Here is a 207,763-nt window from a genome sequence, read left to right as displayed (position 1 = left end):
GGTTGCAGGGCACTCTGAGGGCCAATAATGCAAAATACTCCATGCCATAGCTCAGCTGAGGTAGCAGGAGGAGCTTCATCTGAAAAATGTACTACCCACTTTTTCTTAGTAGACCCTAGATGTTGGTGTGGTCACTGCTGGTCTTGTCGCCACCCCCTCCTGTAGTTTTTTTATGCAGGCAGCCTGCAGTGGGTGGAGCCTTTTGGCCCCTCCCACAGCTCTGCTCTCTGCACAGGTTTTGTAGAGCACAGTGGTGATATCACTATTCATTTTACAATGTAATATCTAGGTTTGCAAAGGTATTTGGTGCACACAGCATGTAGTTATATTCTTTGTGGCTCTTGCCTAGAACAAGTTTTACCTGTAGGTAAAATTAATATCTCCTAAAACGTGCATTGTTTAGGATATATTCATCCTGGATGGAGCCGGTGACGTCACCGGTGCATGCGCTCTGAAGGTCTGGCATACCTTTCCGGACCTTCAGAGCTTCCTATCTGGAACCGAGAGCTCCCGTGCACATATATACGCGGGAGTGATGTCATTGTGGCTCCAGCCAATCACATAGCCAGAGCGTGTGAACCCAAAAGAATGACCGGGGGAAGATGGAAGCCCTGTCAGCAGTGACAGTGCACTGCTGGAAGGCTTTGTTCCAAGGTAAGTGCTCCATAATATGATAGTATGAGGTGCATACTAGCACATTATGCAATTGCCTTACAGGCGTTTTTTTTTTTTTTTTTTAACCAGCCATGGTTTACTACTGCTTTTAAAGGAACATTTTTGTGCCCGGGCTCCAAATGCACATATTGAGACCTAGCTGCATCAGTCATAAAGGTCAGTTTAAAAAGCAGAGCTTGTAATAAGTAGACATGGGCAACTTTTCCCGAATATTCGTATATTTGAATATTCGAAAATTCGTAAATTTGAAAGCTCTAAATTCGAAAACCCGAAAATTCAAAAACCTGAAATAATAAACTAATAATAACTTTACTAATACTAACTAATAAATTATAGGTATTGGAATTTCCTTTAAAATTTTGGCTGTTAGTGGACGTAATTAATACAAATGTATCCGAAATTATGAATTATCCAAAATAACGAATGCCCTAGCTAAACGAATGGAACGTAGCAAATTAATGATAATAAATAACAAAAATAATAATGATAAAAAAAATGTATTATTATTATTTTCATAGTTACATGGTTAGGTTGAAAAAAGACACAAGTCCATCTAGTTCAACCATAAAAAGTAACTAAAAAATAAAAATAAAAAATATCATACAATCCCATATACCCAATCCTATACCCACAGTTGATCCAGAGGAAGGCGAAAAAACCCCCCAGCAAAGCATGATCCAATTTGTTACAGCAGGGGAAAAAATTCCTTCCTGATTCCCTGAGACACAATCGGATTTTCCCTGGATCAACTTTACCTATAAATGTCTGTACCCAGTTATATTATTAACATTTAGGAAAGAATCCAGGCCTTTTTTAAAGCAATCTACTGAGTTGGCCAGAACCGTCTCTGGAGGGAGTCTATTCCACATTTTCACAGCTCTTGCTGTGAAGAAACCTTTCCGTATTTGGAGATGAAATCTCTTTTCCTCCAGTTGTAAACAGTGTCCCCTTATCCTCTGTGATGACCGTAAAGTGAATAACTCAACACTAAGTTCACTATATGGACCCCTTATATATTTATACATGTTGATCATATCCCCCCTTATTCTCCTCTTCTCAAGAGAGAATAAATTCAGTTCCTCTAATCTTTCCTCATAGCTGAGCTCCTCCATGCCTCTTATCAATTTGGTTGCCCTTCTCTGCACTTTCTCCAGTTCCCCGATATCCTTTTTGAGAACTGGTGCCCAAAACCGAACTGCATATAATAATAATATTTATTATTATTAATTTGTTCCGCTCTATTCGTTTAGATGTGGCATTCGTTATTTTGGATAATTCGTAACTTCGGATAAATTTGTATTCATTACGTTCACTAACAGCCAAATTTGAAAGGAAATTCCAATACCTATAATTTAATAGTTAGTTATTATTAATTAGTTATTATCAAATTTACAATATTTTAAATTCACTAATTTTAAGAATTTACGAATTGTGATCATAACAAATGACCCAAAAATAAAAATAAAAACCCAAAAATGAACAAAGTTTTCAGCAGTGCACATGTCTAGTAATGAAAAAAGGTATATAGATAGGGAATATGTGGCGCTGCCTATGAACTAAAAAGTAATATAATAAATCCCCCTTCACAGGTAGGTAATACGGTGTAATATCACAATTATATGGAACTGTGTTTCAAATCTCCTAACTGAACCCACTGTGGTATTCATCAATTATAGATTACTATGTGCATAACTGTCAGGTTTACCAACATTATGAATAAAATCCACCTTACACCCATCTGTATAGCCACATTCAAAAGTGATCGATGGAAGTCCACCTGATACAGGTTTTATAGGTTCACTCTTCAGAGTGGTGTGGGTGTTTTATCAAACACTGTGCAGAAAACCCAGAATAAAATGTATGTGTGTGTGTGTGTGTGTGTGTGTGTGTGTGTATATATATATATCATAACATAATTTCCAAGTGACTTGTGCTGTTTCAAGGTGACTTCGTGCTTGTACTTGATTCCAATCCTAGTTTCAGAATAAGATAGATCCATACTCACCAGATCCTGGCACCCCTGCAGGGGTAAAATGCATGTGGTGAGTGTGCAACAGGCTGCCGGATCGATCGTTCCCTCGTTGCGTTCGTCCCGGAGAAACCCAGAGCCCCCAGGCCCTCTGGGGACAGTTCCTGCGATCCTGCTGTCACTAGATCAGGGGCTGTGTTTTTTTTTCCTCATGTAAAAAAGAGATGGGCTCCAAATTGTGTAATTCCGGATAAACTATTTAATTTAAAATGCCAACAAAGTTGTAGAAAATTAAAAAAGAACCAGTCAGAAGTTCCGTAAGTGGATAGGTGGATGATTTCAATTCTAATCCACTAGTATAAAAAAAAACGAGCGTTCTCGGTCTGCGTGCGTTCCACCAGCCGGAGTCTCGTTAACTGGAAGTGACGTGTGTGCGTAGCTCCGCCCTAAGTGTTTTGTCATAGGAAGTCATGCTACAATAAATATATATATATATATATATATATATATATATATATATATATATATATATATATAGATTAGATATATAGATCTATATATAGATCTATATATATTAAAAATAATTCTTTATCAGTTTAGGCCAATATGTATTCTTCTACATATTTTTGGGGGTGCTGCATTCATGGCAATGGGGTTTGCTGCATTCATGGCAATGGGGTTTGCTGCATTCATGGCAATGGTGGGCGCTGCATTCATGGCAATGGATTTTGCTGCATTCATATCAATGGGGTTTGCTGCATTCATGGCAACGGGGTTTGATGCATTCATGGCAACAGTGAGGCTGCATTCATGTCAATGTGGGTGCTGCATTCATGGCACCTGTGAGGCTACAGATGGGCACTGATTAGGCTGCATTGATGGGCACTAACCCTTATTTTGCTTCACAGTTCTTTATTTAAAATTTAAGATTTTTTTCCTGAAACTTCCTTTTTTAAAGTTAAGGTGCGTGTTATAAGCCGATAAATATGGTATATCCAAATAACACGCCCAAGCTCATCTATTCACCACACACTGCCACAAAGGCAGGAGAACTCTTGTTGGGCCGTGTATTAGTGCTCGGATGAACACACTTAGACCAAATTATCAGCACTTCCTCAGTGTCACTTCCTCCAATCCTCTCAGATTACACTCAGCTTTGTACTTTAACTCTGTAGTGGTGTGACATCATATTTCCCTTGCCTTCTACTGCTGAGAAAATGCTGTAAAGTACAGATGTCTGCAGATAAACAGGCACACCTTATATAGGAGGATTTGTTTCATCTCTGTGTATTACCTGAGGCCAGTCACTTCACTGGGTACATCTAATGTTTTACAGCCACTTTGACGTAAAAACTTATAAGCTTTAGTACCACTTTAAGGGCCAATTCACACCAGAATGCGTGCGTTCAGGTGCAACTTTTAAAAATGTGCTGTGGTACCATGCAATTGGGTGGCTGCAAAAGATGCATGTTTTCTAGATGCATTTGGGGTGCCAGTAACAATTATTGGCATCCATGCACATCCAGCAAAGGCCGCACATTCCTGTGCTCTGTGTGAAACCATGCGGGAAACATGTTTCCCGCACTGTATATGGTGTGAACCACCGTAAATCCACCTTCTATTCTTTGGATGTGTTAACCGCTTGCCGACCGCCGCACAAACATTTACGTTGGCAGAATGGCACGGCCAGGCAAATGGGCGTACAGGTACGTCCCTTTAAATTTGCCGCCGTGTGGTCGCGTGCGTGCCATCCTGCCGCGAGCTCCATGAGTGTGATCGTGGGTCCCGCGGACTCGATGTCTGCAGGGATACCCACGATCGTGTCACAGAGCGGCAGAACGGGGAGATGCCTATGTAAACAAGTATTTCCCCGTTCTGCCTAGTGATACTGTCACTGATCACAGCTCCCAGTAATCGGTAGCTGTGATCAGTGTCATGTCACACACAGCCCCTCCCCCCCACAGTTAGAATCACTCCCTAGGACACACTTAACCCCTACAATGCCCACTAGTGATTAACCCCTTCACTGCCAGTCACATTTACTCAGTAATCAATGCATTTTTAATCGCACTGATCGCTGTATAAATGTGAATGGTCCCAAAATAGCGCCAAAAGTGTCCGATCTGTCTACCATAATGTCGCAGTCATGATAAAAATCACTGATCGCTGCCATTACTAATAAACAAAATTATTAATAAAAATGCCATAAAACTATTCCCTATTTTGTAAATGCTATAACTTTTGCGCAAACCAATCAATAAACACTTATTGCGATTTTTTTTTTTTTTTTTTTTACCAAAAATATGTAGAAGAATACATATTGCCCTGAACTGAGGAAAAAAATGTTTTTTTATATATTTTTTGGTGATATTTATTATAGCAAAAAGTAAAAAAGAATGTGTTTTTTTTCTAAATTGGCGCTTTTTTTTGTTTATAGCGCAAAAAATAAAAACCGTAGAGGTGATAAAATACCACCAAAAGAAAGCACTATTTGTAGGGAAAAAAAGGCGTCAATTTTGTTTGGGAGCCACGTCGCACGACTGCGCAATTGTCAGTTAAAGCGACGCAGTGCATAATCTCAAAAAACGCCCTGGTCTTTGGCCAGCCAAATGATCCGAGGCTTAAGTGGGTAAATAAGATCACATTAAAGAGAAAGCAAGGTGCTTGTAAAAATATTTGCTTTATTTATATTTAATGTTCAAATACAAAATAAAATATCATTTTGAATGTATTTTTTCTGCATGTCTTAAGACAAGTAATTATGAACTAAGGCACGTTAAAATAACGTTATAAAAACGCCAGTAGCTTTGCAGTGAGTCTTTTAACTTATTTAACGTTTTTGCAATAGCGTTTTTTTTTTTTTATTTTTTTTTTTTTAATCTTTTAATAGACCAAAATTTTTTAAAAACGCTGGTGAGTTTTTGATCTTTTATCGACATTCATCAGCGTTTATGAGCATTTGGCGTTTTTTTGTGGTCAGAAAAATGACTCCTGAACACGATTTTATGGCCCATAAACTCCACTGCTGTCCAGTTCTGGGCACCAGTCCTCAGGAAGGATGTACTGGAAATGGAGGGAGTACAAAGAAGGGCAACAAAGCTAATAAAGGGTCTGGAGGATCTTAGTTATGAGGGAAGGTTGCGAGCACTGAACTTATTCTCTGTGGAGAAGAGACGCTTGAGAGGGGATATGATTTCAATTTACAAATACCGGACTGGTGACCCCACAATAGGGACAAAACTTTTTCGCAGAAGAGAGTTTAACAAGACTCGTGGCCACTCATTAAAATTAGAAGAAAAGAGGTTTAACCTTAAACTACGTAGAGGGTTCTTTACTGTAAGAGCGGCAAAAAAAAAAAAACACTAAAAACCGCTAATAAACGCTATTGCAAAAGCGTTAAAAAATGTTGAAAGACTCACTGCAAAGCTACTGGTGTTTTTATAACGTTATTTTAGTGTCCAGTGTGCATGGAGCCTTATGGCGTTGAGAAAACAGCCCATATACTCCACTGCTGATAAACATCCAAAAAAAAACGTGTGCATGGCAGAGAGGGAAGTTTATGGGCTGTTAAAAAAAAAACGCCCAAACTCCCCAAAACGGACGTTTATGAGCTTCAGTGTGCATGGAGCCTTACATCTAAATATTTGATCATAAATGTTTCTCATTTTCCCCTTTCTGGCAGACTAACCAAAGTGTTAATTATTTTGGTTTCCTACATTGCTGGAAATATAGACCTGATATCAGGATCCTTGTTTACACAAACACTGCTAATGTACATCCTTCCCTCCCCCTCTCCAGTAGAGACAGACTGCCTAGATCGGGGGTCAGCAACCAGTAGATCGTGATCTATCAGTAGATCGTGGGCAGGTGACCGGTAGATCGCAGTCTGGACTTGCTGACCCGCCATTCCAGAGCATCAGAGTGCAATGCAGAGGGACTTCTTGTAAAGTTGGAGCTGTAGTAGGGAGCAAGAGCTGCATAAGCTGCTGGCTCCTGTCCCATGTGGAGTGATACCAACTGCACTCCATCTCTTATCCCAGCTAGTGGTCTCCAGTAGACATGTGCACTGACAAAAAATTTGTTCGTTTTCGTTTCATTCGTTTTTTTGCTTTTTTCAAAAATTCGGGAATTCAAAAATCCGAAAATTCGGGAATTCGAAAATCCAAAAATTCAGATTTTCAAATTTCCGAATTTTCACGTTTCCGAATTTTCAAAATTTCTAATTTCCGAATTTTGAGTTTTCAAATTTTCAGATTTTGAAAATTCGGAAATTCAAAAATTCGGAAATTCAAAAATTCTAAAATCCGAAAATTCGAAAATCTGAAAAAAAGAAAGAAAATCAGTAAAATTCGAAATAATAACCAACTAATAATAACTACTAAGCTATAGGTATTGGAATTTCCTTTTAAATTTGGCTGTTTGTGAACGTAATGAATACAAATTTATCTGAAGTTACAAATTATCCGAAATAACGAATGCCGCATCTAAACAAATGGAATGTAACAAATTAATAATAATAATCAAAAGGTTTTATTATTATTATTATTATTATGGTTATTTATTATTATTAGATTGTTACCTTCCCATCATTTAGATACGGTATAGCAGTCAATTACAGAACTAGTGCTGGGCTCTCTTACTAGACATCCCAGCATGCACCACACACAGAGGTATGGAAGAACACTGTACAAATAAAACATTTTATAAGAATAAAAGTTAAATAATGTAAAAAAACATACATTTATGTTTTATAAAAAAAAATAAGCACTGGTAACGTTACCAGTATTAAAATACAACAGAGCAGCACAAATCAGGTTCTTTGGCCACCCTTTTTCATATATTTTTCCATGAAGGGATGTGTTCTGACTCTTAATTGGCTCATGCTGATATTGACCAAACAGAATCCACAAGTACAGAGACAAATTCCCTTCCAGGACAGCAAGGGTCCGCTCCTATAGGTCACACTCTGCTCCTCACTGCTGCTGAATGGCAATGCTGAGGTGGCAATTGTTGGCAGACACAATAAGGACAACGGTGGTGATGGGGGAAGGGGGCTTAGATTTGCTGAAACAGGTTCCCAGGCCCAGCAATGTCAATGAATGAAGGTGATATAGGATATACATTGTATTCATTAAAGATCCTCCTTTGTGCCGTATCTTCATCACACCACCTGTATTGTCTCTGGATAATGGCCCGAAAAATACCGGTTTTAGGCGATCGTACAATAATTGGATCGTTAGTTAGTACAGAGCTTTCGAGAGCCGATCATGACAGTTCATCTGATATTATTAGATCGGACAAGCACGAAAATTTTCCTCGTACGATACCAGATCGTACGATTTTCGTTTAGTCAGTACAGTTGTCGTCCGAAAATACAATGCGAATACATTACAACACATGACATCACTTCCGATTTTTTTTTTTCTGTTGTACGAGAATGTTCGTGACTTTGCTAACCAGTTAAATTTCTACGTAAGTGGAAAAAAGTTGGAAGATCTGTCGTCCGATTTTCGGATCGTGTGTACGGGCCATTAGTGTCAGCTCCTCTCACAAAATAAGACTTCCATCAGTCATAGAGGATTAGTGAGAGGACAGCCAGCTGTGTAAGACAAATACTGGGATGACAATTAGCTGAACAGCCCAAGTCACTTTATGGGGAAAATTATCATGTTTGACCCCTTCATGCTCAGAAGTATTGAAAAATAAAAAATATTAAAGAATCCCTCCATCCTGTCCTGGATGTATTAGTTCATCTATGATGATTCATTCTCCTCTTGGGTTGGGTTTGTCTTCTCTAAAGCTCATTCTCCTCATCATCCGGAACAATGTCCCACTCCATTCACAGCTGTAGCAGAGATTCTTCCTCTGGGGTCACCATGTGAAAACCTTCAGTCCTGGCTGGCGGGATTCCAGATTTTTCAGTTCATTATTAGCTTTATTTGACAAGCGATTGTTCCTGATCCTAAAAGAGAGGATAGAAATGGTCATCAGATCTCAGCAGATCACTCTAATATCCTTTATTCTCAGAGGTGCAAGAATAAGGGAAATGTATGGTTATTGTTGTTATTTATATGAATAACATGAATTAGTATGAATATGAATATATTAATTAAATCACCAATCTTGTCTCCAAATATCACCCAAATCGTCCTCTCCGCTCTTCTCAAGACCTCCTACTCTCAAGCTCTCACATCTCCTCCTCCCATGCTCGTCTTCAGGATTTCTCCAGAGACTCTCAAATCCTCTGGAACTCGCTACCTCCACTGGTCCGGCTATCCCCTACTCTTGCTACCTTCAGGCGATCCCTGAAAACTCATCTCTTCAGGGAAGCCTATCGTGTCTCCAACTAATCTCCTACCACTTCCATCAGCTCATTCCCCACAGTTATAACCTTTTGTACCACCTACCCCACCCTATTAGATTGTAAGCTCTTCTGAGCAGGGTTCTCTTAATCCTCTTGTATTTTATTGTATTGTAACTGTATTGTCTCCTTTTATTTTGTAAAGCGCTGCATAAACTGTTGGCGCTATATAAATTCTGTATAATAATTTATATTATTATAATTATTCACAGGCCTAATTGCTGATAAAGGACCTCCTGACAAATGTCTGACTTTAGAACTTTCTGTAAATCCTTCAGCAGCCAATCAGACTCTGCCATTCCTGCTGCTATGGTGAGTCAGACAATGTAAAGCAGACCCTGAACACAGAGAAGTTTAGTGAATACAGTGGAACCTTGGATTACGAGCATAATCCCTTCCAGGAGAATGCTTGTAATCCAAAGCACTCGCATATCAAATCGAGTTTCCCCATAGAAGTCAATGGAAATGAAGATAATTTGTTCCGCATTGACTTCTATTGCATGCAACATCGCATGGGGCCAGAGGTGGGGGGGCCCTGGAGAGCCTCTGAAATACTCGGGGACAGCTCGGCTGAACTCGGAAAGCCTCGAAAAGGCTCGGAAACACTCGGGAACTGAGTATTTTCGAGTGATTCCAAACCTTTCTGAGTGTCACCGCCGCCCCCGCACCTCTGGTCAAATGCGGTACTGCACACCCCATTAGCTTGAATTATACTCGAGACAACACTCAAGACAACACAAACCAAGTCAGAATTTAAAAGAAAAAAAGTTGCTTGTCTTTCAAAACGCTCGTTAACCGTGTTACTCGTAAACCAAGGTTCCACTGTATATGAATCCATGAAACTACAACTCTATCCCTCTTTCCAGAATCATTTATATCAGGGTGTATGTTATAACCTGCACAGACTGATGGACTGAGACACAGAATGACATGATGAAGGACAGACACCGATTGATGGATGTAGACTGGTAGGATGAATACACATATACATGGACAGACAGACACACCTGCAATTCTGGGTAAAATAAAGTCATATGTTTAAAACACCGATTCCCATTTTGATCAGAGATATGAACATTTGATCAACATATAAACAGTGAATAGCTCCATGATTGGTAAGAAAGAATAAGGGATCAGTGTGAAGGAAGGCAGCGTGTGAAGTTAATACAACAGATATGATCTGGAGGAGAGAAGAACTACTAAGAAAGATTGTGGTAAAGTACAGGTCCTCTTCTTACTATGCATGCAATGGCTCTATTTGTTCCTGTGGATGAGCTCTGCTCTGCTGGATGATTGGAGGCCATGATAAGCGTGGCCTCTCTTTAGGAATGAATAGGGCCACAGGGCACATGCACAGTAACAAGACCTAGCTTGAGATGTTCCCATTGCAGAGGTTGTGTGGTGCTGTGCAGGAGTACACAGTAAAGATTGTGGGAGTTAAGAGGAACATAAGTACAGGAAAACCTTGGATTGCAAGCATAATTCGTTCCAGAAACATGCTTGTAATCCAAAGCACTTGTATATCAAAGCAAATTTCCCCATAAGAAATACTGGAAACTCAAATGATTCATTCCACAACCATTTATTCATAGGTCTTTCAGTTTATAGTCCATATAAAAAGATTATAGCAATGTGATAGGTTGTGTAACCATAAAATACCCATCCATAAATGGAAGCCTCCACAACGGGGTTAGAGGCAAAATCCAGCAGGAGCTCCAGAGTATAAAAGAGAAGGGAGGCGCCTCTAAGTATAGCAATATGTTGCACCTTCATTAAATGTACACTTAGAGGCACCTCTCTTCTCTATTATACTCAGTTGTGACATGTCACTACTTGTATATCAAGACATTGCTTATATATCAAGTGAAAATGTATTTAAAAATGTTGCTTGTCTTGCAAAACGCTCTCAAACCAAGTTACTCTCAAACCAAGGTTTCACTGTATAAGGCAGGCTGCAACCACAGTGATTGGGGGATTAATTAAAGGGAAACTTGAGCAACATAGCAGTATTGCGACGTAAACAAACAAATGCATACTAATGGTTTAAAAAAAAAAAAAAAAGGAGATGAGTGTCGGAGGGTCACTTGCACCACACAGACAATACAGACTACACTTGATCAGATGTTTTTCCAGCCACAATCTGACAGCTCTGACCCTGGAAGAGATTCTGATTTAATTGCTTCTAGGGGAGATTGAGAAATTGTAAAAATATGCAAATGGCAGAAAATATACAACAAACAGTAGTTATTGTAAAATTATTCAATTTTTATTGATACAAAAGTTTAAAAACAGTAAAAAGTTTTTACATGTGTTTCGGCAGCTTAATCCAATATACTTAACATGTTTCACTATACCAATAGCTTCTTCAGGAGATACATTTGGTGGATACTGCACATGCAAACTACAAAGAAAAATACAATTAATCAAAAAGCAGTGATTACTGACACAATTATATATTTATCAAATACGTAATTATGTCAGTAATCATTGCTATTTGATTAATTGTATCTCTCTTTGTAGTTTGCATGTGCAGTATCCACAAAAGTTAACTCCTGAAGAAGCTATTTTTATAGCGAAACATGTTGCGTATATTGGATTAAACTGCCGAAACACATGTAAAAACTTTCTTTTACTGTTGCTTTTAAACTTTTGTATCAATAAAAATGTAATAATTTTATAATAACCTCTGTTAGTTGTATATTGCACCTAAAAAAAACTTTTCTTCCATTTGCATATTTTTATAATGCAGCTATGAGTTCCCTTACTCTTTGCTCAGCCAGCCACAGGCTCCTAAACAGAAGTGATTTTACATGCATCTGATCACTTCTATATGTTACAGAAGGTGTCCCTCTTGCCATATCCCCCCATGTGTGTCATGGGATTACCTGTGCTCTTTGGGAGACCAGAACATCAATCAGTGTTGTCCTGATGGTGAGTGGAGGGAAGACAAAAACATTTGTTTCTCAATCTCCCCTAGAAGCAATTAACTCAGAATCTCTGAGCACTTCCAGGTTCAGGGCTCTCAGATTGTGGCTGGAAAAACATCTGATCAAGTGCAGTCTGTACATGACCTAGCTTGGGGAGTGAAGATTAAGCAGGGGTCCAAACACAGGTATGCAAGATCATTCTTCTTTAATATTTACTTTTGCCTCCGTGCATCCGGAGCCTGAACCCATTCTGGTTAGACCTATTTCCTCAGGAGCACTCCTTGTTGTCCGACCAATCTGGCTTGTCCTAGATGCAGCAATTTGGCGTCCCTGATACACACCTATTATTGCGCTGACTAAAACTCCAGAGGTATTGGGCAGAGGTTGTGGGCACACTCAGTGGGATTATATATGTGAATCTCCTATTGGATCCGCTTACATGTTTTTTGGGCTATGTTGATTTTTCACTGTTTAAGCCACCAAAGTGGATTACTCTCATACGTGCATTGTTTGTGGCTGAAAGACAAATTGCCATTAAGTGGACTTCCCCGCATCCTCTGACCATATCTGACTGGATATTTGATCTCAATTTCTTATATGAGACATATTTTCTTTCTTAGAAATTCTTCTAAGAGGTTTGACTCAATTTGGTCACCGTGGCTAGACCATATGAGTCTGGTACCAAGCTATGTTACATGCCTTTTTAGACATAGTTGTATTGTTAAAAGTAGGTCAAATCGGCAATGTTTGAGGTTTACTGATCGTTATAACATCGTTTTTTTGTTTTTGTTTTTTACTGTGAACTCGGAGGTTGTTTTTGTTTTGTTATGTTTTTTTTCTATATGTTCACATAACAAATATTTTAAATAAATTCTGATATAAAAAAATATTTTCCTTCCAAGCACTGTCTGTAAACAATTAATTTCCTTCGCACCCCGTGTAATAGAGATGTAGATTGAAAACTTGTTTGTAGTACAATATATTTTATTTCTGCAGCCCAAATCAGGTGCCTAGTCTAGAGTGACAGCACTGCTGTTCCATACACACAGTGCAGTCAGTGAGTTTTGTCACCCTAGGGCAAGAAGTGTGTATCTGGAAGGATCACAAGGTGAAATTAAAGGAAAAAAGCCTGAAATAAGGAAATTAATTCATCAATAAGAGCGAAGAGCGAAGGGGTGCCAATGACAGACAAGAAACAAAGATCATGTTCCCCCAGCTGCAGTGTACTGCTAAGTTTGCTCCAGTGACAAGGAGGTTGGGGATGATGAGGTCACTGACTATACTTGGGTGCCTGAGAGAACAGAGGAGGAAAGTGAGAAGGAGGCACAACTCCAATGAGGCAGGATGTCCTCCATGGCCCGGCTTAAGGGCAGCCTCCCTATTGCTTCACACCATAGAGCTCCACAGGTGCAGGGCACTGCTAACTCCTCGCTGACTTCCAAAAGTTCGTTGGTGTGGGCTTTTTTCAACATGTGCAGCTTTGCCGTTTGCAATCTCTGTCTGAAGCGGATCAAGCGTGGCCAAAACGCCAACCGCTTGGGCACCACATACTTGACAAGACATATGACGACTTGCCATGCAGTCCATTGGCAACAGCACCTGAAAGACCCACATCATAAAAAAATGCAGATTTCTCCTTGCTCCTCATCTGGGATCTCTACCCCTAGTATACCTCAAGTCTTCTCAAAAACCTCCACTGAGAGGAATGATGGTATAGCAATGGGTGCCACAGGTACTTGCACCCAATCTGCTAGCAGTATACCATCTATTGATTTCACCAGGCAAATTTTGTTACCCCAGTTGCTGAACCATAAAAAAAAATACTGTCCCAGCTATCCACATGCTCAGCGTCTAAATGCTAGCTTGTCCAAAGTGCTAGCACTACAACTGCTGCCTTTTCACTTGGTAGAATCTGCCCCCTTTCATGAATGCAGAATGTGCAGTACCACAGTGGCAGGTTCCAAAAAGAAATTTCTTTTCACGTAAGGTCATTCCAGCTCTGTAGCATAATGTTTTGGCTTCATTGGACAGGGCGGTCAGCAGCAAGGTTCATATTACCGCTGACTCATGGTCCAGCAGGCATGGTCAGGGACGTTACATTTCTTTCTCGGTGTACTGAGTAACTCTGCTGGCAGCTGGGAAGGATGCAAGATAGGGTTCAGTGCTTGAGCTTATTCTGCCATGACGCCTCCAAAAAGCTGGTGGTGATTCTGCCACATCTGTCTGCTCCACCACCTCCTTCTTCCTCTATGGCTTCTTCTTCTGAATTGTCCTCTGAACCAGCAGTGCTCCCTAAGCGTTCAAGGGGCTCTACAAGCAGTCAGGCTAAAAGATGCCATGCGGTGCTTCAGTTGGTCTGTCTAAGGGGACAGGAGCCAAACCGGGGCAGAGATTCTGTCAGCTCTGCAGGGGCAGGTTCAGAGGTGGTTGACACCATGGCAGCTTGAGCCAGGAATGGTTGTATGCAACAATGGCACCAACCTTCTCTCCGCCCTCAGACAGGGACACTTGACACATGTTCCATGCTTGGCACATGTCCTGAATTTGGTGGTGCAGTATTTCTTGAACAGGTATCCAGCCTTACAAGATCTTCTGAGGCAGGCCATAAAAGTTTGTGGCCTTTTCCAGGGGTCATACAATGCCAGTGCTCAGCTGGCTGACATTCAACGGGAATTCAGTCTGCCCACCAACCGCCTCATTTGTGACATGCCCAACAGGTGGAACTCAACTTTGGCAATGTTGCAGTGGCTGAACATGCAGCAGAGGGCGATCAATGAGTACCTGTATGAGTATGGCGCAAGGACAGGCTCACTGTGGCTGCTGATAAATGTGCCACTGGCTGATGATAAAGGATGCATGGACTGTCCTGTCACCATTTGAGGAGCCCACAAGGATTGTGAGCCATGACAATGCATGCAACAGTGACACTATCCCTCTAGGCTTCCTGCCTTCTCAAACTGCATGGGCTACCTGATTCTGCAAAGCCTGCAAAAAGACCCAAGGATTCGTGGTATCAAGGAGAGGTATCTGGCTGGCTGGCAACCCTTTTTGATCCACGTTACAATGGTAAAATTGCACAGCTCATCCTGCCTTCACAGAGGGAGCAGAGGATGAAACAACTTCAGGATGCCTTGAAGAAGAATTTGTGTAAAACATTTCCAGACACTGGGAGGTTACAATATCCTGGACAACGTTTTTCTGAGGCTTTGTGCAGTCAGAGGAAGTGCAGTGGAGAAGGCGGCCAGCTGACCGATGCCTTTAAACAATTGTTTAGTCCTTAACCCCAGGGCTATTAGGTTTAAGCAACCATCGCCAGTGTCTGCATTATATGGTGCAGAATATCTAGGGGCAAGAGCAGACTTGGAGACCTTTCCGAAATGAGCATCCACTGGGTTACTGGGTCTTGAGGATGGACCACTGGCCAGAACTTGCTCAATATGCAATCGAGCTACTGGCCTGTCCTGCATCCAGCTTGCTTTCCGAACGGACATTCAGTGCTGCTTGAGGTTTTGTGACGAATAAAGGAGTGCATCTGTCCACAGACTCCGTTGACCGTCTGAAATTTATCAAAATGAATCAGTCCTGGATCAACAGCAGCTATCAAGCCCCTGATGCTGACATAACTGATTTGTTTTTCTAGGGATCTGGGATACCTTGAAGACTGTCTATCCTATTCCTGAATCTTGATTATCCTTGCTTCCAACAATATTTTTGGTTTAGGGCACCACCAACACCCAAGGCCCAATTTTTCTGCACCTGTTTGATAGGTGCATGTCATTTCAATTATTTTTTCTAATTCTTAACAGCAGGCCACTTTCCTGTACCCAGCAAGAGTAACTGTGAAAGGTTATAGTGTTCAGGCACCACCAACACCCAAGGTCCAATTTTTCTGCTCCTGTTTGACAGGTGCATGTAATTTCAATTTTTTTTCACATTTTTAATAGAAGGCCCGTTACTGCGCCCAGCAAGAGCAACTGTGAGGGGTTACAGTGTTCAGGCACCACTAGGGATGGATAAACTGTTTGGGCCAAGCATAAGTTTGGCCTGAACATTGCCCATTCAGGTACTCACCTAACACCCAAAGTTTCTGGGCACTTAGTGGGATGTTCACCCGCCGAATGCACAGTCAATAGGTTGTTAAGGCTTCCCTGCTGAGAGATAAATTGAAAAAAATAATTATAAAAAGAGTATGTATATTAAAAAAAATTGGGGAAAAAATGGTGTGGAGGGATCCTTTGGGTCTGGTATGGATTTTAACCCCTACCGGCGCATTGCAAAATGACACCAGCAGGAACACTCCCTCCCTCCTGCAGCCCATAAGAGTACCAGAGTACCTGTCTCAAGCTCATCATAGTACCCGAGTACCTATCTGCAGCCCACCTCTATGAGGCATTGGCTGCTCATCTCATTTATTGAGGCCCTGAAGTGTCAGTACAAATACCTAAAAAAATGACCCCTTTTTGAAAAGTTGACAGTTCAAGGTATTTAGTAAGAGGCATGGTGAGTTTTTGAAGTTGTAATTTTTTCCCACAATTCTTGGGAAATTTTTATTTATTTTTTTTAAATAAAATTGTCATAATAAAAAGTTTTTTCTCACACACAGCATATGCATACTTGGAATTACACCCCAACAGCCCATGCCTCATAGAATATACATTGGGGTGTTTTCTTTCCAAAATGGGGTCATTTTGTGGATAGAAATTCCACTGTCCTGGTGCAAAAAAATTTGCATTGATACATGTCCCCACGGCAGTACTTGGGTCCCCATACACTTTTTATGGCAATAATTTATGCCTTTAAAATGAGGACTTTTGATTTTTCATGTTCCAGTCCCATAGACTTTAATAGAGTTTGCATGTTCGGTAGAACTTTTTCCCTGCTCGAGATGTTCTGTCTCTATCATTTAAATTACACCTATCATAAAAATGATAGAGCCTTAATTTCTTTGCAAGTGGGCAAACTTACAAAATCTGCAGGGGATCAAATAATAATTTTTCCCAGTGTATATAGTGATATAGGGTTAATTAAAGCAGAGCTCCACCCAAAAGGGGAATCTTTGCTTTTTTGCATACATCCACTGCCACATTTATCACTTTTTGGGGGAGCGGTACCTGTTTTTTACAGGTACCCGCTCCCACTTCCGGGTAAGATTGCCGTCGCGACCTTCCTCCTTCCCTGGCTGCCTTCTGAGACACACACAGGTCCCAGAAGATGGCAGGACCATTGAAAAAAGCACCTAGCGACTCGTGCATGCGTAATAGGAAACCGGTTGTGAAGCCGCACTACTTCACTGACAGTTTCTCTTAGTGAAAATGCCGGCACCTGCACCTGAAGCCGATTGATAAATCTGATATGTCTGTTCTAATTATTATCCTGTGTGCAGTTTGTATTGTTAGGGTAACATGATCAGGAGGGGGATGTCCTCCTGTGGTGTATATATTCTGTGTTAGTTTGTTCAAATAAATGTGTTCAGGCTTTGCAGCCAAACGAGTCCTGCCTAGTTCTTGGTTGCAATATGTGGCTATAATATCTGATATCTATCTTCAGACTAGAGGAGGTGGGATATAATGAAAGCACTCAGGCGGATTGTGGGACGTTCAGTTACAGGCAGTTCACAGTGCAGTTAACCGCTTCCCATCTGGCCACTGCACTGTCTTTCTGAGTAGATGTACAGGAATGTCCCTCAGAACAAGGCCACACAGCTGCCTAATCCCGGTGTGCCTGTGTTCCCTGGAGACAGCGCATCACCGCTTGGCAGAAGGGCCATGTGATTGGCCCTTCTGATCACATGATGGCTGTGTCCAATCAAAGCCATCGTGTAATGTAAACAGAGCCGGTTGTCAGTTGATCAGCACTGCTTCTCCTCACATAGAGCCCATCAGTGAGGAGAAGGAGAGCCAATCTTTGTTGCCAGCCAGGGATCATTGAGTTTACAGCACTTTTACTGCTTTACACACACTGATCACCCAGCTAATGTTCCCACACAGAGTCCTGTCACAGTGTCCCCACACAGTGTCCTGTAACAGTGATCAATATCTGTCACACAGTAAAAACATCTGTCCCAGTGATCAGCCTCTGTGCACATCTGTCCTGGTGATCAACATCTGCACACATCTGTCCCAGTGATCAACATCTGCACACATCTGTCCCAGTGATCAACATCTGTGTACATCTGTCCCAGTGATCAGCATCTGTGCACATCTGTCCTGGTGATCAACATCTGCACACATCTGTCCCGGCGATAAACATCTGCACACATCTGTCCCAGTGATCAACATCTGTGTACATCTGTCCCAGTGATCAACATCTGTCACACAGTAAAAACACATCTCTCCTAGTGACAAACCCAGTGATCAACATCTGCCCCAGTGATCAACATTTGTACACCTGTACCAGCACATCTGTCCCAGTGATCAACATCTGTCACATGGTACCAGTGTCAAATCCACATCTGTACCAGGGTTCAACATCAGCAATATCACCAGTGCAGAGTCACCATGTCTAAAAATGATTCAGCAGTGAGGAGGCTTTCCAGATACTCCAGAGTATGACGACAAGAGTAGCAGGGAATTCTCTCCATCAGTCTCAGATAGTGAGTATGAGCCAGTGGAAAGCAGTGGCTTGGCAAAGGATTCTGAGGAGAAGAGAGTCCAAACAAAGAGGTTCAGGTGATCTGAAGAGGAGCAGGCATCCATCAGCAGCGCAGTAAATCCTGTGGCGAGTACAAGCAACGCAGCACTCCCAGATAATAGGCAGGCAAGCACCAGTAGTTCGGCAAGTCCTGGGGCATAGTGGTGAGTACAAGCAGGGTAGCATTCCCAGATGATAGAGGATAGATTACTAGGTGCTAGTAATGGGGCATCCAGTCCACAACAACCAGGTAAGGCCCATACTCGCCTCCCAGACATACTTTTATATCCCACATGGCCCGCTATTTCCCCCTTTTACAGCGCAACCAAGCCCTCAGATGCAAACAGAAAATGTTACCCCAATTAATTTTATCCATATGATCTGGGGGGTGCGTGTTATACGTCGATCCCCGCCGATCTCCGCTGATTGTGAGCGGAGCGAGCGCCGCCAACATAAACAAAACCGAGTGTACTCGGCTAGTCTCGGCTCCTCTCGCAGTCCCGCCCAGTCCCACTGATGCATTTTACTTATTGATGAATTTATGCACTGAAGGAGAATGCTACACCCTTGAGGTAGTATATATTTATTGCATTTGCACAGATGGTTAGATGCAGACTGATGTCAGCAGCCTCCCATATTATTTAATTTTTAAGCAGGTTTGTCTCAGATTTAGCTAAAGGGATAGCACGGAGGATTTATTTATATATTTTTGTCTCAGAATATTATTGTCTCAGTCAGTCCTGTTATACTCACTGTAATTCCTCTATCCGGCTTGTTGGCAGAGCTTCCATCAGATCCCTGAAATGAGGACCTTTCAGATTGTTCTTAGACAGGTTTAGTGTCCTCAATGTCTGGTTATTTCTTATTCCAGATGCCAGGTGGGGGTAGGAACTGTCTGTCAGATGATTATGGGACAAACTGTAGAAGAAGAGAAGAATGTTACCAGAAGAAAATTATTATCTCCCCAGGAATTAATATAACTATTCTCTACATGAATGGAACTCATTTCTCTTTATTGGAATCATTTATATTAGATCACTTTATAAAAATCCAGGAAATTGAATTCTATAAAAAAAATAAATTGAGTAGACCCCCCAATATTGTCCTCCATGTGTAGAGACGGTGATATCTCCACAGAATACCACTAACATGACTCGTATTGTGCTATAATTCCCTTGTGTATGGAGCATGAATGGTATCAGCAGACAGTGTGAGATTGAAATTAACATTGCTAGTGATTGGATGTTTTTTATCTGTGTAGCTCCCTAAAGTTTAGGCAGGGTTGCTCCTAAGTTTACCTGCCAGGTGTAGTTACCTTGGTTTATTGTTAGAGATCAATTGATTTCACGCTAAGTCTGTACTTGCTGCACTTCTCTCTTCTGCCACTAGGTGGCCGGGTACTTGGTGGCATTAGATATGAGAAGGGTACTGCAAGGTCAGATTATAGGTATATGGGGTATCTCAGCCAATGGGCAGGGGTTTTCTTAAACCCCTTGGCCTGCTGGGAGAACCTATATATTTGGGTGGAGTCAGGTGATCGGTGTTCTGTGCCACCTGGACGGCTGTCTGGGTGGACGTGTGTTGTACTGCCCAGGCTACTAGGCCGGAGATTGGGCCTATTCCAGGCACATCTGGCTGCTAGGCAGTCTGAGGGCCTATCCAGAAGCAGGAGAGTAGGCTTGCAGTCCAACCAGAAGTGACGGTTCTGTCGGCCAGAGAACCTGTCATGGTCAGAGGTAGAGGGGAAGCTGTCGCCAGTAAGGGACTGTCTGCCTTATTACCAGGGACCACAGTAAGTAACTGAAGCAAGTAGGGAGCAGCATTCTCACCAACCGGGGATGGTGAAGAATCAGGAAACTTCAGAAAGGGTCAAGCCAGGGACCCAGCCAGTGGAGGTGACGCTTGCAGAGCAGCCTTGTGTGTCAAGCCAGGGACTGAGCAGGCCAGCATTGGTGAAGCTTGAGAGGTATCTTGTGTGCCAAGCTAGGGACCCAGCAGAAGCAGGGGTGAACCTTGAGGAAGAGACCACCATGAAGATTGGAGGAGCTCAAGGGATTCAGTAGCAGGGAATCAGTGGGTCTAGTGAAAGACCGAGAGCTCAGTGGGCTGAAGAACTACAAGGAATGATTGTAGTGAAAGAGAAAGGAACTGTTACAATTGTGTTACGAACTGTTAAATATTGTTGCCATAGTAGACATCATTCCTGCACATGCAGATGTGGTATCTTGCTGGATGCCTTTCCCTGCATGGCTGTCCTATCGAAGTCTTGGAGTCTTGCAAGAGGGTGTCCTGGCCCTAACCTTTTTTCCCCCCAAAATGTTGTTAAGAGGCGCCCAATAACTATAACTACTCTGCACCCACCATGCCTCACAACCCACTACATACAGAAGGATGTCAGCTATCCCTGACCCTGGAGGTCCTCATTAGACCAAAAGAGGCCTGGGAACTTGCTACATCTGATATTCTGTTTATCTCTGCTGATAAGCGCTCTATACTCATAGGAAGTAATAGCACTAAATAACAAATGTTCAGTAGTGGGGAGATCTTCCAGCAATGAATATCATATGGTCACACCAGATGGAAAAAAATGTATGGAGGCTCTGATCACTCATCGCTGTAAGATCAGATTTTCCCATGTATATATATATATATATATATATATATATATATATATATATATATATATAGATACCAAAATAAATGTAATGTTTACATTTTAAAGCTTATAGGCTCACCATGCATGTTACAATCAGATATTATGCTCTTTATACAACTTTAAATCATATGAGTACCTACCCAATGTATGCAGTCAATTTGTATCCAATTAGGCAAGCTTTTGCACTTCTTAGTTGATAGGAGAGATAAAGAAGATTATAAAATCAGACTGTACTGTTTAACCACTTGCCCACTGAGCACTTTTACCCCCCCTCCTCTCCAGGCCAATTTTCAGCTTTCGGCGCTGTCACGCTATGAATGACAATTGCACGGGCATGCTACACTGTACCCATATGAGACTTTTATAATTTTTTTCACATAGAGCTTTCTTTTGGTGGTATTTAATCACCACTGGGTTTTTAATTTTTTTGTTAGACAAACAAAAAAACATGGAACATTTTGAAAAAAGTATAGTTTGTTTAAAATATAGTTTGTTTAAAATTTTCCAAACAGGTAATTTTTTGGCTTCATTGATGCGCTGATGAGGCTGCACTGAAGGGCATTGATAGTCTGCACTGATGAGGCAGCACTAATTATCACTGATGAGGCGGCGCTGATTATCACTGATAGGCTGCACTGATGAGGCAGCACTGGTGGGCACTGATAGTTGCCACTGATGGGCACTGCTAGGTGGCACTGATAGGTGGTGCAGATGCGCACTCATAGGTGGCACTGGTAAGAGGCACAGATGGGCACTGGTAGGAGGCACTGATGGGTACAGATAGGTGACACTGAAGAGAAGGCACTGATGAGCATTGATTGGCAGCATTGATATCCACTGATTGGAAGCACTAATGGACACTGTTTGCCAGCACTGATGAGCACTGATTGGCAGCACTGGTGTGCACTGATAGGCAGCATTTTTGGGCACTGCTGGGACTTCACTGATAATCAGCACACTGATAATCAGTACCCCGATTATCAGTGAAGATGTCCTTTTCACACAAGCTGGTTATCTGCTCTCTTCTGCTCGCCTCACGCTGTCAGCATGAGGAAAGGAATGCCAATTACCGACTTGTGTTTACATTTTGTTCAGCTGTCAGGGGTTCTGTGATCTGTGATCAGCTGTGTCTGAAGGACACAGTAATCACAGAGCGAGCCCCTTGCATGCTGCAGGGGGCACATGGGCAGCACGATCACAGGAGGATATCCATGGAAAGCCTTCCCGGCAAAGTAAGCCCATGCTGTAGCTATCTTATGGCTATAGCATGGGTGAGAAATGGTTAAGCAAGCCACAGATTATACAATATTCTTTCCTTCCACTGCAGGTGGAAGGAAAGAAAATTGCACAATTTCCCCATCAACACAATCAGAATTGATGGGGAAATCACTCCTGCAGTGCTATTGTGTTCTGCTAACAAGGGGCCTTTCAGGCCAGCAGAACACAATGATCACTGCTAGCTGCTATAGACCACCACCAGGGATTGCATGCAAAAAATCTGAGAGGCTGGTCGTACTGAATTCAATTGAATCAACTTCAGTACAATAAGCCTACACATAGATGGATCAAATCTCATCTGTTCCCTGCTGAACTGGTTGAGATTTGATCCATTTATGGCCAGCTTTAGAAAAAGTCTATTTTATAGATGATAACAGAGTTAGATACGATTCTAAGATTTAAAAAACTGAATGTTAAGCTGTCCCAAAATTTTATTGTCTCAGTCAGTCCTGTTATACTCACTCTAACTGCTCTATCTGGCTTGTTGTCAGAGTTTCCATCAGATCCCTGAAATGAGGACCCCCCAGATTGTTCCCAGACAGGCTCAGTGTCCTCAGTGTCTGGTTATTTCTTATTCCAGATGCCAGGTGGGGGCAGGAACTGTCTGTCAGGTGATTATTATCCAATCTGTAGAAGAAGAGAAGAATGTTACCAGAAGAAAATAGATTTCTCCCCCAAGAATGAATGTAACTATTCTCTACATGAATGGAACTCATATCTCTTTATTTGGATCATTTATATTAGATCTCACTATAAAACTCCAGCAAATATAATTCTATAAGAAAGATGTTATAATAAAGTATAGAGATGGGCAAAAGTTGTTATAATAAAGAAAGATGTTATAATAAAGCATAGAGATGAGCAAAAGTTCGGCCCAGACTTCGCCTGTTCGCCCATTTGGCAAACACCCATATTTGCAGGTAGCTCAGTGGGATGTTCGCCTGCCATACGCGCCTCACTTCCCAGTGCATTCTAGGGGCCTAATTGGATGAAGCCTTGAAGCTAACCGTCAGATGCAAGGCTTTACCAAGTAGCACTTCTGAGCCCTGATTGGACAAAGTGATGATTGCTTTCTCCAATCATAGCTCAGTGTTCATAGTCCCACCCCACACTATAAAATGTAACTTCCCAAAGAAATCTCTTGTAGTGTGTTGGATTGGAGATAGAGCAGAGCTCAGTATGCTACTAGCAGTTAGTGTGTTCACTTATCATGATTCTGAGCGCAAGTTTAGTGTAAGTATATTGTATAAGATTAGTGTGTCAGTGTAGTGTGTTAGTGTTTTTAGTGCTGTATACCTTTTTTTGGTTGCTGCATGTTTTATTTTTTGTTTTGTTTTTTTGTCCACTGCCTGTCCCTTTTTTTTAAATTGTGAGCCACAGTTTTTTCTGACTGCAACACTGGTGTTCCCCCTTTCTTATTTTTTTATTTTTCTAAATAATTTTTACATTTCTGTCAGCATCCACCAAACACCACTTTTCATTTAATAAAGTGCATCCAATTACACATTTCCTAGTATCTATAAAATTTGGGAATTAAGCCCCCATCACGTCTGGGAGGCCAACAAGGCAGATGTTCCAATGCCACTATGAGGGGGCCAGTAGCGTCTGTGTCCACACGCAAATGTGGATGTGGTCAGTCCTCATGCAGAGCACCTTTGTCTCTGTTTAGTTATGTTGCCCGTAGTATCCAGCCACAGCATGCAGAGGAGGTAGTGGACTGACTTACTAAACTATCCTCATCCTCTATGACCCAAGCTGTTTTGGAGAGGGGGAGTCCCACTTGCAGAAAACAACATCACAGTGCGGGAAATTGCTGAACTAACATTGCTTGTGTTAATAAAGCAATCTCAGTTTTTTGCGGGCTGAAAGAAAAAAAACTCAGTGTACCAGACTTTAAAAAAAGACTATTTATAGCTGATAACAGGGCTAAATAAGTTTCTTAGACTCATAAAACTGAATATTAATCTGTCCCAAAATATTACTGTCTCGGTCAGTCCTGTTATACTCACTGTAATTCCTCTATCCGGCTTGTTGTCAGAGCTTCCATCAGATCACTGAAATGAGGACCCTCCAGATTGTTCCCAGACAGGTTCAGTGTCCTCAGTGTCTGGTTATTTCTTATTCCAGATGCCAGATGGGGGCATGAACTGTCTGTCAGGGGAATTCTATACAATCTGTAAAAGAAGAGAAGAGTGTTCCCAGAATAAAATGAATTTCTCCCAGGAATGAATGTAACTATTCTCTACATGAATGAAACTCAATTCTCTTTATTGGTATTATCTATATTAGATCACTTTATAAAACTCCAGGAAATTTAATTTTATAAAAAAAATATAATGGAGTAGACCCCCCAAAATTGTCCTCCATGTGTAGAGACAGTGATATCTCCATACACAGGATGAGCACAGAATATCACTATCATGACTCGTATTGTGCTATAATTCCCTTATGTATGGAGCATGAATGGTATCAGAAGACAGTGTGAGGCCCGAATCAGCAGTGCTAGTGATTGGATGGGATGATTTTTATCTAAAATTCTATTTATCTCTGCTGATAAGAGCTCTGTACTCATAGGAAGTAATGGCACTAAAAAAAATGTTCAGTAATGGGGAAGTCTTCAAGCACTGAATAGTAGATGGTCATTTCATATGACAAAACATTGTATGAGGCTCTGAACACTCATTGCATTAAGACCAGATTCCCATATACAGTATATGAATATCTATGTCATCTGTTTATATAGATACCAAAATAAATATAATGTTTACATTTTTAAGCTTATAGGGTCACCATACATGTCACAATCTGATATTACGCTCTTTAACAACTTTAAACCAAACTGCTATAGATCGCCGGCAGTGATTGCGTGCAAAAGATCTGAGAGGATGGTTGAACTGAAATCAATTGGTAAACTTCAGTACTACCAGCCTGCCCATAGATGGACCAAATCTCAGCTGGTCCCAACTGAAGCGGTCGAGATTTGATCCATTTATGGCCAGCTTTAGGAAAAGTCTAATTTATTGCTGATAACAAAGTTAGATAAGATCCTAAGATTTAAAAAACTGAATATAAAACTGTCCCAGAATATTATTGTCTCAGTCAGGCCTGTTATACTCACTGTAATTCCTCTATCCGGCTTGTTATCAGAGCTTCCATCAGATCCCTGGAATGAGGACCTTCCAGGTTGTTATCAGAGAGGTCCAGTCTCCTGAGTGTCTGGTTATTTCTTATTCCAGATGCCAGGTGGGGGCAGGAACTGTCTGTCAGGTGATTATTATCCAATCTGTAGAAGAAAATAATGTTACCAGAAGAAAATGAATTTCTCCCCCCGAGTAATGAATGTAACTATTCTCTACATGAATGCAAGTCATTTCTCTTTGTTGGAGGCATTTATATTCAATCACTTTATAAAATTCCAGTAAATATATTTTTTTAAGAAAAATGTTATAATGGAGTAGACCCCCAATATTGTCATCCATGTGTACAGACGGTGATATCTCCATACACATGAAAACCACAGAATACCACTGACATGATTCATATTGTGCTATAATCTCCTTGTGTATGGAGCATGAATGGTATCAGCAGACAGTGTGAGGTCAGAATCAGCATTGCTAGTGATTGGATGGGATAATTTTTATCTGATATTCTATTTATATCTGCTGATAAGAGCTCTGTACGCATAGGAAACAATAGGAAGAATACCACTGACATGACTCAAATTGTGCTATTAGACATGTGCAATTTGCTTTGGTCCAAATATAAATTCAGACAAATTTTTGGTTGTTCGGAGATTTGGATGTATCCGAATCTCCGTAAGAAATAGTAACAAATTTTATAGAAGTTTGTTTAACCCTGTATATTCATTTTCTAATGAATTCCAAATTTTTGGACCGACTCAAATTCTGTGTGAAGAATAGCTGGTTATTAAGGAGTGGGCTGGGAAGCCGGCCGTTGCGTCCTTAACAACCAAAGACTCATCAGCTGACCACTGACAGCTGAAATGTAAACAAAAGAATGCTGGCAATGAAAAATTCTGAAAAAAAAACATTGTGGGGTTCCCCCAATCCATACCAAGCCCTTTGGGTCTGGTATGAATTGTAATGGGAACCCCATGCCAAATAGAAAAAAATGTAGTGGGGTCCTTCCCAAAACTCATACCAGACCCTATCGGAGCATGCAGCCCGGCAGGCCAGGAAAGGTAGGGGATAAGTGAGTGCCCCCTCCTGAACCATACCAGGTCACAAGCCCTCAACATGCCACATGCCCATGTTAATGGGGACAAAGGCCTCTTTCCCACAACCCTGGGCAGTGATTGTCGGGGTCTGTGGGTGGGAGGCTTATCGTAATCTGGAAGCCCCCTTTAACAAGGAGGCCTCCAGATCCTGGCCCCCCATGTGAGTGAGTATCTGTGCAGCAGGCATTGTGATTGATGATGGATCTTCACCGGGGGAATTTTTTTTATTTTTTAATAAAGGACTTGCCAAAAACTTGTGTTGTGTATTTACTCACTTTTTAAACTTTTTTGGGTGAATGGGTAGGGATACTATGTACTCCATACTCATTCACATGGGAGGCTGGGATCTGGGGGCCCCCTTGTTAAAGGGGACTTTCAAATTCTGATAAGCCCCCCAGCCCACAGACTCCCACAGCCACCGCCCAGGGTTGTGGGGAAGAGCCCCTTGTCCCAAAGCACCCTCCCATGTTGAGGGCATGTGGCCTTGTATGGTTCAGGAGGAGGGGTGCTCACTCTCACCCCCTTTCCTTGCCTGTTGGGCTGCATGTTCAGATAAGGGTCTGGTAAGTATTTTGGGGGAACCCTAAATCCATAGCAGACCCAAAGGGGGGGACTTCACACTATTTTTCCTAATTTTTTCATTGCCGGCATCGGCAAATCAAACAAAACTAAACTAAACGAATTCTGAAACAAATTAATACAAAATTAGAAATATAAGAATCTATCCAAAACCAAACAAATTTTTCCATGCTGCACATGTCTATGTGCTACAATCTTCTTGTGTATGGAGCATGAATTGTTTTAGCAGACAGTGTGAGGCCACAATAACCATTGCTAGTGATTGGACGGGATGATCTTTATCTGATGTAGCACACTCTACTGTAGAGCTAGGTTGTACATTGTTTTTTTGCAGTGAATGAAAATTGTTTGGCTTGGCTAGTAGCCAAGCCTGTTTTGAATATGGGTCAGGGTAAGTGACTCAGGGAGGCTGTATGACTTATCAGGCAGCACCTCTTGTACCTCCCCCTACTTGCTGAAACCTTGGAGAAACTTCCAGAAGAATGGGAGGGAGGTTAGGAGGAGCTGCCCAGATTATTGATTAGGGCCCCTGCCAATCCCTGGCCAAATGGGCTGGCAGGGGGAGGACACCTCTTAAATACTCAGAGTCAGCTCAGCAGGGACAGTGAGGTGTTGGGTGGAAGATTGGACACCTTCAACACCCCTAATAAACAAAAAAACAAAGCTGCTGGACTGTTTCCTGACTCTAGTGTGCCTGTGGAATTTGGTGTGCCTGGCTGTGCAGGGTGGGGATCCCTATTAACCAGCAGCTTCTATAGGGATGCGCTACAACGATATTCTATTTATCTCTGCTGATAAGAGCTCTGTACTCATAGGAAATAATGGAGAGATTTCTGCAAATGAACAGCTGATGGTTATATCAAGTAGGGCTCTGTTTTAACTAGTGCAATTTCAGATGTGATTTGAGTTACACAGATTCACATGACAATAGAAATCTCATTTGTTTTCAATGGTGCCCGTTCACATCAATGTAACTCAGCATGGTGTGATTTTGGGAAAGGTTCCTGTATTACTTTGGTGTGATTCCAATGCAATTTTAGCACTTATAGAATATGCAAACTACATCTAAATTGCATCCAAGTTGCATTACATAATTTAACTGAGGCTCTAATTGCTCATTGCAGTAAAATTAAATTCCCTGTATGTGTGTATGATATAATTTAATCTTATCTTCTCTACCAGATATCTACATATACTCATGATTAGACTTTAATAAGATATTAGGAAAATACTATTTGCTGGTCTTATTAACTTCCAACAAGACAACTTTCAGTGACCAGCTATTTATAGAGTCCAAAGATCCATTTTGATGACATCAACTTTTTTTGTAAGTTTTGGATATAAAACTCTCTCAGAATATTATTGTCTCAGTCAATCCTGTTATACCCACAGTAATTTCTCTATCTGGCTTGTTGTCAGAGCTTCCATCAGATCCCTGAAATGAGGACCTTCCAGATTGTTCCCAACCAGGTCCAGTGTCTTCAGTGTCTGGTTATTTCTTATTCCAGATGCCAGGTGGGGGCAGGAACTGTCTGTCAGGTGATTTATATCCAAACTGTAGAAAAAGAGAAGAATATTACCAGAAGAAATTGAGTTTCTCCCCAGGAATAAATGTAACTATTCTCTACATGAATAGGACTAATTTCTCTTTATTGGAATTATTTATATTATATCACTTTATAAAACTCCAGTAAACATATTTTTTAAGAAAAATGTTATAATGGAGTAGACCCCCCAATATTGTCCTCCATATGTACAGATAGTGATATCTCCATACACATGAAAACCACAAAATACCACTGATATGACTCGTATTGTGCTATAATTTCCTTGTGTATGGAGCATGAATGGTATCAGCAGACAGTGTGAGGCTGGAATCTGCATTGCTAGTGATTGGATGGGATGATTTTTATTTGATATTCCATTTATCTCTGCTGATAAGAGCTCTGTACTCATAGGAAACAACAGAGAGTTCCCCTGACACTGAATAAAATATATTTGTGTCAGACAAATGAAATCAGTATGAGGCTTTTAGACAAATATATGTTTATTGATTATCAAGAGTAAACAAGGTAGACATAAACAAAAAGGCATGACCATAATGCCCATAAAGGTAAAATCCAGGTACAAACTACATACAGAGTTGTTCAATAGGTAACAAAACGACCGGGGATAAGCCCGGATAAAAGGCAGGGTACAGACAAACCAGAGCACTCTGTGATGGCAAAAAGAAACAACCACAAGGCTGGACGAGTTGGACAGACCAAAAATAAACATAAGGGAGAAAGAGAGAAAGAGGGAAAGAGAGTAAAGTATTAGAAATAAAAGGTAAAGGGCTAAGAAGGTAGTGGATACTGCACGGTAAGGCAAATTTTGGGAGAAAACCCTGGAAGGGTAATATCCAATACTAAACAGGTATAATAGTGTCTAGCAAAGGTTAATCAGGAAGGCAGGAAATTGAGGAGAATCTTTAAACATTATCCAGCCAATCAGACCTGATTTAATTTCTCATGAGTTGTTGTTTTCAGCTCAGTTTCCTCTGTGCGTATTATGTCTTTGAGAGTCTCAAGCCATTCAAAGAGGGTGTGACAAGAGTTCTAGTACTTTGGTATCAGTTGTCTAACCGCAAAAATAAATAACTGGAGTAAAGAAGTTTTGGCTTGAGACAGTGACTGAGGCTAAAGAGTAAGAAGTGCTAGTTCCGAAGAGTTAGAGATAGAGATTCTTTGGCATATAGATGATAAAGATTAAGCACTAGGTCCCACAGTCGCTGAATAGGTGGGCATGCCCAGCAAATATGAAGGAAAGTTCCTGAAGAGGCATGAAAACACAAGCAAGAATGTGACTGAGAAGGGGAAATGCAATTTAATTTAGCTGGGGTAAAGTACCACCTGGAAGGCAATTTAAAGTTGCATTCTTGGGTAGCACAAGCCATGGAAAGTGTACGAGTATTAACAAAAATCCAGCCCGAATCGCTCTTGGAAAGGGAACATCCAAGCTTAGAAGATCACTTAGTTGTATAGGGTGAGATTAGAAGAAAACCAGGGCAACAGGAGAGTGTAAACATTGACAATGGTGTGAGTCAGAGGCGAGAATGCAATGCACAGTTTTTCAAATAAGGTAAACAAACTATGAATAGCAGATAATGGGAGTAAGGAGCGGTAAAAGCTCTGTAACCGGAGAAAAGAAAACCAAAGACCCTGTTTAGGACCATGCATGGCTGAAAGCAAAGAGTCATTCTCAAAACATAGCGAACTTGCAGCCAGAAGGATCTATCCCAACACAAGAATGCATATGCATGAAGACCAATGGGAAAAGAAGTGTTATCTAGCAAGGGGGTAAGGGGGCTGGGCAATAGGAAGTAAGAAAAAAGGTGTATTTGCCAATAATCCAGCAGGATGTTGGGGAAGCCTAGTCCATGAGCAGTCGAATAGGTTCACAGAGCAGCTTTAGGGTGTATCGGAGAGGAATCCACTTCTAGCTGCACCCATTGTTTAGTAGATGGTTGGTGAAACCAATCCAGTATTTGAGAGAATAGCACAGCTTTATAGATAGTTTGAAGTCCGGCAAATCGGTACCCTGAGAGCCTTCAGGTGGCAGGGGATGTTTACAAATAAATCACAAAAGAAGACTGGTTAATTTATTAAAGAAGAATTTAGGTAGTTTAATAGGGAGTGTTTGAAACAAATACATTTGAAATTGGGGAAGAATTTGGGAAGGTTATCCATTTTACATGGCCAAACCAGGACAACGGGAGGGATGCCCAAGGTGATAGGTCAGATTTGGGCAGTTAGTAGGAGGGGGGAATAATTTAATCTGAAGAGAGAAGTGAGCCTAGTGAGAAGCTTAACTCCCAAGTACTTTATGGCTACTGGTTGCCAATGGAATGGAAAAGCAGACTTGAGATCCATGATGTAAGCCTGGGATATAGATATGTTCAACATTTTGGATTTTGTCAGATTGACTTTAAAGTCACTGAGGTGGCCAAAGATATCAAACTCCTTAAGAAGGGAAGGGATACTAGTCTTAAGAGAGGTAATGTAAAGCAGGAAATCATCTGCATACTGGGCAGTCTTATATTCCACACCGTGGAGAGTGATGCTGTGAATAGAGGGATTGTTGCATATTGACCTTGTAAAATGTTCCATGGTGAGCATTTATAAAAGTTGGGGGAGAGGGCAACCCTGGTGGGTGCTATTGTAGATCCAAAAGGGAGCCATTAGTGCATACCTGAGCAGAGGGTGTTGTGTACTGGGCCATTATTTTGTGAAGCAGGTTGTCACCGAGATTCAATTTCACAGAGAAAGTGATATAGGAATTTCCAGTTGAGGTGATCAAATGTCTGTTTGGCATTGATTGCAAGTAGGCAGAAGGAAATGAATTGTTTTGTGCCAGGGAAGTTAAAGAGATGGTCTTACTGGTATTATTCCAGGCCTCCTGAGAGCTAATGAAACCAACCTGATCCATATAGATTAAGCTCAGCAGTACCAGCTGGAGTCTGAGCAATTAATTTCTTGTAGAGTTTGATATCGCCATTCAGTAATGAGATAATGGACGATAACTGGGATTGGTCTCTTCTTTACAGGGCTTTAAAATGACAAAGATAGGAGTCTTCAGAGATTGTGAGGGGAAGGGATGAGCAGCCAAAATAGAATTAAAAGTCTTCAATAGAAGGGGGGCCAGGTCAGAAGCAAAAGATTTGTAACATTTATTAGAGAAGCCATTTGGTCCAGTGGCCTTATTAGACTGGATGGCACAAAGCAAATCATCAAGTGAAAGGGGCATTGAGAGCTGAGCTAGTGGAAGAATCTTTCACAGGTATCCTGTTCCCACTTCCGGGAGTCCAGCCACGGCCCGCAATTTCACCACGGGGCTCCCTCCTCCTCCTCTCCCTGTCGCGGGGCCAGTAGGAGAGAGGAGCGGGGCCTTGCATATGCGCAGTAGGGTTCCCAGCGGGAAGCTGTAAGCCTGCATCATGGGTCTCCAGGACAGGTATGTGTCCTATTATTAAAAGCCAGCAGCTGCATTATGTGTAGCTGCTGGCTTTTAATTATTTTTTGGGGGCGGAACACCTCTTTAAGTCATCGTCTGCAAGAGACAAGGGGGAACCATGTGAAGCCCATCGGATATTGTGTAGAGAAGAGTAGTATTCACGGATCATCTCTAGAATGTTTAAATTAGTGTGGACCAGGCCACAATAAGAGGAAGATGAGAGAATGGCCGAGGATGAGGAGTGGGGATGCAATGAGCATGCCAATAATGAGCCACATTTATTGCTATATTCATACAAAGATCTCAAGAGTCGTAAAGAGAGTTTTGATCTAGAAGATGAAGAAATTGGGATCTGGCATTAGCAAGGTTAATCCTAACAATATCAGCATTAGTACATTTGTGTATTAAGTCAAAGTTCGAAATCTTGCTAAGAAGGGCAGAGAGTTCTGCATTTCTAATCAGGCGTCATGCAAAATAAAAATGCTGCATAACACACACTTAAGGGCATCCCACTTAGTGGAGGATGCCATCTCATCTAACTTGTGGTTATGTATAAAATGGGTAATAAGACAATGTCAAGTTTCTCTTTGTGGAAATGATAAAGAATTTGGTAGCATTTGCCAGGGTGGTCAAGACTCTTTGCATTAAAGGAACAAATGGATAATGTCATTACATCAATGGCCAGGCAATAAGGGAAGCTTACAGGTGGGAGCCACTTCCAGAAAAGGGTTGGGGAGAGACAGAACAAAGAGATAAGGCAAAAAAAAATAAGACATGTGTAGATAAGAAGAGCGAGAGAGGAACATAAAAGTCAGGAAAAAGCATCAAACTGTCCTTAGAGTATCCAGAAGCAAACCTCATGGAAACAGGCAACTAAAAACAGACACCTCAGCCAAACCCAAGCAAAAAAGCAGGAGGCCTAAGGGGAGGATGAGGAAACCAGGCAAGAGAGAGCTAAAGCAAAGGACAGCTAGACCAGCAGCAAAAACAAAAAGCGGGAGAAAAGGAAAAAAAGAAAGGAGTTCAGAAAAGGGAAATGGGAGGGAGAGGAGGTAAGTCAAAGGTTCTAGCTTGTACCATACCCTATTATTAAGGACTCAAGGGCAATGGTATCTACAGTATATAGCATGGGTGCTTACAAATGAGGAAACTTAGTCATGGGAATCCAAATGAATATGAATCAGAGAAAGAGAAAAGAGGGTATGGATATGGTTGGAGATAAGTAGAGAGGGAAAAAAGGGGGTGAAAGAAGGGGGGAGGGGAGAGGAAATAGGGAAAAATAGGGCAGAGGGGACAGGGGAAAGGGGAACTAACCATAATTGCAGGGGGAGGTTAGAAGAGAAATTAGGGCCCCTGAATAGAGGAGGTTTGCCATTGTTAATTCAAAGATAGGAAAAGCGGTCACGGGAGAACATCACAGTGGCAAAGCTCCTTGGAGTACTATCACAGGCACAATAATGAGGGAGATGATTAGAAGCATGTAATAACCAGTGATACAAGCATATACATGAACAATATAGAAAAAACTTAGTAACCATCGGGTGGTCAAGGCATGATAAATCAGGAGGTATAAACAACAGTATAGGTTTATGAACACATGGGATAATTTAGAGCAGGGGGAGGCAACCTTTCAGAGGTAGGGATGAGCCGAACACCCCCCACAGCAGAACATGCGAACAGACAAAAAAATTTGTGCGAACACCTATAAAGTCTATGGGATACGAACGTGAAAAATCAAAAGTGCTCACTTTAATATGCAAGTTATTGCTATAAAAAGTGTTTGGGGGCCCGGGTACTGCCCCAGGGGACATGTATCAATGCAAAAAAAAAGTTTTAAAAATGCCAGTTTTTTCAGGAGCGGTGATTTTAATAATGCTTACAGTGAAACAATAAAAATGAAATATTCCTTTAAATATCGTGCCTGGGTGGTCTCCTTAGTCTGCCTGTAAAGTAAGGCATCTTTCCCATGTTTATAACAGTACCACAGCAAAATGACATTTCTAAAGGAAAAAATGTAATTTAAAACTGCTCGCGGCTGTAATGTACAGAATTGTCGGATCCTGGCAATATAGGTAAAAATCATTTACATAAATGGCGTGGGTCCCCCCCAGTCCATTACCAGGCCCTTTGGGTCTGGTATGGATATTAAGGGAAACCCTGGACCAAAATTTAAAAATAATGGCGTGGGGCCCCCCCCCCAATCCATACCAGGCCCTTCAGGTAATACATTACAGCCGCAAGCAATTTTAAATGACATATTTCCTTTAGAAATGTAATTTTGCTGCTCTCATTCATTGGGGTGGGGTGTGGGGTATGGACTTAGCCCCCTGAGCCATGATTGGCCAAAGGCACCATGCCTTTGGCCAATCATGGCTCATACAGCAGAGCGCGTTGTGATTGGCCAAAGCATGCGAGTCAGGTCCATGCTTTGGCCAATCAACAGCCGTCAATGCATTGCGATTTCGCAGTTCATTGGCGGTCTCACGGTGCATTATGGGGCGTTACGCGGGCGCTCAAATTTCCCCCGAATGCCCCACGATGTTCTAAATTCAGTGAACGGGTGAACACCCGATGTTCTGGGGGGACTAACATTGATGGGCATTTATGAGGCTGTGGTGATGGGCAATGATCAGGCTGCATTAATGGGCATTAGTGTGGATGCCATAATGTGCACTGGAGTGGCTGCATTAATGGGCACTGATGTGGCTGCGCTGATGGGCACTGCTCAGGCTACATTAATGGGCACTGGTGAGGCTGCATTAATGGGCACTGGTGTGGCTGCGCTGATGGGCACTGATCAGGCTGCATTAATGGGAACTGGTGAGGCTACATTCATGGGCACTAGTGTGGCTGCGCTTATGGGCACTGGTGTGACTGCGCTGATGGGCACTGGTGTGGCTGCATTCATGGGCACTGGTGTGGCTGCATTCATGGGCACTGGTGTGGCTGCATTAATGGGCACTGATCAGGCTGCATTAATGAGCGCTGGTGTTGCTGCATTAATGGGCACTAATCAGGCTGCATTAATGGGCAATGATGTGGCTGAGCTGATGGGAACTGATCAGGCAGCAATAATGGACACCAGTGTGGCTGCATTAATGGGCACTGGTGTAACTGCATTAATGGGCACTGGTGTGGCTTCGCTGATGGGCACTAATCAGGCTGCAATAATGGGCACTGGTGTGGCTTCACTGGTGGGCACTGATCAGGCTGCATTAATGGGCACTGGTGAGGCTGCATTAATGGACACTGGTGTGGCTATGCCCTGTCCTATGCCCAATAGTGGAATGTTTTTACTTATTTTTTGCGCAATTGCATATAGTTCATATACTGTTTTTGTGCGTGTTTGCAAAATTAAAGTGGGCCGGTCTGGATGTAGTCCAGGGCCAAATTTTTGTCCCAGTCAAGCCCTGGGTATGGAGGTCTTCATCTGTCTCCAGCAACTGCAGAGTAAAGTCGGCTGATCATGAGGTCCCGAAGACGCAGAGTTAGAGGAGACAGATCCTGACGAAAAAAGGCTTGAAATTGCTAGGCAGGACCCCATTTCAGGTGATTATCAGACCTGGGAGGTATCTTGTTCCCCATAGTAGGGTAAAAGAAGCAGCTGGTCTAGCTGTCCGAGGCAGGGAGCTAAGGGAGAAAGAGTCTCAATCCACCATCAGTTTGCCATCCCCCCAAAATCTATATGAAGCTTTTGCTGCTTGCTGCTTTAGGATTAGATTCCTGTATGCATGACCTCCTATAATCTTATCTATTTTAATAAATACTAGACTAATATAATTTTTAAATGTATACATTTTTTAGAGCTGATAAAAGAGTTAAATAACATTCTAAGATTTAGACAATAGTCTCATTTAGGCTGCTTAGGGATTCCAAAAATTAGATCAATTCTGTTTACAATATCAGAATTTTTTATAGTTAAACAGTCCAAGAATATTATTGTCTCAGTCAGTCCTGTTATACTCACTGTAATTCCTCTATCCGGCTTGTTGTCAGAGCTTCCATCAGATCACTGAAATGAGGACCCTCCAAATTGTTCTCAGACAAGTTCAGTGTCCTCAGTGTCTGGTTATTTCTTATTCCAGATGCCAGGTGGGGGCAGGATCTGTCTGTCAGGTCATTATTCATCAAACTGTAGAAGAAGAGAAGAATGTTACCAGAAGAAAATAAATTCCTCCCCAGGAATGAATGTAACTATTCGCTACACTATATAATGGAGTAGACTCCCCAATATTGTGCTCCATGTATTGAGACGGTGATATCTCCATACACAGGATGATCACAGAATACCACTGACATGACTCATATTGTGCTGTAATCTCCTTGTGTATGGAGCAGTGGTGGCTGTTGACATTTTAGGATGGGGGGGTGCCAGACCTCACCCTTCCTTTTTGACCCCTTCCACGTCTCATAAGCCCCACCCCTTATAGAATCCACCCACTCCATCCCCTGTATTCCACTTGCTTCCACCCAAAGTGGGTGGAAGCAAGAGATTTTTTTATTTTTTTATTTCAGGTTTCCCAGCCTAGAGGTGAGATGTGGAGACTTATTGCCCCTATATCTCAATGTAAAGAGGACCTGTCATGCCATATTCCTATTACAAGGGATGTTTACATTCCTTGTAATAGGAATAAAAGTGATTAAAAAAAATCATGTAAAAAGAAAGCAACAAACTAGAAAAACTTAAGTAAAATTAACATAAAAAATAAAATAAAAAATATAAAGTGCCCCTGTCCTCACGTGCTTGCTCGCTCACAGAAGCGAACGCATATGTAAGTCTCACCCACATATGTAAACGGGGTTAAAACCACACATGTGTGGTATCACTGCAAACGTTAAAGCGAGAGCAATAATTCTAGCATTAGACATCCTCTGTAACTCTAAACATGTAACCTGTAAAAAAAATTGAAGCATTGCCTATGGAGATTTTCAAGTACCGAAGTTTGGTGCCATTCCACAAGTGTGCACAATTTTGATGTGTAACATGTTAGCTATTAATTTACTCAGCGTAACATCATCTTTCACATTATACAAAAGAATTGGGCTAACTTTACTTTTTTTATTAATGCATAAAAAAAATGCATTTGAAAAATTGCTTTGCAAATACCGTGAGGGTTGCAAAGACCTTCACTTTATTCTCTAGAGTCTCTGCTAAAAAAAACATATACCGTATATACTTGAGTATAAGCCAACCCGAATATAAGCCGAGGCACCTTATTTTACCACAAAAAACTGGGAAAACGTATTGACTCGAGTATAAGCCTAGGGTGGCAAATGCAGCAGCTACTGGTAAACAATGCCCATCTGCAGCCTCACTGTGCCCATTTGCAGCCTCACTGTGCCCATCTGCAGCCTCACTGTGCCCATCTGTATCATCTGTGCCCATCAGCAGCCTCATTGTGCCCATCTGCAGCCTGGCTGTGCCCATCTGCAGCCTCACTGTGCCCATTTGCAGCCTCACTGTGCCCATCTGCAACCTCACTGTGCCCACCTGTACCTTTGATTACAAACAGTGGGTGTCCCGCTGTCATGCAACTGCAGTCTTAACTGTTCGCCGGCCGTCCACTGTAACAAAGCCCCGCCTCCTCCTCGTCCATGATAGACAGAACACTGATTCAGTTTCCCAGCATTGTGTTAGTGTTCAGTGACTGCATGACACAGCGGGATACCCTCACTCGACTCAAAGCTGAGCAGGGCTTTTTCAGCATAAAATGTGCTGAAAAAGTCAGCTTATACTCAAGTATATACAGTATAATGTTTGGGGGTTCTGAGTAATTTTCTAGCAAAAAAATTATGATTTTTACATGTAGGAGAGAAATGTCAGAATTGGCCTGGGTGGCAAGTGGTTAACAGTGAATGTGTGCCAGCTTGAGAGATGTGTATCAGCTATGGGGAGAACCAGTTCTACCCTTCCCCACCCCACAAACACTCCTCTGCTCTTCTGACCCTACTTGTCAGTATCTCATGTCCTGCAAACAAATCTGTTCTGTATCCCGACATTAAAGGCTAACTGCTTATCTGCACAAACTTTCCTCAGACCGCAGCTCAGCTCAACTCTCTTTCTGCAGTGTCAGCATAAGCTGTGCTCCAGCTCTGGTTTCTCTCAGCAGGGCACTGGGGATCGAGGTGGGGGAGTTGGAGGGCTAGAGGGTACAGAACAAGTGTGCAGGAGATCACTGGGGAAGATTTACTCAGAAGGACAGTCTGTGCTGCTCTCCGAGTGGTGGGGAATAGGGATGAGCTTCGTGTTCAAGTCGAACCCATGTTCGACTTGAACATCGGCTGTTCGATCGTTCGCCGAATTGCGAACGTTATGGGCCGTTCGCGCTAAATTCGTGTGGCGCGTCACGGCCCATAATTCACTGCGGCATCGCAGTGCATTGCTGGCTGATGATTGGCCAAGCATGCACTATGACCCGCATGCTTGGCCAATCACAGCGCCGTCAGTAGAGAGAGCTGTAATTGGCCAAAGCCAGGGTGGCTTTGGCCAATTATGGCTCAGGGGATTTAGTACACACCCCACACTATATAAGGCCGCCTGCACGGCGGCCCTGTGTAGTGTGTGTTCCGGTGTGCTGAGAGATAGAGAGAGAGAGAGAGACAGTGTCATTTGATTTGAGTTAGATAGATTAGGCAGAACAGTCAGTCAGTTAGCTGCACTTACAGTGTATTGTGTATATATATGCATCCCAGGTGTTGCATATATATATATACACTGTATTCAGTTTAGCTAGATCCATTCCTGTTATCTTCTATCTAGACTATTTACATTTAATGCAGTGCGTCCTGCTCACAGTGTTCAGCTAGATCCGTTCCTGCTATTTACATTTAGTGCAGTGCGTCCTGCTCACAGTGTTCAGCTAGATCCGTTCCTGTTATCTTCTAGACTATTTACATTTAGTGCAGTGCGTCCTGCTCACAGTGTTCAGCTAGATCCGTTCCTGCAATTTACATTTAGTGCAGTGCGTCCTGCTCACAGTGTTCAGCTAGATCCGTTCCTGCTATTTACATTTAGTGCAGTGCGTCCTGCTCACAGTGTTCAGCTAGATCCGTTCCTGCTATTTACATTTAGTGCAGTGCGTCCTGCTCACAGTGTTCAGCTAGATCCGTTCCTGCTATTTACATTTAGTGCAGTGCGTCCTGCTCACAGTGTTCAGCTAGATCCGTTCCTGCTATTTACATTTAGTGCAGTGCGTCCTGCTCACAGTGTTCAGCTAGATCCGTTCCTGCTATTTACATTTAGTGCAGTGCGTCCTGCTCACAGTGTTCAGCTAGAGCCGTTCCTGCTATTTACATTTAGTGCAGTGCGTCCTGCTCACAGTGTTCAGCTAGAGCCGTTCCTGTTATCTTCTAGACTATTTACATTTAGTGCAGTGCGTCCTGCTCACAGTGTTCAGCTAGATCCGTTCCTGCTATTTACATTTAGTGCAGTGCGTCCTGCTCACAGTGTTCAGCTAGATCCGTTCCTGTTATCTTCTAGACTATTTACATTTAGTGCAGTGCGTCCTGCTCACAGTGTTCAGCTAGATCCGTTCCTGCAATTTACATTTAGTGCAGTGCCCCTAGTGTCTACCCCTAGGAAGGGAAATTCTCTCCTGTAAGAGTTAATATGGGAAAACAATTTCTCCTTTCCACTGATGCTTTCCAATCCTTGTTCCACAAAAAAACCCAAATTTTCAAAAAACATTTTTCATTGGGACAAAAAAGTGAGGTGAAATCTTCTGAAGAGGAGGAAAGACAGCAAAACAAATGTCACAGGGGTGATAACCCTTCCCTATGTTTTCCAAAAAGCTTAGAAAAGATTTTTTGGCTGGAGCTAAACACGTTAAAAATGTTCAAAATTACAAACAGATTCTACTTAACAACAAACCTACAGTCCCTGTCTTGTTTGCACCGCCTGTATACTGCTGTTCAGAGTATATAGGGCCTGGTGGCCCCACACCTTTCCTTATTTTAATTTGGGTGCGGGGTTCCCCTTAATATCCATACAAGACCCAAAGGGCCTGGTAATGGACTGGGGGGTACCCATGCCGTTTGTCTCACTGATTTTCATCCATATTGCCATGACCCGACATGACATTAAACCCGCAAGCAGTTTTAAATGAGATTTTTTCCTTTAAAAATGACATTTGGTGCAGGGACTGTTCTAAACATGGGAAACACGCGTCACTTTACAGGCATACTATAGACACCCCCCAGGTACGATATTTAAAGGAATATTTCACTTTTTTTTTTTTACTTTAAGCATCATTAAAATCACTGCTCCCGAAAAAACGGCCGTTTTTAAAAGTTTTTTTTGCATTGATACATGTCCCCTGGGGTAGGACCCGGGTCCCCAAACCCTTTTTAGGACAATACCATGCAAATTAGCCTTTAAAATGAGCACTTTTGATTTCGAACGTTCGAGTCCCATAGACGTCAATGGGGTTCTAACGTTCGTGCGAACTTTCGGTCCGTTCGCGGGTTCTGGTGCGAACCGAACCGGGGGGTGTTCGGCTCATCCCTAGTGGGGAAACCGGAAGTGACAGTCCACGATAAGCCCCACCTACCGTCCTCCGGACCCGCCAATCAGGTGCAACAGGGTGGAATGGAATCATGAATGATTGGTTGGTTGTAGAGTGGGACTGGGAGTGTAAACAGGACGCATGGCCTACACCCTGTTTACACTCCAAACACCGCCCAATGAAGCTTTTCATTCACCTGATTGCAGCAGTCACGTTTCTAGTGGACAGCTCAGTGTCTGGTGACCGGACGCTCTTAAAGGGCCACTTTTTTTTAATGTCCAGCTTTGATGGGGCGGCGCCCAAACTCCCCCTATAGACGGGCCCCCACTGGTATGGAGCATGAATGGTATCAGCAGGCAGTGTGTTAGAGATCCATTGATTTCTCCCTAAGTTTGGCCTTGTTGCACTTTTCTCTTCTACCACTAGGTGGCCAGGTACTTGGTGGTACTAGATATGAGAAGGGCAACCCAAGGTCGGGTTATGGGCATATGAGGTATCTCAGCCAATGGGCAGGGGTTTTCTTGAATCTTTTTGCCTGCTGGGAGAGCCTATATATTCGGGTGGAGTCAGGTAATCGATGTTCTGTGCTACCTGGATGGCTGTCTGGGTGGATGTGTGGTATTGCCCAGGCTGCAAGGCCAGAGATTGGGCCTATCCTGGGCACATCTGACTGCTAGGCTGTCTGAGGGCCTATCTGGAAGCAAGAAAGCAGCGCAGGGTTGGGATTGTGGCTTGCAGTCCAACCAGAAGTGACGGTTCTGCCGGCCGGAGAACCTGTTGTGGTCGGAGGTAGAGGGGAAGCTGTCGCCAGTAAGGGATTATCCGCCTAAGTACCAGGGTACACAGTGAGTAACTAAAGCAAGTACCGGAGCAACATTCTTACCAACCGGGGATGGTGATAAATTGGGAAACTTCAGTGGGTATCAAGCCAGGGACCCAGCCAGCGGAGGCGATGCTTGCAGAGCATCCTTGTGTGTCAAGCTAGGGACCGAGCAGTCCAGCGTGGGTGAAGCTTGAGAGGTATCTAGAGTGCCAAGCTAGGGACCCAGCAGAGAAGCGGGGGTGACGCTTGGGGAAGATACCACTGTGAAGATTGGAGGAGCTCAAGGGATTCAGTGGCAGTGAATCAGTGTCTGTGAGAGACAGGGAGCTCAGTGTACCGAAGAACTACAAGGAGTGATTGTAGTTAAAGTGAAGGAACTGTTAAGCTTTGTGTTTTGAACTGTTAAAGACTGTTGCCATAGGTGACAGCACTCCTACACATGCAGATGTGGCGTCTTGCTGGATGCCTTTCCCTGCATGGCTGTCCCCCTATTGAAGTCTCGGCGTCTGCCTACTAATCTTGCAACCATCTAAGGGTGTCCTGGACCTAACCCTCTCTCCCCAAAAAAAAGGTTTGTTAAGAGAAATAAACTTTCTTTTGCATCCAAGAAGTGTCTGGCGCCCAATAACTTTAATTACTCTGCACCCACCATGCCTCACAACCCACTACATACAGAAGGATGTCAGCTGTTCCTGGCCCTGGAGGTTCTCATTAGATCAAAGGAGGCCTGGGACCTTGCTACACTGGTGAATGGATGGGATGATCTTTATCTAATATTCTTTTTACATCTTCTGTTAAGAGCTCTGTACTCATAGGAATTAATGGGGATATTTCTGACAATGAACAACATATGATTATATGAAGTAAGGCTCCGTTCACACTACTGCAATGTCAGATGCAATTTGCGTTGCACAGGATCACATTACAATGGAAATTACATTGTTTTCAATGGTGCCCATTCACATCAATACAGATCAGCACATTGTGATTTTGGAAAAGGTTCCTGTATTACTTCGGTGCAATTCCAGTGCAATTTTAGTCCAATAGAATATGCAAACTATATCTAAGTTGAATTCAAGTTACACTACATAATAGCACTGGAAGTCAGATCATATTTGGATTGAATCATTGTGAACCTAGCCCCAAAAAAATATGTATGAGGCTCTAATTGCTCATTGCAGTAAAATTAAATTCCCTGTGTATGACCTTCTATAGTCTTATTTGATTTACCATACAAACTGATTAGACAATTGTAAGCAGATATTAGGAAAATACTATTTCATGGTGTTATTAACTTACAATAACAAGTCAACTTTCATTTATCGGCTATTTATAGAATCCAAAGAGCCATTTTGATGACACTGGCACTTTTTTCATTGTTGGATATAAATAGTCCCAGAATATTATTGTCTCAGTCAGTCGTGTTATACTCACTGCAATTCCTCTATCTGGCTTGTTATCAGAGCTTCCATCAGATCCCTGAAATGAGGACCCTCCAGATTGTTATGCGATAGGTCCAGTGTTCTCAGGGTCTGGTTATTTCTTATTCCAGATGCCAGGTGAGGGCAGGAACTGTCTGTCAGCTGATTTCTCTCCATTCTGTAGAAGAAAAGAAGAATGTTACCAGAAGAAAATGTATTTCTCCCCAGGAATGAATGTAACTATTCTCTACAAGTATGGAACTCATTTCTCTTTATTGGAATCATATATATTAGACCACTTTATAAAACTCTAGGATATAGAATTTTATTAAAAAATTTTATAATTGAGTAGACTCTCCAATATTGTCATCCATGTGTAGAGACGGTGATATCTACATACACAGGATGAGCACAGAATATCACTGACATTGTGCTATAATCTCCTTGTGTATGGAGCGTGAATGGTATCAGCAGACAGTGTGAGACCGGAATGAGCATTGCTAGTGATTGGAGTGATAAGAGCTCTGTACTCATAGGAAGTAATAGGGAGATCTCCTGACACTGAATAGTGGTTAGTAATGTCAGATGACAGTAAGTTCATATGAGGCTCTAATTGCTCAATACAGTAAAATCAGAGTCCTCCATATATGACCTCCTATAACCACTTGACCTCCAGGCCTTTTCTGACACTTTTTACATATAAAAATCAGTAATTTTGCTAACAAGTTAATTAGAACTATATATCGTTAAAGCAAAGGGGCTACTGGGCAGATACTCTGCAGAGTACTAAAAACTATTTTCCATGATCCTTACTCCATATTTAAATGAGGTCTTTGATGCTGCTGTGTCCAGAGCCTCCTTCCTTACTGAGATGCTCACAGCAACTATTATTACTATACCAAAACCAGGGAAGGAGCCGTTAGTTGTACAAAACTTTAGACCAATTTCCCTGTTAAACATAGACCTTAAAATCTACGAGAAATGATTGGACACCAGATTAGTGCATTTCCTTCCTTCTCTTATTAGGCATGACCAAGTAGGATTTAACCTGGGGCATCAAGCTCCAGATGCCACAAGACAAATTCTTAATTTAGTGCATTATGCTAAGTCCTTCAAAACACCTTCAATATTTTTGTTTTTGATTGCATACATTTGGGCTACCTATACCAAGTCCTGGGAAAATTTGGTTTCTGTGGAGGTATGAAAGATGCAATCTCAGCTTTATACTCCACTCCAGTGGCAAATGTTTTTTCAGAAGGATTTATCTCCGAACAATTTTCCATTACCAATGGAACCAGACAGGGATGCCCTTTGTCCCCTCTGATTTTTGCTTTGCTAATTGAACCACTCGCTGAAAAAATAACAATTCATCCAGATATCACAGGAATAGCTCCTTGTGATTAACACACCATTTTCCTATTTGCTGGCGATGTTTAACGCTCTCTATCCAACCTAGCTCTTTCCCTGTCTATGGTTCATGAGGTACTGCAGACCTTCAACAGTTTCCTATTAAAGGATCAATGAGCCCAAGTCCAGTATACTAGGCTTAGCAACACCTAAGGTTGTACAAATGTCACTGCAATCGAGATATCCATGTCCTTGGAAAAAGGAACTCTAAAATATTTAGGAATTAACCTTACTTCTGTAGAAACCTACTTAAGTCCATTCAACAGGAACTAGACTGTATGGGGACATTTTATCTTTCTTGGTCTGGCAGACTGGCAGCCTACAAAATGTTATTCTTACCGAAGTTGTATTATTTTAGGACATTTCAAATACCTCTTCCATATTCCTTCTTTCGCTCTATGCAAGGTATGGCCTCTAATTTCATCTGGAAGAACTAAAGGCAGGGGCGGTCCGTGCATTGTGGGTGGATGGGCATCACCCCCCCTAATCCCTCCCTATCCATGCGCCCGGCCCCTTTCAGGATGCCAGACTCATGGACTCCTATGGCAGCGTGGGAGGAGGTGTTTTTTTTTTAAGCACCTGATTAGAGCTTGAGGCTCTAATAGGCTTCAAAAAAGGGTGGGCTTGGGGAGCAGAGAGTGCGCCCTGATCCCACCCTGTTGTGTGACCATAACAAATTAATTTTCACTATTTTTACACCACAATACCTCCCTGCTAATTAGCAGGGAGGTCAGTGAGACCTGTTTCCCGATTGGCCAAAGCGCCGGTGCTTTGGCGGAAGAGACACACAGGGGAGGAAGCTGGAGGATCGGACTCCTCCACCCCTCGCTGCTGCCCACACTGAGACACAGTAGGAGAGGACCCAACAGCCCGGAACCATGGAGGATGCAGGAGCCATCGCCTGGCCATCTTACAGCTCGCTGTCATCACCTGGATAGGGGTAAGTGCCAGTCTGATGGCAGGCGAGCGGGGGGGACACAGTGGCTGCATATTATGGGCACAGAAGCTGCATATGGAGGGCACAGAAGCTGCATATGGTGGGCACAAAAGCTGCATATGATTGGCACAGAATCTGCATATGGTGGGCCCAGAAGCTGCATTTGGTGGGCACAGAAGCTGCATATGGTGGGCACAGAAGCTGCATTTTGTGGGCACAGAAGCTGCATATGGTGGGCACAGAAGCTGCACATGATGAGCACAATGGCTGCACATGATGGGCACAATAGCTGCATATGATGGGCACAGAGGCTTCATATGATTGGCACAGAGACTGCATATGATGGGCACAGAAGCTGCATTAGGTTGGCACAGAAGCTGCATATAATGGGCACAGAGGCTGCATATGATGGGCACAAAAGCTGCATATGGTGGGCACAGAAGCTGCATAAGGTTGGCACAGAAGCTGCATATAATGGGCTCAAAAGCTGCATATGGTGGGCACGGAAGCTGCACATGATGGGCACAGAAGCTGCATATGATGGGCACAGAGGCTGCATATGATGGGCACAGTGGCTGCATATGGAAGGCACAGTGGCTAGTTGAATAAGTCAAATTTTTCAGCACATTGTTTTGTGCTGAAAGTGCCCCCCTCGACTTATACTCGAGTCAAGCACTTTTCTGCAGCAAAAGAATTCATTTTCCGAACCGACTTTGGAGCCCCGTATCTCAGGGCCACTTGGTGCTAGGAACCCTAAATTTGATGTGCAAACCCAGTAGAACTGGTACCACAACATATCCAAAGCTGAAGTTCCTAGCACTAAGTAGATACGGGGCCCCAAAGCCAGTTCAGAAAATGTCATTCTCTGCTGCAGAAAAGTGCTTGACATTTTCTGAACTGATTTTTGGGGCCCTTTATCTCGGGGCCACTTGGTACTAGAAACCCCAGCTTTGGACATTGTATGGTGCTAGTTCCACTGGGTTTGCATACCAAATTTAGGGTTCTTAGCACTAAGTGGCCCTGAGATACGGGGCCCCAAAGTCGGTCAACTATGTCCATCTGCAGCAATGTCATTTCGGGACCCTTTGGGTTCAGAGACCCCAAATTTTGGCTGCAGCTAGGGGGCATCTAGGAACCCTTAACTACCAAGTTTGAAGTTCAGGGGACCTATGGCTGCAAATGGGCACAGTGAGGCATGCAAAAGGGCAAAGTGAGGCTGCAAATGGGCATTGTTGACCCTCTTTTCCACTTACATTAGCTGTGAATTTCTCACCCTCATCTTATACTCGGGTCAATAAGTTTTTCCCATTTTTTTGTGGTAAATTAGGGCCTCGACTTATACTCGGATCGACTTATTTTCGAGTATTTACGGTAGATACTAGAATCAGTAATGTGAACAGAGTATAGCTGTCTGCTTTCAGTGTTCGTTATAACATAAGATTCAACTTCTGTGGGACTAAAAGTACCACCAGCTGAACTTTGTAAATGATGTCTGAAAGCAGTGTCCTTAACTTTGACGCTCACCACTCTGGAACTCAGATGAAGCTGGTAATGATGAGGATGATGAGAAGACTCCAGCCGGAACTTTTTCTCTGTATCTTGGCCCTGGATAATGGAGTCCACTGCGCCACGCTGCAGCCCACTGGTATCTGGATTGCAGGTGTCTCTGGATGACCTGGAACACCCTCTGGTCCCCTGCTCTGAAGAAGCGATGCTGCCCACAGAGATCCCTCTGGGTATAGCTGTCCGGTTTCCCGCTGTATAGGCCGCAAATCATCAGCAACTCACTGTCACACAGACCTCCTGCTAGCAGAGTCAAACGGCGTCAAGAGAGGCTGATCTAGGTCATGCCAACCCCTTTTATATCCTCTCCCAGTAATATGTTCTGTCCACTAAGCATTCTGTTAATTTTAGTTCAGAGCTGTCCTGCTGGCAGAGTCACTTCAGCATTCTGAACAACTCATCCCATGAGTCCAGCAAACACTAGAGGGAGCTAACCTCACATTAATAACACAGGAAATGTGTCTGGATTAGGGAGCCCTGGCTACATTTGGTCTTACAACAGTGTACATATTTGATTTATTTAGCGCCCCCTATCACCCATATTTCAATTTGCACAGTGGCTAGTCCACTTTTTTGGGGAGCAGTTGTATAGTTTTCTACAAATTTTAGATATTTTTTTCTTGAACAATTGGCGCAAGGTCCCCCTCTACAATGAACAGGTTATGGCTTATAAAGATGGTAACACTGCTGAATTTCATAATAGGTGAGCCCTATGGGAACAGTCCTTTGAAAAGATTGCATAACTGTTATGTATAACCTCCAGAATGTTGCTTTCCATTGGATGTAAACTGCATCCTATCGCAAAACAATAGCCCATGTTAAATCTCTGAGATTGAGAGTAAGCTTTACTTATGATGTTGTGATATGGAGAAGCAATCTGTATTACACCTTGCTTAAATTATCTATTTTGCTTATGTTGTGTTCTTTTGACAGACAGAGAAAATATTATGTTCATTTTTTCTTTTTTCTGTATTGGATGGAAACAAATGGAAAAAAAAGTGTAAAATGTGTCTTTGATTGGCCTGTTATGTTTATTCTTAAAGCCAATAAAAAACGTAATCAAAAGCAGAGGCCCTAGAAAATAAAATGGTGAATTTTGCAATTTTTTATGTCACACAGTATTTGTGCAGCGGTTTTTAAAATGCTAATTATTTGGAAAAAAAACTGTTTTTTTGAACTTTATACAAAACATAACCCAATTTTTTGGTAAAATTATAAAAGATGTTAAGCTGAGTAAATAGATACTAAACATGTCATGCTTTAAAATTGCACATACCCGTGCAACGGCGACAAACAATATACATTTTACTAAGCTTGGATGTTTTAAAAGCCTTTACAGGTTAAAACTTTAGATTTACCCAGCAGGTCTGGTGCTAAATTTACTGCACATGATCTGATGTTCTCGGTGATACCTAACATGTATGGGACAATCGTTATTTGCATGCATGCAGGAACAACGTGTGTGATCGCCTTTGCAAGCAAGGATGGGGGCACGTTACATTTTTTTGTAATTATTAATTCATTTTATTTTTACACTGTTGCTTTATCTTTGTTTTTATTGTTGTTACAAGGAATGCAAACCTCCTTGTGACAGCAATATGCATGTGACAGGTACCCTTTATGGAGGGATCTGGGGTCTATACGACCCCCAAATCCTTCCTCTGCCCTTAAAAGAATTTGATCACACCAAGATCGGTGTTTTCAAATTCTTTTTTTTTTAAATGGTACCGTTGACATCAGGGTAAACCTGAAGTGATGTCAGGGGATCACTTTCGGGTTACTGTAGCTGAGAGCCATTCAAAGCCGTTCGACTCTCCAATCAGCTGGTGGAAAGATCGGCTGGTCACTTGGATCTTCCAGTGGGATAGTAATATATGGTACAGGTATGTCACTACTCAGCAAGTGACACTGAATAGCAGATAGTCATGTCAGGTGACAGGCAGGCTCTAATTGCTCAATGCAATAAGATCATAATTCTCCATGCATGACCTCCTATAATCTGATCTATTTTACTAGTCTTCAGACTACATGAAATAATGTCTTGCACCTGACTTTGGCCAATGCTGGCTTTTGGCCAGCTCACACACTATAAAGGCTACTCAGCAGGTCTTGTGTTGGAGTTTAATGAGAGTGAGGGACATCTGACAGAGCTTTTAGGGTGAGAAAGTCTGCCAGTGTAGAGTGCTACTACAGAGCTGTACAATGCTGCTATACATCGTTGTTAGAAATGTACAATATTGTTCTAAGTTTATAATTTGACATAATAAAAATTATATTATAAAACAAGCTTGCAAATATTTGATCTTTATGAAAAATTATAATTAAAATAACATTGCACTGTGCTGACAAAAAACTGTTAACGTGAATGAACAACTGAACCAAGTAATCAGCCTTTAGAGCACAATCACCAAACTAGTGCATAAATTATTGGTAGCCAATAGTGCCACCAAGTGGTCATATAAGTGCAAAAACCACAAAAAAAATCATAAATGATCTTCAACAACCGCAAAAGCCTGGGTCCATTTTGCATAAACTCCTTAAAGTGAAAAGTATGTAATCCTCCACAAATTCTAACATTAGTCATTGGTAGGACCTTTAAATTATAAAGGGTCAAAATGGTCAGGTTCCCTTTCAATCAGACAGGATAATTAACACTGGAAGTTAAAGTGTTGTTAAAGGTTACACAAAAACGAAAATAAAACCCCACACGTTCTGCTTATCTGCTCTGTAATTGTTTTGCACGGAGCAGCCCCGATCCTTCTCTTCTCGGGTTCCTCCCTGGCGCTTTTGGACCCTCCCTCCTGCCAAGTGCCCCCAGAGCAAGCAGCTTGCAATGGGGGCACCCAAGCAGGTTTGTTTACAAGCCGCAGCTATGCATGTCCATTCACACACAGAGCCATTGCTCAGCCCCATCCCCTCTCTTTCCTCATTGTCTCTCAGCCAAGGAAGAGTACCCGGAGAGCCAAGGTTCTTGCGCACATTGCTGGAGGAAGATCAGGCTCAGGTAAAAATTAGGGGGGGCTGCTGCGCATAGGTTTTTTACCTTCATGCATGCAGTGGTGGTAAAAGTCTTGAGCTTTTACAACTACTTTAATCCTGTACAGGGCCGGCCCAAGACATTGTGTTGCCTGGACCCAAGAATGAAATGCTGCCCCCCCAAAAAAAGAAAAAAATCACGCCCACCAAAAGGCCCACACAATCATTATTTTATATAATGATAACTAAAATTAAATTTATCAGAAAATCAGATTATCAGCCATAAATCTTCCCTATTTTGTAGACGCGATAACTTTTACGCAAACCAATGGCTGGAGTACAATCTTCTGTATCATCTCTTTTGAGTCTACATAGAATTTCTGCGAAGATACCATATTCTGTGGCCCAATTGGGCAATAAGTAGTTCCTACATCCAGGTCCTTTCAAGTGGATTTTATCTCTGGACAAGATTTCAGAGTTAGATCTGGTAGCATTGCCTTACTGCTACAAGCTGGAAAGCTTTTTCCTGTAGAGGCCTGGACCAAGCCCTGGGTGTGGATGCTGCATCAGAAAAGGAAATGTCTCCCAAGCCAAAATCTTTCCAGTTTCATCCGTATACAGTTTTTCTGGGGGGTCTGTTGCTAAAGACAGTGGACATTTTTGCAGTAATTTCCTATTGGCCAAACAGGCCTTGGTTCCTCCATTTGATACTGGGGTATCAGATTGAAGTCCTTTCTCTCGGATGAGATCTTCCGTTGTAGGAAGCAATATTCCACCCTTGTTCATCTCTTCCAGATTCTCATCCTGTCAGGAAGAGACTGATCAGGCTTGGCTGTTTCTCTAAGCAAATATCTATAAATCCTACAAAAGGATTTGAATAGAGTTTAATCAGTTTGTACTGCTTTGTTTTCTTTGCTTCAGTCCTCTGGTCAGGTGCATTCTGGACTTCCACTGATCCTAAAGCTCTCTTAGAGGGCAGATCTCTGCAGTCCCTGTAATATCCAATGTCTTATGGGTAGACTATCCTTTACTTATCCAATACTTTGATTGGGGGCTGCATCTGAGAAAGAGCCAAGACTCTCTCTAGGTGGGGTTTACTACTTGCTCTGGACTTCCTTGCCGGCTCAAGATGAGATCTTTTGCAGTCCAGCGTGGGTAAAGACTGAGCTATGAAGACATGCACTTTAAGAGCTATCTCTTCAGCTAGAAAGTTTGCCAAGATCAAAGCTTTAGGTTAGGAAGGATCCTTTGGTGACTTACAGCTCCAGGTGGGATCCCCTCCAGTCCAGTTGGAGTAAGGATTGAGCCATAATTTAAATCTCTCTAGGGCTATGTCCTCAGCAGGAAGCTTGGCCAGAATCAGGGCCTTTAAGACCCCTTGACAGCTTGCTGCTCCAGATGAAATCTTTCAGTCCAGTTTTGAGTAAAGTCTGTCATGAAGGCAGCCTTTCTATGGGTTCTTTTTCCTCAGTCAGGAGGTTTGCCGGGATCTGGGCCTTGTGTCAAGAGGGATCCTTGTGGCATTTTGCCCAGTACAGGTAGTGTTTATATCCATACTGGGTGGCAATCTGAGGTGGATTTCGCATTCTATGAGAACAAAGGATTTGTTCCTCCCATTCGCAGGTGTTTGTGAGAACCATCGTCTGGCTTTTTGTGGTGTAATGTACCACTACTTTAGCATTTTACAGGAAATTTCCTGGATTTTTGTGCTTAACGGGCATTTATGTGCAAAATATAGGCTCTTTGGCGTCTGTAATTTTGACTCTGAGTTCCTGTTCCCATGTCTCCCTGTGCTTGTTATCATCTTTGTGATTTGTTTGGTTTAGCCACATATAGGTTAGTGGGGTTGTTTTGTGCATCACAGATCTCTTGAAGCATACTGATTCTAGGGGAGTCATGTGAAGACCGTATGATGCTCTATGTTTGCTATTTTGAATAAAATCATGGAGCTGCATGTAAAACCAATAGCCAGGAAATTATTCCCAGAACTCTTCCTCCAGCGACTCTCATGTTTTTAGTTTGCCTTCTTGGATGCAGTGTTTTGCTAGGAATGTTCTGGTTTCGGTAAACTTTTTTGGTTAAGACCTGGTGGAAGGGTTATTGATAATCGGTGTTAGGGGACCTGGAATGGAGGCTAGTTTGTACGGTGAGGCAATCTTGTGGAATATATTTAAAGTTGTTGAGATCAGTGGGTGTTGTTTTAGGGTATTGGAGAATTGGGAGTGGTGGGTCCAAGGGTAAAATAAAAGCTTTTGTCTGTTGTTGGATAATTCTTGGTTTACCCAATCTTTGTTGTTTCCGTGGCAGTGCCATTCAAACAGTCTAGAAATGTGTGTTCGGGGGTTAGCAAGGTTAAGCGCCTCAGATTAGTTTTGGTTGATTTTAAAGTTGGAGATGTAACCAAAGGTTTTAAAAATTTTGTTCAGGTTGGGGATGGAGATATGGGGTTAGGTAAGAAAAAATAATAAGTCATCTGCATACGCCACAGATTTATATTCTCTGTTATTGACTTGAAATCCATGTATTGCAAGTTCAAGGTTTATTGTTCTGATGAGGGGTTCAAGAGTTAATATGAAGAGGAGGGATGAGAGGAGCTGAGAGGGAGGGAGAGGGGGGGGATGTCCATTTTCTTTTGTTAGGTTGGGTGGGGTAGGCATGTTAGTTTTTTGGAATAGAATATATAGGATTGTTTGGTATTCGTGTAGTTTCTTCTCTGAACTATTGAATATAAAGTTGTATGAATTGATATGTTGAACTTTAAATAAAAATAAAATTTGATAATAAAAAAAAAAAAAAAAGAGGAGGGGTGAGGGGGGCATCCCTGTTGGGTTCCATTACTTATATTTATATATTTATTGGGTCAGAGAAGATATTGTTTATCTTAATTTTGGTTTGGGGGGTACTGGTACAGGGCTTTTATCCAATTTAGCATGTTGTTTCCCATGCCTATGAAGGAGCAGGTGGAAAACATGTAGTCCCAAGAGACTCTATCAAAGGCCTTTTCAGCATCTGTGGACAGTAAAAGGCATTTGATCTTTGAGTTGTTTGTATGGTGGATCAGGTTCAGAGTTTTGGTTGTGTTATCTCTGGCTTCCCTAACTGGCATAAAGCCTACTTGTTCTGGTCCTATGATTTTTGATAGCAGTGGTTATATTCTATTTGCTAGGATTTTTCCTAGAATTTTTAGGTCCATGTTGTCAGGTTTTATTGTTATGTAGGCCATCAAGAAGGAGTTTGAATCGTGTTTGTTTTTTGCTAGGTAGTTGAAGGCTGCAAGGAGGTGTTTGGATAGCAGTTGTGTGTATGTTCTGTAATACTGGGAGGTGAATCCATCGGGACCTGGGCATTTACCCGGTTTAAGGTCATTAAGAGCTGCCTGCAGTTCATTTATGGTGATGGGTTCCTGTAATTTCTCTGCGTCTCCTGTATTAAGAGGTGGGATTTTGATATCTTTTAGAAAGTCTTGGATTGTTTCTGCTTTTGTTTTTGACAGGTGTGGGGGTTTGTGTTGGGGTTGTATATTATATAGTTTGGTGTAAAATTTGTGGAAGAGGTCAGCTATTTTCTGGTCTGGTTTGTTTTCTAATATCCCCTCTTTATTGTGGATGGCGTGTATATATATCCCACTGTTTTGATGTCTTTAAGGGCCCTGGCTAAGTATTTCCCGCTTTTGTCTCCATGTTAATAGAAGATGTTTTTTTTTTAAAAAAGGGATCTTTTGGTTTTAAGTTCTATCATCTGTTTAAGGGATTTCCTGCATTGTGTGAACTCTTTCCCTAATTTGGCGGAGAGGGATTGTTTGTGTTGCACTTCTAATCTTGCTATTTTGATGGATAATACTGTGATTTCTCTTTAGTGTTCTTTTTATTTTCCTTGCACCCCATTTTATCAGATCACCCCTGATCACACTTTCATGTGCTTCCCAGTTGTTTAAGGGAGTGGTGTCAGTGTCTTTGTTGACCTCAAAGTAGCTTTTAATGGAGTCATGAATGTCACTTTGGATTGTTTGGTCCGTTAATAATGCTGCATTGAGTCTCCAGTTAAACGCTGTTGATTTAGGAGTTTGAGGTTTCAAGGATTAGGAGGTGGGTGCATGGTCTGATGCAGAGATTATGCCTATTTTGGCTTTAGTTCCATTTCTCAAGTTTTTCTGGGTAATACAGATTAAATCTAGCTTGGAATATCTTTTGTGTGGTGAAGAGTAAAAGGTGTGATCCTTATCTGATGGGTGTGTGGTTCTCCACGTATCTACCAGAGATAGTGATTGTAGGAGTTTTTTTATGCATTTTAGTATCCTATATGTTACGTGGGTATGTCCTGAAAAGGTGTTTTGGAGGGGGTTCAGTGGTATGTTAAAATCTCCACCGAGGAGGATGCAGCCTGTGGCAAACCATTTGAGTTTGTCGATTACTTTTTGACAAAATGTTGTGTGACTTATTAGGGAAGTAAACATTAGCTAAGTTTATTGGGTTTCCATCCCAGGTGCCTTTTAGGAAGATATAACGGGTCGATTAGTTGTTGTGTAAGTATGAAAGGGGAACTTTTGCTTACTAGAATTGTGACACCTTTGGTTTTTGCTGTGGGGTTAGTGGCATGGTAGGCATTTGTGAAATAATTGTTTGTAAGGCGGGGGATGTTTTTGGTTTTGAAATGCGTTTCCTGTAATAAGACTATTTGCGGGTTGATTTTCTTCAGTACTTTTAGGAGTTTGGTCCTTTTTTCCATCACATTAAGACCGTTCACATTATATGAAATAAGGGTTGGAGCCCTTCCTAGTAGAGAGTAGGCCATTTAAAATAATAATGCTAAGAAAGAAAAAGAAAGGAGGAAAGGAGAGAGAAGAGAGAAAAAGGGAGGGGTGGGGAAAGGGGGATGGATAGAGGGGGTGAGGGGGGGGGGAAGTAGAGTAGTAGGTGTGAGGGGGAAAAATTAGGTTCTTATGGAATCTGTAATGTGTTCCTACTAATGCCGTGTACACACGGCTGGACTTTTTGACCAAACTTGTCCGACGGAACGAATCCATCGGACAATTCGACTGTGTTTGGGCTTCATCGGACCTGCAGCAGACCTTTTCTGTCAAAAATGTGACGGACTTTAGATTTGGAACATGTTTCAAATCTTTCTGACGGTCTCAAGTCCGGTCGAAAAATCCGCTCGTCTGTGTGCTAGTCTGACGGACGAAAACCAACGCTATTGGCTACTGGCTATCAACTTCCTTATTTTAGTCCGGTCGTACGTCATCACGTACAAATCCGTCGGACTTTGGTGTGATCGTGTGGGCAAGTCCGCTCCTTTGAAAGTCCGTCGTAACTCCGCTGAAAGTCCGTCGGAAAGACCGTCGGACTTTTGATGCCGAAAAGTCCGCCCATATGTACGTGGCATAAGTAGTACACAAAAGTGTTCTAAAGATATTTTTGAAGCCAATCAGCACAGTTGTACTGATATAGTATCAAATGATTTTTTATTCTTGGGGGTAGGTGGGAGGGGCCCTGGTGGGTGGATTTTAAGTAAAAGTTTGAGAGGTTTGTCTTGTCAAAGAACTCGGTTCCCCGATTGTACCTGGTACGCTATGTGTCTTATTGTTCTTTAGGATAACTGTAACCCTCTTGTGATCGAATCTAATAATCTGTGGAAATGTGTTCAACTATGTGTATACCATTAGTTATTAGGTTTTGAACAATAAGGTATTAAGCATGAACTGCAATCCTGAACATTAACCTATTAGTCTCCAAGAAGACCAACACTCTTTGTCCTAATTTGGAGGAGTTATCAAAACATTTTTCTTATTTAAAGAGGGTTAAGTAGAGTGTGGATCTCCTTTAGAGAAGGTTATATATATAGATATATATATCTATATATAGAGATATATCTATATCTCTATAAATCTCTCTATAAATCTCTCTCTCTCTCTAGATAGATAGATAGATAGATAGATAGATAGATAGATAGATAGATAGATATCTATATATATAGATATATATATTATAAGGGGAAGAGTGCCATTTAGTGGGAAAACGTTGGAATGGTAACTTTTCCAGCACATGAGAAGTGTAAAGGAGAATCACCCATTTGCTTTTTAGAAACTGTTCAGAGTATAATGATGAGAAATTTGTATAGGTTGCACAGCTATGAAATTGTTGCGTGTAGAGGGAAAGCGTCCAGTAGATTTATCTTAGCTCCCTTGTGCTGGGGTTTTTAGCAGCTGGGGAATTGTAATTGCTGTGGTTCGCGTTTCTATGTTGCTTTCCTAGTTGGAAAGGGGATTTAGCAGGCAAAGGACCCGGCATGGAGGGTGTGTTATTAATAGCTGGTGGTAGGTGGAATTCTGTGTACCAGTCTGGCAATTCGACCAGGGCAATCTGTAGATTTTCACAGAAATTGGTCAGTTCATCAGTGACACGTAATACATGTTGTTTGCCATTAAAGGTGGCCTGCAGTGCGAAGGAAAACTTCCATCTATAAGTAATGCCTTTTTCTTTTAGGACTTCCAGTAGGGGTCTCAAAGCCCTTCTATTTTTAAGTGTGATCGGAGACAGGTCCTGGAAGAGCTGGACATTTTCAACATTAAATGTGACCAGTTCATTTGATCTTGCTTTTTGGAGGATTTCTTCCTTAAGGCAGAAGTTAGGGAGGCAGTAAATAATGTCTCTTGGGGGAGCATTATCTGGGGCTCTGTTTCTGAGAGCTCTGTGTGCTGTGTCATATTCTATTGGTGAATCCTCAGGTCTTTCCATGAGGCTATTAAGGATGGACGATAGGGCAGGTTTGATTTGGTCAGGGGTCACAGCTTCAAATATCCCCCTTACTCTGATGTTATTCCTTCTCCCTCTATTGTGCAGGTCTTCCATCTGCCTATTCTTGTCTATTAGGTGCTGTGAATGTGTGGCTGTAACATCATCCAGCCTGAGCAAGGCTCTGTCCCTCCATGTCCCTGCGCTCTCTTTAACTGACATTTGCTCAGTGAGCCTTAAAAGATCAGTTTTTAAGTCTGCGATAGCAGTTTTTGATGTCTGCTGCAATCTCTGTCATGTCAGCAAAAGTCAGGGGATGATCTGTGAAATCTTTACCTCTTGCTGAATCCTCTCATCAACTTCCCTCACCACCTCGCCTGTTGTTCTGTGGGTCGGCGCCATCTTGCCTCCGCCACAGCTGCCAAGGTATCTGTACTTGTTGAGGATTGCAGGAAAGTGCTTGCCTTTTGGAATGGCTGAAGAGCAGAGGGATCGGTTCGGCGTCCCCCTCTTGTTCAATCTGGACATTTTTTGGTCCCAAGGCACGGGCCTTTCACTCCCAAGACACTCGGGCAGCAGGAGCTTCTCTAGTCAGCGTCCATCCACGCTGTGCGACCCCCCCGCTGCATTCCAGGTAACCATTAGGCTTATAAAGCTTAGGTCTTGGTTCCTACGGAAGCAGTCACCACACACTCATCCAGGAGTGTGTAGGCTTTGTGGGTTTCCTGTGAAAGGGCGCTAGGAATAGTTGTAGAAGGATGACATGTCTTCCATTAAAGCTGTTCTGGCTATCCACAGAGTTTCTGTTGGCTATTGTTGAAACCGTACTTTTCCGACATCCCACCCTTGTTTTTTAGGCTAGTTAGTTCCCAAACGCATGCTGCCATGGAAGTCTGTCAGGAAAATGGAAAATTTACCATTAAATACTTACCGTAATTTTCCTTTCCTGATTGACTCCATGGCAGCATGAGTCACGAGTAGGCTAGTTACGGAACGCAGCCTCTGACTCAGCCTGAAAATTTATGGGAGTGGGGCCCTATGGGGTAGGAGCAAAACGTATGCTGCCATTTAGTCCATCAGGAAAGGAAAATTACAGCAAGTTATTGATAGTAAATTTTCCATTATATAAATAATATAAATACCGAAAAAAATAGAAAAGCAACAAAAAATTAAATTGTGGATGAAAATTTGTCACTCTGGGGCAACACAGGTGATGAAATTTCCAGTAGGCTTTGTATTGGAGGGGTTGCAGTACAAAGAAATTGGACATAGGGTGGGGGGCTATGACCGTTTGATTTGATGGCAGCTGATGCCCAATGACATATGGAGATGCACTGTCCAATCACATCCAAAACTACCTAATACATTTCTGATCACTGGGATAAGCATTTCAGTGAACATGAATTCATGGCACAATTACCAATTTTTAACTTTCAGGAACTTTTTTAAATCATGATAACATGTTTATCTACAGTTATGTGATCTAGAGCATAAAACAAACTAAAGCAACTTTTAAAAATCTACAATAAAATACACAAAATACAAAAAAAACTTATGGAATTTAACCACTTCACCTCCAGATTTTCCCCCCTTCATTACCATGCCATTTTTTTGCTATTTACTGTACCACTGCATTGTTGTGCGGTCAGGCAACACTGTAACCAAATAAAATTTATATCATTTTTTTTCCCACAAATAGAGCTTTCTTTTAGTGGTATTTGATCACCACTAGGTTTTTTTATTTATTGTGATATAAAAAAATGAAAAACATTTGGAAAAAAAACAATATTTTTTACTTTCTGCTATAAAACATTTAGCACACTGATGTTTAGGCAGGGCTGCTAAAAAAATTTAGTTGCCACGTGATAGTTGCCTTGGCCAATTGTTAGGAGATCAATGGATTTCCCCCCTAATTCTGGAATTGCTGCACTTCTCTCTTCTGTCACTAGGTGGCCGGGTAGCTGGTGATATTAGATAAGACAAGGGCATAGCAAGGACAGATTATGAATGAATGGGGTATCTCAGCCAATGGGCAGGGATTTTTTTCGGTCCCTTGGCTTGCTGGGAGAGCCTATTTATTTGGAAGGAGTCAGGTGATCGTGGTTCTGTGTCACCTTGACGCCTGTCTGGGTGGACATGTGTCGTATTGCTCTGGGCTGCTAGGCCAGAAACCTAAGGCCTATCCTGGGGACATCTGGCTGCTAGGCTGTCTGATGGCCTATCCAGAAGCAGGAGAGCAGTGTAGGGTTGGAACTGCGGATTTGTAGTCCAACCAGAAGTAACGGTTCTGCCAGCCGGGGGAACCAGTTGTGGTCGGAGGAAGAGGGGAAGCTGTTGCCACTAAGGGCCCATCCACCTTGTTACCAGAGATCACTGTGAGTAAGCTGAGGCCAGTACCAGAGCTGACTTCTCGCCAACCGGGGACGGTGAAGAAGCGGGAAAACTTCAGCAAGTGCCAAGTCAGGGATCCAGCGGGACAACAGAGGTGATGCTTTTGGAGTGCCAAGCTAGGGACCTAACGTGCCAGTAGGGGTGAAGCTTGAAGACTATCTGTGAGTGCCAAGCTAGGGACCTAGGAATGAGGCGGGGGTGATGTTTGAGAAAGCTACTGAGTGCTACATTGAAAGAGCTCAGGGGATCCAGTGGCTAGTGGATCTGAGTGAGTGTGGGGTAAAAAGAACTGTTCGTGTTGCAGATAGTTGAATACCTTTACCGTTAATAATAGCTGCAAGATTGTTGCCATAGGAGACAGCATCTACCTAAGGGTGTCCTGGCCCTAACCCTCTCTTCCACAGTTCTGTTTAAGGGACAATAAATCTCTTTGCATTCAAAAAGTGTCTGGCGCCCACTTGTTCATCTTGCATTACACCCACCATGCCTGGTAACCCACTCTACACTGAAGGATGTCAGCTCTACCTAATGCTGGAGGTAACTATTAGGCCAAAAGAGGCCCAGGGCTTTGTTACAATTCTATGCAATCATCCAATGCATTCACATAGATACCTATATAGTCCACATATAATAGACAACAAGAAAAACCAACAATTTGTAATTTCTCTGGAGAAATTTCTGAACATTTTATTATTCACAGTTAATCTTTACCTCAAACTCTTGATGTTGTGTAGAACCAATAGAAGTTTTTTCAATCCTTCACTCGGAATTTTACATGAATTTAGATTTACTTCTTCTGTCTCTCTGCAGGATTGAAGGATAAAAGACAGCACAGAGCAGTCCAGAGGGCTGAGGGGGACATCAGAAAAGTCAGCTTTATATGATCCAATACATTGTGACACCAGAGCCTTATTCCTGCTCTCATGGAGATAGTAGAATACATTAAGAAGATCTCTCTTGTGTTCTCTGGATTGTTCAGTTATCTGTTCTTTTACTATTTTCTTCTGGATCCAGGTGATGACATCTCTGGCAGCCTGAGTAGACAATTCTCCCACATGAGACTTTAACATGGATCTAGTAGAAGAGTCTGAGAGACCACAGAGGAAACGGAGGAGTATTTCAGCACGGCGGTCACTGTAAGATTCAGCCTTATCAAGTGTTTCCTGTAGTCTGTCACAATTATAGTTAAAAAAATGAACCAAAGCAGCAAAAAACTCCTGAAGAGTGAGATGTAAGAAAGTGTAATCCACATCAGGAGGCTGACCAGATTCCATCATGAAAGATGAAAAGACGTGATTATCATTTCTCACACTGAATGACTCCAGATCATGCTCATTAAATACAATCAGGTGATTCATGACTCCATGTTCTGCCATCCACCCAATAAATGTCAGCAGTTCCCGGGCAGTGTGACCACCATCTTTATTCAGACTGTGATTGGCCAGAATGTTGGAGACAAAAGTCACAAAGAGTTGTGTCACGGTTTTGGGTAATGATGTCATCAGCTGATCAGTGATTGTTGGTTGGGCTCTGAAGCACATTGATAACACAGTACAGATGATCCAGCAGTATGATGGGATATAACAGAAAGTGTACAGCGTGTCATTCTCCTGCACATAATGAAAAGCCTTCTCTGACAATTCCTCATTTCCAAAGAAATTATTAAAGAAGATCAGTCTGTCTTCATGAAGAAATCCCATGATCTCAGCTATTCTCTGGAAAACATCGGTATGAACTGATGCCAGTCTGGTTGGACGGCTGGTTATCAGAACAGAGCAACCCTTAAGAAGACTCTGCCTCACCAAACTGACCACAATCTCACCAAAAAGTGTTCTCTGTTTTGGATTGGTCAGATTACTTGATTTAAAATCCATTTGGTGAATATTTTCATCTAAGCCATCAAATATAAACAGAAGTCTCTCTGGATCTTGTAAAATATCTCCAATCTGACCCTCCAGATATGGATATTGATGAAGAATCATCTCCTCCAAACTAACCTTTCCCCGTCTATTAAGGTCCCGGAATCTGAAGAAGAAGACAAAGGCAAATCTCTGGTAGTGTTTTCCGTTCACCCAGTCATAGACAAACTTCTGCATCAGTGTGGTCTTCCCTATTCCTGGCACTCCACTCACCATTACTGCATGTGGTACACATTCTGACTGGTGGTTCCATCGGAACAGCTTGTTGAGAGAAATGTGTTCCAGTCCAGTTTTTGTTTTCTTCAAGCATTTCTCATGTTTTACTCCAGTCTGTATTAGCTCATTCTGGGGGCGCTGCCTGAACTGGTCGGTGGAGACTACAATCAGGTTCACATAACGCTCATTGATGAGGAATCTTTGTGGTTTCAGGGTAGTTCCTGGGGGTTTATGCTCCTCTAGCATCTCAGTCTTCTCCGTCAGATGTTGTTTGTGCTTTTCCTGAAAATCTGAAATACAATAAGCTGTTTTTATGACTCAGGTTAAGGCAGTAATTGAGAATGTATAAGCAGTACTCTCAGTGTGAGGGGAGCTGTCAGGGACTGTCTCTACCCTCTTCAAAGTTCAATGTGTTCTTTTGGTCTCCTCACCACATATACCCAATAAGTACCCAATGCAGAGCTGTCTCTGCTAAACTCTGTGCTAAGTGTTGGCATCTCTGGCTTTCACTTTTGTGTCCTTCAGCCCCAGCCATCCAAATAGACATCCCAGCCTGCCAGGCAGCATGTTCTCCCACAATGTATGTCCAGCAGCACTTTCACCAAAAAGCTGGATATCAAACATGTCACTGTGATCAAGAGTGTCCTGATGGGCTCCGAGATGGTTCAGATGAGCTCACACCTGACTGGAGATACTTTACTATACAGACATCAATCAAAATCATACCTGCAGCTAAGTAGAATTCTTTTTGCAGCTCTGAGATGTCATGTTTGAATACCAAAAGCTTCAAAGGAAGATGATGCTGGAAGCTGAAAAGTTGTGTTGCAGAAAGTAATGTAGTTTAGGAACCTTTCACCATGCCAACCAACCATAAAAGCACACTTTGTATGCTTGGAGAAGTACAAAAAAGTACACACAGCCATCCTCTACTGAAACCTCAATAAAATTAAAATGAATAAAATAGCATGTGAATACATTGCATTGATGTACCCAGATGTTAAACATCTATCTTTGACTAAGTCTTTTTTTGACTAAGAATTTCAATGAATATAAAATATTAAAAGCGGGCAATGTTAACCACTTTCTGGCTACTTAATGCGCATCTATGGCAGCAAGGTGGGTGGGCCTGTCCATGTGTCACACATATGCATTTATGGTGCACCTCTTTGTCACTGACAGCTTTCAGTCACTATTTATAAATATAACATTATCAGGAGATCTACCTCTGCTTAGAACCCCATAAAGAGCTGGTGTTAAAGGATTAAAAAGATATGGGGAAAAATCTGTGGTCTTAGGAGAGTGCTAATTTATTTTTCTTTTTAGATGTATGTTACCCAAACATTTCATATTCCTGATATGTGCCTGCTGTACCATGTACTTGTATAAAAAAAGTCTCCTGTTCTCTTTGTATTGTTTCCTTTGTGTGAAATCCCTGATGATCCTGCCAGTCACTCTGCTTTTGTGTTTCACACTGACCATGCTAGGCTTGGTGGCGCATCCTTCCTAGCATGGTCAGTCCTATCCTTAGGATGTGCATTGTATTTTTTAACCTAAATTTGTATTTTTTCTTGTGCTGTGCCTTTTGTCCTGTTGAACGATGGTGTCTTATTGGAAAATGTTTTCTCATAGCAACCAATTTAAGTAATTTTTTTTTTAAATTATTATTACAGATTGTACTATTAAATCTCAAATTCAGGCTTCTCTAAAATTGAAATGTTTGTGAATCGGTAGTGACAATGATGATAGCCACACCCCCAAAACTTTTGCTCTGAATTCAGGAGCAATGCAGCATTCTTGCTGTCCCATCAAATGAAGCTGTATTTGGTGCACCCCACTGCAAGGATCATTGGGTATACAGTGCATCCGGAAAGTATTCACAGCACTTCACTTTTTCCACATTTTATGTTACCTTATTCCAAAATGGATTAAAATCATTAATTTCCTGAAAATTCTACAAACAATTCCCCATAATGACAATGTGAAAGAAAATTGTTTGAAATATTAGCAAATTTATTAAAAAGAAAAAATGAAAAAAAAAATCCCAGCCTCAATACTTTGGTGAAGCCCCGTTGGTACCAATTACAGCCTCAAGTCTTTTTGAGTATGATGTTATAAGCTTGGCACACCTATTTTTGGGCAGTTTCTCCCATTCTTTTTTGTAGAACCTCTCAAGTTCCATCAGGTTGGATGGGGAGACAAATGGAAAGAACATGGCACAACAGCAAACCTGCCAAGAGACGGCCGCACAACAAACCTCATGGACCGGGCAAGGAGGGCATTAATCAGAGAAGCAGTACAGAGACCTAAGGTAACCCTGGAGGAGCTGCAGAGTTCCACAGCAGAGACTGGAGTGTCTGTACATAGGAAGGCAATAAGCTGTATGCTCCATAGAGTTGGACTTTATGGCAGAGTGGCCAGAAGAAAGCCATTACTTTCAGCAAAAAAACAAAATGGCACGTTTTGAGTTTGCGAAAAGGCATGTGGGAGACTCCCAAAATGTATAGAGGAAGGTGCTCTGGTCTGATGAGACTAAAATTGAACTTTTTGGCCATCAAAGAAAATGCTATGTCTGGCGCAAACCCAACACATCACATTACCCAAAGAACACCATCCCCACAGTGAAACATGGTGGTGGCAGCATCATGCTGTGGGAATGTTTTTTGCAGTCGGGACTGGGAAACTGGTCAGGGTTGAGGGAAAGATGGATGATGCTAAATACAGGGATATTCTTGAGCAAAACCTGTACCACTCTGTGTGTGATTTGAGGCTAGGATGGAGATTCACCTTCCAGCAGGACAATGACCCCAAACACACTGCTAAAGCAACACTTGAGTGGTTTAAAGAGGAAGTAAACCCTGATGGGTTTACTTCCTCTTTGTTTCCCTGCAAAGGTAAAGCATAATGGGCTACTATGCATCGCATAGTAGCCCATTATGTGTCACTTACCTGACACAGGAGCCTGCGATGTCACCGCTGTCCCCTCTGCTACGGAGCGTCCATCTTCTTTCTGGGTATCATGGTTCTGGCGCTGTGATTGACCGGAGCCGCAATGACGTCACTCCCGCGCATGTGCACGGGAGCCTCCACTAACGGCATATCGTCGTTAGCAGCGGCATGCTCAGTGCGCCGTAGACAGCGGTGCCAGTCTTTTTGAAAATATCTCCTAAACTAGTAGGTTTTCGAGATATTTCTTGAACCTACAGGTAAGCCTTAATTTAGGCTTACCTGTAGGTCAAAGTGGTCTGTAAGGGTTTACAACCACTTTAAGGGGAAGCATGTAAATGTGTTGGAATGGCCTAGGCAAAGCCCAGACCTCAATCCAATAGAAAATCTGTGGTCAGACTTAAAGATTGCTGTTCACAACCATCCAACTTGAAGGAGCTGGAGCAGTTTTGCAAGGGGGAATGGGCAAAAATTCCAGTGGTAAGATGTAGCAAGCTCATAGAGACTTTCATAGAGACTTATCCAAAGCGACTTGGAGCTGTGACAGCCGCAAAAGTATTGACTTTAGGGGGTTGAATAGTTATGCACATTGACTTTTTCTGTTATTTTGTCCTATTTGTTGTTTGCTTCACAATAAAAAAAAAAAAAAAAAAAGACATCCTCAAAGTTGTGGGCATGTTCTGTAAATTAAATGATGCAAATCCTCAAACAATCCATGTTAATTCTAGGTTGTGAGGCAACAAAACATGAAAAATGCCAAGGGGGGGGGGGGGGGGTGAATACTTTTGCAAGGCACTGTAAGTGGATAATGCACCTGTATCTTATTAAACTGTTTACAGTTCTAACCTAGAGGCCCCTGTGTTTCTCTTCTCATTTGTCTATTGATGAGATCCAGTTTCATTAGATCCATTTCACTGCATTGAGCTCCTGGACTTGAAATAAAATGTGATGTTCAAGAATTCTCATCCTGGTAAAGCCAAAAGACAGACCTGGGATCTGGTGTATTTGGTGCAAACATATCATCAGCTCACTTTACACAAACGGAGTCTTGTGCTTTATCAGATATATTACGCGTTTTGTTTTTTACCTTTCAGCTCCGGAGTCAGGGAGTGTCCGAGTTCATCCAGCAGAATCTGATCCACCAGACCCTCACCTATAGAGAAGTAATGCTAGGTATGAGTCATGTATGATTGAAGCTGACCTTTCACATACACCAAACTACACATTAGATTGATATCTAAACAAAAGAATATAACCTAAAACTGAACCATGGGATAAGCAAATATTGTCTAAATCTTTCATAATGTGTATTTTTACTTGGATCTTGGTGTGCTTTGTGTATTTCCTCCAGATCTGTGCAGTAATCAGTGTGATACTTTTCTTCTATGCAGGAACTTCCTGTAATAATGACTGGTGTTCTGTCAATTTCTCCAACCCATCAGATACTCCAACCACGTAATTTCCCGCTTTATTTAAACCCTTAGTAATCAGTGATTTTGACGAATTGTGGTTGGACATAACACCGGCAAGCGAATAGAGTCTGGTATTTGAAGATTGAGCTGTTTTGACAGCACATTGGCCAACGAGGACAAAGTTGTCACCGCCTCGGAGGCGGCCATTTTGTTGGCCAGTAGCGGAGCGGAGTAAGAATCTTCGCTCATAATATCCTGAACCAGATTCTATTCGGTGGCCGGTGTTGTGTCCAACCACCAAATTCGTCAAAAACTGCAGTTACTGCTAGTTTAAAGAAACTGTAAGGTAAGTAGTTGGAGTTTCTGATGGGTTGGAGAATTTGACAGAACACCGGTCACTGCTGCTCTCTCTCTCCGTATGCAGGGTGACTGGGCTTGACTCCGCCCCCTCCTGTAGTTTTCTGTAGGAAGCCTGCAGCGGGTGGGGCCCAGTTAGGTCCCCCCACAGCTCTGCTCTCTGCACAGGCTGCAGCACAGTGATGATGTGGAATTCCCTTCCACAGGCCGGGGTCTCAGTGGGGAGCATTGATAGTTTCAAGGAACTATTAGATAAGCACATGAAGGACCACAACATACAGGGATATACAATGTAATACTGACATATAATCACACACATAGGTTGGACTTGATGGACTTGTGTCTTTTTTCGACTTCACCTACTATGTAACTATGTCACTGTTCTTTTTAACAAGGTAAAGTTGTCACACGGTTTACATTCTACATTATTAGTAGAAATTCTGTCTATACCAGCCGTATTGAAACAGGGTGCCAAAGCACACAAAGGAAGCTATCTGGTATCTTCAGGGGTGCCTTGGCAAAATGTCTAAAAATTCCCCTAAATTGCCGAAAATTGTCCAAAAGCCAGGGAATAGATCAAGCCCACCTTTTTTTTGTTACACAAAGTTCATTGTGCAGCATTACAACCTTGGGCATCATGTGTACCAGCTGCTGGTGTCCTAACATCAGTTAATGAGGAGTTTGGGTGCCTGCACAGCATCCTTGTTTTCCCCTCCTCTGCCTTCTCCATCAGCATCAGGGTCACCTTAGCTGGGTGAGGGAGAGAAAGTTGTGGAGAAGAGAAACCTTGGAATACTAGTCAGTACAACTGTGGAAAGGTGTATGGCTTTCTAAAAATGTTGATGTTGCCACCTTATGTAAAACTATTAGTTTCGTTTTTTACATTTAAAATGGGGTGCCTTAAGATCATGCAAAATTTTAAAGGGAGCCTTGACTGAAAAAAAGATTGAGACTTACTGGGCGGAATTATTGAAAAAGACAAATTCCAAACTGACAGTGAGGTTTTTGTGTGGAAATGGGAATGAAAGAAAATCTATCAAAGAGAAAAAGAGAGGAGAGCAATGATAATGGAGAGGAGCTGTGTATGTGTACTGGGCTCATCACCAACAATGGAGTTACACTTAAGGTAATTGCTGTTAATCATTATTTTGGGATAATTTGTATAAATCATTATTTTGGGATAATTTGTATAAATCATTATTTCTGGATAATTTGTATAAATCATTATTTTGGGATAATTTGTAAAAATCATTATTTTGGGATAATTTGTATAAATCATTTTTTTGGGATAATTTATATAAATTATTATTTTGGGATAATTTGTATAAATCATTATTTCGGGATAATTTATATAAATCATTATTTCGGGATAATTTGTATAAATCATTATTTCGGGATAATTTGTATAAATCATTATTTCGGGATAATTTGTATAAAACATTATTTCGGGATAATTTGTATAAATCATTATTTCGGGATAATTTGTATAAAACATTATTTTGGGCTAATTTGTATAAATCATTATTTTGGGCTAATTTGTATAAATCATTATATTGGGCTACCGTATATACTCGAGTATAAGTTGACATGAATATAAGCTGAGGCACCTAATTTTTCCCACAAAAAACTGGGAAAACATATTGACTCGAGTATAAGCAGAGGGTGGGAAAATGCAGCAGCTACCGGTAAACAATGCCCATCTGCAGCCTCACTGTGCCCATCTGCAGTCTCACTGTGCCCAGTTGCAGCCGTACCTTTTATTACTAAAACAGCGTGTGTCTCCCGCTGTGCAATGCATTCTGTTCAGCTGTCCATTGAAGCAAAGCCCACCCCGCCTCCTCCTCGTCTGCTGCATTTTCCCACCCTCTGCTTATACTCGAGTCAATATGTTTTCCCAGTTTTTTGTGGTAAAATTAGGTGCTTCAGCTTATATTCATATGCAGTTTCCCAGCATTGTATCAGTGTTCCTCTATCACGGACGGATGAGGAGGAGGCGGGGTGGGCTTTGTTTCAATGGACGGCTGAACAGAATGCATTACACAGCGGGAGATACACTCTGTTTTAGTAATAAAAAGTACGTCTCACTCGAGTATAGACCGAGGGGGAGTTTTTCAGCCTAAAAAATGGGCTGAAAAAACTAGGCTTATACTCGAGTATATATGGTAATTTGTATAAATCATTATTTTGGGATAATTTGTATAAATCATTATTTCGGGATAATTTGTATAAATCATTTCTTTGGGATAATTTGTATAAATCTATATTTCGGGATAATTTGTATAAATCATTATTTTGGGATAATTTGTATAAATCTATATTTCGGGATAATTTGTATAAATCATTATTTCAGGTGTCAATCATTATTTTGTCACATTGTAAAAACACAAAGTCCTGTTACCTGTCTGTGTGATCTCATCCAGAATGGCCAATACATTATGATGAGGATGATCTTTCTGTAGCGCATAGAGACATACCCAGAGTCCAATCACAGCTTTTCTCCCCCGATCCTGAACATCTTGTAACAAGGTGCAAGAGAAGGAAGACGGGTCTTTTTCCATTGATTCGTATTTCTGGAGAAGATATCTTATTAGTGTTCTATTATTACAGTTAAAAATGTAACTTCAAAAAATATTTTTTTTTTAGGTAAAACATACAAATGGTTTTGTTTGCTTTGAACACTTCATACAGAAAAGTAAATCCTGTCATAATGAAGTTATACTGCCTGGACTCTGCCTGACCTTTGTGTGCTTTTGCAGAATGGCTCCTCTCAGCACCATTTAATACAACAGGACATTACCAGAGCTGCAGGAAAGAGAGTGATGGTGGATAGGATTTGTACCATTCATCACAGCTTCCTTCTTTACATTGTTAGCATCCAGTGCAGACACTCCCACTGTCAGCCTGATCTGAAATATCAGGGGGTGTGCAGGGGTGATTTGGGTAATCCAGGTTTACAATGATTTATAAGGAGTTCCCCTTTACCATACATATGTTGCTGTAGGAAATTTGGAAGTAACTTACATCTGTGTTTAAAACATTCCGAGATTTTAGTTCTACCAGGATGGAATGAGGATCCATGTTCACCAGGATGTAGGTCAGATCATCTCTGTAATAGTCGTATATCCTCCTTAGTGATGGATCATCATACGCAGATAGCTGATGGTGGAACCTCTCAATGCCATCTAGAAAAACACACAGAAATACATTTTGTGGCCTTCCTAAAACCAACTTTATAAATGCTGTGAATTAAAGCGGGATTCCGGCCAGGATAACTTTTTAAAAAAAATCAGCAGCTACAAACACTGTAGCTGCTGACTTTAAATAAGTAGACTTACCTGTCCTGGGTGCCCGCGATGTCGGCCGCCTGAGGCCGACCCGTCCCTCAGCTCTCGGGTCCCGGCACTGCCATCCTAAGTAAGGGAAACAGGCAGTGGAGCCTTGCGGCTTCACTGCCAGTTTCCTACTGCGCATGTGCGAGCGGCACGGCGCTTTGTGAATGGGATGTGTTGTGGGACACACACAGTTCCCATAACACACCGTGCCCCATTCCCCAGAAGACAATGCGGGGAGCAGAAAGCAGAAGACTGAAGATCACCGTGGTGTAGGAAGTGGCAGATTAGGAAGACTGCCTAGCAACAGCCATTTCACGTTAGTTAATTTTTTTTTTTCCTCCATTTTTTTGGTATTTTTTTTATGCAATTTTTTTGTAAGGGTGGACCTCCACTTTAACTTTCATCACAAACTTTTATCTCAATGCTGGATCAATCTTTTGTAAGTGGTGGGTATGTAAAAAATTACGTTTCTTTAACCTCCCTGGCGGTTTTCCCGAGTGTGGCTCGGGGTTAAAATTCAGTACCATTAGCGGTAACCCCGAGCCACACTCGGGATCGCATTGCAGGATCCTGGGGCGGCGTTACTTACCTTGTCCCCGGGATCCTGCGATGTCCCCCGCAGTGTCCGAGGGCTCCGTCCTCCTCCGAAGCCTCTCCGTGCCAGGCTCCGTTCCCTGCAAGTGGCGCGACGCACGGGGGCGGAGCCTGTACTTGTGTTCTCTTTGTATTGCTTCCTTTGTGTGAAATACCTGGTGATCCTGCCAGTCCCCCTGCTTTCCTATTTCAATCTTGCCACTCTAGGCATGAGACCTTTCCGGTGTGGTCAGTTTTGTAGCTGTGCTGGGAGATCAGTATACGTGTCCTCCAATGGTCAGGCTTGTGCTGACACACTCCCTTGCACAGCCATTTGCTGGGAGGATCATTGTACTGCTGTTTCTACACCCCCACTCTCTAAGCCCCTTATGCAACTGAGAACAGAGGATATGTGATCACTGATATATATATATTTTTTTTTAATGTGCATGTAGTGCACCCCACAAAGGAGCCGCATGTGAAATGGGATCCCCCACTCTCCACAGCCAGGCACAATGAATTTTCACAGAGTCATAAAACAGTCTGGTACTTTGCTTTTGTGTTCTATTGAGGGATTAGAACTTGGATGGGGAATAGGGATATTGTGGCATGCCCACTTTGACTTCAGAAAAACCTTTCAGGGACGACTCTCCTATATAAATGTAGCTGTACCCCCGTAGGGGCTGCTGAATGTAGCAGTCCGTCTGTCATCCTGCCCAGCCAGGCACACACAGAGACATGAAAGCAGTCCTTGCACTTGTTTTTTTAAGTTTTATTGAGGGGAATTTAACTTGGATTGGGGGGGGATGGGAAACTTATGATATGCCTTAAGTAACTAACAGTCAAAGTTGGGACTACTATATACAGTACACCGCGGTATATACAATCTCCTCTTCTCCTCCTGCACTTCCTTGCTTGCAGATTATCACTCCTCACTCCTCCAGCACATCACTTGCTGCATTTCCTGGACTAGCTAGCACCGTAGGCCTGCCACTGGCTCAGCGAGGCCTGAATCAGATGCCCTTTACAGGCAGGGACCATGGGTCCCTATGGTGTAGCAAAATACAGTAGAAAGTTCCAGTGCTAGCTGTCCCTGTAGCTACTGCTCCAGTTACCACTTCTTCAGGCACTGCCAGCCCTCCCAGCTGCAGCTACCCCTTTCCACTGCCCCTGCTACCACCATCGTCCAGACTGGCTCTGCGCCAATCTCCGACTGCTGCATCTCAGTCCTCTCAGGTGTGCCTCCCAGTCCTCCTGACGGTGTGAAAACTCACCAACCCTCTTGGCTGCCTCTGTGGAACTCCTGGAGACTTGCTTGTCAGTGTTATCCTGCTGTCCTCTCTTGTTCCTCCTGTGCCTCCTGGCCAAGACACCTCTGTGGATTCTAATAGGGTCCTGTCCACACCCGAGCCCAGGCCCAAGGTCGCCACCCCCTGGGGAGCTCCCTCAAAGGTCCTGACAGCCTAACACTCCATCTTCCACCCGATCAACTCCTCCCCAACTGGGCTGACCCTGGGTATTTAACGAGGCCTGCCCCCTGCCAATCCAGATGGGGGATTGGTCAGGGCTCGTCAGAATACCCCAGGTGACTCCACCTCCCCTCTCTACCTCTTTCCAGAAGATTCTGGAAAGAAGTGGGAGGTCCTAGTGACACCACCTGTGAGTCACCCAGCTCTATTCTAGGTCTCTCCCAATCCAGATCACAAAAACACACTGGAAAATTACCCATTCTAAAAAAAAAACAACTACACTACTCTTCTAGCAAACTAGAGGGTGCTACATGCAGTCTATATAAACTCCACTGCTTCCTCCAGCACACTTGCCCCTTTGGTTGTGTAGTAAAGTACAGTATCCAGCGTACATCCCAGTGGCTACTGATCCCAGCACCACCTCTTCAGGCACTGGCAACCCGCTTGGCTTCAGATGCCCCTTTCACTAGCCCATCTGGCTATTTCTCCACAGTCCTTCAACACTGCACACTCACCAACCCACCTGGCTGTCTTCTCCTGGAGAACTCCTGGATGAGATAACTCTCTCTCATTGTCCTCACACCTGCTCCTGTGCATCCAGGACAGGAGTCCACTGTGTGTTGTAGAGGATCCATCCAGCACCTGAGCCCCAGGCCAGAGGTCACCCCCCCCAGACTAGGGGGTACTCTCAGGGGAAACTGACAGCCTCCTCAGCAATCCTTCTCCATCTTCCACCTGACTGCCCCTGCTGGCATGACTCCAGAGTATATAAGAGGTGTCTGTCCCCTGCCAGCCCACTCGACCAGAGATTGGCTGGGGCCTTCATCATTACTCCAAGCAGCCCCTCCTAACCTCCCACGCATTCTTCTGGAAGCTTCTCCAAGGTTCCAGCAAGTAGGGGGAGGTACCAGAAGTGCTGATTGCTGAGTCATCCAGCCTCCCTGAGTTAGTCAACCCTGACCCAAATTCAACCCAGCCTGGCTCTCAACCAGGCTAGTTTACCTACTCTACAGCTATGTACACTAAATCTAGGACACTAAGCTAGAGAGTGCTACATGTGTGTGTAAATAAAAAAATATACAGTATATATCCGTGTCTTTATGGACCTTGCTTTGTGTACTGGTGCACAGTCATGTTGGAACAACATGGGGTCATCCCCAAACTGTTCCCACAAAGTTGGGAGCATGAAATTGTCCAAAATGTCTTCATATGCTAATGCCTTAAGAGTTCTCTTCACTGGAACTAAGGGGCCAACCCCAACCTCTGAAAAACAACCCCACACCATAATTCCCCCTCCACCAAATGATTTGGACCATTCCACACAAAGCAAGGTTCATAGACAAGGATGATCGAGTTTGGGGTGGAGGAACTTGACTGGCCTGCCTCAACCCAATCGAACACCTTTGGCATGAATTAGAGTGGAGACTGCAAGCCAGGCCTTCTCATCCAACATCAGTGCCTTACCTCACAAATGCGCTTCTGGAAGAATTGTAAACATTCCCATAGACACATTCCTTGTGGACAGCCTCCCCAGAAGATTTGAAGCTGTTAAAGCTGCAAAGGGTGGGCCAACTCACTATTGAACCCTTCAAACTAGGACTAGGATGTTGTTAAAATTCATGTGCGTGGAAAGGCAGGTGTAATACTTTTGGTAATATAGTGTATGTGTGTAATAAAAAAAAAAAATATATATATATATATATATATATATATATATATATACACACACACACACACACACACACACACACACACACATACACACACACACAGTATCTCACAAAAGTGAGTACGCCCCTCTGACACTTTGCTACAATGTAAAGTAGTGAGTGTACAGCTTGTATAACAGTGTAAATTTGCTGTCCCCTCAAAATAACTCAACACACAGCCATTAATGTCTAAAACACTGGCAACAAAAGTGAGTACACCCCTAAGTAAAAATGTCCAAATTGGGCCCAAAGTGTAAATATTTTGTGTGGCCACCATTATTTTCCAGCACTGCCTTAATCCTCTTGGGCATGGAGTTCACCAGAGCTTCACAGGTTGTCATTGGAGTCCTCTTCCACTCTCCATGATGACATCACAGAGCTGGTGGATGTTAGAGACCTTGCACTCCTCCACCTTCTGTTTGAGGATGCCCCACAGAAGCTCAATAGGGTTTAGGTCTGAAGACATGCTTGACCTTTACCCTCAGCTTCAGCAAGGCAGTGGTCATCTTGGAGGTGTGTTTGGGGTCATTATCATGTTGGAATACTGCCCTGCGGCCCAGTCTCCAAAGGAAGGGGATCAGGCTCTGCTTAAGTATGTCACAGTACATGTTGGCATTCATGGTTCCCTCAATGAACTGTAGCTCCCCAGTGCTGGCAGCACTCATGCAGCCCCAGACCATGACACTTCCACCACCATGCTTGACTGTAGACAAGACACACTTGTCTTTTGTACTCCTCACCTGGTTGCCGCCACACACACTTGACACCATCTGAACCAAATAAGTTTATCTTGGTCTCATCAGACCACAGGACATGGTTCCAGTAATCCATGTCCTTAGTCTGCTTGTCTTTAGCAAACTTTGCAGGCTTTCTTGTGCATCATCTTTAGAAGAGGCTTCCTTCTGGGACTACAGCCATGCTGACTAATTTGATGCAGTGCGCAACGTATGGTCTGAGCACTGACAGGCTGACCCCCCCCACCCCTTCAACCTCTGCAGTAGGGATGAGCCGAACACCCACGGTTCGGTTCGCACCAGAACATGTGAACAGACAAAAAATTTGTGCAAATACCATTAAAGTCTATAGGACACGAACAGGAAAAATCAAAAGTGCTAATTTTAAAGGCTTATATGCAAGTTATTGCCATAAAAAGTATTTGGGGACCCGGGTCCTGCCCCAGGGGACATGTATCAATGCAAAAAAAAGTTTTAAAAACAACTGTTTTTTCAGGAGCAGTGATTTTAATAATGCTTAAAGTGAAACAATAAAAATGAAATATTCCTTTAAACATCTCGCCTGAGGGTCCACTTAGTCTGCCTGTAAAGTAGCGCATCTTTCCGATGTTTATTACAGTACCGCAGCAAAATTATATTTCTGTTATTCACTTTACCTGTCAGTGGTCATAAAGTTATGGCTGATTGGAGTATATAATGAAAAAAACATGGCTGCACTCATCTAGATATCATTTATGAAAACTTATCATATATATAGCAATGGATTACTTTTCAAAAATATAAGTTAAATAATAATTAAAAAAAAGTCAAAACTGATCATATCTATACAAGACAAGCCGTGACTGATCTCTGATTACCAGGAATGAGGATTCTTCTCTGGCTCTCCAACAAATTTTTGAAGGCTCTTCTCTCTCTCTTCTCCATCTTTTTGCTCTTCGTTTGTTTTACAGATAAATCCCATTTATGGCGTGGAACACCTAGACACACAAATCCATTGTTATTAAGGGCTACTAGGTTGTCCAGATCCTCCTGAAAAAGAAAGAAGTCTGAGACTTCATTTGCTGCTGCACACTGACATCTTTATGGAATTTTATTTATATACCGGTATATCCAAATCTAAAAACCAGAGACAGACAAACAGCTTCTACTGAACTCCAAGCATATATATTACATCGGTTTGTGCATATGGTACTGCAGGCGCGCGCACGCCGCATGAGCTCGCCCGCAGGTCCAGCGTACTTGATGTCCACCAGCCACCCGTGATCGCGGGAAAGAAAGGGGGGCGAGAGAGATCAGCTGTTCCTAATGATCAGGAACAGCGATTCCTCTCTTCTCGCAGGCAGCCCATACCCCATACAGTTAGAAACACCTCTCTGGGAACACAGTTAACCCCTTGATCGCCCCCTAGTGTTAATCCCTTCCCTGACAGTACTATTTATTCAGGGATCAGTGCCTTTTTATAGCACTGATCACTGTATTGGTGTCACTTGTCCCCAAAAAGTGTCACTTAGGGTCAGATTTGTCCACCGCAATGCCATAGTCCGGCTAAAAATTGCAGATCACCGCCATTACCAGTAAAAACAATAAAAAAAATAAAAAGTCAATAAATCTTTCTTCTATTTTGTAGAAGCTATAACTTTTGTGCAAAACTAATCAATATATGCTTATTGCGATTTTTTTACCAAAACTATGATGAATACATATTTTTTTTTTGGATTTGTATTATAGCAGAAAGTTAAAACATTTTTTGTTTTTCAAAATTGTCGCTCTTTTTTTTGTTAATAGCGCAAAAAATAAAAAAAAATGCAGAGGCAATCAAATACCCCAAAAAGAAAGCTATATTTGTGGGAAAAAAAGGACATCGATTTTGTTTGGGTACAATGTCGCACGACTGCGCAATTGTCAACTGGTCTTTTTTTCAATGAGTTTCATCTATATTGCCGAGACAACAAGAACAATCAAAGTTCGGGCCGAACCGTTTGCCCATCACTAGCAGCCACTGCTCCAACTCCATCTTCTGCTCTCACCAGCCCCTCATTATATGGCCTGTGTGCACCTGGGCACACACCCTGCTGGCTAACCTCAAGACCCAGACACAGGATTGGCGATCCCGTCCCACCCAAAACTCTTAGCCTCGGTTCACACTGGGACGACTTGTCAGGCGACCTAGGTCGCCTGACAAGTAGCGTCCCGTTCAGTACAATGGAACCGTTCTAATCGGAGCGACTTGGAAAAAGGTTCCTGTACGACTTTGGGGGCGACTTGCATAGACTTCTATACAGAAGTCGTTTTGCAAGTCGCCCCGGCAGTCGTGTGCAGGTCGCCTCTGTAAGGCGACCTGCAAGTCGTGCCGCCTCTGGTGTGAACCGAGGCTTAGGGATCTTCAAACCACAGAGTCCCAGCCGGCAATAGCAAAATCTGGAGAAAACTGCCAGAGCAGTTTTCCCCATTTAAAATCTATTCTCTGTAGTCTTGTAGTCTTGTAGTCTTGCAATCTGCAGATATGCAAACTCTGTGTCCATTTTATATCCAATTTCATAGGGACAGAGCCTCGCTGTGCCAAAAAAATCTTTTGTATTACCAAAAAAGTACCAAAAAATTGGATATTATCTTGTGTTTGTGTGCAATAACATTCATGAAAGTGTACCTTTTCCAAAAAATGTGCGTTTGAAAAAACACTGCACAAATACCATGTGACATACGAAATATTGCAACACCCACCATTTTATTCCTCAGTGCCTCTACTAAAAAATATGCACTATATCACCAAAACTAATTTGTAAACCTGCCTTTACACACACATGAACTTTAATGACATCCCAGTCTTAGTCCGTAGGGTTCAATATTGAGTTGGCCCACCCTTTGCATCTATAACAGCTTCAACTCTTCTGGGAAGGCCGTCCACAAGGTTTAGGTTTGGCAATATAGTGTATATAATGCTTGGGGTTCTAAGTAATTTTCTATCAAAAATAAGCAGATTTTTACATGTATGACAAAAATGTCAGAATTGGGCTGGGTGGTTAGGGGGTGTTCTTATTTACTAAGCAAGAAATCAAGTAAATAGAAAATACAAAACATTCACTCTCTTTCTCGCTCCTTTAACCATTTTCGGACCGCTGCACGCCGATATAACTTAAATAACTTTGAAGAGGGATATCTTTGTTATGGCAGTAGCTAGCTACCATAACCCTGGTATCCTCTTCTTCGGCCGGCGGTCCGGTTTCCGATAATAGTGGTCTCTGAGGCGGATTTGCTGCAAAATCACTTTTATCGGCGGCGGGAGAGGGCCCCCCTCTCCCGTGGCAGAGGCGATCGGATCCTCTCACGTCAGTGGCATGGAGACGAGTGAGGGGAAGAAGCAACGTCAAAACGTCACTTCCGCCCATAGCTCTTAAAGGGCCATTTTTTTTTTTAATGACAACATTTTTATTAATTTTTTTTTTTTATTGCATTTTAGTGCAAATATGAGATCTGAGGTCTTTTTGACCCCCAGATCTCATATTTAAGAGGTCCTGTCATGCTTTTTTTCTATTACAAGGGATACTTACATTCCTTGTAATAGGAATAAAAGTGACATTTTTTTTTTTTAAGAACAGTGTAAAAATAAAAAATAAAAGGTAAAATAAATAAGAAAAAAAAAAATATAAACATGCCCCGTCCCGCCTAGCTCGCGTGCAGAAGCGAATGCAAACGTGAGCAGCACCCACATATGAAAACGGTGTTCAAACCACACATGTGAGGTATCGCCGCAATCGGTAGAGCGAGAGCAATAATTCTAGCCCTAGACCTCCTCTGTAACTCAAAACATGCAACCTGTAGAGTTTTTTTAAACATCGCCTATGGAGATTTTCAAGGGTAAAAGTTCCACGAGCGGGCGCAATTTTGAAGCGTGACATGTTGGGTATCAATTTACTCGGTGTAACATTATATTTCACAATATGAAAAAAATTGGGCTAACTTTACTGTTGTCTCATTTTTTAATTCAAAAAAGTGTATTTTTTCAAAAAAAGTGTGCTTGTAAGACCGCTGCACAAATACGGTGTGACAGAAAGTATTGCAATGACCGCCATTTTAATCTCTAGGGTGTTAGAAAAAAAATATATAATGTTTGGGGGTTCTAAGTACTTTTCTAGCAAAAAAAATGTTTTAACTTGTAAACAACAAATCTCAGAAAGAGGCTCGGTCCTTAAGTGGTTAAAATATATGAAACAAGAAACATTCAATACATGGCTTACAATGCATTAACCCCAATCAGTATATTTTCTTGTAAGTGTAAGATCAAAGTCTAAATCATATCTCAGTGTCTTCAAGGAAATGCAATTAGAGATATTTATGGATGTTCGCCCATATAATAAAACAGCTTAGTACCATTACATGGTTAAATGTGACTGTGAATTCAGTTAGTCACAATTAAAGGAGTACTAACATTAGATTAGATTACTAACATTCATTACATTAAAGTGGTTGTAAACCGTTACACACCACTTACACACCACTTTTACCTACAGGTAAGCGTGTAATAAGGCTTACCTGTAGGTACCGTGAATATATCCTAATCTTTCTAGGACATATTCACTGTATCAGCATGTGCCAACATCATCGGCACATGCGCACTGAAGAAACCGCTCACTCGTGCCGTGACCGGCGGCTCCCGCGCACATGCGTGGGAGTGACATCATCGCGGCTCTGACCAATCACAGTGCCGGAGCCCGCGAACCTGCAAAGAATTCCGGGAGATGTGCCGCCAGTCACATCGGTGTGCTGGGACCACTGCTGGGGCTTCGATCTAAGATAAGTATTTCATAATAAGCTATGCCTTTGTCTTGCAGGTTTTTTTGGGGGGGGGTTTACAACCACTTTAAGTATTAATAAAGAGCATTAATCACTGACTAAAAATGCTGTATTAGTATTGGTCAAAAAATTTTAATGTGTACATATACTCAGTCCATTCCTGTAGCTGCGAGCTGCTGTGTTTTTAGTATTTCTGCTTCTTCATAGCAGCCAGTGGGAAAGGGGGGAATACCATAATATTTCAGGTAATTGCAAACTTTCATCTCCCATGGTTCCTTGCAGTACCTCCAGTCACTGTACTTCTGTTCTGTCTGAGCCAGAGTGAAAGAACACATCTCCAGGCACCCATCATGTGCATGATCCAGGGAGAGAGCTGGACACTGAATGGTGTATCCATTAGCTATGCAATCTACCCATTAGATTTAATAAGACCTGCTTCTGAGCTACAATCAAAGCAACTGACCAGCACAGTACATCTACAGCCATCCAGCATGGCCAGCAGGAAGGAACATGCTCATATAAAGGGATGGAGAGGATGTGTTCTTTTACTCTTGTTCATCACTCGCAATTGTAGCCTCTGTTCTCAGTGCATCTGAATCAGTGACTACAAATTGAGATGTGAGAGAGCAAAACAAATTGTAGATATATTGTAGATATAGGCAATGGAAATTAATGCTAATGGGAATCTCTGGAACAATTCTACAAGAACTAAATGTACACAGAGATAAAACAATCAGGATAAAACAGTTGAGATTTAAAACTTGATTCATAGATGGTGTTTCTGTTTTTTTACTTAATTACAGAACAAGTCCAGTTGAAGTGTAACCTATCAGACCACTTAATCATCCATCTAAATGACTAGTTCCAATGAGCGTCAGGATCGTACTTCAACATTTATAGCCACATCGGTACCTCAGGCAGCTTTACCATACATGAAATCACCAAGGGTAAAGATTTTAAAATGGAATTATATTGGGAAAGATGTCAGAGGCCCTCACCCCTGTTAAGGGATAGTGGTCCCAGTGTGATATAAATGGCCTCTTTCATGCCCCTTGTCCTCTCTGTCCCCAATGTCACCCTTACTCTCCTCAAAAGAAAGTCCTTTTTTATTAAATCAAATCCAAATGTAAATACAAAAAAGAATATAATGCAGTGAAACAGTTCCTAACCACTTGTCCACTAGCCGTCGCAGTTATACTGCGGCAGAGCGGCTCTATTGCGTGGTTAAGAACTGTTAGACTGCATTATATTCTTTTTTGTATTTACATTTGGATTTGATTTAATAAAAAAGGACTTTCTTTTGAGGAGAGTAGGGGTGACATTGGGGACAGAGAGGACAAGGGGCATGAAAGAAGCCATTTATTCCTAACCACTTGTCCACTAGCCGTCGCAGTTATACTGCGGCAGAGCGGCTCTATTGGTTGACAAGTGGTTAAGAACTGTTACACGGCAATATACTATTTTTTGTATTTACATTTGGATTTGATTTGATCAAAAAGGACTTTCTTTTCAGGAGAGTAGGGCATAGTTGCCAAGATTGTAAAAAAATGTATATGGACACTTTTTTGTCTGGAGGCGGAGTCTTATTATAATTAGGGGGCGGGGCATTCGTCTGTAGGTGTGACGTAGTGGGGAAAGAAAAATGGGCGTGTTTTAAATTAAATATTGGGTGTGGCTTGAAGGGGCATGACTCAAAGGGGGTGTGGTTAGAGTCTGAGATGAACAAGGGAAGGAGGGAGAAAGAGAGGGGAAGAGAGATCGAGAGAAGGAAGGAAAAAAAGAGGGATGGAGGGACAGCAGGCCCAGATCCTACACCACAATAGCAATATGTGTATTTCAGAAATATTAACAATCAGCAGATAAAGATACTCCAAACACCTGGTGTTAGCGCTTCAATCATCCCGGCACCATGGTTGTTATGGTGTCAGGATGATTGAAGCATATTTTTTCTATTATTACATTGTAATATAAAACAAAATCGTTCAATTAACCAAAATGCAGAATAAGTGGAAGTGGGAGCCCTGAGCGTGTCACTTGCCAAGTCGCCTGCCACCAGATGCCATTGGGTATCCCCAGCGGAGTCCCCTTTACATCAGGTGTCCCCCAGCAGAGTCCCCCTTACATCAAGTGTCCCCCAGCGGAGTCCCCCTTACATCAGGTGTCCCCCAGCAGAGTCCCCCTTACATCAGGTGTCCCCCAGCAGAGTCCCTCTTACATCAGGTGTCCCCCAGCAGAGTGCCTCCATACATCAGGCATTCCCAGTAGAGTCCCTCTTTACACCAGGCATTCCCAGCAGAGCCCCCACTACATCAGGTGCCCCCAGCGGAGTCCCCCTTACATAAGGTGTCCCCCTTACATCCCCCTTACATCAGGTGTCCCCTAGTGGTGCCCCCCTTACATCAGGTGTACCCCAGCGTAGTCCATCCTTACTTCAGGTGTCCCCCAGCGGAGTCCATCCTTACTTCAGGTGTCCCCCTTACATCAGGTGTCCCCATTTGAAACCCTCCCTACATCAGGTGTCCCCCAGTGGAGCCCCTCCTTACATCAGGTGTCCCCCAGTGGAGCCCCTCCTTACATCAGGCGTCCCCCAGTGGTGTCCCACTTACATCAAGTGTCCCCCAGTGGAGCCCCCCTTACATCAGGTGTCCCCCAGTGGAGCTCCCCCTTACATCAGGTCACTAACAGGTCACTCGCTGAGGGGAACAAACAAGAGGCGGAGCCGGCTGGGTGGCTACCAACTGAAATTGAGCTGCCTCCAATCCCCTGCCCTGCGGCCTTTCCCACAAAAGAGGTCACAGACCGGCAGCAGCCTGCAGGGCAAGGGGTTGGCGGTAGCTCAATTTATATTGGCAGCCACCCGGCCGGCTCCGCTCTTGTTTATTCCCCTCGGGGAATGACCAGGCTCCACGAGAGCTGGTCTACTGTAAGATGGCGGCCAGCGGAGACAATTCCCTGAAAGCCACGGACCAGGGGCTCCGTGTAATAGATACAGTGGGTGTGCGAATGGTGCTGAAGGCACCGGTGTGGGTGGCTGGCGGCCGTGATGTCAGCTGGCCACCCATGATTGCCCCTGAGTGTTAACCCCTTCCCTGCCAGTGTCCTTTATACAGTAATCAGTGCATTTTTATAGCACTGATCGCCGTATAAATGTCACTGGTCCCAAAAAAGTGTCAAAAGTGTCCGATCTGTCCACCGCAATAGCGCAGTCACGCTGAAAATCGATGATCACGCGTGCTGGATAGGGGAGGAGTCTAGTAATGGTGCTGACTAGGTGCATGCGGTAGGAGTTTCAGGCCTCCTATCCCCTCTAATGGGCAGATTCTGAGCCTCCGATACCCTAGCCTGCCCCTGTCCCACTCCTGGTCCCTCGTCCTATGTCAGATCCGATGTGATACGGGGTGTGCAGGTACCTTACCACGGACTGAAGCGGCAACCCCTTTGCATCTGTTTTTCCCCTCTCTCGCCTCTCCATACTAGGACCTGCCCTGCTGCGCAGGGATAGCGGATGGGGGATAGGTGATAGCTGGGTAGAGGCACCCCTCCTCCACCCCCTTTGACCGGAGTGCGGTGCGCAGTGATTGCCGATACTCGACGAGTCACGGAAGTGTTTGGAGAGAACAAGAGGAGGTGGAGGCAGAGACTTCTTGAGAGTTTGGACACTCTAAAACATTCGGAGATAGCCAGCGGGAGTCAGAGCTGGACGAGTAGAGCCGAGCAGAGCCCTCTGTTGCAAGAAAGTAGACGTATGGAGAATCCAGCATCCAAGCATAAAAGGCTACACATATTACTCAGCAGTGCACGACACGTACTCCAGGTTGGACTATATACTCATCGAGCATGGAGTGTTGGAGTATGTAGTTGAAACCTCAACTGTAGGGATGAGCTTCGTGTTCGAGTCGAACCCATGTTCGACTCGAACATCGGCTGTTCGATCGTTCGCCGAATTGCGAACGTTATGGGCCGTTCGCGCTAAATTCGTGTGGCGCGTCACGGCCCATAATTCACTGCGGCATCGCAGTGCATTGCTGGCTGATGATTGGCCAAGCATGCACTATGACCCGCATGCTTGGCCAATCACAGCGCCGTCAGTAGAGAGAGCTGTAATTGGCCAAAGCCAGGGTGGCTTTGGCCAATTATGGCTCAGGGGATTTAGTACACACCCCACACTATATAAGGCCGCCTGCACGGCGGCCCTGTGTAGTGTGTGTTCCGGTGTGCTGAGAGATAGAGAGAGAGAGAGACAGTGTCATTTGATTTGAGTTAGATAGATTAGGCAGAACAGTCAGTCAGTTAGCTGCACTTACAGTGTATTGTGTATATATATGCATCCCAGGTGTTGCATATATATATATATACACTGTATTCAGTTTAGCTAGATCCGTTCCTGTTATCTTCTATCTAGACTATTTACATTTAATGCAGTGCGTCCTGCTCACAGTGTTCAGCTAGATCCGTTCCTGCTATTTACATTTAGTGCAGTGCGTCCTGCTCACAGTGTTCAGCTAGATCCGTTCCTGTTATCTTCTAGACTATTTACATTTAGTGCAGTGCGTCCTGCTCACAGTGTTCAACTAGATCCGTTCCTGCAATTTACATTTAGTGCAGTGCGTCCTGCTCACAGTGTTCAGCTAGATCCGTTCCTGCTATTTACATTTAGTGCAGTGCGTCCTGCTCACAGTGTTCAGCTAGATCCGTTCCTGCTATTTACATTTAGTGCAGTGCGTCCTGCTCACAGTGTTCAGCTAGATCCGTTCCTGCTATTTACATTTAGTGCAGTGCGTCCTGCTCACAGTGTTCAGCTAGATCCGTTCCTGCTATTTACATTTAGTGCAGTGCGTCCTGCTCACAGTGTTCAGCTAGATCCGTTCCTGCTATTTACATTTAGTGCAGTGCGTCCTGCTCACAGTGTTCAGCTAGAGCCGTTCCTGCTATTTACATTTAGTGCAGTGCGTCCTGCTCACAGTGTTCAGCTAGATCCGTTCCTGTTATCTTCTAGACTATTTACATTTAGTGCAGTGCGTCCTGCTCACAGTGTTCAGCTAGATCCGTTCCTGCTATTTACATTTAGTGCAGTGCGTCCTGCTCACAGTGTTCAGCTAGATCCGTTCCTGTTATCTTCTAGACTATTTACATTTAGTGCAGTGCGTCCTGCTCACAGTGTTCAGCTAGATCCGTTCCTGCAATTTACATTTAGTGCAGTGCCCCTAGTGTCTACCCCTAGGAAGGGAAATTCTCTCCTGTAAGAGTTAATATGGGAAAACAATTTCTCCTTTCCACTGATGCTTTCCAATCCTTGTTCCACAAAAAAACCCAAATTTTCAAAAAACATTTTTCATTGGGACAAAAAAGTGAGGTGAAATCTTCTGAAGAGGAGGAAAGACAGCAAAACAAATGTCACAGGGGTGATAACCCTTCCCTATGTTTTCCAAAAAGCTTAGAAAAGATTTTTTGGCTGGAGCTAAACACGTTAAAAATGTTCAAAATTACAAACAGATTCTACTTAACAACAAACCTACAGTCCCTGTCTTGTTTGCACCGCCTGTATACTGCTGTTCAGAGTATATAGGGCCTGGTGGCCCCACACCTTTCCTTATTTTAATTTGGGTGCGGGGTTCCCCTTAATATCCATACAAGACCCAAAGGGCCTGGTAATGGACTGGGGGGTACCCATGCCGTTTGTCTCACTGATTTTCATCCATATTGCCATGACCCGACATGACATTAAACCCGCAAGCAGTTTTAAATGAGATTTTTTCCTTTAAAAATGACATTTGGTGCAGGGACTGTTCTAAACATGGGAAACACGCGTCACTTTACAGGCATACTATAGACACCCCCCAGGTACGATATTTAAAGGAATATTTCACTTTTTTTTTTTACTTTAAGCATCATTAAAATCACTGCTCCCGAAAAAACGGCCGTTTTTAAAAGTTTTTTTTGCATTGATACATGTCCCCTGGGGTAGGACCCGGGTCCCCAAACCCTTTTTAGGACAATACCATGCAAATTAGCCTTTAAAATGAGCACTTTTGATTTCGAACGTTCGAGTCCCATAGACGTCAATGGGGTTCTAACGTTCGTGCGAACTTTCGGTCCGTTCGCGGGTTCTGGTGCGAACCGAACCGGGGGGTGTTCGGCTCATCCCTACTCAATTGGAATAACATCCATTTCAGATCACACGCCAGTAATGATGAAGTTAAGGTTTAATAAGACAGAATATAGGAAAGGTACATGGAGGCTAAACGAAGACCTGATAGAAGACTCCGAAGTAGAAAAAACAATAATAAATGAAATTGAACAGTATTTTAAGTTAAACGAGACGCCAGAACTAACAAAGGCAACATCATGGGAAGCTCATAAGGTATATATTAGGGGAAAACTGAATTCTATTGGGGCAGGAAAAAAGAAGGAGAGAGCAAGTACGAGGGAAAAACTTATAAAAGAAATATACGAACTAGAACAAAGACACAAAATGCAATTTGAGGCCGAAATTCAACAGGCACTAATCATAAAAAGAGACCAACTAAAGGATCTAATGGAACAGGAAACAAGAAAAGTATTTAATAGAGTCACAAAAGAGAGGGAAATAAGCCGGGGAAATATCTTGCAAAAACATAGGGAAATAAGCTGGGGAAATATCTTACAAAAACTTTAAGAAATAAAAAAAACCTTAAAATTATATAGAAAAAATAAAACATGAGAAAGGAGAGATGTTATATAAAACAGCGGACATTGCAAAGACCTTTCAAACATATTCAAACATATTGCAGTGCCCTATATGTGGTCAGAAACAAAGAGACATGAAAGGAAGTTGAAATAAGAAAATTAAAAACACAGGAATATTTAGTGGATGCCAATTTACCAAAAATATCAGCAGAAGAATCGAAACCCTTAGACGAACACAAGATGAAATTAGAATAACATTGAAGGAAACATCTTCAGGGAAAAGCCCAGGTCTACAGGGCTATACGATAAAATATTATAAAAAATTTAAAGAACAATTAATCCTAAAAATCTGTGATTACATAAATATAATAGGGGAGAATGAAGAAAGAGGAAGAGAGTCACTGTTGGCTTACATTACAATAATACCTAAAGAGGGAAAGGACAGAACCATATGTTCAGTTATAGGCCGATAGCATTACTGAATGTAGATATAAAGCTATATGCAAAAATGTTGGCGACAAGAGTAAAAAATCTGATGCCAGAATTGGTAGACCAAACAGGGTTTATATCGGGTAGTGAGGGCAGGGATAATAACATAAGAACATTGTTAACGATGCGGAAAGGGAAAAACAGGGCCCCCCCCCAGCGCTACTCCTGTCAATCGATGCTAAAAAGCATTTGACAGGGTAGACTGGGGGTTATCGGGCTAACTACATCCCACTACTTAATGAAATTAAAATAGAGATAAGGAAAATCTTGATGAGACCTCTATCATGGATTGATAGTATTAACATGTTAAAAATTGTGATATTACCAAAAATATTATACAAATTCCAAATGATCCAGATAGCAATATCACAAAGTTGTTTTAATACAATAAAAACAACGATGTTAAAATATATATGGCAGGATAAAAAACCCAGAATAAACTATACTTTAATTAGTAGAAATAAAAAACAATGGAGGTTTAGCAGCACCGGACATAAAAAGATACTATAAAGCAGTTATTATAGCACGGATGGTGGAATGGGCAAATGTAAAAAGTGAAACTAGGTGGGTCAAGATGAAAAATACTTTAAGTCAAAGGCGTCGCCAGGGGGGGGCTATCGAGGCTGGAGCCCCGAATGTGGAGACCATAGCCCTGAGTCTCAGCGAGTCGCAGCTGCGGCGGGCAGCATTGGAGGTGGAGGAGAGACGAGCAGGCGGACGAACAGAGATGACATCATCTCTCTCCGCCCGCTCGTCACCACTCTTCTGCCCTCACAGTCGGACCACTTCAACGTGGGAGCGATGTGCGGCGGGGAACAGAGAGATGACATCATCTCTTTACTGCCGGCCACACATTAGCGCTCTTCCGCCCTCACAGCGCAGGCCTTTTAAATGTCGGAGGTGCCCTCACAAAATGGACCAGTGCTGCCAGCCTGCCATGAATGCAGCGACAATGCAGATTTGGTGGCAATGGCTGGCATGGCAAGTGACAATCTGCAAATGGTGGCAAATGACAATCTGCAATTGATGGCAAGTGATGTGGCAAGTGACAATCTGCAAATGGTGGCAAGTGACAACCTGCAAATGGTGACAGGTGACGTGTCAAGTGACAATCCACATCTAATGGCAGGTGATGATAGCAAGTTAAAAAGCTGCATCTGATGACAGGCGACGGTGGCAAGTGACACACCCAGGGCTCCCACTGATTCCGCATTATGGTGAATGGAATCACTTCATTATATATTAGAATGTAACAATAGAAACAATGCGCTTCGATCACCCTGACACCATATCAACCATGGTGTCATAATGATTGAAATGCCAACACCAGCCTACCTTTGCCCACGAAAAATTGCTTACCACCGACCAACCAATTAGGGATGGGAAGAAGTTGAATCCATTGGAAAAAACTTTGTGGTATACAAACACCAATAAAACATGGAATATCCCAAATATATGGAATCCTGACAGACCTAGAAGGACAGGGGCCTCTACCTTCTATAGGAAAATGGGAACAAGAAATGGGTATAAAACTGGAAGAAACACAAGTAGCGAGAATGATAGGAGCTGTGTATAACTATGCAATAGATATAAATACAATAGAAGCGAACTATAAGTGTTTGGTGAGATGGTATCTAACGCCAGAGAAAATCCACAAATTTCAACAAGACAAATCCCCACAATGTTGAAGGGAATGTAAACAAATTGGTACAATGACACACATTTGGTGGGATTGCCCAAAAATAAAAAAATACTGGCAGGAAATACAAGAATATATAGGAGAGATAACGGGAGAAAAGATACTAAATAACCCATGAACTTGTTTATTTCATGGCAAAAAGAATACAGAAAAGAACTATAGAAATACGCTGATCCCCATATCTATTAAATGACGCAAAGGGACATACCAAAAAAATGGTTATGTGGTTATGGTTATGTGTGGGATAAACCAAGTATAAAGGAGTGGTTGGAAAGAGTAGATTGTATCTGTAAAATGGAGTACCTCAGTAGCAGAGATCTGGGACAGGAGGAAATATATAATAGGACCTGGGAAAGATGGTACATATTTAAGTTATCTGGGAAATTTGTGGTGGGGAGGTGGGGATGAAGGAGGAGGCCAGTAGAAACTGAAATAAGAGAGATGGGGGGAGGACAAACCAAAAGGGGAGAAGGGAGGGCGGGGTGGGAAAAATAGGAAGGGAAATTTGGTGTGTTTGATATAGATGTAGATTGAATGTTTTTATGGCTTTTCCTTTTTGTATATGAAAAAATCAAATAAAGTTAAAAAAAAAAAGAAAAAAAAAATCGCTGATCACTGTCATTACTAGTAAAAAATAATAATAATAATAATGCCATAAGTCTATCCCCTATTTTGTAGATGCTATAACTTTTGCGCAAACCAATCAATATACGCTTATTGCGATTTTTTTTTACCAAAAACACGTAGAAGAATACATATCGGCCTAAACCAAAGAATGTTTTTTTTTTTTTTACATTTTTTGGATATTTATTATAGCAAAAAAGAAAAAAAATATTGTTTTTTTTTCAAAATTGTCGATCTTTTTTTGTTTATAGCGCAAAAAATAAAAACCGCAGAGGTGATCAAATACCACCAAAAGAAAGGTCTATTTATGGGAAAAAAATAGACATAAATTTTGTTTGGGTACAACGTGGCACGGCCGCGCAATCGTCAGTTAAAATAATGCAGTGCCATATCGCAAAAAATGGCCTGGTCATTAAGGGGGTAAATCCTTTCCGGGGCTGAAGTGGGTAAAGTAGAATGAAAGGCAAAACTTTTTTTTTTTAGTTTTGTATAGAGTGGAGAAGGATTAAACCCCCTGTCAGTTTCTATAGCTGTCTGTGCCCCTGTTAAGGAGTTTCATCCCCTCTGTTTCTGCTATTTACGATTATCACCAAAAGCGAAAGTAAAAGAAAATGCCAAATTTTGGGATGTCCCAAGAAAAGTAACAGATGGGAAAATTTCCAGTGGGGACACTAGTTCTGGTGACCCCAAGGGATTCCTTTAATTTTCAGGGATTTTCTCTCTCTTTCTGTTTTGGTTATGGGACAGGAAGTGAAGGGAAATCTCCCAAAGGGGACACAGATAGCAAAAAAAAAAAAAAAAACTGATATAACACTTCCTTACCATCCTCACACTATAAGACAATTGATTATATATTATACCCATTATGAGGGGTTCCCACCATCTATGTGCTGAGTTCCCAAGTCTGTACACCTGCTGTGTCCATTATGAGGGTTCCCACCATCCTTGAGCTGAGTTCTCAGGTCTGTACACTGGCTGTGCCCATTATGAGGGGTCCCCACCATTCCTGTGCTAAGTTGCTGGGTCTGCACACCTGCTGTGCCCCTTAATGAGAGGTTCCCACCATTCCTGTGCTGAGTTCCCAGGTCTGTACACCTGCAGTGCCCATTATGAGGGGTTCCCACCATCCCTGCGCTGAGTTCCCAGGTCTGTACACCGGCTGTGCCCATTATGAGAGGTTCCCACCATCCCTGTGCTGAGTTCCCAGGTCTGTACACCGGCTGTGCCCATTATGAGGGGTTTGCACCATTCCATATTACAGTAATACATGCATGCAGTGCCGCATGTGGCCAGAGGTGAGGGGGCGCCAGAGACATTCGGAAATCACTTGGAGCCGCTCAGATGCACTCGGAAATATTTGGAGAGGCTCAGAAACACTCCATTCCCGAGTATTAAATGTAACTGCAAGGTGGGAAGTGTCAGTGCTGGATTATGGGAAACATTTGCTTAGAAGACAAAGGAGGGAGACAAGATGTTTGGGATCCCCATCATACAGCACAGCCCGCCCCCCTCACCATTTATCATATATAATAATGCTTTGTATATCAGAAAAGTGATAACCTTTCCTACCTGGTGTATCAGCTCCGGAATGCAGATGGAGGAGGAGGAAGAAGAGAGCAGTGGCTGTATAACATTGAAAAGAAAGTCATAAACTTCCCAGTGACCCTTGCTCCCATTAGGGTGTGATATGGTTTCCATATCCAATGAGATCAGATCAGTCTACTGGATTTCTGCCATATATTCTTTTTCTTCCCTTGAGAGAAAATTTACACTGGCTGGGGTACTGCATTTGTGCCACATGTTAATATATGATAGATTTAATGTTTTTATTGTAGGGATTTATTTGTTGCAATAAAACCTACGTTTAGGCAAAAGGTTTTTAAAAAAAAAAAAAAATCAGCAAGTCAGCAACAAGAGACGTTACTTACAGTCAGGCCCTGTGCATGCTGGCATTGAAAGCAGGTGCTTGAGGGGCGTTTTTAACGTTCCTCAAACTCTTGAACAATTAATAATATGGACAGCACACAACACAGGTTATCAAAACCAAAATTGTGAAAACGTCACATCTCTTCAAAATTGAAGCTTCATTTTGAGTTTGAACCAGTGTTAATTTTGGCAGACAATTTCGATTTAGTTTTAGTCTTAAGCCTCGTACACATGGTCTGATTTTTGGGTGACCGAGCGTCTGATTTTTGTCAAAAGGGTGTGTGCAGGATTTTGTCTAGCATACTAAACTATCCACAAATCGTCGTTTGACAAACACGTACGTAGTGACGTACTATGAGAGTACAGTGGAACCTTGGATTACGAGCCTAATTCGTTCCAGGAGAATGCTTGTAATCCAAAGCACTCGCATATCAAAGTGAGTTTCCCCATAGAAATCAATGGAAACGAAGATAATTTGTTCCACAGTGACTTCTATTGCATGCAATACCGTGTGGTATTGTGGCCAGCGGTAGGGGGGGGCGCCGGAAAGCCTCATATATTCTCGGGGACAGCTCGGCTGAACTCGGAAACCCTCAGGCTCAGAAACACTTGGGAACAGAGTGTTTCCGAGTGTTTCTGAGTATTTCCGAGTGTTTCTGAGTATTTCCGAGTATTTCCGATTGATTCTGAGTGATTCCGAGTATTTCTGCGTGATTCAGAGTATTTCCGCATGATTCCGAGTGTTTCTGAGTGATTCCGAGTATTTCCAAACGGCTTCAAACCATTCCGAGTGTCACCGGCGCCCCCTGGCCAAATGCAGTACTGCACACCCCATTAGCTTGAATTCTGCTCGTTTTGCAAGACAACACTCGCAAAACCGAGTCAGGATTTAAAAAAAAAAAGTTGCTAGTCTTTCAAAGCGCTTGTTAACCACGTTACTCGTTAACCAAGGTTCCAATGAATAAAGAGGAAGTTCATTTCTCAAGCGCCACCCTTTGGGCCCCCTCTACCAATTTTGTGTTAGTAGAAGTTTGGTGAGTGTTGATTTGCAATTTTCAGATTGTACAAAACAAATGCCTTTTAAAATACGTTTGGCATAACTCCATCAGTATCACTAGCAAAGCAGCTTCATTATTATCCCATTAAAGGTGAGAATTTTGACATTTCATCAATTGCCGAGTCTCGAATGTTAATTGTAGATTACGAACGATGGTTTACAAGACCAAACTCTTCCCAGTCGTTCCTTGATTCCGAGCATGCGTTTTTGTACTTTCGACTTTTGTGTGGCGGATTTCTGTAGTGACCTTCCGAAAATCAGACGTTGAGTGCACAACAGACAAAAATTTTATAGCCTGCACATCCAACTTTTGCCTGATGTAAAAGTCAAATCGCCTGTCGAATGCACTGTACTAACGATCCGAAAATCCACAGACAGCTCATCGTCAGTCTTTTCCCTTCTGATTCTGACCGTGTGTACGAGGCTTAAAGTGATTGTAAACGATTGTTGTTTTTTTTTTTTAAATAACAAACATGTTATACTTACCTCCACTGTGCAGCTCGTTTTGCACAGAGTGGCCCCGAACATCCTCTTCTGGGGGTCCCTTGGCGGCTCTCGCGGCTCCTCCCCTCGGAGAAGCGCCCTCCCGATGGGGTGACCTTGCGGGCGTGCTCCCCGAGTCCAGCATTTGCGTCCACAGAAACGAAAGCCTGACTCGGCCCCACCCCCCGGCGCCCACGTCATTGGATTTGATTGACAGCAGTGGGAGCCAATGGATGCACTGCTATCAATCTATCCAATCAAGAGCTGGGACCCCTGTGGAGAGAGGGAAGGGGCTCAGGTAAGTAAAATGGGGGGGCTAGGGGGCCAGTGACTGCCAGGTGTTTTACACCTTAATGCATAGGATGCATTAAGGTGAAAAAACACGAACCTTTAGACCCCTTTCATACCGAGCCGCCACCGGCGTCAGCGGTAAAGCGGTGCTGTTTTTACCGCCGACACCGTTTTGCGGTGGATTTAACCCCTTTTCGGCCGCTAGAGGGGGGGTTAAAACCGCCCCGCTAGCGGCCAAATAGCGCCACTAAAATGACGGTAAAGCGGCGCTATTTGGCTGCTAGCGGGGCGGTTTTAACCCCCCTCTAGCGGCCAAAAAGGGGTTCAATCCACCCGCAAAACGGTGCCGGCGGTATCGTATTGTATATTTCAATGGGGAGCAGTGGTGGAGGAGCGGTGAGTAAACCGCTCCTTCACCACTCCAAAGAAGCTGCTGTATGAAGAAGATGATTTTTTCTGATGCCCTGCCAGTGCACCGCTCCAGTGTGAAAGCCCTCGGGCTTTCACACTGGAGTGAATGGAGCAGCTGTTTTAGGGCGGTTTGCAGGTGCTATTTTTAACGTTATAGCGCCTGCAAAACGCTCCAGTGTGAAAGGGGTCTTACAACCCCTTTAAGTTTTCTGACTAAAATGCCATTTTAGTTTTAGTGCCATTTTAGTCATCTGCAATTGTTTTATTTTTAGTCGTATTTAGTCAACTAAAATCAAATGGCTTTAAGTACATTGTAATGCATTATTTAGGCATTTCTCTACAATTTCCAAACTCATTATATACTGCTGGAGTGGAAAATCTAATAGGTTATTATTTATGGTATTAAGGTTTGAACATGCACTACATTCACAGATTTAATCATTATATAAGGTAAGGTTAACCACGTTTCGTTACAAGAATATTGCTTTTTTGACAGTGTAACGTTAAAATAAAAAAAATAAAAAATGTTTGTGTGATGATGCCACCATGAAGTGCAGATTTACATGAACTTGTCTGCTTTAATAAAATATATAATTTGTGGAGGGGTGGGGGGTGTTTATGTAATCTTCAGGCCTAAATTGATTTTTTTAACCACTTGCCGACCGCTGCACGCCGATATACAGTCAGGTCCATAAATATTGGGACATCGACACAATTCTAATCTTTTTGACTCTATACACCACCACAATGGATTTGAAATCTAACAAATAAGATGTGCTTTAACTGCAGACTTTCAGCTTTAATTTGAGGGTATTTACATCCAAATCAGGTGAACGGTGTAGGAATTACAACAGTTTGTATATGTGCCTCCCACTTTTTAAGCGACCAAAAGTAATGGGACAGATTAACAATCATCCATCAAACTTTCACTTTTTAATACTTGGTTGCAAATCCTTTGCAGTCAATTACAGCCTGAAGTCTGGAATGCATAGACATCACCAGACGCTGGGTTTCATCCCTGGTGATGCTCTGCCAGGCCTCTACTGCAACTGTCTTCAGTTCCTGCTGGTTCTTGGGGCATTTTCCCTTCAGATTTGTCTTCAGCAAGTGAAATGCATGCTCAATCGAATTCAGGTAGGGCTGCCACCTGTCCAGGATTCACCCGGACAGTTTGGGTTTGGAATCATGTGTCTGGGTTTCAGACTGCCTGAAACCCGGACACATTATTTAGACTGGACTATGGCTTGCCAGCAGGGTTGCTGTATGCAGTTGTCTAAGCTGTCTGTTACACTCTTTCACACTGCCCAAAGCCAGCACTAACCCCCCCCCCCCGCACATACACACATACAGACGGGAGAGGAGAGAGGGCTCGATCTGCACCTCTCCCCTGCTCCTCTGTGTCTGCCCACACTCCAATCCCTGGCGCTATGCCTCAGAATAGGAAAGTTGGGGCCAGAAATTTGAAGTCCAGCAGCCTCAGATACACCTGGATGAGAGGTTCTGACTGCCAAGGTGTGAGTGAGCTCACCATCTATCCCTGTCTGTGACTGAGGTCTCCCCCCTTCTCTCTCCTGCACTTAAGTAAGTACACTAGGGCAAATCAGGGTTCTCAGAGCACCCCTTACATCAGAGTTCCCCTTTTACACCAGAGTCCACAGTGTTTCCCCTTACATCAGAGTCTTCTGTGTACATCAGAGTTCTTAGTGATCCCCCTTAAATCCGGGATCCCAGAGCATCCCTTATGGTAGAGGCCCCAAAGTTCTCTCTTACATCAGAGTCCGCAGAGTCCCCCCTTACAGTGAAAGGGAACTCCACAAGTTCAGATGTAAAAGGGGAATGCTGTGGACTCTGATGTAAAGGGGGACTCTTGTTATTAACTTCATATGATTAGAAATTTTATTTAATAGCAAACTATATGTATAGTTTATACTATATAAAAAAAAAAATTGCAGTGCGCCGCTAAAGTTTTCGGGTTTGACTTGAAGAAAAGGTGGCAACCCTTGACTAGGGTAGCCAGATACCTTACTGCCCCACCAATACATGCGAGACACCTTATGTTACTAAGTAATGACACAGACACTTGGTTTGGATGTAAATGGCCTTATCGGCCTTTATTAACAAAACCAATAAAACTGTAAACTTTTTATATCAAATATATAAAACCATTTACAATATTCAAAATATTTAACTCAAAACTCTCAGTAATTTTGGTTGCTGGTTCCTGACGACCCCAATCACTTTTGAGCCTGTAATCCCTTTTTTTAGCATCTGTCCCCAGCCGCTAACTCACCTCGAGGACTCACTAACTGACCACAGACCTCCATTTATTACCCATTGGTCCAAAAACTGACACTGGACCAACTGGAATACTCCATCCTGGGATGTGTCCCAACGTTTTCCAATACCTCATTTTAATCTATATATATATATATATATATATATATATATATATACACTGCTGTCGCCAAAGAACCTAACGCTCCTACACTCTCCTGAAGTCCTACTACAAACCACATCTGCTAGGGCGGGAGGGCTGGAACGTTCTTCCTGTCTCTCTCACCCACGACTGCTGGTTCTGTTCCTCCCAGCTCCTACAGGAATTACACTCTCCTCCCCCCTTCTACTCTGATCCACCAATCCCGTAATTCCAGTTACTTCCTAAACCCCTCCTCTTATTAACTTATTCCTTTCCTAAGCTCCTTGCACCCTGTCATGTCTGTACTTTGCTTCCTTTCCAATACAGTTACGTACATGTCTTGGCTAGGGTAGCCAGATACCTTACTGCCCCACCAATACATGTATGACACCTTATGTTACTAAGTAATGACACCGACACTTGGTTTGGATATAAATGGTCTTATCGGCCTTTATTAACAAAACCAATAAAACTGTAAACTTTTTATTGCAAATATTTAAAACCATTTAAAATATTCAAAATATTTACCTCGAAACTCTCATTAATTTTGGTTGCTGGTCCCTAAAGACCCCAATCACTTTTGAGCCTGTAATCCCTTTTGTTAGCATCTGTCCCCAGCCGCTAACTCGCCTCGAGGACTCACTAACTGACCACAGACCCCCATTTATTACCCGTTGGTCCAAAAACTGACACTGGACCAACCGGAATACTCCATCCTGGGATGTGTCCCAACGTTTTCCAATACCTCATTTTAATCTATATATATATATATATATATATATATATATATATATATATATATATATATATATACTGCTGTCACCAAGGACCTAACGCCACCGCGGCACAAGTGTGACACCTTACGCTTGTGCCCGCAGCCACACCAGAAATGCTCTTCTAATGCCATCTTCAAGCCCCAGGGCCCAAAGATCAATCCCAACCGGGTTAAGATGAACACCATCCCCTCTCAAGTACATACAAGTGTCAGACTCCAATTCCCAATGTCGTATCACTATGCCCCCGTTCCGGTAAAGCGAACCTGCCCACTTCTTTATTAACTTTTATGCGTGTTTCATTGAGTTTTTCCCATGATCGGGCCCCCCTCCAAGACATGCGGGCAACTATATCAGACCATACGAACATCATGTCCGGAAAGGATGCCCTAAGCCTGAGAAAGTCCTATTGTATATCTTTAATGACCTGCCTCATTGGTCTAATGCCCAAGTCATTTCCTCCCACGTGAAGGACCAATATATCCGGGGCCCTGTCCAACCTAGCAAATCGATGTACCTCCGGAACTACCTGTTGCCACCTCATGCCCGGTAAACCCAGCCATCTGACAGTGCCCTCCTCCCTCTTAAGCCGAAGCTGCCTACCGTCAGGTCTGATGTCCGCCCTTTTTGCCCCCCAAAAAACGTATGAATGTCCCAATATCCAAATGAGACATCTTGGGGATCTGAAAAGACATAACAAAGAAAAATACCAGCGACATTCCAAACATTTATAGCTGCCTACTATAATTAACATGTACAACCATCTATACTTCACAATAAATGTGGGCGAACATATATCTGAAATCTGTTTGACTCCGATCTGCCTATCTTCTTTATTACATTTGTAGGAAGTCCCCAGCGAGCGGCCTCCGTGGCTGCCCCTATGCGGAAAGAATGCCCTGCATATTCTCCCGGGGAAAGCCCACCTTCTTTTAAACACTTCCTCAGCACCGCTGTAAACTGAAACCTAGATAGACACAATCCATCCTTGTGGATAAACAGTGCCCCGTCCCCTGTCGGTCGCATATCCAAGAACTGCCTCAGGGCTGTTACTGGACAAAACTGGGTTTCTAACCCCTTGAACAACTCCACCTTGACCCCTTTTCCTTCCTGGTCCGTTTTCGATCGCCTTATCCAAATCAGTACGGACTGATCTGAACACTGCATGTCACCGAACCTTAGACCTCCCACTATCCTTTTTGAAGACAAAACTAGCTCCCCGATTCTGAATGCCCCAAAAAATGCCAACATAAAGGCTGCTCGGAAGAGCACTTGTTCGAAGTGCTCTGAACACACCTTTTTTAGGCTTGTCATAATCGTCCCCAGCACCGCAAATGACACTGGGCGTCTGGAGTCCTTTTTGTGAGAACCTTTTCTATAACCCCGCAATGCCCTGTGAACCATAAAGGATTTTGTGAAATCCCTGAGTCCTTTCAATTGAAATAAAAAGGCTAGAGCCGCCACCTTCTTTCCTATTGCAGACCCAGAGACCCCCTTTGAATAATTCCTACAAATAAAACACAATACCCACGTCTGCATGTCATCTGAGTCCTGTGACCCTCCTACCTCCTCCATCAAGGCCAACCATTCCTGCCACACTTTTTCATAAGCCCTCCATGTTCCTGCACCAAGGGACTGCCGGATCAATCCTGCGGTGATTCCAACGCAACTCTCCACAGTTCCGACGGGCATGGATCCCCTACCCGGTTCACCTCCGGTGCCAGCTTGCGAAATTCTTCCCACTGGAAACGAGGCAAAGCATCCGCTAATTTATTGTCCACTCCAGGGATATGCACTGCATAAATAAATGCATTTATGCGCAAACAACTGAGCACCAGTTGTCTTAACAATCTAACCACGGGTGGGGACGAAGCCGAGACGTTATTAATCGCCCAAACCACCCCCAAATTGTCACAATTGAACCAAACTTTTTTGTTACGTAACTCTTCCCCCCACGATTCAACTGACAAAACAATAGGAAATAGTTCAAGGAGGACCAAGTTTCGAAGGAAACCCGCCTCTCTCCAACTCTCCGGCCATGGCCCTGCACTCCACCTACCTCGGCAATACGCCCCGTATCCTGCCGATCCTGCCGCATCCGTAAACAGGACCAAGTCAGCATTGCTGACCGGTCCCACTTGCCACATAGAGCGCCCATTAAAGCACTCCAAAAACGCATCCCACACTTTTAAATCTGCCTGTAGCTCTCTGGTCAATCTGATGAAGTGATTGGGAACTCTCACTCCAGCCGTGGCAGCCGCCAACCTCCTACAGAATATACGACCCATGGGAATGATCCTGCATGCAAAATTAAATTTTTCCAATAAGGATTGCAATTCCTTCAGCTGCAGCTTACACTTCTTACCCGCCATACTCACCTCCTTGCCTAAAGCCACCAATTTGTCCTCCGGCAGCCTACATTCCATGGCCATGGAATCAATAGTGATGCCCAAAAAAAAACTAATTCCGATGTTGGGCCCTCCGTCTTGTCTGCCGCCAGCGGGATCCCGAATCTTTCAGCCAGGTGTTGTACTGTCCCTAACAATACTCCACAACATCTGGAGTCTGGGGGGCCTACGCACAAGAAATCATCCAGATAATGGATAACTGAATTTATTCCTGCTGCTTCCCTAACCGCCCATTCAAAGAACGAGCTAAACGCCTCAAACAGTGCGCAAGAAATGGAACAGCCCATAGGTAGGCAACGGTCAACAAAGTACGACCCTTGCCAACAGCACCCCAACAAGTACACACTGTGGGGGTGTACCGGCAATAATCTAAATGCCGATTCTACAACAGTCTTTGCCATGAGGGAGCCCCTGCCATATTTTCTGACCCAAGAGACAGCTGCATCGAAGGATGTATAGGTAACCGCACAATCTTGCAGGTCAATACCATCGTTCACTGAACCGCCTTTTGGGTAAGACAGATGATTTATCATCCTATATTGACCCACCTCCTTCTTTGGAACAACTCCCAACGGGGAAACTATTAAACCTGGTAACGGCGGGGCAGTAAATGGACCAGCCATTCGGCCTAGTGCAACTTCCTCAAACAGCTTAACCGACACCACCTCCGGATGGAGGAGTGCCGACTTCAAATTTTCTGCAACTGGCGGAACTTCCCGCACTGAGCTCGGAATTCGAAACCCCCCCTTGAACCACGTTTCTAATAAAAGTGCCGCCGCCCTATCAGGATACCTATTTAGGAAAGGTAGCATCCTTACTAGTCTTACCGGCGTCATCCCTTTTTCCAGCGATGTCCCCTGTGCGACCTTTTCCTTGTCTGAAACAGCGCATGAAAGGGTACACCCCACTGCATCCCGAGCATTCGTACTTGTAGCGACATGAATTTCAGAACCGGTAGTTACCTTCATTGAACTGCCAGCACACCCCTTTCTTTTTTGGGGCCGGCGATCCAGCGGAGGAGGTGCCGCCGACCCCCCCTTGAAAAAACGGGCTCGCAGCCCTGGAAGAAATCATCAACTTCATCCAGAGACTGATATCCTTATGGTCCCATCTAATTGAGGGGCGAACAGCCTTCCGTTGACTAAACTGTTCGTCATACCGAAGCCATGCTAAACCCCCATACACTCTATGTGCCTCACTGATCGCTTCCAGGTAACAAAATAATGCCGAGCAATTCTCGAGAGCTTTTTCCCCAATCACGCTTACCAAAATCGCAAATGCTTGCAACCAGTTAGCAAACGTGCACGGAATTAGTCTGCACCTTATCTTTTCTTCCTCCTCTTTTTTACTCTCATCTGGCTTCACCCTGTCTAAATTAAACTTTTCTAACGGAAGCAGGGAGAAAATTTCCACAAACTAATTTTTCCAAATTTTTTCCCTCACCTCTTTCTTCAAATGCGCCCCCAAAGGTCCCTCGGAGCAAACGTAGACCTCGCACTTTGCTGCATCCGCCAATCTCACTTTTTCCGCATCCTTTTCCTGCGTTGTGGTTTTCGTAGGCTCTCCCACGCCGTCACTTCCCGTCTGTGTCTCCGCCACCACTGACGTCGCCGACCTTTGCGGGGGGGTCCACCACTACCGGGGGTTCCCTAACACTCGGTGGTTGTGATACCCAGGGGCCAATTGGGGATGAGGGTTGCTGAGCCCCGTTCTCCAGGCGACGAAGCAGCTCCCGCACTGAGTCCCACAAGCCCCCCTCCCCCCTCCTATTGTACCCTGCACATTACCACCCACACTAGTTCCCCCCGTAGCTGTCAGCCCAGGGACATTTTTAACAGAAACAGAAGCTTTGTTCTTACCAAGCTGCCTTAGGCGAGAGGACCCACCAGCCGTCTGTCCCGACTCCACCGCTGCCTCCTGGGGATCATCGCTCAACTCGCCCTCCTCGCTGCTGCTGTTGCTGTCTGTCTGCATCACTTGCTGCTGTTCTTCCACCGTTCTTCTGGTACTTCTGCGTCCCTCAGCCTGAGCGACCGGAGAGGGGGCGACATCCCTTTGAGGGTTCCTTCCTCCATTCCCGTCGTGGGAAGTGATGACGTCATCGCTCTGCGCCCTGTCCCTCATGCAGGCACTGTCCTGGCCAACCCTCCCAGGCCCTTCACTGAACCTGGAGGCGGGGCCTCCCGACTGACGATCCTGCCGCTGACTGGCCGAACCTCCACCACGAGGTAAGATGGCGCCGCCACGAGGCAAGCTGCCGGCCGCGTCTAAGGCAAGGCCGGCGCCCGACCGACCCTTCCTCCCTCGCCAGGTTGCCACCCCGACCGGAGCATCGCCGGAGGTAGCAGCCTGTTGTCTGTCTTGCTGTGTGCTCCTGGAGGGGACCGGCCTGGAGGCCTGTATTAGGTCCCCCCTGGGACTATGTTGCGATCTGGCACTCCTACCTGTCCCCCCGCCCGCCCTTTGAGGTGTCTGCTTCGCGGGGGGTCCTGAGGGGGTTTGACTAGGGCCCCTCAGTCTCCGATGAGTCCTGGGAGTGTTGTCGGGGATAAGGCGCTCCGGCGGTCTAGACCTCCAAGCCCATGATGAGGCAGGCCTGGCTGTGGATGGGCCCTGCCCTACCCCCTGTAAAGTGGAGGCAATTTGGCTCTGAAGCCATTCTGTGCCGTGGGTCTCCGCTGCCTCCCTCAGCTGCATCCAAAGCTGCTCTAACCCGCTCATCTTGCTACCTGCTTTCACTTAGGGACCCAGGGAACATTCTTCCTGTCTCTCTCACCCACGACTGCTGCTTCTGTTCCCCCCAGCTCCTACAGGAATTACACTCTCCTCCCCCCTTCTACTCTGATCCACCAATCCCGTAATTCCAGTTACTTCCTTAACCCCTCCTCTTATTAACTTATTCCTTTCCTAAGCTCCTTGCACCCTGTCATGTCTGTACTTTGCTTCCTTTCCAATACAGCTATGTACATGCTTAGATTCAGGTCAGGTGATTGACTTGGCCATTGCATAACATTCCACTTCTTTCCCTTAAACTCTTTGGTTCATTTCGCAGTATGCTTTGGGTCATTGTCCATCTGCACTGTGAAGCGCCGTCCAATGAGTTCTGAAGCATTTTGCTGAATATGAGCAGATAATATTGCCCGAAACACTTCAGAATTCATCCTGCTGCCTTTGTCAGCAGTCACATCATCAATAAATACAAGAGACCCAGTTCCATTGGCAGCCATACATGCCCACGCCATGACACTACCACCACCATGCTTCACTGATGAGGTGGTATGCTTTGGATCATGAGCAGTTTCTTTCCTTATCCATACTCTTCTCTTGCCATCACTCTGGAACTGTGAAGGCTTTTTTAGATGTTGTTTGGCAAACTCTAATCTGGCCTTCCTGTTTTTGAGGCTCACCAATGGTTTACATCTTGTGGTGAACCCTCTGTATTCACTCTGGTGAAGTCTTCTCTTGATTGTTGACTTTGACACACATACACCTACCTCCTGGAGAGTGTTCTTGATCTGGCCAACTGTTGTGAAGGGTGTTGGCCAGATCAAGAACACTCCACCACAGTTGTTTTCAGTGGTCTTCCGGGTCTTTTGGTGTTGCTGAGCTCACCGGTGCATTCTTTCTTTTTAAGGATGTTCCAAACAGTTGATTTGGCCACACCTAATGTTTTTGCTATCTCTCTGATGGGTTTGTTTTGTTTTTTTCAGCCTAATGATGGCTTGCTTCACTGATAGTGACAGCTCTTTGGATCTCATATTGAGAGTTGACAACAACAGATTCCAAATGCAAATAGCACACTTGAAATGAACTCTGGACCTTTTATTTGCTCCTTGTAAATGGGATAATAAGGGAATAACACACACCTGGCCATGGAACAGCTGAGCAGCCAATTGTCCCATTACTTTTGGTCCCTTAAAAAGTGGGATGCACATATACAAACTGTTGTAATTCCTACACCGTTCACCTGATTTGGATGTAAATACCCTCAAATTAAAGCTGGAAGTCTGCAGTTAAAGCACAACTTGATTGTTTCATTTCAAATCCATTGTGGTGGTGTATAGAGCCAAAAAGATTAGAATTGTGTCGATGTCCTAATATTTATGGACCTGATTGTACATCGGCACAATGGCAGCAGTGGGCAAATGGGCGTACCTGTACAACCCCTTTAAGAGGCAGGGATAGCAGGCGTGCACGCCGCATACAGCATGACCATGCCTGCGGGGCCGGCGGATTTAATGTCCGCCGGTCTCCCGGCGATCATGTCACAGAGCCTCAGAACGGGGAAGTGCCTATGTAAACAAGGCATTTCCCTGTTCTAACTTGTGTCATGACAAAGATCACCGCTCCCTGTCATTGGGAGCAGTGATCGCTGTCATGTGACTGGATGCCCACCCCCCCACAGTTAGAATCACTCCCTAGGACACACTTAACCCCTTCATCGCCCCCTAGTTGGATAACCCCTTCACTGCCAGTGTCATTTACACAGTAATCACAGTAGCACTGATCGTTGTATAAATGACAATGGTCCCAAAATAGTGTCAAAAGTGTTCAATGTGTCCGCCACAATGTCGCAGTCCCGATAAAAATCGCAGATCGCCACCATTACTAATAAAAAAAAATTAATAATAAAAATGCCTTAAATCTATCCCCTATTTTGTAGATGCTATAACTTTTGCGCAAACCAATCAATATAAGCTTATTGCGATTTTTTTTACCAAAAATATGTAGAAGAAAACATATCAGCCTAAACTGAGGAAAAAAATTTTTTTTTATATATTATTGGGGGATATTTATTATAACAAAAAGCAAAAAATATTGTGCTTTTTTTTCAAAGTTGTCTCTCTTTTTTTGTTTATAGCGCAAAAAATAAAAACCACAGAGGCGTTCAAATACCACCAAAAGAAAGCTCTATTTGTGGGAAAAAAATTACATCAATTTTGTTTGGGTGCAACGTTGCACGACCGCGCAATTGTCAGTTAAAGCGATGCAGTGCCGAATCGCAAAAAGTGCTCTGGTCAGGAAGGGGGTAAAATCTTCCGGGGCTGAAGCGGCTAAATAAATTATAAACACATACAGTGGGGACAGAAAGTATTCAGACCCCCTTAAATTTTTCACTCTTTGTTATATTGCAGCCATTTGCTAAAATCATTTAAGTTCATTTTTTTTCCTCATTAATGTACACACAGCATCCCATATTGACAGAAAAGCACAGAATTGTTGACATTTTTGCAGATTTATTAAAAAAGAAAAACTGAAATATCACATGATCCTAAGTATTCAGACCCTTTGCTCAGTATTTAGTAGAAGCCCCTTTTGATCTAATACAGCCATGAGTCTTTTTGGGAAAGATGCAACAAGTTTTTCACACCTGGATTTAGGGATCTTCTGCCATTCCTCCTTGCAGATCCTCTCCAGTTCTGTCAGGTTGGATAATAAACGTTGGTGGACAGCCATTTTTAGGTCTCTCCAGAGATGCTCAATTGGGTTTAAGTCAGGGCTCTGACTGGGCCATTCAAGAACAGTCACAGAGTTGTTGTGAAGCCACTCCTTCGTTATTTTACCTGTGTGCTTAGGGTCATTGTCTTGTTGGAAGGTAAACCTTCGGCCCAGTCTGAGGTCCTGAGCACTCTAGACAAGGTTTTCATCCAGGAAATCCCTGTACTTGGCCGCATTCATCTTTCCCTCGATTGCAACCAGTCGTCCTGTCCCTGCAGCTTAAAAACACCCCCACAGCATGATGCTGCCACCACCATGCTTCACTGTTGGGACTGTATTGGACAGGTGATAAGCAGTGCTTGGTTTTCTCCACACATACCGCTTAGAATTAAGGCCACAAAGTTCTATCTTGGGCTCATCAGACCAAAGAATCTTATTTCTCACCATCTTGGAGTCCTTCAGGTGCTTTTTAGCAAACTCCATGTGGGCTTTAATGTGTCTTGCACTGAAGAGAGGCTTCCGTCGGGCCACTCTGCCATAAAACCCCAACTGGTGGAGGGCCGTAGTGATGGTTGACTTTCTACAACTTTCTCCCATCTCCCGACTGCATCTTTGGAGCTCAGCCACAGTGAACTTTGGGTTCTTCTTTACCTCTCTCACCAAGGCTCCTCTCGCCCGATAGCTCAGTTTGGCCGGACAGCCAGCTCTAGGAAGGGTTCTGGTCATCCCAAACATCTTCCATTTAAGGATTATGGAGGCCACTGTGCTCTAAGGAACCTTAAGTGCAGCAGAAATTTTTTTGTAACCTTGGCCAGATCTGTGCCTTGCCACAATTCTGTCTCTGAGCTCTTCAGGCAGTTCCTTTGACCTCATGATTCTCATTTGCTCTGATATGCACTGTGAGCTGTAAGGTCTTATACAGACAGGTGTGTGGCTTTCCTAATCAAGTCCAATCAGTATAATCAAACACAGCTGGACTCAAATGAAGGTGTAGAACCATCTCAAGGATGATCAGAAGAAATGGACAGCACCTGAGTTAAATATATGAGTGTCACAGCAAAGGGTCTGAATACTTAGGACCATGTGATATTTCAGTTTTTCTTTTTTTAATAAATCCGCAAAAATGTCAACAATTCTGTGTTTTTCTGTCAATTTGGGGTGCTGTGTGTACATTAATGAGGAAAAAAATGATTTTAGCAAATGGCTGCAATATAACAAAGAGTGAAAAATTTAAGGGGGTCTGAATACTTTCCGTCCCCACTGTATATACCGCGCTGTCTATAAAAGAAATCAAACAAAAATTGAAATTGAAAAAACAAAAGCAGCCAGCACAGCAGTGGATAAAGTTGCAAAAATGACAAATTGGGTGAAATGTGCAGCGCTTATGTGATCATATAAACCATAACAAATGATATAAGTACAAAAAACGTGAATAATAAATGTGCTCAAAAGTACTCCAAGCAGTCCTCTAGTATGACATGTGATGTCTATAAATAGAGGAACTTGGACGTGTGATGTCCAAAAAAAGTCAGTGACAAACTTCAATCACGTGTGATGATAATCATCAACCACATGTGGATATGATATAGTGACAGTCTTTAACTTCAAATATGTATGATGTAATACCAGTTGATAGTAGATCCACCACCAAAGACACCAGAAGCTGCTTACCAGAGGGATTGAACTCAAATAGGTGTACGCTGACACTTTTAAGGCCTGGTTTACACTGGTGCGACACGACATTCGTCCTACTTTGGATCCGACTTTGCCCTGCGACTTGAAGCCGACATACATCCGACTTTCAATGAACAGGGATCCAACTTGGATCCCCGCCAATACCAGGCACTGTGTTTGGTATGAATCTTGAGGGGGAACTCAGCGCCAAATTTTAAATAAAAAACCGGCATGGGTTCCCCCACTAAGAGCATACTAGGCCCTTCGGTCTGATATGGGTTTTAAGGGGAACCCCCACGCTGAAAAACACAGCATGGGGGGGTCCCCCCCTAAAGTTCATACCAGACCCTTATCCGAGCACGTAGCCCGGCCGGTCAGGAAAGGGGGTGGGGACGAGCGAGCGCCCCCCCCCCTGAACCGTACCAGGCCGCATGCCCTCAACATAGGGGGGTGGGTTCTTTGGGGCAGGGGGGGCACACTGCACCCCACCCACACCCCAAAGCACCTTGTCCCCATGTTGATGAGGACAAGGGCCTCTTCCCGACAACCCTGGCCGTTGGTTGTTGGGGTCTGCTTATCAGAATCCGGGAGCCCCCTTTAATAAGGGGACCCCCAGATCCTGGCCCCCCACCCTATGTGAATGAGTATGGGGTACATCCTACCCCTACCCATTCACCTGGGGAAAAAAATGTCAATTAAAAAAAACACACTAGACAGGTTTTTAAAGTAATTTATTAGGCAGCTCCGGGGGTCTCTTCCAACTTCTCCGTGCTCTCCGGCCTCTTGTCCGTGCTCTCCGGTTCTTCTTCGTGCTCTCCAGTTCTTCTCCTGCTCTCCGGTTCTTCTCCCGCTCTCCAGGCCGTTCTGCCGGGCTCCTCCGCTATCTTCTGCTCTTTTGCCCGCTCTGTTGCTAGCGGTGGCCCGGTCTTCTCCGTCGCCCATCATGCCCCGGGCGGTGACGTCATGAGGGGCGGAGTCACCGGATAACATCAACCGGTGACCATGCCCCATGCCTATATAAGTCGTTGCGCACCACACACACGGCATTACAGCGAGAGAGAGAGCCGTGTCAACATCGGAAGAAGAGAAGAGGGAAGAAGACGATGAAGAAGACCAATGGCATCCCTAGGGGGGCCAGAGGGGGCTCTGACCCCCCCCCAACATTATGCTGTGCCCCACCATGTGCCCCCCCCCCCCCATTAAATTTTTTTTTTTTTTTTTTTACAAAAAGGCAATGTCTTTTTGTTTGCATTCGTAACGGATGCACCACATCTTACTCGGGCCGCCGCTGGAGTAACACAGTCTCTATTGAGAGGGAGACCGTCCTCTCCCCCCCCTCTGCTCGCTGACACTGCATAATGTTAGCGCTCACACAACCACAGCCGCCTGATCTGCTCCTTCCCCTGCATCCTCATTGGCAGAGAGAAGAGCGAGTTGCATGAAGGACTCCACCAGGACTCTCAGTTACTGGAAAAAACAGACTGATTTCTCCCGTCCTTAGGACAGGAGAAGCAGCCTGTAAATTCCAAGAGAGGCCAGACCAACGCTGTCAATAGCAGGGGCAGGACAGCAAGAGGAGGCTGGGGAACCCCATAGTGGCAGAACACCAGGGCCCGTGGCAAGACAACCTTTGCAACCCTGATAGTTCTCCCACTGCTTTGGACCCTTATATTTTCTTGGTATGCTGGTGACATATATCTCTTGTTTTCTGCCACCCTCGGGGGCCCCAATACAGTAGGAAGGGAGCTCACTGCAGAACATGTGAAAGGGTCCATTGTGGGATCGTAGTAAAGGGCCCCAGGAGATATATATAGATATATATATATATATATATATATATATCTATATATATATTTGCATTTTACTTTTGTCCCTGTCCCCCCATGTACCCCCCTAAATATATAAGCTGGAGACGCCACTGAAGAAGGCCGGGCCACCGCTAGAAAAAGAGCGGGCAAAAGAGCAGAAGATAGCAGAGGAGCCCGACAGAAGATACCGGAGAGCGGGAGAAGAATGAAAAAGCGCGGAGAAGAGGCCGGAGAGCGCGGAGAAGAAGGAAGAGACCACAAAAGTTGGAAGAAGACCCCCGGAGCTGCCTAATAAATTGCTTTATAAACCTGTCTAGTGTGTTTTTTTTATTGACACTTTTTTCCTAGGTGAATGGGTAGGGGTACGATGTACCCCATACTCATTCACATAGGGTGGGGGGCCGGGATCTGGGGGTCCCCTTATTAAAGGGGGCTCCCGGATTCCGATAAGCCCCCCGCCCACAGACCCGACAACCAACGGCCAGGGTTGTCGGGAAGAGGCCCTTGTCCTCATCAACATGGGGACAAGGTGTTTTGGGGTGGGGGGGCGCAGGGCACCTTTTTATATTTAAAAAAGGGATCAAAGTCTTTACCAAGTAACTATAGACCTGTTAATTTACCTTCTATATGTGGGAAGATACTAGAGCGTTTAATAAAAGACCACATAGACGAGTTCTTGCTGGAAAAAAAACATTTTACGCAACAGACAACATGGATTCATGAAAGACAGAAGTTGTCAAACAAACCTGATTTCCTTTTTTGAAGAGGTAAGTAAAACCTTGGACAGAGGGGTGGCAGTGGACGTGGTATACTTGGATTTTGCAAAAGCGTTTGATACAGTTCCGCACACACGGCTCATGTGTAAGGTAAAGTCTACAGGCCTGGAAATATCAGTCTGTAAATGGATAGAAAACTGGCTAAAAGACAGAATTCAGAGAGTAGTGGTTAATAATTCTTATGGTCTAAGGTTATCAGTGGTGTACCCCAAGGTTCAGTGCTGGGACCCTTACTTTTTAATATCTTTATAAATGATATCTGGTCTGGGTTCAAAAGTAACATTTCTGACCTTTGCAGATGACACTAAGCTATGCAGTGGAATAACGTCCTTACAGGATGTCTCCAATTTACAAGCCAACCTCAATGCTCTGTCTAATTGGGCGACTATGTGGCAGATGAGGTTTAATGTTGAGAAATGTAAAGTTATGCACTCGGGGGCTAAGAATATGCATGTATCATACATGCTAAGAGGATACAACTGGGGGAATCCGTAGTGGAGAAGGATCTGGGGGTTTTGGTGGATCATAAGCTCAATAATAGCATGCAATGCCAAGTTGTGGTTTCCAAAGCGAGCAAAGTCCTTTCTTGTATTAAGAGAGGTATGGACCCTAGAGAGAGAGATATAATTTTGCCCCTGTACAAATCATTAGTAAGACCTCATCTGGAATATGCAGTTCAGTTTTGGGCACCAGTTCTCAAAAAGGATATCGGGGAACTGGAGGAAGTGCAGAGAAGGGCAACCAAACTGATAAGAGGCATGGAGGAGCTCAGCTATGAGAAAAGATTAGAGGAACTGAATTTATTCTCTCTTGAGAAGAGAATAAGGGGGATATGATCAACATGTTCAAATATATAAGGGGTTCATATAGTGAACTTGAACTTGGTGTTGAGTCATTCTCTTTATGGTCAACACAGAGGACACGGGGACACTCCTTACGTCTAGAGGAAAAGAGATTTTATCTCCAAATACGGAAAGGTTTCTTCACAGTAAGAGCTGTGAAAATGTGGAGTAGACTCCCTCCAGAGGTGGTTCTGGACAGCTCAGTAGATTGCTTTAAGAAAGGCCGGGATACTTTCCTAAATGTACATAATATAACTGGGTACAAACACTTATAGGTAAAGTTGATCGAGGGAAAATCCGATTGCCTCTTGGGGGATCAGGAAGGAATTTTTTCCCCTGCTGTAGCAAATTGGAGCATGCTCTGCTGGGGTTTTTCACCTTCCTCTGGATCAACTGTGGGTATAGAATTGGGTATATTGGATTGTACGATAGTTTTTATTTTATTTTATTTTTTATTTTTTTTATGGTTGAACTGGATGGACTTTTTTCAACCTGACTAACTATGTAACTATGTAACATGATTGAAGTTTGTCAGTCTTTTTTTGGACATCACACATCCAAGTTCCTCTATTTATAGACATCAAATGTCATAATAGAGGATTGCTTGGAGTAATTTTGAGCACATCATTTATTATTCACGTTTTTTGTACTTATGTCATTTGTTATGGTTTATGGCAGGGGCCTTCAAACAATGGCCCTCCAGTTGTTCAGGAACTACAATTCCCATCATGCCTAGTCATGTCTGTGAATGTCAGAGTTTTACAATGCCTCATGGGATGTATAGTTCCGCAACAGCTGGAGGCCCGTAGTTTGAGGATCCCTGGTTTATAGGATCACATAAGCGCTGCACATTTCACCCAATCTGAAGCAGTTAAGCACGGTGCAACAAACAGCTCTGGCAGCAAAAGGGTTAATCCTATACAGATCAGACAGTGTGCTGCTCTCCCATAGTGGACAAGCTGTGAAGCCTATTGACAAGGGGCAGGTCTCCTTCAGGGGAGCCTCTATATATCCGTATAAAGTGTGAGTGTGTGACATTGTGGGGGAGGGTTAAATACACAGCCCAACTCCCACCATCCTAATAGATTATCCCACTTCAGGCTGCAGATAACAGCCATTGATGTTCCAACCTTCAGCTCGGACAGCCTCCTATCTACAAATTCTGGGTTCCATCCAGAGGAAGCAGGCGGAGCTCCGTGGAAACCGGAAGTCTAGAGGGTATTCATCCCTGCTATAAAGAGAAAAGAGCTGGTGTGGGATGGGTAGAGGTGCTACTTAGTCTCCATTAGTATGCACACAACAAAAAACAAAACTGTCCATGGGACTTTTAACCACTTCAGCCCCGGAAGGATTTTTTTTTTTTTTTTCACTAGTAATGGCGGCGATCTGCGATTTTTATCGTGACTGCGACATTATGGCGGACATATCGGACACTTTTCACACCATTTTTGGACCATTGTCATTTATACAGCGATCACTGCTATAAAAATGCACTGATTGCTGTATAAATGACACTGGCAGGGAAGGGGTTAAACACTAGGGGGCAATCAAGGGGTTAAGTGTGTTCTAGGGAGGTGTTCTAACTGTGGGGGGGATGGGCTTCCACTGACATTACATCGATCATTGCACCCGATGACAGGGAGCAGTAGATGTCTGTCATGCCACTAGGCAGAACGGGGGAAATGCCTTGTTTACTAAGGCATCTCCCCGTCCTACCTCTCCACACCGCAATCGCGGGCCGCCAGCGAACATCAAGTTCCTGGGACCGAGCGCATGCTCCCGCAGCATGGCGCACCTGATAGGCAGCAAATTAATTTTTTTTAATACAAACGTTTTTATTGGTGTGTAGAAGAAGACGATACACAACAAACCTAGAAAAAAATAGGCGGCAAATTTAAAGGGACGTACAGGTACACCCATTTGCCTGTCTGTGCCATTCTGTTGACGTACATCTGTGTGCGGTGGACGGCAAGTGGTTAAAGAGCACACCTCAAAACATACCAAGTAAAATTTATAAATGATTTATTCAACACACATTTAAAAACAACATGTGATACAGAAAGGAAAAAAATATATTAAATGTCATTATATTGGTAAATTTTGCATTCATGTAATCAACCTTTCCATGAGACCTGGATGTGTCACAAAGATGACTGTCAGTCAGTCCAGAATTAATGTTGAAGTTTCTTATGAGATTAAATGTAAACGATTGGAACTTACAATTCACTATGACCTACGACTGTAACAAAATTCCCTTTCTTGACATAATGGTTCACATCTGTCCAGTGGACTATATCGATAGCCTAGATCAGGCAACACTATTTTACACACCATGAGCGCCTATACTGCACCCCTAGTACGTTCTACACCCTATGGACAGTACCTTCGATTAAAATGTAATTGCAGCCCAAATAAAATCTTTGAGATTGAGGCAGGTCTTTTGAGGGATCGACTCAAAGCCAGAGGATACAGTAAAAAATGTTTAGCTAAAGCGTATAACCGATTGAGAGGCAAAACGAGAGACTCATTACTATTTCACAAAAAGGTTACAAAAGCGAACAGTGATGTCCGTTTTCTCACCCGCTATAGTTCCCAACATGAGGACTTTAAAGCCATATTACAAAGACATTGGTATTTCCAGTTATCTCTGGGTTTGTCCCTCCTCCACCAGTAGTAGTATACCGACGGGCCCTGTCCTTCAAGGACAAGCTGGTGCACAGCCATCTCGCTGGACCAAGTTCAAAAACCCATTCGCTCAAAGGTACTTTCCAATGTGGGGGTGTCCATATTGCAAATATATCAACACGGGCCAAAATTTGAGCTTACCGAATGGGAAGAGATTCTTCCCCCAAAAATGTGCAAATTGTCAAACTAAATGAATTGTTTGTTTGATGACTTGCGAATGTGGTGCATTTTACGTAGCGAAGACCTTTAGGGAATTTTGGAAATGTATTTATGACCACACATATGCCATTTAAATAGGCGATCTATATTCCCCTATAGGTAGGCATGCAGCCCCAGGACCATGCATATGTGTCACGTTCCTGGTAGGTTTTGAGCTTGAAGTGCAGAGAAAGACCTCCCTTACAGCTCCCACTCCTGTTTCCCTGGAATGGAGACAGAAGGCCCAGGAGTGAGGAGTGGTATGGGTGCCTGGCAGGATCAACAGTCTCCGGAAGTTCAGGAGTGGTGGCACCCTCTGGAACCTGAAGCTGAAGAGGAAGCTGGAATGCAGAGAGGACCCAGAACCACAGCAGGTAAGTAAGCAGGTAAGTAAGCAGGACTGGAACCCCGAACAAGTCAGCAGGTAGTAGACTGGAACGCTGGACTGGAACCAGGAACAAGCAGCAGGTAGTAGACTGGAACGCTGGACTGTGCAGGCGGATAGCAGGATGGTCTAACAGGAAGCCGGGTCAGATAGCAGAGTACACAGGTCAGATCAGGTTAAGGCACACGGAACGCTGTAGAGCAGACAGCGGGGATTGAGTGTGACAGGCCGGTTTAAATAGCCCGCCTAGCACTAGCGGGAGTGCGTGCGTGCGTGACAGCACCCGTTAACGCGCGCGCATGTGCAGTGAAACCCGTGGCCGTGTCCTCGTGCGTCTGGATCGCCGATTACTGGCAGGATCTTCATGACAATATGGCTCTCCCAAAGTCCTATTTTTACGTCTTGAACACATTCCACAGGATCCACGTGGGGGAAACTGGGATAGGGTTATTCTCCAGAGAGAAATGAGGTGGATTTTCTCACTTGGAGCCACTAAGGCCCCCCGGTTTGAATGAAGCCACCTCCTTCAAGTCCTTTCTGCCCATTTAGGGTGTAACAACTATGTATAACTAGTAGGTATGTTTACCTACTGTTATTTTCATTTAGGGACCTGTATTGTGTGTCATGTATGATGTTGTTTCTTATTCGGTGTAGATTATGGTGTTTGGAGATCTATATTGGTATATATATTTATATTTGGTAAAATCATAGATACATTTTTGTTTTAATTTTTTACCATCCCCCTTCTTTTTATCCATTACTGCCCCTTCCCTTTTTTTTTCCTGTATATATTCTTTTTATTGATTTTAGTATAAATTATTCGGCTAAATCAACATTATTATTATTACATTTTTACAGAATTGGTTTCTCCGCCTTTCACTTTCAATAAAATGTTCTACATTAAACATACAGCCCCTCTTCCCAAAAAAAAATAAAAATTAGAATTAAATAACAAATAAATCCCATAACCTCCCCTCCCACCCCCCTTCTTTCTCTCTCTCCCTCCCTCCCCCTCCCTTACTCCAAACTTCATGGATCCTCTTAAATCCTACTGTATATTTTCCCCCCAGGGCTCCATTCTCTCCTGATCACCCAACTCCCCTTAACCCTCCATCATCATCATATATTCTAATGATTTTTTTAAACTCTAGCCACTTCCCCCATACACTATTATATGTTTCTTTGGAATCTCCACACTCTTGGGATCAGACTTTTGGCTGCGTTCAAAAGGTGAGGTACCAGGGTATTCTTATATTGGGCTACTGTTTTATCTGTATCATGGAACAAACATTTCCATGGCTCTTTCCGAACATGTTCTCCTGTTATTTGGTAATTGTTATCTATGATTCTTTCCCAATAGGGCTGAATCTTCACAAAATCCCACCATAGATGTGCAAAGGTCCCAAGGGCACCACACACCCTCCAACACATTGGGGGGTTCTCTGCATTAAACTTCTGTGCCCTCTGAGGGACGACATACCATCTTGCTATCAGTTTATAACCCATTTCTATTGTCTTAATATCCCCAGGTAGAGCACGCTACTCTAATGCCGCGTACACACGGTCGGACTTTTCGTCTACAAAAGTCCGACAGCCTGTCCGACAGACTTCCGGCGGACCTTCAGCGGACTTGCAGCAGACTTTCTAACGAACGGACTTGCCTACACACGACCACACAAAAGTCCGACGGATTCGTACGTGATGACGTACACCGGACTAAAATAAGGAAGTTCATAGCCGGTAGCCAATAGCTGCCCTAGCATGGGTTTTTGTCCGTCGGACTAGCATACAGACGAGCGGACTTCGGGGTCCGTCGTACTTACGACGTAAAGATTTGAAGCATGCTTCAAATCTAAAGTCCGTCGGATTTTAGGCTAAAAAAGTCCATTGAAAGTCCGGAGAAGCCCACACACGATCGGATTACCAGCCAGCTTTAGTCCGTCAGCGTCCGTTGGACTTTTGTAGACGAAAAGTCCGACCGTGTGTACGCGGCATTAGAATCTTACGTCTATGTTCCTCATCTTGTAGGGTGCCTATTTCCTCCTCCCATTTCCCCAAATAGGGTGGATCTTTAGGTTCCATTTCTTCTACCAGTATTTTATATATTTTAGATGTGCTCTGTTCCAAGCGCCGAGGGGAAGAGAATAATTTCTCCATTAGCCTCATATTACCTCTTCCTGGCAGTGGTTGGGGGAGTGTCTGTGCAAAGTGCAGTATTTGTGCATATCTCATCCATCTAGTGGTCTAGTTCCCCATCTTTGTACTAATTCAGTGAAAGTGCATAGTCTATTTCCATTCATCACATCTTGTAGAGTTATTTGATCCTTCCTTGCCCATCTAATAAAATACATGTGGTCGTCTTTCCCCGGTTTAAAATAATTTGTGTCTAATAAAGAAATTAAAGGTGAATTATATTGCCTGTGATATAATCTACTCAACCCATCCCATATCCTAAAAGTGTTTTTTTTATTGAATTTGTGCTATTTGATCATTTGCGGTATTGTCGTAGAACCCATATCCTTTTCCCTAAGTCTACTTTGCTATGAACTTTTTCAATATCCACCCACCCTTTACCCTCTTTGTTATATATCCAACCTGCTATCTGTGAGATAATAATTGCCTGGTAATATTTCTTAAAATCCAGTGCTGCTAATCCCCCTTGTTTTTTCCCCCTTATGAGTGTTGCATATGAGATTCTGGGATGTTTGTGCCTCCATATATATTTTAGCACTAACTTTCTTAATTTCACAAAGAATTCCTGAGGGACTCTTATTGGGATCATTTGGAATATGTATGTTAATTTTGGCAGAATGAGCATTTTTAAAGCATTTATCCTCCCTAACCACGAGAGGGGTTTATACCGCAGGTAACTGAGTTGATCTTTAACCTTATTCAGTATAGGGATATAATTAGCAGCATATAAAGCTGACAGTGATGTTTTCAGTTTTACGCCCAAATACCCAAGTTCCTCCTTACACCATACGAAAGGGAATGTAGGTTGAATTGCCTGCTGTTCTTCTTTTGACGTAGTTATATTTAAGATTTCTGACTTTGATGTATTAATTTTAAAATTTGTCAATTTCCCATATCTATTGATTCAATTGGTATTGTTATCCTGGGGTTGGAGATATAAAATAGTACATCATCTGCATAGGCAGCCACTTTATACTCCCTATCTCCTACTCTCACTCCTCTTATGTCAGTATTTCCCCAAATCGCAGCTAGCAAGGGTTCCAATGCCAGTATGAATAACATTGGTGAAAGGGGGCATCCCTGTCTTGTACCGTTACACAGTTCCAGGGAGGGAGAGAGACTTCCATATATTCTAATTTTAGCTGTTGGATGATAGTAGAATGCAGATATCCATCGCATCATCCTATCCCTTATTCCTAGATGCCTTAGTGTTCCCAACATGAAGCCCCAGTCGACTCTGTTGAAGGCCTTTTTGGCGTCTATCGACAGTAGCAAGACCAGGGCCCCACTCTCTCTGTCCTCATGTATCAGGAGCAGGGACTTGAGACAATTGTCTTTCCCCTCCCTCCCTGTTACAAACCCCACCTGATCACTGTGAATCCATCGTGGCAGAAGTGGTTTAAATCTTCCCGCAATTATTTTTGCTAAATTCTTTATGTCGGTGTTTAGCAACGATATTGGTCTATAGCTCTCAGGTACCATTGGGTCCTTACCCTCCTTTAAAATCAGGGTAATATAAGCCACCAATGCCTCTTTCCGAAGATTTTCCCCTTCTGCCAGAGCATTCAAATATTCACATAATTTAGGGGCCAGTAGTTTTTGGAACCTCTTATAATACATAATAGAGTACCCATCGAGGCCAGGACACTTCCCCGTGGCCATACCTTTAATTGCTCTTAATACTTCTTCCTGTGTTATTGGGGCCTCTAACAGCTCCAATTACTCTTTAAGGACCCCTAGAAGGTCTAGCCCCTGCAGGTACTCTTGAATTTCTTCACTACTCCCCCTATGTTCTTTCTGTCTCACATTGTACAACTGACTATAGTATTGATGAAAGACCCTTGCTATTTCGGGGGATGAGTGCATTATTTCACCTTTCCTATTTTTGATTTTAGCTATAAAAGATGCATTTTTTTTTCTCCTTTACTGCCCTCGCTAACCATTTCCCAGATTTATTGCCCCACTGGTGTCTCTCTTTATCCACTATGTGAAAGGCCCTCTTCTTCTCCTGCTCTATTATTACTGCCAGTTCTTCTTTCTTTTTCTTTAACTCTAATCTCTCCGGGATGCCCTTGGGTCTCGTCTGTTGTTCCAGTTCATGTATCTCTCTACGGAGATTATTGATCTTTTTTCCCCTTTTCCTTTTTTTTTCCTGCCCCAATACTTAATATAACCCTTACATAAACTTTATGGGCTTCCCACAGGGTACCTTTATGCTGCGTACACACAGTCGGAATTTCGGCTCGCAAAAGACCGATGAGATTTTTTCGTCAGAAAATGCGACCGTGTGTATGCTCCATCAGTCTTTTGCTGGCGGAATTCCAGCCAGCAAAAGATTGAGAGCATGCTCTCAATTTTTCAGTCGGAAAAGTTCCTATCCGAAAATGTGATTCCGACGCATGCTCGGAAACAATTCGACGTATGCTCGGAAGCATTAAACGTCATTTTCTCGGCTCGTCGTAGTGTTGTACGTAACCGCGTTCTTGACGGTCGTAATTTCAGCAAACTTTTGCGTGACCATGTGTATGCAAGGCAAACTTGAGCGGAATCCTGTCGGAAAAGCCGTCCTATCTTTTTCTGATGAGAAAAACGATCGTGTGTACGCGGCATAAGTGATTTCTGATGTATCGTTTATACAAAAAAATTCCTCCAACTCCTGTTCTATCCTCCTATTCACCTCAGGGTCTTGGATCAGAGAGTCATTCAGTTTCCACATCCTACCCATGGGGGGGACCTAATTTTACTTCTAATTGGGCTATTACTGGGGCATGATCTGATAAAGAGATAGTTTTTGTTTCCGTTTTTTTGGAGAGAAGGGAGCAGTTGATGTTCTATCAGTACATAGTCTATTCTTGAGAATGACCCATGTACTGATGAGTAAAATGTATAATCCCGGGCTTCTGGATGTCTGGTCCTCCAGGCATCCACAAGATAGTAGTCTAATAGTAACTTCCTTATTTTATTCTGTCTCTGAGCTAGCAAACGGGAAAGACCTCCCGTAGTATCTACCCGTGGGTCTATACACATATTGAAATCTCCTGCGACTATCAGTTTCCCCTCCTAAAATTTTGACAGTTTTTTCAGGGTTTTTCTCAAGAACCTATCTGGGTCTCTATTTGGAGAATAGATGTTTGCGAGAGTACAGTCCATATTAAACAATTTCCCCTTAATGAAAATAAATCTCCCCTCTGGGCCAGCTAACTGGTCCCTTATTACAAACAATGTATTTCTGTCAAATCCTATTGCTACCCCTCGTAAGTAACTTGATGTTGAGTCCCCATAGAACAATGTTGGGAAAAGCCGTGAGGATAGCCTGCTCCCTGAGGTGTGTGAAATATGCGTTTCTTGAAGGCAAGCCACATTTGCCCCATAATACTGTAGTTCTTTATTTACCATAAACTTTTTCCTTGGTGTACTTAAGCCTCTTACATTATATGTTACTAAATTCAATGTAGACATAATAATTCATATTGGGAATGGCTACCCCTCCCCCCCCTCCCCACACGGGGAACCAATGTCCCCGTCGGGAGAGAGGCAGAAAGAGGGGAAGAAAAAGGGAGCAAGAGAGAGAGACAACAAGCAAAAAAAAAAAACACCCCCACCCCCCAACCCTATCCCCCTCTATCCCCCTCCCCCCCACTCCAGAAACCCCCCCAACCCCCTCCCCCCTTCCAATCCTCCTCCCTATTGGGGGGTGAACAAATTCCATATTTGTTCAATGCATGGGTCCGACGACATCTATGTAGAAATCATTCGGTCTCCATACCTTCTAAGGGGAAAACGCTCACAGGTCGCCAACCCTCCCACCGATCCCCCCCCCCCACCCATTTTCTCTTTCTTTGTTCCTTCTTTTATTCCTTCAGAGTGACAACATTATTCAAACTCTACCCCCTCCTCCCCCTCCCCTACCCCCCCCCCCCCCCCCGGCTGCGAGTCCAATGCATGTTATCAAAAGGCACCACTACTCCGTTATTCTCCTCCCAGCCCGACAAAGCCGGAGGTGGGAGATCCAGTTTACTACAAAAGTCTGGAAGGTCTTCGGGGAATCTTAGTACTGCACTACTGCCGTCCTTTTTCACTGTCCTTTTTTTAAGACAAGCTGGAAATCCCCACTGGTATGGCACATTCGATGTCCGCATTTGTTCTGTTAATGGTTTAAGAAGTCTTCTTCTTGTCAAAGTCTCTGCCGATAGATCTGAAAATACTTGCAGTTCGGTTCCTTCATATGAGATTCCTACCATCTTCCAGGTACTTTCCATAATTTTAGATTTCTCTTCAAAGTAGTGAAACCTTACTATCACATCTCTTGGATTATCGTCCACCTGGGGTTGGTATTTTATAATCCTGTGGACTCTATCTAGCTTCAATATATCTGATGCTTCTCTCCCTAACATAGGGTTAAACAAATCCTGCATTACTTTGGTTAATTCATCATTTTTTTATTTCTCCGATATGCCTCTTATCCTTAAGTTTTTTTCTTTGGCTTCTATTTTCCTGGTCCTCAAATTTATATAGGAGCAGTCTGTTTGTTTTTTGGAAAGATTCCATTTGTGCGTTTATTTCCTCCAGTTTCTGGTCGTATTTGTCCATTCTCTCCTCCACTTCTTTTACTTGTCCAAGAACCTGCCCGATATCTGCTCTTACTGCCGCTATATCAGCTTTCAGCGATATTTCTTACTTTAGTCAGTGTCTCAGTCAACATCTCTTTAATTTGGGCTAGGCTCACTTGGGCCGCATCTGGCATTAAGTCATCTTCAGTCTCTGGGGACACCCCTCCTGTCCTCTTCTGGTCTCCATTGTGTGTCTTAGCACTTCCTTGGGAATTATCCCCCGCATTTCTTGTCTGTGCAACAGACGTGTCCTTGATTTTCACAACTTTAGATTCTTCATCTGTCGCTTTGGGCTTACCAGTCCCCGTCCGTGCTACGGTTGCCTGTCTAGGGCTACTATGCCCATTTTCCACCATGCTTGTCTCTGCAGACCTGTACCACTGGATACCCCCTGGGCTTACGGTAGGTGGGCCCCCTTTTCCCGTTTTGCCTGATTTCCCCCTCATTTTGATTAGCTTTTTTACTAGAACCCATTTTACCTTGAGAGGTTTCTCTGAGGTTCCTCCACTGCGGTCCCTTCACTCTGCAGTTACCAGTAGGGGGGGTTTATCTATATATGTTATCAGTAAGCCACTACCCTATTAAAGAGTCTCTGAGGTCTCTATACGCATACACTGTTCTTATTAGAAAATAATACTATATGTAGCGGCGTTTGATCATTGAGATTAGTAAAATAAATAATTGTTCATGAGAGATAGCAGCATATGTGACAGCAGAAACAAAACACACAATAGATCCTTAAAGAGGAAGTAAACCCTGATGGGTTTACTTCCTCTTTGTTTCCCTGCAAAAGTAAAGCATAATTTTTTTTTTGCCAACTTTCCTCATTCTTCCTTTTTCTTTTCTTTTCTTCTCCTTTTTCTATTTCCCTTTTTTCCTTTTTCCCTCACTATCCCCCCACTCTTTCTTTTACACTTCCTTTCTTTTCACATCACCCCTCCCCATGCTCTGCAGGACACTCCGGCATTTCCTGTACCCTAGCCTACTACCTTATACTCCCATTACATTGTGACATGAACATTCAAGTTATACAATACACATATTCATGTACCTTATCATGGTGTACATGCCATGTAGGATCTATAGGTCACTTAGGAGATCGTATCACCCACCACCTCAATATATATATATATATACACATCTATATATTTCATTATAGGGAGTATGCCCTGCTAGATTCATGGGTAACACTTGGGCTCACATCTTTTTTACCTTTTCTCCGTCTTCTGTTCTTGCTCTCCTTTTCATGCTCTGCTGGACACCCTGCACCTTTCATACTCAAGCATATTATTGCAAATCCCTTTGGATATGGTTACTGCCATTATCTTAGATACATATACATTTTTGTTATATTTATTTTATTACAGTGAGTACGCTCTGTAACCATCATGGGTGACAGTCGGGTCCATCTTTCTTCTCCCCATTCATTTGCCATGCCTGCCCTGTGCCTGATCCTGGACCACCTCCACTTTGTGGTCTCCTCCCCCTCAGCTCCCGGGGGAGATGTATTCCCGCTACCCCCTGCCTGGGGCCGCCCCCTTTGGGGTCAAGTGCCTGACAAGTAGGTATTGGATTACTAGCTCTGGCTTCATGTTGTTGTCCAGTTACAACCTATACTCCAATACATTTTTTACTTGCTATTACAGACATCAGATATACACATCAGCCTCTGATGAAGCGAGGAGAGCTTGCGAAACGCGTCGGGTTAGAGATGTATCATGTATATCTGTACTTTTCATATTTTGATGTTATGTCATGATGGTTATGTTTTTAGGACCATTTTATCATGTTGCTGTTCCTATGTATTTGTCACCTATTTTTATGACTTGTACTGGATGATATTTATTTCAATAAATTTTGTTATTTCTATACTCTTTCTATTTATATGTGATCACCATGAACACTTCATTTAAAGTCCCACGGGTGAATTTTCTGTTCATTTGTGCAAAGGTAAAGCATAATGGGCTACTATGCATCGCATAGTAGCCCATTATGTGTCACTTACCTGACACAGGAGCCTGTGATGTCACCGCTGTCCCCTTTTCCACAAAGCGTCCATCTTCTTTCCGGGTATTGCGGCTCCGGCGCTGTGATTGGCCGGAGTCGCGATGACGTCACTCCTGCGTGCTGGTGCCGCCATTAACGGCATGATCGCCATTAGAAACAGCACGCTCAGTGTGCCTACGCGCCATTGTCCACCGTGTAGGTTTAGGCGATATTTCTTGCACCTACAGGTAAGCCTTAATCTAGACTTACCTGTAGGTAAAAGTGGTCTGTAAGGGTTTACAACCACTTTAAGTGCAAAAACTGACACATATTGAAAACCATTGTCATGTCATGATGATGTTTAAAAGAAACGGCTAGAACCCAGTGCAGCTGCTAATTGAGCGATGCATTTTTTGTCTATTATGTGACAGCAGATGTTCACAAAGAATGAAGGAGTATGTTCCGGCTGTTATTCTAAGGCGGCCCCAATAACCCACTGGGAGTCTAAGTTATCCGCAGTTACATTTACAAACTACTTTATCTACCAGCAGGAAAATTTATTAAAAAAATGACAATATTTGTCAGCAACAGTTCATGATGGATAGTACTGAATAGTCTAGAAGTGACACCTGTAATTATATTTATCGGCATTCACAGCGGGCTTCACACCCAGTGGAAGGTAGAAATAGGTAGCCATTCAGTTCTCAGCCCCAGTTGTAGCTAAAATGTAGCCATACCTCTTTTAATAGTTATTAAGGGTTATCAGATAACTCTTTCATTTTCCCAAAAGATGAAAAAAGGAAATTGTAATGCCCCGTACACACGGTCGGACTTTGTTCGGACATTCCGACAACAAAATCCTAGGATTTTTTCCGACGGATGTTGGCTCAAACTTGTCTTGCATACACACGGTCACACAACGTTGTCGGAAAATCTGATCGTTCTGAACGCGGTGACGTAAAACACGTACGTCGGGACTATAAACGGGGCAGTGGCCAATAGCTTTCATCTCTTTATTTATTCTGAGCATGTGTGGCACTTTGTCCGTCGGATTTGTGTACACACGATCGGAATTTCCGACAACGGATTTTGTTGTCGGAAAATTTTATCTCCTGCTCTCCAACTTTGTGTGTCGGAAAATCCGATGGAAAATGTCCGATGGAGCCCACACACGGTCGGAATTTCCGACAACACGCTCCGATCGGACATTTTCCATCGGAAAATCCGACCGTGTGTACGGGGCATAATTGTCATAAAGTAACTGGCAATCTCCTGTCAGCACATCCACCTATGGCCAGGTGAAAAAAAGTAAGTGATAACAATTATCAGTCCACACAGGGCTTATTTAAAGCTGATGGTAGCAAAGAAAACAAAAGTTATCAGCGGTGACCCTGCTAAAAATCGCAGCATATATCAACTAATAGTGTTCTTAATAACTGCCAAGGATACTCTCCAGCCTTCACAAGCAATCAGAGGCTCACTCCGCAGTCGGCAGGGGTAGAAGTAGCAGTTTGCAAGGTGAAACCAAATCTCTCAGCAGCATTTAATAGCAGTCATTTAAAGAACCATGATGATTTCCAGTAAATAAAGGCACTTGACCACAGCAGGCAATAAGAAAAGCAGAAGTTTGCAAAAGGAAAAAAGAAAGGAAAAAAATTAAAATAAAAAACACAAGCAGATAGCTCAGCGGCAAGCAGATAATCATGTGTCAGCAGTTTTCTCATGCATTTCTGGGCAAACCAGTCGCTCACTGTATTATCTGTGTGTCAGTTTTACATTTTCATTACCGCAACCTCTCAGCCGGCGAGGCGGGTGCAGGGGGGAGGCAGCCGCCCGGGATCTATGTCCTTTTTAAGCCCATGCCTGTGTCCGTACTCTCCAGTTTCCTCCCTGAAGCAAGCGATACTGCTCTGTCAGCTTCTATGATATAGTGTCCTCCACTGCGCTCCAGATGTCCACAGCCTCTTCACTTCCTTCTATACGGCTTAAAGTGGATGTAAACCCAATGTCATCCTTTCTAAACTACTGCCATAGGGGTTATCTATAAGGATATAAACACCTCCTGCATGTATCTTTACCTGTCAAATGTCTCCCCTCTGTCTGTTATGAGATCCGAAAACTGCAGATTCTGTGGGTGGGTCTGTTGTCTGGAGCTCGGCGGGCGGAGTCGTGATGTCACTAGACTCCCCGCCCACCTCTACACTTCCCTGTGTATTTCTTACACTGAACTTCTGCTATGATCTCTAACATCCAGTGAAAAGACAGGAAAGTAACCACATGACTTCAGCATGACAAATCATGGTGAGGTGTGGAACAGCCAATCCTTGCAGAGCTGCTGAAGAAAGGAGTGGGAGGGAATTAAAAAATAATGCCTGTGTCTTAGGGTAAATCACCTGTCACTCACAGCAAGGGGGAGGATTTGACAAAGTTTTTCTCAGTTTGTCAAGATTTTTTTCACTGAACAATAAAAGAGGATTGCTCAGAGATGGATTAACTCTTTGTGGCAAGACTGGGCTCAAATGATAGGAAATCTTATACTCTACATTATGATAAAAAAAAAAATTTGGGTTTACATCCACTTTAAGTACATGGAGCAGCAACAGGCGGAAAGCCGTGGAGAGGAAGGGGGGGGGGCGCCGTGCTGGCAAGTGGGTCGGGTAGCTAACCCCTGGGAGAGATCGTGGGTGGCAGATCAGACTTCCTCCGCTTCCAGCGGCTCGCTCCTCTGTCGCTCCTGAGGCTTCAGCTTGGGTGGATGGTCAGGGGGAGACAGGGCTCCGGCGCTCGGCGTGCATCCGCTACATGCGAGAGCTCCTCCCCCTTCCCTTTTTTTAACCCCCTTTTTTTATATCCATTATTGCCCCCCTTCCTTCATTTTTTTTTTTTTTACTGCCCCCCTTCTTTTTATCCATTACTGCCCCCTTGCCTTTTTTTACCCCCTTCTTTTCTATCCATTACCACCCCCTTCCTTTTTTTTTTTACTGCCCCCCTTCTTTTTATCCATTACTGCCCCCTTCCTTTTTTTTACCACCCCTTCTTTTTTATCCATCCATTGCCACCCCTCTCTCTTCCTTTTTTTTTTCTTCAGCCTCCCATTCCTCCCTTCATTCTTCTTCTTGGGAGCTGCAATCCCTCCTAGCTTTCCCCTCCCTTTTTGCCCCACATGCTCACAACCATAGGGAGATATGCCTTTTTGGAGCAGCATGGTGGTTTTCTACGTTGGGACGTGGATGCCATAAGTCTCCTTTTGTTTTCACGTTTGGAGACTGATAGGATTGGCGTCCTCTTCCTCCCCCCCCCCCCCCCAGTGTTGCATCTTTCCATTGCGGTCATTGCATCACTGCGCCGGTGCCACTGTGTTTGTGTGCATCTCCTTGAGTGAGAAATATTCAGCAGTGGGCAACCGGCAGGGCTCCTGCGTCGCAGCATGACCGCGCATGCTCCATTGCACGTTTTTCGCTGCGGCGGTGTCACTTGGATCATGGGCGGGGCGTCGGTGCCTTGGCGGCACTGCTCATACGCCATTTGGTGCATTATGTGAACAGTATTGCCGCCTAGATCACGGGCATGACGTGGTTGCACTGATGCAATCATGCATGCGCATTGGTTTAGTATGCAATGACGGTTGGCGCCGTCATTCCTGACACAGCTGATTTAGGGGGATCTATCAGGGGGATTTAGGTATCAGCTGGCCGTTATGAATGGGGCTGAGCGTTGCAGCTCCTCCCCATTTTCATGCGAGCCGATTGGTGGTTTTCCACCATGAGGACGTTGTGTGGGTGGGGTTAACCCTTTGGTTTTAGCTATTTAGCTCAGACCATTGTTTGGTTTCAGTGCAGCCTGCCATATTACCAGCTGTGCAATTGGGTTCCCTCTGAGGGTGAGTGTTTACATGCTGCAAGGTTCCACAAGCCAGCTTGATTCACTTTCATGGTCATCCAGCCGGTTTCTTTTTGGATATGTGTCTTTCATTCATTTTTTAATTTATTTTTTTGGGGGGTAGATTTATTACAAACTATGAGGATCTTGTGAGCTACCTGTTTTAAAAGTGACAAAATATATAGAAAATAAAATATAATGGACGAGTGATAATGATTGACAGCTGCTAGCACTGATCATGTCCCATATAGTTGTGTTAACCACTTCAGCCCCGGAAGGATTTACCCCCTTCCTGACCAGAGCACTTTTTACAATTTGGCACTGCGTCGCTTTAACTGCTAATTGCACGGTCATGCAATGCTCTACCCAAACGAAATTTGCGTCCTTTTCTTCCCACAAATAGAGCTTTCTTTTGATGGTATTTGATCACCTCTGCCGTTTTTATTTTTTGCGCTATAAATGGAAAAAGACTGAAAATTTTGAAAAAAAATGATATTTTCTTCTTTTTGTTATAAAAAAAATCCAATAAACTAAATTTTAGTCATACATTTAGGCCAAAATGTATTTGGCCACATGTCTTTGGTAAAAAAAATGTCAATAAACGTATATTTATTGGTTTGCGCAAAAGTTATAGCGTCTACAAACTAGGGTACATTTTCTGGAATTTACACAGCTTTTAGTTTATGACTGCCTATGTCATTTCTTGAGGTGCTAAAATGGCAGGGCAGTACAAACCCCCCCCAAATGACCCCATTTTGGAAAGTAGACACCCCAAGGAAATTGCTGAGAGGCATGTTGAGCCCATTGAATATTTATTTTTTTTGTCCCAAGTGATTGAATAATGACAAAAAAAAATAAATAAATAAAAAATTTACAAAAAGTTGTCACTAAATGATATATTGCTCACACAGGCCATGGGCTATGTGGAATTGCACCCCAAAATACATTCAGCTGCTTCTCCTGAGTACGGGGATACCACATGTGTGGCACTTTTTGGGAGCCTAGCCGCGTACGGGGCCCCGAAAACCCAGCACCACCTTCAGGATTTCTAAGGGCACACATTTTTGATTTCACTCCTCACTATCACAGTTTTGAAGGCCATAAAATGCCAAGATGGCACAACCCCCCCCAAATGACCCCATTTTGGAAAGTAGACACCCCAAGCTATTTGCTGAGAGGCATGGTGAGTATTTTGCAGCTCTCATTTGTTTTTGAAAATGAAGAAAGACCAGAAAATTTTTTTTTTTTTTTTCAATTTTCAAAACCTTGTGACAAAAAGTGAGGTCTGCAAAATACTCACTATACCTCTCAGCAAATAGCTTGGGGTGTCTACTTTCCAAAATGGGGTCATTTGGGGGGGTTTTGTGCCATCTGGGCATTCCATGGCCTCCGAAACTGTGATAGGTAGTGAAGAGTGAAATCAAAAATGTACAGCCTTAGAAAGCCTGAAGGCGGTGATTGGTTTTCGGGGTCCCGTGCGCGGCTAGGCTCCCAAAAAGTCTCACACATGTGGTATCCCCGTACTCAGGAGAAGCAACAGAATGTATTTTGGGGTGTAATTTCACATATTTCCATGGCATGTTTGAGCAATATATCATTTAGTGACAACTTTATGCAAAAAAAAAAAAAAAAAAAATGTGTCTCTTTCCCGCAACTTGTGTCACAATATAAAATATTCCATGGACTCGACATGCCTCTCAGCAAATAGCTTGGGGTGTCTACTTTCCAAAATGGGGTCATTTGGGGGGGGTTTGAACTGTCCTGGCATTTTATGCACAACATTTAGAAGCTTATGTCACACATCACCCACTCTTCTAACCACTTGAAGACAAAGCCCTTTCTGACACTTTTTGATTACATGAAAAAATTATTTTTTTTTGCAAGAAAATTACTTTGAACCCCCAAACATTATATATTATTTTAAAGCAAATGCCCTACAGATTAAAATGGTGGGTGTTTCATTTTTTTTTTTCACACAGTAATTGCGCAGCGATTTTTCAAACGCATTTTTTGTGGAAAAAACACACTTTTTTAAATTTTAATGCACTAAAACACACTATATTGCCCAAATGTTTGATGAAATAAAAAAGATGATCTTAGGCCGAGTACATGGATACCAAACATGACATGCTTTAAAATTGCGCACAAACGTGCAGTGGCAACAAAATTAATACATTTTTAAAAGCCTTTAAAAGCCTTTACAGGTTACCACTTTAGATTTACAGAGGTCTACTGCTAAAATTACTGCCCTCGATCTGACCTTCGCGGTGATACCTCACATGCATAGTGCAATTGCTGTTTACATTTGACGCCAGACCGACGCTTGCGTTCGCCTTAGTGCGAGAGCAGGGGGGACAGGGGTGCTTTTTTTTTTTTTTTTTTTTTCTTTATTATTTTTTTGCTTTTTTATCTTATTTTTAAACTGTTCCTTTCATTTTTTTTTTTTTAAATCATTTTTATTGTTATCTCAGGGAATGTAAATATCCCCTATGATAGCAATAGGTAGTGACAGGTACTCTTTTTTGAAAAAAATTGGGGTCTATTAGACCCTAGATCTCTCCTCTGCCCTCAAAGCATCTGACCACACCAAGATCGGTGTGATAAAATGCTCCCCCAATTTCCCAATGGCGCTGTTTACATCCGGCGAAATCTAAGTCATAAAATGCTTGTAGCTTCCGGTTTCTTAGGCCATAGAGATGTTTGGAGCCACTCTGGTCTCTGATCAGCTCTATGGTCAGCTGGCTGAATCACCGGCTGCATTTTCAGGTTCCCTGTTGAGACAGGAGAGCCAGAGAAAAACACGGAAGACGGTGGGGGGGGGGCATTCCCTCCCACTGCTTGTAAAAGCAGTCTAAAGGCTAATTAGCCACTAGGATTGCTTTTACATGAAAGCCGACCGCTGGCTAAAAAGAATGATACCAAGATGACACCTAAACCTGCAGGCATCATTCTGGTATAACCACTCAAAGTCGTGAATGGCGTACCTGAAGACAAAAAAATGGTTAACAATAAAGCACAGTAAACGGTAAAGTATAAAAAATTGCATACCTGAAAAGCAAACATGATAAAACATAATAACAATAAAACATTGCAGAATAGAATACAGTAAAAAAGAGCAGAACAATAGAGAGAGAGAGAACAATAAAACGACAACTATTTTATTTTATTTTTGTTTGTGTTTTTTTTTTTTTTTTTTTTTTTTTTTTACACTTTTTTTTTGTAACTGTAACTTTTATAACTGTAACCGGTTCCAGGTTCGGGTCTCTCAAAATGCGATGGCAGACCCTGGAGACCCTGTGAAAGTGTGCCTAGTCTGTGCAATGCTGTACCCTACGCTAATACTCAACTAGTGTATGGTAGCGTTCAAAACATTCACCAATGCAAAGACCAGGATTATCAGGACAGGAGGGACAATAAAAGCGGGTGTCACGCCTATATCCGCGCTTGCTGCAGACACATCTTTTTTGGGGGGGTTCGTTGGGTAGGGGTACTCGGGAGGACATATAAATGCCTCTCATGCATTTGGTTGGGGATGTGAATGGGGGAAGTACGGGCGCTGCAGAAGTGGTGGGTTCACAAATTAGGATTGGCGAATGCAGCAGGAAGGGCACTATGGGCACGACAGGCCTGTGTTTGTCTTTTTGGTGGCAGCGGGACACTACTTGTGCTTGCCACCTCACCAGCTTGAACTGCACTTATGGGACTCGCCACGTCACCAAGTGTTACTGCAGTGCTGGTTTGACTACGACCGGGGTGTACTAGGCCGCTGGCGCTTGCCAGTTCACCAAAACGCTACAAAAAAAAGTGACAGTGATCGATCGATACTGCACTTGGGTGGGCTGGGCCGGGCGGAGGGGCAAAACGCAGGTGCTAGCAGGTATCTGGGCTGATCCCGCTAACACTGCGTTTTTGGGAACCCTAAACTGCTGGGGACGCTAGTATAGATCTGATCGGATCAGATATTGATCCGTTCAGATACTATACCACTAAGGGAGGCGTATGCTGCGTGTGTGGGTGTTAGCGGTACTGGCGCTAATCTGACGCTGCCTGGGGCTGGTGCTTGCCAGTTCACCAAAATGCTACCAAAAAAACTGTTAGCGATCGCAGGGATCAGGCCCGACTCTGCGAACGCTGCAGTTATGTGTTTAGTGTTTTGTAAGTGACAGTGATCGATCGATACTGCACTTGGGTGGGCTGGGCGGAGGGGCAAAACGCAGGTGCTAGCAGGTATCTGGGCTGATCCCGCTAACACTGCGTTTTTGGGAACCCTAAACTGCTGGGCACGCTAGTATAGATCTGATCGGATCAGATATTGATACGTTCAGATACTATACCACTAAGGGAGGTGTACGGTGCGTGCGTGGGTGTTCGCGGTACTGGCGCTAATCTGACGCTGCCTGGGGCGACGCATATCACCGCCGGGCGATCAGGGGGCTAAACCTTTATTCGGTAATAAACGGCGGGTGCCCTGACACTATAAAAAATAAACAAACTAACCAGCGTCACCCGTAACAGTTATACGGTGATCAGTGGTGAAAGGGTTAACTAGGGGGCAATCAAGGGGTTAAAACATTTATTAGGTAGTATATGGGGGTCCCTGTCGCTATAAAACGCTGATGGCGAACCTAAATATTTACGTTCCTAACTAGCGTCACCAGCGACACTAATACAGCGATCAGAAAAATGATCGCTTAGCGACACTGGTGACAGGGGGTGATCAAGGGGTTAAAACTTTATTAGGGGGGGTTAGGGGGGTACCCTAGACCTACAGGGGGCTAATACTAACTGTCCTACCACTGCTAACTGTCACAAACTGACACTATGCAGTAATCAGGAAATAAATAAAAAAAAAAAAAAAAAAAAACCTGCTTGGTGTCAGTTTGTGACGGGGGGGGGGGGTGATGGGGGGGGATCGGGGGGCGATTGGGGGTGTTTAGTGTGCCTGGCATGTTCTACTGTGTTGTGTGTGAGTGTTGGTGCACTTACATGTCTTCTCTCCTCGGCGCTGGAACGGAAACTGGCCAGCCGAGGAGAGATGACATCACATCCTCTGCCTCTGTGTACTATACAGAGGCAGGGGATGTTTCTCATTGGCTGGGAGCGATCGCGAGGGGGGGGCCACGATCGGATGGTCTCCCCCTCGTCTCTCATCGCTTCCAACCAAACGCCGACCGCCGATGGCACCGGGGGGGGGTCCGATCGGACCCCCCGCCCGCGGGAAGGCAATCACGTACCAGGTACGTGATTTTGCCTGCCCGTGCCGCTCTGCTCACGTATATATGCGTGAGGCGGTCGGCAAGTGGTTAAAACAATATAAATAGAAAATGTCTATGCTCCTAATATTAGTTCCAACAAATACTTTTAAAGTGCCAACTTTGCACTAATGAGAAAAAGAATAATAATAAAAAAAAAACTTGTGATAAACTGACAAATTATAACATATTCCAAAACTATGTATATAGAATGTTATCATTGCTGTGATGATAAATTCTGTGTTAAGTGTCACATGCCACAGAAAAAATAATAATAATAAACAAACTTATAACAGTTAAAATATATATATATATATACATACATACATACATACATACATACATAGGGCTTTTTTTCAGGGGGAACTTGGTGGAACTCAGTTCCACCACCTCTGGCTCAGACCCTTTGGTGCCTGCTCACCACAATCACTTGTAAACACAGAAGTCTGGTTTCTGTGTTTACAAGTGACAGCTCTGCACTCTGTATGTAACCCCCATGAACTCTGTTTGTGCAATATGACCACACCCACTATTTGATGTGATTTGGAGGGTGTGTGGGGGGAGGGGTTTTGAGGGGTCGTGGTTGAGTACCAGCACCGTGCATATAACAGTGACATTCCTAATCGAACGCAGATCAGTCCAACATAAATTGGTATATAGTTCTTTATTAACCGCTTCAGCCCTGGAATATTTTACCCCCTTTGGGACTGCGACATTATGGCGGACCCGTTGAACAATTTTGAGACATTTTTGGTACCATTGGCATTTTTACAGCGATCAGTGCTATAAAATTGCATTGATTACTGTAAAAATGTCACTGGCAGTAAAGTGGTTAACCACTAGGGGGCAGTGAAGGGGTTAAGTGTGTCCTATTGTGTGTTCTAACTTAAGGGGGGGTTGACTGTGTAGGGGAGATGACAGATCGCTGTTCATACTCCATATGAACAGACGATCTGTCTGTTCTCCCCTCAGAGAACTGGAAACTGTGTTTACACACACACAGATCCCGGTTCTCAGTGTGCCCTGAGCGATCGCGGGAGCCTGGCGGTGATCGTGACCGCCAGGTACTCGCATCGGCTCCGTGGGCGAGCAGGGGGCGTGAGTACGTACCCCCTAGTTGCCACAGGGCGAAGTGACGGTACATAATGTCGTTTCGCCCAGCCGTGCCATTCTGCTGCAGTGCAACTGCGGCGGATGGTCGGCAAGTGGTTAAAAGGTATAATGGCGACTTCATAAAAACATGAAAATAACATGTTGCGGTGTCCACACTCAGGTGCTCCCCTCCCTCAGGTAATGGCCGCTCATCTCAGAGCGGGTGACCTCGCAAATAAGTTACGGTCAACCACGCATGTGAATCCCCTCAGGATTCTAAGTTAGCTGTATGGTTCCAAACTGCTCACTGGTGCTGTGTCCTCTTATATAAACAGTAGAAAGAGACTCCATAGCGTGATACCATTTAACACAATTTTATTGTACAAACAAAAAAGCCCCAGTACAGGGTACTCACATGGGTTAAGTGCATTAAGTACACCAATCTGTAATGTGCCTTAAAACGTTGGGTTTTGGTTGTCGTATGTCTGTTCTCTGTGGGGTAGACCAGCTGCTTCCTGCACCGTCCTGTCTCCCTCTCCTACATGTGTCGATGCAAGGGAAATTCATATCTTCCTCAGGGGGATGCTGATTGGATGGTGAAACTGTCAGTTAAATACTCAGCCATCAGCCATTTTCTTGTAGTTTGAGGACATCCTAGTGTCCATATGCTAAGCCCAATGCACTGTTTATACTGGAATACCCAGACATCAGCCATTTTCTTGTGGTCTGGGGACATCCTAATGTGCATAATATATACTTAGCCCAATGCACTGTATATATACTGGATTCTAAACAGTACACACTGTGATAACACTCACAACAGTGCTGGACTATGTAATCCTCCATTGTGCTATAGAGCAGCATAATATTAAGGCCCCGTTCACACCTATGCGAATTAGATGCGGCTTACACCGCATCCAATTCACAGGACATTTTAAAATGCATTCCTTTGAATGCATCTGGTTCACATATGTGCATTGCATTCGGGCTGCGCGTTGCCCAAAACACGTGTGCGTTTTCTGGGCATTGCGGTGTGAATTACAAGCACATTATCTTCTATGGGAAGTTGGGAATGCATCTGATTCGTAGATACATTCCGTTCTGAACCCGAATTCTCTCCTTGTCTTCACTACACCTCTCCCCCCTCTCCCCCCTCTCCCTGCTCACTGAGTGGCAGCTACAACGGAGAGGAAGCCCTGAACAGCTGTTTTTTTTCTCTTTGCAGAGAAAACTGATCTGGAATTCGCACCGCACAAGTGTGAATCCAGCCTGAATGTACCTGCTGAAATAAAGCTGCATCCAAATACAGATGCTCACTTGCAGGACGGTGTTACAGAGCAAACATACGGCACACCTCCCAACTTTTTGAGAAGGGAACGAGGGACACCTCTTAGCAAAAGTATGTAGACATGTGACGCACACACCCTGCCACGCCCCCTTAAAGAAGAATTATACAAAAAATGATTAGTTAAACCCACAAGTGCTTTTTTTTTACCACTACTATTTCTTTATATTGGCTTTTGAAATCAGCAAATTCAGCAATTTAGAATTTGGATGAAAGGTTTAGCACTGGAAAACACTTTTTGAAAGAAAAAGTGCATTTTATATACAAATATATAGATCAGACCAAAATGTATATAGGCATAGGACACGCCCCCTGTCACACCCCGTTAAAGGAGAATGAACCCCAGAAAAAAGGGTAATTAAATCCACAAGTGCTTTTTTTTTTTTTTACCACTACTGTTCTTTTATATTGGCTTTTAAAATGTACAAATGCAGCAATTTAGAAATTGGATGAAAGGTTTAGTACTGGGAAACACTTTTTGAAAGATAAAAAGTGCATTTTATATACAACTATATAGATCAGACCAAAATGAGAGACACATGAGGAGGAATGAGGGACAGAGGGACATTGCTCCAAATCAGGGACAGTCCCTCCAAATCAGGGACAGTTGGGAGCTATGAATTACGGTCTCATCCCAGATTTGACATAATATAAAACAAAATAACAATCCAATATAATTACACCAACTGTATTAAAAATAAATATAAACCCATTATGGCACATACTGATGTATTGGACATTTTCAAGTGAAGGAATAAATGCCCTAAAACGAGAACCAAAAAACTATACATATGTACACCCCTCACATTTTTGTAAATATTTTATTCTGTCTTTTCATGTGACAACACTGAAGAAATGACACTTTGCTACAATGTAAAGTAGTGAGTGTACAGCTTGTATAACAGTGTAAATTTGCTGCCCCCACAAAATAACTCAACACAGAGCCATTAATGTCTAAACCAGGGTTCACACCAATGCGAACTAGATGTGCGTTTCCTCACATCTAATTCGCATAGCAGGAGAATGTGACTGGCTCCCCATGGAGCCGGTTCACATATCTCCGGGGCGGCTGCGGAGCGCACTGCAGCAAAACGCTGTGCATCTTTGGCTCTGTTTCAGGGCCGAATTCAGGCATAGAATCGGCACTGATTCGTCCCTGAAATGGGGAACAGGGACGCACAGCACTCCTGTGCGATCCACAGCCTGTTATGGTGTGAACCCGGGCTTAACCGCTGGCAACAAAAGTGAGTGCACCCCTAAGTGAAAATGTCCAAATTGGGCCCAAAGTGTCAATATTTTGTGTGGCCACCATTATTTTCCAGCACTGCCTTAACCCTCTTGGGCATGGAGTTCACCAGAGCTTCACAGGTTGCCACTGGAGTCCTCTTCCACTCCTCCATGACGACATCGCAGAGCTGGTGGATGTTGGAGACCTTGCGCTCCTCCACCTTACGTTTGAGGATGCCCCACAGATGCTCAATAGGGTTTAGGTCTGGAGACATGCATGGCCAGTCCATCACCTTTACCCTCAGCTTCTTTAGCAAGGCAGTGGTCCTCTTGGAAGTGTGTTTGGGGTCGTTATCATGTTGGAATTTTGCCCTGCGGCCCAGTCTTGGAAGGGAGGGGATCATGCTCTGCTTCAGTATGTCACAGTACATGTTGGCATTCATGGTTCCCTCAATGAACTGTAGCTCCCCAGTGTCCCGGCAGCACTCATGCAGCCCCAGACCATGACATTCCCTCCACTATGCTTGTCTGTAGGCAAGACACACTTGTCTTTGTACTCCTCACCTGGTTGCCGCCATACATGCTTGACACCATCTGAACCAAATGAGTTTATTTTGGTCTCATCAGACCACAGGACATTGTTCCAGTAATCCATGTCCTTAGTCTGCTTGTCTTCAGCAAACTTTTTGAAGGTTTTCTTGTGCATCATCTTTAGAAGAGGCTTCCTTCTGGGGTGACAGCCGTACAGACCAATTTGATGCAATGTGCTGTGTATGGTCTGAGCACTGACAGGCTGACCCCCCACCCCTTCAACCTCTGCAGCAATGCTGGCAGCACTCATACATCTAATTCCCAAAGACAGCCTCTGGATATGACGCTGAGCATGTGCAATCAACTTCTTTGGTTGACCATGGAGAGGCCTGTTCTGAGTGGACCGTGGCCTGTTAAACCGCTGTATGGTCTTGGCCACTGTGCTGCAGCTCAGTTTCAGGGTCTTGGCAATCTTCTTATAATCTAGATCATCTTTATGTAGAGCAACAATTCTTTTTTTAGATCATCAGAGAGTTCTTTGCCATGAGGTGACATGTTGAACTTCCAATGACCAGTATGAGAGAGCGATAACACCAAATTTAACACACCTGCTCCCCATTCACACCTGAGACCTTGTAACTAGGGATGAGCCGAACACCCTCCTGTTCAGTTCGCAGCAGAACATGCGAACAGGCAAAAAATTCGGCAGAACACACGAACACCGTTAAAGCCTACGGGACATGAACATGAATAATCAAAAGTGCTCATTTTAAAGGCTTATATGCAAGTTATTGTCATAAAAAGTGTTTGGGGACCCGAGTCCTGCCCCAGGGGACATGGATCAATGCAAAAAAATTTTTAAAAAACAGCTGTTTTTTCGGGAGCAGTGATTTTTTTTTTTTTTTTTTTTTTTTTTTTAATGCTTACAGTGAAACAATAAAAATGAAATATTCCTTTAAATATTGTGCCTGGGGGGTGTCTATAGTATGCCTGTAATGTGGTGCATTTTTCCCATGTTTAGAACAGTACCACAGCAAAATGACATTTCTAAAGGAAAAAAGTCATTTAAAACTGATCACGGCTGTAATGAATTGTCGTGTCTCGGCAATATAGATAAAACTAATTGAAAAAAAGAGCATGGTATCCCCCCCAGTCCATTACCAGGCCCTTTGGGTCTGGTATGAATATTAAGGGGAACCCTGAACCAAAATTTAAAAAAAACAATTGCGTGGGGGTCCCTCTAAAATCCATACCAGGCCCTTCAGGTCTGGTATGGATTTTAAGGGGAACCCTGTGCCAAAATTTTTTAAAAAATGGCGTAGGCCCCCCCCCAAAATCCATACCAGACCCTTATCCGAGTATGCAGGCCGCAGTAAAAGAGGGGGGGGGGGAGAGAGAGTGCCCCTCCCCCTGAACCGTACCAGGCCACATGCCCTCAACATGGGGAGAGTGCTTTGGGGTAGCCCCCCAAAGTACCTTGTCCCCATGTTGATGGGGACAAGGGCCTCATCCCCACAACGCTTGCCCGGTGGTTGTGGGGGTCTGCAGGCAGGGGGCTTATTGGAATCTGGAAGACCCCTTTAACAAGGGGACCCCCAGATCTCGGCCCCCCCTGTGTGACACGGTAACGGGGTACCCCTACCATTTCACAAAAAAGTGTTAAAAACGACAAGACACAGCTTGGGGACAAGTCCTTTATTAAAAAATAAAAATGACAAATTAAATTGGAAAAATTCTGTGAGCCACAATGATCTTAAGCCTTGCTTGTGCTACCTCCAGCTGCATGCGCTAATCACCCTTCATATAACGTGCATAGGATAAATTTACAAGTTATGCGCTGCGCTTGGGTGACCCCAAAAACAAAATTAATAATAACCAACTCTGTGCTTACTAGTGCGATAATATTAAATACAAATAATATGAATGTTGAATAAATAAACAAGGTGTGAAAAAACAGGTGCTTGTTACACGATAAATTAATGCTTAATAGTGCTTGTTACACCATGCATAATGTCTTAATCAACATAAAAAGTGCTTAGTGCTCAATATAAAGTATCCTGCTTGTTTAAATGAAAAAATTAATAAATAATGAAAAAAAGTTCTCTTTGGCACTCTAAATAGTGCGTGCAAATAATGACCAGCAGTGATAATAAAACAATGCGTGCAGATGGTGTTCAGCTGTGACAACAATCCAACATCATGCCGAAGATATCCTGAGTGCTGCAAAATATGCTCCGGTGCTCCTTCATGACCCCCTTAAGCTAATGTGCTCACCTCAGAGCGTGTGGCTTCTACCCTGAGTCCAAATACGCTTTGGAGCCACCCCTGGGCTCAGTCTCAGTATCTGCTGCACTCCTCCAGCTGGAAACAATGTGGCTCCATACATATAAATGAAAAGGAAACTATATAGTGTAATGTAGTAAAAATACTTTTATTAAAAGAAAACGCTCCCCACACCGGGGTACTCACATGGCACTGGTGCGTCAGTGCACCATACTATAACGGCTTTCTATGCAAAATCACTGGATGTTCGGTGCGGTATGCTGTGCTGGGACAACGCTGGTGTAAAGTCCGTGTATCATCAGGGGGATATGATGATGACACGTGATCCCTGTGTCGAAGACGCGTAGGAGAGGGGCCAGGACGGAGAGACTGACACGGACTTTACACCAGACGCACAAAAGTCCACGCATGCTCGGAATCAAGCAGAAGAGCCGCACTGGCTATTGAACTTCATTTTTCTCGTTGTACGTCACCGCGTTCTTGGCGTTCGGAATTTCCGACAACATTTGTGTGACCGTGTGTATGCAAGACAAGTTTGAGCCAACATCTGTCGGACAAAATCCATTGTGTTGTCGGAATGTCCGATCGTGTGTACGTGGCATTAGAGTGGCGCCTCTGTGCTTATTTTCCCCAGCCTTCTCAAGAGTTTGCTTCTCATCTCTACTGGGCTGCCTTCAAGTGCCATATTATGGACTTTTTACAGTCATTTACTTGTAATTGGTTTCTCCTAAAGTCCCCTTTACTTTTAGGTATGTAATAGTTAGGTGGATCTTCACTGAGGCTGATGTAAGCGCCAACTTTTTGCCTACAGTGGGGACGGAAAGTATTCAGACCTCCTTAAATTTTTCACTATTTGTTATATTGCAGCCATTTGCTAAAATCATCATTTTTTTTCCTCATTAATGTAAACACAGCACCCCATATTGACTGAAAAACACAGAATTGTTGACATTTTTGCAGATTTATTAAAAAAGAAAAACTGAAATATCACATGGTCCTAAGTATTCAGACCCTCAGTATTTAGTAAAAGCCCCCTTTTGATCTAATACAGCCATGAGTCTTTTTGGGAAAGATGCAACAAGTTTTTCACACCTGGATTTGGGGATCCTCTGCCATTCCACCTTGTAGATCCTCTCCAGTTCTGTCAGGTTGGATGGTAAACGTTGGTGGACAGCCATTTTTAGGTCTCTCCAGAGATGCTCAATTGGATTTAAGTCAGGGCTCTGGCTGGGCCATTCAAGAACAGTCACGGAGTTGTTGTGAAGCCACTCCTTCGTTATTTTAGCTGTGTGCTTAGGGTCATTGTCTTGTTGGAAGGTAAACCTTCGGCCCAGTCTGAGGTCCTGAGCACTCTGGAGAAGGTTTTCGTCCAGGATATCCCTGTACTTGGCTGCATTCATCTTTCCCTCGATTGCAACCAGTCGTCCTGCCCCTGCAGCTGAAAAACACCCCCACAGCATGATGCTGCCACCACCATGCTTCACTGTTGGGACTGTATTGGACAGGTGATGAGCAGTGCCTGGTTTTCTCCACACATACCGCTTAGAATTAAGGCCAAAAAGTTCTATCTTGGTCTCATCACCATCTTGGAGTCCTTCAGGTGTTTTTTTAGCAAACTCCATGCGGGCTTTCATGTGTCTTGCACTGAGGAGAGGCTTCCGTCGGGCCACTCTGCCATAAAGCCCAGACTGGTGGAGGGCTGCAGTGATGATTGACTTTCTACAACTTTCTCCCATCTCCTGACTGCATCTCTGGAGCTCAGCCACAGTGATCTTTGGGTTCTTCTTTACCTCTCTCACCAAGGCTCTTCTCCCCCCGATAGCTCAGTTTGGCCGGACGGCCAGCTCTAGGAAGAGTTCTGCTTGTCCCAAACGTCTTTTATTTAAGGATTATGGAGGCCTGTCAGACTTGTACGTAGCAGACAGGTGAGCCCGATGTAGCAGGGGGAGGCCTCCCTTACGTATCTGGTTACCGGCCCCTGGTAGTATGGACAGGAGGCACGGGAGCACAGAGTGGTATGAGAGCCTGGCGGGTAGCTGCAGGAAGATCCCGGTTAAGATGGTTATGGAGAACACCAGTCAACTGGAGCACAGGCAGTGGGTGCAGAGCAGGAGTGGAGCGGGTTGGTCGGGTCACAGGCAGAGGTCGGCAGCAGGCGGGCAACGCAGTACAGAGGAGCAGGCAGATTCGTAGTCAGGACGGTCCGGGATCAGTGGCAGGCAGCAAACAAGGAGGAACAGAGACAGGCCGGTGGTCAGATCGGAAACAACAGGAAGCAGGAAGCAGGAAGCAGGAAGCAGGAACACAGGAAGCTGAAGATCGGACAGCTCCGAGCCCCCTGTGCAGATGGCCTAAATAGGCAGGTTGGCGCCAAACACCGGGCGCACCCGCCGACGCGCGCCGACGCGCCGCGATGCCCACCAACAGCGCATCTGCCCAAGAGAACTCTCTGACAGTGCCCCCCCCCTCAAGGGCAGCCTCCGGATGTCCAACTGTGCCAATTTGGAAGCGTGGGTACTCCTAAAAGACCTCAGAATCTCTTCGGCATGTAAGTTGCCCTCTGGCTCCCAGGAGTTATCCTCTGGTCCGTACCCCCTCCATTTGATCAAATACTGCAACTGGTTGCATCTTTTCCTGCAATCCAAAATAGCCTCCACCTCGAATTCTTCCTTGCTATCGACAATTATGGGTTCTGGTGGGTCAGTACTTCGACCAGCAAAAGTGTTGGGTACAACAGGTTTCAACAATGAAATGTGAAAGACCGGATGAATCTTCAGAGTACTAGGTAGATTGAGTTCGTAGGCCACATTGTTAATCCTCTTCTTGACTGCGAACGGACCCAAGAATTTGGGGCCCAATTTCCTTGAAGGGCAGGCCATTCTTATATTGGTCGTGGATAACCAAACCTGGTTGCCAGGTTCCAGGATGAGCTCTCCCCGCCTCTTCCTGTCAAACATCTTTTTATTATACTCTTGGGTCTTAGCCATGGTGTCCTGCAAGAGTTTGTTGTTACAAAGAAAGAAGTCCATGGTCTCAGAGACCGCTGGGATCGCACATTCAGGTAAAGACCTGGGCAGAAAGGACGGGTGGAATCCGTAATTGGCAAAAAACGGTGTTTGCTTAATGGCTGAATGTAGAGAGTTGTTATAGGAGAACTCAGCGATTGGCAGCAGAGAGACCCAGTTGTCCTGAGAGAAAGATGAAAAACAACGGAGGTATTGCTCCAAAGTTTGATTACTTCTCTCCGTCTGCCCATTAGTCTGGGGATGATAAGCGGAGGAGAGTGCCAGCTCGATTTCCAGGGAGTTACAGAGAGCCTTCCAGAACTGTGAGGTGAACTGAACACCACGATCAGATATGATGTTCGATGGGACTCCGTGCAACCTGACAATCTCTTTAATGAAGACCCTTGCTGTCTCCATGGCCGAAGGTGTGCCCTTCATTGGCAGGAAGTGAGCCATCTTGGTTAACCTGTCTACGATGACAAAGATGGTAGAGAAGCCCTCTGACTGGGGAAGCTCTACAATGAAATCCATTGATATCATCTTCCACGGTCTTTCCGGGACGGGTAATGGCTTTAACAGACCCCAGGCTCTAGTCCGGCTATTCTTGTTCCGGGCACAGGTGGTACAAGATTCTACATAGCTCTTGCAGTCGTTCACTAACAAAGGCCACCAAAATGTGCGCTGCACTAACTCCGTTGTCTTCAGCACACCGAAATGTCCAGCCATCTTATGATCATGGCAGAGCTCCAGCACTGCCACCCTCAAATCTTCAGGGACTACGATTTTACCCTTGTGCCAAAAAAGACCATCCTGGGCCCTCACCACCTCTCCGGAACTTGGGGTCCAATTTAAAGAAGCTTGTTTTATGCGGGATAACAGATCCACTTGAAGCAAAAGAAAATTTCCGGATGAAAGAATGGTGTCCGGATGCTCAGGTTTGCCAGAATCAGGGAACATACGAGAAAGAGCATCCGGCTTGGTATTCTTGGAACCAGGTCTGTACGTTATATGAAACTGAAATCTGGAGAAGAATAGAGCCCATCTTGCTTGTCGAGGTTTCAGTCTTTTGGCAGTTCGGAGATACTCCAGATTTTTGTGGTCCGTATAGACCAGGATAGGGTGTGCTGCACCCTCCAGTAGATAACGCCACTCCTCCAAAGCGGATTTAATGGCCAGAAGCTCCCGATCGCCAACATCATAATTTCTCTCCGCTGAAGAGAGTTTGCGGGAGAAAAAGGCCACTGGGTAGAGAAGGGCCTTTGGGCCTTGCCGTTGGGACAGAACAGCTCCGACTGCGACCTCCGAAGCGTCCACTTCAAGGACGAATGGTAGAGCAGGATCCGGGTGTTTTAAGATTGAGGCGGAGGTGAACAGCTCCTTGAGTTTTTCGAAGGCAGATTGTGCCTCAGGGGACCACTGGAATCGATTCCCTTGTCTGGTTATTTCGGTGATGGGGGCAATTATTGTAGAGAAGCCCCTAATGAACTTCCTGTAAAAGTTCGAAAAGCCGATGAACCTTTGAACCCCTTTTTTATCGGAGGGAGCGGGCCACTCCAGAATGGCAGATACTTTCTGCGGATCCATTTTTATACCATCAACAGAAATGATTAGGCCTAAAAACTGGATGCTTTGAAGTTCGAATTGGCATTTTTCTGGTTTAGCATAAAGTCCATGCTGCCTGAGACGAGCTAACACATTTCTGACATGCCTGCGATGATCTGAGACTGAGGAGGAAAAGATCAGGATATCATCTAGGTAGACAATAACATAAAGAACCAGGAAGTCACGGAAGATGTCGTTGACAAAATGTTGGAACGTAGCAGGTGCGTTGCACAGACCGAAGGGCATGACAAGGTATTCATAATGTCCAAATCTGGTGCGAAAAGCTGTCTTCCACTCACCTCCTTCTCGAATGCGGATCAGGTTGTAGGCACCACGGAGATCTAGCTTGGTAAAGATTACTGCGGATCCTAATCTCTGGAAGAGTTCGGGCACTAAGGGTAGAGGGTAACGGTTCTTGATTGTTACTTTGTTCAATTCCCGATAATCGATACAAGGACGCAAGGAATGGTCCTTTTTCTCCACAAAGAATATGCCAGCCCCGGCCGGAGAGGTAGATGGGCGGATAAACCCTTTCTTCAGGTTCTCGTCGATGTATATTTTTAGAGTATCCAGCTCCTGCTCTGTCAGTGGGAAAATCCTTCCAAAGGGAACTTCTGCTCCAGGTAATAGCTCGATTGGGCAATCGTAAGGCCTGTGAGGAGGTAAGGCCTCTGCTCCTTTTTTGCTAAAGACGTCCAGAAAGTCCCAATAGGGTGCAGGGACCACCTGTTGAAGCTCGGATTCGGTGTCTAAACAGAGTAATTGGGTAGACTCAGCAGAATTTGTATGTAAGCAGTGTTGTCGGCAGTAATGAGAAAAGAACTTGACTTCTCCACTGGACCAGTCAATGCTGGGGTTATGGGCCTGTAACCATGGCATCCCCAATATGATGGGAAAAAGGGGAGAGGAGATGGCATCCAGGCGCAGAAGTTCTTGATGATTAGGGCCCATGGTGGCCAACAAAGGAATGGTTTCCTGCGTGACAGGGCCGGAGCGAAGAGAGGAGCCATCTGCGAGATGTACCGAGAGTCCCCGGACTTTGGACTGGAGAGGAATGTGATGGTTGGCAGCGAAGGTCAGATCAATAAAACAGCTGCAGGCTCCTGAATCAATGATGACTGTAGCTGGAATAATCTTTCCTGGAAGCTGTAGGGTGATAGACAGAGCAAAATGATTAACAGGTTTAGAGAAAGCAGGTGCACAAATTGAAGAGATGGGCAGCGACTTAAGCGACTTACGTGTCTTATTTGGGCAAGACCTCACGTAGTGTCCAGGCTCCCCACAGTACATGCAGAGATTGTTAACTCTTCGGCGTTGGCGTTCTTCTGGATCGAGAGAAGGGCGGAATAGCCCGAGTTGCATTGGTTCGGAGGTGTCAGGAACTGATGTGGCCGGTGCTGGGAAGGACTGGCTGGGAGAGCTTGGAACCTTGGGTAGCATCCAGGTAGGGCGGAATTGGCTGGTAGACCTCTCGGAGCGACGCTCTCTGAGGCGTCGGTCGATCTGAATAGCCAGATTGATGAGTTCGTCCAAGGTTTCGGGTACACCGACCCGTGCTAACTCATCCTTCAGGGGATCAGACAACCCCATGTGGAATTGATAACGTAAAGCCGCATAATTCCAACCAGTGTCGGAACTCCACCGCCTAAATTCCACCACATAGTCCTCTGCGGCTCTACGCCCCTGTTGAAGGGCGTGCAGGGCGGCTTCGGCAGTCGTTGTTACCTGAGGATCCTCATACAACTGGGACATGACGGTGAAAAAGGCATCAAGGTCGTCCAGTGCTCCAGACTTCTGTTCCAGGAGGCGGTGAGCCCAGGTCTGTGGTTCACCAGACAAGAGGGAGATCACAAAGCCCACCTTGGTCGCCTCCAAGGAAAAAGTGCGAGGTTGCAGGGCAAAGTATAGCTCGCAGGCATTGCGGAAGGCACGCAATTTACTGCGGTCCCCAGCAAATCTTTCGGGTACGGGTACCTTAGGCTCTGGAGGTAGCATAACTACTGAGGGCGCAGATGGCGCTCCGGCCGATGAAGCAGCTTGTGGACGGGTTGGAGCTGACAGGACCTGGACTTGTTCTTCCAGCCTTGTGTAGCCTTCCTGGAGGCTCTTCACAGCTTGCGTGAGACCCGCCAGGTGTCTACACAGTTCCTCCATGGGGGAGGTTCCCTGCTCGGGCTCGGACATGGCTGTCCGATACTGTCAGACTTGTACGTAGCAGACAGGTGAGCCCGATGTAGCAGGGGGAGGCCTCCCTTACGTATCTGGTTACCGGCCCCTGGTAGTATGGACAGGAGGCACGGGAGCACAGAGTGGTATGAGAGCCTGGCGGGTAGCTGCAGGAAGATCCCGGTTAAGATGGTTATGGAGAACACCAGTCAACTGGAGCACAGGCAGTGGGTGCAGAGCAGGAGTGGAGCGGGTTGGTCGGGTCACAGGCAGAGGTCGGCAGCAGGCGGGCAACGCAGTACAGAGGAGCAGGCAGATTTGTAGTCAGGACGGTCCGGGATCATTGGCAGGCAGCAAACAAGGAGGAACAGACAGGCCGGTGGTCAGATCGGAAACAACAGGAAACAGGAAGCAGGAAGCAGGAACACAGGAAGCTGAAGATCGGACAGCTCCGAGCCCCCTGTGCAGATGGCCTAAATAGGCAGGTTGGCGCCAAACACCGGGCGCGCGCGCCCGCCGACGCGCGCCGTCGCGCCGCGATGCCCACCAACAGCGCATCTGCCCAAGGGAACTCTCTGACAAGGCCACTGTGCTCTTAGGAACCTTAAGTGCAGCAGAAATTATTTTGTAACCTTGGCCAGATCTGTGCCTTGCCACAATTCTGTCTCTGAGCTCCTTAGGCAGTTCCTTTGACCTCATAACTCTCATTTGCTCTGACATACACTGTGAGCTGTAAGGTCTTATATAGACAGGTGTGTGGCTTTCCTAATCAAGTCCAATCAGTATAATCAAACACAGCTGGACTCAAATGAAGGTGTAGAACCATCTCAAGGATGATCAGAAGAAATGGACAGCACCTGAGTTAAATATATGAGTGCCACAGCAAAGAGTCTGAATACTTAGGACCATGTGATATTTCAGTTTTTCTTTTTTAATAAATCTGCAAAAAATGTCAACAATTCTGTGTTTTTCTGTCAATATGGGGTGCTGTGTGTACATTAATGAGGAAAAAAATGAACTTAAATGATTTTAGAAAATGGCTGCAATATAACAAAGTGAAAAATTTAAGGGGGTCTGAATACTTTCCGTCCCTACTGTATGTGCATATATATGCATATTGCTGTCATAAAGGGGTTAAAGTGGATCTTCACATTCTCAATCAACATTGACTATTTGTAATCCTTATGCTGCTACCATTAGTAAATGGATAGGAAAGCATATTATATTTACTTGTTTTAAAGTGGTTGAAAAGGCAGAAGTTTTTTTTTTTTTTTTTTTTTTTTTTTTAATCTCAATGCATTAAGATAAAAAAAAAAAAACCTTCTGTGTTTAGCAGCCTCTCCAGCACCCCCCAACACTTACCCTGAGCCCCATCTCTATCCAGTGATGTCCACCATTCCCTCAGCCATCTTGGACTCTCCTCCTGATTGGCTGGGGCACAGCCGCTGCGTCATTGGCTCATGCGGCTGTCAATCAAAGTCAGTTAGCCAAACAGGGGAGAGAGCGGGTGGGGACAAATGGCAGCTGCGCACCTAGAAAAAAACACACAGGGCTGCAGCTCGGGTGCCCCATAGCAAGCTGCTGGACTATGGGGGCACTTCGCCGGAGGGAGGGGCCAGGAGCAAGGAAGAGGGACCCGAGAAGAGGGGGATCCGGGCTGCTCTGTGCAAATCCAACTGCACAGAGGAGGTAAGTATAACATGTTTTTAAAGTCTCATTTTTTATTTTTTTAAATAACGATCACTTTAACCACTTGCCGACCAGCAGCCGCAGTTGTACACTGCGCAATGGCAATGCTGGGCGAAACAATGTTATGTAACGTCGCTTAACCCTGTGGCCACTAGGGGCGGAGCCGATGCGAGTGCCCGGCGGTCACGATCACTGCCGGGCTCCCGCGATCGCTCAGGGCACACCGAGAACCGGGATCTGTTTGTGTAAAGACAGAGTTTCCGTTTCTGAGGGCAGAAGAGACAGATCGTCTGTTCATACAGAGTATGAACAGCAATCTGTCATCTCCCCTACACAGTCCCCTCCCCCCTTCAGTTAGAATCACACCCTAGGGAACACAATTAACCCCTTGATCGCCCCCTAGTTTTAACCCCTTCCCCATACCTCCCAACATTTTGAGATGAGAATGAGGGACACCTAATAACAAACGTATGTAGGCATGGGACACATCCCCTGCCACCGCTGCGCAAATACGGTGTGACAAAAAGTATTACAACAACCACCATTTTATTCTCTAGGGTGTTAGAAAAAAAATGTATAATGTTTGGGGGTTCTAAGTACATTTCTAGCAAAAAAAACTGTTTAACTTGTATACAACAAATCTCAAAAAAGAGGCTCGGTCCTTAAGTGGTTAAAAAAATTAAATATATTTTTTACTATTATGGGGCAGTTTTTCTTTGACAATAAAAAAAATCAGGATATATACGTTACTATTTACCACCAATTGAAAGCCCAGTTTGTCCGGGAAAAAAAAACAAGGCATTATCCACCGGGATGCACTAAGTAGAATTTGTGAGGATATGTGCGGTTTTACTAACGCATGTTAAAATCACACAATTGGGCTTAGGCACTTAGATTTGTTAGGTGCCCACACGCTAAAACAGAGCATTATGAATGATCTCTGGATGAAAACGGGTCTATAAACTATGGAAGATACTTCTTCAGATCAAGGAAAACATCACCTAAATACATCCAAGATTCAGAGGTGTTTATAGACATCTGTAAAGCTTGCTACACCTTTACCACACATGTATTATATCACCGAATGTCACCAGAGAGTAGAATTCATTCCTACCTGATGGAACCCTCAGCCTTCGTCTGCAGACCGAAGAAAACTGAGACCAATAATAAAGTGTGATGAGCACAGAGTCACAAAAGGCTTCTTGTTTGAACATTAGGTGAGGCTGACGGGGTGCCATTAACATTTAAACAAGAGCCAGAGCCGTATTAACAGAACTTATAATCCTGATTCCTGACCTAGGAACGCCAAAACCTTAATCTTCTGATGGTTTATCACTATCGTTTTATATTGTTTTAGCGCAAACTATCTCCAGAATGTTCCTTCGGAGGAAGGATGTTGTCAACTTTACAGTCACAGCTACTTTTTAACTTTACAGAAAAATAAATGAGGCTGGATTTTATTTATTTATTTTTATTTATTTCAGGTACTTATATAGCGCCGTCAATTTACGCAGCGCTTTACATATACATTGTACATTCACATCAGTCCCTACCCTCAAGGAGCTTACAATCTAAGGTCCCTAACTCACATACATACTAGGGACAATTTAGACAGGATCCAATTAACCTTCCAGCATGTCTTTGGAGTGTGGGAGGAAACCGGAGTACCCGGAGGAAACCCACGCAGGCACAGGGAGAACATACAAACTCCAGGCAGGTAGTGTCGTGGTTGGGATTCGAACCAGCGACCCTTCTTACTGCTAGGCGAGAGTGCTACCACCACACCACTGTGCCGCCCATTTTTTTGGTGGTGTATTTTTTTTTTTTTGCTCCCCTAGGCCACATTAAATTTGGGCACCCCCCTATCTAAATTTGTCCCACACCCTTCCTGTTTAAGATCCACCCCTTTATCTGTACACTCTACCCCTTCCTCTTTATGCTATAAGAGCTCCACCTCTTAAGAGGTGAGGGAAGAGAGAGGGGGTGAGAGAAAGAGAGGTTAGAGAAAGAGGTGGGGTGAGAGGGGATGAGAGAGAGGGGCATGAGAGAAAGAAAGGCGGGGTGAGAGTGAGAGAGAAAGGGGGTGGGGGGGTAAGAGAGGGGTGAGAGAGCGAAAGGAAGAGGGAGAGAGAAGGGAGTGAGAGAAGGGGGTGAAAAAGAGAGAGAGGGGTGAGAGGGGGTGAGAGAGAGAGGACGTGGGGAAAGCGGTGGGAAGAGAGGGAGGGATGAGAGAGAGAGAGGGTGAGAGAGGGGGAAGAGGTGGGGGGAGTGAGAGAGGTGAGAAAGAGAGGGGGAGTAAGAGACAGAGGAGGGGTGTGAGAGGGATGGAGGTGAGAGAGGGGGGCTCCCCTATCCCCCCCATACTAAACCAGGAGGTTCTCCCACCCCCCAAAAGAAAAACTACACAGTACTCTCACCTTTCCACAACCCATCGACTCCTTTTAACCAGTTGTGTGTAGCGAGGCTGCCGAGGTATGATCACAGCCCGGAACTCTGACCTGCTCTGCCAAGTGAGCTCCTTCTGGGATCCATAAAGACATGGATGAGTGAGTTTAGGGTGGAGGAACTTGACTGGCCTGCACAGAGTCCCGACCTCAACCCGATAGAACACCTTTGGGATGAATTAGAGCGGAGACTGCGAGCCAGGCCTTCTTGTCCAACATCAGTGCCTGACCTCACAAACGCGCTTCTGGAAGAATGGTCAAACATTCCCATAGACACACTCCTAAACCTTGTGGACAGCCTTCCCAGAAGAGTTGAAGCTGTTATAGCTGCAAAGGATGGGCCAACTCAATATTGAACCCTACGGACTAAGACTGGGATGTCATTAAATTTCATGTGCGTGTAAAGGCAGTTAGTTATAGTTATGTTCCCTATCAGGCTCTGCGGAATACACTACAATACTCCTTGACCATGTGCCTGTCAGTAGCAGGTGAGGGAGGGAGCACACTGGGGCGTCCAGTATGGACATTCTGACCTTAGTACCCAGCACCGATAGTAAAAGTACCATTTACGACACTCTTCACAAATTCTTCTCATTTTGTTCTTGGGTTTAGATGCACCTTAACCACTTACAAACTGCCCACTGTACATTTACCGTGGGCGGGCAGCACATGCAGGCTGGATCACACATGGTTCATCCAGCCTGCTGGACACAGTGGATTGTGGCTCCCGGTACCAGGTCGTTTTCAGCAGCCCAGTGATCATGTGATTGCTGTGTGATCACAATGTCAACAAAGCTGTAATGAATGAATGTCATTCATAAGTTTTAGTTACCAGTGAGTTGTGATTGTCTCACAGCTATCATATGGTACCTGTGCCAATAACAGCACCCTGTACCATGTGATAAGCTGTAGCCATTCACAGATTACTAATAATCACAGCTGTTACGAATGTAACCTATTCAGTACAGTTCAAAACATTGAAAACATTTTTGTTTTGTTTAACATACTGTCAGCAGCAGAGGCCCAACTAGAAACCTTAGAGGGCCCCCCTGACCTCCCCCCCCCCCCTTTCATTTCATCGGTCCCGGGCCCTTTTCTTTGGTCCCATGGCCCTCCCCACTGATCCCGGTTCCCTTTACTCCTGTTGCGGGGCCCTTTATTATGGTCCCGCAGCGGGACCCTTTCACGCGCTCTGCAGTGGGCCCCCATCCTACCATCTTGGGGCCCCCCCACTATGGAAGAAAGCAATAGATATGTCACCAGCACACCAGGGAACTCTATATAAGGGTCCAATACAGTGGCAGAACTCCCAAGGTGTAAAGGTCCCACTTGCGACCGGGCCCTGGTGTTCTGCCACCGTGGGCGTCCCCAGTCTCTTCTTGATGTCATGCCCCTGCCATTGATAGGCCTGGTCTGGCAGGAGGAGGAGCAGCTTTCTGTCACCGTGGGGGGGGGGGGGGCAAGATGGTAGAAAGATGCAGAACACGTGACAGTGTCCCGCAACAGGAGTAAAGGGCCCTGGGATCAGTGAGGAGGGCCATAGGACCAGAGAAAAGGGCCCACTGGACCGATAAAATGAAGGGGGGGTCCTCTAAGGTTTCTTGCACTGGGGCCCTAAAGGTTTTAGTTACGCCTCTGATTTTCAGTTATTTGTACTGTCCTGGAAATTATATCGGCTCTCTTTTTTTTTTTTTTTTTTTTTGTTTGTTTTTTTTAGATTCATACTTACCTAGGTGGATGCTGCAGCTGTCCCCCCGCCGCCTCTTCACTGAGAACCGAGCCACCGAACACCACCAATCACTTGGTTCTCACAGATCCCAGAGAGGAGCGCTGCTGACTCTCAGTCAGCAGCTCTCCTGCTCTGCTCCTCCACGCTCACTGGAGCGCTGAGCTGTGGAGGGGTGGGGAGCAGCTCACTGAGAGGCTGAGATGGCTATTAGTCCAGGCTCCTGGTGGATCCAGACTCCCAGAGTCAGGATGAGGCGGAGCCTGGTCTGATCTTGGTGACGTCAGCGGAGAGCGGACTTCAGATCGCTCTCTGCTGAAAACGGGTCACAGAAGTGCAAAACGGATTGCACTCCTGTGACCCAGAGGAGAAGTCCAGCCAAATGAGCTCAGACTGGACTTCTCCTTTAACCACTTGCCGACCAGCCGCTGCAGTTATATGGAGGCACTTTGAAGTGGAATATCGTTGTTATGGCAGCAGCTAGCTACCATAACCCCGGTATCCACTTCTTGAGCGGGTGGTCCGCTTTCAGATAAAAGTGGTCTCAGCAGCGGATTCCCTGCGAGATCACTTTTATCAGTGGTGGGAGAGAGCACGCTACGGTGCCCTCTGCTGCTTACCGGAGGCAATCGGATCCTTCTCCCTGTGTAGTATGGAGATGAGTGGGGAAGATGGCCCCCACCCGGCTCCATACCATTGCAGGGTGGAAGCCACGTCAAAACCTCACTTCCACCCATAGCTCTTAAAATGAAATTTTTTTTTTTTTTTATTGCATTTTAGTGTAAATTTGAGATGTGAGATCTTTTTGACCCCACATTTCATATTTAAGAGGTCCTGTTATGCTTTTTTCTTCTATTATAAGGGATGTTTACATTCCTTGTAATAGGAATAAAAGTGACCCATTTTTTTAAAAAAAGAACAGGGTAAAAATAAAAAGTAAAATAAATATTAAAAAAAATAAAATATTTTTAACGCGCCCCGTTCCGCTGAGCGCGTGTGCAGAAGTGAAAGCATTCGTGAGTAGCGCCCGCATATGAAAACAGTGTTCAAACCACACATGTGAGGTATCGCCGCGATCGTTAGAGTGAGAGCAATAATTCTAGACCTAGACCTCCTCTGTAACTCAAAACATGCAACCTGTAGAATTTTTTTAAACGTTGCCTATGGAGATTTTTAAGGGTAAAGGTTTGTCGCCATTCCACGAGCAGGCGCGATTTTGAAGCGTGACATGTTGGGTATCAATTTACTCGGCGTAACATCATCTTTCGCAATATATAAAAAAAATGGGTTAGCTTTGCTGAAGTCTTATTTTTTTTTTTTTTTTGAATAAAAAAAGTGTATTTTTTTTTCCCAAAAAAGTGCGCTTGTAAGACCGATGTGGAAATATGGTGTGGCAGAAAGTATTGCAACGACCGCCATTTTATTCTCTAGGGTGTTAGAAAAAAAATATATAATGTTTGGGGGTTCTAAGTCATTTTCTAGCAAAAAAATTATTTTAACGAGTTTGAAAAATAGGCTGGTCTTTAAAGCAGGGGTCCACCCACACCGCTAAAAAAAAAAAATATTAAAAGCCAGCAGCTACAAATACTGCAGCTGCTGACTTTTAATACATGGCCACTTACCCGTCCCAGGGTCCAGCGATGTCGGCAGGCGATGCTGAGAACCCGCTCGGTTCTCGGCGGCTGCCGCCGCCATCCTAGGTGAGGGAATCAGGAAGTGAAGCGTTGCGCCAGTCGCGCTGCGCGTCCCAAGTGGTCCCCGCTCTCTCCTGGGAGCTGTGTGTTCCCAGCAGACAGCGCGGTGGGGACGGGAAGAGGCGTAGACTCCCATGGGAGTCTATGCCAGAAGTGGGTGCAAATACCTGTCTTAGACAGGTATCTGCACCCCCCTCCCCCCTGAAAGGTGCCAAATGTGACACCGGAGGGGCGAGAGGGTTCCGAAAAGCGGAAGTTCCATTTTTGTGTGGAACTCTGCTTTAAGTGGTTAAAACACATTCATTGGGTAATACTGTAACAGCTTAGTCATTGTTGTGCTGGGTATGGCACGGTGATGTGACGCAATGCGGTATTTTTTTGAGTCGCGTTTGACAGAGTAATGCCCCGTACACACGGTCGGATTTTCCGATGGAAAATATGTGATAGGACTTTGTTGTCGGAAATTCCGATCGTGTGTGGGCTCCATCACACATTTTCCATCGGATTTTCCGACACACAAAGTTTGAGAGCAGGATATAAAATTGTCGGAAATTCCGATCGTGTGTACACAAATCCGACGGACAAAGTGCCACACACGCTCAGAATAAATAAAGAGATGAAAGCTATTGGCCACTGCCCCTTTATAGTCCCGACATACGCGTTTTACGTCACCGCGTTCAGAACGATCGGATTTTCCGACAACTTTGTGTGACCGTGTGTATGCAAGACAAGTTTGAGCCAACATCTGTCGGAAAAAATCCTAGGATTTTGTTGTCGAAATGTCCGATCAATGTCCGACCGTGTGTACGGGGCATAAGAGGTTTGCTGGCCAAAAAAAGAAGACACAAATCCTGCATGCAAACAAACCTATCCCTATAGTCCATACAAATGATAATCCCCTAAGCAAACATAATATTCACCTCCTATTTTCACCACATTTTATTTTCTTGGTCCTTGGTTTCACTTTGTAACAAAGTGCTTAGCCACTCGGTTTTATCCATCTGTGCCCTCCCTGTCCACCAAAATGGTTACCTTGCCATGTACAACTAAAATGTTCTTCTTATTAGTTATGCATTGAAGTGTATTGTCTGTCTACCCCCCACATTAACCCTTTTATATGTCTGAATGAGAGCTCTGTTCATCCATAGGCTGTATTAAAAGCTAAACTCCCGGCACCTCAAATGTATTTTGCTTCGTATATCCTTACCCATTGCAGTGTATTTTGCAAGTATTTTATCCACTTGACCCCCTTTGTGACATGACCATTTTTTGCTATTTGGCACTGCGTTGTACGCAAATGAAATTTATATAATTTTTTTTTTTTTTTTAAGCACAAATAGAGCTTTCTCTTGGTGGTATTTGATCACGACTGCGTTTTTTTTAACTACTTCCCGCCCGGCAGTGTTGCCAACCGCCCGTTAATTTACGGGCAGCCCGTAAAAAGCACCCCATTTTCGGGGCGCCCGTGAATGCCCGTTACGGGCAGCCGGTGCCCGTAAAAAATATGGCTGCGGGCCGGCCATGCAACTGCGCATGCGCCGTTCCGAAGCCTGCAGGACTCGGGAAATATCGTACGAGCTCGGCAGGCCGGCGCATGCGCAGTAATGTAATGACGCCGCCTGGCGCCATTTTTGAACAGAAGCCGCCGGCCGCCGCTCGTTCTTCAGTTCTCGGCGGTTCAGCGGGGGGGAGCAGGAGGAGCCATGTTACCGGGCCCGGCCACGGCAGGACGTCAGTGAGTGAGTGACAGAAGTAAAAGCCTCTGACCATCTCCTGTGCTCGCAGCCTCTGCTCTGACCATGATCTCCTGTGCCCACAGCCTCTGACCATCTCCTGTGCCCGCAGCCTCTGACCATCTCCTGTGCCCGCAGCCTCTGACCATCTCCTGTGCTCGCAGCCTCTGACCATCTCCTGTGCCCACAGCCTTTGCTCTGACCATCTCCTGTGCCCACAGCCTCTGACCATCTCCTGTGCCCGCAGCCTCTGACCATCTCCTGTGCCCGCAGCCTCTGACCATCTCCTGTGCCCACAGCCTCTGACCATCTCCTGTGCCCACAGCCTCTGACCATCTCCTGTGCCCGCAGCCTCTGACCATCTCCTGTGCCCGCAGCCTCTGACCATCTCCTGTGCCCACAGCCTCTGACCATCTCCTGTGCCCACAGCCTCTGACCATCTCCTGTGCCCGCAGCCTCTGACCATCTCCTGTGCCCACAGCCTCTGACCATCTCCTGTGCCCGCAGCCTCTGACCATCTCCTGTGCCCACAGCCTTTGCTCTGACCATCTCCTGTGCCCACAGCCTCTGACCATCTCCTGTGCCCGCAGCCTCTGACCATCTCCTGTGCTCGCAGCCTCTGACCATCTCCTGTGCCCGCAGCCTCTGACCATCTCCTGTGCCCACAGCCTCTGCTCTGACCATCTCCTGTGCCCACAGCCTCTGCTCTGACCATCTCCTGTGCCCACAGCCTCTGACCATCTCCTGTGCCCGCAGCCTCTGACCATCTCCTGTGCTCGCAGCCTCTGACCATCTCCTGTGCCCACAGCCTCTGCTCTGACCATCTCCTGTGCCCACAGCCTCTGACCATCTCCTGTGCCCACAGCCTCTGACCATCTCCTGTGCCCACAGCCTCTGCTCTGACCATCTCCTGTGCCCACAGCCTCTGACCATCTCCTGTGCCCGCAGCCTCTGACCATCTCCTGTGCTCGCAGCCTCTGACCATCTCCTGTGCCCGCAGCCTCTGACCATCTCCTGTGCCCACAGCCTCTGACCATCTCCTGTGCCCGCAGCCTCTGACCATCTCCTGTGCCCACAGCCTTTGCTCTGACCATCTCCTGTGCCCACAGCCTCTGACCATCTCCTGTGCCCGCAGCCTCTGACCATCTCCTGTGCCCGCAGCCTCTGACCATCTCCTGTGCTCGCAGCCTCTGACCATCTCCTGTGCCCGCAGCCTCTGACCATCTCCTGTGCCCACAGCCTCTGACCATCTCCTGTGCCCACAGCCTCTGACCATCTCCTGTGCCCGCAGCCTCTGATCATCTCCTGTGCCCACAGCCTTTGCTCTGACCATCTCCTGTGCTCGCAGCCTCTGACCATCTCCTGTGCTCGCAGCCTCTGACCATCTCCTGTGCCCACAGCCTCTGCTCTGACCATCTCCTGTGCCCACAGCCTCTGCTCTGACCATCTCCTGTGCCCACAGCCTCTGCTCTGACCATCTCCTGTGCCCACAGCCTCTGCTCTGACCATCTCCTGTGCCCACAGCCTCTGCTCTGACCATCTCCTGTGCCCACAGCCTCTGCTCTGACCATCTCCTGTGCCCACAGCCTCTGCTCTGACCATCTCCTGTGCCCACAGCCTCTGCTCTGACCATCTCCTGTGCCCACAGCCTCTGACCATCTCCTGTGCCCGCAGTCTCTGACCATCTCCTGTGCCCGCAGTCTCTGACCATCTCCTGTGCCCGCAGTCTCTGACCATCTCCTGTGCCCGCAGTCTCTGACCATCTCCTGTGCCCGCAGCCTCTGACCATCTCCTGTGCCCACAGCCTCTGACCATCTCCTGTGCCCACAGCCTCTGACCATCTCCTGCCCGCAGCCTCTGACCATCTCCTGTCCGCAGCCTCTGACTTATTCCTACATCATGTCTGCAGTCTCTGAGGGGGAGTCGGGAAAGGAGTCAAGAGTGGGAGCGCCGCCGGGATCATGGGGTCACGGGAGAAGGCAGACGTGTGTGGACTGTGGAGAGGAGACCATAGGAAAACCAGAACCACCAAGCTGGAGCCATCTGACTGAGCCCTGCACGATGCACCTGAGAGGAGGTCAGTGACAGCACCGCTAGGCCAGTCTAGGGGGGTTGCTGATGTAAGGGGGAGTGAATACAATAATGTAAGGGGCACTGATATAAAGGTTTCCCCCTAAATTAGTAACTCCCCTTACCTTAGTGTATTCACTCTGCGGAAGGTGGCCTCTGGTCACCAGAGTGCCCACCACAGCAGAGTTCCTGGCATTCCCCTTTACATCAAAGTCTGCAGGATTGCCCCTTACAGTGCAAAGGGGAACTCAATCTGCAGACCCTGATGTAATTGGGAACTCTGATGTAAAGTGAACACAGTGGAATCTGATATAAGGTGGTCTCTGGTCACCAGAGCCTCCCCTCTACATCTGAGTTCCCCCTTAGATCATGATCTGCAGCGTTCCCCTTTACATAAGAGTTCCCTTTCACTGTAAGGGGGATCCCTGCAGACTCTGATGTAAGGAGGGAACCTAGTGCTAGCTGGGTTATAGTAACCTGACCTTCATGTCAATGGAGAAATATGTTTTTTAACTTTTGTTTAGCTTAAACACATTGCTAATAGCACTAGCTATATGTTTATAGTTCAAATATGTATCCTTGTACTGTTTAGCACTGAAAATAGTAACTTTAGGTACTTTTTTGCAGCGCCAGTAAAAAATGCAGATCTGCCAGTAATTTTCATGATTTTTGGCAGTAAAAAAGTGGTGCCGTTTGTAAATTTTGTCATCCTGCCAGTAAATTTCACTTCAGGGGGTTGGCAACACTGCCGCCCGGCCTATAGCAGAATGACGGGCGGGAAGTGGTTCAGTTATCCTGACTGGGCGTCATATGAGGTCCAGCAAGGTAACAGCCGCCGTGCACCTGTGGGGGGCGCATCGCGGCGATCATGGTGCGGTGTGTCAGTCTGACACACCGCTACATCGATTTCGGTAAAGAGCCTCTGCTGGAGGCTATTTACCATGTAATCAGCTGTGTCCAATCACGGCTGATCACGATGTAAACAGGAAGAGCCGTTGATCGGCTTTTCCTCACTCTGAGAGCCAATCGGCTGCTCTCCTGACAGGGGGGGGTCTGTGCTGATTGTTTATGAGTGCACTCCCCCCCCCCCTCGGATGCCCACTTCAGACCACCAGGATGCCGCCAGGACCACCAGGGATGGACCACCAGGGATATGCCAATCAGTGCCCAGGCAGCTGCCAATCAGTGGCAATCAAAAATGCCTGCCAGTGCCACCAGTGATGCCTATCAGTGCCAGCCATCACTGTCCATCAGTGCCATCTATCAGTGCCACCCATAAGTACCCATCAGTGCAGCCTTTCAGTGCCCATCAGTGTCGCCTATCAGTGCCCATCAATGCCCACCAGTGCCACCTGGGAGTGCCCATTAGTGCCGCCTATCAATGCCCATCAGTGCTGCATATCAGTGTCACCCACCAGTGCCATCTCATTAGTGTCACCTCATCGGTGCCCGCCTTATCAGTGCCCATCAGTGAAGCAGGAAACTTACTTATTTACAAAATTTTATAACAGAAACAAAGAAACTGTTTTCTTTTAAAAATTTTCAGTCTTTTTGTATTCGTTTAGCGAAAAAAAAAAGCAGAGGTGATCAAATACCACCAAAAGAAAGCTCTATTTGTGGGTACAAAATGATAAAAAATCTAGTTTGTGTACAGTGTAGCATGACTGCGCAATTATCATTTAAAAAGTGACAGCGCTGAAAGCTGAAAATTGGCCTGGGCAGGAAGGGGGTGTAAGTGCCCGGTATTGAAGTGGTTAACTGAACAAAAAACAAAAAAACCAACAATATTTCCTGATTTGTGTTTTAAAACATATTCCATAAAAGAAAATAAAAAAATTGAATCTCTTTATAAATTTAGGCCAAATGTATCCTGCTACATGTCTTCGGTTAAAATAAATAATTCATAATAAGTGTTTATTAATTGGTTTGTGTAAAAAGCTATAGCATCTAAAATGGTGTGTAATAAATAAATATATATATAAATATATAAATTTTTATGCAGCTATACTGGTAATGGCGGCGATCAGCGACTTATACAATCTGGTGCTAACTGACACTGACTGGGAGAGGCGCTTTACCGGCGCTATAGCACTAAAAATAGCGCCTGCATAGTGCCTGTAAAGCGTCTCTCCTCTCACTCCGGTGTGAGAGCCCGAGGGCTTTCGCTCTGGAGCGGTGCGCTGGCAGGATGCTAAAAAAAGTCCATCTAGCAGCATCTTTGAGGCTCTGTAGGAGCTTGGTATACACCGTTCCTAAAGCGCCCTTGCCCATTGAAATCAAAGGGCAGCGCTGCTGAAGTGCCGGCGCTTTTAATCCGCAAAAACAACGGTAAAGCGCTGCTAAAAATAGCGGCGCTTTCCCGCCAACGCCCCAGTGTGAAAGTAGCCTAAGACCCCTTTCACACTGAGGTGCTTGAAAACTGCCTATAAAATGCAGAGTGCTTTCGCAGCGTTTTTGAAGTGTTAGTGGTGCACTTTTTTGAAGGTCACGTGACTTAAAAACCTGATGAGGCGCTTCGCATTAATTTCAATGGAGAGAGACACTTTTTTTTTTTTTTTTTTTTTTGCGCTCCAAAGATGCTGCTTGCAGGAGTTTTTTCACCTCCCCGCCAGCGCACCGCCCCAGTGTGAAAGCATTCATTGATCTTAAGGCCCCTTTCACACGGAGGCGCTACTAAACTGCCAGTAAAACATTTGAGCGCTTTTGAAGAGCCTTTCAGGCGCTTTCGAAGAGCTTTCCATTCATTTCAATGGAGAGGGGCATTTTTTTCACCATCCTGCCAGCGCACTGCCCCATTGTGAAAGCATCCATTGATTTTAATGGAAATAAGTTTTCGTGAGCTTTTCAGGCGCTTTTTTTTTTTTTTTTTTTTTTAGCTTGAAAATGCCTGAAAAGTGCCTCAGTGTGAAAGGGGTCTTTTACAGAGATCGGTGATAATTCTATACAGCAGTGGTGCAGGGCCGTCTTTACTATTGATTGGGCCCTGGGCAAAAAAAATTCTTGGGCCCCCCCCATGCAAATTGTCTCTCCACCCCAACATTCGAAAAAACAAAACAAACACGTAAACTTATGTATTGCATTGTATTCTACTTGTACTGTCTGCCCTCATGTTGTAAAGCACTGCACAAACTGTTGGCGCTATATAAATCCTGTATAATAATAATAATGATGGGGAGAAGAGATAGAGAAGTCCAGGGTGATGGGTGGGGGGGGGATATGGGAGTCCAGGATGATTGGGGGGGGGGGGAGATGGGGGAGTTCAAGATAATGGGGGAAGGGGGGAGATAGGAGTCCAGGATGACACACAGGGATTGGGGGGGTGTACTTTGAGGTGTTTGTATCATACAGGGCACAGAAAAAAATCAGCACAAGGGGTAGTACTTGCATATCCTCCTCCCTCCCGCAAAATTACCATCTATTGGTCACCTCTGCACATCACTTTGCTTACCTCTGCTTCCTCATCCACAGCTCACTTCTGTATTCCCTGTCTCTGTCCCCCCCCCTATACAGCTCACCTCTGTACCCCTCTATCCACAGCTCACTTCTGTATCCCCTGTCTACCTCTGCCCCCCCCCATCCACAGCTCACTTCTGTATCCCCTGTCTACCTCTGCCCCCCCATCCACAGCTCACTTCTGTATCCCCTGTCTACCTCTGCCCCCCCATCCACAGCTCACTTCTGTATCCCCTGTCTACCTCTGCCCCCCCATCCACAGCTCACTTCTGTATCCCCTGTCTACCTCTGCCCCCCCCATCCACAGCTCACTTCTGTATCCCCTGTCTACCTCTGCCCCCCCATCCACAGCTCACTTCTGTATCCCCTGTCTACCTCTGCCCCCCCATCCACAGCTCACTTCTGTATCCCCTGTCTACCTCTGCCCCCCCCATCCACAGCTCACTTCTGTATCCCCTGTCTACCTCTGCCCCCCCCATCCACAGCTCACTTCTGTATCCCCTGTCTACCTCTGCCCCCCCATCCACAGCTCACTTCTGTATCCCCTGTCTACCTCTGCCCCCCCATCCACAGCTCACTTCTGTATCCCCTGTCTACCTCTGCCCCCCCCATCCACAGCTCACTTCTGTATCCCCTGTCTACCTCTGCCCCCCCCATCCACAGCTCACTTCTGTATCCCCTGTCTACCTCTGCCCCCCCATCCACAGCTCACTTCTGTATCCCCTGTCTACCTCTGCCCCCCCATCCACAGCTCACTTCTGTATCCCCTGTCTACCTCTGCCCCCCCCATCCACAGCTCACTTCTGTATCCCCTGTCTACCTCTGCCCCCCCCCATCCACAGCTCACTTCTGTATCCCCCATCCACCTCTGTACCCCCCCATGTCCACCTCTATATCTTTCCGTCCACCTTTGTACCCCACATCCACCTCTGTGTTCAGCTCTGTACCCCCATCCACGTTCACTTCTATATCTTTCCGTCCACCTCTGTACCCCCCCCAATGTCCACCTTTGTACCCCCTATCCACCTCTGTAGTACCCCCCATCCATGTTCACCTCTGTACCCCCCCACCGCCTCTGTTCACCTCCGTACCCCCATGTCCATCTCTGTACCCCCCATGTCCATCTCTGTACCCCCCATGTCCATCTCCGTACCCCCCATGTCCATCTCCGTACCCCCATGTCCATCTCTGTACCCCCCCCATGTCCATCTCTGTACCCCCCCATGTCCATCTCTGTACCCCCCCATGTCCATCTCTGTACCCCCCCATGTCCACCTCTGTACCTACTATGTCTTCTCACTTCTGTACCCCCCATGTCCACCTCTGTACCCCCCCATGTCCACCTCTGTACCCCCCATGTTCATCTCTGTACCCCCCATGTCCACTTCTGTACCCCCCATGTTTTCTCACTTCTGTACCCCCCCATGTCCACCTCTGTACCAGCAATTCTCTGCAGTCTGCACAAATGAATCCTCTTCCCCTTCTCTCCACCTTGTTCTTTCTTACCTGGTCACACGGCGGTGCAACGAACACAGTCCCAGCCTATCAGACCCAGCACACAGCCAGAAAACTTCACTCGGCTGTGTGCTACACAGGTCTGCCAGGCGGGGGTGGGGGCGGGAGGAACACAGAGCGCCGCTCTCGCACTGTCATTTACTAGGGTCCGCAGCTCCTGACAGAGGGAGAAGCGGGACGAGCGGGCTCAAACACATGAAGCCCGCAGCTGTCCCGCTCTCCTGTATAATGAATGTAGCCGCTTGGGAGAGCAGGGGGGGATCGGCTCCCCCCGCTACTCTGCAAAAACTGCGGGCAGCGCAGGGCTTAAGTGGCAGCTGCTTTGGGCCCCACAGCAATGACAGGGCCCAGGGCAGCTGCCCCTTTTGCCCTGCGTTAAAGACGGCCCTGCAGTGGTGTCTCTAGGGGTTGGCTTTTGGGGCTATAGCCCTGAATCTGGGGCCCATAGCCCCGAGTCTCAGCAGGGGTCCCCAAGGGGAGGAGAGGCTCTGTGGGGACTCTGATGCAAGGGGGGGGCTCTCTGGGTATATACACACACGTATATTACTGTATATACATATGTATGCCCGCCCAAGCATATGACTTTCCTTACTACGCTGCTATGGGCTCTAGCCCCAGATTTTTTGTAGACCTAGCAACGCCCCTGCTATACAAGCTACTTTCGCACGCGGGCGTTGACGGTAAAACGCTGCTAGTTTTAGCGGCGCTTAAGGCTACTTTCACACTGAGGCGTTGGCGACGTTTACCGCTTACCATTGTTTTAACGATGCTATTCGGCCGCTAGCGGGGCACTTTTAACCCCCGCTAGCACCCGAAAAAGGGTTTCAAAGCGCTGCTGCGGCGGCGGTTTCCTGGCGCTGCCCCATTGATTTCAGTGGGCAGGGGGCGCTTTAGGAGCGCTGTATACACCACTCCTACAGCGCTGCAAAGATGCTGCTTGCAGGACTTTTTTTACCATCCTGCAAGCGCACCGCTCCAGTGTGAAAGCCCGAGGGCTTTCACACTGGAGTGACAGGAGAGGCGCTATTTTTAGCGCTGTAGCGCCTGTAAAGCGCCTCAGTGTGAAAGTAGCCTTGCCGTCTTAGCAGCGCTATTCGGCCGCTAGTGGGGCACTTTTAAACCCCCCGCTATCGGGCGAATAAAGGGTTAAATGAGCCCGTGTAGCGCCAAAGCGTTTTGCAGGCGCTTCCGCAGCGGTGCCCATTCTTTTCAATGGGCAGGAGCAGTGGAAGAGCAGTGTATACACACACCACTCCTTCACCGCCCCAAAGATGCGGCTTGCAGGACTTTTTTTTTTAACGTCCTGCTAGCGCACTGCCCCACTGTGCAAGCACTCGGGCTCTCACACGTGGACTGCAGGGGAGGCGTTTTTCAGGCGCTTTACATGCGCTATTTTTAGTGCAAAAGCGCATGAAAAATGCCTCAGTGTGAAAGGGGTCACACTGTCACTGTACTAATGACATTGGTTGGGAAGGGGTTAAAATTTAGGGGCAATTAAGGGCCCTATCAATGTGTAATGTGTGCTACTTTTCTCGCAGATCCGGCTGCTTTTTCTCCCTGAACTCAAAGTTGATTTCAGGGAGAAGAAACAGCCAGATCACTGTTCTGTGTACACAGAGTTCTGTGTGTTTTTGTAAACACACAGAACTCTGTGCTGTGATTGGCTGTAGCCGATCAGCAAGTATAGAGCCAAAATGATTGGCTGAAACCTGCTGACAAACTCATGCTGTGTCCAATCACAGCACAGGTTAGCAGGCAGGGGGGCATGCACGCCCAAAAACCAGGAAGTTCACTGTGGCGTACGGTTATGTCGCAGTGCCTAGCTTTGCTGCTCTCAATAACTGTACTGTGGGGGGCAACAAGTGGTTAACCTAAAAATAAAAAATTGGCTTATAGCGCTTCTGTGTGCGTTATATAGTCATCCTATCTGAACCTCGGCTTTAAAGAGGAAGTAAACCCCGCAACATATTGCTTTTTTTTTCTAATAATTAAATGTTTTTTTTTTTTTCCCTTGCCAAGCAACAGATATAGAAATGAGTCCAAATCAAGCATTATATGCACTTTTTTTTTTTTTAGTTAGATTCTTCTGTCTCTTCCGGGTATCGCCTGCGCCATTCTTCCTCCTGTATGCTGAAGCCGATGTGGACGTCCTTTCCGCCCTTAGTTCGTATCCCTGCTGAAATCTTGCGCATGTGCCGTAGCGTCGTAACCAAGCCTCGGTCTCGATTGCCGTTACTACGGCAACAGAGCCATCCCAATGAGGGAAGGAGGGGGGGTCATGCTGCAGCATTGCGAGGCTTCGCTCTGTGCTGTTCTGAGTGTCAGATAATTGGTTAGTCCACCATTATAAATTTCACAGTCTTACCTGTGTGCCTCAGTTGTTTTGTGTTTCCTCCGGACCCACAGGAGCTGCAAAAACGCTGTTATGTTATTTTCACTTGTCTCTGTGCTTGTTGCAGGAGACCCCCTGCCAGCATCCCATACAGCCCAATGGGCCTTGGGAGGGCAAGCAGGCGCAGCACTGAGCAACTTTGCTCAAGCCTGAGATTTCACCCCTACTGAGGGGTCTGCAATCATCCCCCCCAGGCTGCAGGAGGACTCTGTCATCCCCCCCATGCCGCTGCTCTAGGCCCTGTGTCTGCTTCAACACGCACCCACCTCACTGGCTTTCCGGGGAAGCTGGGGCCTGCCAGGGGGGATACATCAAATGCACTAGATGGCCGCCCCCCCCCTCGCCGCCGCCGCAGCTGCCGAAAACCACCGCAACAGAGGATCAAGGAAGGGGGGGGTTTACCTTCCATCCAGGTCCCTGGTGGCCGCGGCTGATACCCCAAGGCAACGGATCCGCTCTCCGGGCGGCGCAGCGGCATCCTCGCCATCACACAGGCCGCTACATGGAGCCGGGGCGTGTACCAAGATTCCGCTTCCGGGGGGGGTGGCCATTTTCTCGTAGCCTATCTCCAGGAGGAGATAGAGCGGGACGCACAGGACACCCAGGGGTGGGAATTTAAAAAAAAAAAAAAAAAAACAATAATAACAAAAATTAGAATACAAATAAACATTTTTAATGCTACCCTTCCTACCAGTATCATGGGTATACTACAACGCAGCGGCATGTGCAGGTGTGTCCACCAACCTGCACGGGGTCAGCCGGGGGTGGGGCTGGAGCTTATGCAGGAAGCAGTTAAAAAGGCTCTCTAAGCAGAGGATCCTGGTGGCTGATCATGTCTGACGCTTCCCCACCCTGCCCTGCAGATCCTGCAAGTCAGGACAGCTCCAAGGTAAGCCAGAATACTCTTGAATTATCTCTGTCTTAACCTCTCTACAAGACTGCCTACCTACAGGCAGTCTTTTGACCACCTGTCTCACGGGGATTTTTTTGTTCACTATGCTTACTTCTAGACAAAGACCCCTGAGGAAAGGAAGGTTAAAGGCAAAACATGTGCCTCATGCAGCCACAGGCTTTCCCCAGATTGGAAAAAGCCCCTATGTCAGAAATGCATAGACAAAATGGTAGCAAAAGAATCACAGGGATTTTTGAAGGACCTGCTCAATTCTTTTAAAAAAGAAATTCAGAGCACCATGGTGCCACTACGCTCAGCTATTGAAAAATTAGAAACGCCATCAAGTGTCGCTCAGACCAGTATCCCATCTACCAGCGGAACACACATTCCGAGGGATAACAAGGTACAGGCAGAACAAGAGGTGGATTCAGATGAATCTGAGCAATCTGAATCAGAAGACGGTATCTGTTCAGACTCAGAGGAGGAAGATGACACGACAGACTGCAACCTGTTTCCCTCAGAGGACACAGACAGTCTTCTTAAAGCCATCACTGACACTCTAGGCATTAAAAAACAGAAAACCGCAGAACTCACTATACATGACAGAATGTACAGCCCAAGAAGCCAAGAACGTTCCCAGTTCACCAAACCCTTAAAGACATAGTCAAAAAAGAATTGGAAGACCCAGAGAAAAAGCTTTTTATACCCGCCACAATCAAACGCAGATACCCGTTTGCGGAAGCAGACATCAAAACCTGGGCTAAATGCCCCAAGGTGGATGCCTCTCTGGCAAAAATTACGAACAAATCTGACTTGGCATTTGACGACGCAGGTACCCTAAGCGACCCCATGGACAAGAAAATAGAAGCCCTCCTGAAAAGGGCATGGGAAGCAGGGGCGGCAAACCTAAATCCGGCTATTGCTTCCACCTGCACAGCCCAAACCTTGCTAATCTGGTTAACCCAGCTGCAAGAACTACTGGAAAGCGACACGCCCAGGGAAGAACTAATTAAAACCATCCCTACACTAACTAGAGCGGCAGCTTTCTTAGCAGATGCTTCAGCAGAAACTGTCAGAATATCCTCTAGGACCACGGCACTACTGAACTCGGCCCGCAGAGCTCTGTGGTTGAAATCTTGGGGGGGATGCCCCTTCCAAGAACCGTTTATGTGGGATCCCATTCACTGGAGACCTACTGTTTGGTCCTGAGCTAGAAACAGTCCTAGATAGGACTGCGGCAAAAAATAAGGGGTTCCCTCAAACCAAGAAGAAACAAGGGAAGGCGCCCTTTCGGCATTTCAAGAAATTTAATAAGCCAGGGGCAAAAAAGCGCTGGGGTCAACAAAACAAGAAAGGCAAAGGTGAATTCATCCTTAAGCCTAATACCCAAAAGAACAAAAAACAATGACTGCCTTCAGGTGGGGGGCAGATTGGCGGCTTTTTCCCACCAATGGGAGGAGATAACAGAAAACAAATTCATATTGCGCACCATAGCGGACGGTTACGCAATAGAATTCTTCACCCGCCCCCCAACCAAATACTTAGGGACCATGCTACCAAAAGACAGCAATCAAGCAAAAGTGTTTTTAGAATCCCTGCAGAAACTACTGGATCAGAAGGTGATTCATCACGTTCCTCAAGAGGAGGAACAAAAGGGCTTCTACTCACACATCTTCGCAAAAAGAAAACCATCAGGCAAACTAAGGCTAATAGTAAACCTCAAACCACTCAACCGAGGGATAAAATACAAGAGATTCAGAATGGAATCTATCTATTCAATCAGGAACATCCTACCGCGGGAGACATTCATGGCAACACTAGATTTACAGGATGCCTACCTACATGTCCCCATAAGGGAGGATCACCAAAAGTTCCTAAGATTCGCAATCCAGGGGCCAGCAGCTACTCTGCACTTACAGTACACAGCTCTCCCCTTCGGAATCTCCTCGGCACCAAGAATATTCTCAAAAATAATGGCGGAAGCACTTAAAGGTCTAAGACAGCAGGGCATTGGTATAATACCATACTTAGAAGACCTACTGTTCTTTGCGGACTCAGCAGCAATCTTAGAAAACAACCTGCGCACAAGTATGACCTATCTGCAAAACCTGGGATGGTTAGTAAACGCGGAAAAATCTCAAATGACCCCAAGCCAGAGAGTGGTATACTTGGGATATGTGCTGGACTCCAGACTGTCAAAAATTTTCCTAACAAAGGAAAAGGACGAAAAAATTACACAAGCAATTACCTCCCTGCTAAGGAATCATTCCACAACAATCAGGCACGGAATCTCCATACTAGGACTGATGACGTCTTCCATTCCAGCCATTACCTGGGCACAAATTCACATGCAACCCTTACAGAACTACATTCTGTCCCAGTGGGATGGCAGGCAAGCATCCCTAGACAAGTCCATTCCCGTCCCAGCCACAGTCAAACACTCTACTGGTGGCTCAACCCACTTCGGGTCATCGAGGGGCGCAGATGGGCTCAAGTCAATCCAGTCAGGATCACCACCGATGCAAGCGCACTAAGATGGGGAGCCCACATGGAAGGGCTGTACTCACAAGGGAAATGGACATCCAAATGGTCACAAGCCTCCTCAAACTTGAGAGAGCTGAAAGCTGTGGGGGAAGCGCTAAAAGCCTTCAAGCCAGCATTACAGGGGAGAGATGTAAAAATACAATCAGACAACGCCACGACCGTCGCATACCTAAACAGACAAGGTGGTACAAAATCCCAAAAATTGATGAGACTGACACAATCAATCCTACTATGGGCAGAAGCGAACATAAGATCGATATCCGGTATTCATCTGAAAGGAACAGACAATACATTGGCAGATTTCCTGAGTCGGAAAACGATAAAACAAACGGAATGGGCACTAAACCAAACAACCTTCACTCAAATCACCCAAAAGTGGGGAATACCCGAAGTAGACCTATTCGCTTCCAGGGCAAATGCAAAATCTCCGATATTTTTCTCCCTGGACCCTACAGATGGCAACAGCGGGGTGGATGCTTTCAACCAAAACTGGAAATGGCATCTGTGCTATGCATTCCCTCCAACTGCCATAATCCCAAAAGTAATTAAAAAAATCAAGGCAGAGAAAACAACGGTGATACTGATAGCACCACACTGGCCTCAGAGAGCATGGTTCAGTCACTTGAAAAATCTCAGCATACAACCTCAGCTGACACTGACGGACCGCCCGGATCTACTGTCACAAGGCCCAGTCAACCCACCCGAACCACAAAATCCTGAAGCTCTCGGCTTGGTTACTGAGAGGGTAAAACTCCAGAACAAAGGCCTGTCAGACAGAGTAATCAACACCATCTTAAACAGCAGAAAGTCGGTAACAAGAGCTATCTATGAGAAAATAAGGAAAAAATTTGTTTCTTGGTACAAAGACAGACCAACCTCCAACGGTGGGATAATTCCAATAGTTTTGGACTTCCTACAAGATGGTGCAGACAAAAACATATCACCTAATACCCTGAAAGTACAAGTTGCAGCACTTTCCTCGGTCATGGATACTAGACTAGCGGAGGACCCACTGATAAGACGATTCCTCATAGCACTTAAAAGATCCAAACCAGCCAAAATATACAGAACTCCCACCTGGGACATGGGCACGGTACTTAAGGGCTTTCTTTCCCCTCCATTTGAACCTATCGAGGACAGCTCAGACAAAAACCTCCTGCTAAAAACTGCGCTCCTTCTGGCCCTAGTATCCGCCAGAAGAGTGAGTGAAATCCAAGCTCTGTCAACAATAGAACCATACTGTCTAATACATCTGGACAAGATAATTCTCTCTCCAGATCCGGCCTTTCTACCCAAGGTCTCTTCTACATTCCACAGAACCCAAAACATCGTCATACCCTCACTTCCAACAGCCATGGATAGTAGGAAAAGGGACATTTGCAGCAAACTAGATGTAAGGAACACGCTCATAACGTATCTCGAAAGAACAAAGGAATGGCGTAGAACGACCTCCCTCTTCGTCCTCTATGCAGGAATCAACAGAGGGAAACAAGCTTCAAAAAGTACCATCAGCAGATGGATAAGGATGGCCATACAGACTACCTACAAGGCACAGAATCTCACTGCACCTAGTGAAATCAGAGCGCACACAACTAGAGCCTGGGCAACCTCGGCCGCAGAGAAAGCAGGGGCAACTCCGGAGCAGATCTGCAGGGCAGCGACATGGTCGAGCTTCAGTACCTTCGCAAAGCACTACCGGATAGACCAGCTGTCTGACCAAGACCAAACATTTGGTCACAAAGTGCTCCAGTCTCTAACCCCACCCTAGTAAGTATTGCTTGATACATCCTCTCGGATGCTGCCCTGGAAGACGATTCGAGAAAACAGAGTTAGGTACCTGGTAACTCTTTTTCTAAGAAGTCTTCCAGGGCAGCACTAGTTCCCACCCTTGAAATGACAAAAACCAGGTACAGAGGGGGAGCTTGCAGCTTACAGGGAATTCCTTCGGTGCTTTAACATAACTGAGACACACAGGTAAGAGTGTGAAATTTATAATGGTGGACTAATGTGTTTCCTGTTTTAGGGAGGAGGAGCCTATCTCTCGGATGCTGCCCTGGAAGACTTCTTAGAAAAAGAGTTACCAGGTACCTAACTCTGTTTTTTTTTTTGTTAGAGAATTACTTAGAACCTCCAAACATTATATATTGTTTTTTTTTCTAACACCCTAGAGAATAAAATGGCGGTCATTAAAATACTTTCTTTGCACCGTATTTGCGCAGCGGTCTTATAAGCGCACTTTTTTTGGAAAAAAATTCACTTTTTTAAATTAAAAAAAAGACAAAAGTAAACTTAGCCCAATTTTTTTTTTTTTTTTTTTTTTATATTGTGAAATATAATTTTACGCCAAGTAAATTCATGCCCAACATGTCACGCTTCAAAATTGCGCCCGCTCGTGGAATTGCGTCAAACTTTTACCCTTAAAAATCTCCATAGGCGACGTTTAAAAAAATCTATAGGTTGCATGTTTTGCGCTACAGAGGAGGTCTAGGGCTAGAATTATTGCTCTCGCTCTACCGGTCGCGGCGATACCTCACATGTGTGGTTTGACCACCGTTTTCATATGCGGGCGCTACTCACGTATGCGTTCGCTTCTGCGTGCGAGCTCGTCGGGACAGGGTGCTTTTAAAAAATTTTTTTTTTTTTCTTATTATTTTACTTTATTATATTTATTTTTGCACTGTTTTTTAAAAAAAAAAATTGGATCACTTTTATTCCTATTACAAGGAATGTAAACATCCCTTGTAATAGAAAAAAGCATGACAGGTCCTCTTAAATATGAGATCTGGGGTCAAAAAGTCCTCAGATCTCATATTTGGACTAAAGTGCAAAAAAAAAAAAAAAAAAAAAGTTGTTTGAAAAAATGACATAAAAAAAAATATGCCTTTAAGAAAAGTGGGCGGAGCCGACGTAATGACGTCGCTTCAGCCGTCCAATGGTATGGAGACGGGTGGCGGCCATCTTAGCCTCACTCGTCTCCATACCCAGGCACAGAAAGGTCCCGATCGCCTCCGCCGCTACCGACGGCTCCGGTAAGCAGCGGACGGTGCGGGAGAGCGGCGGGAGGAGGGGTGGCACCTCTCCCGCCGTCGCTAACGGTGATCTCGCCGCAGAGACCACCATTATCGTGTACAGAACCGGCTCCTGTAAAGATGGATACCTCGGTTGTGGCAGCAGCTGCTGCCGTTACCGAGATATCCATCTTCAAAGTGCCGACGTCTATGTACAGGAGCCGGTCGGTAAGTGGTTAAGCTGTTTTCCAATACAATCATCTGCAGGCCGCGTCATTCCCATCCCCCGCAGCACACCCAAACAACCAGACCAGATACTGGGGTCCTCAGTGCCCCTCATACGGACACATGGCCATATTTAGTCATGACATCGACTAAGGCTAGCTTTACATCTATGCGATTGATGCATTTTTGCAGCACCTTTTTTAATGCGTTTTTTTTTTTTTTTTTTTTGGTTAATGTGTTGATGTTGCTAGGAGAAGGTGTCTGTTGTCATGCAGGAAAATGCAGCAAAAATGCATGTACATTCATTTTTGATCCATTTCCATCGAAGACAAAGGAGCCAAAAACACACTGTGCTTCTTGCAAAAAAAAAAGTCCCTATAACTTTCCATACAATGCATTGCAGGAAACTGCATAGATGTGAATGGGACTCAGGGAATTATGTTAAAGGGATTGTAGTGAGTTTCTGCAGATTAGCAAACGCACTAAAACATGAATAAATGTGAACCCAGCCTAAATATGGGCATGTGTCCATTGAGGGGTAAAAAAGAAGGCGCCTCTAAGTGCAGCATTAAGACTTTTAATTCACCAAAGGGTTAAAAACACTAAGGCTCTGTTTCCACTATTGCAACCCCAAAGTCACGCGATTTACAATGTGACTTTTCAATGCGATTTTTGATGCGATGTCATGCGACCGGTGAAAGCCATGTGAGAACAAGTCGCACCAAAGCAGGAACAAAGTAGCGCAAGAACCTTTTTTTTTTTTTGGAGTCGCTGCGACTTGAGTCGCACCAATTAGAACGAGGACCATTGAAATACATGGGTTTTGACTTGTCCTTCGACTTCTTCACATGTGTCAAGTCGCACAGCAACTCGCAGTAGTGGAAACAGAGCCCTACTGGAGGTTGAAAAAATGGACTTTCCAGACACCAATCATAAGACCACTATTGGAGAGATCTAGCTTTCACTGTAGTGACTCTGCAATATTTTAACCGCTTACCGTCCAGCTGCCGCCATTATACTGCGACAGGTCGGCACGATTCCGCGAGCCGTCGTAGCTATACGTCGGCTCCTTTAAGCGGGATAGCAGGCGTGCGCGCCCCGCCAGAGGGTGCAGGGGTGCCGATGCTCGTGGCCGACGGTGGCGATGACTGCTGGCCATGAGCGATCGCAGGCAAGAGAGGCAGAGCTGAGACGTGTTCTGTGCTGTGAGGAGTGACAGATCGTGAGTTTCTACTAGCTAGGAACCACGATCCATCATTTCCTCTAGGTCAGTCCCCTCCCCCCTACAGTTAGAAACACACAGTCAGGGTACACTTAACCCCTTGATCGCCCCCCTAGTGGTTAACCCCTTCCCTGCCAGTGATATTTACACAGTAATCAGTGCATTTTTAGAGCACTGATCGCTGTATAATTGTTAATGGTCCCAAAAATGTGTCAAAAGTGTCCGATGTGTCCGCCATGATGTCGCAGTCCCGATAAAAATCGCAGATCGCCGCAATTACTAAAAAAAAATAATAATTTTTTCTATAAATCTATCCCTTATTTTGTAGACGCTATAACTTTTACGCAAACCAATCAATATACGCTTATTGTGTTTTTTTTTTTTTTTTTTTTTTTACCAAAAATATGTAGAAGAATACATAAACTGAGAAAAAATTTGCTTTTTAAAAAAAAAATGGGGATATTTATTATAGCAAAAAGTGAAAAAAATTCATAAAACTCGCCCTATTTTGTAGACGCTATAACTTTTGCAAAAAGATTGGTTTGAACAAACCAATCAATATACGCTTATTGCGATTTTTTTTTTTTTTTTTTTTTTTTTTTTTTTTCCCCTAGGACACATTTAACCCCTTGATCGCCCCCTAGTGTTTAACTCCTTCCCTGCCAGTGTCATTTACATAGTAATCAGTGGCTATTTATAGCACTGATCGCTGTATAAATGACAATGGTCCCATTTTTTTTTTTTTTACCAAAAATATGTAGAAGAATTTAGTTTTTTTTTTATATATTTTTGGGGGATATTTATTACAGCAAAGAGTAAAAACGAATGCGTTTTTTTTTTTTTTCAAAAATCGTTGCTGTTTTTATGTTTATAGCGCAAAAAATAAAAACAGCAGAGGTGATCAAATACCACCAAAAGAAAGCTCTATTTGTGGGAAAAAAAAAATTTTGTTTGGGTACAGCGTCGCACGACCACGCAATTGTCAGTTAAAGCGGCGGTTGAAGTTTTAAAATCTCATCAGGTTTGTAAAGGAGTCCAGCTTGGGATATATTCTTGGGGAGATCAAGACGCGTTGTCTTTGTGAGTCTGGAGGAACCTGCCACGCCCCCTAAAGAAGAATTGTACAAAAAAAAAAAAAACAAGATTGATTAAGCCCACAAGTGCTTTTTTACCACTACTATTCCTTTTATATTGGCTTTTGGAATTTACAAATCCAGCAATTTAGAATTTGGATGAAAGCTTTAGCACTGGGAAGCATTTTTTGATAGATAAATGGTGCATTTTATATACAACTATATAGATCAGACCAAAATGAGGGACAAATGAGGAGGAATGAGGGACAGAGGGACATTGCTCCAAATCAGGGACAGTTGGGAGATATGTAAATATAGGGGATGTCCTAGCTTATCCCTTAGGCCTCATGCCCACAGGCGTTTTTACAGCTGCGTTTAGGAGCTTTTTACATAGTTACATAGTAGGTGAGGTTGAAAAAAGACACAAGTCCATCAAGTCCAACCTATGTGTGTGATTATGTGTCAGTATTACATTGTATATCCCTGTATGTTGCGATCATTCAGGTGCTTATCTAATAGTTTTTTGAAACTATCAATGCTCCCCGCTGAGCGGTGTTGCCAACCCCCCGAAGTGAAATTTACTGGCAGGACTCCAAAATTTACAAACGGCACCAATTTTTTTGCTGGGATTTACTGGCAGAGCTGCATTTTTTACTGGCACTGCAAAAAAGTACCTAAAATGCCTGTTTTCGGTGCTAAACAGTGCAAATATCAATATTTAAATGATAAACACATTGCGAATAGCACTAGCAACATATTTAAGTTAAACAAAAGTCAAAAAACATACTTATCCATTTACATGGAACAGGAGGGGGTCATAAGCTACGCAGACATGGTACGGGGGGTCAGAGGCTGTGTGGACATGGTACAGGGGGTCAGAGGCTGCGTGGACATGGTACAGGGGGTCAGAAGCTGCGTGGACATGGTACGGGGGGTCAGAGGCTGTGTGGACATGGTGCAGGGGGTCAGAGGCTGCGTGGACATGGTACGGGGGGTCAGAGGCTGCGTGGACATGGTACGGGGGGTCAGAGGCTATGTGGACATGGTACGGGGGGTCAGAGGCTGTGTGGACATGGTACGGGGGGTCAGAGGCTGCGTGGACATGGTATGGGGGGTCAGAGGCTGCGTGGACATGGTATGGGGGGTCAGAGGCTGCGTGGACATGGTACGGGGGGTCAGAGGCTATGTGGACATGGTATGGGGGGTCAGAGGCTGCGTGGACATGGTATGGGGGGTCAGAGGCTGCGTGGACATGGTATGGGGGGTCAGAGGCTGCGTGGACATGGTACGGGGGGTCAGAGGCTGCGTGGACATGGTACGGGGGGTCAGAGGCTGCGTGGACATGGTGCAGGGGGTCAGAGGCTGCGTGGACATGGTACGGGGGGTCAGAGGCTGCGTGGACATGGTACGGGGGGGTCAGAGGCTGCGTGGACATGGTGCAGGGGGTCAGAGGCTGTGTGGACATGGTACAGGGGGTCAGAGGCTGTGTGGACATGGTACAGGGGGTCAGAGGCTGTGTGGACATGGTACAGGAGGTCAGAGGCTGCGTGGACATGGTACGGGGGGTCAGAGGCTGCGTGGACATGGTACGGGGGGTCAGAGGCTGTGTGGACATGGTACGGGGGGTCAGAGGCTGTGTGGACATGGTACGGGGGGTCAGAGGCTGTGTGGACATGGTATGGGGGGTCAGAGGCTGCGTGGACATGGTATGGGGGGTCAGAGGCTGCGTGGACATGGTACGGGGGGTCAGAGGCTATGTGGACATGGTACGGGGGGTCAGAGGCTATGTGGACATGGTATGGGGGGTCAGAGGCTGCGTGGACATGGTATGGGGGGTCAGAGGCTGCGTGGACATGGTATGGGGGGTCAGAGGCTGCGTGGACATGGTATGGGGGGTCAGAGGCTGCGTGGACATGGTACGGGGGGTCAGAGGCTGCGTGGACATGGTGCAGGGGGTCAGAGGCTGCGTGGACATGGTACGGGGGGTCAGAGGCTGCGTGGACATGGTATGGGGGGTCAGAGGCTGCGTGGACATGGTACGGGGGGTCAGAGGCTGCGTGGACATGGTGCAGGGGGTCAGAGGCTGCGTGGACATGGTGCGGGGGGTCAGAGGCTGCGTGGACATGGTGCGGGGGGTCAGAGGCTGCGTGGACATGGTATGGGGGGTCAGAGGCTGCGTGGACATGGTATGGGGGGTCAGAGGCTGCGTGGACATGGTACGGGGGGTCAGAGGCTGCGTGGACATGGTACGGGGGGTCAGAGGCTGCGTGGACATGGTGCAGGGGGTCAGAGGCTGCGTGGACATGGTACAGGGGGTCAGAGGCTGTGTGGACATGGTACAGGGGGTCAGAGGCTGTGTGGACATGGTACAGGGGGTCAGAGGCTGTGTGGACATGGTACAGGAGGTCAGAGGCTGCGTGGACATGGTACGGGGGGTCAGAGGCTGCATGGACATGGCACAGGGGGTCAGAGGCTGTGTGTGTAGTGTTCTCCTATTGAATGGCTCAGCTCTGCTCTAGCTGTCCTCCCTCCTAGGCTCAGGCTGATCAGCACAATTCAAATCAGTTTCTGACTGACCTGGAGTGGAGAGTGGATGATCAGTCAGGCCAGCGCAGCGGCGCTCTGTTCAGCATTCCCTCCATTCCAGGCACAGACAGACAGACAGACTGACCGACCTCCTCCTCCTCTGCTGTGACTGTGACGATATGCCAATGAGAACGGAGGGTCTGACATTCAAAAATGGCGCCAGGTGGAGCCATCACTTCACTGCGCATGCGCCCGCCCTGCCGAGCATGTACGAGATTTCCTGAGCTCGGCAGGCTTCAGAATGGTGCATGTGCAGTTGCGCTGTCAGCCAGCAGCCATCTTTTTTACGGGCACAGTTGCCCGTAACGGACATTTACGGGCGGCCCGAAAATGGGCTGAAATTTACGGGCTGCCTGTAAATTAACTGACAGTTGGCAACACTGCCACTGAGACCACTGCCTGTGGAAGGGAATTCCACATCCTTGCCGCTCTTACAGTAAAGAACCCTCTATGCAGTTTAAGGTTAAACCTCTTTTCTTCTAATTTTAATGAGTGGCCATGTGTCTTATTAAACTCCCTTCCGCGTGTCTTATTAAACACCCCATACTCATTCACATAGGGTGGGGAGCTGAGATCTGGGGCCCCCTTGTTAAAGGGGGCTTCCAGATTCCGATAAGCCCCCGCCCGCAGACCCCGACAACCAATGGCCAGGGTTGTCAGGAAGAGGGCCTTGTGCTCATCAACATGGGGACAAGGAGAAGCCCCCCTATGATGAGGGCATGTTGCCTGGTATTGTCCAGGAGGGGGGGCGCGCTCGCTCTTCGCCCCCCCTTTCCTGACCTACCGGGCTGCGTGCTTGGGTAAGGGTCTGGTATGGATCTTGGGAGGGACCCCTACACCCTTTTTTTTTTTTTTTGGCATGGGGGTTCCCCTTAAAACCCATACCAGACCGAAGGGTCGTCCTAGGGGGGAACCCCACACCAATTTTTTTTCAGTTTTGGCGGGGTTCCATTTCAAAATCCTCAGCACACAAGTCGCGCTACAAGTCGGATCATCATGATCCGACTTCTGGTGCGACGTCTATTCAAATCAATGGGATCCCATGGGGAACCATTGATTTTGAATAGAAGCAGAGAAACGCCGCAGAAAGCTAGCGTGGCTAAACGTGCATTGACATGAATGCAAAACGCTGCTAAAATTGAGTTTTTAACGGCGCTTTTTTCCTGGCGTGGGTAACTAGCTTTACAGCCCGTTTTTTATAACGCCCATGGGCATGAGGCCTAATTGTTACCAGGGCTTTTTTCTGTCTCCATCCTTTTACCCATGCAGGGAGTCCAAAGTCTTGAGGTTGAGGCAATTATAGTGTCCTTTTTAGATACAGTGCATCCAGAAAGTATTCACAGCGCTTCACTTTTTTCCACATTTTGTTATGTTCCAGCCTTATTCCAAAATGAATTAAATTCATTATTTTCCTAAAAATTCTACAAACAATACCCCATAGTGACAACGTGAAAGAAGTTTGTTTGAAATCTCTGCAAATGTAATAAAAATAAAAGAATCCCATGTACATAAGTATTCACAGCCTTTGCCATGACATCCAAAATTGAGATCAGGTGCATCCTGTTTCCACTGATCATCATTGAGATGTTTCTACAACTTGTTTGGAGTCCACCTGTGGTAAATTCAGTTATTTTGACATGATTTGGAAAGGCACACACCTGTCTATATAAGTTCCCACAGTTAACCGTGCATGTCAGAGCACAAACCAAGCCATGAAGTCCAAGGAATTGTCTGTAGACCTCTGAGACAGGATTGTATGGAGGCACAGATCTGGGGAAAGGTACAGAAAAATGCCTGCAGCATTGAAGGTCCCAATGAGCACAGTGGCCTCCATCATCCATAAACGTAAGAAGTTTGGAACAACCAGGACTCTTCCTAGAGTGTGCTGCCCAGTCAAACTGAGTAATCGGGGGAAGAAGGGCTTTAGTTAAGGAGGTGACCAAGACCAGATCTCTGACAGAGCTCCAGTGTTTCTTTGTGGAGAGAAGAACAACCATCTCTGCAACACTCCACCAATCAGGCCTGCATGGTAGAGTGGCCAGACGGAAGTCACTCCTCAGTAAAAGGCACATGACAGCGCTTGGAGTTTGCCAAAAGGCACCTGAAGGACTCTCAGACCATGAGAAACAAAATTCTGTGGTCTGATGAAACAAAGATTAAACTCTTTGGCCTGAATGGCAAGCGTCATGTGTGGAGGAAACCAGGCACTGCTCATCACCTGGCCAATACCATCCCTACAGTGAAGCATGGTGGTGGCAGCATCATGCTATGGGGATGAGGCTGCAATTGGTGCCAAAGGTGCTTCAACAAAGCATTGAGCTAAGGCTGCGAATACTCATGCCCCTGTACACACGGTCGGACATTGATCGGACATTCCGACAACAAAATCCTAGGATTTTTTCCGATGGATGTTGGCTCAAACTTGTCTTGCATACACACGGTCACACAAAGTTGTCGGAAAATCCGATCATTCTGAACGCGGTGACGTAAAACACGTACGTCGGGACTATAAATGGGGCAGTAGCCAATAGCTTTCATCTCTTTATTTATTGTGAGCATGCGTGGCACTTTCAGCGTCGGATTTGTGTACACACGATCGGAATTTCCGACAACTGATTTTGTTGTCGGAAAATTTTATATCCTGCTCTCAAACTTTGTGTGTCGGAAAATCTGATGGAAAATGTGTGATGGAGCCCACACACGGTCGGAATGTCCGACAACAAGGTCCTATCACACATTTTCCATCGGAAAATCCGACAGTGTGTACGGGGCATTACAGTATGTACATTGGATTTTCTTTGATTTTTATTTTTAATAAATTTGCAAAGATTTCAAACAAACTTCGTTCACGTTGTCATTATGGGGTATTGTTGGTAGAATTTTGAGGAAAATAATGAATTTAATCCATTTGGAATAAGGTTGTAACATAATAATTGTGGAAATGGTGAAGTGCGGTGAATACTTTCCGGATGCACTGTATGCACAGAAGTGTTTTGTCTTTCTGTCCTTGCACAAACCCTTTTATATGTCTGAATGTGAGTGCTGTTCATTCATAGGGATGAAGAGAGACTGCCACAGCTGCAATAAAACCTAAACTCCAGACACCTTCAATTTATTTTACTTAGTAAATCCTTACCATTGCAGTGTTTTTCTGCTAGTGCCTTAATCTACAAATAAAAAATAGTAGTAGAGCCTTTTCATACTGATTTTGTTGTATTTACGCCCCTGCCAACACGGCACTGTCTCTATGATTGACACTAGAGTTGAGCTTTGGCGATTTCCATACTCATCTCTATCCAAACCTCGCACTATTTTCTTATCCAATGAGATGCAGGCTGGGCAGTGCACGTAAACTGGCCAGATAATGGTGATGTCATTGTCACCATGTGGCCATATTTAGTCAATGACATTAACCAACAATGGGAAAGTGTCCACTGACATCACCAGCATCCCGTCCCTTTACTTATAGGTGCTGAGGGGTGGGAAATGGATTATAAAGTAACACAAAACCAAGGTTCAGATAGAGATGAGTATATAGTTTATGATTACTGTGCTATCCTGGAGCAATAAGTGCCCCAGGAAGACATCAGGTGTGACAAAACGCGTAGGGGGAGCGACGTGCTGACATCATCACGATACAGGAAGTATACTGAAGATACGGAAGTCTCGGACCACGGGCTGTTACCGATTGCCGGCTGTCTTGATTTTGGTGGATAACAATTATCAATCTGTATAGACTATCAATTATACACTACTTGACTAGTTTTTCACCTAATTGTTTGATTGTAATAAGGTTTTATTACCATGTTTGTCATATCTTTAACCCACAGCGTGACTTGATATTCAGATAGAGATGAGTATGGTGGGCATCCTAGCTCATCTCTAATTGATAGCTGTGATTTTTTTTTTTCTGTCTCTGTCCAGTCCAGTCCAGTAAAACAAGGCAGCTAGGCATTGTATACATCTGCTGAGAACTTTTGTTAATTATATTAGATTTTTTAATTCTGAACATTAAAAAAGAAACAACATATAAACAAAAACAGTGTTTTTTTTTTTTTTTTTCCATTTGATGCAAGAAAGGATAAAACTAATATACCATATCTATCTATATACATATATATGTCCAAAAAAAAGAGGGGAAAGGGGTTTGAGACTTTGAATGAAGCACGTAGGTATAAAGAATTCAGTTTATTGCATAACCACTTCCGGACCGCCGATATACATCAGTACTTTGAAGAGGAATATCTTTTTTTAATGGCAGCAGCTAGCCGCCATAACCCCGGTAGCCTCTTCTTCAGCGGGCGGTCCGCTTTCCAATAAAAGTGGTCTCTGTGGTGGATTCGCTGCAAAATCACTTTTATCAGCGGCGGGAGAGGTGCCCCCTCCCGCCGCACTCCGGTGCCCTCTGCCGCTTACCGAAGCCGTCGGCAGCGGCGGAGGCGATCGGATCTTCACCCTTGCTGGGTATGGAGACAAGTGAGGGGAAGATGGCCCCCACCCGTCTCCATACCATTGCAGGTCGGAAGCGACGTCAAAACGTCACTTCAGCTCATAGCTCTTAAAGGGACTTTTTTTTTTTTAAATGACTTTTTTTTTTTTTTATTGTATTTTAGTGTAAATATGAGATGTGAGGTCTTTTTGACCCCAGATCTCATATTTAAGAGGTCCTGTCATGCTTTTTTTCTATTACAAGGGATGTTTACATCCCTTGTAATAGGAATAAAAGTGATGCAATTTTATTTTTAAAAAACTAAAAGGTAAAATAAATAAGAAAAAAATTTTTTTAAACGCGCCCCGTCCCGCCGAGCTCGCGCACAGAAGCGAACGCATACGTGAGTAGCGCCCGCATATGAAAACAGTGGTCAAACCACACATGTGAGGTATCGCCACAATCGGTAGAGCGAGAGCAATAATTCTAGACTTAATTGGTAATTAGAATTCACCTCTAGTTGCACTGCACTGTTTGTTTTATTCAACCTTTCTTGGTGATGCGTTTATATCCTTATCACTTCAACTTTTTATTTAACCTTTTTTGGTGATGTGTTTACAGGCAGTCCCCGAGTTACGAACGTCCGACTTGCGAACGACTCCTACTTACGAACGGGAGGCAGCGTGACGTCTGCGCATGCGCGGCCACTTTTTTGATGGGCGGAAAACGACGTCTGCGCATGCGTGGCTACTTGACAGAACATCGGAAAACGACGTCTCTGCCGTTCTGCGCATGCACTTTTGAGTTACGAACATATTCCACTTAAGAACAAACCGGCAGTCCCTAACCCGTTCGTAACTCAGGGACTGTATATTCTCTTCACTTCTTACACCTTTCTATTCTACCTCTTCTGGTGATGCCTTTATATCCTCATCACTTTTCACTTCTTTACACCTTGGCTACCACCAATACTTTTTAGTACTTCAATCCCCCAGTTCTTTACCGAGCACAGGACACCTCGCACGTGTCATACGATAACTATATAAAAAAATATATACGTATATATTTTTTCAGAAGTCCTTCATTGATGGTCTCAGCACTTATGGTGACTACTTCAACTTCTTAAAATCTGTCTCCCCCTGGATGATTTTCTTGCTGGACAGCAGGCCACTCACACTACCTCAGCTCCTGTTGGAGATGCCCCCTCTTTGGGGGTTCCCGGTCTACAGTGCCACACTTTTATTATATAGTCAACCTTGTAAGTATGGTAGAGAGTGGGTTTTTTATACTTGGTTTTATTTTATATTATTCTTTATGATTTTTATTTTTTCCTTGGGTAGGATCAGACCATACGGCAACTCCTTCTATTATATTTTATTGAACTCATGCACACGCTCCTGAAGAATGGATCAATCCACAAAATGCATAGAGCTATTATATGCCATGTCCCTATGATTCAATTGATATCTGTCAGTATGTATAGTTTTTGTTATAAATCGTTTTATAATCATGTGGCAACCCGTCTACATTGTATGTATAAATATGAATTGTACCAGTTATTATAATTGTATTGGATATACACTTACTCATGATTACAGTGGCTTGCAAAAGTATTCGGCCCCCTTGAACTTTTCAACCTTTTGCCACATTTCAGGCTTCAAACATAAAGATATAAAATTTTTATTTTTTGTGAAGAATCACCAACAAGTGGGACACAATTGTGAAGTGGAACGAAATCTTTTGGATTTTTGAAACTTTTTTTAACTAATAAAAAAATGAAAAGTGGGGCATGCAAAATTATTCGGCCCCCTTGCGTTAATACTTTGTAGAGCCACCTTTTGCTGCGATTACAGCTGCAAGTCGCTTGGGGTATGTCTCTATCAGTTTTGCACATCGAGAGACTGAAATTCTTGCCCATTCTTCCTTGCAAAACAGCTCGAGCTCAGTGAGGTTGGATGGAGAGCGTTTGTGAACAGCAGTTTTCAGCTCTTTCCACAGATTCTCGATTGGATTCAGGTCTGGACTTTGACTTGGCCATTCTAACACCTGGATACGTTTATTTGTGAACCATTCCTTTGTAGATTTTTGCTGTATGTTTGGGATCATTGTCTTGTTGGAAGATAAATCTCTGTCCCAGTTTCAGGTCTTTTGCAGACTCCAACAGGTTTTCATCCAGAATGGTCCTGTATTTGGCTGCATCCATCTTCCCCTCAATTTTAACCATCTTCCCTGTCCCTGCTGAAGAAAAGCAGGCCCAAACCATGATGCTGCCACCACCATGTTTGACAGTGGGGATGGTGTGTTGAGTGTGATGAGCTGTGTTGCTTTTACGCCAGACATATCGTTTTGCATTGTGGCCAAAAAGTTCGATTTTGGTTTCATCGGACCAGAGCACCTTCTTCCAGATGTTTGGTGTGTCTCCCAGGTGGCTTGTGGCAAACTTTAGACAAGACTTTTTATGGATATCTTTGAGAAATGGCTTTCTTCTTGCCACTCTTCCATAAAGGCCAGATTTGTGCAGTGTACGACTGATTGTTGTCCTATGGACAGACTCTCCCACCTCAGCTGTAGTTCTCTGCAGTTCATCCAGAGTGATCATGGGCCTCTTGGCTGCATCTCTGATCAGTCTTCTCCTTGTCTGAGCTGAAAGTTTAGAGGGACAGCCAGGTCTTGGTAGATTTGCAGTGGTCTGATAGTCCTTCCATTTCAAAATGATCGCTTGCACAGTGCTCCTTGGGATGTTTAAAGCTTGGGAAATCTTTTTGTATCCAAATCCGGCTTTAAACTTCTCCACAACAGTATTACGGACCTGCCTGGTGTGTTCCTTGGTCTTCATGATGCTCTCTGCGCTTTCAACAGAACCCTGAGACTATCACAGAGCAGGTGCATTTATACAGAGACTTGATTACACACAGGTGGATTCTATTTATCACCATCAGTCATTTAGGACAACATTGGATCATTCAGAGATCCTCGCTGAACTTCTGGAGTGAGTTTGCTGCACTGAAAGTAAAGGGGCCGAATAATTTTGCACGCACCACTTTTCAGTTTTTTAATTGCTAAAAAAGTTTAAAATATCCAATAGATTTCGTTCCACTTCACAATTGTGTCCCACTTGTTGGTGATTCTTCACAAAAAATGAAAATTTTATATCTTTATGTTTGAAGCCTGAAATGTGGCAAAAGATTGAAAAGTTCAAGGGGGCCGAATACTTTCGCAAGCCACTGTATGTGTTTGTATGTTAATTTATACAATAAACTGAATTCTTTATACCTACGTGCTTCACTCAAAGTCCCAAACCCCTTTCCCCTCTTTTTTTGACATATAGATAAGGATGGAGGCAATTGACCATACCAGGTCACCGCCTCAAACAAGGTCCCAACTGTTCTCCTTTTTCATATATATATATATATATATATATATATATATATATATATATATATATACACTTCTTTGTCTTCATCTCAACTATTCGTGGTTGTAGCAGCAACAAATCAGTTCATATGAAATTGACATGGAGCCTCCTCTGTGCTCATCTCTCTCGGGTCAGTTGTATTTCTTCTGCGTCCTTCAGATGTTCAGTCTGTAATGTTCATTCTTCTGAACTGAGTTTCCACTTCACTGGAGAATTCATTTGTCCCGATCCTCAATAAAGAAAAACCATGTTAGCAGAATTCAAATAAAGGCAGTGCCAGGACGAGGTCTTCTAGCGTCCAAAGCACGGCAAAGTGTACCCCTTCTCCTTGGTGAACCTACATAGTGGTTGGGCTCACGTCACACCTGTACATTCTATTGTATTATCATATGCACAGCAATATGTGGTAGTTTGGGTGCTAACATGTGTTATGGTAAGGTAGCTCATAAACCAGGGGGTCTCCAAACTTTCTAAACAAAGGGACAGTTTATTATCCTTCAGGCTTTAGGGAGCTTAAATCCGACTGGTGGGAGTAGAAAATGCCATGCCGTCAATGGGAGTGAGCAGTACCCCATCATTGGCTTTAATGAGGGGGGATATTGCCCCTTTTGTTGGTATCAGTGGGAGGAATAGTGCCCCATCATTGGTTTAGTGAGAGGAATAGTGTCCCATCATTGGTATCAGTGGAAGGAATAGTGCCCCATCATTGGTTTAGTGAGAGGAATAGTGCCCCATCATTGGTTTAGTGAGAGGAATAGTGCCCCATCATTGGTATCAGTGGAAGGAATAGTGCCCCATCATTGGTATCAGTGGGAGCAATAGTGCCCCATCATTGGTATCAGTGGGAAGAATAGTGCCCCATCCTTGGTATCAGTAGAAGAAAAAGTGCCCCATCATTGGTGTCAGTGGAAGGAATAGTGCCCCATCATTGCTTTAGTGAGAGGAATAGTGCCCCATCATTGGTATCAGTGGGAGGAATAGTGCTCCATCATTGGTATCAGTGGGAGCAATAGTGCCCCATCATTGGTATCAGTGGGAGCAATAGTGCCCCATCATTGGTGTCAGTGGGAGGGATAGTGCCCCATCATTGGTGCCTGTGGGAGGGATAGTGCCCCATCATTGGTGTCAATGGGAGGAATAGTGCCCCGTCATTGGTGTCAGTGGGAAGAATAGTGCTCCATCATTGGTATCAGTGGGAGCAATAGTGCCCCATCATTGGTATCAGTGGGAGCAATAGTGCCCCATCATTGGTGTCAGTGGGAAGAATAGTGTCCCATCATTGGTGTCAGTGGGAGGAATAGTGCCCCGTCATTGGTGTCAATGGGAGGAATAGTGTCCCATCATTGGTATCAGTGGGAGGAATAGTGTCCCATCATTGGTGTCAGTTGGAGGAATAGTGCCCCGTCATTGGTGTCAGTGGGAAGAATAGTGTCCCATCATTGGTATCAGTGGGAGGAATAGTGTCCCATCATTGGTGTCAGTGGGAAGAATAGTGCCCCATCATTGTTATCAGTGGGGGGAATAGTGCCTCATAATTGGTGGCAGTGGAAGGAAAAGTGCCCCATCATTGGTATCAGTGGGAGGAATAGTGCCCCATCATTGGTATCAGTGGAAGGAAAAGTGCCCCATCATTGGTGTCAGTGGGAGGAATAGTGCCCCATCATTGGTATCAGTGGGAGGAATAGTGCCCCATCATTGGTATCAGTGGGAGCAATAGTGCCCCATCATTGGTATCAGTGGGAGCAATAGTGCCCCATCATTGGTGTCAGAAGGAATAGTGCCCCATCATTGGTGTCAGTGGGAGGAATAGTGCCCCATCATTGGTTTAGTGAGAGGAATAGTGCCCCATCATTGGTTTAGTGAGAGGAATAGTGCCCCATTATTGGTATCAGTGGGAGCAATAGTGCCCCATCATTGGTGTCAGTAGAAGAAAAAGTGCCCCATCATTGGTGTCAGTGGAAGGAAAAGTGCCCCATTATTGGTATAAGCGGGAGGAATAGTGCCCCATCATTGGTTTAGTGAGAGGAATAGTGCCCCATCATTGGTATCAGTGGGAGCAATAGTGCCCCATCATTGGTGTCAGTGGGAGGAATAGTGCCCCATCATTGGTGTCAGTGGAAGTAAAAGTGCCCCATCATTGGTGTCAGTAGAAGAAAAAGTGCCCCATCATTGGTGTCAGTGGAAGGAATAGTGCCCCATCATTGGTTTAGTGAGAGGAATAGTGCCCCATTATTGGTATCAGTGGGAGCAATAGTGCCCCATCATTGGTGTCAGTAGAAGAAAAAGTGCCCCATCATTGGTGTCAGTGGAAGGAATAGTGCCCCATCATTGGTTTAGTGAGAGGAATAGTGCCCCATTATTGGTATCAGCGGGAGGAATAGTGCCCCATCATTGGTTTAGTGAGAGGAATAGTGCCCCATCATTGGTGTCAGTAGAAGAAAAAGTGCCCCATCATTGGTGTCAGTGGAAGGAAAAGTGCCCCATCATTGGTATCAGTGGGAGGAATAGTGCCCCATCATTGGTTTAGTGAGAGGAACAGTGTCCCAGCTTGTCATATTGGGATTTGTCTTTATGTATGTATAGTTGTGTGCCCAGACAGGAAATGGGAACTCTCCGCACACCAATGATGTCACACATTCGAATATCCGAAAATCCAAAAAGTCGAAAATGTGAAAATTTGAAAATCCGAAAATGAGAAAGCCTGAAAATTTGAAAAACTGAAATAACTATCTTATAATAACTATTACTAACTATTAAATTATAGGTATTGGAATTTCCTTTCAAATTTGTCTGTTAAGTAATCGTAATGAATACAAATTTATCTGAAGTTGTGAATTATCCGAAATAACGAATGCCGCATCTAAACTGATTGAATGTAACAAAATAATAATGATTAATAATAATAATAAAAACGTTTTATTATTATTATTATTATTTACAATTTGTTACATTCCATTCGTTTAGATGCGGCATTTATTATTTCGGATAAATTTGTATGCGTTACGTTCACTAACAGCCAAACTTGAAAGAAAATTCCAATGACCTATAATTTAATATTAGTTATTATTAGTTAGTAAGTGTTTATTTCGGATTTTCTCATTTTCAGATTTTCGTTCTTTTGAATTTTCAGATTTTCGTTCTTATTTTCGGATTTTCTCATTTTCGAATTTCCCGAATTTACAACATTTTTTAATTTTTTGATTTTGAACTTCTGAATTTTTGAATTTTACTAAATTAATTCAAAATAATGAATTCTGATCATGACGGATGCCCCAAAAAACAACCCCCCCCCCCCCCAAAAAAAAAAAAATAAATGTATGAAAGGAGAATGAACACATTTTTTGGCAGCGCACATGTCTGGTTATCGGGCGGGTCCCATGGGCGGAGACTGTCACAGTTATGGTTTAGCTTCAATAAACTGGAGTTCCCTTTTCTTGTCTAAGTAAGAAAACTGGAAATATTCTCCTACAAGGACATGACAAATGACTCAATAAAAAGAAGCCCGTAGCAAAAGACGCAGGAATAGGCGCATGGCTGGCATGACAGTCTAGCAGGGCCAGCTTGCCAATTAAGGGTTAACTGGGTGTTTTGAGTTGGTCAGAGTAGAGGGGGTGGCCAGAATAATATGCAGCATAGTTAGGAAAGGGCCATTGTCCGGTGGCCAGTTGGAGGTCACCGGACGAAGAAACAGCTTCCACCCTCCCGTCCCGTTGTCTGTATTATATTTGGAATGTTTGGCGTTTATTGTTGTAAATTATGGCGGTTGAGATCTTTGGAGGCCTTCTAAAATGTAAGACCAGTATGGCATAGTGGGAATCCATCTTGGTATGGGATCCTCGGGAAGATGCCAGTTAACCGAGGTTTAACTGGGCAATTGGATATGGGTATCGGCGTTGGAAGTTGAAGAGTTGGTATTGTCCCCGAGTTGGCATGCTGCGACTGGGGACCTGGTGTGTCACGCTGATACAATATACATTTGGGGTCTTTTCAGTGCCTTCAAAGATCTACAACATGGTTACGTCTGATCTGAAAAAGTATTGTTTGTAAATAACATGTTTATGGTTTATTGTTAATAAAATGGACGGCACGGCCAAGTTTACTCCCAAAAGGGTGTCGTCTGGTTATTTGAGATGGTAAACCATAATAGTAGGGTATGTGCAAAGGTATCAGGCCAGCTTGCATCTGTCTTACCATAGTCAAGAATTACCTGATCTGTTGGAGGTTCGGTGAATTCTTTTTCAGAACCTCAAGGGGTTTGGCACTGACGTTGGTGAGATAATTAAGACTCAGGTTCAGGTGTGTGAGGTTTCGGCTGTTACAGAGCAGCGGCAGATGTCGAGCATACTCGTCCGTCAGCTTCACTTGCTGTAGACTGTAGAACATAGACATGGACAGTTCAGTGGTGGGGCTGGACTTGGCCAATCAACGTAGCAGTTTAGAGTTAGACGTAAACCCAAACTAAACAACATTTTTGTTGCTAAAACACTGTATGCCATAACCAATTGTCACTTTTTTTTAACCACTTCAATACCAGGTATTTTTACCCCCCTTCCTGCCCAGGCCAATTATTAGCTTTCAGCGCTGTCGCTCTTTGAATGACAATTGTGCGGCCATGCAACCCTGTACCCATATGAAAATTTTATCATTTTGTTTACAAAACTAAAGCTTTCTTTTGGTGGTATTTAAACACCACCGTATTATTATTTTTTTTTTTTTTGCTAAATGGAAAAAACGTTTTTTTTTTAATTTCTGTTATAGAATTTTGCAAATAAATAATTGTTCTTCATAGATTTAGGTCAAAATGTATTCTGCTACATTTCTTTGGTGAAAATAACCCAAATCGGTGTATATTATTTTAGTCCTGTAGGAAAGTTATAGAGTCGGCAAACTATGGTATATAGATACAGTGGAACCTCGGTTTGCGAGTAACGCGGTTAACGAGCACTATTTCTAAAAATCCTAACTCGGTTTGCGAGTGTTGTCTCGCAAAACGAGCAGGATTCAGACCAAAATCGGTGTGCAGTAACGCTTTTGGCCTGAGGTGGGGGGGGGCGCCGGAGCTGAGCAGAGCCGAAAGTCACCGTTCGGAAATGCACGGAAAGGCCCGAGGACAGTTCGGCTGACCTCGGAAAGGCTCGTGAACGGAGTCTTTCCGAGGTTTGCCAAGGTCAGCCGAAGTGTCCCTTGGGTCTTTTCGGCCGTTTCAGAGGCTCTCCAGCGCCCCTCCCCGCCTCTGGCGCATGCAGTATTGCATCCCATTGAAGTCAATGGAGAACAAATTATTTTCGTTTCCATTGACTTCAATGGGAAAACTCACTTTGATATGCGAGTACATCGGATTACGAGCATACTCCTGGAATGGATTATGCTCGTAATCCGAGGTTCCACTGTATCTGCAAATTGATCAATCCTGATGTAATGACGGCCGATCTCATTTCTTGAGGGACAAAAAATGCCAGGACAGTACAAATACCCCCCAAATGACCCTTTTTTAGAAAATAGACAATCCAAGGTATTTAGTAAGAGGCATGGTGAGTTTTTTTGATGTTGTATTTGATGTCATAATTTTTTGTAAAATGACAACAACAAAAAAATAAATGTACATTTTCTTATTTTATTTACATACAGTCACCAGTGCAGTACAGTGTCATCATATAACTGGTGTGATAGTCATCAGGGACTCAAAAAAAAAAAGTTTTTTTTTAATTAATTTACTTTTTATTACATTTTTTTCTTTGTTTTTTACTATTTTTTTTTCTAACACACTGACCAGAGCAATATAATGGTAATTAAAGAAGGGGAATTTGGGACTTTAAATGAGGTAGGACTGGTAGGGGTAAATTGTATGTAAGCATTTTTTTTTTTTTTTTTTGCTAAATAAATGAAAAAAAGACTGAAAATTTTGAAATAAAAAAACATGTTTAATAATAATAATTGTTCTTCACAGATTTAGGTCAAAATGTATTCTGCTACATTTCTTTGGTGAAAATAACCCAAATCTGTGTATATTATTTAGTCTGTAGGAAAGTTATAGAGTCCACAAACTATGGTGTGTGTGTATATATATATATATATATATATATATATATATATATATATATATATTCTGGAAATTGATCAATCCTGATGTAATGACGGCCAATTTCTTAAGGGACAAAAAAATGCCAGGACAGTACAAATACCCCTTAAATGACTCCTTTTTTTTTTTTTTTTTTTTTTTTTTTTTTTTTTTAGAAAATAGACAATCCAAGGTATTTAGTAAGAGGCATGGTGAGTTTTTTTGAAGTTGTAATTTGATGTCATAATTTTTTGTAAAATGACGATAAAAAAATAAAATAAAAAATGTACATTTTTTTTTTTATTTACATACAGTCACCAGTGCAGTACAGTGTCATCATATAACTTATGCTTTTTTAATTTATTTTGTAAAAAATGTACTTTTTTTTTAATTTATTTATATACAGTCACCAGTACAGTGTTATCATACAACTTAAAGTGGAGGGCCACCCTAAAATAAAAAATAGCATGAAAAATCGTAAAAAAAAAAAAAAAAAAAAAACATTTAAAAAAAAAATTAAACTTACCTGAACCCTTGTTGCTAGGCAGTCTTCCTAATCTGCCTCTTCCTATTCCGCGGCTTGTCCTGCTCCTCGGTGAGCGGCCCCGTTGCCTTCTGGGAACTGTGTGTGTTCCGAGAAATCATGGGGCCATTCACAGAGCGCCACTCGCTCGTGCGCAGTAGGAAACTGGCAGTGAAGCCGCAAGGCTCCACTGCCTGTTTCCCTTAGTTAGGATGGCGGTGCCGGGACCCGAGAGCCGAGGGACGGGTCGGCCTCGGGCGGCCGACATCGCAGGCACCCAAGACAGGTAAGTGTACTTATTTAAAGTCAGCAGCTACAGTGTTTGTAGCTGCTGACTTTAAAAAAAAAAAATTCCTGGCTGGAATCCCGCTTTAAGTTTTTTTAAATTAATTTATTTATTTTTTATTACATTTTTTCTTTTTTTTTTATGATTTTTTTTTTTTTCTAACAGTGACCAGAGCAATATAATGGTAATTAAAGAAGGGGAATTTGGGACTTTAAATGAGGTTGTTGACTGGTAGTGGTTAAATTGTATGTAAGCATGTTTTATTGACACGAGTATATGAATACATATATGAATTTCCTGTTGTGCTTATTTCAACATCAGGTTTAACCATATTTTTTCTTGTAGATACCCTATCCGCTCCTGAGGAAGTGTTTTTTACACGAAATGCTCCGGGCATTCAGGATGTAGCTACATGCTCCAATAGGATTCATATCCAGATACATTGATTTATTCAATTCATTTAGACCGGTTTGTGCTGCCAAGCTGACACATGTACATATATGAATTTATACAATTTTATATTATTATCATCTATTTTTGCTATGTGCTGCTCATGTATACTTCTATGATTTTATGGTGTCTATGTCATGTGTGCATATGTGTGTGTGTATATATATATGTGTGTATGTATATATATATATATATATATATATATATATATATATATATATATATATATATATATATATATATATATATATATATATATATATATATATATATATATATATGATACTACTTTTTTACATGAATGATATATTAGTATATAATTCATGTAAAAATTCACGAAAAATTCATGTAATTCACAAGTATATGAGTGTAAAAAAATAAAATAAAAGGTAAAATAATGAAGAAAAAATTTTTGCGTGCAGAAGCGAACGCATATGTGAGTAGCGCTCGCATATGAAAAGGGTGTTCAAACCACACATGTGAGGTATCGCTGCGATCGTTAGAGCGAGAGCAATAATTCTAGCCCTAGACCCCCTCGGTAACTCAAAACATGCAACCTGTAGAATTTTTTAAACGTCACCTATGGAGATTTTTAAGGGTAAAAGTTTGTCGCCATTCCACGAGCGGGCGCAATTTTGAAACGTGACATGTTGGGTTTATCAATTTACTCGGCGTAACATTATCTTTCACAATATAAAAAAAAATTGGGCTAACTTTACTGTTGTCTTATTTTCCCCAAAAAAGTGCGCTTGTAAGATCGCTGCGCAAATACAGTGTGACAGAAAGTTTTTGTTTAGCTTAATTGTCAGTTAAAGTAATGCAGTGCTGTATCGCAAAATATGGCCTGGTCATTAAGGGGGGATTGAAGAGGTTAAGGACTGTAGGAATACTTACAGCAAGTGTGTTATCCTGCTACGAGCAATGGCAGTTAGTAATTCGTCAAAGTGCCGTCCAGCCATGTTGTTCCTGGAAAGGTCGAGCTCCTGTAGAGTTTGATTCCCTACTACTGCTTCGGCCAACAATGAAGAAGAATTGTAGGTCAGAGCGTTTTTCCTCAGACTGGAGAAGAAACATTAGAAAATATACATTATTATCATTGCGAGGGGTCACTTGGCAATATTTTAATATTTTACATTTCATGTATTCCCAACACAAGGTCTGATAAAAATCAGACGGGAGTTGTAACATTACCCAATCTACTAGAAAAAAAAAAATATATATATATATGCAATTCTATATTTTCCCATATTTCCTGTCTCTTCGACAACACGGGGGTCATTAACAGCAATAAAATATCAAATTGGGGACATTTTCGGAAAGACTCTATGTTGGTAATGTCCTAAGTCTTTCAAAAAAATAAATGTCCCTATATTATATGTAAGTCTGGGTTTTCCAAATGTTGTTTTTTTGTTTTTTCTAAATTGGGAGGAATTTTCCATATTGCGCTAAAATGTCCTTCCACTTTTTTAAACAATACAATATCTAACAGAAATTCTAACCAATTCAAAAATAAAAAAAAATACATTTTGCTTTGAGAAAAACTTGAAACTTGTTAAAGCCTGAAATTCCAAACATCTTAAATAGGAAGGCAAAATGAAATTGCTTCAGAGCATTCATCTGGATTTACAGTATTTTTTTTATTTTTTTTAAAGTATAACTACAGTGGAACCTCGGATTACGAGCATAATCTGTTCCAGGAGAATGCTTGTAATCCAAAGCACTCGCATATCAAAGCGAGCTTCCCCATAGAAGTCAGTGGAAATGAAGATAATTTGTTCTGCATTGACTTCTATTGTATGCAATACCGCATGTGGCCAGAGGTGGGGGGGGGCACTGGAGAGCGTCGGAAAAACTTGGGAACTGAGTGTTTCCGAGTATTTCTGAGTAATTTTGAGTATTTCCGAGTATTTCTGAACGGCTCCGAACCGTTTCCGAGTGTCACCGGCGCCCTCCCGCACCTCTGGCCAAATACGTTACTACACACCCGATTGGCTTAAATTCTGCTCGTTTTGCGAGACAACACTCTCAGATTTTTTTTTTTTAAAAGCTGCTCGTCTTTCAAAAAGCTTGTTAACCGTGTTACTCGTAAACCAAGGTTCCACTGTATAGGCAAAACTTTTTTTTTTTAAATGTTGGATAGAGTAAGGCAGGCTTATAACCCCTTTCAGATTTTTTTTGCTGCCTTCTGTGTCCCATTGGGAAGATTTACCTTCACTTCCTGTCCCATAGTCAAAACAGGAAGTGAGAGGAAATCCCTTGCCCCCCCCCCCCCCCCCTCCAGTCATCAGAACTAGTGTCCCCTCCATAGGTGTGCACAGCCTATTGCATTAGGGTGTGCACCTCAATGCTCAAACACACATGGGTGTGTTGCACGTGTATTTATTTATACTGACGGTGTCAGCAGGGCAGTGGATGGTGTCAGTAGTTTTTATTTTTATTATTTTTTACAAATTTTTTATTTATTTTTTTGCAATTTTTTTAGAAACCCCATTAGGGGGCTTTGGTGAAACAAACAGGAGGAATCTGCGCCACGCAGGTTGATTAGGGTGCGCCCAATCACACCTGGCACACCCTGTGCACACACTTATGGTCCCCTCTATTACTTTTCTGTAAATTTGGGAATTTCTTTTACTTTCACCTTTGATGATAAGCCCCGGTTCACACAGTTGCCCAACTTTGAAGCTGAATTCCAGCACAACTTCGGCACGACTTGCACACAACCTTTTTTAACCACCCCAAGCAGATAAACTGTGTCAGGGTGGCCGCTCTGTGCCAGATCACGTACCAATTACGTGATCTAAAACGTTCAGGGTCCGGGGGGCGAGAGGGTAAGCCACCGGCGACCCACTCCCGCTGTGTATCCGCTGGGACCCGACAATTGTTCTGGAGATCAGCAGAACGGTGCTCTGCCTGTGTAAACAAGGCAGATCGCCGTTCTTTGAGAAGGGAAGATGGGGATCCTGTGTTTCTGCTAAGCAGGAACACAGGATCTCTTTCTTCCCAATAGTAAATGCACCTCCCCCACACAGTGAGTAAGCATTCCCTAGGAGCACATTTAACCCTTTGATCGCCCCCTGATGTTAACCACTTCCTTGCCAGTGTCATTAGTACAGTGACAGTGCATATTTTTAGCACTGATCACTGTATTAGTATCACTGGTCCCCAAAAAAATTTCAAAAGTATCAGGTGTCCAGTTTGTCCGCTGCGATGTCACAGTCCCGCTCTAAGTCACTGATCGCCGCTATTACTAGTAAAAAATATAATTTAAAAAGTCCATAAAAATATCCCATAGTTTGTAGACCTATAACTTAAAACAATCAATATACGCTTATTGGGATTTTTTTTTTTACCAAAAATATGTAGCAGAATACATATTGGCCTAAATTGTTGAAGAACGTAGATTTTTTACATTTTTTTTTTTTATTGAAAATATTTTATAGCAGAAAGTAAAAAATATTGTTTTTATTTCAAAATTGTCGGTCTAAACTGAGGAAGAAGTTCATTTTTTTAATTTTTTTTTTTTTGGGATATTTATTATAGCAAAACTAAAAAAAATTGTGTTTTTTGTTTTTTTTTTTCAAAATTGTCGCTCTTCTTTTGTTGATAGCGCAGAAAATAAAAATCACAGAGGCGATCAAATACCACCATAAGAAAGCTCTATTTGTGGGGAAAAAAAGGCCATCAATTTTGTTTGGGTACAGTGCTGCACGACCGCGCAATTGTCAGTTAAAATAACGCAATGCCGTATCACAAAAAATGGCCTGCTCATTAAGGGGGGTAAGGATTGTCGCAATCCCTCTATAAGTCGCTGATTGCCACCATTACTAGTAATAAATAAATAAAAATTTCATAAATATGAATGTAGACGCGATAACTTTTGCGCAAACCAATCAATATACACTTATTGGAATTTTTTTTACTAAAAATATGTAGCAGAATACATATTGGTCTAAATTGATGAAGACATTTGATTTTTTAATTTTTTTTTTTTATTGGATATGTATTATAGCAGAAAGTATAAAATATAGATTTTTTTTTTTTTAAACAGCAAAGGTGATCAAATACCACCAAAAGAAAGCTCTATTTGTGGGGGAAAAAAAAGGACATACATTATATTTGGGTACAATGTCGCACGGCCGCGCAGAGGCGGCTCTAGGCTTTGTGAGGCCTTAGGCAAAACTTACACATGAGGCCCCACGGACTGGGACACTCCGTGATGAGGCCGCTATTCCTCAGGCTGCGGGCAGTATCTGATTTGTCCGTCAGCTCCTAAGCCACAGAGTCCCAGTGGGGGTAGGCGGAGCCGCCGTCGTCAACTTCAGTGACTGCGAACAGGCAAATTAGGCGGCCGCGAGGCCCCTGTGAGTGCGAGGCCTTAGGCGACCGCCTAATTTGCCTAATTAGAGAGCCGCCTCTGCGGCCGCGCAATAGTCAGTTAAAGTAACGCAGTGCCGTATCGCAAAAAAATGGCCTGGTCAGGCCGGGTTGTACTCAAGACTTAAAGAGGAGTTCCACCCAGGGGGCCCTTAAAAAAAAAAAAAATTAAAAGTCAGCAGCTACAAATACTGCAGCTGCTGACTTTTAATTGGACACTTACCTGTCCCTGGGTCCAGCGATGCGGGGGATCGAAGCCCCGCTCGTCCCCCCCCCCTCCGCTCGTCGGCGCCGGGCTGTGGCTTCACAGCCTGGCACCCACTAAGCATGCGCGAGCGGCGCCGCGCGCCGTGATTGGCCGCTCAATCACCTGGGACCTATTATGGGTCCCAGATGATTGACAGGAGGGAGGGAGCAGAGCCGAGCCCTTCCTGTGCCGAGGGGGAAGTGATGTCACCAGCCCAGGCAAAGGAAGAGGCAGACTACGAGGGACCCCCTAGCAACAGGCATTTAGAGGTAAGTTAAAAAAAAGTTTAACTCACTAACTTTAAGTTGGAGCGCTTGTCGCATCAGTGTGAACCAGGCCTAATAATAATTTTAAAAAAGCGCCCCTGTCCCCCTGTGCTTACGCCCATAGCTCTTAAAGGGACTTTTTTTTAATTTTATTCAAATGACATTTAATTTTTATTTATTCTTTTATTGCATTTTAGTGTAAATATGAGATCTGAGGTTTTGACCCCACATCTCATATTTAGGAGCACCTGTCATGTTTTTTTTCTATTACAAGGGATGTTTACATTCCTTGTAATAGGAATAAAAGTGACACAATTTATTTTTAAAAGAATAGTGTAAAAATAAAAAAATAAAAGGTAAAATAAATAAGAAAAAAAAATATATATATATTTAAACGCACCCCGTCCCGCCGAGCTCGCGTGCAGAAGCGAATGCATACGCGAGTAGCGGCCGCATATGAAAACGGTGTTCAAACCACACATGTGAGGTATCGCCGCGATCGGTAGAGCAAGGGCAATAATTCTAGCCCTAGACCTCCTCTGTAACTCAAAACATGCAACCTGTAAAATTTTTAAACGTCTCCAATGAAGATTTTTAAGGGTAAAAGTTTGTCGCCATTCCACGAGCGGGCGCAATTTTGAAGCGTGACATGTTGGGTATCAATTTACTCTGCGTAACATTATCTTTCACAATATAAAAAAAAAATTGGCCTAACTTTACTGTTGTCTTATTTTTTTAATTAAAAAAGTGTATTTTTTCCAAAAAAAGTGCTTTTGTAAGACCGCTGCGCAAATACGGTGTGACAGAAAGTATTGCAACGACCGCCATTTTATTCTCTAGGGTGTTAGAAAAAAATATATATAATGTTTGGGGGTTCTAAGTAATTTTCTAGCAAAAGAAAAACTGTTTTTAACTTGTAAACACCAAATCACAGAAAGAGGCTCGGCCCTTAAGTGGTCAAGCACCCTAGTTTCTATGGACGGACGCAATTTTAAAGCATGACATGTTAGGTATCTATTTACTGGGCGTGATATCAGCTTTTATATTTTAAAAAAATAGGTATTATATTGTGTTTGTGTGCAATAAAATTAATTAAAGTTGATTTTTACACTTTGGAGAAAAGTGTCAGAATTGACCCAGATGGGAATTAGATGAGAACGATAATAACTAACCTCAGTTTTTGGATCTGGCATTGAGGGTTCAGTAATATATCGTGTATGATCTTCATGTCATCATCCTTCAGGTTATTGTTAGAGAGTCTATAGGGAAAAAGTACAATTATTGAAGTTTTATAAATTCGGGTAAATTCTGGATCACATTCACAACAGAGGTTGGAATCTGTTGGCTACATAACCAGCAGAAGTGGTGGTCACCGTTCAAACGGGCTTTCTAATTTTTGAGTTGGTATTAATGAGATGGAGGAATCATTTGATGCTCCATCCTTAGAATGCATATTGCTGAAAAAATCTAAGGGTTTGTTTATATGGGCTTGGGGGTGGGGTCTGTAAAAGCAAGAAGCTGAGCCATGGTTTTACCCCCACCCCCACCACCACCACCATCACCACCCCCACCATCACCACCCACCCAAACCAGGGCAGGCGCTCAAGGCTTTACCCATTTTGTGGACGTGTACAGAAAAGGCCATCAAATTTGCATAGAAAAACGCCACTCCTACCACAAGGCCGCGGTGACAATATCGCCAGTGCATAGGGCCTTAACTGACGCGTTTCGTGGTCAAACACATTGTCAAACTGATATGCCTATCCTGCCTATAGGCAGATGCCTTTGACAATGTGTTTGAACATCAAACACGTCAGAGAAGGCCCTATGCACTGATCATATTGTCGCCGCGGCCTCGCGGAAGAGGCGGCTTTTTTTATGCAATTTTTTTGAAAATTTTATGGCCTTTTCAGCACATGTACTTTCATTTTTATATAATAAATACTACACCATAATAGCTACATGTTGGCTCCTGGTACGCTTTTTTTATAAAGTGTTGACCCCACTGAAGGGGAACGTGGAGCCTTTGCAGTCTATTCCACTTCCACTTGGATGCTGACTAATGACGCAAGACCCACCTGAGATCATCCTCTATCTATGTGTTAATAACACAAGTGCTCATCTTTATTCATCTTCTGGTGAGTGCATTATATACTGGTGGAAGGATATATCACCGTGGAGAACCAACAGATTACATTTTGGGTGGATTGTCCTTTGTATGTCACGCTAGCTTCCGGCTCATGTCTGACATATATGTTTTAACACCCCACAGTTTTTCTCCAAAAGGAGACGTTTTGATTGACTCAACAATTTATTATTATCGCGCACTTTTGTATTTTGTATTTGCCCGCGAACTGATGTTTTTTGTTTTCAGGTGTTTTTTTCATTTTGGATAATATTTCATTGTATTCATCTTTAGCGCGGTACTTTTTTATTTTTATATATTCTGGGGATCGTATATTCACCTTATTTGTGCTAGCGGCTTTATTGTTGTTACACTGAGTGCTCATTTGACGTTGAATTTATTTCCTCTAAATCAGGGGTGTCCAAACTTTTTTCAAAGAGTGCCAGATTTGATGAAGTGAACATGTGTGAAGGCCGACCATTTTGCCTGACATTCTTTGAACCATTAGAATTTGGTCTAAGTGTGTTTGTCCGAGCACTAATACACTGCCCAACAAGAATTCTCTTGCCTTTGTGTCTGTGTGTGGTGAAGAGATGAGCTCGGGTGTGTTATTTGGATATTTATATATCTTTTGTGACCCCAACTAATCCCCAAGCGCCGCTCAGGACCAAGGATGAGCTTGGGCGTGTTATTTGGATAACATGCCCAATTATCGCCGTAATTATCGCCATATAACACGCACAGCCGTATAACACGCACCTTCATTTTAAGAGGCAAGTTTCAGGAAAAAGCTTAAATTTGAAATAAAGAACTGAGAAGCAAAATAAGTGTCAGTGCCCATCAATGCAGCCTAATCAGTGCCCATCTGCAGCCTCACAAGTGCCATGAATGCAACCTCATCATTGCCATGAATGCAGCCTCACCATTGCCACGAATGCAGCCTCACCCTTGCCACGAATGCAGCCTCACCCTTGCCACGAATGCAGCCTCACCATTGCCACGAATGCAGCCTCACCATTGCCACGAATGCAGCCTCACCATTGCCATGAATGCAGCCTCACCATTGCCATCAGTACAGCCTGATCGATGCCCATCTGCAGCCTCAGAGAGGACAGGGGGGCCGGACGAGCGCCGACAGATTACATACAGGAGAATCTGCTGTTTTCTCGGCGGCCTCTTTAATACAAAGTCCCGTCTCCTATGATATACAGAACATACGTCCAATGGCAGCCCAGGAGATGGGACTTCCTATTACAGAGGCCGCAGCGTAAACTCCTGTATGTAATCTGTCGGCCCTCGTCTCGCCCCCTCCCTGTCCCCTCCGAGACAGCCAGAATATATATCTTTGTGGCCCTGGTGGGATTCGTTGGGGCCACAAAATATATATATATGTCCAAAGTACCAGTGGGGCCATATAAAACCGGAACATGGGCCGCGACATGGCTGCTCTAAATATAGTGACTGGGGGGTCCCCTTAATGTCCATGTAAAGTGGCGCATCTGTAGCATGCATAAAACATTGACACCTGATAACTCATCGGTTGTTAAGGACACCAGCTTCCTGGCCCCGTTCCTTAACAACCAGCTTACACTGTGCCCTGACTGGGCAAAGCTTTGTCCAATCAGGGCGCAGAATGCACTGTGTGGTGCTCAGTGCATTGCAGGGTGTTCGTCGGGGCAAACGGCCGAACGGGAAAATGTTCAACCCAAACTGATGCTCGGGCCAAACCGTTGGCCCATCCCTATTCATAACTATCAGATTCCTAGACTCATTGTGTCAGGACCCAGATCTGAACCTGCAAACTCTGTTGTGTCTGGAGATGTCTTTTCTTGCTGAGCCATCTGGGCAGCTCCTTGGGCAATTCCTTAAATGATCCCGCCTTCAACTTTGAACCTTTTGCTCCTCCCATGAACTTCCTGTTAAAGTCATGCCTTTGCGCTTCTTATTTGCCAGGTTATTGGGCTCTCTCCAGCCAATATTTCACTCCTGCTGCCATCCGTATCTTCACTCCTACTCGTTACCGACCTTTGGCTTGTTCCTCGACTATGCTTCTGTTTGATCTCAACCTGCAAGCACTCGTTACTGACCTTTGGATTGTTCCTCAACATCAGTTTTGCTTGATGCCAACCTGCAACCACTCATTATCAACCTTTGGACTGCAACTGCTTGTTACTGACCTTTGGCTTGTTTACTGACTATGCTTCTACTTATCTGTACATTTTCTATCTGCTACTGGGCCCCAGCTTGCTCACCTCCTGGTGAGGTGATCATAGGGACTGCGACCTGGTAATAGCATGCAGCTAAACCCATCTCCACCATCAGGAGCTCTAATGAATACTGGTTAGTACTTAGACCCCGCACCTCGGGTGAGCCCACGACATGCACCAGGGTGACCTGCTTGTATACCTATCCTGCTGGTCATTGGGGGCCTCTCTATTGCTATAGCTAGAGGTCTCTGAGCCTGACCCCTGACTGTGATACAACTATTAGGGAAAGGAGGCTGCAACACTTATGCCGCGTACACACGATTGCACATTCCGACAACAAAATACATGTTTTTTTTCCGACGGATGTTGGCTCAAACTTGTCTTGCATACACACGGTCACACAAATGTTGTCCGAAATTCTGAACGTCAAGAACATGGTGACGTACAACACGTACGATGAGCCGAGAAAAATGAAGTTCAATAGCCAGTGCGGCTCTTCTGCTTGATTCCGAGCATTCGTGGAATTTTGTGCGTTGGAATTATGTACACATGATTGGAATTTACGAGAACGGATTTTGTTGTCGGAAAATTTGAGATCCAGCTCTCAAATTTTGTGTGTCGGAAATTCCGACGGAAAATGTCTGATGGAGCCTGCACATGGTCGGAATTTCCGACAACAAGCTCCGATCGCACATTTGTTGTCAGAAATTCAGACCGTGAGTATGCGGCATAAATCTGTATGAATCCCTTTGGCTTGATACTCTAATCCTTTCGCTCTATGAATGTCAAAGTGAAACATTCATCATCCTGATGAACAATCTATTCAAGTGAAGGTGTCAGATGTTTGGCTGTTTTCTCTGTGTAAATTGTGCTTACCTAAGATCTTTCACTGTATGTAGAACTGAACCAAGACGCTCCAAGCCCTCACTATGGATGAAAGAAGAGTCTAAATCAAGACTTTCTGTGTTTTTGCTTATCTTGAGGATAAACATCAACACGGTACATTCCAATGGTGCCAAGTGAAATTCTGAAAAATCAAAATTTGTCATCGACTTGAGCAAACATGATACCAGACCATCATTCTGAGACTCGTACAGATAGGTGAAAATAATCAGCAGCCTTCTCTTGTCATCATCTGAACCTCCTGCCACGTTGAACGATGAAATCAAACTGCCGAGCCAAGTAATTACTTGCTTGGCTGCATCTGAGGCATTGCCTGCATTAAAATACCCAGCCAAAGGAGATCTGGAGGTATTATGAGAAAGTCCGATCAGAAAACGGAGAAAGAGTTCTCCACGATTATCTTCAAAGGACCTGGCTTTTTCAATGGAAGACCTTAGTCTTTCTGCAGAATAGTCAATAAAATGACGTAAGGCAGCCACAAATTCTTGAATGGTGAGATGAAGGAAGGAATAAGTCACACAAGAGGACTGTTTAGATTCTACCATGAAGTTTGATAGAAGACGTTCTGAAGAATCAAGGTGGAATGAACTCAGATCTCTTGTCTCAAATGTAAGAATATGGTTCATGACGCCATTTTCTGCCATCCGCCCAATGAAGTTCAGCAGTTGTTTAACTCGGTCTCGGTCTTGGAAACCCTGGTTGTGATTGACCAGAAGGTTAGAGACAAAAGTGACAAAGAGTTGTGTCACTGTTTTGGGCAACGATGCCATCAGCTGATCCATATTTTGTGATTGGTTTCTAAAGCTCGCGGATAACACTGTACAGATGATCCAGCAGTATGTTGGGATGTAACAGAACGTGTACAATGTCCCATTCTCTCTAACGTAATGAAAAGCCCTTTCTGCCAATTTTGGATCGCCAAAAAAATTGTGGAAGTACTTCTTTCTCTCTGCGGGGAAGAACCCTACAATCTCCGATAATCTCTGGAAGTCACTGGTGTTGATGTCTGCCAGTTTTGATGGGCGACTGGTCATCAGGACAGAGCATCCCTTGAGTAGAGATCCCTTCACTAAACTAACCACAATTGAACCAACCTGTACCCGTTGCCTTGTGCCGCTGCACAATTGCCCCGATTTGAAATCCATGGGGCAATTACTTTCATCTAAGCCATCAAATATGAAGAGTAGTTTTTCTGGGTTTTGGAGGATGTCGCTAAGATAATTCTCCAGATATGGATACTCTGTACAAATCATGTCCTCCAGGTTGATCTCTTTATCATGCTGATTGAGGACCCGGAATTTGAAGAAAAAAACAAAATTAAACCTCTGATACATGTTGCCGTTCACCCAGTCAAAGACAAATTTCTGCATCATGGTGGTCTTTCCTACTCCTGGCACTCCACTCACCAAGACGGCATGTGGCATGCATTCAGATCGATGGCACCAGCGGAATAGCTTGTCGATGCTTATACGTTCCAGACCATGTTTGGCTTGCTTTAAAAAAAGTTCATGTTGACCACCAGTGTATAAGATCTCATGCTGAGAACGTTGTTTAAATTGATAAGTAGAAACAACTATTAGATCCAAATAGCGCTCAGAAATCGGAAATTCCTGTTGATTCAGTGTCGTTCCTGGAGGTATATTCTCCACAAGAGTCTGTGTCATGTCCAGCAGATATGTTTTATGATGAGTCCAGATTTCTAAAAGACACAATGGGGAATTCAATACTTTAAAGACAGCATTTTTCAAGTATAGTAGATATCCAATATATATATATATATATATATATATATATATATATATACACACACACACAGTATATATATACAGTGAATAGAGCAAGAGTTAGAACCTCTTTTGGATTTTATTGCTGTTTCTGTAGCCGATAATGGGATTCTGCCTCACCTAATGTGTGGTCACCAAGACAGGAAACTAAAATAACTTTTCCAATGGAGGCACAGACAGTAATCTATTATTTTTTTGGATATGAAGGGGAAGAGTGAGATACTTTACAACAATACATTTTTGTTCTTGGCATTACACATTTGTACCAACATTTATTAGGATTCTACTACTGTAGATCCAGCTCTAATCTGCTGTTGGTTGATGTCATTCAGCCGGTCCAGGCTCTGGAGGGATCCCAACTTTAATGTCAGGATCCACCCAGGTGCCTGGACTGGCAGCTGGCTCAGCCTTTTAGTGAGCCGCTCCACCCTGCTCCCCCCCAAAGCCAGGTGCTCCAGTGAGCGCTGGAGGGGCAGAGCATAAAGCCGGTGACTGACAGACCAGCCAAGAACTGAATGATCAGTGGTCTTTCATCTCTCAGTTCCCAGTGTAGAGCCGGCGGGAGACTTCCACATTTCTCTCTTAATAAATGGGATGCTCAGGGAAGGTGATAATAAAAGATAGTCTACTTTAGGGCCTATTGGCGCGGCTAAAGAAAATATGGAGCTTTAGACAGAAAAACGGAAAACTTAGTTAGTCTGCAGTACCCCGTAAAATGGGCTATCAGGCTTTTACATCATTTATAATACTTAAAGGCCAACTGAACCTCTTAATTTATTACTGTAATGAGGGCAAGGTGCATATACAGTAATAATTCTTGTTTCACTTTTCTTTTTAACTTTTGCAGCAAGGGTTAAACAATGCCTGTTCTGGCAGCACTAATAGAGTCAGACATAAGCAGCAGCCCAGCTCTTCAAAAATCCCCACCCCATCCCAAGCACACTGCTCCAGTCAAAAGAGCTGCTCAAGGAGTGGAACCAATGTTGATTAGAGCAGGACTCAGTGGGGCTTGTTGAACCCCAGGAGAGTCAGGCTTCTGCTTGTGTATGAGAGCCTTGGTCCAACTCTTTTACTGCTGCAGGCACAGGAAGGCATTTTTTTACTGTATATGCAGCCTGACTACATAACAACTATAAATGAAGGCAGTTCAGTTGGGTTTTAAAAATACTAACCTTTCTGCTCCAGAGGCACTGTAGAATCCAGTGTGTCCTGAAGAATGTGTGCCAATAACATAACATCTGAAAGAAAAGTGCAGACACAGTGGTAAGTCACCAGGGAGCAAACAGGCTTTATCCTGGTTCTCATTCACTAATTGGGCATTCATTTCAGACAAAGAAAAAATGGTTGCAGTGTGTGGTTTGTGCCATACTTTAAGAAATTGGACTCTATGTTTCTGTTAGATATTACCATACCCAACTGTCCTTTGCCTACATACAGTGCTTTGTTTCTGTCTTTCTCATCTCAGGAAGTATTACAGTTACATAGAGTATAGGAATGACGTGTCCATTAAATATTTAAAATGATGATGGTTTCATTGGGTTACTACAATGTGAAGATTATGGTCCTCAAAAAATGGAGTAGTATTATAGCATTGGCCTGGCTGCACAATAACAGTCAAGTAACTTTCATAAAGAGAAGCAACTTTCTTAAAGAGTTGCAGGATAGGACCCTAGTTAGTGTCATGAATTCTCAGAACTGTAGACATCTCCACTTCCTGGTCAATGGACCACTAAAAGTGAGGAAAGAGACAAAATTTCGAGGGACACAAATTAAATTGAAATCTATCTATGAAGGCATTTAATTTCACTTCCTGTTGTGTTTTTTTTTTTTTTTTTAAATAAGGCACCCTTGTATGACTAGTGTGCCAATGACGTGCCCATCTTGCAGAGTTATACTCCATTGTTATCTCGTTGTGTTCTGTCCCTCTGTTCCCTGTTGCAAAATACCAGAACTTTTTTTAAAACAAAACTCTTCAGAAATGGTAATTCTCCTCAAGTTTGAAACCAAATTGTGCATCATATGGGTAACATACCACTCTGATCTGCCGCATTGATCTCATTGATAATTCCCAACAAATTTGGGTGCTGGTGGTCTTTCTGTAGAGCGCACAGAGTTTTAAACAATCCAATGACAGCATCTCTCCCTAGGGACTGTATATCTTCTAACAGCAACTGTGGAAAGGTTTCTGGACCCAATTGTTTCTCCATTGATCTGTAGACCTGAAGAACAAGGATAATTCCAGAGGATAAAATTGGTGAATCAAAATGGAAAACTAAGGAGGCAGGCAGGCAAAGTAAAGGAAACTTTATGTGAAAGAGGACAAAATAGACGCTGACAAATCTACACAGGACTTAAAGAATCTATACAAATTTACCATTGTGGCAATTGTTTACTTCTGCAGAACAAGGGTGCATTTCCCCACACACCAAAAGCCACTGGTATTAAATGTAACCTTTATTAGACATGTGCAATTAATTTTGGTCCGACTATAAATTCAGACAAATTTTTGGTTAGTCGGAGATTTGCATGTATCCGAATCTCCAAATGAAATAGTAACGAATTTCATTCTGTATATTCGTTTTCAAACGAACTCCATATTTTCGGAACGATTCGAATTCGGATTGGTCGAAAAATGATCGAATTCTGTGTGTAGAATAGCTGGTTGTTAAGAAGTGGGCTGGGAAGCTGCGTCCTTAACAACCGCTGACTTATTAGCTGTCAGCGGGCTTTCCCACTGACAGCTGAAATGTAAACAAAGGAATGCTGGCAATAAAAATGTTTTTTAAAAAAACAATGTGGGGTTTCTGCCAATCAATGCCAGGCCCTTCAGGTCTGGTAGGGATTTTAAGGGGAATCCCATGCCAAAAGGTAAAAAAAAGTTGATGAATCCCCCCCATAATTCATACCAGACCCTTAGCCGAGCATGCAGCCCAGGAAAGGGGAGGGAGATGAGCAAGCGCCCCCCTCCTAAACCATACCAGGCCACATGTCCTCACCATGGGGAGGTGCTTTGGAGCAGAGGAACTCTGCCTCAGATTCTGCCCCCCCATGTGAATGAGTAAGGGGTACCCCTACTCATTCACCAAAAAAGTGTAAAAAGTGAGTAAAGACACAACACAAGTTTTTTGATGAACAGGAGTTTTGGAAATTAATAAATTAAACGAAATGAAATGAATCAACAAAATGAAATTAGTAACAGAACAAATCTATCTGGAACAAAACAAAGCAAATTGTTCCATTCTGCACATGTCTAACCTTTATTAAGGACTTTTTTTTTATAAAATGTACGTATGTTGGTAACTGTGTGTAAGCTTTTTGACTTAAAGGGTGGATTTCAGACTTCAAACATGCTGTACAATATAAAGTTGATGGTCAGTAATTGTCCAGAAGAGAAAAGATGAAAGAACTCCCCACTGCAATAACACAATGGCACTTGAGGAGTTTTATGGAGTGACTTCACACCGAAATGGAGGTCCCTGTATTTCAGAGCCAAAAAAGTAGAGACACATTCATGCCAAACTAATTCAAACGATGACAAATCTTCATTTGCCCTAACATATACGCTAGATTACCAAAAGTATTGGGACGCCTGCCTTTACACGCACACAAACTTTAATGGCATCCCAGTCTTGGTCCGTAGGGTTCAATATTGAGTTGGCCCACCCTTTGCACCTACAAAAATTTCAACTCTTCTGGGATGCCATTAAAATTCATGTTTGTGTAAAGGCCAGTGTCCCAATACTTTTGTCAATATAGTGTATATGACATAATGTAAAACCTCTACAAATATAACCACTTGGCAATTAAGATGTCTAGAAACAGGTCAAAGAGACTAGGTGAATAGAGGTCTGCAACATCAGCCTCCCCATGGTCCTCCCTTTATGCGTAGCAACTGAACTGCTTCAAAAGATAATCATATCTCTGAGCCATCAAAACCCCCACTCCAATAAACCAGGTATAGCCCCAAAATAAAGTTCCAAAAAAGTGCACCCAGAAAAAATAGAAAACCCTACATGTTTCAAACACAAGTTCATCAGGGGTGTAAATAAATATAAAGGAACCACCAACATAAGTGAACAGGGAACTTTATCATTAGACAAACACATGGTAGATGGTAGATAGACTGTGAGAACTAAATAGAGATCCCCTTGTTCGGTTCGCTGCAGAACTCCCGAACAGGCAAAAAGTTCTGCCCCGAACAGCGAACTCCATTTAAGTCTATAGGAGCCGAACATGAGAAATCAAAAGTGCCCATTTTATAGGCTTATAATATCCAAGTAATTGGTGATAAAAGGGATTTGGGGGTCTGGGTACTTCCCTGTGGGACATATATCAATGCAAACAAAATTTTTTTAAAAACGATAATTTTTTCAGGAGCAGTGATTTTAATGATGCTTAACCACCTCCCACCCACTGTGTGTGATCCAATCACAGCTGATCACATGTAAACATGGAAGTGCAGGTTATCAGCTCTCCTCGCCTCACATTGACAGCGTGTGAGGAGAGGAGAGCCGATCAGCGGCATCTCCTCACAGGGGAGACCTATACAGGTAATCAGGGCACTGATAATTTACAAAATTTTCAAAGCTTTGCCCAATGAGGGCACAAAATGCACTCGGTAGTGCATTGTAGGGTGTTCGGCAGGGTGAACACCCACCGAACACCCTGCAAATTCGGGCGCACAGCCAATGTTCGGTCAAAACTCATGCCTGGGCTGTAATGTTCGCCCAACACTAGTGGTCAGAAGCGCTTCAATCACATAGGCAACAGATCAGCAGCACCCAGGTAACATCTCCATATTTTGCAGTTCTTGCACAACAAAAGCTCAAAGAGATATATGCAAAGAAGATCCAATAGTGTAGTAGGGAGGAGTAACACTGACAATGTGCAGAGACACATACAAGTGCCTTTTTTACAGCATGCATATAAGCAGCATAGCTCTGTCAGTTAAACAAAATGGTGCCTGGCCCCTCCCAGCGTGATGTCGTCACACAGGTTCTGCCCTCTTTGCGTGTTTCGCCCCTCCCGGATTTGTTTAAGACCATGTTTTTTTCATTTATTTACTGCACAGAATTTATGATGATTGCATAATTTATGAGCATTGTTGTATATATGCACATTCTGAGTCATTCGGTAATTTTTTATGAAGGCGTGCATTACTGTTATTGGGTATACATTTATTGAGACTAGTGTGGTGATTGCATTGTGGAATGATAGCTGCTCTTTGACATTTTTTTTTGTATTCAATGGACAGGGGTTTTTTTTTTGCACTATATTTTTACATAATAAAACATTTACAACCCTCATACTGAAGACAAAATTGTGTACACTCAATGATGCTATAAAGTCCCAGTCATATTCCTTACCTCGATGTCCAAGCGCATGTAATTCTGAGACTCACACAGGAAGCTATGAGTAGGTAGATATTCCAGGACGCAGGTGATATCGCCTTTGAAATACTCGTACACCATCCCAAGCTCATAGTATTCATACTCAGACAGTCTTTGACCCAACTTGTCAACTGGAAAAATAATTATATTTTAAAATGTAACCTAAAAAAAACGTAATGTAAACTTCAAACTCTAGTGCGTATGAAGTGCTCTTAAATTGTGATTGTCTAATCCAGCATTTCCTGACATTTTTTTAGTCGTAAAACACCCTTTAAAAGTATGCAAAATCTTGAATCACCCCAGTTTAAAATGTATATGTTACTTATCAATGAGAAACCTGAGCCTGGGATGATGCACACAACCACCTTGATGAAATTACTTTCACATCAGGGGTCCTCCCATCGTATCAGAGTTCGCCATCACATCAGAAGGCCCCATCATATCAGAAGTCCCCCTTTACTTCACAGGTGCCCATTCACATCAGAGCCCCCCATCACATCAGATTTTTCCCTATTACATCAGAGCCCCCCCACCCCCCATCACATCAGATTTTCCTCTATCACCTCAGAATCCCCCCCATCCCATCAGAATTCCTCCTATCACATCAGAGGGTCCTTCCATAATATCACATCCCCCCTTCATATCAGAGTTCCCCCATCCCATCAGATTTTCCCCTATTACATTAGAGGTTCCTTCCATCATATCAGAGCCACCATCACATCAGAAGTCCCCAATCACATCAGAAGTCCTTTCGTATCAAAGGTCCTTCCATCACATCAGAGCCCCCCTTCACATTAGGAGGTCCTCCCATCGCATCAGAGTTCCCCCGTCACCTCAGAAGCCTCCCATCACATCGGAGGTATCGCTTCACATCAGAGGTCCTTCCTTTAAAACAGAACCCACTTCACATCAGAAGCCCCCCATCCCATCAGAATTCCTCTTATCACATCGGAGACTCCTTCCATCTTATTGCATCCCCTCTTCATATCAGAGTTCCCCCATCACAGTCCTCCATCACATAAGAAGCCAACCAATCACATCAGAAGTCCCCCTTCACATCAGAGGCCCCCATCACATCAGAGGCCCCCCATCACATTAGAGGTTCCCCTTCACATCAGAGCCCCCCATCACATCAGAGCCCCCATCACATCAGATTTCCCCCTATCACATCAGAGCCCTTCCATCACATCAAAAGCCCCCATCCCATCAGAATTCCTCCTATCACATCAGAGGTACCTTCCCCATCATATCACATCCCCCCTTCATATCAGAGTTTCCCCATCACATCCGTTTTTCCCCTATCACATAAGAGGTTCTTTCCATCACATCAGAGCTCCCATCATATCAGAAGTCCACAATCACATCAGAAGTCCCCCTTCACATCAGAGGTCCTCTCATCGCATAATAGTTCCCCTATCAAATCAGAAGCCCCACATCACATCAGAAGCCCCCAATCACATCAGAAGTCCACAATCACATCAGAAGTCCCCCTTCGCATCAAAGGTCCATTCATCACATCAGAGCCCCCCTTCACATCAGAAGTCCCCAATCACATCAGAAGTCCCCCTTCACATCAAAGGTCCTCCCATCGTATCAGAGTTCCCCCATCACATCAGAAGCCCCCTATCACATCAGAAGCCCCCTTCACATGAGAGGTCCTTCAATAAAAACAGAACCCCCATTCACATCAGAAGCCCCCCATCCCATCAGAATTCCTCTTATCACATCAGAGACTCCTTCCATCGTATTGCATCCCTTTTCATATCAAAATTTCCCCATCACAGCAGAAGTCCTCCATCACATCAGAAGCCCCCAATCACATCAGAAGCCCCCCAATCACATCAGAAGTCCCTCTTCACAAAATTGGTCCTTCCATTGCATCAGAGGTCCCCCTTTACATCAGAGCCCCCTATCACATGCGATTTTCTCCTATCACATCAGAGCCCAACCATCACATCAGATCAGATTTTCCCCTATCACATCAAAAGCCCCCATCCCATCAGAATTCCTTCTATCACATCAGAGGGCCCTTCCATAATAACACATCCCCCTTCATACCAGAAGTCCCCCATCCTATCAGAAATCATATATTGCATTACATGTAAGGTTTTGCCACAACCATTGGAGTGAGATCAGGAATTCTAGGGCCATCATTCTCAGTTAACTCTAAAATGAGAACCTGTAAAGGATTTTTAAGCATCGCCTATCAAGAATTTCAGGTACCATCATTTTTTTGTGATTTCATGGCTGCACAGCATTTTAAGGCTTGGCATGTTGGGTATCTATGATGGGTGCTGTGCCCAGGCT

At 44.1% G+C, this 207,763-nt stretch overlaps 2 protein-coding genes across 2 annotated transcripts; both read right to left on the bottom strand.

Annotated features, from left to right (window-relative positions):
* Nucleotides 1–5,465: 5,465 nt before the first annotated feature.
* Nucleotides 5,466–131,235, bottom strand: LOC141116949 (NACHT, LRR and PYD domains-containing protein 12-like). The gene is made up of 14 exons (XM_073609466.1): nucleotides 130,990–131,235; nucleotides 74,579–74,698; nucleotides 68,926–69,086; nucleotides 68,303–68,474; nucleotides 65,223–65,288; nucleotides 59,769–61,482; nucleotides 43,066–43,230; nucleotides 36,272–36,436; nucleotides 28,703–28,867; nucleotides 25,615–25,779; nucleotides 24,506–24,670; nucleotides 22,959–23,123; nucleotides 19,316–19,480; nucleotides 5,466–8,606 (listed from the first exon to the last, which is right to left on the bottom strand). Exons 2-14 carry the CDS (start codon nucleotides 74,643–74,645, stop codon nucleotides 8,516–8,518), a joined length of 3,426 nt encoding a protein of 1,141 aa, XP_073465567.1. The 5' UTR covers nucleotides 74,646–74,698; nucleotides 130,990–131,235; the 3' UTR covers nucleotides 5,466–8,515.
* Nucleotides 131,236–180,647: 49,412 nt separating this feature from the next.
* Nucleotides 180,648–205,587, bottom strand: LOC141116946 (NACHT, LRR and PYD domains-containing protein 12-like; the record flags this gene model as incomplete). The annotated part of the gene is given in 8 exon segments (XM_073609461.1): nucleotides 180,648–181,073; nucleotides 185,051–185,215; nucleotides 189,055–189,219; nucleotides 194,220–194,306; nucleotides 198,256–199,981; nucleotides 201,239–201,304; nucleotides 202,099–202,285; nucleotides 205,433–205,587. Coding segments are annotated over 8 exon segments (2,618 nt in total), but the record flags the coding sequence as incomplete, so codon positions are not given.
* Between the last annotated feature and the right edge of the window lie 2,176 nt (nucleotides 205,588–207,763).

The sequence above is a fragment of the Aquarana catesbeiana genome, linkage group LG13 (assembly GCF_042186555.1).
Source record: "Aquarana catesbeiana isolate 2022-GZ linkage group LG13, ASM4218655v1, whole genome shotgun sequence".
NCBI lineage: Eukaryota > Metazoa > Chordata > Amphibia > Anura > Ranidae > Aquarana > Aquarana catesbeiana.
The sequence above is the reverse complement of the archived record's forward strand: the minus strand, read 5'-3'. Positions and strand labels throughout refer to the sequence as shown.

What these genes read in the sequence shown, in the direction of transcription:
- LOC141116949 (XM_073609466.1), bottom strand. Translation starts at nt 74,645, where the DNA reads ATGGAGAAGAGAGAGAGAAGAGCCTTCAAAAATTTGTTGGAGAGCCAG. An exon ending in GGATGAGATCACACAGACAG is followed by an intron (nt 65,289 to 68,302) that starts GTAACAGGACTT and finishes ACTTCTCTATAG; the next exon opens with GTGAGGGTCTGGTGGATCAG. An exon ending in CCTGACTCCGGAGCTGAAAG is followed by an intron (nt 61,483 to 65,222) that starts GTAAAAAACAAA and finishes ATTGTATTTCAG; the next exon opens with ATTTTCAGGAAAAGCACAAA.